Source organism: Coffea arabica, chromosome 6c (assembly GCF_036785885.1).
Source record: "Coffea arabica cultivar ET-39 chromosome 6c, Coffea Arabica ET-39 HiFi, whole genome shotgun sequence".
NCBI lineage: Eukaryota > Viridiplantae > Streptophyta > Magnoliopsida > Gentianales > Rubiaceae > Coffea > Coffea arabica.
The window spans coordinates 10,442,821-10,693,774 of NC_092320.1; the positions used below are offsets into that span (position 1 = coordinate 10,442,821).

General features: G+C 36.6%; 30 protein-coding genes, 2 long non-coding RNA genes and 1 other non-coding gene across 67 annotated transcripts; 18 read left to right on the forward strand and 15 right to left on the reverse strand.

The window, feature by feature from the left end:
• The first annotated feature begins 10,192 nt into the window (after positions 1-10,192).
• LOC113692495 (putative transcription factor bHLH041) lies at positions 10,193-13,912 on the forward strand. 2 transcript variants are annotated; one of them, XM_027210908.2, is made up of 8 exons: positions 10,193-10,465; positions 10,556-10,684; positions 10,803-10,908; positions 11,011-11,025; positions 11,186-11,248; positions 11,408-12,142; positions 12,251-12,661; positions 13,434-13,912. In XM_027210908.2, the coding sequence occupies exons 1-8, from the start codon at positions 10,350-10,352 to the stop codon at positions 13,500-13,502; spliced, it is 1,644 nt and encodes a 547-aa protein (XP_027066709.2). In that variant the 5' UTR covers positions 10,193-10,349; the 3' UTR covers positions 13,503-13,912. The 2 variants fall into 2 exon arrangements, with proteins under 2 accessions (XP_027066709.2, XP_071908884.1); XM_072052783.1 differs by having other exon boundaries at positions 10,814-10,908.
• Positions 13,913-20,204: 6,292 nt separating this feature from the next.
• LOC113692033 (DNA repair protein recA homolog 3, mitochondrial-like) lies at positions 20,205-26,023 on the reverse strand. The gene is made up of 8 exons (XM_027210369.2): positions 25,808-26,023; positions 25,216-25,273; positions 24,369-24,586; positions 23,925-24,012; positions 22,849-23,021; positions 22,594-22,740; positions 21,809-21,940; positions 20,205-20,886 (listed from the first exon to the last, which is right to left on the reverse strand). The coding sequence occupies exons 1-8, from the start codon at positions 25,874-25,876 to the stop codon at positions 20,500-20,502; spliced, it is 1,272 nt and encodes a 423-aa protein (XP_027066170.2). The 5' UTR covers positions 25,877-26,023; the 3' UTR covers positions 20,205-20,499.
• A 3,917-nt stretch (positions 26,024-29,940) lies between these two features.
• LOC113692034 (nucleosome assembly protein 1;2) lies at positions 29,941-33,590 on the reverse strand. The gene is made up of 11 exons (XM_027210370.2): positions 33,286-33,590; positions 33,064-33,107; positions 32,786-32,881; positions 31,859-31,951; positions 31,674-31,755; positions 31,538-31,599; positions 31,263-31,447; positions 30,998-31,175; positions 30,872-30,915; positions 30,512-30,713; positions 29,941-30,296 (listed from the first exon to the last, which is right to left on the reverse strand). Exons 1-11 carry the CDS (start codon positions 33,329-33,331, stop codon positions 30,228-30,230), a joined length of 1,101 nt encoding a protein of 366 aa, XP_027066171.1. The 5' UTR covers positions 33,332-33,590; the 3' UTR covers positions 29,941-30,227.
• Positions 33,591-34,231: 641 nt separating this feature from the next.
• Positions 34,232-36,671, reverse strand: LOC113691758 (small ribosomal subunit protein bS16m/bS16c-like). The gene is made up of 3 exons (XM_027210055.2): positions 36,389-36,671; positions 36,173-36,218; positions 34,232-34,830 (listed from the first exon to the last, which is right to left on the reverse strand). The coding sequence occupies exons 1-3, from the start codon at positions 36,519-36,521 to the stop codon at positions 34,590-34,592; spliced, it is 420 nt and encodes a 139-aa protein (XP_027065856.1). The 5' UTR covers positions 36,522-36,671; the 3' UTR covers positions 34,232-34,589.
• Positions 36,672-36,733: 62 nt separating this feature from the next.
• Positions 36,734-44,024, forward strand: LOC113693866 (uncharacterized). Of its 8 annotated transcripts, none has more exons than XM_027212616.2 (10): positions 36,734-37,275; positions 37,765-38,801; positions 39,583-39,651; positions 39,773-39,901; positions 39,995-40,045; positions 40,763-40,903; positions 41,031-41,969; positions 42,042-42,333; positions 43,099-43,238; positions 43,315-44,024. In XM_027212616.2, the coding sequence occupies exons 1-8, from the start codon at positions 37,110-37,112 to the stop codon at positions 42,090-42,092; spliced, it is 2,583 nt and encodes an 860-aa protein (XP_027068417.1). In that variant the 5' UTR covers positions 36,734-37,109; the 3' UTR covers positions 42,093-42,333; positions 43,099-43,238; positions 43,315-44,024. The 8 variants fall into 8 exon arrangements, with proteins under 8 accessions (XP_027068417.1, XP_027068419.1, XP_027068415.1 ...); XM_027212618.2 differs by having other exon boundaries at positions 41,031-41,522; positions 41,667-42,333; XM_027212620.2 differs by having other exon boundaries at positions 37,260-37,275; positions 37,765-37,836; positions 37,911-38,801; positions 41,031-42,333.
• A 1,201-nt stretch (positions 44,025-45,225) lies between these two features.
• On the forward strand, positions 45,226-46,324 carry LOC140007969 (uncharacterized). 2 transcript variants are annotated; one of them, XR_011815396.1, is made up of 3 exons: positions 45,226-45,521; positions 45,630-45,771; positions 45,849-46,324. It is a non-coding gene; the product is annotated as an uncharacterized lncRNA (long non-coding RNA). The 2 variants fall into 2 exon arrangements; XR_011815395.1 differs by having other exon boundaries at positions 45,630-46,324.
• Positions 46,325-48,341: 2,017 nt separating this feature from the next.
• LOC113691694 (heat shock factor protein HSF30) lies at positions 48,342-50,874 on the forward strand. Its single transcript, XM_027209958.2, has 3 exons — positions 48,342-49,072; positions 49,428-50,266; positions 50,355-50,874. The coding sequence occupies exons 1-2, from the start codon at positions 48,674-48,676 to the stop codon at positions 50,253-50,255; spliced, it is 1,227 nt and encodes a 408-aa protein (XP_027065759.1). The 5' UTR covers positions 48,342-48,673; the 3' UTR covers positions 50,256-50,266; positions 50,355-50,874.
• A 2,481-nt stretch (positions 50,875-53,355) lies between these two features.
• LOC113691407 (BTB/POZ domain and ankyrin repeat-containing protein NPR1) lies at positions 53,356-58,207 on the reverse strand. 3 transcript variants are annotated; one of them, XM_027209533.2, is made up of 4 exons: positions 57,193-58,199; positions 55,216-55,963; positions 54,213-54,413; positions 53,356-53,802 (listed from the first exon to the last, which is right to left on the reverse strand). In XM_027209533.2, the coding sequence occupies exons 1-4, from the start codon at positions 57,748-57,750 to the stop codon at positions 53,528-53,530; spliced, it is 1,782 nt and encodes a 593-aa protein (XP_027065334.1). In that variant the 5' UTR covers positions 57,751-58,199; the 3' UTR covers positions 53,356-53,527. The 3 variants fall into 3 exon arrangements, with proteins under 3 accessions (XP_027065334.1, XP_027065336.1, XP_027065335.1); XM_027209535.2 differs by having other exon boundaries at positions 53,674-53,802; positions 54,197-54,413; positions 57,193-58,207; XM_027209534.2 differs by having other exon boundaries at positions 53,674-53,802; positions 54,208-54,413; positions 57,193-58,204.
• Positions 58,208-59,955: 1,748 nt separating this feature from the next.
• Positions 59,956-61,761, reverse strand: LOC113691487 (uncharacterized). Its single transcript, XM_072051616.1, has 3 exons — positions 61,265-61,761; positions 61,129-61,181; positions 59,956-60,448 (listed from the first exon to the last, which is right to left on the reverse strand). The coding sequence occupies exons 1-3, from the start codon at positions 61,570-61,572 to the stop codon at positions 60,120-60,122; spliced, it is 690 nt and encodes a 229-aa protein (XP_071907717.1). The 5' UTR covers positions 61,573-61,761; the 3' UTR covers positions 59,956-60,119.
• A 9,864-nt stretch (positions 61,762-71,625) lies between these two features.
• LOC113691879 (IQ domain-containing protein IQM1) lies at positions 71,626-75,998 on the forward strand. 4 transcript variants are annotated; one of them, XM_027210205.2, is made up of 9 exons: positions 71,626-71,804; positions 72,967-73,378; positions 73,468-73,582; positions 73,681-73,746; positions 74,009-74,097; positions 74,356-74,443; positions 74,587-74,817; positions 74,897-74,998; positions 75,213-75,998. In XM_027210205.2, exons 2-9 carry the CDS (start codon positions 72,999-73,001, stop codon positions 75,672-75,674), a joined length of 1,533 nt encoding a protein of 510 aa, XP_027066006.1. In that variant the 5' UTR covers positions 71,626-71,804; positions 72,967-72,998; the 3' UTR covers positions 75,675-75,998. The 4 variants fall into 4 exon arrangements, with proteins under 4 accessions (XP_027066006.1, XP_027066003.1, XP_027066005.1 ...); XM_027210202.2 differs by lacking the exon at positions 71,626-71,804 and adding an exon at positions 71,822-72,294 and having other exon boundaries at positions 72,878-73,378; XM_027210204.2 differs by lacking the exon at positions 71,626-71,804 and adding an exon at positions 71,823-72,294 and having other exon boundaries at positions 72,950-73,378.
• Positions 75,999-81,659: 5,661 nt separating this feature from the next.
• On the forward strand, positions 81,660-88,255 carry LOC113692728 (casein kinase 1-like protein 2). Of its 2 annotated transcripts, XM_072052787.1 has the most exons (15): positions 81,660-81,800; positions 81,909-81,984; positions 82,074-82,114; positions 84,158-84,227; positions 84,320-84,468; positions 84,553-84,648; positions 84,727-84,797; positions 85,792-85,853; positions 85,983-86,046; positions 86,125-86,209; positions 86,300-86,426; positions 86,550-86,632; positions 86,707-86,770; positions 87,028-87,167; positions 87,776-88,255. In XM_072052787.1, exons 2-15 carry the CDS (start codon positions 81,909-81,911, stop codon positions 88,058-88,060), a joined length of 1,413 nt encoding a protein of 470 aa, XP_071908888.1. In that variant the 5' UTR covers positions 81,660-81,800; the 3' UTR covers positions 88,061-88,255. The 2 variants fall into 2 exon arrangements, with proteins under 2 accessions (XP_071908888.1, XP_071908889.1); XM_072052788.1 differs by lacking the exons at positions 86,300-86,426; positions 86,550-86,632 and having other exon boundaries at positions 81,766-81,984.
• A 3,173-nt stretch (positions 88,256-91,428) lies between these two features.
• LOC113691982 (uncharacterized) lies at positions 91,429-91,803 on the reverse strand. Its single transcript, XM_027210309.2, has one exon. The coding sequence runs from the start codon at positions 91,801-91,803 to the stop codon at positions 91,429-91,431; it is 375 nt and encodes a 124-aa protein (XP_027066110.2).
• A 1,062-nt stretch (positions 91,804-92,865) lies between these two features.
• Positions 92,866-100,802, reverse strand: LOC113694047 (diacylglycerol O-acyltransferase 1A-like). The gene is made up of 16 exons (XM_027212904.2): positions 100,084-100,802; positions 99,702-99,782; positions 99,391-99,464; positions 99,167-99,242; positions 98,943-99,010; positions 98,270-98,393; positions 97,730-97,828; positions 96,405-96,506; positions 96,165-96,301; positions 95,399-95,480; positions 95,229-95,249; positions 94,643-94,705; positions 94,150-94,197; positions 93,951-94,013; positions 93,652-93,705; positions 92,866-93,243 (listed from the first exon to the last, which is right to left on the reverse strand). The coding sequence occupies exons 1-16, from the start codon at positions 100,576-100,578 to the stop codon at positions 93,130-93,132; spliced, it is 1,701 nt and encodes a 566-aa protein (XP_027068705.1). The 5' UTR covers positions 100,579-100,802; the 3' UTR covers positions 92,866-93,129.
• Positions 100,803-102,656: 1,854 nt separating this feature from the next.
• On the reverse strand, positions 102,657-113,212 carry LOC113693964 (eukaryotic initiation factor 4A-15). Its single transcript, XM_027212773.2, has 17 exons — positions 112,834-113,212; positions 112,668-112,702; positions 112,475-112,573; positions 111,570-111,640; positions 110,826-110,871; positions 110,217-110,277; positions 109,543-109,596; positions 109,295-109,375; positions 108,737-108,776; positions 108,501-108,613; positions 108,134-108,244; positions 107,244-107,360; positions 106,950-107,036; positions 104,662-104,762; positions 104,373-104,479; positions 103,627-104,057; positions 102,657-103,419 (listed from the first exon to the last, which is right to left on the reverse strand). Exons 1-17 carry the CDS (start codon positions 113,035-113,037, stop codon positions 102,784-102,786), a joined length of 2,394 nt encoding a protein of 797 aa, XP_027068574.2. The 5' UTR covers positions 113,038-113,212; the 3' UTR covers positions 102,657-102,783.
• Positions 113,213-113,822: 610 nt separating this feature from the next.
• Positions 113,823-117,315, forward strand: LOC113691453 (disease resistance protein RPS2). 3 transcript variants are annotated; one of them, XM_027209590.2, is made up of 2 exons: positions 113,823-115,150; positions 115,250-117,315. In XM_027209590.2, exons 1-2 carry the CDS (start codon positions 114,028-114,030, stop codon positions 116,716-116,718), a joined length of 2,592 nt encoding a protein of 863 aa, XP_027065391.2. In that variant the 5' UTR covers positions 113,823-114,027; the 3' UTR covers positions 116,719-117,315. The 3 variants fall into 3 exon arrangements, with proteins under 3 accessions (XP_027065391.2, XP_027065390.2, XP_027065389.2); XM_027209589.2 differs by having other exon boundaries at positions 113,824-116,330; positions 116,409-117,315; XM_027209588.2 differs by having other exon boundaries at positions 113,825-117,315.
• Positions 117,316-118,779: 1,464 nt separating this feature from the next.
• On the forward strand, positions 118,780-120,704 carry LOC113691495 (glycylpeptide N-tetradecanoyltransferase 1). The gene is made up of 2 exons (XM_027209640.2): positions 118,780-118,996; positions 119,164-120,704. Exon 2 carries the CDS (start codon positions 119,260-119,262, stop codon positions 120,562-120,564), a length of 1,305 nt encoding a protein of 434 aa, XP_027065441.1. The 5' UTR covers positions 118,780-118,996; positions 119,164-119,259; the 3' UTR covers positions 120,565-120,704.
• A 3,212-nt stretch (positions 120,705-123,916) lies between these two features.
• LOC113694168 (single myb histone 4) lies at positions 123,917-128,621 on the reverse strand. Its single transcript, XM_027213032.2, has 6 exons — positions 128,334-128,621; positions 127,410-127,627; positions 126,279-126,363; positions 125,160-125,243; positions 124,355-124,628; positions 123,917-124,261 (listed from the first exon to the last, which is right to left on the reverse strand). Exons 1-6 carry the CDS (start codon positions 128,481-128,483, stop codon positions 124,230-124,232), a joined length of 843 nt encoding a protein of 280 aa, XP_027068833.1. The 5' UTR covers positions 128,484-128,621; the 3' UTR covers positions 123,917-124,229.
• A 1,905-nt stretch (positions 128,622-130,526) lies between these two features.
• On the forward strand, positions 130,527-136,560 carry LOC113693633 (lycopene epsilon cyclase, chloroplastic). Of its 2 annotated transcripts, none has more exons than XM_027212200.2 (11): positions 130,527-131,160; positions 131,938-132,109; positions 133,415-133,550; positions 133,686-133,796; positions 133,878-133,980; positions 134,440-134,583; positions 134,671-134,778; positions 134,881-134,977; positions 135,063-135,176; positions 135,608-135,740; positions 136,232-136,560. In XM_027212200.2, the coding sequence occupies exons 1-11, from the start codon at positions 130,822-130,824 to the stop codon at positions 136,395-136,397; spliced, it is 1,623 nt and encodes a 540-aa protein (XP_027068001.1). In that variant the 5' UTR covers positions 130,527-130,821; the 3' UTR covers positions 136,398-136,560. The 2 variants fall into 2 exon arrangements, with proteins under 2 accessions (XP_027068001.1, XP_027068002.1); XM_027212201.2 differs by having other exon boundaries at positions 130,684-131,160; positions 135,589-135,740; positions 136,232-136,444.
• A 5,114-nt stretch (positions 136,561-141,674) lies between these two features.
• LOC140008444 (uncharacterized) lies at positions 141,675-143,533 on the forward strand. The gene is made up of 2 exons (XR_011815823.1): positions 141,675-141,892; positions 142,337-143,533. It is a non-coding gene; the product is annotated as an uncharacterized lncRNA (long non-coding RNA).
• A 13,380-nt stretch (positions 143,534-156,913) lies between these two features.
• Positions 156,914-159,448, reverse strand: LOC113692901 (uncharacterized). Its single transcript, XM_072053444.1, has 3 exons — positions 158,030-159,448; positions 157,741-157,876; positions 156,914-156,957 (listed from the first exon to the last, which is right to left on the reverse strand). The coding sequence occupies exons 1-3, from the start codon at positions 159,446-159,448 to the stop codon at positions 156,914-156,916; spliced, it is 1,599 nt and encodes a 532-aa protein (XP_071909545.1).
• Positions 158,970-159,076, forward strand: LOC113694368 (small nucleolar RNA R71). Its single transcript, XR_003449325.1, has one exon. It is a non-coding gene; the product is annotated as a small nucleolar RNA R71 (small nucleolar RNA).
• Positions 159,449-162,941: 3,493 nt separating the features above from the next.
• On the forward strand, positions 162,942-167,183 carry LOC113692376 (U-box domain-containing protein 34). The gene is made up of 9 exons (XM_027210770.2): positions 162,942-163,280; positions 163,380-163,501; positions 163,625-163,746; positions 164,024-164,145; positions 164,233-164,510; positions 164,663-164,764; positions 165,019-165,447; positions 165,964-166,713; positions 166,803-167,183. The coding sequence occupies exons 1-9, from the start codon at positions 163,070-163,072 to the stop codon at positions 166,986-166,988; spliced, it is 2,322 nt and encodes a 773-aa protein (XP_027066571.1). The 5' UTR covers positions 162,942-163,069; the 3' UTR covers positions 166,989-167,183.
• LOC113692377 (uncharacterized) lies at positions 167,175-170,000 on the reverse strand. 2 transcript variants are annotated; one of them, XM_027210774.2, is made up of 5 exons: positions 169,738-170,000; positions 168,612-168,792; positions 167,895-167,978; positions 167,603-167,689; positions 167,175-167,467 (listed from the first exon to the last, which is right to left on the reverse strand). In XM_027210774.2, the coding sequence occupies exons 1-5, from the start codon at positions 169,780-169,782 to the stop codon at positions 167,373-167,375; spliced, it is 492 nt and encodes a 163-aa protein (XP_027066575.1). In that variant the 5' UTR covers positions 169,783-170,000; the 3' UTR covers positions 167,175-167,372. The 2 variants fall into 2 exon arrangements, with proteins under 2 accessions (XP_027066575.1, XP_027066574.1); XM_027210773.2 differs by having other exon boundaries at positions 167,603-167,806.
• A 7,775-nt stretch (positions 170,001-177,775) lies between these two features.
• Positions 177,776-179,674, forward strand: LOC113693589 (protein ANTAGONIST OF LIKE HETEROCHROMATIN PROTEIN 1). The gene has a single exon (XM_027212133.2). The coding sequence runs from the start codon at positions 177,996-177,998 to the stop codon at positions 179,490-179,492; it is 1,497 nt and encodes a 498-aa protein (XP_027067934.1). The 5' UTR covers positions 177,776-177,995; the 3' UTR covers positions 179,493-179,674.
• A 746-nt stretch (positions 179,675-180,420) lies between these two features.
• Positions 180,421-192,179, forward strand: LOC113693588 (uncharacterized). 2 transcript variants are annotated; one of them, XM_027212130.2, is made up of 13 exons: positions 180,431-181,023; positions 181,649-181,823; positions 182,869-182,952; positions 183,221-183,462; positions 183,578-183,821; positions 184,742-184,821; positions 185,806-185,890; positions 186,317-186,448; positions 186,555-186,668; positions 188,463-188,507; positions 188,760-188,844; positions 189,249-189,299; positions 191,602-192,179. In XM_027212130.2, the coding sequence occupies exons 1-13, from the start codon at positions 180,839-180,841 to the stop codon at positions 191,694-191,696; spliced, it is 1,617 nt and encodes a 538-aa protein (XP_027067931.1). In that variant the 5' UTR covers positions 180,431-180,838; the 3' UTR covers positions 191,697-192,179. The 2 variants fall into 2 exon arrangements, 1 of the variants encoding a protein (XP_027067931.1); XR_011815824.1 differs by lacking the exons at positions 189,249-189,299; positions 191,602-192,179 and adding an exon at positions 188,237-188,353 and having other exon boundaries at positions 180,421-181,023; positions 188,760-188,847.
• A 784-nt stretch (positions 192,180-192,963) lies between these two features.
• LOC113692286 (uncharacterized) lies at positions 192,964-203,019 on the forward strand. 2 transcript variants are annotated; one of them, XM_027210677.2, is made up of 16 exons: positions 192,964-193,189; positions 193,401-193,479; positions 194,257-194,803; positions 194,902-195,178; positions 196,014-196,309; positions 196,572-196,739; positions 196,980-197,714; positions 197,825-197,919; positions 198,010-198,060; positions 198,161-198,249; positions 199,447-200,052; positions 200,156-200,230; positions 200,650-200,720; positions 200,797-200,854; positions 201,042-201,273; positions 201,972-203,019. In XM_027210677.2, the coding sequence occupies exons 3-16, from the start codon at positions 194,391-194,393 to the stop codon at positions 202,670-202,672; spliced, it is 3,867 nt and encodes a 1,288-aa protein (XP_027066478.1). In that variant the 5' UTR covers positions 192,964-193,189; positions 193,401-193,479; positions 194,257-194,390; the 3' UTR covers positions 202,673-203,019. The 2 variants fall into 2 exon arrangements, with proteins under 2 accessions (XP_027066478.1, XP_027066477.1); XM_027210676.2 differs by having other exon boundaries at positions 193,008-193,189; positions 198,001-198,060.
• A 166-nt stretch (positions 203,020-203,185) lies between these two features.
• LOC113692287 (uncharacterized) lies at positions 203,186-204,822 on the forward strand. Of its 2 annotated transcripts, XM_072052791.1 has the most exons (5): positions 203,186-203,470; positions 203,596-203,675; positions 203,809-203,898; positions 204,142-204,291; positions 204,426-204,822. In XM_072052791.1, the coding sequence occupies exons 1-4, from the start codon at positions 203,442-203,444 to the stop codon at positions 204,165-204,167; spliced, it is 225 nt and encodes a 74-aa protein (XP_071908892.1). In that variant the 5' UTR covers positions 203,186-203,441; the 3' UTR covers positions 204,168-204,291; positions 204,426-204,822. The 2 variants fall into 2 exon arrangements, with proteins under 2 accessions (XP_071908892.1, XP_027066480.1); XM_027210679.2 differs by lacking the exon at positions 204,426-204,822 and having other exon boundaries at positions 203,297-203,470; positions 203,554-203,675; positions 204,142-204,380.
• Positions 204,823-215,532: 10,710 nt separating this feature from the next.
• On the forward strand, positions 215,533-219,260 carry LOC113693817 (protein phosphatase 2C 50-like). 4 transcript variants are annotated; one of them, XM_072052793.1, is made up of 5 exons: positions 215,533-215,650; positions 215,789-217,409; positions 217,553-217,891; positions 217,996-218,101; positions 218,686-219,260. In XM_072052793.1, exons 2-5 carry the CDS (start codon positions 216,576-216,578, stop codon positions 219,021-219,023), a joined length of 1,617 nt encoding a protein of 538 aa, XP_071908894.1. In that variant the 5' UTR covers positions 215,533-215,650; positions 215,789-216,575; the 3' UTR covers positions 219,024-219,260. The 4 variants fall into 4 exon arrangements, with proteins under 4 accessions (XP_071908894.1, XP_071908895.1, XP_071908896.1 ...); XM_072052794.1 differs by lacking the exon at positions 215,533-215,650 and having other exon boundaries at positions 215,706-216,050; positions 216,518-217,409; XM_072052795.1 differs by lacking the exon at positions 215,533-215,650 and having other exon boundaries at positions 215,706-215,954; positions 216,518-217,409.
• Positions 219,261-219,964: 704 nt separating this feature from the next.
• LOC113693718 (mitogen-activated protein kinase kinase SIPKK-like) lies at positions 219,965-225,104 on the reverse strand. 4 transcript variants are annotated; one of them, XM_027212330.2, is made up of 9 exons: positions 224,729-225,100; positions 224,494-224,578; positions 222,957-223,091; positions 222,376-222,600; positions 222,111-222,293; positions 221,646-221,869; positions 221,168-221,213; positions 220,988-221,086; positions 219,965-220,354 (listed from the first exon to the last, which is right to left on the reverse strand). In XM_027212330.2, exons 1-8 carry the CDS (start codon positions 224,803-224,805, stop codon positions 220,997-220,999), a joined length of 1,065 nt encoding a protein of 354 aa, XP_027068131.1. In that variant the 5' UTR covers positions 224,806-225,100; the 3' UTR covers positions 219,965-220,354; positions 220,988-220,996. The 4 variants fall into 4 exon arrangements, with proteins under 4 accessions (XP_027068131.1, XP_027068130.1, XP_071908897.1 ...); XM_027212329.2 differs by having other exon boundaries at positions 219,965-220,328; positions 224,729-225,097; XM_072052796.1 differs by lacking the exon at positions 220,988-221,086 and having other exon boundaries at positions 219,965-220,328; positions 224,729-225,102.
• Positions 225,105-226,141: 1,037 nt separating this feature from the next.
• LOC140008445 (uncharacterized) lies at positions 226,142-229,619 on the reverse strand. 3 transcript variants are annotated; one of them, XM_072052799.1, is made up of 6 exons: positions 228,923-229,619; positions 228,674-228,798; positions 227,862-227,913; positions 227,470-227,592; positions 226,683-226,824; positions 226,142-226,573 (listed from the first exon to the last, which is right to left on the reverse strand). In XM_072052799.1, the coding sequence occupies exons 2-6, from the start codon at positions 228,761-228,763 to the stop codon at positions 226,492-226,494; spliced, it is 489 nt and encodes a 162-aa protein (XP_071908900.1). In that variant the 5' UTR covers positions 228,764-228,798; positions 228,923-229,619; the 3' UTR covers positions 226,142-226,491. The 3 variants fall into 3 exon arrangements, with proteins under 3 accessions (XP_071908900.1, XP_071908901.1, XP_071908899.1); XM_072052800.1 differs by lacking the exon at positions 226,142-226,573 and adding an exon at positions 227,006-227,196 and having other exon boundaries at positions 226,621-226,824; XM_072052798.1 differs by lacking the exon at positions 226,142-226,573 and having other exon boundaries at positions 226,621-227,196.
• A 16-nt stretch (positions 229,620-229,635) lies between these two features.
• On the reverse strand, positions 229,636-232,987 carry LOC113693993 (pre-mRNA cleavage factor Im 25 kDa subunit 1-like). The gene is made up of 7 exons (XM_027212816.2): positions 232,598-232,987; positions 232,459-232,504; positions 230,766-230,859; positions 230,574-230,647; positions 230,419-230,505; positions 230,210-230,320; positions 229,636-229,936 (listed from the first exon to the last, which is right to left on the reverse strand). The coding sequence occupies exons 1-7, from the start codon at positions 232,768-232,770 to the stop codon at positions 229,865-229,867; spliced, it is 657 nt and encodes a 218-aa protein (XP_027068617.1). The 5' UTR covers positions 232,771-232,987; the 3' UTR covers positions 229,636-229,864.
• Positions 232,988-238,181: 5,194 nt separating this feature from the next.
• On the forward strand, positions 238,182-241,651 carry LOC113694267 (large ribosomal subunit protein eL20z). Of its 4 annotated transcripts, none has more exons than XR_011815825.1 (6): positions 238,182-238,572; positions 239,431-239,494; positions 240,083-240,176; positions 240,765-240,891; positions 240,999-241,116; positions 241,259-241,651. XR_011815825.1 is itself a non-coding variant. In XM_072052802.1 (6 exons), the coding sequence occupies exons 2-6, from the start codon at positions 239,485-239,487 to the stop codon at positions 241,313-241,315; spliced, it is 426 nt and encodes a 141-aa protein (XP_071908903.1). In that variant the 5' UTR covers positions 238,192-238,576; positions 239,431-239,484; the 3' UTR covers positions 241,316-241,651. The 4 variants fall into 4 exon arrangements, 2 of the variants coding, with proteins under 2 accessions (XP_071908903.1, XP_027068967.1); XM_072052802.1 differs by having other exon boundaries at positions 238,192-238,576; positions 240,083-240,196; XM_027213166.2 differs by having other exon boundaries at positions 238,196-238,572; positions 240,083-240,196.
• Positions 241,652-241,834: 183 nt separating this feature from the next.
• Positions 241,835-245,061, reverse strand: LOC113694265 (uncharacterized). Of its 2 annotated transcripts, none has more exons than XM_027213165.2 (6): positions 244,730-245,061; positions 244,526-244,600; positions 243,631-243,761; positions 242,519-243,038; positions 242,263-242,376; positions 241,835-242,179 (listed from the first exon to the last, which is right to left on the reverse strand). In XM_027213165.2, exons 1-6 carry the CDS (start codon positions 244,814-244,816, stop codon positions 242,117-242,119), a joined length of 990 nt encoding a protein of 329 aa, XP_027068966.1. In that variant the 5' UTR covers positions 244,817-245,061; the 3' UTR covers positions 241,835-242,116. The 2 variants fall into 2 exon arrangements, with proteins under 2 accessions (XP_027068966.1, XP_027068965.1); XM_027213164.2 differs by having other exon boundaries at positions 242,519-242,988; positions 244,730-245,020.
• Positions 245,062-250,954: the final 5,893 nt, after the last annotated feature.

Below are 250,954 nucleotides of genomic sequence, written 5' to 3' on the forward strand. Positions count from 1 at the left end.
CAATGATGATACTGGTATCGTTACAATGAGTTTGTTTGGATATTGTATTATTTGAAATATTATTTGGAATAATTATTGTAGCACTTTTCATGATGTGATGTATGTGAGATAAAAAGGTGGTTGGGAATATAAAAAGATGAGTTGAAAAATGTGTTTATGATGCAAACGAAATATTATTTGGGAAATATTATGTGTAAGAGTCAAGTTTACTTATTTCATCGCCTAGCCTAACGGTGAATTTAAATTTGAGAATATGAAAGCAAAAGAGACTATAGAATCTCCTATATGAATGAAATATTTTCAGTCCAAACCCTATGGTGCAGTTTAAGAACAAAGATTGAGTCATAGAAATAGAAGAGTGAACTCATAATCATTATGCAAAGTGATGATACAAAAAACCCTCTAAAATTGGCTTCTTAATTTAGCCGCAGGCAGTGTTCATGGCTAGACCTAATTGATGATGGCCCAACTGCCCAATCACGCAGTAGAAGTAGTAGAAGATGAAGTCAGAATAGAAGCTGTTCCTTCTACTGACTAATTGTTTGTCATTAATTAGTCGGACCCTTCGATGGATGCAACGAGACGAACTGAAAGAGAATCTGAATCGCATCCCATCTCATCTCATTAATTTTTAGAGGAAAATGCATGGCGGGTGTAGTTGACCCGTCGGTTTCTTTTTTCAAGAGTAGAATTCTTCCCTCATCACTAATACGTTGAAATTTGGTTGCAGCAATACATGAAAAGTCCCCCCCGCCATGCATTTCAGGACAGGGCAAGATTGAGGGGAAAACAAGTGACTGGACTTAAAAGATTTATCTTTGTTTCGTTCCCTAACTTCAACTGCCAAGCAATGTGGTAATACTTCTCTATCGTACTAGATACCCAAACCATTTGACCAATGACTGTAGAACGTACGGAGTAAGATGAAATGCGTAATGTTTGGCTTTAGAACTAGATCTTGTAACAAAACTCTGATTACATCAACGGTTCTTTCTGACTAGTTGTTTGGTTACCAACGTAATAAAAGCTAGAGAATATTACTAAAATCAGCAGCAAATGAAGCCATAAATTCCCAAAAGTTAGACTAAACAGAGAATAAATCCACTAACTAGTCAATAAGTCGATGGCTCAACTGATAAAATTTAAAAATAAAATCGCATATTGAACAACAAACTCAAAAATTATTATTTCTATAATTCAAAATATATTACCATATTATATACAATATAATTACTAGTTGAATCGGTCAACTCGTGATTGGACTGACAACCTGTTGAATCAATCATCTCTTCGGATTGAGGTTCGGGTCTGATTTTATAACTACGACGTGAAGTGTGCATGAAAACCTTTTTAGATTGAGATTAACTTATCATCTTCCCAAAAACACTAAGCAAATGCAAATTAAAAAAGTAAATTCTGAACATTTAGGCATAGCAATAAGACCTCATCACCCTAAACAAGTCCATGCTAGTTTAGGCCTCTCAATTTATCAAATTTCCTATAACGAACACCTAAAATCACAAACTCTTCCTTGTTAGCCAAGCAAAACATTTTGGTTCATGTTTAGGAATCGTAATTGTAATTGGAATCATTTACAAAAAATTAGTATGGGTTTTGGACAAAGGTATGATTACAAATGGGGGTGCTTGGTAAATATTGGTAAGGAATGGGTATCAAAATTAATAATCAATTTTTTACCTTTAATTTCTTTTTTCTTTTCATATCTTTCTTCTTTCTCGTTCAAATGCTTATCCCACATACCCATCCACCATATATATATTCATATATAAATATTAATTTTCTGTTTAAAATATAAATATACTTATATTTATATAAATATATAAATATATTTATTTATATATATTTATATAATTTTATAAATATATTTATTTCAATTTTGTTTTATAATATGTATATTTCAATTTGTATATTTCAATTATGTATATTATATATATAAATTATAGTAATATTAATATGTATATTTCAATTATGTATATTACATATATTATATCAATTGAAATAAATAATATATATTTATATATAAATATTTTTGTTTAAAATATATTTATATATATTTATAAATTTATTTATATTTATATTTATATAAATATATAAATATATTTATTTATTTATATATTTATAAATATATTTATTTCAATTTTGTTTTATAATATGTATATTAATATATATTAATATGTATATTTCAATTATGTATATTATATATATTATATCAAATGAAATAAACAATATATATATTTATATATAAATATTTTTGTTTAAAATATATTTATATATCTTTATAAATTTATTTATATATTTTTATATAAATATATAAATATATTTATTTTAATTTTGTTTTATAATATGTATATTTCAATTAAAATTTATATTTTATTATATATATATATATAAATTATATTAATATTAATATGTATATTAGATATATTATATCAATTGAAATAAATATATATATATATATTTATATATAAGTATAAATATTTATAAATATATATTTCAATTTTTTTATAATATGTATATTAATATATATATTTATATATATTAAATATATATTAATATACATATTATAAAACAAAATTGAAATAAAAATATTATATATATAAATAAATAAATATTAATATATAGAAACAGAGCCAGTATATATTTTTAAAAAATCCCAAAAATAAATTTTTTTTTAAGATTTTGAAATCAAATGTGGGATTCATCAAAACCCTCCAATCTACTTGGGTATGGAGAGTGGCTGATTTTTCATGAATCATTCCAAGATTTCAAAACCTATACCCATTAACCAAGCAACAATTTTGGGGCTCAATCCAATTCTTGATTCCCATACCCTGGAACCAAGCACCCCCTAAATTGAATTCATTTTCCATTGAGAAATGTCTATAGGCTTAAGATATGTCCACAAATGGAAAGTCAATCTTTTCCTAGAATATTCATACTTGAGCTTGCAGCCACACAAGTTGTGGTCCTTGCTATATAGGCTACGGATGAGCTACCGCATGCTGATTAATAATATCTTAGCACAGCTTCAAACATCCGATGATGGGCCATAATCCGAAGCACGAGTTTGACAAGACTTTTCTCTATTTGCTAGATACTCTGTATAATGTGATCCCCTATTTATGTGTGTAGTCCTGATCATCTAATCAGGCGGGTCTGTATACGTTACCTAACTCCACGAAACGCGGACATTGGTGAACGTTCATTCTAGAGAACTTCGAAATATGAACGGGAGCCCGCGACATAATATCTAATAAACGAAACTCTGCATGATACCCGCATCTGAATTCAAATCTCAAACCAAGAAAATGATGCTCGCTTTGTTTTTTTTTAATGAATATAGCTGGTGTCTGCTAAACTTGTAGATTTTTTCTTACGAGGGCTGTCAAGCTTCTAAAATAAGAATCCAATTTACTGGAGAATAAAAAATGTAAGGGTAAAAATAAGGCTGCCATAAAGGAAGGGTACAATACAACCTTCCCTAGAAACTGTAGAAGAACATTAAAACAAAAAAGAGTCAATTGCAGTTTTGGTATCCAAAATTTTGACCTAGAGCGATTCTAGTATCCAAATATTAAACGAAAGCAAATTTAGTAATCATCGTTATAATATTTAACACATTTGGACACTTGATAGATTTTTTCAAATTCCTTCTAGAAAAAGTCGTGTACTCGGCAACGAAATTGTAAGAAATTTCATGTTTATCCCTAATTGAAGGCTCTTCAAATTGTTGTTTCAAACTCTTTTTGTGAAACTAAATTTTACAAATTTTTTCTTAATTTCATGGATGAATTCATAAAGGTACGACTGAAATATGGGTCTCAAACTCTTTTTTTTTATTAGAGGATGTAGAAAAGAGAAGAGAGAAGAGGAGATGGGAGTTTTAATCGTGTATGATTAGTTCGATTGAGTATTTTCTTGGATTAAGTTATTTTCTTTTTAAATGAGTGACCCAAGTTCTATATATTAGCTCTTAAATTTACCTCAGCTAGTTATTTTCCAACTTTTTTGACATTTTTTTACAATTTCGTTGCTAGGCATACAACGTCACGTGACATTTTCTAGTAGTGATTTGAAACAATACATCAAGTGTAACAAATGTACTCAAATACTATAACGTTGGGTGGCATAATTGTTTTCGTCCAAAATTTGGGTACCAAAATCGTTCAAGGGTCAAAGTTGGGGGCACCAGAACTGCGTTTTACTCCTAATTAAAAGAAAAAAATAAACAAAGGGAAAATAAGGCCGCGGTAATTGGTCGCTGGAATCGGATCCTCAAGTTCAAAGAGTGCTGTTTGATTGTAAACTTAAATTCAATCTTAGGAACCAAATGCTGGCGGAAGATACTGTGGACTTTTTTAACATCTTCGGCTTCAAGGTCGGTCTTCTTTGTACGGAAAGGAGATTCAGGTCCATGGGTAGGATACTTTATGAGAAAATTGCCGATTTAGTCCTCACATTTTTGACAAAAAACTTTTTGAGTCCCTCACATATAAAATTAGCCAAAATAATCCCTTAAATATAAACATTTTGCCTCTTTGGTTCCAAGACTCATTTTTGCTCATTTTTTCAGTCAAAAAGATGCATGCTTACCTCATGTGCCCATAATTGCGAAGACAAAATGAAGCATGTGATTTCCATTTCAGTTGCAGATGTAACCAATTTATTAGTAAAAATATGGTAGAAAGGTTTAGTGCATAAAATTGATTGTATATCAGCACCAATAAACATAAGAATAGGGCGATATTCATTGGGTGAAGGGTACCCCATAGAGTAAAAACTTCCATAACCAATTGACCAAAATGAGGATCCCGAATTGCATGAGTAAGAAGTCTTATGTGTAAAGAATTTGGTGGGTGAAGATTGAGAGAAAATGGTAGTCATGTGGTTTTTTTTTTTTTTTTGGTGAAAGGAACTGAATTTTATTCCAGTTAGCCCTAAAACTACGAATATGTGAGGCAGGCATGCATTTTTTTTTTTGGCGAGAAAACTAGGAAAAAATTTTATATTTGAGGGACTATTTTGGTTGATTTTAAATATGGTGGATTAAAAAAGTTTTGTCTAAAAATGTGGGGGACTAATTTGACAAATTTCTCTATCTTTATTACAACACCTACTTGTATGATCAAATCAGTTGGGCAGAAGAGGTAATCTAACGAAGAGGGAGGATACGGGAAAATTTCTAATTTTGAAATTTAGATAATTTCAAATCAATTTCTATGTGATGTTAATATATCGCTGCAAAAAAGTTCCCTAAAGCATTATTGTTATTTCGCAAGCAAAACTGGAGATATTTAATTAGCACTTTTCTTCACTTTGTGTCTAACAAAATTTTCAGGTTTTGAGAAAAAATGGCTGATTAGATACAAAAACTTTAGTAACTATTAACTGGAGATATCACTAATCATTTTCTCCCAATTTTTTTTTTCCTTAATAACCAAATGTTTTGTCCTTTTACCTCAAATGACTTTCCCTCTAACTTAAACGTTTTAAGAGAGACCAACGTATACATGATACTACAAATCTACCGTATCTTAAGTCAAAATTTTATTCATCTTGCAAGATAATACAAGTATTAAAAGGGAAAGATGTTGGGCAATAATTGTGAGATTCATGATTTGACTCTCAAGTTTTTCCCCTATAAGGTTTTGAAGTCTTCTTTTGAACTCGAGTTTTATTAAGTTTTCTCTATTCGAAGACTAATAATAGTGCAATTTTGTATCGATGCCATTTTTTAATCTATGTTAAATCGATTTGTACCAAAAAAAAAAAAAAAAAACCTTTAAACAAAGATATTCAAGATTAAAGAATAAGTGCTTGCAAGATATCCTTCAATTGAAAATGTTCCAAGACAAAAAAAATTCTTAATACTCATACAAGATTTACCTCATTTGTTATCCTTTTTTTTTTTTAGTTCCTTAATAATTAATTATATATGAAATTTACCTGCCTTATTTATCTCATAAAATAGATAACATGTCTTCGTGGCCCCAAACAAGTCGTCCTGTTCTAGTTTAAGCCCCTCGATTCATCAAATTTCCTATCACGAAAACCCAAAATCACAAACACTTTGCCGTTAATTAAGCCAAGCAAAACATCAAATTTGGTTTGCTTTCCTTCATTTTCCGTTGAGAAATTTCTTTAGGCCTTAGACATTTCCACAAAGGGAAAGTCAATTATAGCTTTCCCCATCATTTCGGAGAACATCCGTACATGACACTGTAACCACACCAGTTGTGGACCTAGCGGTATAGTCTAGACATGAGCTCCAGAATGCTGATTCATATGCATGGCTCAGTTTCAAAGTTCAAACAAGCATCCCATCATTTACAATGGAATGATGGGCCACAATCCGAAGCACGAGTTTGACAATGCGTTTGTGTATATGTTAGATCTTGGAGACTCTGTCCTCCTGATTGTCATAAAACCCAGCATGTGCATGATTGCGTCCCCTGGTGCAAGAACGTAGTAGTGATTGATGAATATTCTCATTCTTGAAAACTTCCCAGTAAAAGCAGGAGATCGCGACATAAAATTTAGAAAACGAAACTCTGCATAATGCCACATCTGAATTCAAGTCTGAAACCAAGAAAATGATGCTCATTTTCTTTTTCAAAGAACATGACCGATGTTCTTCTACTAAACTGGCTGTCAAGTTTTCAAATTAAGAATCCAATTCATTGGAGAATAAATAAATAAAAAAAAAAAAAAAGAGTTAAGGGTAAGCAAGTATATAAGACCGCCATATGTGAAGGGTACTACTCTTCATTGGATTTGTTTCTATTGATCTCTCCATTTAAGTATTTTTTAAATTATTATAACTTTATAAAATCATCCGATTTTGTCATTATTGTTCTTTTGATCCGTTGATCAACATACTAAAAATGATACTCTTTTGAGAATATTTTTGGCGTTCGATTTATACGAAAATATTTGAACATGAGTCAAAATTGTATCAAACAGTTATAGCGATTAATCATATGGCAAAATTTTATGTATAACTTACACAAGTGACGAAACATATTATGAATGATGTTGATTTTTTTTAATTAATTTGGTTAGGGCGTAATGGAGAGAAATTCTCCTCATTGCAGTGGAGAGGAGTTCGCCCCCAATACGACCTCCCCTACAACTAGAAATTTTAAGAGAATAGATTTAAAAACAAATTACTATAAACAGAGGGAAAATAAGGCTGCGTGGCTGAAATCAGATCCTCAACTGTTTGATTGTAAACTTAATTCAATCCGAGGAACCAAATGCAGGTGGAAGATGCTCTGGACTTTTCAGAATCTTCTGTTCTGGCGACTTCAAGTTTGGTCTTCTTTGTACGGAAAGAAGAAGATTCAGTGTTCTTCTGGCCTATGGGCATGATGCTTCGATTTCAAGGTATCTTTATTATAACACCCACTTGTATAAAATAAGTTGGCCAGAAGGAGATGAGAAACTTTCTAATTCTGAATTCTAGACAATTCAGGCATGGTGGTGTTGTGCATTTCATAAAATGGGGTCGCCAAAGATTAATTCAGATTCCATGAATTTCAACTTTTTGGTTCTAATTCTTGTTGATTTAAGTTTCTTATACAAATTTTCAAAGTTTTGCAAGCGTCTGATTTCGTTCGACTTATAGCCATTAGAACCCGGCGTCTACTGACATATTCGAATATTGTTTGGTTCGAGCATATTGCCGTCCATGCCAAGCAGAGGATGATCAAACAAGTGGGTGTAATTTTTATTTTTTTTGTCGACACGATAGATTTTTCATTACAATTACCCCTACTCTACACTAGGGGGAGGGGATACCTAAACAGGTGAAGGCGAACCCAGTGAATCAGCACCCGTGAGTACCTATGCACCCGCTGGCGAAATGTTTTCAAGAAAGCCCTCCTGGTTATTAGAATACAGGGGGCCAAATAGAGCTCTCTTAGTTAAACAAATGGGGGTAATGTTGCTATTTAATGGTTGTTGTACTTGAAAAATGAGAACACAGTTTCTGTCTTCATTATTGTGGACGGAAGGAATTTGCGTTGTGGTACCATATTGAGAATCTAATAATAATTCATTCCACAAGATTTTAGATTCATGGCCATTCAACAGTCATGATGTTTACATTGTCCAGATTTTTTTGATGCAGTGTTTTCAGGTCCAAGAAAGTGGTGGCTTGTAAGAGCTTTTTGAAACATAAACACGTCCAAATTTTCTACGTAGATGGAGCAAAATTTGTATTTGCATAATGCACAATTCTGACTTGCAGCAAAACGTGCTATGTATTATCCTCACGCTGGTGGTTGGTGGATGGTGACCTGTAGAGATGCCTTCTGACCCTTCATTTTGCATTTTGAAGTCTGTAAAATTGCCTTCTGAATTTATGGCCTGATGACAAGTGCATATATAGGCAACAAATTGGTGTTAAAAAAAACAACGAAAAAAAGAAAGCCACCTAAAAAAAAATGGGGGAAAAAGAAGGACCAATTAATGGCTGCTGTTTTACGAGTCGATTCATCTCGACCGTTCATCTTAAGGCTTTTCTTGGAAGGACAGTCGATTATTGGTCTAGAAATGCAAATAAATTACACACGGTTTTCTAAAAGTTATTAGAAGGCCAAGAATTAGAATCACGAGCTCCAAGCTTGGTGCCCCCCATATTTGATGTTCAATTGATTTCTGCTAGTCAATTCATTTGCGTCCATCTCAGCAGGACACAATTTCTCCCCCGGCCCCGGGGAAGTGCGCAGTTCCATCTCATGAAAATCAGCGATTTACCGGCGAGCCAAGGAAATATCATGATGCAGCTGCTCGATGAATCCGGCCTCCCTTGAAATTTCTGACAATTTCACCTCGTTTCGTCTCCACGAGATTTTAAATATTATATTTACCTCTCACTATGAATTTCTGTCTTTTATGTGATGCATTTGCAAGTTGATTTTCACTTGAATTTGTTATATGAATTTTCTATAAGCCATGGGAAGAATGATTTGAGAATGAGAAATAGTCTTTAGTATTTCACAGGGCTGCAAACGAATCGAGCCGCTCGCGAGCCGACTCGAGCTCGAACTCGAGTTCAGAATATTAAGATCGTTAGGTTCGCGAGCTTGAGTATATATATATATATATTTTTTTTATTTTTATTTAATAATAAAATTACGTATATTATATATTTTTTTATTTTTTATTTTTATAGTAAAATTAGGTATATATCCTTAATATTTTATTATTTATTAAAAAAAATATTATTTTATTTATTTTTTTAAAAATAAAATAATTATTTTTTATTTTTTTCGAGCTCGAGCTCGGCTCGACTTTATTCGAGTCGAGCTCGATCTCGAGTTTGGTAAAATTTAGTCGAGCTCAAAACTCGACTCGGCTCGGCTCGTTTGCAGCCCTAGTATTTCATATGAATTATTTGTCAGTATGGATTAACATTATTGTCATGCTAAAATTGCAAATCAGGAGGTAAATGTAATATAGAAAACTACAAGGGAGCCAAGAGAAATTGCTAGAAACCTCAATCAAGGTAGGTAGTTTATCAGGAAAAAAAAAAAAAAAAGCCCTGGAGGATGATATGTTGAAGGATAACCGAGGCAAAAGGCCGCAAGAACAATTGATGAAATGATATTGAATATAAAAGAATTTTTGTTTGCGAGGGAATTAGATAAGTAGTTTGCCCCTCGAAAAAGGCTAGAGCGTCCACCCTTGACTGAATTCAAAACTTTCCTGTGTTGGACTTTGACACTTTGACCACTACTTTTCCAACCCGCTTGGCTCTTGGCTGGCTGCTCATTTTGCTCCTCTCCCTCTCTAATCTCTATCCTTCCTTTTAATGCTTTTTCTAGTTTTTATGGTTTTCTTTCTGACAAATCGTTCTGTTCTGTGTACTCACATCCCCTTTACTACCTTTCAAAAAGAATCCTGCCTATGAACAGAATCCTACCCCACTTTGGGGTGGAGTTTTTCTTTATTTTTCCATTATTTTGAATTGCTGATGCATGCATACATGTGGGGCTTTTCCCTTAATTACTTTTTCGTTACTTTTCAAATTTTCTCTTCCTTGCTGAGGCCCATCTGTTTTAATTTTCTTCATACTTTCTTTAGGTTGTAGCTTTCAAGAATCAAGTGTCCCCCTTCCCCCTTTCTTCCCTGCCAGCACCCAGTCTCCTACCCCGGCCCCCCACCCCACCCTTCTTACTTCCCGGAGATAAACGGAGTCTCAGACAGGGAAGTTTAAATATGCCTCCGCAATTTGGCAGCTCATATTCCCATTGACAAAATAGTTGTTCATATGAATTCAGGAAGCCGATCATGCATGAACCTTAGCAGCTTGTGGAAAGTTTATGGATTCTGTCTTCTCCCTTGGTGAAGGAGACCGCGCCATCTTTCTCCAAAACTTGGTTCAGTCTTCTGGTTGCACTTACATCTGCCTCTGGTCGTACGATCCCCAGCCATCCATGTAAGAGCCAATTGAAAACCCTCCAGTTTCCCATTTCTGTACTGTAAAATGTAAAGCAATCGGTACCTGAAAAGTTTCTTTTCTGATCAGTTGTTTAAGGTACCGAGATGGATACTATCACGAAAGAAGTAATAACCAACAGCCAAGTACATCATCAGGGAGTCTTGCTCAGAGACGCTTCATTGAATATGGGCAATCAATCATCATTGTTGAAAGGAGGTATGTATATACATGCACAGAAAAATCAAATTGGTAAGGACTAAAACAGCACTTCGTGCACATTATATCAGTATTTATGTTTGAAAAAGTTCTTTTTCTTTATTCCTTTCACTTTTAGCCACATTCCAGGATTGGCTTTTCTCAACAATCTTCCTTACATGGAGCTTCAGTTGGCCGATCTTCGCAGGATGGCTTCCACTGAAACGCAACGCTTATTCTATGAGGTATATATGATGTTTACACATGTGATACATGTTACGACACCTTTAGAACACTTGCATTTATTTGCCGGCCTAATTCGGTTTCCATTTTTTGTGATATTGCAGGAAGCTGGGATCAAGGTTTGTTAAGTTAACAATTTCCTTTTCCTTTGATTATTAGCGCAGTCTTCTTAGTTTTCTAGTTCTAGCGCTTCTTGATCAGTCTTTAACCTTAAATTATCATAATGCACCGTATCTTGCATGATTCTGAAGCTTCCTCTTTTAAATGTGAATATTCTAGACAGCCATATTTATGGGGTGCAACGCTGGGGAGATTGAGCTTGGGTTTTCTGACGGCTCCCAGGTGAAAGAAAACTTGCCACATCCCAAAATTAATAAATACTATTACACACTACAGTTGGCACGTTAAGCCCAACTACCTTCCTTGGCCTCAGGAGGGTTATGTCTATATAAATTATTCATTGCTTGCAATATATAAAGAGAGACTCCTTCCACCTTTCAGGTCAATATGGGATTGGAGATGAGGAACTTGTTCCCTGTTGATTTCTCTCACCCATTATTAGATCCAACAACAACCAGAGATCAGCTTCCCCAGCAGCCAAGCACTACTGATCAGAACCGGCCTGCCTCATCTTCATCATCCTTAAGGTCTTTATCATACGATAGCCCCGAGTACTCTCCCCTCCTGTTTGATATGCCAGCCACTTCTTACCTCGTCCCTGAACCACAACGAGAAGCAATGATTCAACAGGCTTTAGGATCAGCACATCGGCCAGTATTTTCACCAACCGCTGCTAGTCCACACGAGCAAGCTATCTGGGCCTTGAATCAAATCAGAAACATTCAGTTACCGACAATTGAGAGCGAAGATGCTGCAATGACAGAAGCCATGATTGCTGTCATATCTTCTAGTGCTTCTCCTTCATCATCTGTTCAACAACCCCAACAAAATTTCCCGCCTAATTACCGAGTAAATGGATCACATGCTAGTGCATTCAGAAGGTACAGGCCATCCTTAGCCCCCAGGCCGCCAACTTCGTCCAGAATCCAAGGGGAGAATGTGCTCAAAAGATCTATCACGTTTCTCAGAACCTTAAACTCAATGCGATCTCAAGAACAAATGCCAGCAGGCCGGACATCAAGCACTCTGCATCATATGATATCAGAGAGAAGAAGACGAGAAAAACTCAATGAAAGCTTTCAGGCATTGAGATCACTGCTTCCTTCTGGAACCAAGGTATGATAAAGATTTTATAGTCCAAAATCTTAGTAATCCAATAGCAGGATTATTTTTTTTGCAAACAAATCTCTTATTTAGGGGGAGTCAATAAAATTGCATTTTCAGAAGGATAAAGCCTCGGTGCTAACGAGTACAAGGGAGTACTTGAGTTCTTTGAAAGATCAAGTTGCTGAACTTAGTAAAAGGAACCATGTATTAGAGGCACAACTTTTGCCAAAAATGTCTGCAGCTGTTGAGGAAACAATTAGCGGCGTCTCGTCCGTCGAGAGGGTTGAGGTGCAGATTAGAGATGTTGGTGCATCCACATCAGCATCATCATCATCATCATCATCATCAAGAATTGTGGACTTGCAAGTGATATTGAGGGCTGAAGTTAGCATGGTAGATTTAGTGGTTCGTTTGCTGGAGTTCTTGAAAATTGATCAAAATGTAAGCTTAATGTCTGTAGAAGCCAACACAAGAATGGCAGAACCAACTTCCGTAAGCAACGTAGTTTTGATGAGGCTGAGAATTGAGGTATGCGCTGCTGCACTCCTGTCTTTTACATAAGCATCAGATCTTTAGTACTCAAGGTTAACTGTTTTAAACGTTATTGTTTCCTTTGCCGTTTTGATATCTTTTGCAAAAGATACTCATTTTTACCAAGAATATATGGTATTGGTATTGTGGTAACAAACATTGAACTGAAGAATTTGAGGCCACTGATCACTTACTTCTTCAACCAGCGTATTTTTTGAAAATTAAGAATGCTATATGTCTTCCAAGGAAGAATTTGAGATGCCTAAAAAATAGTGCAACTTATTTGTTTGTTACACTCGACATCCCTCTCTAGGAATTCAACTATGCAAAGATGGGAGTTTTTTTTTTTTGAATCACACTAGATAACTTACTAAAAATTGGTAAAGTTAGACTTTTAAGATACATATTCAAATTGGTTTACTTAAATATTGAGTGCTCTTAGCTTATATGTAGTATGAACAAATATTTTATCATGAACCAAATATATGTATGAACAATAGTAGCTAAAAAACTAAGATATTTAACTCCAAATTGATGGAATCTTCTTTACTTGTATGCTAAAACTAATCCTGTCTAGGGGACATTATACTTGCACGAGTATCATCCAATGTGAACACTTGATAAATATAGAAATTCAGAAGGAAGTTTCCATGACATCAAGCTTGCAGTTCCTCCACTCAATATTGAACTAATCAAAATATTAAAATAACTTTTTCTTGAAGAAAAAAAATAATTGGTGTCTAATTTTCTTGGTTCATTCTCCATGTAGGAAGGTGAATGGGACGAGTCTGCCTTCCAAGAAGCCATAAGGAGGGTTCTTAATGACCTTGCGCAGTGACTAATGCCACCAAACCATCTCATGACACTTGTATTACTTGTTCCAAATTACGTAAAGTTTTTCCCATGATTTAGACCGGCGGCTCCCGTAGACCTCAGCTGGAGATTGGGGGTGGTTGTTGATCATCTTTTTCCCCGCTAACAATTCAAGCAGCAAACTGGGTAAAGGTAGCAGAGAGATTGTAGAAGAGTTTGATTCATCTTCTAGCACTTGTCACAATTTTGGTAGCCAACAAAATCTTGATACGAATTTACGAGCAAAGCTTCCCTTAAGGAAGCCAGGCTGAAGTATAGACAATGACTGGATGATCTACGGGCAAAAGTTTATGCCTTTTTTTTTTTAAAACTATCTCTTGTAACTTTTAACTCGTATAAATTACATACTCCATGCCTATATATTTTTGAACTTAATTAATTGCATGTCTGATTGTTGGAAAGAATTTTTACTCTGCTGGCTCCTATTCCATCATCTAAATTTTAGGGTTTTCTTTCTTGTCGATTATTTCAGCTTTTCAAAACTTGACAACAAGAAGAGGATATAGGCTAGTAAACACCCCTTTGAAACAAGGGTTTAAACAATCTAGGACTTGGGAGCCTGTGCGTTGCTCTATAGAGTTTCGAAGCCAAAAATTACTTCGTAAAAGCATCTCTCTCTGGAGGTCTTTTTCAGACAAGTACTTTTTATTAAGAGTCAATACAAGAAACAAAATCGAAGGCCCACAAACTAATTTTGTGTTTCTGCTGTATGAACAAATATATTTTATATATGTACACAGAGAGAGAGAGAGAGAGAGAGAGAGAGAGGGAGACCAAAAGTTTTGATGAGTTAATAATAATCAAAGGAGGAAAAAATAAACTTATTCTAAAAAAAAAAAAACCAAGCGCCTGGAGTTGGGCAGGACCGCAGCAATAGACATGAAAGGCGATGAATGAGCATCACTCGTTTCGTGTATAAATCCAAGTAAAAGTGGTGATGAGGTTTATACGGATTTGATGGTGTTGCCATTCTTGACTGAATAGGAAATATGTAGACCATCACCATTGTCCTTGAGAGAGGAGAAATACATTACATACCAGTGTGTGAGGGAAGAAGCATCCAATAAATTCCGATGTATGAATTCAAAGATTTGGTCCAACGTCAAAAACCTTTACTTTTTTCAATTCCACCTAATCCATGTCCTGTGTTTCGCTTTCATGCCTTCAACCTCAAGCACCACTACTATACCACTACTATAGGCATTCAGTACATGGTTAATTATACAGTATTGTCCTTTTTCCACCGCCTCGCTAGAAAAGCATTCTTTTATTCATTTCTTTCTTTTAATTAATTTGTGTATAGCTATGAAGAAAAAATGGGTAGTAACTTGATATCTCATGAGTCTTTTTTGCTTGATAGACTTGAACCAAGAAATTAACAGCTTAGAATTAATCGACGCTTTTGACCGAAATTTTCTTGAATGAGACTTCGTTTGTCACATTCAAACATATGATATCCAGTCCGTAGCTGTGCTTGTTTTGTTTAAACATCTTGCTAGTAATCAAATGCAAACGAAAGATTCAGCTCTTATATTAATTGTATTTGTTTCGTTCAATTTTCAATTACACAGCTGCAATCTGCATAACTATCTCATCATAGGACCAATCGTCCATCGAAGCTTTTTTTTTCTTTTTGCTCTTTCACGACTCACCAAAGGTGAGTTTAATAACATAGCTAGCATAGAGAAAGTTTTGACCAGCAACGATAAAATACATGCATTTAAAAACCCAGAGATTGATGAGTTTCTGAAACGTTCAATGGATTTGAAGGAGCTCAAATTTTCCAGAAATTCAATGGATTACTAATCTCTCCATCTCCTGATCTTTTCCAAGAGTTTATATCAGATAAAAGTTGGCACCTGGTAGTATTAAACACTGAGGAATTGCAGTCTGATCTTATCTGGAGAGGGTACGTTTCGTATAGCTTAACCTTGCTTATAATTGTCTAGAAGGCATTTTCAATCATATTTTGAGAGAAACTAATACCCAGAAATTGATGGATTCGAAAAACTTGAGGCTGCAATTTGCCTTTTCATTGATATTTCCCTTATCATGCATGCGGTTATAAGGATACATTTGTAGTTTGTAAATACTGTGTTATGTCTTTATAATACACGCGTAACTTTTTGTATTCACGCATATTATAAATATTCTGAAAAATATTCATATTTTTGGCATGTCATACTTCCCTAATTATACTTCAAATTTTGGAAAATTGTCTCAGGATAGCGATATATATATATATATATATATATATATATATATATATTTCATGTCACACATAAAAATTTATAAAATTGTAACTATGCGTATCATAATTTCTATGAATTTATACATATGAAACTAATATGATCATAAAAATGTAACTAACGTAAAGTTAGTTTCATACGCAAGGGTTAGTGTTAAAACTAATAGTAATGTAACATAATCTATGAAAACCATAGTAAATTTACCCATACGTATGTTGTTCGATTGTAACTTTCAAATATATTTATATTGGACAGAGAATTATTAGTCAAAATTTATTTGCTTACATCATCATTACAATTTCCAACGCACCTTTTTATCTTCCTAATTACCTTTTTATCTCACATACATCATATCACAAAAAGTGCTACAGTAAAAATATCTCAAATAATTTACAATCCAAACAGAGCCAGTCTATTTCCGCATATATGCATATATATATATATATATATATATATATATATATGTGCATTATTTTGCCAAATTCATAATTTATGTCAACTTTTGTATCCTATTTTTGAAAAAAAAAAAATTCATACCCGTATGAATACATATGCTATTCCTTTTGATGCCGATTCCCTATTTCACCAACTGTGGATACATGTAGAGCTGTTAAGCCAATCGAATAGCTCGAAAGCTCGTTAGAGCTCGGCTCGTTAAGGCTCGAGCTCGACTTGTTAATTTTGGTTAACGAGTCGAGCTCGAACTCGAAACATGCTCGTTTAGTTTTGATACTCGAGTAGTTCGTTAGAGCTCGTTAATGAATGACATATTTGTCATTTTAGAAATCAAAATTATATAAATTAAAAATTATAGATTTTTATTAATGTTAATTTGCACGAGCTCGAGCTCGAGCGCGTGAAACTCGACTCGTTTATCAGCTCAAGCTCGAGCTCGAGCCACATGTACATTTAACGAGTCGAGTTCGAACACATTTTAAAGTTCGTTTTCTTAACGAGCTCGAGTCGAGCTCGGCAGCTAAATACTCGGCTCGATTCGGCTCGATTAACAGCTCTAGATACATGTCAAGAGTTTATATCAAAAGTTCGTGCGGAATTCTTCTGTACATTCACGGATTGCACCAGAATTCTTTAACTCTCCTGCGATCTATATAAACGAGAACAAACCAATTGTAGTCCTTTCCTTCTATTCCTCCAACTGTAGTGTGACAAATTGGGATTTGGCGACCATTTATGTCCTACTTTCTGCCAGACAGTTTGCTTGCTGGATAGTGATGTGTGTTAGACAAACAACAGGAGCAGAAGAAACTAGAAAGGAGGCCAAAATTTTTTTAAAAAAAAAAAAAACAACAACTGAATGTGACAAAAGTTGGGAAGTTTGGAAGAAACATGGATCATTAGAGAGAATTTTCGTTGTGTTATTGGATAAAAAAAACACCTAAATATTACTCCACTTGCCCATTAGAAAGAAACCATTAGCTTGACAAAGTGAGCATAACTAACCTCGGGAATTCTTTGACAAGTTTTACAAACTAAGAGCCCATAAAACTGTTCTCTACCATTTTTATGGGAAATTAGCAGAGTGAAATAGTAAAATTCAGAAAGGCCATTAATGTTTAAATTCATGGAAAGGAAGATTTTGCTCTCCCTTTTTTTTTCAAAGCCAGAATTGACTTTTTGACATTTTACAAACCTAATTTCACAGAAACCACAAAAGCTGGCAACTCTTGTGATTCTTGAGGAGACTTATAAACTACCTAAAGCCCCCTCCCAAACCTTCGATGTGAGATAACAACCTAAGCAGGCGAGCTGCTGCTAAGACCTAAGATTTTGCTCTCCCTACTTAACTAATTCTTGATTCTTGAAAGGCTATTTAGTAGCCTAGCAGCAGTGGATGTGGATCCCACTTCTAGAAGATGATAATCTTCCATATTTGGAAAAATCCTCCTTCTGGGAAAGTTATTCAGAATACTTCAGCATGTCTACTTAAGATGACACATTTCCAAATCAGAAGAAAAGTACCTAATCCTAGGATGTTTCGAAGAAGGAGAAAAACGGGCAAAGAGTAAGTAGCAGCAGCATATAGCAGCAAAGCCAACGCCATTGATTGCTCAGCTATGTACCAAATCCTGGGATGTTTCCAAGAAGGAGAACACGGGAAAAAGAGCAAGTAATGGTAGAATATAACAGCAAAGCCAACGCCATTGATTGCTCAGCTAAGAGGTTCCAATCAAGTTGGGGAAAAAAGTGTTGAAAATGTAACGGCTATCATTGTAGCCTAGAACTAAGTATTCTTAATTTTCGTCTTTCCTATCAAACTTTTGAGGTGCAATGATGTTAACAGAAACTGGAACAATTATCGTGTTGATGGGTCGTGGAAAAAGCACAAGACCTTAACAATCACGGACTTCATTTTAACCATATGTTGTAATTTTGGAATTTGACCAACTGACCAAGAATCAAGTACTTGATAAAGTTTACAAAAGAGATTAAAAAAATATAAATGTCGGGACCTTTTATACTCCAATAACCTAAATACAAAAAGGAAAAAGAATACAATCATTGCATATGTGATATTTAGGTCTGCAAATGAATCAAACTGCTCATGAGCATTCGTGAGTTGGTTCGGTCGACGTCGATTAACATTGAATCGAGTTTGAGTCGAACTCGAGCCGATCAGGTCGAGTTCGAATACAAAGAAACTCAGCTCGTTACCTCACGAGCCACTCGATTATATATTTTTTATTTTTTATTTTAATAGTAAAATTACATATATATTTCTAATATTTTATTATTTATTTAAAAAATTACTATTTTATTCATTTTTTTAAAAAAATAAATATAATTATATTCTATTTTTTAAAACTCAAGTAGGCTTGAACTCAAGCTCAACTCAGCTAGAATTTGAGGTCAAATTTGAGCTCGAACTTTACATTGAGAGTTTATCGAGTTTGAGCTCGAACTCGATTCAATTAAGTCAAAATTCGACTGGACTCGTTTATAACCCTAGATACCGTAATCTATTTACTTATAATACTAATTGTGTAAAGACGTTATTCTTTTTTTCCGGATACAACAACAGTTGTATAACCTAACCTATCCTACACTAAGGGGAAGGGGGCGGACCTAAGGAGGTCCAAGAATAATCTGGAGGGGACTGAACCACCGCCGGACTAGACGGGTACACTATACACCCACCTGAATTTTTTGAAGCAAGCCACTTAAATGTAATGGCTAGGCGATAGCTACCAGCCCAAAGACTGGTGGTTGTGTAAAGACGTTATTCAACCACGGCATTCTTGCGTTCTAGTTAACATTTGAAAAATCGTTCTTCTTTTTGAGAATTCATGTCGTGTAACATAAACCTTCCTAATGTGTTGAATCAGCAAAAAATATGTCATGGGAGTTTCAAAATTTTGTCTTACAAATATTTAAGCGTATATTAACACTATAAGGAAAGATATACTTGGAAACATCAACCTTGGAGATGATTGATATCGAATGACAAAGACAAAATGGTAAGAGCTATCTTGAAAAAGTTGACGGGATAAAAGTTATCAAAATCTGAAAATATTCCACAAAAAAGCAAAAGTCTTCGAATGTAACGTACGCCAATCCTGTGGAAAGTTCAGTATGATTAACCTTCTTAATTAATATGCGTAGAGCGTGAAAAACTAGTTGAATGGTAAATCGACAACTTCTGTCATCTCAGCTGCTTAGTAGAAGACATCGTCAGATGAAAATTTGTATTGGATGAATGGGGATGGCTGCTGGCGTCGGAAGAAAACGCAGGACCAGTTGATGGTGAAAAATCCACATTCTAAATTTCTTTTTTCCTGGAGAGGGCGATTAGCTATCGGGATTCCCCCTGCAAGAATAATACCAGTCTCTTTTTTGGCTTCAAAGGAAAACATTTAAGTGGGAGCCCTGAATGGAAAAGAATCCCCATTTGGCCATTTTCTTACTGTAAGTTCCAGGAAAGAGCCCTAAGCATCCGCTTAACTTTCCGTTGCTCCTTAACCTGCTTTGCCTCTTAGCTGTCAGCGCATCGAATTGGTCAGCCGGACAACTACGCATGCAAGTGAAGTTTAGTTTCATCAACTGGACTGGATGGATCTTCTAAGGTGGTGATGATAGTTACTTGGCCAGTTCAGGTTTCTGCACATATTACAGATGGCAGAGACCCTTTCTGTGACTTTTCCAGAGCATCTTTCAAGAAAAAGACTTTTTCTCCACAAGGGAAAAGAACAACGGTAGGTGCAGCCTGCGGTTAATGATTTGGTCAGTCAATTTGAAAACCACCCCAGAAAAAAAAAATGAAATTTGAATTTAGCGCTCAGAGAGAGACATTGGCCAAAGAAGAGATGATAATAATAAAAAATAAATCCAAAGGTGAAAGGAAAAGGCATGATCTTACTTTCCTCAAAAATCACCACTGAAGTGGTTGGAGACCAATGTCGTGACGTACAAATGCTGCTGTATAAACGATGATTAGAGCCTGGAAATCAAATTCCAGAAAATTAAGGACGGCCTTGCGCTTTCTAGACCAACAAAATTTTGATCAATTAGATGACCAAGAGAATATGCATATCTGACAGATAGAAGATACAAGGCCATCACGAGAAAATCAAAACACTGTTACAGATGGCCTGCAAACAAGAGTGCTCCAACTCTTAGTATCAACTTAATCCACTGCAGGGAGCAACCAAGAAGAGAAATGAAAAATAGCATTTACACCCAGAGGACATTCACACTTTATGCCTCGACTGCAGTTACAACTTCTTCATCGGTCGTGTCAGATGCAACAATCTCCCCAACAGTGTCTCCATCTAAACCTTCCGGATCAGTATCCTTGCTTGCTTCTGCACCAACAAGCTTCTCCCTAAGTTTCACCATAAGTTCTTCTCGTACGCTCTCGTTCGAAACCAGGTACTGTTTCAAGGCTTCCTTGCCGTGTATTGTCTCACCATTCACATAATAAAACCCACCATTCTTTCTGAGGAACTTGTGCTTCAATCCTAACTCTATGATCTCTGATTCACGACAAATCCCCTTCCCGAATTCAAGCTCAAACTCTGCTGTTCTAAATGGAGGGGCATGCTTGTTCTTTACAATCTTCACCACAACTTGGCTGCCTATGGTCTGTAAACAGCCGGAAAAAAAACAGCAACAGCACCCACATGAATAACGAACATGAACGAAGTCAAGTCTAGACCACATACTCAGGTCATCTTGTTAAAAACAATTGATTCCAGTCACTCCAATCAAGGTATCCATGTAAAGTAAAGCAGTTAAGATTGTTCAATAGTAAGAGCAACTGACCATATACCTATACCTTCAACAGCTCAATATGAAGAAAAAGCATGCAAAGTAGTGTGTTTTCCTCTATATCCTTTATAAGAGACCACTAATGCTGCTGATCAAAGGCCAAAGCAAAAAATCAAATAAACAGTAGACAAAACTCGAGCAATTAATTACAATTTAACAATAACTCTTAGGAGATGAAAAATAACAAAGTAAAGAGAGCCTTTAATCTCTTTTGACATGGTACAAATAAGGCAAAATATAATTTTATGGTTCAGCAGATTAGCATCCTCCAACCAGCCAACTTTAGTCCACATTTGAACAGCATACTGCAGATTAATCCAGTCTTCAGGATTTCTTTACAATAAAGCATGTTTTCACAGAACAATACTTCATAAGACAAAACATTTTCATTGAAGGGACCTCCTTGCACAATTTAGTACGTGCATGCACAAAGAGAGAGAGAGAGAGAGAGAGAGAGAGAGAGAGAGAGAGAGCAACTAAACTAATACAAAAGCACAGACCACGGATACAGACATGGTTAACTTTGAACAAATAGAAAACAATCTCATGGTAAAAAATGTTTATACAACCAAAAGGTGTCAGATACAAAACAAATGTGAGCATCTATTTCCAAATCCAAGGCTTACAATTAAAGGCAAAAGATCCTTCAGGTTGCCTCTTGAACAATCAAAACCACATGTTCAAAATGTAAACTTAAGTAACTAAGAGGCAATTAGAGATGCAAACAAAATTTTACCTCGTCACCCCTCTTGACGAGACCTATTCTCTTGATGTTTAGACGCACTGAAGCATAAAACTTCAATGCATTACCACCACAGGTGACTTCAGTGGGACCACCAAATCCAACAACAGATAGTTTTGCTCTGACCTGAGTAACATGTAATTCCAAGAAGTTGGTAACTGTAAATTAGCAAATTATAGGAAAAGAAAATTGATAAATTGCAAAGTAGCACAAGAAAAAGTATCAGTCCTCAGGCTCCAAACTTATTTAGAGAGGTGAAGGGACTATACTAACTTATGAGATAACATTAATTCTCCCCCTGGTAATTACTTACCTGGACAATCTAGTTCATGCCTATAAGCAACATCACATGTCATGTGAACCAAGTTCTAAAGCACGCAAAACCATATTAAGTAACAGCATAACCTGATCTTAGTATGACACGAGTGATTAATAGTCTAATCATGTAACATCAAACCAAATAGATAAAAAAAATGTTCTTCAGGTTCTTCTTAAAAATTGCCAAAAAAAAAAAAATCTACTGGGACAAGTGAACCAAATTAATCAGGACTGATTAAGTTTTTATCTCTTTTCCACAGTACCCTTTATATAGATGGGACTGATGAGTTCCTGGTCTATTTGAGTGGGCTGCTAAGCTTTATTAGAATCAAAGTAATAATGCAACCAGGTTTTAATATTAGCAAATTTAGGCAGACGCCCTCATCAGATGAGAAAAAAAGAAAGTTTCTTCACAACACCTATAAACTCTATACAGAACTTCTGAAACTTGTTAGCAGTACCTGATTAATAAAGATTAGGATAGTTTGTGATAAAGACAAAGAATGGCTCAGTTTGCGAAGAGCCTGGCTCATTAATCTAGCTTGCATTGCCATGTGAGCGTCACCCATTTCACCGTCAAGTTCACCTTTGGGGACAAGGGCAGCAACCTGAAAGCCAGTAAATCATTCAAAAGTGACTTACAATCAAATGATCGTAAACAATATCCAGAGATTCAACAGCAATCTCAACTTTTAAGGATCAGCAATCTAACTTACACTGTCCACCACAACAACATCAACTGAACCACTCCTGATAATGGTATCTACAAGACTGAGAGCCTGCTCCCCACAGTCTGGTTGTGAAAGAAGTAAGTTTTCAGTGTTGACTCCGATAGCCTGAGCTAGGGCTGGATCAAGAGCGTGCTCAGCATCAACAAAAACACAGTAGCCTACCCCCAAAAAAAAAAGTTCAAATTGCAATATTCTGTAAAATCTTGACACAAAAATTGTAAGAAACTCTAGTACGAGAATTTAATAGTAAACCAAACCTACTTGTTATCTTCTTGAAAAACAACCTGCCTATAGGCTAGCCTTTAAGACAAACCATATAGACATAAAATACTTATAAGTGACTTAAACCTTAACTGCAAGAAAATAGAAATATCAACTGAAAAAAATGCAAGAAAATAGAAATATCAACTGAAAAAAATCCTAATAGGAGCATTACTACAGGAAGCACTTAACTGCAGCAGATACAAGGATTTGTCCATGTTGGCGGGCTAATGGTGTTTGACAATATTAGACTAGATGATTCACAAGCCATAGAAAATCAGACTGGTACCCTCTTTCTCACAGTCAGTACAACGAGTCATCTTAAATGCAACCAGTACCAGAACCTACAGCGCTCCAATTCAGAGTGAAAGGACATTTCTAACTAATGGGTTAAAAGATGGAACTTGACATTCAACACTCAAATCTGACGAAATTCAAGATAAATTCCAATTTTGTAGCTCATTAAGAACTATTTTGATATCAGCATCATACTGAGAATGCATATAGACCTCCAGATGTCATTGCTGACAGATTTTGTGCACATCTTTCAATGGGAAGTCAGATCTTTGCTTCACTAGTAAAATATCATTATTTAATTTCAATATATTGATTGTATTTTTCTATGCCAAACACTCGTAAGCAAACCACCCCAAGACACGAAGATAATGCCTCTCTAAATGCTCTCCTAGCAGAAAGAAAAATAGGGAAGTCTCTATACTCATGGAGCTACATTAGGAAACCTTGGAAATGAATACTGCATCAAGAGAAAGAGCAACACTGCATAAACTAATTCAAGTCACCTCCTTGTTTCTGTGCCTCAGCAATTACATGTAGAGCAAGAGTTGTTTTTCCAGAAGCCTCTGGACCATAAATCTCCACAACACGTCCCTGCACACAGTAAACAATAAGGTTAACAGAAACGAATAGTGATACAAAGTAATTAAAAAGCTTCCATTTCAGTGAAGGTTTTCAGGAACAAGACAAAGCTTTTCTTTTGCAACACAATTTGGAAATTTTAAATGCTGATTAATCAGAATGGAAAGATTCAAATCAAGAATAATTACAGCAGCTCTTAGTTGAAGTCCCAATTAGATAGAGAAAAGTCCTTTCAGTGGTATAGTATTGCACTCTAAAACGATGTCAATATGATTCTTTAGAAGTTTGCAGATATTTAGTGCACTTGAAACAATCATTTAAAATCAGCATCTGGCATTACAGCATAAGAAACACATAAGATGTCCAACCTTTGGAAGTCCTCCAACCCCAAGCGCAACATCCAAAGCAAATGAACCTGTAGACACAACTGGAACTTGTTTGACAGGGGCAGAGCGACCAAGCCACATGATAGAACCTTTTCCAAATGATGCAGTGATCTGATCCATTGCCTGCTTGAGCGCCAAATCTTTCTTTGACATATTCTCCTCACCCGAGTCACTTCCATCTGACTTGGATTTTCTTCTACCTTCCATACAAAAAATAACTTATGTTCATAATGAACTAATGAAGCGAAAAAAAAATGATATTTTCGACTGCAGAGAGAGCAAAAAGTAGGTACTCTCAAGCAGAAATAACACAATCCCTGCCAAATGTAAAAAATATCAAACTCAACAAATTTCAGAAAAAAGCGACACTTAAAAGAATTCATCTGATTCAAAGAATCATGGCCGGGGGGGGGGGGGGGGGGGGGAGGAAGTCAAGTGATTGTCACATTAAAGATGATGCACTTAATGTTAAAATACTCCAGGAGGGAGGTACAAGTCCAAAATATAGCAAAAAACTTGCATACTTGGGTGCTATATAATTTTTCTGCCGAGACAGTTGGTTTTAAGAACAGAAAACACAAAAATATGGGAGAAAACATGCAAGTGTCACATTAAATAAACATGACACTTGAAGTATTCAAACACTAAGCAAATATATGTATTAGATTTAACTGGTCCTGGCAAGGGCCTAAAGCCTAAAAAGATAGACTTTATATGCAAAAGTTATTCTAATCTATCTAATTTTGAAATCCATCAAAATGATCACCAAGACAAGAAGGTATGAAGACAAAATGCAGGTCAGTTCAGCAGGAAAATAAACTTCGGGCACCTTTGGAGGAAAAGTAGGAGAACTGAGTGGATACCCCTAACAAGCTCTTCCTAAAAGTCTGCATCAACACACAACAAATTCGTGTCATGACTCATGAAGAAAGTGAGAAACCAAAAAAAAAAAGCAGTAATAATTGAAAAACAATGTCAGAAAACGTATCAAACAAAAGACTTTTTCTTGATACAGTATGCAACTTCAATCATTTTTTTCAAAAAGGAACAACTTCTGCAAGTTAGCAAAGTAAAGCATTTGATTTTCGTAATTCATAGGAAATTATAGAATAATTATTTATTCGCAGCTTCCGACTGCTAATAACAAGTATAAACACTATATTACACCTATAACTTCAAAGGAATAGTACAAACAAAATATAGATAGCGAAAAAACGCTGAAACTCAACAAAGCTCTGAAAAACATATTTGAGCAAAAGCTGAAAATTAAAAAAAAAAAAAAAAACACTTCAAATTTCTACAACGGGCCATTACCTATCATTAATCTTAACCAAAATTTTCAAAAATACAAAGAAAATAAGAAAAAATCTTCCCTATTTTAAGTGGCCTTCCTTCTATTTCTGGTTTGCTGGGGAAATTACCTGAGAGGGAGGTTGCAGAAGCAGAGAGCGTCCGAGAGAAGAAGCATTTCGGAGAAGCCTCGCCATCATATTCAAAGGCTTCCACCAAACCCAAAGAAAAAAAGGAAAGTCAATATCCCTTTGACAATGCCCTCCTCACTCCACTCTGAACTTTTGACTTTCTCTAAAAAAAAGACTCTTCTCTGTCTCCTCTCACAAGAGACTTGAGAGAGAGAGAACAAAAAAAATGGAGCTGCTAAATCATTGTGCTTGATTCGAAAAGTTACTTGAAAGCTTTCAAGAGAAGTAGAAGTGAAGGAAGAAGAAGAAAGGAGGAGAGAGTTTTTTTAGGGTTTTAAGCAATTTTCCCTCCCTTTCCAGCTCTTCGTTGTAGCCTGGCCCTGCCGTGGTTTCCTCGGACGAAGAAAAAGAAATTGGAAAAGTTTCGGAATTTGGAATTAACCAAATGAATTAGGTTTAATTACATTTACCTCCCCTGAGGTTCGTTCGAACACGTATTATTTGAAATTTTAGGTTTAATTTGGTTTAATTACATTTAGTAAAAGTTTGACCAAATAACAAAAACTCGCTGTCAACATCAACATCCGACTAACAGAAATTATGAAATAGCAGATTTGCCCTCTTTTAGTTCAAATAGTAAAAAAAAAAAACAGAAAAACAAAAAAAAAAAAGAAGGAGAAATACCACAAGTAGAAGATGGTGAATACATAAAACAAGAAAAAAGCTAACAAACTAGCAAAGGACCAAAAGAAAAGCAAGGTTGAGGAGAAAAAATAAACAGCTTGACAGCGCTAATTTTTTAGTTTCATAGATTAATTGATAGGAAAAATGAGAGAAAAAAGGGAAAACTTAGTAGTACTAATTTGTAGTAATTACCAAAAGGGAACAAAAAAGAATGAAAAAAGCAAACCAAATTTTGACGATATCCCAGAGTTCATGCATCATTATTCTTTTTTCTAACAATCTAAATAAGATTTCTTCTCTACTTAAGCTTCTTTGATATTCTTTCTTTCTCTTTTTGTCGACCCTTTGTTTCATTCCATTTCCTAGTCAACCAAAATCAAAATTCTTCTTGAACTTGAGCCTTCTTCATATCATCTTCCCTCTTTTTCATTCCTCCACTAAACAGAAACATACAAAGATTCAAAACATGTCTTCAAAATTCAAATTCTATTTGGAAAACTTTGAAAAACATAAAAAGTCCAAAATTGAACCTTTTAAAATTTTGAGTTTAAAACAATAAATGTGAATTGGGATTAGAATATAGTCGATTGTGTTGACTTTCTCCTATTTTTACATTTTCCTCTTTTTTAGAATCATATCGGTACATATTAATTACATGATATTTATTTGCCATTTGAAGGTGTCGGAGTAGGCAAGTAGTGTTTTTCATTCCACATGCTACTCTATGATCATCTAGATTGATTTTGTGGGTAAGTAAACGTTCTAAACTAAAATACAAATTAGAAAATGTAGTTTTATGGATTTTTGCCTCCAATTATAGTAGTGACTGGTGGTGGCTATTTAAAAAAAAAAAAAAGAAAGAAAACAAAGGAAGATGAAGACAGAAATAAAAAAAAAAAAAAAAAAGAAGGAAAGAAAAGAAAAGTTTGATTGACGGCTTCTTAGTGCTTTTTTTATGACTTTGAAGGCTTTTTTTATAATTTGGCCAAATTTTAGGGACTGAATTTTAGTTTAACGAAACATCAGGGGAAGTAAATGTCACTGCGTGACTGTATTGTGAACTGCGTTCACTGGTGGGGCCCAACTCAAGGGGTGTTGCTTCGTGTCTCGTTCAGTCATTTGCGAGAGAGTCGCTCCTGGATTTACGCTTTCTTGTGTCGATTGGAATTTCGACGACTGGACTTTTCTCTGGGTAAAAGCCGAGTCTGGTCCGGCCCGCGTCTGAGTTTCGCTTGTAAGACCCGAAATATTCGGCCTAGAATCTAGACGTGTATTCCCATTTTGTTGTTTATGGCCAATGTGATTGGATTTGGAATGATCCATATGATTCTGAAATGCCCAATCTTCCAAGCTTAAGCCGAGCGATGCGCCATCGTGGCAAATTTGTACATTTTTAATCGTTCTCTTTCGCAAATTGGACAATTTTTTTCTCCCACAAGAATGTGCTAATAAATTACTTGAATTGAATGAATATTTATCATCTAACTCTGTAAGACTTGTCATATCTATCAATTAGGATATTTACTTTACACGGTTAAGCAAAATTCTGTCTATAAAAAATTCCAGACGCGGGCCGGCCACATCACACGTACGCCTAATAGATTTGATTTGGTTGGTTATGAGATCATGGAATTGGTACGCCCAAAAATTAGTTGGCTTCATCGACAATTACCTGTTTACAGATTAAACGAAAAATAAAGCACTATACCCGCAGAAATAAAAGGATTAGAAGATTGCTACTTCTCATTTTAATGACCGGTTGACGTGACAGAGTAGTTGTGAACGCAATTACAATTTGGTAACGGGAGTCAGTTGTGAATTCAATGAAATATAAAAAAATATATTTCTTTCCGAACACACTCATTTGAGATTACATTAGTCAAACTTTGAGGTGATCAATAATAGGGAGGAGGAGCAGCAGCATACATTTTCTGTTTCGACTTCTCTTTGACAAAAGATCTGCCGATCCCGATACAAATTTTACGCTCCCGTGTGTTATTAGAATACACTGACAGGACAGGGTGCATATACTAATCACTGTTGGATGCATAAAATAGGAGTTAAAAAAAATTTAGATTTTAAATTTAAATTTGAATGAATTATCATGTATCCAATAACGATGGTGTATACATTGTCAGTGTACAAGAAGATAAATCCAAATATTTAAGCCAAAAGAACCAAGGTTCCCTCCCCCCTACAAAACAAAACAAAAGAAAAAGGATTGGTGTTTCCGCTCCATTAGCCATATTTTGTTCAATCGTTATGAATTCTTGACAAAATACCTGTTGCCGCTAGGGGTGTTAATTGGTCGAGTTTGGGTCGAAATTGAAAATTTTGGATTCGAATCCGTTTTTTTATGTAGTAAACCCGATCCGGCCTGTATACTCGACGGGTCTTGACCTTAGAGTTCCATAATGGGATCTGATGGATTTCGGATCGGATCTAAGTCTACTCAAAAAGAAAATGTCCAAACTTAAACATTTCAAATTTAAATCCAAAACCAATCGCAAAATCCAATCTCCAAACTTAAATAAATCAAATTACAAAGCAAAATTACAAATAATTCGCAATAGTCAATCTAAAATTAATCACAAATCAATCTATAAAACCATTACTAAATTGTTAATTTGAAAAAAAAATGTATTTAAAAATATTTATATTTTATAATTATTAATATATTGTTCGAATTCGGATCGAATACAAAAAAAAAAAAAAAATTCTTTATTTCATATTCGACCCGTTTTTCATTAGAGTAAACGAGTTCGGATATCAAAATTATTTTTCAATCCAAACTCGAAAAAATTTATCGGATCCGAATTGGATCAAGATCGAAACCTGACCCATTGACATCCCTAGTTATTGAGGACTTGTGAGAGAAATAACAACATAACGTTACAGCACAAAAACTTTACCATCAAACTTGCTCAAGCTTTCGCAAATAGCCGCCAAGCTGGGTCATATCAGGAATACAAATTACAAAAATATATTGTAAGCGACGTACGAATCATGATAACAATGCAAACTATATAATAACATATTAATTTTTAAAGATTTTTGTATTTGTATCCATTGCTGATACTTAGGAAATGATGTGTTTTGTTAGTTCGTTCTACAAATTAATTAATGGACTCAGACCATCATCAGAAGTTCAGAGAAAAGCACCGTGACTTTTGTCAGTTTCCTTTCCCAACGTCTAGATTTGGATGAATTTAGGCACTGAGCCACCATAGTAAGAACCATTCCTGATTATTAGCTCAGTTCGGAAATTCCGATCAAGTATGCTTTACGTCAATCTTGCATAAATCAGCAAATCCCAATATAGGGGCTTGAATAGAACTTAATTACGTATAGGACCTAACTCATGTTCACTCAATACAAGCACAATTCCATGACTGGAAAATCACAGTGGAGGATTCCTTAAAGGAACTCCTGGAGTAAGATGCAATGACTACGCTAACATGGCTGTATTGCTATACTCAAATGTCTCAGCATCAGAATCCAACAATTTCCATGAACATCCCTAACTATTTCACCATGATATTCCAAAGCCAGAACCAAGAAAAGAATACAAAACAAAAATATAGGAAAATTAAGAAAATGGATTCTAGCACTGTTCATATGATGGCATATGATGATCCAAGCAGAACACACAAAATTGACACAACTCCTCTTGTTTGGCAATACCCATCAATGCACACCCCACCCACTCCAGAATCCAAAAGTGATCAATGCAACGTTACTGCTGCTTACATTCAGGAGGTCTCTCACCCGGCTGACCGTCACCAATTGGTACTCTTCCACTCTTCTACAATTTACAGCAAAACAAATCATCAACATTTGACATACATAAATTGGATCATATAACTTCAGGGAAATAGACTATTAGAAATCACACCTTCAGTGAAACTAACAACAAAAAATATTGGCAAGCAAGGACGAAAGAAAACAGAAATGATGTGACAAGAAAAGGATCAAAACCAACACAGCTATCACTAACAACAAAAGTCCTAATCCTTTTACCTTCTTCCTGTTCTTGGGTTGATCATCCTCCTCATCATCCTCCTCGTCCTCGTCATCTTCCTCCTCGTCCTCATCATCTTCCTCCTCCTCATCATCAAGCTCTTCATCATCATCATCATCTATTTCAGCAAACTCATCACTAGCGGCTTCCCCAGTGAACCAAGAGACAGCATGCGGGATGATTTTATCTCGAATGGTAGAACTGCAGGAACAAGAATGAAAAGCATCCACTTCATTGATATGATAAACATGAACCATGAACCCAAGGAAACAATCATTTAAACATTCAAGGGCCCAAAAAGAAACACAATATATCCAAAGTTTCAAGTTCTTCATAAAGAATATTACTGTACAACTTACCCAATGTCATAGTCTTGTTCCATCAAGTTCTGGAGCTCCTCAGCCTGTTCAAAAATCATGAAGAAGAGAAGTTAGAGAGGAAAAGAACAGCTTTCTCCTTCTAAGCATAAAGGCAAGTTGGCTTACAGCATCTTCATCAATGTCTTCATCATCCTCAGGGACTTGTGGCGGACTAAAGAAGTTGAAAAAACTTTCACATTGCTCAGTTTTAGTGATTGGCTTGGCATTCTTTGACCCCTTCTTAGGCTTCTTTTTAAGGATTTTCTGAGTCAAGCATTTTCCTGGGTGCCATTCGATCTCCGTCCTACAGGAACACAAAAAAGTGAGAAGAGAGAGGGAAAATGTTGTAATAGCACTTACATAGTGACTGACAAAGTAAACCCCAGCTTACCCTATTGCTTTCTCTAGAATAGGCTCATCTTCATCAATCATGTGATATGTTTTGGTCAGAACAGAATTTTTAAAGTAAGGATTGGTGTCAAAAATGAACTCAAGCTTGAAACCCTTTGGATTATCAATCCTTGCCCACTTTATATCTTTGAGAAATTTGAGAGCTGCTTCATCTCGTTCAGAAATCTGGCTCGATTTTCATCAACCCAGTTAATAGCCCAAAATAATTGGAGCAAAAAGTGCACGAGTAAGAAAATTGTTGCTAGAATGACTAACCTCCTCGGCAATAACTTCATTATTCTTCATTGCAGTCAGCCAGAAACTAGGAACACCTTTATCTGCATAAAAAGTAGATGTCAAGCTTTATAATGGACAACCAAGGAACAGATTCCAAAATATCGTGAAATTTTACCCTCTGAAGTTGTTTCATCCTCTTTTGCAGCCTCAGCTGTAGCACCTTCAGCTTCATCAACTCCATTCACAATAGTATACCTCTGCACATAATCAAAATTTCTCATCACAACACGGAATTCAACTTTAAGTCTGAAGTTTGATGGGAACTAGCACACAAAAATATCATGCAAAAGCATTGCCGACCTTGGCATAAAGTGGTTGATATAACTTCTGATACTTGGCTTCCAGAGCTGCTCTCTCCTCAAAAAATTTAGCCTCCAATTCATCATGTTCACTCTGTTGATTAGGAAGACAGAAATACACAAATAAGCAGTTAAACGCTTGAAATCCACAAATCAACCAAAACCATTTCAACATCAAGAAAGGAAGTAGCATTCAGATAAATACAATAATATCAGATGCGGTTTCACAGAAAGTGATAGGCAACTACTACGTCTTGGACTTCATTTTCATCATATCACTGTAGCATTTTATTTATATAGATAAATTAAGTTCAACTTTCTTATGACTACAGACCCCAACTGGATCTGATTGCTCAACTCCAAACTCTTGGGATGCCATTTTGGCTCTTCATAAGACATCTGGAGTTAAAAGAAAAATTTAAACAACTGTTGCAAAACCGAGATTCTAAAATACCTACAAACAGAACAAGGTTTAGCTGTGTTAATACAAGAAGTGTCAAGAAATGCATCCAGTGATCAGTTTTTAAATTGAAAAATAAAAAGGAAAAAAGGAAAACCTTTTTTCCTCAGGGTGGTGTAAATCCCATTTTACAGTAGGTGTAAATCCCACATCTGCGATCCAAGTAATTACAAATATGGAACCACCTATGAAGCCTTATCTGGCCGGAAAAATAACATTTTATGACCAAAAGGGCAAGCAGTCGATCGCTCAAAATTGGTAGAACTAATATCTTTCCCAATTTCCAACCACATACAGCGGTACCAAATTTAATCATTGACTGGAAGATAATTGAGCAAAAGCTGATAAAAGCTACAAGAAACTGCTGAAACACTTGCACGCCTATCCAAGCACAAGTACACACACTAGTACACTATTTTAAATTCCCATGTATTTATAATTAACAGTGTTAGAGATTAAATCACATGCCTGAAGGCCCCTTAGAACCTCAACACGCTTCCTGACTACCGGCGACAAGTTCTCCAACACATCTGAATGCTTCCCAGTAAGATCTTGAAGCTTATTCTGCATAAGAAAAAAGAGGCAAGTAGCGTACACCATTAATTTCAACAAGCTCATGAAAAATCCACAAAACAGAATCAACCCCAACGAAATCCTAATCAGTGTGATTATTCGCCAAGCCTCTAGAACAGAGATTTGCGACGGACCAAAAAAGAGAACAGAAAAAAAAGACAGAAGGAACTTACTTTGAGAGCATTAACAAGGTCTGCTCTATCCTCAGCATTCAAAGCTAATAATAACAAGTTAAAAAAAAAAATTAGAACCCAGAAAAGTAACTAAAACAACAACCACAAAGGTAACTAAAACAATCTTGGAATGTTACTAATAGTTTCCATACATAGGGGCTTGGGGTGGGCTGGGGAGGGGGGTTAGAAGGAAGAAGAGGAAAAAGGATTTTAGGTTAATACCGGAGGTGAGATCGGAAACGTTAAAGTTGTCTTTGCTGTTGCTCATTTCGCAGAAGAGGCCTCGTTGCCGGGAGAGGAGGGGGGGGGGGAGGGGAGAAACCCTAGAACCCTAGAAGAAGATTAGAAGAGAAGAAGAGAAGCGAGGGGGAGGCAAGAAAGAAAAGAGATAGAGGGAAGATATATATATGAGGATGGATGGATGGATGAGCTAAAGCAAATAAAGCTAAAGCGCCTCCTTAATTAATTGTTACTGTACTATAGTTGTAGCAAATTGGCAATTCCTTCCCTCTCCTCTTTTTTTCCTTGCTCTCACCACTCCAATACTCCATCAAGTTAAGTATACATCTCTCTCCCCGAAACCTAAGCCTGGGCTCCATTAAGCAGTGCGTGGCAGTGTTCTCTCCTTTTCCTTTTTTTTTTTCCCCTCCCTCTCTCTCGTTTCTTTGAATTTTGTTTTTTGGTTTTTGGGGGGGGGGGGGGGGGGGGGGGGTGGCTGGGTGGCCAGGGTGGGTATCTTTATTTTCATTTTTTCTTTTTCCTGTTTTGTTGGGTAGGTTGGGGACTTGGGGTGATTCAGAATTACTCGTACATAGTAGAATTTTGCACTACCTTTTTTTTTGGGAAGGAAAATATATATCTGAAGTTTTCAAATATCTCACATTGCAACAGCGGGGACGAAGGTTTTTGAAGATCTTTTATTAGGTCAGCAGCTAGTAGGCGATGAGTCGAGGGCTGCTTAATGCTTGTCCATCGAATCGAATCAGTAGCATTCACAGATTTTTAGATCCTCAATTACCATTTTGGCATCAGTTTAAGCAGAATCCAAATCCGCATATTCCACAGGTCATTGAGGCGTATCAATCTGCCTCCGATTCACACTCAGCGCTCTTTCCGTCTTTCGTTTCAGCATCCGGCTGTACAAACAATCATCCAAACAAGCAGAGTCTACGATCAAGGAAAATTCATATACAATGAAACATCTACACATTTCACTCGTGCATGATGGCACTGCAATAGAGTACATCGGAGTTTAAAGAATAATTCCGGAAAAAAAAAAAAGAAATTTTGGTTTTACTCCGCACAGAATTCTTTCAGATCAGCGCATTATGGGGACCAAACAAGAAGAAAGTGAGAAAGCATCATAAACGAAGCAACTGACAACTATCTCCATTCTGTGGTTAGCACAGCTTCCAGGCAGCACATTTTAAAGATCATCAAAAGAAAACGTCAATGAGCAGATCTGGTACTTCTATGGACATTTCCAAAATCAAGAGTAGGTCTTCCAGCTTGAGTTCAGGAAGGGTTCAAGCAGTGGCAGCACTTTCATCTACATCTACCTTGTCATCATTGGCATCTGATTTGGGATTAGCATTCTTTGATGGCTCCAACGCAAAAACACGTCCTGTCATTGGATCAACCCACCGTGTATCCTTTGGTCCTCCTTTTCGTCCCATTGCCAACATAGGTGGTGGAGGCAACACTCCTGATCTGAAAAGAAGACGTTGAACAGGCTCGGAAGGCTGTGCACCAACAGAGAGCCAATATCTACAGAGCAAGCATAGGTCACCAATTAAATAACTTTCACATTTCAATCGACAATTGAAAGAAATCACCGGTTATATGTAAACCAAAAAGCAGATACTCCACAGAACAGGTTTGCAAAAGAGCTTAATATTCTATCCCACTAGATTGTAATGTTGAGCAAGAATGGGAGGCATATCTCATAGAGAGTTATGGTTTTATTGCCATTTTTGGACCATCAACAGGAGCCTTTTCGAAGTTTGGAAGTGCTTACATGTCCTTCATTTATAAAACATTATCTAAGGTTAGAGATTCTTACCATCTACATTCCATCTGTCCATGCCTCTATAGTGTGTAGCAGCTATATGGTAACTATTTTCAGAATGAATTACATTTGAAAACCAGGAAAAAAGCACCAAGTGATTTCTGAACTTTCAGAAAAGGCTTCTGTATAGCTCTCAACTTACAGAAATGAAATGATATGAAATACCTCAATCAACTGCAGAGTTTAGCATCTTATCACAGGCAAACATTGGTACGTAAAGCAGCCTATAATGACTTATCTTACTGAGAAAAGCTCAGCCTAGCTTCTACTTAAATAAATACAAAGAGCGGAATCACACTGAAATTAAAATATTTCAACTAATACATTACCAACTTCACAAAATGGACATTGGAATTGAAAATTTATGCAAAGCTTGATTAGTGAGCAAAATGTTCCATGAAGGTGAATAAGCACCGTAAGATGTTGAGTTTAAATCAAACCTGCCTCATACAAAGTCTAAAGTATTTACTACTACAACACAAAAGATCTTTTGACCATGTTGAGGTGGAGACTCTCACATGTAAGTAGAAAAGGAGAGTTCTTTCCACACACAAACCCACATAGAAGCATCCAACAAGAGAAGAGAATCAGGCAAACCAAAGAAGAAGCAAGATTGCAAACCAGATGAATGCTAAGCTCACACAATTAGGCACTAGTAGGTCGTTTAGGCAGTATACCAAGCATGTTCAGATATAGAAAAAAAAAAAAACAAACAAAAATCTGATTAAAGGTTCATGTCTGCCTAAAATGGCAGGCATGGATCTTCCCGGAGGATACATTGATATATGATATTTCAATATTTGGACGAGGTTCAGGCAGACCACACTTTCAGCCACTTTTATTAAGTCTAGCAGAAAATTTAAACTCTAGATGGGACATATTTCTACAAGAAAACCGCGCTTATTACAGAGCTATTATAGCCAGCAGGCAGTGTAGTATCCAAAACGATACAAACTTCAAGGAGAACGAAATCACAAACATCAATGAAAAAAAAAAGAAAACTTAGAACAAAAAAAGTGAATAAAAGGGTATATAACTTACTTCACCCTGTCAAAATTAAGACCCATCCGCTTACCGCCATCCTGACCTGCATCAATCAATTAATTTTTTTTTTGTTAAATTTCGAAGAAACAAGCGTGCAGTAAATGAAGAGCATAATTACGATAAGAAGCAAACTGGGGAGTATAAAAATTGGAGTAGTTTATAGAATAATTGATAGCAAGAGAGAATGAAGGAAGCATAAATATAATTATTGACCAGGGAGAGGATTGTAGTAGCCGAGGACTTCCAAATGCTTGCCGTCTCGAGGAGATCTGCTATCGGCGGCCATCACCCGGTAGAACGGCTTGTTCCTGCACCCAAACCGAGACAGCCTTATCCTCACCGCCATTTTTCCTTCTTCAAATTCTCCAAAGATATCCTTCTCTCTCTCCAATATAGTTAAGTCATTCACTGTGTGTGCGCGAAAGTTCGGGGCTCTGGAGGACGAAAGGGAATGAGGGTCCAAGGGTTTTGCTCTGGGCTTTTGTCTAGTCTAGCGAACTACTGCTACTAGTATTTGTCCAGCGGCGTCGTTTTACAAAACAACCAACAAGTTTTTTTTTTTTTTCCCCCGCCCCCCTTTTTTACACCCTCGCCTTCCAAAACTAACCCTCAAACGTAGTCGAATTTATATAATCACGCCAACATAACCCCAACCGTAAAAGGCTCACGCTTTCAACCCCTCTCAGGGTCTAGTCTGTACAACCCGCCGCCTCACTGTCACCGGTCACTTCTTCTGTCGTCACCGCCAGGATGCAAACTGCTACTATTACTGACAGACGTCCCCAGACGATGCCATTTCATGGTATTCAGCAAAACCGTAGCCCAGAGCCATCCCAACCTGTAAATTTTCCCCAAGTTTAGACTATCAGCTGAAGTTTTCGAAGTCCCCAAATTACACAACGACCACAAAAAATCAAACCGAATTCAAGAAAGCATGGAGAATTCAGGTTTTGGGACTACCCGGGACCATCTCTTTACTTTCCCACCTCATTCCAATCGGCTGCGGCGCCGGCCCCTCCAGAGCCAAACCTACCGTACCTTGCTTTCCATCTTATCGCATTGCAATGCCCTCCAATCTTTTCCGCAACCCCAAGTACCGGGTAATTTCATTTCTCTCTGATGTATTTTGCTTTTATAAGTGGCTGTTTTTCTACCGCATAAATGTCAGAGAATACAATAGTAAGGTAAAGCAAGGCCTTTGCTTAGCGAATTCTGATAAGCTGGTAATCATGGAAAAAACTATAGAATTGATATCATAAAGTAGAGATGCAAGCTGGGAGTAACGAGGAGATGGAAATTTTCAAGTTATGCTTTGCCCATTCATACTGCTTGTGACATACGCTTCCCAGGATTTAAGTTTCAACTTTTCCGCCCGTGTTCATTCAAATCTACCGAGAGTCCAATTTCAGTCGGTTTCTTTTTTTTTTTTTTTTTTTTAATTCCAGTTTCTTCAAGATTTCATGATCCCAAGATTTGTTATTTGCATGAGATAACCGAAAGGAATGTTTAGAATGATTGATTTCCTTACTTAAATTTGCTAATTATAATTAACAAAGCATGGTTTTCATTGTTCCCGTTCTCCTCACAAGATGACAATGACGACATTGACTCCAATAAATCAGGAGAAGAGGCTGAACACGAGTCATTAGTCAACCACAATGGTATGGATTTGGAGATGTCATTAGTCCAACAAAAGTCACCCTTCAATGAGACTAAAGAAGTTCATGGCTTTCAGGATGGAGGGGCTGATACACTGAATGAAGTAGATGGGTTAGATCCTACAGATATAAAAGTCCAAGGGAAGGAGACGGTCACGCAAGACAATAATGTTAACCTTGTGGACTCTTCCGTTGTTAATAACCAGACTTGTGAAGTTCCTCATGAAAAAGATATATGCAACGTCGTGGACTTTCATAGGGAATTCAGTCCTAGAAGAGAGCTTAATGTATTTAATGAACCATTTATTAAGGAGGTTCCTGAAACTGTGAGTTCATCTGTTGACATTGATGGGATTGCGGATATGTCAATACCTGTTGAAAGCAATGATGCGATGAACCCTACCATGGAGGGGCATTTGCCAAAAGGACTTGAGCATGAATTGCATCTGAAACAGAAAGAATTGGAGAAACTTGTATCTACATCTGGTAACTTGGACTTGTCCTTTGGTGCCATTGAAGATGATGAGATTGAAGAAGGGGAAATTTCAGGGGAAATTAGTGAGGAAATGGATTTATTATATGAAGATGCTGTATCATTGGAGGAGAAGAAGTCAGGTAAGGTGCAGATTTCTGAACATACTGATAAAGAAGCATTCACTGGTGATGATGGAGATGCAAGACTGGGGGATTGTGATACGAGAAGTTCTATGTTTTTGGACACAGTTGATTCAGAAACAGAAGGTTTCAGAAAAGAGCATACAAGTGCTGAAGTTTTTTCTCACAGCGAAGAAACTGCAACTAAAACTTTAGATGGTTATGATGCTTCTCTGGAGATTGGATTGACTGCAGAGCAAGTTTCAGGAGTCAATAAGACAGATCATCCAGCAATTTCTCTAGAAAACTTATCTCAGCATGGACTAATGCATGAAGATACAGCTGAAAATAAAAGTTCTGTGGATGCCAAAAGGGTAAGGAAAATTCATAAGGACTATATGCTTCAGACGTCCTTGATCACATATTTTGTGGATTTTTTGTGTAGAAGTCTCTGGTCCGAAGTTATTAATTGCTGCATTTGGACTTCTTTGCGTGTGACCTGTTGTGTGTCTTCAGATTATCATGGTTAACTTTGTCCGTACTACCAGCAAATTAACTTGCTTGAGCTTCCATTCTGTTTTTTCTGAACATTTTGATTCGGTAATTTCATTCTTACTACTAATTTTTAGACAGGGCATTATTTTTCAATTTTATTGTTGCTTTTGAAGAATGTAGCATTTCTTTATAAGAATAGTAAAATATTGGTTTAGACCTTCATTTGCATTAGAATCATTACGAGTAATTGAGATAAATTGTTTCTTATGATAAATCATGACAGGTGATACTGTTTGTGATTGTTCGATTTTAGCTTTGAGACCTCCCTTGAAATCAAATGATTGTAACTGGAATTATTCTGGATATGTTCATGGAAGGCTTCTAAAAAGTACCAGAATCTTTTTTCTGCTTGTTTCTTAATCTTTCGTGATGTTGAGTTCTGGCCAATGGTTAAAAAGAAAGAAAGATAAAGGAGATGTTGGAATAATTTTACTGTCTTCCATGACACGCTAATAGCTAGTTTCTAGGTAGCTCAGATCACGATGTAAATAAAATGTCAAGGATGTCACCAGCATGTTATCTAAATAAACTCAATATAGCTTCCCACTTGATGCTTATGTAATGCTTACGACAGCTATTTTGATTTGCTGTTGATTGCAGGAAGCTAGTGTTGGCAAAAAGAAAAGGAAAAAGGGTCCTTTAACCAAAGAAAGAAGAGAAAAGAAAAAGGTATACTTATATCAGTTATAGTAGGCTTTGGGATCATTAGCTGCTCCTTGTGAGGATGATTTGTCGGTAATGTTATTTCCATTTTCTTTAGTTGACTCATTTACACCGCTCCATGATGCAGAAAAAAGAAAGGATTAAACGAGCAGCAAAGAATAGAGAGCTTGGTGTTAAAAGGTTGAAGCTACAACCACTGTCGAAACCCAAGACAGTGACATATTGCCGCCATTATCTCAATGGCAGATGTCAAGAGGTTGTATGAGGTTCCATACTCTGATTTGCTCTGTTTACCATGTTTAATTGACTAATCTTTGATTACCTATATTCTTGCTTTTGGTTTTTACAGGGCGAGAAGTGCAAATTTTCACATGATACAACGCCCTTGACAAAATCTAAGGTTTGCTCATTTGCTCTATATCTTCATAGTGCATAACAATGTCACAACAGCAATCATGAGTGCCTGTTGCATTTATATCTCATCTTGTACTGCCAGTACTATCAATGGATGCATTGTCTTTTCCATATTCTCATGTTCATCAAAATTGTAGCTCCCCTCATTGTTATTATTGGCCATTACGATTTTAAGAAGTATAAAAATTAGTTTATGGCATCTATCATTTGAGGTGCTTCTTCTATGAACCTCATGCTTAGTAGCTGTATTTTCTGCTCCATAAGCACTAGACTTCAATTGGTGAATTTTTTGCTTTTATGTTTGTCTCTAAACAACTATTGTGTTTTTTGAAAGCTTTCGAACACCTTTATTTAATCTAGAAATCAAATTGAACTGTTGGTAAACTTTAAATTCCAAGTGACAATTTAGGATTGTCATTGGACTTTGTTGTTGTTCAGTGTAAAACTTAGTGAAACACATATAGTGAATAAAGTCATATGAATAATTCAATAAACCTCTGCACCTTTGCATGTTGTGCCTTTCATGTTGATGTTAGAATTTTAAAGCTTCTTTTCTTATTTATTTTTGTTTCTACTTTTTACCTTTCTGATTAAAAAAATTGTTATATAATCCTGTAAATTGTAGCTGATTTAGAAGTTGTACTCTTTTACGAGCAACCATGTTGAATCTCTTTTTTTTTTTTGGATGATTTTACTGCTGCAGCCATGCTCCTACTTTGCACGACATTCTTGCATGAAAGGGGACAACTGCCCGTTTGATCATCAACTGTCCAAGTATCCTTGCAACAATATTGTAACCAATGGCTTTTGCAGCAGAGGCGCTGGTTGTTTGTTTTCGCATGAGGTAATGCTTCCTGCTATGCTTTTTTATGTTGTCTTTGTATTCTCTTTATTCTTCAATACTTTCACTGCATCTGGCCAGAACTAATTTTTTCCAGCATATGATGTCCTATTTGCTGGAATTACTTCAGATTTCCGCTAAGGATGGTTCTCTGCCAAGTTCAAATGTTACGAAGCCTGAATCCAAGTCTCCAACCCTGGTGAGCAAGACAATCTCTAAGAAACAGGTGAATCACCAAGGTGTCCCTCATCAGCATGCTGATGCCAAGTTCTCCGTAATGGCAAACTTTTCTGGTAAGAGTACAGAGAAGAAAGCGTCAGAGCATCTAGATAGACCTTCTGCTCAGACACCAAAAGGAATCTGCTTCATTTCGCATGTGAGATCGCCACCAGGTGATAGCAGTAAGCATAAACAAGCTGTTCCACATCTTAAAGGAGACAATAGTGAGAAAGTCAGCTATAGCATGACTAGGAACCTTGAAGACAGCATTCAGAAGTCGAATGACCTAGCCAAGGGTGCGCCTTCAAAGATGCCAAGGGGAATAAACTTTCTGTCGTTTGGCAAACGTCCTTTGGATGAGTCTCTTAATAGGGATGGGGTCAGTGAATCATTGTTAGGGCAGGTAAGTAAAAGCAAGTTAGTTGACTCGCCTTTGAAAAGTGAAGTTCACATCAAAATTGACAATCAAGCTGCCCAAAGCAGTGCAGACTTAGAGTTAAAAGTGAATAAAACAGCAAACATAGTTTCACCTTCGTCCATGCCTCAGGCCATGAAGTTTCTTTCATATGGAAAAACTCCAGTAGACAATCCTACGGCTATTAGCCAACATGACACACTTCGCTGCATTGTTAACATGGGTCTGCCATTGGTCCAACGGAAGGAATATGCACTTGATGGACTCAAATTCTTCCCTGCAATGCCGCAAAGGTCAGCATCTTCTTCCCAGCCATTCGATCAATCATTGGATCAACCAAGCGCTGGAGGAATGTTAAGCTTTTCAAAGACATCACTCCTGCTGAATGCACCAACCTCGGTACAGAAAGCCCTCCGGTCAACCTTGGCATTTGCAGCTAAGTTGGATTCTGAAATTAAGTTGAACCAGTCTCTCGATACCCCGTCTGACATGAACAAAACATGACAGGTCAACGTTCAGAGGATAAATTGTTGGAAGCCTCTGAGACTCTGGACTTAATGCTGAATTGCATCAGTCACTGAACAGTGAATTGAGGACAACCAGTCAAATGCAACTTCAATTTATGCATAATTCTCTGCACAGATTACTGGTTTTTGCAGTTATTCCTGCAGTAAAAATGTTCAATTGTTTCCAGAGAGCTGCTGCTCTATTTAGTCTCCAAGGATTTTGGCTGTTTGTAGCACTAAGCTGCAAGCTACTCAAAATGATAGCTGACCTCTCTCCTCTGTTGTGTTACTTGGTATGTTGCTTGGCTTTTCTTATCCTTCTTCTCTCCTGATGTTTATATATCATAAAGCCAAGAGTAGAATGGATTTGATGAAAACCAACTTGCTGTTACTAAAATAAAATCTTTCGAGGCTTGAAAGGTTAACGCTAGGACCACTGTTATCGGTTTTTGCTTTTGGTGGAAGCTAAGTGTGACTCTCTGTTGTTGTTTATTATATGCTAATTGTAGATGTACATCCACAACTTTAATAAAATAATTCAATAAACATTTTTTACCGTTCAAGAAGTTCATTTTCTGATGGAAAGCGAGAAGTCTAGCCTAGTGCTTTTCTGTCTACTTTTACAGAACAAGATCTACTGCCTGCTGTCTTACCTTTGAATCAAAATTCATTTAGTTTTATCATGGTTTCAATAGGTAATTCCAGAGGCTTTTTTTATATTTAGTTTTTGTTCAATCTAGAGATTATTCCTGGAGTTTGAATTGTGGATTATGTACTATTTGGCATCTTCTTCAGTGTAGAAACTGTAAAATTCAAAGCAAGTAGCTAACATGCTTGATTGGGTTTGTTTTAGACATTTAGTATCTAGAGGCTAAATCTTTTTTTTTTTTTTTTGCCCCCCCCCCCCCTTGTTTAAGGGGTCATGGATGTGCAAATTTTTGAAATTAGTATTTACTTAATGTCATTATGCTAAGGGTGGGAAGTAAAGCTTGGAATTTTTTCCCTTCTATCTAGGTGTACTCGTAGTTTAAACGTAATCTGTTCCAATGCTTCTTCAGGTGAAACTACAGGTTGTTTGTTTCTTGATATGGCTGCTTGATGATGCTTTCTCATATTGCACAAACGAACAATTTCCCAACCTGCAGGGCGAGCCAATGCTGAGGTGCAAATGAAGGCCAAAGACAACTGTGCTCAGCAGGTAGATGGTAGGTAGATATCAGGGATTTCATAGACAAAGAAGCATTTTGCTAATGGCCAATGCACTCTTGCTGCAGCTTTGTTGAATCAAGCCAGCTGATGAATCAAATATTTGAAGTCTTGGTAAATGGTAGGCAACTAAGAGGACAAGCAGGCTTCGGGTGAAAGATTGCAAATATCTCAAAGAATTCCATGATGCGGGGGAAGAATACTGATATTAAGAAGTTTGCCATGAGTTAACATGTTCTCTTCTTTTCCTTGGCCCCAACGACGTCTCTAATGGATCAATTCGCGGCTCAACGTTTTGAGGTTCACCAGCCTATTTGCACCTTTGAGGATTAATGGTACATTAAGCTTGGCTGCTGAACCCATATGCAATATTGACCGTTAAATGATTTCACTAGATGATGTTTCAGACTTGAGGATGATACTCGGATAGGAACTTTATAGTATACTCGCCTTGTAAATTCGTAGCAGAAGAAGATGCTTGCCTCTGCCATTCCGGATTCCCATTTGAGCAAGGAGCATTTTGACATGGACAGACGAGATACATATATTTTATTCTCCAAGAAAAGAGAGATAAATTTTAGAGTGAATTTCCTTTTAGCCCCTTTGTGTGCAGTTTTGGCACTTGGTCCCATATTTTTTGCAGTCCTCCTTTTCTCTTTTTTTTTTTTTTTTTTGTTGAAATGATAGAATTGTATTGATTTACTAAAAGTATATACAGTGCGAGCAACGACTCGATACTTATATTGTACTATTAGCACAGTAGATTGGAATTGACTCATTCTACATCTTGATGATTGCTCAATGTTTGAGCACTAAATTAAATAACGACAACGCATATATATATATATATATATATATATATATATATATATATTCTTGACAGAGTGGTGGTGATGGTGGTGCATTAATAAGTAACAACCCTGAAACGTCATGAACAACCCCATGCAATTGCAGCATTTGCAGTGCTTTGATTAGAAATGGAGCCATCAGTCCAGTACTATTGCTTGACAGTGTCTTGATGGAAGAGATCTCCAGACTTGAAATAGATTTTCAGATTATTAGCACGGTCTCCTTTGTTCTTCGTGGTAGTCATCAATGTCCTCTTTACATGGCGACTTTAGCTGAAACGTGGAATAAGCAGTCAGTCTGGAGAAAATTCCAAGTATCTGAATCGGTTAGCGTTAGTTAATAAGCGGGTTTGGTTTGACCAAATGTTCTTCAGTGAATTTGGAACTTGTTTCAGTACGCTATCGAACAAACACAACTCCTCTCCCGCCCTCGACAAGAATGGACTTGGCTTTTGGGAACTAAAGGTCAAGCGTGAGAATACGTACCCCCTCATCCACATCAATACATCTAAATATCTAATGTACCTTGGGCCGGCCCAGCGGCGATGTTGATAAAAGAGCACAATGTTCTTCTGCCCATTAAAAAAAAAGAATTTTTTTTAAGCATATATTTTTTTTTTGGATAAATCATATATACACTGATAGCGGTTGGATATACGGCATATACGTAAAATTTGCGTTTCAAATTCAAATTCGAATTATGTGCGATGCATCTAATGGTGAAAGTGTATATACTGTCAGTGTATAAAAGAAGATTAATCATTTTCATTTTAGTCACACGGTAGCGATCTACACTTCCACTTATTCCTACATTATATAACAGAGGACAGATCCAACTGGATCATTGGAAATCAGAAACAGCTAAATCACCTCTAGATTAGACAATCCACGCTTACATCTAACCTTACATTATGAGAAAGGGGACAGATCCAACTGAATCATCGGAAATCGGAGGCAACTAAACTACCTTTAAATCAAATAAGTGCTAAAAAAAAAAATTTGAAGAACGCACGTAGAGTCACAATTGACAATTGACGAGAGACGAGTTTGGAAATGTTGGCATTATACCAACCAAAGATCTCAAGTGCACTTTTTTTTTTTGGGAGGGGGGGGGGGGGTGGTGTACCGAGAGGGGAAATGGAGGCTCTGAGAGCCTGAGATAAAATAAATGCCATCATGCTGTCAAATGCACCAGAGTGCGCTCTACCGACATGAGAAGGAGGCGAGTCTATAGCACTATATAAAAGAAAAACGTACATATCCTTATTCTTGAGACATTTTATTATAAGATGTTTAGCCATCCGAATCGAGTTGTTTTAGGTGTAGGAGATAATTGTACCCGAGACTGGAGAATACAAGTGCAATACGATCATGAGTTTCTACACGGAATAGCGTCGTTGTGCTGACAAATCGGGCTTCCAGGAACTGTAATCATCGTGACGCCTTAAATAAATATGTAGTTCTCTTTTTCTTTGTATTATTTTTTTTTTCATGAACGGATAAACTTGATGGTCTTCACTCTTCATTGAGAACAGACAAGGAGCGAGCAAAGCTTCTTGAAGCGTGTCAAGATTGGATGCTGGCCAAGGGGCTGTGCACCTTGTTTCAATCAAAAGTCGGCGAGTCAATGAACCTTGCACGCGAATTCTACTCATGAATCCGTCCCTGTTAACTCCGGTCTGTTTCTCTAAAATTAGTGACATATTCCTGTTTTTTTTTTAAAAAAAAAAGTAATTATAATTGTTATCTAAAAGGCGCGGTGATAAAAGCCCATTGAGAGATCAAAGACAAGAGATAAAAGGCCCAAGTTTCCAGCTGAATATAAAAAGAAAAAAAGCCCGTAGTGAACATCAGCCAGCCAGCCAGCCAGCAGTGCATTTCAAGCGGTGGCCCATCCGCCAATCCCACGCGTCCATCTCCCTTAAACGGTGGACCGGCAACCCACACTCCCTGAAGCTTGCCACGTCACATGGTGGCAGCAGACAAAAAAGCGGATGGGTGACGGTGACGTAGCGGGCCTCGGTCCTTAATCAATTTTGCAAGGCCCAATTAAGCGGTTAAGGTTGTGGCCTGGTGTAGCGTAGCGTGGCGTGGCTGGCTGCTGCAACCAAAAAAGATTTTCTTCTTTTCTAACTTTTTTATAGTACTATTTATATTTTTTTTGACAGGACTTTCTTCGGTTATTGTGTCGTCCCGTCCCTTTTGAAATGGATATTTTAGTTTGTCTCAACTCTTTTCGCCTGCAAAAGAACAACAGAAATGCATGTTCATTGTAGCCCCCCCCCTTCCCCAAAAAAAAAAAAAAAAAATCAGCTCTTTCGTGCTAGCTTATCTAAAATGTTATCATTTTGATTCATGATCAAATCGCAATGCTTACCAGTTTATTTAAAAGTCAATAACCTATAATAGACATTTGGAAAATTCGCATGTCTAATGATTCTCTTGCCAATAAGTCAAAAAAAGAAATAGCCAAAGAGACAGAAAACCTGAAGGCCATTCATTATTCACGGGGGACTTTTTAAAAGTGAAAAATACAGAGTTCTTTTGAATTGTTATTTTTATAAAAATATGTATTGTAATGATTTGATATATATATATATATAATTAAAAAATACATTCTCATGAAATATACTTTTTTTTTTTTTTTTTTAGAGAAAATAGCAATCCAAACATATTTCTGGCGCTCAACCAAAATTACCCTGAATATGATTTGTGATTCGTCCAATATTTTTCTGTGTCCGACACCACTTGGCAGCCTGCTATGTGATTTGGCCGCCCCTCGGGAACGGGGAAGTATGACCACTAGCGGCAAGACATGAAAACCGGGACTTGTTGCAGCTTCTGACAAATTGCAATATCAGCCCCCCACCTCCCCAAAATTTAGGGGAAGAAACCTCAATTTGAAGCTTTATACGATTTCTTCTCTCTCCAATATCCTTTAATCCTTCGTGTGTACTGTGCTTTAGTTGCCACCTACTTAGCTTACGTATTGGCTTCTATGCAAGTGATTTATACCCTTCTCCTGCATCTCAATTTATTAAATTATTTTGTTTAATTGCATGCACTTACATTTCTCCCTTCTCCCTGCACGTTATACATTTTCTTGATTTAATTATTCTTTTCAAAAAACTAATTACTTGGCATCTTCTTAAAGACATCCCATTAATTGTAATACTCGTAAAACAAAAAATTCGTTCATATTGAGTCAAATGATTGAAATGCTCATCATCTCGAGTTCTTGGTTATGGAAAAAAAAAATACTTGGGAGGTGATTGAGGTGACAGACTATTAAGTTAATAACATTAAAAAAAAAGGGTATCGAGATATGAACATAAATTGTTGTTTATAGATTATTTCCCTTTCTGTTGATTGTTCTTTTATATTGGGGACAGTGTCATGTATTAGAGATCTATGTGAATTAATTACTGTCATGATCCTATAAGCAAAGTGTGTTGTTGGTGTCTTGTGATTGAAATATGAAATAAGCTTTTGTCAATTACAAATGAATTGGGCAGTTTTTGGGATTGTTATCTCAAGGTTGATAATAAATACTATCAATTGACATAGACCAAATGGTAAATAAAAAATTTTTATAAGCATAGAAGTTTGGTTTTTAAATTCATAAGATGCTAAAGAGCTATAAATCTCTGCGTACCTCGTTGTTGATAATTAAATACCGAGAGGAGGTTGTTAAAAAAGAAGAAAAAAAATTGAAAGGAGGTGGAGTACATTGTACAAGGACTCGATGCTGGAATACCCATTTAAATCCCAAACATAAACACGAAAATCATAAAATAAGAAACACCATCATCTTCCTGATTTAAAGGACTGGGAATAGCCTGGCAAATTAAAGAAATTTCATGAGCGGATCTTACAAAAAAATTCCAAACAAGGGTAATGTTTATCATAAGTATATTTGTCTTAAGTACGTAATCTGTCACTCTAGCTAAGTTTATTATACATTACAAATCATCGTATAAATCAAACATTTGATTAGGAGAAACCTCAAGGAAGGTAGATTATTCCTAATTCAAGATCATCAATGTCGGGAAAATCCCCGGCTTCACAGCACCCTACAGAAATTAAGAGGGGAAGCAACAGAAAAAGTGACCCCTGCGTGAGCAGCAAGGGTGGGGGGTCAGAATGAAGTTTCTAGAAAATAGAGGGACTGAGCAATGTGTGTGCGCTTTTCAAAGCTACAAATGGCAAAATTTGGTGCGACCACTGTCAACTCATATCCACATCTGGCCGATTTTGTCACAGCGCACCACGCCGCCCAGTTCCTCGCCAAACAACCCCCACACCCCTTTCCCTCTTACACACTATAACTACAGCCGTTCCTCTAGCGCTATGCCATTCTATACCTTGCTTCATACGATAAGTACTGCTCTAGGCTTCTAATCCAATACTAGCACTGTCTGTGCCGCCACAATTTTTCACAGGCCCCTTTGCTGGCCCCGAGTTTCTTGGTCCCTTTCCCCTTAATGTCTTATCTCTCATCTACTTGTCAATCTCCTCTTACCATTCTCGTTCAACATTGTCAGTAAAACCCAGTTTCAAAGATTTAATCGTTCTTCCGATGGACCAACTAAACGTGGGATTCAAGAGGAGTGTGCCAGTGGAAGAAGAAGACGCCCCAAAAGTGGAAAAAGCAGAAATCTTGCCAGTGAAAGAAGAACCAGTTGTATTTCTTGATGAAGATGGCCCTTTTGGAAATGTCAGTAGTAATTTTAGTGGTGGCGGAGAGTTTAGCGATGTTCCAAAACCGCTGCAAGGGCTGCACGAAGTTGGTCCACCGCCATTCTTGAAGAAGACTTTTGAGATGGTGGATGACCCTGAAACTGACTCCACCATTTCTTGGAGTTCCACCAACACCAGCTTTGTTGTCTGGGATCCTCACAAGTTCTCTAGGGATCTTCTCCCTAAACATTTTAAGCACAACAATTTCTCCAGCTTTGTTCGTCAACTCAACACCTATGTAAGCACAGATAGATGATTAATTTTTGCTCTTATTTCTGGGATTTCTATAATCTACTCTTTCTTCATTTTTTCTTTCCTGGTAAACGGGAAAGAAAAAGTGTTTTTTTTTTTTGGGGGGGGGGGGGGGGGGGCGTTTAATTAACTTTTCATAGGAGATAGATCCTTTGGTGTATTTCAGTTTTCCTCATTGTAAAGGAGTATGTCCGCTTGCCCTTCCCGTCAATTTTTCCTTTTTTCTCTATTCTAATACTTGGTTGATTTTTTGGTGTTTCGTGTGGATAGAAAATTTTTTTTTTTTGGCAGCCTATGTATGTTGTGTTAGTGATTGCAGTTTTGCTGTTGAATTGTGATAGCGGTTCAGGAAGACTGACTCGGACAGATGGGAATTTGCAAACGAGGAGTTCCAGAAAGGGAAGAAGCATTTGCTGAAAAATATCAAGAGGAGAAAGCAACATTCCCAAATGTTGCAGCATCAAGGAGCTGGGCAGCCCTGGCTAGATTCTGCAAATTATATATCGGAAACAGAGCTTCAAAAACTGAGAAATGATCAGAATACTTTGAAATTGGAACTGCTGAGGCTCAAACAGCAGCAAGTGAATACAGAGAACTACCTAGCCGCAGTTAAGGAGCGTTTACGGACTGCTGAGAGTAAACAAAAGTATATGGCTATTTTCATGGTAAAAGCTTTTAAAAACCCTCTGTTTGTTCAGCTTTTCATTGAGAAAATGAAGCAGAAAAGGGCGCTAGGCAGCGGTGAAGTTTCAAAGAAAAGGAGGTTGGCTGGTCCGCAAGGCAATGAAAACTTGACGGAGGCCATGAATGCTGCAAATAACAGCCTGGATGCTACTCGAAAAGCTGTTGATGGCAAGAACCTTCAACCTCAGGATGAGCTTACCACAGTCGACCCAGAAATCCAGATACTCTTCTCGCCAGATCATGAATCAAGCGGTCCCCTTCAGGAACAACTAGTCGGAGCTTCTTCGAATACTTCTGAGAATTTTATACTGTGGGAGAAGCTGATGGAGGATGACATGATATACGAGAACGAGCCAGAAACAGGTAAGTCTCAATCCGAGATTGTTCTTGAATTGGAGAATTTGATTGCAAAGCCACCTAGCTGGGGTATGAATACGAAAGACCTGGCAGGGCACGCGAGTTACCCAGCTGGACTAATGGCATGAGCCCCTTGCAGGTATAATTGTGCTCTACTTAAATAAGTGTGTGGCATCATTGGTTTTTATCTCCACTTTTGTTTCTAAACCGTTTCTTCCTCTAATCAGGGGAGCGAAGGAAATGCAGTGCTCTTCATCTGACGAGAGGAGCCCATTGGGAACAATAGTAATACCGATGAGGATGCACGAGCAACAATTACAAACTTGAAGCATATCATACTCCTCGAAACTGGAAAGAAATTTGGGCATAGGGTTCTCCAGTTCTATCATCCTCGTTTATTCTTTTGTCATCTTTCCAGTTCCTGGACTACTTGGGCTTACTTTCTTGTATTGTACAGGCTTACCATTTCCAGTTCCCAGAAAGGAGACCACGGAGCGAGCTCCGTCTCTTGGTATATATATATATATATATATATATATATATATATAGTTTTTCTTAGTTTTACGAGCTAATTCCAAGGTTCTTCATCCTTGTTCTTGGTTGGAGTACTTGGGTTGGTGAGATTAGTTTTATTGTCTTCTTCTAACTACTAGTAGAGCACCTGGTTTAGTACACATTTCTTTGCTGTATATCATGAAACTATTCTGGAAAAATGAACTTTAAGTGCAACAGCTCAACTTCTGACTCTCTGAAATTGCCGTTTCTTCCGGATTCAATTTATGAACTTTTCGTTGTTTAAGAATTTGAAGTCTCGTGAAAGTGGATAAAACAAACTCGTCCTGGCTTCACAAGCACTGCGGAAATTTATAAGAGCTCAGTTACTTTCATTGCTTTCATTCTTCTTATTGATACGTTTAAACAAAAACGGTACAACTTTTACCCCGTGACCAAAGCCAAATTATATATATATATATATATATATATATATATATAATATCATTATAACAGCTAAAGGCAAGACTGCTTTTCAATTTTCATGCTTCTTTTTTCAATTTTTTCTTCTTATATTTTATTTGAATTATATACCTAGGATAAGAATAAGAAATTGGTTTTGTTTGGCCTAGTATGGTCTATTTGGACATGGATTTTTTTAGTATTATTTGAACATATTTTTTAACTTTTTTTTAAATTTTTTTAATAACGTGTTTATTACGCATATCACATTATAAAAAGTCCATTTTTTGTAAGGATAAAGTAAAGAGATCCTTTTAACAAGCAAATTTGATCATGTCGATCATCCTGGTAAGTATTATAGTATAATTTAAAAATTTTGAAAATTTTTTTTAAGATTATTGTAATTAAAATTTTTAAAAAATTTGTAGCAGATAAACTTGACAAAAAATTCAAGTGCCAAACAGGATCTAAGGATGGGAAAAATGTGGCCAGAGTTTTGAAAAAATAAGTTTTTTCGAATAATCTCTCATCTAACCACACCCTATCATCACCTCTACTTTTGTCCTATGTCTCTTCAACTCGCTGTCATGATTTCTCACCCAAGAAAGACTAACGCAAGCAAATTTGACCAAAAAAAAAAAACACATATTACTTCTTTTGCTTTTTCATTTTTTGGTATAAGAAAATTTGGATAGATTTGATTGTAATATACGCCCACCCAAAATTAAATTAAAGTTACTTATAAAAGTTTTACCAAATCGCACGTCTTTCACGAAGAAGGAAATGGTCCGTTTTACTACTAATTAATTGCCTCGACAAAAACATCTCACCACTAAGAAGGAAGATTGTTGTGTGCTCCCAATCCGTGTGACAAGGTGGATGACGTAATGTGTGCCCCTTTCCTTTAGTGCCATGCCAAAAGTGGATATACATTTATCATTACATTTGCTAGAAAGTTCAAATAAATCTGTTGGCGCTGTCAATTTTGGGCCACGCGTCCGGTTGGCGTCAGTCCCAGCACGGCTTTCCTTTTATGGTATCGTGATCTATGGATTTGACTAAAAGGATTTCCTAGTCATTCTCCCATCTTAATACGTTGATTTTACTTTTCAATTGAAAAATATACTTAATTTTAAATTTCTTCAAAATGCTCTTATTTAATAAAAGTCATTATTATCATCTAATTTTGTTTAGTATAATCTAGTTTATTTAATACAGGTTGTTATTGAATTGTGCAACTTTCTATCAATATTATTATTATTGCAATTAATATAAAACTCATTAGTCATACTCCATTAAATGTACGAATATTTTAGAGAGATAATAAACTAGATTTATTATTCTAACGAAGTTAACTAACTTTCTTTTTTTAAACTACTCGCGGCCTCTGGGCCTTTAGCTATTAGCTAATCAAAAGTTTTGTGCGCTTGAACCCTCTACAACGTAAGGGCTAATTACTTAGAATATAGGTTGAAAAAAGAAAAGTTAGACACTTATGGGTCTGACAGAAGGGTGTATAAATCTATGGGTGCCGGCACCTAACACCCAAATTTTTTTTTTTAAAAAAGATCCATGGGTGCCGGGCTGATAATTGACACAAACCTTTTTTTTTTAAAAAAAGATTAGTTGATAATTAGTTTATGTTATTTAGGATATGGTTAGTTTAATTAGTTTAGTGGATTAATTAGTTTAATTAATTGAATGAATTAATTTTAAGAGGTTCGATAAATGCATTTAATTAAGGTGATGAATTAGGTTTAATTTGTTATTTATTAAATATTCATTAATTTATTATAAATGATTTAATTATTTAATTATAATGCATTATTTGATGTTATTTGTTATTATTTGTTGTTATTTAATGGACCTTGAGAAATTTCTTTACGAAACTCCATGGCTGCGTAATAGTTAAGTGCGTATAGGGATATTTAGAAGAATAAAACGCCAAAGAAGTGATATTATTCAAGTAATCCCTTATTCAGTTGTCTGCCATTTTACTCCCTTGGAAAGTCGTCTACTGCGGCTTCCCCCTCACTAGATCCTCTCTGAATCATTGTCCTCTTGGGACCAATCTTCACCAAATTCCTGGAAGGCATCCGAAGAAATATCAAGAATTTCGGAAATTATTGAAAAGGGAGGACATATAGTCCATGGACGTTCAAGGACCTTCGCAAGATCCTACCCCGTTTAAGCAAATGAAGAAGAAGATGTGTAGGACCACCTTGCACTTTACATTCCTTGGTTTCTTATAACTTCGAATACAACATTGGCTAATTTAGTTCAATCCTTTTCTTCCATTATACATGCGGGACGGGCAAAAATATGGTACAGAGCTCCCACAGGCATAGACAAGCAAAAAGTTGAAATAAAACATATGATACAACAAAAAGGAGATATCGTCCTTTACCACAGTTTCTTTCTTTTTTGTTTTTTTTTTTTTTAACTCCTACTTTCTGAAAGTGAGCTTCATGTCGGACTTTATCATTTCCATGGATGTTGATGATGAAGATGACGATAAGTTGTTATTCCTGTCAAATTCTTGTTTATCCTCGCTGAATGCCTTGGTCAGGACTTCCTGGAGTTCCAAGTATCTTTGCTTCTTCAATTGACGTTCTTCTGGAGTTTCATTTCCCATGTAAGCTATCTCTGAGAGGTCGTCAGCGTCCATGATCTTGTTGAGTACATCAGAACAACGAGGAAAAAAGCGTTTCCCGAGTTCCACTGCGCATTATTAGCATACCACGCTATGAGATCACATGGACTTCTGCCCAACTGGAAACCAGATTCCAGACAAATTCATTCTATATGCTACAATTGTTGAGGCAATTGCAAATTAACTCCGCTTTCCTCAGAAAAATGAAAAAGACAATTTGTGAAAGGTATTGAAGCCCAAATCCTTGTAAAAAAATTTTCATATTATACGTGGAGCTGTTCCATGGCCCATGAAGAGCAATCACTTGTAAGGATTAAGGAACGAACACTACTATTTGGACATGAATTCCTCTTCTTAAACCCTCCAAAAAAAAACTCCCACCCCAAAAAAAATAAAAGGCTTTTGCGAGATGTGTGATATCAAACAAGGTGGCACTAAATGGAAACAAAACAGATTACTTACTCTCAAGTTACCTTACCAGTTCTGGAAAGCGCTCTCATTCTACTCAGATGCTCTTCTTTCATTTTGAAAGGTGTCTCGTTCAGGTCCACAGTTGTCCTCTTAGCCTCCGCCACATTCTTATTAATGGTAGCTAACGGGAATTCAGAAGTGCCATCAACTTGAGCAATATCCATGGCAACCTTTGCCTCCATGGGGAATAGAAGTTTAGCCAATCCAACTGAAGCATCCAGAATCAATTATTTTTAGTACAAGAAATCTCAAAAACCTAACACTACTCTAACAGGCATACTTACAAGTGACTAAAATGCTGGAAAGAAGCAGTACAGCTGAATATATTTTTCATTGAGCACTAATGATTAAACTCAATACAAAATTATAGTTTTGACACTTTAGGAGAATATCAGACCATTGGCGGCAAGCAGATCACCAATTGAGTACCAGAGATCAAGATTTAAAGGTGGAGGAGCAGCTGGAGCCAAAGCTTGTGATGCATCCGAAAAATACAAGAGAGACAAAGTAGAACTAAAACATAAGCTCCCACTCATCCAAAAAAAGAAACTGAGATTGAGAAATCACTTAGCAGGTGGACCTCATAAAGCAAAACAACACCCAGCTAAAAGATGTCTACCTTGCACAGCTGTCAACATATTCCTGATGCAGTACAGCTTTTTTAACACTTATTAGCAGCAATACCATTATCTTATCTAAAGAACTTCCTCGTGTTGTTTTTTTTTTTTTCCTGATCTGAAAAACTTAAACTGGCCATTCTTTCAAAATTAGGTGTTAGTATTGAACATACATGTGGTATCAGAAGCATTCTGTCCAAAATAAGTGCTAAAAGATGACCCAATTAAAAACGGGTACTTGAATCATGAAGCTCCTACTTATAGCTATTCAAAATGGAAAGGTGTTGATGCTGGTCCAAGAAGGAGTTCATGAGGGTGACTAAATTGTTAACAAGCAAGCGGAACATGACCGACCGAACAAAAGACAAGCTTGGCATCGACCGGATATTTTACCTCTATTTTCAAGGTATAACAATTTCATACGCAGATCATCGCCTGCCATAGCTAGAGAAACTGAAGCTTCTCCCAGCAGTGGATCTCTTCTTTCTGCCTGCTCCAAAATTTCTATGCACAATCTATCCTTTGGAGAAGCTTCACCTTCCTCTGTTGGCTTCTTATAATCCACTGCTCTAGTTAGCCTCTTTGAGATCTGAAGGGCTTTCCTTCCATCTGATGTGAGATCAGTTGGACTAGCTCCCTTTGTTAAAAGAGAAACTATGATTTTAGGTTCTTTTCTCATTGCAGCAACATGGAGTACAGTGCATCCCCTAGGATTTCTATGGTTTACATCAGCAAGGGCTAGATCTAGAAGCTCTGTTGTGGTCTTTGCGTCGCAATAGGCCACGGCATAATGTAGAGCATATGCATCATCTAACGTGGTATGCCCCTCTTTAAGTAGCATCTTAAGTAACTCAACATCGTCAGAATCCAATGCCCTGTGAATCCTCTTCACATGTTTATCAGGAAAACTACTTGTATCAAGCCCTTGCAAACCAAGTTCCCTGCGTGCATCAATGATTTGCTTGACAATGTGATGAGGCAATGCTTTATCCAGGGTTATCATGTCAACATCAGATTTAACTATAACCTCGATACATCTACCGAGCAATCTCTCACATGATTTACCACATATGTTTGCAACAGATAAAATAATCAATACATCATCTGCAGCAGCTTTGTGAAGAACGTCCAGCAGGTGCCTCTGCAAGGAAAATAAAGATGCAAGAGAAATTTTAGGGAGGAATAACACCATGATCATTTGCTGCTTGATTGTATTCTTTCTCGAGCTAAAGTGAGTGATTGATTTAAAAAAAAAAGGGAGGAATAACACCAGCAAAGGACTCATCTAATAGTTTCTCTTGCTAAGCCATTAGCTAAACTCAGTGGCCTTATTTGCAACAAAAATCACTATAAAATGGATAATTGGGTGTCTGTAATAGGAAACTATACTAGGGCATCCAGCACTTGTCAGCCAAAAACAGCAAACAACAGGCTAAAGAGGTTTTCCAAGTTTCAGTGGTCCATAAACTTGCATGCATACAATAGTTCAGTTCTAAGAGACTCGTATAACAATTATTGACACAGCTGGCATTAATAATTGAAGAGAACTTCAAGCTCCAGCATCATTTTCAAAAATTAGAAAGGCACCTCCATTTTGATCTGTGTTTTCATTCATCCCACTGTTAGTCCAACCAGTCCTCTTTTTGTTTTGGCGCATCCATTACACAGGGAATGTACCAGCATTTAACTAAGGGTGTCTATGCATCTTTTAGTTGACAATATGATCATCTTTGTCCTGCTGGGGAGAAAATGAAGAACCAGTTGTCCAAGAATATAGCAACCCCACATGATTAGTCAACCATCACCATCCTTTAAGTTTTGATTTACTTGGCTACAAAGCCAGATGGTTTCCACTGGTGGATATTCTCGTACTTGTTCAAATCCATATTTTCGGCCGTCACCCCTTCCTTACTTCCACAGACAGTCCAATTAGGACATAATTCAACTTAATATGGCACAACAGCAAGGATAACCCTGTATCTGAAAGACAACCCAAACTAGTAGTAAATACTAAAAATGATCTATATTCACTAGGAGCCCATTTCTAAATAGTTCCCTAAATTATAGGACCAAGTTTGAACAAGATTTAGTTAACATCTTAAGCTCCGGTGTATGAAGATAAAAACTCAAAATTACACATAAATATATCAAGCTACCTGAGCTAGACCAACAAAGGCTCTCGAATAAGAATTGAATGTCACCAAGGAATCCATTCAAGCCTGAAAATCCTATTTCGGTTCCTATACGAAATAAATTTGGCTCAATTAAACTTGAATGTAACCTATATGGCTCATATGAATTAAGCCAAATGAATTAGTCCAAGCACACACAATTATCTACAAATGAGTACAAGACAAAGCGTTAGTTTACCTGAAACTTGGCAATCAGCTCAGGGACCTGAAATATGAAAGATGCGTACAATACCTCCGCCATGAACTCCATCCGTGGCCTACACGCCACATGCGAGCACTCATCGTCCACACAGATGCAAACATCCTTGGGCGACGGCCTAACTCTGCCACAGTACAGATACGCCAGCACCGTCAGCAGCGCGTCGAAGCTGACATCACGCTCCTTCATCAACTCCTTCAACTCAACCTTGGCGGCGGCATTAGTCTTCTCCTTGGCACCGGAGAATACGCTCTTGAAAAAGGAACTCCTGGCCGAGAGAATGCATCGGTGCACCGGAATCTCCCTGCCGCCAGGGGCCACGAGCCTGGCGTCGGCGAAGAAGTCCAAGCAGTCAGGAGAAGACGACGCGTCGGATAAGAAGATGGACTCTAAGGTGTGGGAGAGGCGTTGAAGTGAGACGACGTCGGATTCCGGGGAGAGAGACGATTCGGTGTTGGCGCCGGCGCAGCAGATGCTGCTGCTCCCGCCGCTGATGTCAACATCGCTGGAGTCGGAAAAAACAGTGCGAGTAACCATGATCGAGGGCAAAGGTGTAAATAGAAGAATTAATGGAAGGAAAAGGCCATCGAGTTGTGGATAATTACGGAGAATGGCAGGGGGAGTGGTCCGAGTGGAGTGACGGGGAAAAAGGACGGAAAATTAAGGCGGGAATGAGTTGGAAAGAAGTTGGGAATATGGGGTGGGGGAGCGGTGGGGGATTTGGGGACAGGAATGACATTTGCCAAGAAGAAGAAGGAGTCGTCGAGCGTGGGAATTGCGGTCAAGAGAGAGAGAGAGAGAGAGGGGACGGGAATCAGGAATCAGGAATGACGACTGAACTGGAGCCGGAGCGAGTAAAAGTTGGAGGCAGGCGTGGGCGTCTTGCGGGGCGAGGGAAGAAATCGGTCGATCGGCTAGGAGACTGATGTATTATTAGTCCGAGTAATTACTTCCGGAAATTAATTAAACCGTGCGTCGGCACAGGATCTCCATTTGTTCTTCGAAAGTGGAGGACAAGTGTGTATTAAATATATGTCAAGTATTTTATTTATATATATATATATATATCATTTTTACTGCAAATATAATAATATAATATAAAAAAATACAACAATCGAACGGAATTGCCGATCGCCAAACCAAACAGGTGGCCACTCGTTCCCATGCACGTTCATCATAAAAGCCAAAATCTCACATAAACAAAGAAAATACCCTTCGAACAATTTGTGGTGAAAGTCAACTGAATCGATTCCTCTCATGTATCGAAGAGATCATTGGTTAATTTACTTTAGATTCGGATAATACTTTGTAGCCTTTGTGTAAATCACCACTTTGATTTTGATTCCCTTCGAACCCCAATTTGTACATCAGATTTTCTGCACTGGACCTGAAATTGGACCAATTCTGATCCAAAGAAATCACCTACATTTCTTCTAGAAGAATCTTATGCCTACAGTTGCAGGGTGCTCGGATATGGATCATTTGGCCAAGAAATTTTAAGAATTAGTAGTGATAATGGAACCTGAAAATCACAATCATGAATTTCCGATGCCTTGTGACCTCCCTGAAAACTTCCAAAACCAATTAGACATGATGTAGAAATAATAAATGTGTCTGTGTCATGACTGACGGCCGTGGCTGTTACTTTCTTGACTAATACTACGTAAAAGAAAAGATAAAATTGTCCACAATGTCTTGAATCAGTCGCATACAACCTGGATAAACAACAATTTTATGTCGGAGAAACAGTAGGGGGAGGGAGGAATCTTAGAAAATGTTGTATTTATTGAGTTATTCCACTGCAGACAAAAAAAAGAAGAAGAGGGATTGCATTTTATTCCCTCATCTTGTTGCAAATGCAGAATTTAGACGGAAAATCAAGAGTGAAGTAAACCGTAAAATAATCGTAAATGTCTAGATTGTGTTGGCATTCTGAAAGATCTTATCGAGGTGAAAAAGGTGCTAGATGATCTTGCAGCTGCTACGCCTTCTTCTTTGGTGCCTCTACCTGATCAAGCCATTTGGCTTCCTGACTCTGGTGGACGGTACACACTGCTAAGTCTGCTATGCAGCAGCTGTCTATATCTGCACCTAATGTGCCTTGGTTTTCTATTGTCTGGTAAAATGCATGGCATGTCCTTAGGCATGCTTTTTTTCAATGGTTGGCTTGCAAAAATAGATTGATGATGAAGGACAGATTGCTAAATTGAGGAATTGCAGTAGATTCCATGTGTACCCTCTGTATGCAGAGTAATGAAAATCTTGAGCACATTCTCTTCCTTTGCCCTTAGTCCTATGCGGTATGGAGATTTGTCAAGGAGAAATGCCTGGTGTTCAAGGCTCCTCCGGCATTGCTCTCAGAATACGTTTGTTTGCCAGGACCGGAGAGTGGCTTTTGCTGCAACTATTTACCACTTCGGTTGCCAAAGGAAAGTGAGGGTGTTCAAGCATTTTTATGTTGAGCCTATGAGCGTGACTCGGCCGATTATCTGGGATTTGAGAAGAACCGCGGCTGGTTGGAGACCAGTGAACAGACAGCAGGACAATCTAAACCTGTGCTTGAACCTTAGTTGTTGTTTTTTTTTTTTTGGTTAAACAACTGTACCTCTCTGTTTTGTTCTTGATGTAAACTGCCCCCTACTGATGTGCAGTCTTTAGTTCTTATATCGATAAAAACATGGAGCTTGCAAACAAAATAACTTGTTTGATCTAATACTTTTATCAAGAAAAGACAAAAAAACAGAAGCAAAGAGAGGCATCACCACTATGATCGGCCTTTCCACAATATCCATATGCAGGTGAAGTTTACAATTCTGTGCTTTAATTCTACTTAATAACTAGCTTGCCATTCATTTATGGGGGAGCTGCTGATCCAATCAAATGCGGAGATGCTCAAGACTTCACTCTCAATCTTTATTATGGCTCCGTGGAGAACACATTTTTTCCAACCCCTTTCCAATAGACATCCTGAATCCACCTTCTTTCTTTGATGACGAAGTGTCTGCTCTAGAATCCTTCTTCGGATGAATTGCATGAACAAGGGCCTCAACTTCTTCCTTTGCTCTTTCAAAGACGTTTGGACCTTTAATTTCAGTAATGGGAGTGTTCTCATCTATGTCATCACTTGCTCCATGAGTTTCTTTATGATGATGATTTGCCGGCTTCTTTTTATGTAAAAATGCTTCAATGTCTTCCTTGGCTCTCTCAATAAATTTAGGCGACTTTCTGTCCTGCTCTAATAAGGTTGAAAAAGAGAGATAAATAGTCAAGTACGGGCTTCAAACTCTTCAAGAACCTAGTTGTCAGTGTCTTAAAGACATTAATTTGTGTTAGAAGAGTAAAAGAGACAATACGAGGAGGAAGTCGCAACTAATTACAAAAACCAGGGATAGTCTCTCATAAGTCTCTTCCTTTTGCAGTTCCTTGATTTAAAAAAAAAACTGTTAACGCTTCACATTGTCCCTGGAGCATGCCTCTTGATTATACATTTTTAATGGGTCGATGCAGAAAGAGATCATCTACATTAATCCTCAACGTTTTTATATTTGCCAGAGATCCTCAAAGAAACTTACGTAACAGAAAATTTTTCATGTTATGTTTTTCTTTTGAACACCTTTTTTGCAAGATCTACTCGTAGTGGTGCGAATGATTCATGCTTGTTCCAGACACCATACATAAACAAAATTACGTGAATGGAAACACAACATCCATTTTCACGACAACAGCAACCAAACCTGTAAATTAAATTCTGACAAAGGTGCTCAATTCCCAGTGGATTGAATGCAACAAGGCCAACCCTCAAAACTTATACTACTAAAGTAACAGGGAAGTGACTCGAGAACCGAAGAGAATAAAATTCCAATTCCAAAGAGATCGCTTCAAACATGATCGTAAACAGGACAAGACAGTTCATACCTGAATGAGTTTCTGAAACTTCTGATTTTAATTCCACATTTGCAGCAGAATGCCTGCAATCCGTCTCACAATATTAACAAATCAATCAAGCACATCAATTAAAATGGATGGCATTTGGTCTGTCAACTTTCCAAACCTGTCTTGACCATGATTCCCAGTATCCTGAGGTTCCTTCCTGGGATGAATTGCCTGAACAATAGCCTCAATTTCCTCTTTGGCTCGTTCAAACACATTCGGAGCCTTCACGTCACTGATAGAAGTTTCTTCCTCAATATCATCGCGCAATCCATGAGTTTCCTTGTGATGATCTTGAGGATGATGATGGGGGCTTCGATTTGAATCATAGAATCCTTCCCTAGTTCTTTCATGAGCATAGACCCTTTCTACATTTTCATCCACCACCAAATATAAGAATCTTGGACTCTTGTATAACAAAATCTTCATGTGATTCACAAACAATTGAACCCCAAAAAAATGAACAAGAAAGGTAGCTGATTTTTAAATGAAAAGCAATGAAAAACTTGCCTGATTCTGAAGCAAGGCTTGATGAAGGTTTTGCTCTTGATTCAGGCATATTGGAGATTATTGAACTCTGAAGTAATCAGAAAAACAAAATTGGAACGTGGAGAACGATGAAAGTGGTTCGACAGTCCGTATGTGGTAGGTTTCAATGTACGCAGAACAGTTGGAAAGAATAAGGAATCCAACACATAAAATATGCAGCATGCGGGTAGAGGTGGCAAAATGGGTGATTTGGACGGGTTTGGGTTGGGTAAAATGGGTAATGGGTATAAGTGAGTCAATCCATTTATATCCATTTAATTAGATGGGTATAAATGGGTAAGTCAAAAAATGAGTTGGGTAACCCAATTATCCATTTATAACCCATTTATTCTAATTTTTTACAAGCTCATATAAATTCATTTTGTAAACTAAATTATCAATTTATACCATTTTACACCCATCATTAATTTTAAATATTTACTTATTATGCCAAATAAGTCTAATTATCAATTTTTTTTCCTTCCGCATGCCATGTTGCAAAATTACATATTATTTAATAATTGAACAATGAGAATCTAAAATTTTGGACTAAATAGTATGAAAGTTAACAAAAAAATTTAATCCAAAACTTTGAACCCCTAGTATTTTTTCGTTTATAAATTTAAAATTTCATTTGAAAATGTAAGAAAGGAAGCTAAAATTTGTCATAAATTGATGATGCTAAAAAATGATTAAATTAATAAATTACAAGGAAATAAAGCAATAAGATAAAACCAACAAATAAATATAATAAATAAAACAAAAATACTTAACATCAAAAATAGTTAAAAATCCTTATGAAGACTAGCAATCACTTCATTTAGCATACAAATAAAGACAAATTTTCAATAAATACGAATAACAAGCATTCAGCTTCTCAAGCTTCGTACAACTGTATACGACCATTTCAAACGCCTGTAGTAAGCAGCTTGAAGGAGTGCCAGTGACAGTAAAAAGATAGCAACCTAAAAGTTTGCTGCTGGCTCAACACAAAATAGAGAAGATTCCTGGCAACCAAAACCAAAACCAAATTCAAAGTTCTCCTCTCTCGTATTAGCTCTCTGCCGACTCACGAGTCACGACCGATTCTTCTAGAGTGAGGATTTCACTTGGTTTTTATTTTTCTAGAGTGAGAATGTAAATTAAATGGGTTAAATGGGTTAGATGGGTTACCCAGTTAAACCCATTTAATAAATGGGTATAATTGGGTAACCCATTTATATCCATATATAAAAATTTAATGTACCCATATCCAATTATTAATGGACGGGTATGGGTAAAATTAATTAAATGGTTTTATTTGACACCTCTACATGCGGGTACCAAACTTACACGGGAAACAGGTTGGAATGGAAACGGACCCGTCACCCAAAAGCTCTCCGTTCCCCACCCCCTCCCGTCGTATGCAATGTTTTGAAAACCGGACCGGGCCGGGCCAATTCGATCAATTGAACCGCAAACCGGCCATGCCTCCGGTCCGATTCAATTACAAAGCCAAAGAATTAATTAAACCGATCAAAATTGGTTCAAAATCGATTGAACCGATCAAAATCGGGAGGTTCAACCGATTTTATTAAGTATTTATTTTTTTAAATAAATATTTTAGTTTTATTCAAAATTTTAATACTAAAATGAATAAAAATTATTAAACTTTTGAACTGGAATTGAATCGGTTGACTGGATCGAACTGTGAACCGGAATGTTTTCGGTTCACTCTCTGATGCAGGTTTAAAAACATATGGTTATTTGTATTGAGGCACACTCATATTATAGAGAAAAATAAATAATTACAAAAATATTTCATAATAAATTAGTTGTAGCAAAGTAATCAAATATGGAATTTTCTAATTTTTATTATTGAAGTTGGTAGGAAGATTTGGAATCAATATAGTAATAGTACATAAGTATAATAGTAACATTTATGTAAATGTAATACATAGTAAATAAGTATAGTAGTAGCACTTATGTAAACATGGGAGTGATACAATAGTATCAGTTATGTAAACATAAGGAATGCGAAACATGATGTGATTGTATATTATTCTATTATATAAGAGTAAAATTAGAACGATGAATAATGACCATTTTTTTTAACACAAAACAGATTACTCATAGAAAAATATATACTAATAATGAATTTATTCATCGTTTTTAAAAAATTTTAATAAAAAATTTAACATTAAAAAATTTTCAAAATTATTATGATCGTGTGAGTCTGTTTCTCTATATTTGATATTACATAAAATCTAAATTACTTACCATTATTTTTTGTAACTTACATGCCATAAAAAAAGAGTAAACTAAATAACGAATTTATTATTTAACTACAAAAAATTAACAAGAATGATTATATTATTTTATCATGAGTTTTTCTAAAAAGTATCCATTGGGCGAATAGACACTCGATAACACACTCAAAATTCATCAAACTTCTCATATATATACATATATTAACATTTATTACTATCCCTTGTATTTATATACTTTTCCTATTTAATCTTACATACCTTCCATTGTATTTATTTACTTTCTCTATTTAATATTATATTTTAAAAAATGTAACACCTAAAATATATCTTAACAAGTGTCTATTGGACATTCTAGACAGACGCCTTTATTATAAGAAAATATCATATTATCAATTTCATATTACATGTATATAATTATATTATATTATGTATTATGTGTGTGTGTGTGTGTAATATTAAAAAATTAAGCAGGGGACGGGAACGAGGCATTCTCCCGCTTCCTGGTCCAGTTAAAAATAGAGAGAAAAACTCACTTTCCCTCCCCAGTCCCTGCCCTCGTCGTCGCTCCTGTCTAGGCCTATCAACGGTTCGGGTCTAGACCCGGATCAGTCAATTTTTCACGGGTTCGGGTAGGGATATAATTCCGTTACTCTGACCCGGATCTGTTTTGTCAAACAAAAAAATGGGTCAGTTACGGAATATAGCAATCTGGCCCGTGTGCGGATATAAAAAAAAAAAAAAAATAAATATATACACACCCCAAATTTATACCCCAAAGGTCCAAACAACTAAATATTATCCACGGACATGCAGAGCCTTTAGCATATACAACACCTGTTGCAAAAGCATGGATTTGAATCTTGCAACAAGTATTTATCGATGCTAAACATTATATCTAGAAGATGTTAACTAACATATGCAATATAGCCCAGTTAAGACTTTAACCAAGTGATAACATTGAAATAACACTTGTTGGACAAAATTAAATTGACCTTTCTTAATAAAAGTAGTACTTTTTCTAATTTTGTTGTAAAACAGGTTTCAGCCATTTTTTCGGGTAGACCCGGACCCGGATCCAGATGTAGGTAGACCCGTCGGATCCGGGTCTGGAACATAGAGTAGAAGATCCGTCGAGTAGACGGGCCGGATACGAAACCGGTATAGTATGACGGGTTTGGGTCCGAGTCTGGAATAATGAATTCCAACTCGGATTCGACCCATTGACAGGTCTACTCCTATCTCCGCCCCTGCCCCTACCTCACATTTGTCATTTTCCCTTGCATTGGTGAACCCAAGACACTCTCCCCTATTACCATTCCTAGAAACAGGATAATAAATTAGACCAATTCCATTATGCATCCCTTATGAATCGTAAAATACAAAAAACCTCCATTTAGTTTGGTGTACGTACGCACATTTTAGCTTCCTATGGTATATAAACTTACAATTTAATCCTTGTGGTTGCGATAAAAGTGAAAGTATTAGATGTTCTATTAGATAAAATGGTCAATTTGCAATAGTAACACTTTTCAAATAAAATCATTGTGAAATTATAAAATAAACCTCCAATCAAAACATGACATAATGTTCTAAACAAATTTTGACGGCAATGTATTAGAAAATTCTAAGGTAAAAGTAAAATTCTAGAAAAAGCTGTCTGTTATACTACTATAATGAATCGTGACAAAAATTATCATCCTTCTTTACATTTACCTAACCTAACATACCATATATGCACATATTTATAATTATTATCATTCCTTATATTTATATGCTTTTCCTATTTAATCTTACATATCATTTCTTATATTTATTTATTTTTTCTAATTAATCTTATATTTTAACTCCTGAAATATATTTTAAGGCCGTTAAACAGACCCGTAAATTAACACAAATTTGTATTTCAAAGCTGATTTAAATGATACCACGACAACCATGTAAATTGGGGTTAGGAAATAGTCGAATAGGTATGCTTCATCCTTGGGGTTAAGATAAGATGTTCCGTAGACCATTTTTTTCAAGTCATGGAGAAAATTTTCAAGTGAAGATGTTTTCAGAAAAATAAATGAATGAATAAATGAAGATGAGCGGCATAACCACTGTTTCCAAATTCCAACGTTGACTTCAACACTCTTTCAAAAAAAAAAAAAAACGATGACTTCAACCCGTATACCAGGACTAGTCTACCCAAAAAAAGAAAAAAAAAATCAATTGAACCGAAGCCTCTCCATGCGGGTTGTATGGACTTTTCTTCCTGATTGATCACTTATCCTACATTGTATAATTGATTATGTTTGAATAACTTTAAGATCACACATGAAGGGCTGAAATAATCCTTTTAATACATTTTCAGTCGGTGGATTTAAGATATTTGAGAAAATTGTAGTTTTAATCCCAAATGTTTAAAGTAAAGGTACTTTTAGTCCCTAAAGTTTGGATGAAAACAAATGTAGTTTCAAATGTTTTGGTTTTAATGGGCATTTAATTCTAATGATTGATTTTTACCAATTACTAGCGGAATTAAGTCATGCACCATCAATTAATAATTGAAAATTTTAATAAAATATTGCTAGGCATAATCTATAACATAAGATGACTAGTTACTCACATGCTAGTCGCTTGAGTAATTAGTGTTTAACGTAAATTTTTTAAAATTGCTGGGTTAAAGACTAATTATTCACGAGACCCGATTGTAGTAGCAATTAGTAAAAATCCGTCAATAGGACTCGATGTGCTTAGAAATCGAAACATTTGAAATTATATTTACTTTTGTCTAAACTTTAGAGACTAAAAGTGTTCATGCCTCAAATATTGGGGACCAAAATTGTAATTTTCTCTAGATATTTTGTTGCAAAAGTCGTTTAAAAAAAAAAAAAACAACATAATTTGATGAAGGTTCCATTCCACCACAACGTTCAGGGGGAGGCATATAAAATATTTTTGGCTGGGAAGTTCCCGTCACAAGCCTGGTCATAAATTTTTCTGTTTTCCAGAAAGTACAGGTACGTTTGGCCCCTTCAACAATTGAAAGTTTACGATGAAAAATCAGCCTTGAATTTGAAAGGCATTCCTGGATTCTCATGCGAATATGGAGAATCCGAACAACGCAACGGCGCTTCAACAGATTATATTTGGAATTCAAATCAGCACTCCGACATTCTTTGGCTCATAATAAGTCGGTGGTGTAAGTTTCTAGTTGTGATTTTAATTGAACTCCAAACAAGAAAAATTTCTTCAACCTCAGAGAAATTTTTCTTTTTGAATGAGCTACTAACGTTTGCGTTGGACTATCCGGTTTGAATGACTACGCGTAATGATACAGTAAGTAAAAAAAAAAAAGAATCCAAAATCAGCATTTGGATGCAAAGTGCAAGAAATTCAGGAGTTGATTAAGATACATCGTTCGTACAAGCCGTACCAGATTCGGGAGTTAGGACACAGTAGTATTAATTCCAGAAACCTAGGATTATAATAATATGGAATATGACCAGCAGGATTGAACTTCGAAAATCAGCTTGCCATTTCTCCTTAAATAAAACTTTAGCAATCGTGTTCTTTTGTTCGGAGTCAACTGGTAAAAGTCAACACGGATGCCTGCAACTTTTCTAATCAATACGAGGAATTTCTTTCTTTAATGACGTAGTCAGAGCTATACCTCATCTGACGAATTATCCTCGACATCTAGGTGTTGGAAACTTGGATGCAACTATTTGCAACTGTAGCTTTCCCAATGAGAGGTAAAAATTAAGCCATACAAAACTTCCAAATGTTTCCTTAATAACCCTCAATCTCTTAAATCCTTCGAATAATTGCATGTAAGTGGGGTTGGAGTCGTAGGTTTTGGGTAAAACGGTTACTTTAAATGAAAAGCTTAACCTACGCAAGTAAAAAATAATAATAATAAATACACGAGTTGATAAAATGTTTGATCGATCTTGTGATTAATATTGAAACCTTCAAAATGAGAGGATCTGATTTCGCACACCACGAAACTGTGTGATTGGATCTTGGGACAAGACGTTGATGGAAGGTTTTGAGGGAAAATTTCTTGAATTCTCCATGTGCACCACTTGAGATTATCATGTGTCACGCTAGCACTAATAATAATAATAATATATTGTCAAATTAGCGATTTGTGGTACGTGCATGCATGAAGCATGCAACGTCGTCTCCACGGTAAAGTCGATTTCAGACACGGTTACTAGACTTGACCAAAAGCTTAACAAGTCCCATAGTTGGTTTTTAAAACCAATCCAATGCAATTAATTGGACAAATCACAATCTGATTGAGTTGTAATCAATGTGAAATTAACGTGCTCCTTGCATAGTTGTCAGTCTAAGATGGAGTAAACCTTGCGCTTAGACTAAGTAAATGGTATTAATACATAACCCCGAATAATATAAAATCAAGCTCGTGCATAACCAAATTGCTCGATATGTTTACACGGGTGATCAAGCAATTAGAGAACCTCCAAAATTAATTACGCCTTTAATTAAATTATCCTACTATATATATATACTGGCAAATGCTCCGTGTGAACAGGTTTCCGATGATGATATAGCCGACGGCAGAAGTGGAAAAAACGATTCTACTGTATCTTTGGCGGCTGTCAAAAAAAAAAAAAAAGACAAAAAAAAGGGAAAAAAAATTTGACCAAATGGCTGCCGTCATTAGAATAGAGTCGTGAATTTGGAACTGGAAACTGGAAAGTCATTCAAGGCTAATCGATCTTACTTAATTCCTTCAGGAACATATTCAGGTCAACTCGATCAAAGTTCCATGAAATGGGTCTGATTCTTGACCATTCTCGTCATTCGTTGGATGCAAAAGCCTGTGTTTTTTTTTTCCCCTTTCTTTGTTCACTGTTTTACGTTATTCTGTCACGTAATATGTCACGCTTTTGTTTGTTTATGACTAAAAGGACAACTTAAATCAATCACTTATTCTCGTATGCTGTGTTCTTTTTACTCGCATGACAAATTTGATCTCTGATGGAAGAAGTAAGAATACTGGGACGGGTTTTGTAGAGGAGAAAGTGAAAAAAGGGAGAGGGAGATCGGGAAAAATCCACTTTTCATTTCTAAATTTTGAATTAGGGACACATTTTGTTTTTAAACTTTTAGACGCACCACATCTAATATATGAATTAATTATTTTTTGTCACATTTAGTCCAAAAATGATAAATTGCTTAATTTGGATGGAGAAAATCATGTGTTTGGCACGTGGTCATTAAGTAAAAATAATTTCTCGGTCAAAATTAATGGTCACGTCAGTCTTCTCCATTCAAATGGAATGCTTTACCCTTTTTGGACTAAATGTGATCCAAAATAATTAATTTATGTACTAAATGTGATGCGTTTAAAAGTGTGGTGATGAAATGTAGCCCTATCTCAAAATTTAATGACGAAATGTGAATTTTTTCTGAGGGAGATTGGTTGGTCAAAGTTACGAGTAACTTGCAAAACGGGATAGAAGATGCAAGGAAATAACTTCGAACCTTGATGAGGAGGAGATTTAACCTTTTGCAGTTTGCTTTATTATAATAATACTTGATAGTCTTGGATTTTTATCTCTTTGTTGTCTTTAATCACCAGTGAAATGGGAAAAAGAGAAACATACCCTGTCTAAGTTCTAAGCTACAATCTATTTACTCGTCATCGATCTTGGTATAATAGGATGAACTGATCGGATTATGACAAAGGAAGGATTAAAAAGCATAAAATAAAACAGGAACTTGAATTAGATGATAATTACCACTCCTGTCAACTTTTAGTTGTACAAAACATGGAAACATGCGTCACATATGGTGTTCTATTGTCTATTGATCCTATTTGCAGAGGCATTCACATTAAGAATTTCAGCTATTACAACCCAAAAACAGGTGTCTTATATTAAGCATTTTTCTCGTGCTCGTTCAACTGAGAATAATCAAAAAGAGAAAGCAAAAAGAAAAGTAGCAGTGCATTTGCGTTGTTTAAAGTAACACGAGACCTTTTAAATCATCTGCTCTTAATGTTAATTAAGAGCCCTAATCACCTCTAATTGCTGGCTCTATATATACGAGAGCCTTTTTTTTTTAGAGTTTTCTGCAGGGAGTGGATCCCGCAGACTAATCCCTTACCCCCGCAACTTGCTGGCAGCGAGCGAGACTCGAATCAGAGACAACACCCCATCTTCAGCAGCCCCATGCCACCAGACCAAGTCTTGGGGGGGCGGCCTTACCTGTTTAATTACACTGGTCTTGAAAATCATTTTGTTGGCTATTTTTGGCTTACAACGAGTGCAATTTTTTTTTTAATCTTTTGTTTATGCTTAAATTAAGCTGGTGTCGCTTTTCATCTTGTTTCACGTGATATTCCGCGGGTTTGTGTTTGCTATGGGACCCTAAACAGTATCTAAATATAAGGAAAATATATAAATATGAACTTATGCAATTTAATGAGAAGTTGTGTGCCATTAACTATCATCTAATGGGCCAGTTAAAAAATTCCATCTTCTGTAAACCCACCATATGTTCATATAAGCAAAAAGTACAATCTCTAGCTTCAAAATATTCTTAAATACGGACTTCTATATACCCGAGTTTGTTTACTCATCATTATTGTGTTCGAGTAAGAGTGCGAAGGATACATGGACGCGTATTGTGAAAACATTTTATGGTCAAATTTTGGAAAAATCGTTCTTCTTTTTTTTTTTTTTTTTAGTTAAACAAATTACTTGACTGATATTCATTTTTTTTTTGTAAAAAAAATTTATAGGTAAATAAATTACCCAACCTACATTCATTTTTTTTTCTTCAAAAAAGTGAGATCTAATCTTTTTGCACGTAAAAAGATAATTAAGTGTGGATTTCGTGGTGGATTCAGCTAAAAAGTGATTAGACACTTAAATTAGCACTAAATTTGACCAATTTGATTTTAAAAGGGATGTAAAGCCAGCATTTTAAAATTGTGGGGTGCAAAAACTTATTTGATAAAATGTGAGAAATTTTTTAAATGATTTTCCCTCAAACTTTTGTAAACGTATATTGGGGAGAGGCTATTGGTGTTAAGATACAAAGACAAGAGGCGGAAGAAGGAAAAATGCTCTCATGAAAAAGTAATTAATCAGCTATTGAGGTTGGCTCAGTGGCCATGGGTAGGATGTGCATCGAACTCGATTTCGCTAAATTAGAACTCTAAAATTGAAATTTTCAAAATTTTGGATATTGGAAGTTTCGATCGATTTCCTAATTAATCCTTTTAATTTTCCATAATTTCCATTCTTTCTTTTAATTCTGAAATTGCTTCTCAATTTCTGGTATTTTGCATACACCAAAACGTCCGCCCCACTAGGGAGACCAAAAGGTGATCCTAAAATTACCCCAAGCACAAGGCACAACGAATTGACAAATTGACCAGACCAAAAAAAATAAAAAAATAAGAAAAGGACGCATGCACAAGAAAACAAAACAACTAGGCCATGTTGCTGAGAAACGACGAGGATGACAGAGAAAGTTCAGAAATTTCAGGATAAACGTCAAAGTTCAGCAGCACCCGACAGAAATAATTTTCTCTTGACGTACATCATCAATTCAGCATCCCTTGCAGCTGTACCCCTGCCCCTACTTACGTGTTGGCGCGTTTTCGATTTCATGGGCCCGGTTTGGACTGCACAAGTAGTTGACCTTTAAAAACACTTGATGTAGAAAATTAAATGTTGACAATCCCAGTTGAGGAATTTAACAAGAAACCCCATTTTCTTTATATTATATTGTTTGTGGAAATGGTGGTTGAGTTTTTTCATGGAAACACCGCTCTGGAATTAATCCAAAGCTTACCTTCTTTGACCAGCCTCAAATCTTTTTTAATATGCTGATTGGGGTACAAAAATCTCAGAAAAGGTTGGTCGTATTATCAATCTTTTGTGAAACTTGTTGCAATGTAACTGGAAAAGTTGTTCAAACAATTTTCTCTGTTTGAATTCATCAACGACTCGTGTCTTTGAAACTACTGTGGTTTACAACTTTTGAATATTCCAATTCCATTCCAACCGTGAAAATGTAATGAACCTTCTTAGTTTAACTGGTGGTATATTGAGAATTCAACGACAGCCGTAGAGTTTCTAGTCCCCGAGTTTACCGTATTTGGTACTCCCTTTGGGCTTTCAAATAAGTATTTCTTTGTTTTCTTTTTCTCCCAATTTTTCTACATCAGACTTCTTGAACTCCATGGGTATATAAGGAGAGGAGGGAGACTGGTCATAATCATAGAAATCTTCCTGTGCTACATAATTTGGTGAAAAGTGAAGATATTTTCTCCCTTAACTACCTAACACTTCTTGAAGAACAGAGCAAACTATCTCCCCAAAGCTTCGATCTTTCCAAAATTTAGGTCAGTCATTCAATCATGATATCAAGATGGTTTACTTAGTTCTGTTTGAGTTTGTTGTTTTTGGGTTCCATGTCAGAATCTGTGGTTGTTTCTGTCTCTTTTTTTGTCTTCCTATCGGGAACTGTCTCTCTCAATTTCTATCAAGTTTGGTAATACAATTCAGGAACACGATTATTTATTTTCTCGAGAAAGTGAAAACAGGGATATGATGTGAGGTACAAAATTTTGGAATATGGAGTGGTTATATTTATGGAACTGATATTTTACAGCTGCGCAGGGTGAATAAGGCCGCTCAGTAATCAAGAAATGCTATTGCTAGATATGAAAGCATCAAACTATCATAATTCATTTTGGTTTATGAATTAGAATATATTTTCATTTATGTGCTTCTGAAAGTTTTTTCTCGGATAAGATGAATGTCCAAGATAATTGATCATTTTTGGTTTCCAAATGGCTTATTTTGCGCATATTTAACGATCCATTTATGTTGGTTGCCATGATGTTGGTTTTCAAAGTAAACTTAAGATGTCTCTAGAAATTTATGTTGATGATAGTTTACTCTTCTTTAACAATCAATTTGTAGGTGGATATTTGTTATGGGTTTATCACTATCATTACTTTTTTCCGCCTGGGAAGAAATTCTGAAGCACCGTAGATTTCTGAATTTCGCAGACAACAATACTTTCCATTCAGTACACAGAGAGATGACCGTCAGTGCAGACAGCTTGAAGAAAGCAGATTCAGAAGTTGCCTCCGAGACAAATGTGTCGGACGAAGTTCCAAGGAAGAATTCAATAGATTTGAAGAACTGCGAACCTATGAGATTAATGCTTGAATCAACGCTTTCATTCAAGAATCTAATTCAAGACGAAAGAAAACCAGAGTCCAATGACAGAAATGCAAAAGCTGATGGGGCTGTTGATGTATTAACTCCCTCCAGTTTTCTTCCTGATCTTGCTATGCTGTACTCTCCACGTCCTGTGAGCGAGCTTGATGCTGCAGCAGTCAAGCTTCAGAAAGTCTACAAGAGCTACCGGACTCGAAGACACCTTGCAGATTGTGCAGTTGTGGTTGAGGAGCTATGGTGAGTCTTATACACAGTAAACTATCTGGATATTTCCATTTGTATTTTGGCATCTTTTTCAGTTAGTTGACTAGTCTTATACGTTTTAGGTGGAAGGCATTGGACTTTGCAGCTCTCAAGCGGAGCTCAGTATCATTCTTCAATGATGACAAACCAGAAACTGCTGTTTCACGCTGGGCTCGAGCAAAAACAAGAGTAGCCAAGGTCTCATTCTCAGCCATTTTACGGTGCCTGAACTTTTTTTCTCATTTTTTATTGAATAAATTATCAAACGTGCTTATGAATTTTGTTTTCACATTCAGGTTGGCAAAGGCCTATCCAAGGACGAGAAGGCTCAAAAGCTTGCCCTACAGCACTGGCTTGAGGCTGTAAGTGTTTAGCTCCTCTTAGATACTTTTTCCCAATTCAACAACAAATGACAGATCTTGAAGTAATGAAGTTTGCTTGGATTTTCTTGACATGCCTGTAGATATAATCTAATTTTGGATCTAATCTATTTGGTAAAATCATAATAAGTCTAATATCTAAGTAGTTGATAGAAATTTTTTTCAAAGATTATTAGTATTTATGAGTACATCTGAGTAGATAATATATCATATTGCACTCACTGTTCTTCCTCATCTCTTTCAGATTGATCCACGCCATCGGTATGGACACAATTTACACATCTATTATGATGTCTGGTTTGAAAGTGAAAGCTCGCAACCTTTTTTTTACTGGTGAGTGTTTCTTTGTAGATCTTGTTTAGCTTGTGATCTCGTTTGAGAAATGCATTAAGATTGAAAATAGAAGTTTATGATAGTTTACTTCAAGGCTATTCGCTGCATCTGAAGTTTGTCCAAGTTGATGAGTATACCATGTTTTATATTTTACTGGCCTGAGTTTTCTTGTAGCTAACAGCAAATTATTAAAACATATCTTAACAGACATAGTTTCTGTGGCTGATTTCCGCTAACAAAATCGGCTTTGATATGTAGGTTGGATGTTGGAGATGGAAAAGAACTAAATCTTGAGAAGTGCTCGAGAACAAATCTACAACATCAATGCATCAAATATCTAGGACCAGTAAGTTTCAAGTCACGAAACAACATAATCATCATATAGATTCCAATTGTTGAGTACATTTTTAGCAGATTTACTGATGCATTACACAGGACTCTAATTTGGCAAAACTTTTCTTGGTTGCTACTTCTGTTTCCCCTCATTAGAAAGAGAGAGAATCATTTGAAGTTATCGTGGAAAATGGCATGCTAGTTTACAGAGAAAGTGGCATGTTTGTCGACACTGTTGAGGGTTCCAAATGGATATTTGTACTTAGCACATCAAGGAATTTGTATGTTGGGCAGAAGAAGAAAGGGACTTTCCAGCACTCAAGTTTTTTATCAGGTGGAGCTATTACAGCAGCCGGAAGACTTGTTGCTCATGGTGGAGCCCTTGAGGTAATTATACAGATCTACTGACTGCTGTGAACATCTTTGAAAGCTGACGGTAAATGATAATCATTTTCTTATATTACAGGCAATTTGGCCATATAGTGGTCATTATCACCCAACCGAAGAGAACTTCAGGGTGTTCATTAGCTTCTTGGAGGAAAACCGTGTAGATCTTTCAAATGTTAAGGTATGCGTAGTGCAGTTTCTATGTTTTCTGGAAATATTATGCATTCTCTACTTTATATCATAGTGCGTATCGTGTGCATCCACTATAAACCTGGAAATACTAATAAAAACGCTAAGAAGTGAATTGGCTCCATTCTTTTTTTTTACATGTTTGAGCAAAATCTTCAGATAAAACTGATGGCTGATGATACTTTTTTGTCTTCTTTACTGGGCAGAGATGTGCAGTAGATGATGATCTTCTTTCGTTTACGGTTCCTGATGAGGAAGCAAACGCTGAATGCAATAGGAGCGCTTCAGCAACTACAGAGCCAGAAGATGGAAGCACAACTGACGTACGTGGTCTGTCTGGGAAAGATGCAACAGCAGCCAGTCGCCAAAATGCCAAGAACACAGCTCATCTGACTGTAAAGCCTCCCCTATATACCATGGCTAAACACTTGTCATGCAAATGGAGTACTGGAACTGGACCGCGAATTAGCTGTGTTAGGGACTATCCAACAGAATTACAGAGCCGAGCACTTGAACAAGTTAATTTGTCGCCTCGTTTGGCTAGTGGAGCATTGTTCAACTATGGTCCAATCCCATCCCCAAGACCGAGCCCAAAGGTTCGCCTTTCTCCTAGACTTGCATACATGGGACTTCCAAGTCCTAGAACCGCCATTCCAGCTGCTCACTGAGATTAAATGGGAGCGCAAGCTTTTACCCTTAGATACGAATAAGCCGAGCCTAAGCGGATGTACAGGATATGGGCTGAATGCCAATAATGCTCCTGATATGATCTTCGACCCCTTGTGATAAGAACGAGGAAACTAACTTGAACCTTCGTTCTTTTGTTCTTTTAATCTAGTTTTGGTAGGAAACTTAGTTGAGCCAAGTATTGTTTTACCCAGTTTTGGCTCCTTCAGTTTGAACGTAGGTTTGATTGATTCTTTCAATCTTTGTGTACGCCTGATCAGTTTATACTGTTCAATTCATTCTAATTCAATTCATTCATTTACGTCTGATCAGTTTATGTTCACAACTGCTATGTGCGAATTTGTATTTAGACATCTACTCCTGAGGTTACATAACCTTTGTAATTTTTGAGAATAACGCAGCCACAGGAAAACGGGAAATCAAAAACAAAAAAGTAAAAAAAAAAATGTTTAGAATTGAGAAAAAATTACTCAACATGTTGAGATATATTGCTGCTTATTACTTTCACAAAATGTATAACAATGTTTGAATTTCAAGTGCAGTATAACGAGAAGAAAGGCATTTAAGATCTGCAAAATATCAATTACAGCCTGTTTTGGTCCATTGTTAAATCATGCTCATTGTTCCATCACTTCACTTATTCTTGCTTTTTCCCAATGTACGAATTTGGTTACATTCTTCACCTAGAAGACTCTTTTCAGAAGAGGTGGAAATTTCTGGCTATTGATCAATGGCCTTTCCTTGGTGTTTTCTGCGCTTCGTTTTGCAAGGCAGAGTGACTAAATAATCCAACGTTGTCGCATGCTCAAGTACAAATGATGCATATATTCTATGAAAAACATAAAAAGACAAACTCAAAATTATTAATGTAATAATAATTTTATTTGAAAAACAAACTAAACTATTTACAATTACTCATGATGAGTTTTTATATTTTGATAACGGTTTACAATCTTCTCATTTTGAACTTCACGAAGTATATTTTGAGAAGCTTTATCTAATCCTCGTAAAAAAGTTGTTTCTCATGGAAAGAGATGATGAAGAAGACAGAGGTTGTTTGGGTTTAAGGGTTTTTACCGTTGATAAATTGTAATTTTGGTTAAAGGGTTTTTATTTTTCTTGGTTTTGGTTATATTGGTTAAAGAGATTAAGTTTCTTTGTCTAATTAATCAATTAATTAACTTAATATGGTCCGAGTTAAGTTGTTCGAGAGTTTGGTTTATTAAGAGACATTTGGCGAGATTCTAAAGAGTGGACAAGACGTGAGACAGAACGTGGTACAGAAGATCCGTTGCGCATTTACACGCTGATTCAAAAAATTGTAGCAGCACGCTATGTAATTTGTTTCCTTTGTTTAGTTGTAAAGTATATCATTGTAACAGCAAAATGAGATTATCTATGTTCACAATGCTGTAATCTTGATCCAAAAGCGAAACTGTAAATTGTTAGCTGCGGTGAAAAAGATCTTGAACTCACTAAAGTACAAACCAGAAATAGTTGATTAACCAGTCTTGAACATTTTTTGTTTGAACCGAATTTGTACAAATAAAATCAGAGTAAACCGAATTTGTTTGAACCTTTTTTTTTTCACAAAATCGACTATAAGATAAAGATAGAATCAAAAGAAAAGTATGATGCCTCAACTTTAATTTCCAATTGCTTTTGCTTATAGACCATAGACCAACAAAATTTTGCTTCACTTTACTCCCACAGCCAAGATAAAAAGCAGTGCAAGTGAAAGGGATACGAGTTAACGAGTTGCCATCAAATGGTCTAACCGGAAGGAAGAGTTAGGAATAAGGATTGCATTCGAATCAATCAAGCTACTCGCGCTAGCTCGGACTCAAGTATGACTTAGTGATGCTATGCTCCAATGAGTATTTTCATATATTTATGCTATGCTTATGAGTAATTATATTTATGAGTGATTAAGCTCGAAGACCAAGCTCAAGCGTTATATTTGTGTTCTACTTATGAGTAATTACATTCATGTGAGTAATTAAATTTAGTACTTAATCAAGTGAGTTTGAGCATAGCTAAATTATTTTGGTTCATATTTAAATCGAACGATATTCTCAACTCAACTCATAGATACCAAGATAACAAATTCTGATCACGTGACGTATGACCTTCATCAAAATAGACGAAAACTCATGTGACCCTAGACCCCACAAAAACAGCAGCAGAACACCATAATCGGAGTATCGGAATTGAGGTAAGAACAGTTGCAAGTAGCAGCTGTTTAGATGATTTGGATAATATATATATATATATATATATATATATATATATATATATATAAGACGTATATCACATCTTGCACTTCAATTTTAACATCATGTGTGAGACTAGAGGTGCAAACGAGTCGAACAGAATCAAATTTTGGAGTAATTGAGAACTTAGTTTTATGAAATTTGAATTCGAGTTCAACCTCAACAAACTCTCAATGTAAAAGTCGAACTCGATCTTAAAAAAAATTATTATTTTATTTTTTAAAAATAAATATAAAAATAAATTTTAATAAATAATTAAATATTAAGGATATATATGTGTAATTTTAGGGATTTGGGATATTATATATATATTAGGGATGTTATATAGTATATATATATTAGTGGCGGAGCCAGAAAAATTTTTAGTGGGAGCAAAAGTAATACCAAAATTTTTTACCTACTTTTTTTTCTAGTTTTTTAAGCAAAAAAAAAAAAAAAATCACCAACAAGTACAAATGATGCATATATTCTATGAAAAGCATAAAAAAACAAACTCAAAATTATTAATGTAATAATAATTTTATTTGAAAAACAAACTAAACTATTTACAATTACTCATGATGAGTTTTTATATTTTGATAACGGTTTACAATCTTCTCATTTTGAACTTCACGAAGTATATTTTTTTCAATGTGAGTAACTAAACAATCATTCATCAAAGTGTCTCCCATTCTATTTCGTAACCGATTTTTCACAATATTCATAGCTGAAAAAACTCTTTCTACGGTAACTGTAGCAACAAACAAAATCAAAACCAACTTTAGGAGCATATAAATCAATGGATACACAATATCTCTCTTAGTCTCTACCAACTTTTGAGCTAGATCAGAGATTTGTACCATCGTTCACATTTTTTCTAAGAAAACTCCTAAGGTACATTTAAAATTATATCAAAATTATATAGATATTATAGGAATTTAAGGGAGGCAGTGGAGGCCAGTGCCCCTACCTTAAATCCGCCACTGATCTCCACTATCCCCATCTTAAATCCGCCACTGATATATATATATACTAGTGTTTTGACCCGTGCTATGCACGGGTTATATTTCAAATCAAAATAATATATTATATATTTATATATTGTGTTACAAAATAATAAATATATATAGAATAAAATTTTTAAAGAAGTGCATGCTTAATATCTTGAAAAAAAATTGTAATCTATAATGATTTACATGATAAAAAAATTGTTAACGCATTTAAGGAGAGAGTTAGGTTGGGTAGTAAGGTGATAAGAGTTTTCTAAAAAAAAGTTAATTTATCAATATCCAACAAAATATATTACTATGTTATACCCATATATCAAAACTTATAATACAAAAAAATAAATAATAACCAATTTATTTTCTTCCATTTTTAGAAAAAAAAAGATCTTTCTCCTATCTTGTGCCCCTAAATTTGTTGAATGTATTTCGATTAGCATTTTTCATAAATTTTAACGTATATTTTAAAGAAAATTCTCCGTATTATGTGTTTTGGTGTTCTTAAAATTATTAAAAATCACTATCATTTATCTCTTTTCTTATACACCAGTTAGTCATCGATGCCTCCTATGACTTTCATACCTTCTATCATGGTACCACCCTTTCTATTTTTTTTTTTTTGGTCATTTATGTCATATTCCTGCAATCCTTTTTCTTCTTCTCTCCCTTCTCCGCCCATCATTGTAATCCATATTTTTTCTTCAACCTTTCCTGCTACTTTTTAACACCTCACCATTTTCTTCCCTTGCTCCTCCCCCTATACTTAACATATAAATTCATATCCCTATGATCCAATATATTTAACTTTACCTATCATAATAAAAATATAAAATTGAAAATTAATTACAATGGTTGCAATTAAAAGTTATCATTAGTGTTTGGGTTTTACACTCTTATTATATATATATATATATATATATATATATATATATATATATATTTTAACATAGCAAATACATATTTATATATGAAGACAGCAATAAGAATACATAAAATAATTAATGATATCAAAAGTTATCATTAGTGTTTGGGTTTTACACTCTTATTCAAATCTAATGTTAAATTACAAATTAAGTAGTATTTTAAGGTTGAATGTTCTACATCTTTCTCTTAAACTATAATATTACTTTTTTAAAATTTTTTGGTAGAACTGGTGTTGTTATTATCATTATTTTTTTTTATAAAAAATGAATATTTCAAAAAAAAATTTCACGTTAAAAGGCTAGTGGTATTTTGTTTTTTATTTAGTGATTTTATAATTTAGATTTCATGAATGGTACCATTCTTGATTTTTTAAATTCACGACATTATTTCCTTTTTGTTTTCTATTTAATTTTGCCCTTTTACTTAGGAATGCTAAGTTTAAAGATAAAATATTATCATTTACTTTTTTACTTTTACTAAGTTTGGCAATATTTTCTTTTTATTTGCCCTCCCACTAATAAATTTTAAACCAAATTCCGATATAAGCGGAACTACTACTTTTTTAAATTAGAAAGGCACGGGAGTCACTTCTTACTTAAGAAAATGTTATTTGCACTCAATTTTTTATTATTTGCAATTCCATCATTTGTTTTATCATATAGTCTAATTATTGAAACTTATATGATCAAAATGATTATTGGAGTTTGAATAACAAAAATGGAGTGTAAATAATCATACTTATTTAAATTAATAAGAAAGCATGAATGGATGTTGTATTTGTTATCTTTTCTTATGATCTTATGGAAGTTTTAATTATTGTAAAATTATAAATAACACAAGGCAATCGGAAACGTGATGGGTAGAAGTTCAACACCCCCTTAACTTTATATTTAGCTGCACTTTACCCTTCAACTTTACATTTAGTTGAACTTTACATTTAGTTGCACATTTGTGATTTTTTTGAAACGTGATTGTAATTTGCAAAGCTCATTTGTAGGGGTGGTTATAGGGTTAGTTTGGGAATAAATATTTTTTAATTATAAAAATGTAACATTGTATTAAAATAGCATACGAATAAGCATTTGTCTCTAATTAAAGAGTAAAAAGAATTTAAAATATAAATAACAAAGTATAAACAGTTTATGAAGTAGATAGTGGAAATGTTTTAAATTTTAAATTTGATTGGTGATAGGGTTTGTTATAACCCACTACTTTTTATGTATTAAAATAAATACAAAAATTTTAAAAAAAGAATGAGAAGTTTAGAAGCCATTGAGAGGATCTCTGATAAAAACTCCTTCCTCAATACATATAGATATAGATATGTATATATGTAATTTTATTATTAAAATAAAAAATAAAAAAATATATAATCGAATAGGCTCGCGAACTAACGAATTGAGTATCTTTGAACTTGAGTTCGACTTGATAAGTTTGAGTTCGATATTGACCGAATTTGAGTTATTCGCAAGTGATTTAATTTGTTTACAATCTTATACGAGACCTACAAAATTTTGTTTTGCGCTGAATTACATCCTAAATAAAGCGACTTTATATCCTGTGGAAATGAAACAAAACCGGCCCTAACGGTTTTTGTGACAATCATTTGGCCTCGGGTCCCTACTCTTACAGGAACTTCTACCACGCGCATTTCTCGTCATTGAGCGCGTGAATGCACACTGCCACGAGCATTCAATTTCACACAAGGACACACACTGAACGGCGTTGAGTTCGTTAGATCAACTCCAACGCCTATATATTTAGAGAGAGAAAAAATAATATGGTAATAGTATTTAGCATATATCCATATATTTCCATGGCATGACAGCTTCTACATTCAGATTAAGCAGAAAAGGAGTACTCCTACTATGAAGACGGCTCTTTTGCTTGCTCCTCCTCCTACTTTTTCGTCTTCAACCTAACCCTGGTAGTAATTGTACTTGTACAAAAGAAAAAAGTGAATTAATTAACAGCTTTCTTACAGTCAATTCAATCCCTAGATCTTTAGGGTTCGATAATCGGTGACCTTTTTTAGATGGAGCCGCGTGTCGGAAATAAGTATCGCCTTGGTCGGAAAATTGGCAGCGGATCGTTCGGCGAGATCTATCTAGGTTTGTTCCTCAAAATTTCCTTTTTGAATTTTGTTTTTGTAATTTCACTTGAATTCACGATTCCCCCCCTCTGGATACTTTTGGTGCAGGGACTAATATACAGACCAATGAAGAAGTTGCAATTAAGCTTGTGAGTGTGTTTTCTATGATTGTAGACTTGGTCTTTTTCCCTTGTTATTTGATTGTCTTCTTTGAGGTCATCAGATTAGTTTTATCTTTTGAAGTATGGGTCATCTGGGGCAATTTGTGAAAAAGTTAATGTGTGACATTGGGTTTTTGTTACTTGCCTAATATGTGTGTATATGCTCGTTAAGCGTGGGAAATTTATTAATGTAATTGCACTATCACAATAAGATACCATTCCGAGCATTTGAAGTGCAAATGGAGCTGTCGAATAAGATTTAGCAAAGTAGGATATGTTTGTCTACCGTCAAATGGTTTCTGAAAAGATTCAATTCTGAGGATTTTATTTTCAAGGATACTGGATGTGGGGTTATTTCTGCTAGTAAGTACCTGCCGTCGTCCTTGGATTTACAATTCGAATAATACCATTGCAAAAGTTGCTAAGTAGCAAGGAATTGAGGAGGATGTCTCCAGACTGAAGTTTTCTTATTGGTCGAAGTTGTTGAGTTTCTTACTTTCTTCTGTTGTTCTTTGAATAGCTGTTTGAAGGTATTTCTTTTCCATGGTCAAGGTATTTCTTTACTGTGTCATATAATTATGTACTTGATGTTTGATTTACATATGTAAGGGTTTTTCAGTAGTGAAAATTCTTTTCTTGTGGGAATCATGATAATATTACACGATTCTTTAGAGAAAGCCCCGAGTCCTTGCATAAGACTTCAGATTAAGTGGCGATTGTTCTTGGGTGCAACTAGTTGAATATAGTGTTGTAATTCTGACTTTAAACTCCCAGTGACAGCATCTTATTTTCATACTACTACTAGTTATTCAAGCAACAGAAGCTTCTTGTATCATGACTTGTTTGCAGACCTTTGTATTCACTAATGAATATGACATACTAAACTATTCTAGTAAAATTATCAAGTAGGAAAGCAAACTTTGGAAGTGAAATTTATCACAACGGTAATTAGTTTTTTTTTCTTGTTCTATAATGAATTGTAATATTTTGCTTGATGTTGAGAATTAGTTATAACTAGTAACAGTTTCACGATGCTTAGCTACTCAGAGTAATGCCGCTACATTATGTATTTTGGTGTTTAAACATTTGTATCTTCTTTTGATGGTTGAAGAGGAGAGGAGGAGTTTCTGACTATCCGCGATGCCTGTAAAAACTCACTGGAATTTTTTTGTTGGAATTTGTATTTCATTTTGCTAAATCTAAGGAGAATATGTGGATGATAATAATTGGGCTACATTATCATGTGCTGTATGACTTGTTTGCAGACCTTTGTATTCACTAATGAATATGACATACTAAACTATTCTAGTAAAATTATCAAGTAGGAAAGCAAACTTTGGAAGTGAAATTTATCACAACGGTAATTAGTTTTTTTTTCTTGTTCTATAATGAATTGTAATATTTTGCTTGATGTTGAGAATTAGTTATAACTAGTAACAGTTTCACGATGCTTAGCTACTCAGAGTAATGCCGCTACATTATGTATTTTGGTGTTTAAACATTTGTATCTTCTTTTGATGGTTGAAGAGGAGAGGAGGAGTTTCTGACTATCCGCGATGCCTGTAAAAACTCACTGGAATTTTTTTGTTGGAATTTGTATTTCATTTTGCTAAATCTAAGGAGAATATGTGGATGATAATAATTGGGCTACATTATCATGTGCTGTAGCATGTCATTCCTGTCTTCTATAATATCGTAGTATTTTGCAGATATCTCTAGTACATATTCAAGAAGTTTGTTAACTGAGCATGATTGTATTATATACTTGATATTTAAATGGTGGAGACAAACGGATAGACTTGCTTGGTGAGACAGGGATAATTTGTTTTTCTGATAAGAAGCAATAGTAGCTGGTCTCTTTGACATGCATATTGTTGATTTTGTTGCTCTGCAAATTGCTGAAAGTTTATTTATTTTGTTCTATGAGTTTAGTTGCTTTATTCTCACTGAGACGGCATGTTCAATCCTTATTTCTAATTAATTGGTTGGGAGGTTTGAGTAGTTGAAACTTTTGATATGCCCTGTCCTCAGGAAAATGTGAAGACAAAGCATCCTCAGTTACTTTATGAGTCAAAGTTGTACAGAATTCTGCAGGGAGGAAGTAATGAATTGCAACCCCTTTTTCTCATTGTTTCTGATAAGATTTGCTTTCCATTGTCTGTTATGTTTGATTTATGATGGCTTCACGTGCAGCTGGAATTCCAAATGTAAGATGGTTTGGAGTTGAGGGTGACTACAATGTTCTCGTCATGGATTTGCTTGGCCCAAGCCTTGAGGACTTATTCAATTTTTGCAGTCGGAAACTTTCTCTAAAGACTGTCCTTATGCTGGCAGACCAAATGGTTTTTTCATTGACTTGGTGGCTACTTTTGTACAGTTTCAAATATTCAAATGTGATTGATTTCCTCTCTTGATTTTGATTTCAGATCAATCGTGTTGAATTTGTTCATTCAAAGTCATTTTTACACCGAGATATCAAGCCAGACAATTTTCTTATGGGCTTAGGACGCCGTGCTAACCAGGTTGCAATCCTATCTCTGTCATATTTGAACTGAATTTTTTCAAGAAAATTTACTGGAGGAGTTTGGGGTGCAATGCAGGTTTACGTCATAGATTTTGGTCTGGCTAAGAAATATAGAGACACTTCAACCCACCAGCACATACCGTACAGGTGAGCTTTATAATGGTTTTACATGCAAGTGGCTGAAATATTTACACCATCATTTTGTTTTCACTCATACCAATGCGAACATCTTAACTTTCCCTGCAAAACTTCAGCAATACTTGACATGTTACTTCTTGTGTCAATATATTATGGGATTATGTTGGGTTTATGTGCAGTATGACCGCTTACAATGTCACATGACGTGTATCAATTCCCCTTCTTAGAGTTGTTAGATGGGGGAGCAACTTGTCTTCAGAATGTTGAAATAACTTATCCAATTTCTTGTATAAGCATCTTATTTGTTGTTGAGCGTTTCCGTAGCTGTGGAGAAGGGATTTGTATCCATTTTTCTTTATACTTTTTTTCCTCTAATGCTTTCTCCTGTATATATCTCCCCAACTTTTGATTGAGGAGCAGTAGACTTTCTGATCTGAAAAGTATTACAGTCTTGGCAATGTCCATCTGATTCCTTAAGATGTCTTGGGATTTCCTTATCAAGTATTATTAATTTTTTATAATGTATTCTTAAGCAAAATGATGGTAGAAGATAATGTCTCCCCTTGCATTTGTGCTTTTCTGAATAAGTAGTGAACCTAGAAGTAAATCAAATTGTAACTTCTGTATTGCATAAAGTCTTATCTATTGGCTTTTTTGTGCTTGGGAGATTCAGTTTGTATTTGCATTTTCTACTGAGATAGCCTTGGTCTCATTTACCTTATCTTTTCCTAGTTGGTACAGTCTTCGGTGGATTTTTACACTCGTTTATGCATTGACATCTTATTGCAGATATCTAATTATCTATTTTGTCTTAATAAAGAAACTAGCTATGGTTGTATTCTATGTTTGAGTGTTTTAACCATCTCTGCTGCTCCTACTCTGTGTTAACTGCATCTCTCTCATGCATAGATGACACAAGACATTTATTGTGTTGTGGATTATGCAGCTGTTTTACTTTTCTTTGTTTGTTTGTAACATTCTATCTGGTGATACAAAACTGCAGAGAGAACAAGAATTTGACCGGAACTGCTAGGTACGCTAGCATGAATACTCACCTTGGAATTGGTTAGTATTCTTTTCATCTGTGCTTTGTGGTTTATGTTGCTTTGTGGTTTATGTTGACTCGTACAATTATGCTGTGTAATATTCTAATGCTTATGTCATTTCATCCTTCTGTGTTTTTGGATGTTGTAGAACAAAGCAGGAGGGATGATTTGGAATCTCTTGGATATGTTCTTATGTATTTCCTCAGAGGAAGGTGAAATTGGCAGCATATCGCTCCATTTATTTTCTTTTAAACCATATTAAGCCATGTTGACATCGATTGCATTCTCAGTCTTCCATGGCAGGGACTGAAAGCAGGTACCAAGAAACAGAAGTACGAGAAAATCAGTGAAAGAAAGGTTTCTACATCTATTGAGGTAGTTCTTTCCTCTTTTCTTGGTAAGACTGTTGTTGGATTGGGCTTGGCTTTCAAGAGAAATTTCAGTGGTTATGTGCTATTCTTTCAGGCCTTATGCAGGGGTTACCCAACTGAGTTTGCTTCCTATTTCCATTATTGTCGGTCACTTCGTTTTGAGGATAAACCTGATTATGCTTATCTGAAGCGAATATTCCGTGATCTTTTCATTCGTGAAGGTTCGCATCAATAAGCTTTAGAGTTTCCTCCGGATTGCTGACAGTAGCATGAGCTATTTGATGAACTTTATCTCTACTCAATTGGATGTATCATATTTCATTCTATTTTGCATGGCAATGTAGGCTTCCAGTTCGATTATGTTTTTGATTGGACAATTTTAAAATATCAACAGTCTCAGATTGCTGCACCACCTTCTCGGGCAGTTGTAAGTCTTATATATTATTGGATTTTCATCCATTATCAATGATTCTACTTTTCATGATGGTTTATCTGGCTTAGGGTCCTAGTGCGGGAACAAGCTCAGGAATGCCACCTGCTATACCCAACATTGAAAGGCAACAAGGTAGTTTTTCCTTGCACCTTGTATGTAAATGTCTTTCTCTCTGTAATGCAGTTATGATGCATTTATATTCTTTTGGAACAAGTTGTGTATGATTTGCCTTAGCCCTTTTTTATATCTATCCCTCCTCTTAGTAATTCTAGAAACTTTAGTCTATGCTGGTAGATGCCATGATGTTCATTCTTCTAAGTGCCTCTAAGGAGAAATATTTTTTCTGATATTGGCTCCAATGTCTTTCCCAATTGTTGTCTTTGTTACAGGTGAAGAAGATGGAAGACAAGCTGGATTTTCTTCAGCAGATCCTTCACGACGAAGAAGTTCTGGTCCACTCTTAAATGTCGGGAGTTTATCTAAGCAGAAGAGCCCAATTGCAAATGATTCAACAAGCAAAGAAGTCGGGGTGAGTTGTTTGAATGATATTTAGATTTGCGGAGAAGGCATATTTGCTATGATGCCTGTGCTGGTCTTTTGCTCGTTTTGTCATCCTTGTCTTACATACCTTTGTTGGTTTACTGGTGCTTTTTGGATTTCATTGTTATTTGCCTGCCATTGCTTTATGCTTCTGTTTCGGCCTTTGGTGTTCTCATCCACTGTTCACTTTCTAGTTTATATGCTCACTGTATTTTTTTCTTGGCCATTATGTGGTCTTCCGCTCTCCTTTATGTGCATTATTGAAGTTTGACTGCCAGCTAGAATTCATTTGATGTTGAGCTCTTTAAATTTTGTGGATATTCCTGACAGAAAGCATGGGAGAAGAGTCTCTGGGGAAAAAAATTATAATAAAAGAAGAAGACACAGAGGAGGGGGGGGGGAGAGAGATCAAAGTGTATGAATTAGAAAAAATATTTGTTCTTTTGGCTATCAAAATATTCCATTTTCATTTGTATCAGCTTTATTGGTTTCTTTTGGCTATCAAACCGTGTGTTTTAGCATGAATTGGCTACCAGCCTGCTTTGGCAGTAGAAGTCATATGCATGTACGTGTAAGTTAACCTCTTCGGTTTTGCAGTTATCAAGCTCTGCCTATTTGGGAAGATCAAGTGGATCATTGAGAAGAGGTGCTATAGCCGGTAGCCGTGAAACATTCACTGCAGGAAATGATTCTGATCCTACTCGATCTCGTACACCTGAGGCTAGTCCAGGGACGGCACAGAAAATCTCTAGCGGACAAAGGACCTTGCCCCTTGGTGGATCCTCAGACCCCAGGCACACTTCATCTGGCAAAAACAATTCTGGTGTAAAAAACTTTGAGTCCACTCTCAAGGGCATTGAGAGCCTGCGCTTTGATGATTAATAGATGGTTCATTGCTGGATGCTTCAGTTTTTACATTTTGTACATCGTCAACATCATCCACTGGACATCCCATTAAATTCATTAAAGCTCTTGGAGTTGCATTTCTGGGAAGTTGTGATGTGGAGAGTAAATTAGGCTCGGTATGGATGCTCCCAAAGACCTTAGCGATAAAGAGGACCAGATTGTGCAACAAAATTCAGGACAGGTGAAGCTCTGCCCACTTGCGTGGATATGCTATTGGATCTCAACCACTGCTCTTTTTTCTTTTTTCCTGAGTGCTGAGAGTTACTGGTTTAAATCATCAGGGAACTGTAAATTTGCAACTTAATTGTGTCTGCCGGAGGACCTGCTCTTATTTTTGTTCGTTTCACAGTTCCTGGTCATGCATAAACCAGTGCACATTTATGTAATGTTTCCCTATTTTTGTAATGGCTTGTTGACTGAATTTTTTTACCTATCAAAATGGTGAAAACTAGAAGCCAAGAAAGGAGGATGGATGGTGTTGCTGGTCCCCATTAATCTCCTCGAGACCGTGACGATGTAATATATTGACTAAATGGCCATATCCTTTCACCAGACACTCGTCTGTTTGGTCACCCTCGGATATTTCACCTCGAGAGAGAACACTATTAAAACTAAACAGCAAGCTTTAAAAACACTCTTCCGGTCCGTGTCTTTCTGATCCAGGCCCGATCGGCTAAACTTTTCACCGCAAACAGTGGTAGGATATTTGGCAGAACTGAGATCAGCTCTTCCACAGATGGTTCCTTAAAAGGCATGGGATGGAGCGCTGGTAACCAAGTGGGTGATTTTTCATGAAACCACTAGTCTATTATTCAGCATTTTCCTCTTTTTTCTTTTTTGCATTGATCTGCCACAATGCCCGGGGTGCCTCACGCCTCTATTCGCTTTTTTGAAGTTGTTGGTCAGGATGTTATTGACGTTCATCACCATAAATATGGTGAAACCAACTAGTGACGTGTGGCATCCTTTATTTCATCTTTTGTGGTCGAACAAGGTCTCAGAGCTTGAAAGATTATTCGTGTAAACCAGGTTGATGCTTCTGCTTGCATGCATAAAAATTTCCACTTGGACCATTGATTTATGTAGATGGATGCAAGCCAAATGATTCACATGATCAGGTTTGAGGAAAAAGGTCCTTGCTTGCAAATCAAGGATCAAGAACATCTACAGTTGTTGAAGATAATTATACCTAGCAAAACAAATCTAACTAATGCATGCACTAAAACAACAAATGTCAAATAATAACTTTTAGTACAAATCTCCTAAGAAAATATAAGTAGCTATCCTCCTACACTCGTTTATAGTGATGCATTCATTCTGTTAGTGCATAGTATGTTATCCCAATACCTACATCATAAAGTACAGTTATGGCTGAATATTTTAGACTTCACCCCATCATCAACCACCCAAAGATGGAAAACAAAGAATCATGATTCTGTTCAGATTACTCTTGACCATACAAATCTTTCTATCCACAGGGCCTTCAAGGTGAGCGTGCATCAGTGCATGTGAATGTGTTGGATAAGGAAGTTTGGTGAGATCAGCTTTTCAAGAGGGGAGACGCAATCATCTTTCCAATTCAAAAGAGGGATTCATAATTTCATCTTTCCTTTTTGTGGAGCGGAGAGTGAACAGCAAATTAATCTTCATCAGAATAAAGACGACACATGAACAATACTGCAGTGACAATACTGACAATAAAAAAAATGGTAACTGTCAATGAAAAGGAGCATCTTAATCCCAAAATGGCCAAGGCAGATGTGCATTTAACGTCAGACTTGTACCTCCTTCAACTCTGGGCTCAAGGCACTTAATCAAAGCAAGCTTGCAGGAACTATTTTCCTTTTTTGAGAGGAAGGAGGAGGTGGCTGGGGGGCGGAAATGTTATTACGACACAATATGAACTCCTACCCAAGAGACTGATTGCCATTAAGAATGTGTGAAACACGATTTAAATTGTTAATAATATGGCTTCATCAGTGATCGTGGGCCAACTCGATTATCATATTAGTTGGTTGGTACTTAAATCCTTCAGTGGACTGACTTGATTGCTATGTAACTCAGAACTGAAGAGTCCAAGACGAGAATAATAGACCAGAAACATTCAAGTGCGAGTCAAAGGAGATTCTATGCAATAAACTAATCGAAGCAATCTAGATTCCATTACCTTAATCTTACTTTTTAATTACCATCACCGGTTGATCTGGAAGACCAAACAACTCAGACTGTCTTTCTTCTTCTGTTCTTACATAACTCCGCTCTATAAATGCATCCAACTTATCTTATTGACTAATACCAGAAATATGTATAGCCTAAAATATAAGATGATTTAAGCCAAATGAGAAGACCCAAATTTATCTTAAACAGCCAAGAAAGGTTAAATCCATTGCTTGAGAGGGAACTGGAATCTTTTCAGCTAATTATTCACATTATCCCACATGTTTCAGTTCCAAATAAACCCAATTTCTAGGATACTGCAACTTTATCATGCAATTGGTGATGGCTAAAAAAACCAGAAGCATTACCTTCAAGTTTTTAATCATGGTTGTCAATGGTGCCTGTTTCAACATTTCTGCAGAAAATGATACAAAAGAGAGACTACTCGAATACTGTACTTCTGCTCGTAAAAAGTTAAAACTTGAGGGCGACCACCAACTATCATAACAGGAATAAGGGATTAAAGGCTGAGATCCGGCTACCAAACTTCTTTGCAGTAATAGTGGAATTTACATAATTTACTAAATCATAATGCCGTTTACGTGATTTTTTTCTCTCTAATTGAAGAAAAATATTCTGAAGAAAAGAACTATTCCATGAAGAAATTCAAAGGACCTACTTTTCCAGAATCTCAACGAAAAAAGAGAAAAACTAATAGCTTCAGAGCAAATGACAAAATAAGGGCCAAAAAATCGCTGTTGAAGCAATGTGACATTCATAGAGCAAACATCAAAACTAACTCATCAATCAAGTCAATTTTCCACCCAAAACCAAGATGCACGACAATTAGATATCAATAGAGAGCAGCAATTAATCATACCATAGTCCGAAACCATCTCTCGCTCGAACATGGATATTCCTAAACCAAACCAATAAATAAAGGGCCAACTCAAGCTTCAGCTTTCATGACAAATAAGCACTTACATAACCAGCTTCGGTGCAGTAGAAATCAAAATGTTTTGCAATATGTGTACCACACATGTACTAAGTTGTTAACTGAAATTCAATATCATTCCAATATGTTTTTGCACCAATCCTACACAACCAAATAAAGGGGAAAAAGAAGAAGAAGAAGAAGAAGATACAGGCTAGATTATAGTAAACAGATAATCACAATAGCATGAAGATCACCTCCAACCATAGACCACCTGAGTGCACCTGTCTTTAAGCCACCTAATGCTCTTCTTCAAAGACCCTTTAACTTTACCTTCAACAGTATAGACCTTGTAGCTAGCAACCCTCTTTTTCCTCTGCAATTCGGGATCATTAAAGCTCCAACTTTTTGAAATGGACCCGTTGGCGGACTTGCCTTTCTTGAACTTTACATCCTTAGAAATTTCCGTGTGGCCATTGTTTGCTGCTGTTGCATAGGAAGCACTATAGCATCTGAGATCTTGCAGCCCAGTTGGGTTCGAGGAGGGGTTGCTATTGCTGCTGCAGCTGTAGCTCTCCAATTGAGAATTCCTTCCGTCATGGTAGGACTTGGATCTGAATTCTTCCATTGTGGGAGGAAATCAAGAGCAAAAATCCTTTTGTTTTAGGCCTTTCGTAGGAGAATATGGTTGCGAGGATTCCTAAGCTTTATAGTCGATGCTAGTAATAATAATAATAATACGCGAGAGTGCTCTGGCTTGGTTTTCGGGGCCGTCGGTGGTCTGGATGCTGGTGGTACTTACTAGGTGTGTGCAGTGGAGAAAGAAAACTCAGTGGATGACGCCAAATTACACTTTGTCATCCAGCAATAACTGCTTGCCACTCAGCTGTACCCAATAAGCATGCAAACAGACTTCCTGATTTTGTTATAATTCCTCTGGACTGCAGATGCAGATCCCTTGTGGCTTGTGTCTAATTACAAACAGCTAATAAGCTAGAAGGAATTGTTCCAGTCTTCTGCCTGTTTTGCTCTTTAACCACATTTCCTCTTTTTATTATTATATAATATAATATAATATAATATAATGCAGAGAGGATATGATTTACATTTACCCAAGGAGGAAGCCTGTTTGCCGCATAAGAGAAGCACAAGCTAAAAAAGAATAAAACACAACAGTTTAGTTACTCTTTTTTGAGGTACTCTTTTTATTGGTATAAGCATTACTCCAACATTAATTTACGGCTCCAAGGCAACATTTACTCCCACAAGTCCCCACTTAGAGTTGGGCGTTCATTATGAGTTCAAGCGGCGCTAGTTACCAAATAAATTTAGGGGGGAATACAGACACACATGGCCTGCGACAAGTCAAAGCGCGTAATACCACGGATTCTTACAACAAAGAACGCGCCATAGATAGGCCCATTCTCTTCCCAAAAAAAAATATTTTTTTTTTTGGGCCTGGTACGCACGATGAATAGCCAGTATTCTATTCATTATGATCGAACTAGGCAACTTGCAGTAAAAGTGTCCGGTGGGTGACCCAACTTTTCGGAGAAAAGACCGCCACTTGGCGGCGTAGACTCCCCGAGCAGAACAACATATCCCATGGAGTAATAAATTCCGAGGCCAAATTCACAGGTGCCCCAAATTTTTAGTGTACCAAAATAAATGGAATAAAGAAACGGGTAACTTGTACAAGAGCTTGACGGCACAAGATATTACCATGGACCTGAAAAATTGGATAATTTACAAACAGTCAATGTATACATCGTTGCCGGCTTGCTGCTACTGATACACATTACACACGCATTACATTTCGTACCAAAATTGTTAGCCCACGCGAGGCGGCATTGCACTGCAGACGCAGATGGTCCAAGTACAGTCGCGAGCATGCACCTACACTAGTAAAAGCCCAGGACAGCAGCTGGAATCCAGCGAGTCCACAATTTTCCGGCTAAGTGACATATGTTGAATCACCTTTTCTGTTCATCAAGTCATGGTAATAAAGCAGCACACACATCGGTTGACCAAGAATGCAAAAAAAGCACCAAAATATCATATTCCCCACCTGGATAAAACAGGATATGATCAGCCACAGGCATCTTAAAGACAAGTGTCAAGAACAACTACAGGTAAAATTTCTTTTGTTTGTACATTTTATTGGTATCTGCAGGAGTCCAAGGATAATAGCATAAAATAGCACGAACAGGTTGTGCATATGAGAAGTTGAAGATTCTTAGCCACAATACTAAAAAACAAGCTCTTAATGGCTGGTACGAAGCTACGATACTTGTAATGACTCAAACAAGACTCGCACTTGCACTTACTTCCAGAGAAGATGAACACAAGACAACGAAGACTCATACTTGCACTTACTTCCAGAGAAGACGAACAAAAGACAATCACACACAATCATCAACTGCTCTATACAAGACACAATCATAGGCTACAAGAATCCAATATTAAAAAGACCTACCATCGAATTCTTGAACTTAGCTTGCAAAAAGTTTGTCAATACAACCAGGGGAACCTGTCCAAAAGAGGAGAAAGAAAAAACTTACTCCTGCTGGAAACAAAGAGAAAACAGATGCCATATATAATCTGGGTCATCTCTGCTTCTTGGAAACTAAATTAGCAGAATACATATGAATGAAAGTTTCAATACATAAAGATGTCTAATAGATACAGCGTACATAATACCACCTGTACTGTGAAATACACTATTAATTACATCATGTCAAGTCTTTCTGCAGATGCACAGATAGGTTCCCTTACCTGAAACATGATACCGATGAATGCCCAAAACTTGAATATGTGGCATGGAACAGCAATACACAGCTGCCAATGAGCACAAAGCGCAGTCATCATAAGTTCCATGCATTATTTGCTTGCATGTTATTAAAAAAAGGAAAAAAATGAAAAATGTTCGATATCTATGGATCTGGCAAGATATAGGAAGTAAATGTGCACCAACCTCGTGGAAGATAGCAGAAACAAGGAACACAATGATTATTGCAACTCCCTGCAACAAAAAGATGAATATTAAATCTAACTAACAATAATTTCATTTTTACAGCGGACCTTTAATGTGGAACAGGAAAGAAGGATGTCCATTCATACTACTTTAATAAATGGAGAGCAAGCAGATGTGGGGTGTAACATTTTTATCTTCTCCAATACTACCCCTACATGAATAACTGCCCTTGTTTTTCTTTTTCCTTTTTTTTTCATTTTTGGGCTCTAGGTGAACTACCTATTACTTTACCAATCTTATTTTTCTCTTTGATTGTTTAACTACTAGTCTTTCTAAACTATCCAGAATAAACTTTGTAAAAGAGTTGAAGGTTCTTTGAAGCTTGAAATTGTTCATTGGAACCATTGAACTACTCAGCAAGCATCAACTTTCCAAGAAGACAAGAGGACAAACAAACTCAATACATTAGGCAGCTTGAAATTGGAGACTTTACCTTAGGTAACCCATTGCGCAAGCACGGAAAATAAATGTGGCGAACCATCCATTTATGGACAGGCTGCAATCAATAAAGGTTTTAAGCAATAATTATTACAACAAAAATATATTAAAATACTGGTAAAACTGCATCTGCCAACAACAGAAATGACAAGAATCTAATGTATGAAGAAGAACATTTACAACATCTATCTCCTTTATGAAAGAGTATGAATTACTGAACAGCCCGAGTAACTGCAAACCCCACCAGCAAAGCTGGAACTCAGCTTAAAACACACTCAAACGGCATTTTGTGCAGCCAAAAAAACATAAGCATGCACCACAAGAAATGCAGATACTCTATACAGAAAGTGTAAAAACATACCTCCTAATTCAACAAAACAAAATGCAAGACAAAAATGAGGACTTTCTTATACGCTAAACTTTGTGATGCATTATACATGTCATTACATGAAGATACAAACAGAGTCTTCAATCCACCAGGACTGCTATAGATGTGCACACAGAAGGAAAAGGCAAATAAAGAAGAAAAAATAACATCCTCAGAAAGGCAAATCTGAAACTAATTCTAGAAGATTACATACCATGTTCCACATTCTCCAATACTAGCAACAGCCACAGCAGGACAACCATTTCAATTGATGGTGGGAGAACAAAACAAAATCTCTAATTAGTTCTAAGATAATTGGAATGAGAAATGTAAAAGAGGAAAGTAACAGCATAAAGATCATATTTAAGTCTTCTAAAAGTTTACCTCATCTATTGTTTTTGCATTCCACCAATCCTTGTAAAATTCACGATCCCCGAAACACAGTATCTCAGCAAGTATATTTAACCTATATGATGTCACAGAATTATAATCAGAGTCAAGTGCTAGGATAACGATGATTGGCAAACAAACATGGACTCCATCTCCAAAGGAAGAGAGACAATCAAATCATTCCATATCATCTTCTAACCAGTTCTCTGCTTTTGGAATCACATTCATTCTAATCTTCTGTTTCCACCAAAATAGAGTTCAAGGTATGAGCCTTTTTCCGTTTTTGTTTCATGAAAGAAGGATTATGCAAATTCATTCATACTGTCGTTCCTTTCCCAATTTTGCTAATACATACCAACCAGTTTCCACAGCTAAGCCTCAAAGAAAATGGTGAATGACTCAACATCAAGCTAACACAATCACTTCCATGTGGTAGGATATTTAGTCATTTTCTTATGACAAAGAACATTGATCTTAAATCCAGTAGACTGTCAACCTCCAAAGATTGTGTATCTAATCTCATAATTTTAACTGATAAAGCACCACCTATCTTCTCTATATCTTTCTTCAACTACGTGACTTCATACTGACATCAGGACTACATATGACCAAGGACACCCACCCATGACCCAACCCCTAACCCTCAAATCCCACCCAAAAATACCCATATAAGAATCCTCCTCATACGGCACTGGACTGGACAAAAAGATTGAAATGGGAAAAAGTTCTCTACTAATTTATTAAAGAGAAGATGGCGTACCATAGATGGAAAACACAGTAAAACATGCAGAGCCAAACGTATAAATTTGGAACTGAAAGCTTCAAGACCCTTTCAATCGCATATAGAAGATTTCCTTTCAGAGGATGTTGGGAGTTTTGCACGATTGGATTGATGTACTGCATGATAATATGACTTTGTCAGCTGAGTTTTACACAAGAAGAACCCAAAAAAAGAAAAAAGGTAAGAACCAAATTTCCCACAAAGAAGACAGAAAATTACCTGCTCTATGATAAATCCCATAAAACCTGTAAAAATTACCAACTTGATGAGTTGAGTCACCACCCAACCTTTCCGAATGTAAGCTGTGCGTGGATAGCTTAGCTGCAAATGACAGTTTCTCGGTATAGACTTATCAAAAAATTTCACCACTAAAACCAACAATGCTAGAGTAATTAGGAACTTAATGACTTTATACTGAATAGGAAAAAAATGTTCCCTATAAATAAATGCACACAGGAGAGTTTTCAATTTCCCAATAACATTGTGTAAACCATTGAATACAACCAATATAAATCTTTTGATGAAGCTCACACCTAGCAAAGAAATTTTTCTCTGAAAGTATTTTTTATCAACACATAGCATGGAACATCAACTACCTTAACCAGCTTTTTTCAAAATTAAATAAGTCAAGAACCAAACTAATGGATTTGCTTTCCTTTTTCTTCTCTTTTAATTCTTTAACAATGAACTAAATGCCATATCAGATCCTAGTATGAACAATAGCTAAACCAAAATACTTAGGCCAAAAGTAATTTGCACACATTCAACCTAGCAGCAGCTTACAAGATAGAATATAATCTCAATCTCTCCTAAGCCGCATGTTTAACCTTCAAAGAAGAAACCCAAAATTAGGTAATAGTGGCTAACAAACCCATTGTTACTTGATTGCCTCTACGGTTGAGAAGGATTACTTACGGAAAATTTATAAAGGTTGACAATAAATTGAAAGCATCTCTGAAAACACACAAAAATTGACCACAACATTCTCCATTGCCTCTGTGGATGAGAAGTTTGCAGTTTGTACTAAATAATTGGCAAACTTGAGATGGTGAGCAGTACATCCATTGGAAGTTTAGGCTCCATTTCCATTATTGATTGAAGCATAATCTGCATTAGTATCCTAGAACCAAAATAGGCCAACAAAACCTCCCACTGTTTTGTAGGTGATCACTTGTATATGCATAACATATATTGGAAGATAGACTTCGCTGAGTTGTAGGTAGAATTTTAAAAAAATTAACTATAATGACACAAGATGACACCTTTCCAGAACAAAGATTACAAGTTTTGCATACCCCATCACACATCATAATCCTAACCATATTCACATCAACAACCGAGAGCTCCTCACTGGCACATTACAAAATAGAGGTCATGATCACAAAACAATAATGTGGCGAAATTGTCTCTGTAGAAACATCATGAATGAAGACATTCCAGACTTCAGAGGTTAATTCAAGTCCATATGCTCCTAAAAATCTCAATAGAATACCAACAGGAGATAAAATGTTAAAATAAATTAGACAGGGCTAGAGCATGTTTACCTGGTAACATAATGTTGGAGCAACCATGAAGTATGCCAAACTCTTAAAGCTCACATCATAGCTGAAATCCGTATTCAAATAGTTGGGCAAGACTTCCCCCTATCATTAGAAAAGGAGCTTAAAAGAACTGGCTTATGCTTTCTAAAAATGTCAGACTCAAGAACTTGGCGCAAAACACATTTATTTTGCACCTTCAAGTTTTCAGGAGTCCTCTAATTAGGAATAAAAAATCAGTAGGTAAATTTCTACACTATTGACAAAATGGCCCAAAAAGTTAAAAGTTATCTGGAGAATAATTACATACAAAATGTCCATCCACAAATTTTAAATTAACTTCTGAAAGCACAAAACAGACGCAAGATGTGCAGAAGTGAAAGAAAGAAAGCATAAAATAATATATGATATGCCAAGAAAGAATTTCTTAAGCTTCACCACCAAATTTCCCACCACATAGGGTCTGACATTATCCATGGAAATATTGACAAAATGACTCGACAAAAGTTGATAATCAACCAACAGAAAAGAGTGTGTTCTTCATACCTTCTCGAGTGACTTTGCAACTGCTCTCATGTCATAATTGGTATGCGCATAGGATATCAATTTTAACCACACAACGCAGGCACACAACATCAAGTTCACGCCCGAGAGAACAACAGAATCACACCTGAGCATTTCAAACCTCTGATTAATATTTCACGACTAAAATTGCGACAAACAAATGCCCAGTTTGACATGGTATTCCCATCTCCCATGTTAACAAGTAATGCCACAAAGTATATATTGCAGTAAAAAGAAACATCTGAGTCATTTTCCATATTTTATGCTTCTTGTGTTTCCACCTCCATGATGAAGATGACAGACGAGAGTAGAGCAAAAAGTTGCAACCAAGGCTATTCAACCTAATATTGATTTCAAGACTAATAAAAAAAAAGGAAAAGAAATCACATTTTAGTTGTCAAAACCTGACATACATTTTTCATAATTAATCAGAGATCAACTTGTGTGCAAGTCTTGACACATTCAGTAATTCATTTTAGAACTTAAGAAAAAAAAATTTATTGTCACTGCTCTTAAACATATCTCACAACTATCCAAAACGGTAATGCAAAATGTATAAAAGCAGTTCTACATCATTTTTCTTTGAACTTGCATGGTGGACCTGATGGAAATAAAGAACCACACACAGTCACAATGCTATAAGTTGATAACAAACCTTAGAATGACAACAACAGGATACAGAATCGCAGTTGTACTTATTATGATATGTAGAATGACAACCACCTGCAAAATTTAGCCCATGTCTTTCAATGTCAGGATGAAAAAGAAAAAAAAGGAGAAAGCAAAAATAACAAACAACTACATTCATACAAAATCCAGATACATACCATTTACAAATACCTAGTGATGATCCAACATAAAATAGAAATTGAAACTTACCGGTTCAGAAATGTACTTTTTCTGCACCAATTTTTCAACAAAAAATGACGCAAGCGGGAAAACAAGAAGACTGAGACTGCAAGATACCAGAAAAGGAAATAAGTATTTAGGCTCACATATGTAACCCAAAAAAACCAACCTTAACTCTTTGCCGTTCTAGTGTTTGGAATTGGCAAGGAGGAGACTAACAAAAGCAAAAAAAGAGAGTCAGGGGGTAAAGTTACCAGCACATGAGAAGAGGCCAATCCCCCAGTGATCTCGAACTAAACCAAAAACCTGACTTAATTAACCACCCATACTGTAAAGATATTAAGAACGCAGTCAATATGGTATGAATATAACCCAAAACTCTCAAATAGATGGCAGGCCAGAATATACAAGCTAGTGCTAAATTAGTACTGCTTAATAAACATCTGTTGTTGCTACATGGTAGAATGCAATAAAGTCTGCACTGAGGACTGCTAATGTGCTTCATATGTGTCAGAAAAAATGTAACGTTAATTAACAAGCATAACTGCCAGAAGTAGTCACACACCTTCATCAAATTTTCAATAATAAGCCGGCCGTTTACCGCAACAAGTACCACAATACAGAGATTGAAAAGACCCGCATGGCTCTGAAACAAAAATTGCAATGAGTGCCCTGCACTACAACATTCTACTGAAAACTTTACGGAAAAGAAAAGGTTTCAGAAAAAAATCAAATAGTTAAAAAAAAAGATTAACCGCTGCATAGAATTCAAATACTCAAATTTCAAGCCATAAGCGCCAAATCAATAAAACCTGTGAATTCTGTACACAGAGCTCAACACTAGTATACTTTACGTATCACATAACAAAGCAGTAAATCTAGCTACGTTAGATTAATTACACGTGTAATGTAATCTACGTTGCGTAATTAGTGAGGCAGCTGAAAACCTGTTTGAAAATGGCGTCAGAGCTCAGAGGGCTCTCCTTAATTCTCCGGTGAGCCGGCGCAGAAGGTCTGTAAGCAAACTTCCACGACGACGATGACGACGACTCAACTCCACCACCACTACCACCACCACCTCCCCTGCCTTCGCCACTCCCAACCTTGTCCTTATCATCCTTTGCGTTGCTCAATTCCCTCACCAATTCCACCCCACCACTACTCCCATACACCAGTTTACTTCGACTCCTTTCCTCATAATCATCCGTCGAGTTCCCTTTGGAACTCGAGTCCAAGTCCGAATCCGACTCAGACTCCTTCACTACGTCCTTCGCCGCGGCGGCGGCGACAGCGACAGCCTCCACCACCACCGAACTCGCTGTCCTCCTCCTAAGAGAACCGCTCCGATCGTAATTCGAGTTCTCCTCCCTATTCTCCGCGCTGGAGATCGTCGTAGTCGCCGTCGCTGCAACCACAACCTCCGGCGACTCCATGAACGCCATTTCCAAAATTTCTAGCTGTATACGGAGAAAATTTATGTATGCGGATGTTGTTGTAGACGAGGAAACTCTCTTTCCGTGACTCCGTAGAAAGATATAGAGAGAGAAGGATTGGGGGAACAGTCTAGAAACGACAAAGTGTGATTGGTAAAGGAGAAGAAAATTGAAGCGGTCCTGTTATATTTATGTGGAATTGTTTTTGTGTAAATGAGCAACAGTATTCAATTGGAATATCTCTATTGCATGCAGCAATTTTATATACTACTGAAGATTGTTGGTAGAGAGAGAGAGAGAGCGAGAGCGTGTGCGTGTTTTGGTGAAAGGGAATTTCCGTGGGAGGAGAAAATGGTGACGAGAGAAAGTGGGGATGAATGCCGACGGGAGAAGGAGCCGCCGCTTGGAAGTTTCTGACGGGCGGGTGCGTTTGACTGCGTGTTTTATTTTCTTTCCATTTTTCATTTTAATTAGTGGATGCTAAATAGTGAGTATATATTATGCTGGAGTATAAACTATAAAGAATGACGGTGCAAGAGGCGCGGCTTGGCCTACCCCAGAGGAAACAGGTCAGGATGACAGCGTCAGTGACCGATGGAGACCGCGTCGCTCTGGAATTGGACCACCGCACAGGTTGCTTACATATATTCTGTTGCGTTAGTTCAGGTTACGATGCAGAAAGGATTGGGGCCTAGACCCTGTGGTACTGCTACCCAATTCCGTCGAAAGCCCTCCTTGCCCGGCCATAAACGAATCTAGCATGCGAATGAATTCGAGTCGAGTTCGAGTCATCGAGTTAAATTCGAATTCGAGTTGATGGAGTGAAATTTAAATTTAAAATATTAAATTTTTAGTTCGTAAGGTACCTCGCAAGTTTGAATATATATATATTATTTTAATAATAAAATTATATATATATTTAATATTTTATTATTTATTAAAAAAATATTATTATATTTATTTTTTAAAAAATAAAATAATTAGAGCTTGACCTTTAAAATTGTCAGGTCATCGAGATCGAAGTCGAGTTCGATAAAATTAAGTTAAAGCTCAATTAGATTAGGTCAAATTTCGACTCGATTCGATTTATTTGATAGCCCTGCCCTGCATAAAAGTAGCATTATAAAATTTTTATAGTCCCACGGACATCTATGCATAGATGTTATTGTGAGATTTGTGGAATAGAGTTAAAAATTTCTAAATCTGATTAATTAAAACCTGAAAAAATTCGAGTCTAATAAAAGAAAAACTAGACACCAATACATTATTGTTTAAGTGGAGAAACATTATCCAGCCTAGATGAACAAAGATGCTCATCATTTAGGCAAAATTATTATCTAACTGCATGGTTCCTTCCTTATTGTATTTTCTTTCATTTTTGCCAGCTTTGTCTGTCTTAGAACTTCTCATGCATGAATATTCAACAATCTCTGAAGAATACCCCTCTGGGGTTGTTTAAATGAAACACGATGCTGTGTACCCTGTCTGGCCGGTGGTGACTTAGAAAAACCAGTGGAAGCTGTTCAAGAAGTGATGAAATCTTTAAGATTAAGCAATCTTTGCAAAACGTGACCCACCTTTGGTCAAACCACCCGATCTGAAAAAACGACAAGTTGAACAGAATACTTGAATAGAATACTACTATTAGGGTTCCGCAGTTTTTATCTTTCTTGATCAATTTCTTTATGGCAGGCACGTTACCCAGCTGGCACTCCTGCAATGCGTGCTGAGTTCCGCAGTTTCTCCGCAGTCTGAAGGTTTCAAATTTGGGTTTCTTTCTTCCTCCTATTCTCGACGCAGAATTAGTCAAACAATCTGCGGCTGCGCTAAGGGTTTTCCGGCGAACAATCCTAAATAATCATCCATTACATCCAACCTGACGTCAGTGCTCTCGGACCAATTGTATGTTGTATCTGAATTTGAATTCATTCATCAGCAACACAACCTGAAATTTAATTCGATGTTGACCCATCTGCTAAAGTTTGAGTAAAAGCATTTTATTGTTAAGTAATAGCCGAAATCAAAGTCCAGAAGTTAAAAAAAAAAAAGGGGCGGAGTGCTTTGGACCTAAGCTGATGCAGCGACTAAGATGAGCAGCAGTTGTTTGCAAATGAAGAAGTTGCTCTAACTGGCACTAGCTCACTATATAAAACCCAAAGAAAATTGTCAGAACAATTAGAAAGCTTTTGCAGCTCCTCAACTAAACGAGTTTTTTCAGAGAAGATCCGCAACGTTTGATGGCAGCTCCTCAATTACTACGTTGTAGAACCTTTGAATGTCAGAGAGCATTCTTTCATCGTCTCTCGTCACGAAGTTGATGGCAACACCTTTCCTCCCAAAACGTCCACTGCGTCCGATGCGGTGGAGGTAGTTTTCAGGCTGCGTCGGAAGATCATAGTTTATAACAAGGGAAACTTGTTGGACATCGATGCCTCGAGCCAAAAGATCCGTGGTAATAAGAACACGAGATGAACCAGAACGGAACTCGCGCATTATTATGTCTCTAGTGTTCTGATCCATGTCACCGTGAGTGGCAGAGACCGTATGATCCCGGCTACGCATCTTGTCAGTCAACCAGTCGACCTTTCTTCGAGTGTTCACGAAGATCACACTCTGAGTGATGGCTAAGGTCTCGTACAGATCGCAAAGCGTCTCGAGCTTCCATTCTTCCTTATCAACGTTCACAAAGAACTGCTTTATGCCCTCCAGTGTGAGCTCATCACGTTTGACAAGGATCCTGACAGGTTTATTCATGAATTTCCTCGTTATCTCGAGCGCTTCAGGAGGCATTGTTGCGGAGAAAACTCCAACTTGGACTTTTGAAGGCAGAAGTTGGAAAATGTTATAGATCTAGCATCAAGAGTGAAAACGAAATGTTCAACAAGACTTAACCGTACCGGTTCTTGATCTCTGTCTACTGCACTTCAATATGAATATGGACAGTAGTGTCAAACTATAGATGAAAAAAATGGGTTCTACTAACTCCTAGACATATATCACTTGCAGCCAGTATGTCTACACTTGTGAGGACATACAGTCACAGAAAGAGGAGAATACCTGATCCTTGAAACCTCGAGAAAGCATTTCATCGGCCTCATCCAACACAAACATTTTAAGATGGTCAGGTCTAAGGGACCGTCTTTGCAGCATGTCAAATACACGCCCGGGAGTTCCAACAACAACATGAACTCCGGAGGCCAAAATGCGTTGGTCCTCACGGACGCTGGTTCCTCCTACACAAGCATGCACCTTTACCCCAAGGTAGTCTCCCAGCGCTCGCATAACCTTCTCAATTTGCTGTGCAAGCTCACGAGTAGGTGCCAAAACCAAAGCCTGGCTTTGAACCAGTCCATAGTCTAGCTGTTGAAGGACACCAGAGCAGAAAGTAGCGGTTTTCCCAGTTCCAGATTGAGCCTGTTGAATAACATCAAGACCTTTGCAGAAAGGTACGATTCCCCTTTGTTGAATAGCAGAGGGTTTTTCAAATCCTACATAGACAACCAACTTCAGTGCGCGCTCAATCCTGGTAAGGCAAGCAACTAAACAAAGAGGAAAAGGAAAAGTAAAATAGAACTTTCCTTCCATGCTTATGTGCAAAAAGTTACACTTCTTCAAGACACATTTCAAGGAGGAGACCAGAAAGACCTCTATGATTCAATATTTTACCTCAACCATATAATTGAAACGAAATTATGGCACTAAAAGAGTTGAGAATCAAATGTAAATGGGCTGCAAGATAATAAACCAAGCAATGCAACTAACATAAAGCACCAATCTTGAGTTCAAGCTGAGAAGAGATATACCATATGCATAGATGCCCCTCAAGAGGTTCTCCTGCAAACCCATACCATCAAAGCTGTCCCAGACCTCATCATATGATGTAAAGAAATCTTGTCCACCAGCCGAAAGCCTGTGAACACAAAGAAACAAAAGAAATTTTACTTGCATCTAGTTGAAGGTGCCTACTCTGCATCGTGTTGGAAACTCTGGATATCAGAATTTGAAGAAAATACAAAATCTTATCTTTCTCAGGAACTAGGTAAGTAATTCATTATGTGACAGAATGATTGAAAAAAATTAACTTGTTCATACAAATCACTCATTTTGGTATCATATTGGCGAGCATCAAACTGTGATCCATCTGTTGCCACACCTGCCATGACTGCCAATTTTTCAAAAGTTAGGCACCTACATCAACATCTCCATAGTTTTCAAGAAAACACAAATTCAAAACAAAATATATTAAACCAGTAAACCAAAGCAAATTACGGACATGATATTTCGTTTCAGTTCATATTTCCTTCCCTGAATTCTAGTTCAAAATTCAGCTACGATTTCCGTCAACCTCAAAAGTAATTTGTTTATGATCTTTAAGACTTTTAACAAGCTACCTTTTGATCATTACAGAACATTATCCAGTACTGGAAAATAAACATGAAACTGACAGCATCTCATCTACTACTTGTATCTTTATACATTTTGCAATTTAGTCATTCAAGTTCAATCTGATCCAATGATCCTTGAACGAAATAAACGGATCACCATCTTAGTCAAATCCCAGAAACTATTTCATATCTTTCTTTTACAATGCAGCTTAATTATTTGTACAACACCCACTGCAGCTCGCACAGAGCAGATATCTCCATCCATGTTAAATCCAAACAGAAAAGAAAATTAAAACTCTTGCATGCAACAAATGAATCAATATTTATGCAATTATTTTAGAAGATCATTGTAGTAACATATACAGCACCAACACTGAAATGTACAAGGAATCACACAAGAAGCGCTGCAAAGAGAAATAGAATAGCACCCAAAATAGAGAAATCGATCGATAAATAGTGTCAGAAATTCGTCGGAGTAGAGAAAAATGTTGGATAGTTGCAAAGTATGTTCCTTTTTTCTTTTTTTGGTGCCCTTTGTGTGTGTATGTATGCGTGTGAGAGTGTGTCGCACACTCCTCGGATCTTATAGCATGGAGTGTTCACAGCGGGAGAGGGAGAGGGGAGAGTATCGAGTGATAATGATGATTAGAAAAGGAAAGCGTCAACATTTTTTGTTTAGTTTGTGGAAGTTGTCCACGGGACTTCCCATTACATAAATTGCACGTGGCTACTAACTATGATGAGTTTAGTTTAGAAGATATATAATTTTCTAACATCCACGGTTCTCTTTGAGTTTAAACTGATCCCTGAAATAGTTTCCATGTGCCAAAAAATATTTGAGGTCTCCAATCAAAATCAAAAGCCCATTAGTCCCATATTTTCAGATACATGGACACTGGACGATGGGCTTGTAACAATGAAGACGGTTCTGGCAAGAATCTCCCTAAAATAGAGAGGGATTATGTGGGAAAATTTACAAGGCAAGTTTTCTACTAAAAAATGGCACTGCGACTGCTCAACAAACCACCAGTTGCAAAGAGAGGATTTCACTGCCGGTCGTATTTAGGGGCCAGCATTCATTTGTATGGTGTTTGAAGCAGAAACTTTTTGTAAAACTTAGATAGTTTTCCAAGGACGTATATACGTTTTGATATCTCAGGGGAACGGTCAGCGTCCTGTTGCCGCATCTTCTTTCCTCAACTTCATGAATATTTTGCCCCGGCTGGGCGTTGTGCAATTGTCTTGCTTTGAGAAAGCCAATTGAACGGCTCTTTCTTAGCCTCTCTATTACAGCATGCAGTATAGCCCCGTCCACCGCAATGGGCATTAGAATCTATTCAAACTTTAAACAAGTTATGAGCAGGCCTTCATTGGTTCATGTTTTGGTCCGAGCCTCACCTCTTGGCATGTTTAGGCATATTAGAAAACATCCAACAAGACTACCGCACCTGACTCGTCCAACTTACAGTGGCCTTCGTGACTTGTCCATATTCCTCGCAATTCATGCGGATTAATGGTATCCATAGGTACAATTCGGTGACTTCTTGCAGTCTAATGAACGAGTAGTTTGCAAGTTTTTCATGGATAGACTTAAAAAACTATTCTGTTAAAGGAAAAAGGTGAGAAATCCGATGTAGTAGTGTGCTAGTTTGGTTTTTCTTTTTCACCATCCAGTTTTCTGTTATTCCCAAATTTCTTTCTGAGTAATCAAATTATTTACTGTAACATCTAAAGAGGTGCTATTAGGGCAGAGTAAGAATCAAGAAGTAATGAAGGAAATGCTAGAAGCCCAAAATTTTCTCAACGTCATTCCCCATTTGGCTTCCAATATTTTCTGATAGTCACAAGTTCCACATCCACGGAAGCGGGCATTTCATCATTTGTTCCTCAGATCCTTGTCCTCTCAGACAGCAAGGATGTGATAGAAATAAGACTTTTCACAACATATTGGGAAGTCATCAGTGCACGCTACTTAGCTTTGACTAATGCCGTCTAAAGCCCTCTGCACCGGAATGTACACAAGTGGCTCCCAAACTGCGAGATGATATCCACCAATGCTCCATAACCAGCCACAGCGACAACCTGAGAACAATTAAAAAGAGGAAGTATAGGTAACGAATTAACTACCATGCAGCGCTCAATCTTCGAAGTACAAAATAGTCGTAGCATGTGGTTAGTGATTATCATAATTTACTTCCAACACAAATCATGAATTCAAGTGATCCCCATTAGCAGAATGGAATACAAGAATGTTCACAAGGTAGTTTTGCAGTCTGAAACATAACTCACCCCAGAAGAATGTAAAGAGACAGAAAATGAAGACTGTGGAGCACATTGTATCTTGGAAATAGTATCTCCATTCATGTCAAACCGGCTGACCACTGGTTCTGTCCCAACTGCTAATATCTGAAATACAAAGGTTAAAGAGTATCATATGAAACTAATTGATGAAGAATTCATACTAGGAAATGAAGAAGGTTTACATGGCCGAAATGCTGACAAAAGAGGATCACATCTAATATGAAAAGAAATGATATAACAATATCTTCATCGACGTCCAACTCAACATCCCGCACTAACTGCCGCAATTCATAATAATGATGTAAAGTTATTAAAGAAGAAGAGCAGGATTAAACTGAAACTGCAGTTGAAGGAGATACATGTGACTGAAGAGTTGCGCCAACAGACAATCATCAAGAATTATGGATACACTCTAGGAGGAAATTCCGTCCCCAACAAAAAGACAGAGAGTCAAAAATAAACGCGTAAAAGAAGAACCAAAAAATGTTATGGTAGATGATGTCAGAGGTCTGAATAAAGTATTAGGTATACTTAACCTATTAGACAAGTTTTAGAAGTCCACCACTAATCAAACATTTTGAGTCAACACATAGAAATTTAAGAAAGATGTTATACAAAAGAAATATATGAAAAGATGAGAAACTACAAGTTATTGATGCTTATAAATTCAGAGACAAGCCCAAGCACCTGCACTTTATTGATCGCAGAATGTCAAGATGTGAAATACATGTTAATTCAAAAGAACCACATTCTTAAGGAAGATGATCAAAGACATTCAATTGTAAAATTAGCCTCTGACAACAGAAAATTCTGATGTTACAAAAGCAGTTCAGTGGAGAAGAGCTTATGGAATAATATTTAGAGCACGAAAGACTCACTTGGTTATTGTCAAATAAAACATCCTGTACAGAAGCATTTGTGCTCATCCTTGACACACACTCGCAAGCAAGAAGATTCCAAAGAGATAATGACCTACCACTCCCACAAGCCTACAGGGGGTAAATGCACATCCAAGTGAGTAGCAGATAACTTTTCCCTTACAAACAAAAAAAACTATCCAATTTTGTTCAATTATTTTAGTCAAGAAAAAGAAGACTACAACAGAAGGCCATACCCAAGACATTGCATACAGGTATACAGAAAAGAGAGATGCCATGTAAAGGTACTCAGAATGGGGAAAAACTTAAAATCAAAGGTACTCAGAATGGGGAAAAACTTAAAATCAGGTGTTACGTGAGTTCTTACCAACCAGCTCTCACTATCATCGAGAGCAATGCAACTGATATATGGAGAGGCGTCTTTCAAAGACTTATCCTTCCCTGGATTAATTCTTTCTACACACTTCCCACTTTTGCAGTCTGCTTTCACACCAATAGAAAAAGAGAAGAGGAAGGGGGAAAAAGTGCACAGATAAGTGAGAATAAGCACACAGGACATGAAAGATGAATAAGCACACAAATGACTTTAAGAATCATATTTACCCCATATTCGTATTGTCCCATCCTCTGAGCCAGTGATTATCTGAAAACACACTAGAAAGAAAGCAGAAAAAGAAACAGATTTAAGCAAAGTGGGAAATGAAACATAGAGATATCACTTAAGAATACAGCTACAGCATCAATACTGGAACATGAAGTTTTCAGGCTAATTTCTTAAACAGTGTAAATAAATCATGAATATCAGCATATAAACCCTAAGAAAATCCACCACTACTGATACATGTTGAAATACTTCCAAGAGGAAATCACTTTCTCACTTGATTGGACATGAGTAGCAGTAAAGTCAGAAGCCTAAAGCAACTGAGTTCACAACCGAGAAAAGAACACTATGCAAAGACGAGAACAGTAGAAAATAACAGTGGAATAAAAAATTACAAAATAAAGAACCAATTCTTTCAAATAAAAACCAATAAGATGTCGAAGGAAAAGATAGGTTATACAAAAGGCAATACCAGGCATCAACCTCTTACACAGTCCAAAGAATAAATGACAAAAAATAAGTACATAAACTAAGAATGAGAACCAAAAAATTATTTAGACCTGACTGTGAGAGCTTTGGGCAACAATGCAATGCAGATAGTCGGAGTGACCCCTGAAAACTGTTTTGATTTTAGACTTCTCCTGGTACAATATACCTCTTTTCAGTAAAATTGAATCATTTGCTAAAAGCGAAGATAGAAAAGCAACAAAGATAATCAAAGTTTAGAAACAAAGGGTGTCAATTAACAAACAAATACACGAAAAAGGAAAAAGGTCTACATGATTAGTCATCTACAGAAAATACATACCAAATCCCAGCAATATGCACAAGAGTCACCAGCAGCGGCAAAAATAGATCCATTCTATACCAACAAATGAAAAACCATGTGAATCAACAGACTGAGTAAGAGTACACAAACTCTTACAGATCACACAAGCTTAGCTACAAAAAATCAAACTTCACAATGAAACTGGACACATAAAAGTATCAAATCAAAATCTGCTAACAAAACTGAACTTCCTAGTCGGTTGTTAAAAGGCAGAGATTCAAAAATATAGTCACAGTCAAAAAGAAAAAGAAGGGAAGGAACACTAGGAAAAGAGAAAAATCATTCAACCCTACGTAATTCTCATCTACAGTGTCCCTTCTAACTCTAACAGCCTGTGTTCCTCAAATCATTTGCATAGGTTTAGATCCTTTAACCAAAAAATGATGACTTTAGCATGACTAACTGCATTTGATGACTTTATTACAGCATTATCAGAACCATAAAGATATTTCATCGCAAGATGGATCATCCATAAGGACATTGCAAGTCACATCACTAATTTTACCAACCTGCAACAATGGAGCTATTTTCTTCTGTTGTCATTTTTATTGTCCTCTATTGTTTTTTGTCTTCCTTTTTATATATCAGGGAGCTGCTCTCCAGGAAAATTGTTGTACAAGCAGTTTGACAAAATAAGGAAAAAAATTACAAACCTGAGTGTCAACAGCAACAGCATTGTTCTCTGGGATTGGAGAAAGTGCGCTCCACGGACCTCTGCAAAGCAAATAATATGAAAGATGGAACTAAAATAAGAAAAAAAAATAAACTTAGCATACTGGGCATAATGCTAAAACCAAGATGACAATGTTTAATAGAAATTTAAATAAAAAAATGTACACACCACAAGAATGGCAGAAACAGAGAACTAGAAGTGCTATCATGGGTGAGGGCATATTCATCCAAACCATGTAGTTTATGCTAATTTGGACCACCTACATAATGCAACAACAAAACATAAAGCAACATGCTCTAGCATGGGTAAGGGCATATGCACCGAAACCGTGTATCAAAAGCTAATTAAAAGCACATTATCTCATCCAAATTTGAAAACATGTTTTTAAAGTCAAAAGCTGTCAACCCAATCTACACTATGAAAAAATAGAATCAGTGGTGCCAAAATGTATCAAATGAAGTCAGGGACCAAATTTTCAATCCCACAAATTTGTGGAATATCAAAAAACTGTGGACATCCTTGACATGAATGTGTAAAGCAACAAGGATTTCCCCAGTGCAGTGCTATACTAGGTTTGAAAGTGACTAACTTGTGCTGAGGATTCACCAAGTCAATAACTGGCTGCATATTTCCCCCTGCAAAAGTTGACCAGATGAGATATCAAGTACATGAAACCAAGAATAATATAGGAGGAGACAAGATTTAAGATCAGCAAATACTTGCTATTACGAGTTATGGACCTACTTCAATACCATTCCTATCTGGAAACTTAAAATGTTGACTGTAAAAGTTTTAATCAAGCCAGCCAAAACAATACAACATCCTCCAAGCGAATATCTCAGCAACCAAGGTTAGTCAGAAATAAACAGATTGCAGACAGAGAGGCATTCAGGCAGACTTGTACCGTGAAATTTTGGTAAGTAGAATGCTGGATTTACAGACAAAGTTTATACAGGTTTTTTGTTTTCTACTTGTTACCACTAGCATTTAAAGATTAGTAATCCTACATTTGAAACTCTGTTATGAAGAGGCATTACCTAAACTAAAATCTTTCTTTCACAGTTCAAAACTAGGACAATCCAATAACTGAAGTTCCCGGAACTGTGAAACATGTTGAACTCATTTTGCAATTTTAGTCGACTACAGTGTACCATCTTCTGTAGACAATTCATTTAACCAAAGCCTTGTACATCAGACGTCAAAGATGGAAACTTGAAATAAATACTCAGCCTCGTTTACTAATTAAAATGATTTCCATGAGGTATAAAATAATATATTCCATCATTTTGAGACTAAAGCATGCAAAGAAACAATGGCTTTAAGAACAGACCACCTTGCCCAGGCACATCAAAATCTGCTATTTCTTTCCATTTCCACCCTCGAATTCGACCATCATCCCCGCAACTGCACAACATTTCACCACATAAAAATTGCTGCATGTCCTCATGACACAGTAGTAACAATCCCAGGAGTCAACTTCTATAAAAGACATCCATTTGTACACCACCACATGCACATAGCAAATTCTTTCAGTTTAAATATTATCATGCTTAATCACCAATGCTTTAAATAAAGCGTATAAGATAGTGAAATATGATGGATTAAAAAGATAGGCTATCTATGTACTTGACAGCATGTCATTATCAAATTCGCATTCATCTCAAATAGAACCTCAGAAAGGTCCCAGTTTCATGTGCCATTTTAGTTGATTGCAAATGCAAGTCAAAAGTATTATCCCAGTGGGAAAATCTTAAGTTTCTTTTAACCAATTAATATGCTGACAGAGATTCCCAGCTTGATAAACCAAACTTGTTAAAGTATATATGACAGACTCAGCCCAAAATCAGTTTCATAGAATATTTCTAATCACATTCCTCTGTCCTTGTGTCTCTAAAGTTAGACACTCTCTCTCTCACTCTCTCTGTGGTTCAGTTGCCATAACTTTAATTTATTATGAGGTTACCAAACTAGTAGTGGCTATACTGACTCTGATTGAACGAAAAGAAATACTAAGAACAAGAAGAGACAGGCTTAGACAGTCCAAAATAAGTGACAAATGCAATTGTCAGCCCTTGACAATTGACAACTCAATTTCTAGTTACACCAGACAGACTCATCGTATTCCACAAAATTAAGTCATCTATTTTCATGTAATCCAACATGACATTTGAAAGCTCACAGACATGCTTACAAGCTGAATTGACAGACCAAGGAGGAGCTGAAATTCCATTCAATTACCTCAGTAATAAAGAATCCTCGCCATGGCCGTAAAATTTAACATCATAAGCAGGGCCTTCATGTCCTTGGATCAAAAAATTAGGTTCCGCTACCAAAAAACTACACAACAAAATAATCAAGACGCCCAGTTAACCCAGATCACTTAAAAACAAAGCAAACACTAACATATTACCGGTCTCCGGTGCTCACTTACTTGTGAGCAGCTCTAGCATTCCCAAAACCCAAACCCTAACACAACAAGAAGAATTAAAAAAGAAAAATCAAAACCGCACTTATATTCATATGAGATGAAAATCAGGTGGATGCAACCGAATTAGGAAAAAAAATGTAGCAAGCGTGAAAGAGAGATGAGAGATTACGAGGCAAGAGGAGATGGAGTAAGAGGCGATGGAGCCGTCGCTGCAGGCCGTGACGATGACGTCAGGATTTGAGTTAGAATTACCAGGGTTTGGGGCGAAGGCGGTTCGGAAAACGGTCCGACAAAGAGTTTCCCGGTGCTGCAAAATGGAGTCTCTGTAGACGTCTTCATCCCAGTTTGTGCAGTCCATTATTGCTGCCGCCATTACTTTTTCTCTTAATTCTGAGTTTCTGGTTTGAGGTTTTAGATCATTCCCGTTATCACCAGCGGAGCAGGGAGGAGCAAAGGTTCGGTGGCGTAGTTGTCGTTAATTAATTTTGTGCCTTACGACATCGTTTCGCCATATTTTATTTTACTTCTATTTTTTTCCCTTGACTTTTACGTAGTCGGGACTCGGGAGATGTTTTCATTGGCATGCGTAAAAGTACCTTCTCCGCTATTATTTGTTGAGGTGTTTTTAAAAAATTTTATTGTTACAGTATTCTAAAATTTTTTTAAAATATTTGATATATTAAATAAATAAAATATTTTTTAAATTATTATATATTATTGTAGCATTATATTTGAAAAATTTATTTTTGAAAAAATGATTAATCCAAACGGAGCCATGACAGATTGTCAATGATAAATTTTTTTTTCTAGTCCAAAATTTATCTTCTTAAATTGTATTTGCAGTATGTTAAATTTGCAATATGTTAAACTTCTTCCAAATTGTGTTGAGAGTGAGAAAAATTAAAAAATAAATAAATAAATTTCTTTCCTAAGAATGTGTTGAGTAATTCGGAAAAATGGAGGATAAATGCGAGATCTCAAATATGACCCATCTCACTTTAAAAAAAAAAAAAATTTCTTCATGCCAACTTTGTTCTTCATATATTCATTATCGGTACATATATATTTGATGACAGATAAAGATACATTTTAGTTTTCATTTCTTTTATTTCTTCCAAAACTCAAGCGACTGAAATAAAGAATTTGTCATGTAGAAAGTAGAAAGGCCAGGAGCCCTCAAGTAGAAAATAGAAGTCAAACTTCTGCCAGAGTAACTTACAACTGCTGAACGCTAATCATTCAATAAGCGAAATAGTCAATAAGCACCTCCATCTGAGCTAGCTCACTCGTCCATGAGATCTGAGATCTTTATTAGCCCCATAAAGCAAAAGGAGAAGTCTGTCTTCTCAGATCATCTGTAGCAATGGATGTTGTGAGCCCTCTGGTCAACCTTCTCACCACCATTGTTAATTACATTTTCCCAAGAGTAGATAATGTTGTGAATTTGGATCAAAGCATTCACTCCCTCGAGGGTGCTCTGGTGGAGCTCACAGAAGCCAGGGATGACTTGAAGAAACAAGTTGATCGAGCAGAACTTTTGGGATTAACATGCACTAACCAAGTCAAAGGTTGGCTGGTAAGAGTAGAAAGTGTGGAAACAGAAGTAAGATCCATCACACAAGATGTTGAAAATGGAAGGAGTAATGGTTGCTGTGGAAAGAACTACTGTTCAAGATATAAATTCAGCGGGAAGGTTTTGCGGATTCTTTCAGCAATCAATGACTTGAAGGGAAAAGCGATTTTGGATGTCAACCTTGCTGATGGACTGCTTCTTGTTCCTGTGGTGGAAATACCTACTAGGCCAGCTATAGGGATAGAATTGATGCTGAAAAGTGTGCAAGAATTGCTCAAGGAGGTGAATACTGGGATTATTGGAATATATGGAATTGGTGGGATAGGGAAGACTACCCTTCTGAAGAGCATAAATAATGGCTTTTTGACATTAGAGCATGACTTTGATGTGGTAATCTGGGCTGTGGTGTCTAAAGAACTTGTTGTTGAGAAAATTCAGCAAGCCATTGGGGTGAGGTTAGGCTTGTCTTGGGATGAAAACCAGTTCCAGGAATTGCGAACTTCAAGGATATACAGTGTCATGAGGAGGAGGAAATTTCTACTGCTCTTAGATGATGTTTGGGAAGGGCTTGATTTTGAGAAGATTGGAGTTCCTCTTCCCAGCAGGGAAAACGGATGCAAAGTCATATTCACCACTCGCTCAATGGATGTTTGCAGCGACATGGATGCCAATTGCAAGCTGAAGGTGGAGTTCTTGAATGAGCGGCAATCATGGCAGCTTTTTCATGAAAAGGTTGGGAGACAGATGATGGATTCAACAGTCATTTCAGCTTATGCGGATACCATTGTCAGAAAATGTGGAGGCCTTCCACTAGCTCTAGTCACCATTGGAAGGGCTATGGCAAACAAACAAACAGAAGAGGAGTGGAAGTATGCCATAGAAGTGCTGAACAAATCTCCTTCAGAACTCCGTGGTATGGAAGATGTTTTTACACTGCTTAAATTCAGCTATGACAATCTAGAGAATGATATACTAAGATTATGCTTCTTGTATTGTTCATTATTTCCTGAAGACTATCCAATAGAGAAAGAACAGATTATAGAATACTGGGCAGGGGAGGGGTTTCTAGGTAGCGCTGGTGATGATGTCCATACAATAGGACATGCTATCATTGGTTCTCTCAAAGTAGCTTGTTTCTTGGAAAATGGTGAAGAGGAAACCCAAGTAAAGATGCATGATGTTGTCAGAAGTTTTGCTTTATGGGTTGCATCCGGTGGTGGAAAGAATGGCGCTAAAATCTTAATGCAGGCTAGCTCAGGACTGACAGAAGCACCTGCAGCTGAAAACTGGGAAGCAGCACAGAGAATTTCATTACTGGATAATGAAATCACTGAAATATCTGGAACTCCTGTTTGTCCTCATTTGTCTACCTTGCTGCTACAATGGAACAGCGATCTCAACAAAATCTCAGAAAATTTTTTTCAATATATGCCCAATCTCAAGGTTTTGGACTTATCACTTACCAGTCTCAGAGAGATACCAAAGAACATTGGTAATCTGGCTGAGTTGCAGCATCTTGATTTGTCAGGAACTAAAATAAGCACGCTGCCTAGAGAATTGGGAGGTCTGGCAAAGCTGAGGCTTTTGGATCTGCAACGCAATCGGTATCTTAAGAGCATTCCACATACAGCGATAACTGGACTGTCTCGATTGAAAGTACTGAACTTCTATTACAGTTTTGGGGATTGGGAGTTGCAAGGTCTTGACGATGATGATCAAGCTAGGCTCTCCGACTTGGAATCCTTGCAACATCTGACCTCCTTAGGGATCACATTGGCCAATTTATATGCCCTGGAAAGGCTATCTGGTAGCAGAACTTTGCGCAGATGTGTAAAATACTTGTATATAAGGGAGTGCGAAGGCTTTTATAACTTGCAACTATCACACAGTACAGGAGATGGTGAGAGACTACGAAGGCTCAGCATTAACAACTGTCCAGACTTTAAGTATTTGGCAATCATTGATGGGGCTGAGAATAACTGGCTGCCAAACCTTGAGGTTCTTGCCATGCACGGTCTTCCAAGCTTGATATCGGTATGGAGAAATCCAATGAGCAAAGGATGCCTCCGAAATCTTCGTTCTGTCAACATCTGGTACTGTGACAAATTGAAGAACGTTAGCTGGATTTTAAAGCTTCCAAAGCTTGAAATGATTTACTTATTTTACTGTAGGGAGATGGAAGAAATAATAAGCGGAGATCAAGTGGAAGATGAGGATTACCTGAATGCTTTTCCTCGCCTCAGAATCATGTCAATTAGAAAACTGCCTAAATTAAAGAGCATCTCTCAAGAGAATATGTCTTTTCCATCTTTGAAGAAAATTGCTGTGATAGATTGTCCAAAGCTGAATAAGCTACCACTCAAGGCCCATAATGTAGCAGAACTGCCAACTATCTACTGTTACAAGGAGTGGTGGGATGCTCTGGAGTGGGATGATGCAGACACCAAATCCACCTTCCTTCCCCACTTCACATCAGCATGATGGAGCACTTATTGCCTCAAAAGTCTCGCACTTCAGAATCTCCTCTCTGTTAGTGGCTCTTGCTTATAATCGTCATTTCCTTCTGTGCTTGCCCGGCAGATTTGAAGATGCATGATACATCACGAACAAATTACTCCATATGCAATGTCTCTCAAAGATAGGTTCAGAGTCATAATTTCAGTAAAAGTATAATATCCTGAGGTTAAATACCCTTCAATGCTTAAATATCTGCAAGTGCACTTGTTAGCATAAAAAAAGAAATGCAGCAGGAAAATCGGAAACCAATTGTATCAACTCAGAGTAGATTGGAGACAAAAGAAAGTTTCATCCCGAACTCCATTTACTGTTTGCTGCAGTCTGGCAAATGGTGCTTCGTTGAGTTGGCATTGTTGACAACCTGAAGTTCTTTTTCAAAGGGTTTCGTTGCAAACACCCACCCAAGTTCCTGGAGCAGAATCAGCAAAGTCCTGATTTTCCCAAGAATATTTCCATGCTTCCGTACATGCATTGTTAAATTCACGACTTGTATGTAACCAAGATTACGTTAACCCCAGAAGGAAAAAACTAGTCATAATGTAGTTTAGAGGTTTCCTTGAAGCTAACAACTTGCATACGATCTTAATCAAGAGGAACAACCATTACACTACTTACAGGGCAGAGCAAGCAAATTGAGGGCACTTTCGGATTCATAAAAGAGCCCTTTGAAGAATTTCATCATTCACTCTATCATTTTGTTAATTCTGGGATGGGTATCAGTGGGCAAAAAGAGACAGTTAGTGACAAGATAGACTTTGCTCGATTCACGGAAGAGGAGTTCCTCGACTAATTATCAGTTTGCGGGCTATGCTGCTTTTACAATTTTCGTGGAGTGTCAAGCTAGGACTGGAAATTCTCAATTTCAAGCCAGCATTTTCTGCAATACCATTCCTTTTCCCAAGACAAACTAATGCAATGTTTCTACGCTCCTTTAGTTTCTTTAATTTGTTAAGATTTAACTAAGCATTAGTGTGAAAAGGTGCAAAAAATATCGCTAAGATTTAACTAGGAAAATTGTTTGGATGAGTGAATACCATCAAGTATATATGCATTTTGTTAGCTGCATTCTTTTTCAACCCAACCATAAAATACTAATCAGTATCTTACTCAAAACCACAAAATCACAATAAAACTATACATACTTTTATGTGTATCTCAAGCATACACAAAATTAGGACCATATTAAAAAGGCATGAGATATGATATTCTTCGACATGGTTTGTGTTGTATGCTATACTACAAATAATTCTTGATAGTGTGTATGGAAAGGTAATGCTTTTTTTTTTTCTTTTTCTTTTTTGCTTTAAATGATTAAGAAAGGATTGGATGAGATTTAGAGAAAAAAAAAAAAACAATATGCACAAATTATGTTTTGGATTGGAAAAAGTAGATTTCTTAGTTAATTATTGAATATGAATAAATTACTATCTAAAATATGTGGCCATTAACACGTCTAGTAATATTGGTAAATAATAGAATTTTTCTAATCATAGTTAACATAGACACCTCTTTACCAAATATATATATATATATATATATATATATGCACATTTATTACATTCGTTAGCAATTAAATTCTTTTTTTCAATTCAAGTTTCAATTTTGTAAAAAAAATAGTTGAACTTTGCTACTGTAAAAAATGGTACTACTTAGAAATATATATATATATATATATATATATATATATATATATATATATATATATATATATATATATATATATTAAAGTAATTGAGTTGTTCTTTGTCACAATGCAAAATTCTAATTTAAAGCATGATACATTGGGCGGAAGTATTGTATCTTTTAGGTATCATATTTTCGAATTAAATTCACTAGAATGGTGAAATAAGTTTGTTTTATCGTTAAATTGTAATAATTTTAAATATTTAAAATGATTCTCAAAGAGGACTATAATCTTCCCATACTACGTACCAGCCATTTGCAAAAGAATTTGTGCAAAATAACGAGGCTAAAATGCAAAAAAAGCAATTTAATGTCAATTCCCAAGTCCCAATTCCCAATTCCAAAGCCCAAACTGGCTACAAGATTCTCTGTTTCTGGTTGTGCTTTGGGGGCATCGGTCCATCGGTGGACAGGATCTGAAAATTACTTGGGTTTTCTTTTTCTATAAACAAACCCAAATTCATATAAAACCCCTCAAAACCCTACATTTTCCAGCCAAGCTACCTGCCCTTATAGCAAATCAAAGCCTCTTTTATCAATTCAGTTTCATCATACATATGTAAGTCCCATAATTCTTTGTATCAATTTTTACACAAAATTTACGTCTTTGGTAACATCCATCTGATTGATGCCTACATGTTGATTGCATTTACATATTTGATATTGTGTTATAGAGAACAATGGTGTTTCTGATTGGTTGTATGTGTTTGATTTTTCCAATGGCAGATTAGTCTCTAGAAAGGAGAAGGAACTTTTGCTTTCAGTATAAGAAATTTCATTCAACATCGAGTTTTTGACGAAGGGTTAGGCTTAGTTTTAAGAATGGCTGACAAAGATTCTGCATCTGGAGCGAATAATGAAAACCCAGATCGAAATTCTGATGAAAACCCTGTTTCTAGCTATAAAGCTTCCCTAGAGAATCTGGTTCAAAGATTCCAAAACTCGAACCCTTTTGATCAGAAACACAAATTTTGGGAGACACAGCCCGTTGGGCAGTTTAAGGATGTTGGGAATTCTAGTTTACCTGAGGGCCCGATTGAACTGCCTACGCCATCGTCTGAGGTAAAACAAGAGCCTTATAATCTTCCGAACTCGTATGAGTGGAGTACATGTGACATGGGGTCTGATGAAGTATGCAATGAGGTTTACGTGTTGTTGACCAATAACTATGTCGAGGATGACGATAACATGTTCAGGTTTAATTACTCGAAGGAGTTTCTTCGTTGGGCTTTGCGTTCTCCTGGGTATTATAGCAGTTGGCATGTTGGAGTTCGTGTTAAGGCTTCGAAGAAATTGGTTGCTTTCATTAGCGGCATTCCTGTGAACATGAGGGTTCGAGATCAAGTTGTGAAAATGGCTGAGGTTAACTTTTTATGCGTTCATAAGAAACTTAGGTCGAAGAGACTTGCTCCGGTTATGATTAAGGAGGTTACGAGGAGGATTCACTTGGAGAATGTTTGGCAGGCTGCTTACACTGCTGGAGTGCTTCTTCCAACACCATTGACTACTAGCCAATACTGGCATAGGACTTTAAACCCAAAAAAACTGATTGATGTTGGGTTTTCCAGGCTTGGTGAGAGGATGACGATGAGCAGGGCCATTAAACTCTACAAGTTGCCAACTTCAACTTCAACCCCTGGTTTAAGAAAAATGGAACTCAGAGATGTTCCGTCTGTGACCCAGCTGCTAAGGAACTACTTGAGCCGATTTTCTGTAGCTCCAGAATTTGATGATAATGAGGTGGAGCACTGGCTCCTTCCCCAAGAGAATGTGGTTGATAGTTACTTAGTGGAGAGTCAAGTGACACATGAGATTACTGACTTTTTCAGCTTCTACACTCTTCCTTCTTCCATTCTTCACAGCCAGGAGTACTCAATTTTGAAAGCAGCTTATACATTCTATTATGTCTCAACAAATACTCCATTGCTCCAACTGATGAATGATGCACTTATCATTGCAAAGCAGGAGGATTTTGATGTGTTTAATGCACTAGATGTTATGGAGAATGAGTCTTTCCTAAAGGAACTTAAATTTGGACAGGGTGATGGCCAACTGTACTACTATCTTTACAACTATAGGCTAAATCAGGCGCTTAAGCCATCAGGACTGGGTCTTGTACTTTTGTAGCTTGATATGTGATTCAGGACAATTATCATGCACCACTGAGCTAAACTTATTTTTGGTTTTTCATTTTGCTATTGATGGAATACTGGATTCTTATTGTCCATTGGGTCCAGAGTAATAAAGGGATTTGTCTGTTACTTGAAGACTGTAAGTTCACTATCTGGGGAATTGCTGGATGCTTGTGGATTATCTTTGAGCTAATAAGTTCACTATCTGTGGACTATCTGTGAACTAATAAGTTCACTGTAAGTTCACTATCTGTGGACTATCTAGGGGAAGATGAAATGATTTTCTATGGTTTAATAGTTTTAAGATATAAGTGTCTTTTCTTTCACATAGTAACTTATAGTAATATTTGCTCTTTTGCAGCAAGTGCACAATTTCTCCTAACCATATACTATGTTCTATGTTCTTTTCTCATGTGGTTGGTCGTAATTTCAGCGAGATAGATTTGATCACTGTCTTTTTTCTCTATTACACATGTTTAAGTGCTTTAAATTTCCACCATTTGACATGTTTTGGAATTTATGTACTATATGTTAGTTTATGTGTTGAATGTTTTAACGTTTTTCTGCTTTTGCTTTGCAGTTGTGTAACTTTTTCTGTTTGACAGCGTCATTGCCAATTGTAATTGATTTCTGTTGCTCTCACTTCCTTTTGCTTTGTATTAGTGTGTTGGTCCTTCCATCTTTAAGGATGGCATACAGTTTTCTTGAATGCTTGGACCAATGGCCTTGTTTCATTTTGACAAAAGGTAAAATGCTTTTCTTCTAAGGGCTGAACACTCTTAACTGTCTCTGGTGAAAAATGAAGAAGAAAAAGAAACAAATAAAAGGTAATACAATTCTGTGTCATTGTTGGTTATGAGGATGTGGGAGAAAGAGGAGGAAGATGGTCAAAAGTTGTCACATGTTGGTTGTTGAGTGCCAAAATTGGATTGGGTCCAAGGTGGAAAATGCTATGCTTCTTCTAACTTGTTTGTGATGTTAACATGAAAGCTGTAATGCTTTTGGTCTGATTTTGGTAGACAATTACTGGATTACTGACAGTATAAATGGTTATGTGTTCTTTTGATGGTGTATTGGCAAAACCTGTCAGCTCCACTCGTTGAAGAGGGATCAGTTTTGTCGAATTCTATTGTTTTTAGGGCTTATATGCATGTATATTTCTGAGTACTCAATGCAACAGATTTGTGCCTTAGTCGCTTTGTGTATTCCACTGCAGTTGATGCTACTGACATAGCCATTTACTTTTGGGATTGGGGTCTGGTTCTATACCTTGTGTTAAGCCTTTCCATTCTTGCTTTGCATTTCTCTCTCTCAGGCTGACAGAAGCATCTTATGGTTGATGTTTTAAAGGATAGATTACTTGCTTGCACATATCTTTAAATTTATCCGTTTGCAATTTAGAATTGACCTTCCGTTGGCATTCTTTACTGCATCTTGGGGTGAGGCTGGGTTGTTGCATGTAGATCTGCTATGCCCAGAGTATGTAAAATGCTATGCCTTCATTCAACTTATTGGTAATGTTCTAGGAGGAGGATATCCAGACTAATATACTGTCCTATGCGCATAAATAACTATTCTAAGGGTTGTCAGAGCGGCTCCCATAATTTTCAGGCTTCAACTATCCCATAATGAGAGGCAGCCTCTTCTAGTAACCGTGTTACATTCTATACTTAATGCCAAGGTTTGGTGTGGTTTCTTTGCAGCTGATAAATTATTTCTTTTGCGCAGGCCACAAGATGGTTTTGTTATCCGTACATGCCCTAGAATGTTAGGGGAAGCAACTTTGATCTGTATCCTAATATTATCTGACATAGGAGTATCAAGGAAAACATGTTAGTGAAAGAGGGGAAGTGATATTTGCACTTTTCAATTAGCCTCTAGCACTCCTTGGAGGCTATATTTTTAGTAGGTGAATTGAAGTTCAAAAGGCTAAATGAGAAGCGTAGATATCAATTCCTATGAAAAAAAGCTACTGCCTTATATGTGGCCTGTTTGGAAGGTGAGTTTTTTAGGTGTTTGTATAAAATTTTACTGTAGATAACTGTAGAAGTTGTAGAAAAATTTTTTAAGATGAAATTTTTTTTTTCTTTTCCTTTTTCTTTCTTTCTTTTTTTTTTCTTTTCCTTCCTCCCTTCCCACTTCTTTTCCCTTCCCCCTCCCCTGTTCCCTCTCCCGAACTCTGCAAACACATACGAACTTTTTTTTTTTTTTGCTTTTCTCCTCTCCCCCCCTCCCTCTCCTCCCTCCCTTGCCACCCCTTTCCTCCCCTCTCCCCCGCCACCCCGCCCTCTCCCTCCACCGCCACCCCTTTCCTCCCCTCTCCCTCTCCTCTCCCCTCCCTCTCGCACTCCGACGCCAGAGAAAGGCCGGCCATGGATTTTTTTTTTTTTTTAGCTTTTTCTCTCCCCCTCTTCCCCTCTCCTTCCCCCTCCCTTAGATGCGATTTGTGACTAGACTGCAAAGGGGGAGAGGGATCTGGCCCCCTCCCCCTCTTCCTTTGTGATCTGGTTGCGCGACCAGATCGCAACTAGCGGGAGGGGGAGGATGGCGGGGGAGGGAGAGGGGAAAAGGGGAAGGGAGGAGAGGGGGTGAAGGAGAGGGACAGAAAAAAAAAAATTTTTTTTTTTGAGGTGATCGGCGCCGGAATAGGTGGCCGGGGCCGAAAGAGGTGGTGGTTGGCGTGGTGGGTTGGGTTGGGTGAGGGAGGAAAAAGAAGAAAAGTTGAAGGGAAATTTTTTGTATATTACATTTTTTAAGTGTGTGGCATGGAGACTATAAGAATGGCCTTAATGCATTACCAACTACCATGCCTTTTTCCATTCCTGAATTAAACTGCCTCTGCAATAATCACAATACCTATAATCACTTGCGCTGCTTTCGTGCAGTTCCGAGTCAATCTTGCCCTGTACCAGCAAAGAAATGAATAGGCCTTTCACTCTAATAATCTAACATAGAAAGCTTTCGGCATTTTGCGAGAATACAAATTAGAGGACAGATGGAGATGGTGGGTGGTTCCAGCAATTTTATAAGCTGCTGAAAATTATTTTCAGTAATTAACCCTGCAAGAGACTGTTGAACCCATTAACCCTGCAAGAGACTGTTGAACCCAACCCACCTCCACGTACAATGTCGAAGAAAGCATAGGATACATTTGTTCTCAGGTGCTCATTCAGCCAATATCCTGATGCCCAAGTAAACAATACTACCACCTTTAACCAATTACAACATGCTTCTATATGTTACTTGTTTAAGATTTGGTGCAACGCATGCGAAACAGTCATTGGTTAAAGATCTTTCTCCTTCAAAAACAGCATATTTAGAAAACTAATCTAAAAAATAGGAAGAAAAACATCAATGAGGTCACTTAATCAGTTTCCAATCAAACATCCACAAAGTTTGACATCTTCCAAGGGAAAAAGAATTTAAATCAATAATGAATGAAGTAAAAACCTTCCAAAATTGCGTTACCAAATTTCCAAAAAAAAAAGGTGATTTCTCACAATCAGCACAATTTGGCAACCTTTTATGTCTAATATTGGTTGATTCAGAACCATCCTGGTTTTACTTTAGTTACACGGCCAGGACCCTTCATAAACTGGAGCATTTACAAGTTTCAGATACAGGAGCTTGCATGACCGGAGACGAACAAGACCACGTACTCTATGCCACTAGCACCATTTCACCATGCGAACCTGGAAAAATTGTATAATACATGTTCAAAGAAAATAAGTAAAGAGTATTAGTTGAATATCAAGGAACATCTAATGCGGATTTTTGAAACTTACTTCTATCAAAAATCTCATGCGCCAACTGAAGCATAGATTCTGCATCTTCAGACATCCTTGAGACCCTTTCTGATTCCTTCACAGCTTCAGCTACAACAAATGATTTATTTTCTGCTTCAGCAATTGTGTATGCAGCACTTACAGTTGCTTCTTCAACCGTATCAGCGAGATGGCCAATGCTTTGAGCTTGCCTAGGCTGGACATCTCTGGGTTTTGGAACAGGAGTTTTTGACCCCTCTAAGAGATCTTTCTTGATTCTGTAACTGTTCTGAACCTGTGCCAGTAATTACAGTGTCCAATGAGCAAATCCTCCCATTAAATTATGAACTTTTTGTATACAACAGCTTCTATTTATCCATATCTATTACAAAAAGCAGGGTACAGGGATGGGCCAGGAGTCACCAATATGGACCTTTCTCTTTCATTTGTCTGCCAATTCATGCAACCGTAAAAAGAACCAAATTCACTCATGTAATGATGAGTAGAATTTTGAGTTTTGTCAATGCTGTCTGGTAACTAGTGTTGTATGAGGGATAACTTAAAGGCAATTTCTGGAGTTGCCTACGTGGATAAACAGAAAATCTGTAATAAACAGAAAATGCCAACTGCATTACAAAATTCTTTTGACTAAACTCATAACACTGTTGGGCATTAATTAAAAGACATTTATACATTTTGCAATGTGGACCAAGTAGAACCAGAAAAGTAACTCACTCAAGACACCAAATATGAATTATGAAATGAACACCAGAAAAAATGTATTTACACAGAATTCTGCAAATGTGTTAATCATCATATAACTTACCTTTTCAAGTTTTTCTTGTGCAACAAGCCTTCTTAACCTCGCACTTATTAACCTTCTGAAATTTGGGGGCACCTCATGTCTTTGCTGCATAATAATCATGAAAATACAGAAAATAAGTTTTCTTTTCAGGCATAAATTTTGCCTAAGAAATTTAATGAAAACCAAGTGGATGTTACAGAACAACAGAATTTGAGCCTACACCAGAGACTGTGAAGACCCATGTGCCACCCATAATTAGATAAATGATGCTTCTCATTCCAAATCTTTTCATATCTGACTTCTCTTTCATTTTATTTTATTTTATTTTTTGTTTGCCAGGGGTTTGGGGGTTCAAAGAAACAGCAGTGAAACGTACGAAATTGTCCAAACAGAACAAAAAAAAGATCGGCTTAGAGATTTTCAGCAACAAATCAAGTAAGCATTCCAAGTCCACCTGTAACTAAAAGATTCCTGAAGAAGGTTTTGTAAACATTGGAGCTTTTTCAGTTTTCACCCAAAACTATATCAAATTTTGTAGAACGGTGTTAGTTCTACAAGTACTTCCAAGGCATCATATTGATAAATAGGACACTAGAAATTGAAATAAAATAAAAACTTTAAATCCACAAAAAAAAAAAGAATGATACAGCTTTTCAAGTCAATTATTCATGCACATTTCATCTCAAACAACCAACAAACAAGATCCATATAATGCAAGGATCATATGTTTTCTGAGATTTATATAAGATGTCACATGATAGATCAAATGTCTCAAGTCTCTCTCCTTTTCTTTGACATGTAAGGAATATCATCAAAAGCAAGGTTGCAAACAAGCTGCATATATTGAGACCAGACAAGCCTTTGAAGGTATAAAAACTCATTCAACTAATTACAGGAACCTTTAATAAAAAAAAAATAAACAAGCACTCACATCTGGTACTCATCAAACATAAAACAATCAAATAATCATGCTCAACAAAAGTACATAAAATGGATTATGTGAAGCTGATTATAGAAAATCAAAATCCTAGGGTTTCCTCGTATAGAAATTTGAATTTCAGATGAAGAGATCTCCAATCATGACAAAATAAACAACAGAAATGTATATGCTTGTATAATTCTGAACTGGCAGCAGCAAACCTCAATAAAATTAACAATAGTGCTGGTATCTGATCCATTTGGCTCTTTTAGAGTTGAAAGTGCTTCATGAATCATCCCATTATACCTGTTGAAAGGAACAATAACATCATAAAGAGCAAATAAACAGGAATAACTAGACAATCTACAGTGTACAGAAAGGAAAATAATAAAGAAAGTCCGCTCAGCCAATTATGGAAGGAACCGAATCAACGCTCTATATTATTTTGTAGAAAAGGGGCCAGGCCTGTAACAGGCTACCAAGAACTTCATGTTTGTAACAAATCAGCCTGAGTAGTCCATTATCATGAAGATAATACTGTTCGAAATGACAAATAAATATGAAATTAAATAATTTTTTTAACTACTACTAATCTATTCAACAACAACAACGAAGGCCACAAGAAGTTGAACTTGAGTGCAATGGCTCAAGTGGCTACAATGAGTCCCCTAGGCCCAAGAATGATAGATACACAACCTTAGCCTTTGTAACATCATTTTGCAAGTGGGAATAGCAGCAAATTTAATTCATCCCATTACGAGGGAATGCATCTAGGCCCATACCAATTTCAACTTTCCATCCCAACAGTGCAACAGATCTTTATGCATTTCAGCACAACAAAGAGAAAGCCTTCTTGCAGGGTTGAAGAACAAAGATATAACTACTATTTTGGCATGACGTATTGACCAAGAACAAACACTTCCTAAGAGTTTCTTATAACTAGATTGGTGAGACCTTGACACTTTTATTTCCCTTCTCATAGCCTTGAGGTTCTATATTCTCCAATATTCTGAATTGTTAAGCTACCATTTATCAGTTGGAAGGACCAGTTGATGGATCCAACCATGGATTGTAGGACTCCTTATTATAATTTAAAACCTACAATATAAAGATTTGCATTGTAGACCTGAATGAACACCACACTTATAGGTTCCCTCTTGCCATGATAAATCATTTGGTCTTATCAAGGAAATAATTACTTATGTTGCCAAATTTTGAATTCTGAATGCTATTATTTCCAATTCCTTTTAAAATAACTATGAATGCAGAAAGAGTTGGAGTACAGCGAAAAAGAGCAATGAATCAACTAAGCACAGTCATAGCGCACGTAAAGAATATAAACGATCACCTACTTTGAGGCTGTTTTTCCGTCCAATAAACATTTTGAGGAATCATCAGCAGCCACATCAGCAGGCACCTCAAGCGAAAGGGGAGTTGAAGAAGCAGGAACTTGTGTGATGGGCAGTGGTGTGGCAGGAGCGTCAGAAATTGCCTTCCCTTTTTGTGCTTTTGATTTTTCTCTAGGCCCCAGGCCATTACTAGCACTAACAGTCAAATTTCTCCATTTATCCTTCAAAAAGATAGGAAACATGTTAAAGCAAAAAAATCAGTATTTAAATCTAAAAGATACCATTAATTCAAACTCCAAATTGAAAACAAACTCCTATAGTTTATATTTCTCCATTTAGCACAAAAATGAAAACCCATAGAAAAGGAAATTAAGTACTTGTAGCACCGAAGTATTGATCTTCAAGCCTAGATGTGTAAAGTTGCCCCATTAGGTGCTTATTCTTTGTTCAAGAATACATTCCTAGCAACTGCACATCACCAGGACTTTGTAATTTCTAGATGTGTTTTTGCTTAATGTCCCATGAATCTGAAATTCAGTATGGATGCTCAAATCATTCATTTAAGGTAATTCAGACAAAATTCCTAAATGGACTTCAAACCTTGACAGAAGCTCTATCAGGCCAGATCACAAATACCACAGTCTCTGTACCATTTGATTTGCCACCGTAATATTGCTTACCAAAAAAAAAAAACCATAATATTGAATTATCATACGACACCCAAGGAAAAAAGAAAAAAAAACCGTTGACATCTTTATCAATAAAGTTATTCCCTTTCCAACATCCAAGCATCAAAGTACAACTAGACAATCACATCAAAATTAATATTCACATAAGCACGAATTCCAATGACAAGAACAACTAATTAGTCAAAAGAGAGGAAAAAGAAAAAAGAGAAGGAATTGGGAGAAGATGAGTGAATATGACCTTAAGATCAATGTTGGAGCGAGAGAAGAGGAGGTGGCTGAACTCGGGGTCTCTTTGGATGTTCTTCCACTTGCCGGTGCCGTGCTTTTTGACGCCGGCTCGCAGCGCTTCTTCTTCTTCGGAAGTCCACTTCTGCTTCGGATTTCCCATCTCTAGTTCTTGCTCCTGCTGCTACTGCTTTTGCCAATACTCTAATTTGTTATGCTTAAGTTAAAAAGCCCTTAAACCCTACCTTCTACCTTCTTCTACAGTTTGATTTCTTCTGAGACGATACTGATGACAGTGCGGCTTCAAAGTCTTTATTGTTTTCGTTTTTCTTTGTGGGGTAACGAGGATGATACGACACCGTTACTGGCTCTGTTTGGATTGTAAATTATTTGAGATATTTTTACTGTAGCACTTTTTGTGATGTGATGTCTGTGAGATAAAAAGGTAATTGGGAAGATAAAAAGGTGCGTTGGAAATTGTAATGATGATGTAAGCAAATAAATTTTGGCTAATAAATCTCTATCCAAACAAACCCACTGTTTATGTGAGGCACTAGGTAGGTCGTCACTGCTTACACCGTTACTCATTTTTCCTTTTTTCTTTTTTTTTCTAGAATTGTTTTTTCTCTTTTTAACCCAATTAATCTCCAATTAGCCCCAAAAATAGAAAAACGTATCAAGGTATTACCATTTGGTTCCACGAATCTATTTTTCCTCTTAGTAAAAGGAAATATTAATGCTACAGGAAATAGTTCAAATTTATATCCAGGTGCCTTATTTGAGTGGAATTATTGTTTTTTTTTCAAACTTAACAAAGATAAAGAGATGAAAGAGAATCATCATCTTTTTTTTAAAAAAAAAAAAATTGGTGTAGTTTGGATTAGCTATTTTTTGAGGTGTTTTTGAAAAATTTTACTGTAACAGTATTTTTATAATATATTTTTGGATATTTTTAGAAATTATTTTGAGATATTTAAGAATAGAAGAGTTTTTAGAATATATTTTGAAATATTTTTGAAATATTAAAAAATTAGACTACTTTAGAGTATCTTTTAGAATATTTTTTAAAAATTTTAATAATTTTTGAAAAATTATTGAATCCAAACAGAGATCAGTGCATGGGTATATTTTAACTGGAGGTATGACTTACTGATGATGTTGACAAAAAGAAAAGGTCAACTCTTTCCAATATTTTTTATATGTTTCTCCTCCCATCACAAAAACAAAAAGACCCAATGGAATTTTTCTTTTTTCTTTGATACACAAATCTTAGTTACTAATGAAGCATAGCTATTATATAAGCAATCTTCACGTCTAACATGCATATGCATGGTACAACGTAAAAGCAACATTTGAAAAAAAAACCTATTTTTGGTAAACGTTATACTTGTTTGAAAAGTGATATGAAAAATTATACTTATGTGTGTGTGTGTGTATATATATATATATATTTTTTTTTTTTTGAGGATATATAATTTAGCACAACATTGTTACAATTAATCATATATTAAGAGAAATAGAAAAGGGACGGAACTATCTAATTTATTAAGAGATTCGGAGAAAGTTAAATAATTTTCTGCCAAATTTCAAAGGTTGTGTTTGGATTGCATTTTTCATGATTTTTCATGGAAAAATTACTGCAACGATTTGATGTATGTGAGGGAAAAAGGTAATAGGGAAATGTGATTTCGAAAAACGACGTAAATTTTCGACTAAAAACAGCAATCCAAACAAGGCATTTGGTGGGAGAGACTTCAACCACGTGGCGAGAGGAGGACTGATTATTCCCTCTTTTGGTGGCCAACAGAGGTTGGCTCGTGAGAAATTAATAGCAAAATTTTGGTAAAATAGTAAATTATTTGAGATATTTATATAAATAGAATATTATAATATTTATTTAATATGACATACGTAAAATGTAAAATTAATTAAAAAATATGTTAATGGTACAAAAAAAAATTAGTCGGTGTAAATAAGGTTACCATCCAAACACACTCGTACCGCCTGCGTACTAGTCAGCCGTCTCACACGTTTTATGTGAACTTTTGTACATAAAGCTGCTTGTGCTTGTCTTCTAGATAAAATGTTTCAGTCAAATTGTCATTCGAATTGTTGGGACACTGAGATAATTGAATGCATTTCGTATTTATAGATAACTTGCTTTTTCCGCGTCAAATCATTAGCAAATCATAGCGAACCACGTGGCATCCAGTGGAATGGGCTCCGAACAAGTCATCGACAAGCTCTCTTCCCCCTATCCACTTAAGCTTAGCTAAGCTGCTCTTACTCCAGTCGAGACTCTTCTTCCTCAGCAGAAAAATCTCAGCTCAAAAAGAGGGAAGCACGAAGAAGAAGAGGGGGCAAGAAAAGTGCCCGTTGGAACACAATCAGCAGCGTTTTCGTGCAGCTTTTGCAGTTTTTTTTTTCATGCCAAGAAAGCAATGCCGCCAAAGCTCACATTCTGAGGAAGACTGAGAACCCAGGGAGAGTGTGTAGCGAGAATGGAGTGCATTGGATTTGGAGCTCAAAATGTTGCAGCAATGGTCGTTTCTGGATGGCCCAATGTTAAAGGGTCATCAAGGAGAAAGAGGGTGGTGCTGAGGGATAATCATCATCATGTTTTTCATCATGTGGGTGGTAGATACAGTAACAGTAGAACAATGGTCGTACAAGTGAGGTGTGGCAGCAGACGTACAACAGCTAGCGAGAGTTGTGTGGTTGATAAAGAAGAAAAGTTTGCTGATCAAGAAGATTACATCAAGGCTGGTGGGTCTGAGCTCCTCTACGTTCAAATGCAACAGAGAAAGCAAATGGATCAACAGTCTAAATTTTCGGATAAGGTTTTGTTATTTGTACCTCCACTTTTCCTCTTCTGCCTGTTTCTTTTCTAGTTTCTTTTTTGGCAGCGAGAACATCATTTAGTATTTGCTAAATCTTAATCTATATCGAGTGGCAATTATTTTTGGTGCAATGACTCGAAAGACAAAAATTTGAGTCTATTAGCTAGGGAAAAGATTACTTTTTGGATTCTTGATGGCTACAGGAGGCAAGGTAGAAGACATCAATGTTGGAAAAAACGTAAGAAAAAGGGTACTACAACCTAACCGATCTATTTTTACATGTTTCAGTCGAGCACTCGAAAAGCTCTTAACATCAAAAGTCGGCTCTGATTTGGAGATGTTTATGAGGAAATTCGTCTCCAATTTGGTGCACAAGATTTAAGTCAATTTATCATGCCACACAACACATGTAATGTTCCAACATCATGTCACGCAATAGCCAGACTGGCCTGGTTGGCGTGAACCTTACCTGGGCAATCAATTACTCCATTTATATGGCTTTCTTGAAGCGTGTCACAATGGATACCCAAGTTGTTAATGGCAAATTTGACGAGATTGAGTGAAGAGACAGTTCGTTTCGGAGTTGAACACTGTTAAATCTCAATTTTTTTTTTGGGCAAACTACAACATTAGATTATGTCAATCTTCTTCGTGCAATACAAATTAGCAATGTAAAAGTATGTTCATTGATATAATGTCGCTCTAGTACTGTCATACTAGTAATTTATGAATTATACTGCTATCAGAATATTTGACGAACTAATCTCACAATTGCAGATGCCGGAAATATCAGCCGGTAATAGCATACTGGACTTGGTGGTGATCGGCTGTGGTCCTGCTGGACTTGCCCTTGCCGCAGAGTCAGCTAAGCTAGGTCTGACGGTTGGGCTAATTGGGCCAGATGTTCCTTTCACAAATAATTATGGTGTGTGGGAGGATGAATTTAAAGGTACTAGCAATGTATGTCTCTGGTAATCTTGTATAAATGGTCAATTAACTTGTATTGTCAAGATGCTCTAAAGTTGGATCCTTTTCTGAAGAAGAAATGTGAGGAGAAAAGGAAAGATGGAGAAGAATATCTTGCTAAGAATCTGCAGAAATTTGTCCTTTTTATTACTTCCATTGACAAGAAGCACACGAAACAAGAATCTACACAGCTAAACAGGTTGCAGACTAACAATAATATTCAACTCTCAGAAATTTCTTTCTGTGGAAGTAAAAGTAGAGTTTTTAACAGAACATTGCAAACAGAGTTACATAGAACGAATATATAAAATTTTCGAGTTCTGGCATCATTATTCTCTCTTCCGATTAACCAAGAATTTACTACTATAACTGAAACCATAGTGATACTAAAAGTCTTAGAGATACCTGCTTGACTGTCCGTTATCATTTTTATAGTTTTTCCTAGTGTCCGGCATCAGTCTTTGTTGAGCTGCTTCAAGCTTCCTTAATGCTCAGGGTATGCTTCTGGTGCTTTTCACACAATGGTTGTCTCTTGTTAGAGTATCATGTTATTTGGTGTTATGTATGTTTAAAAATTTTTAATAGGACGGCAATTCAAGGTGATCTTGGTGTTTTATGTGCATTAAGCTTTTTACAACATGGTAATTCAACATAACCTCGGATCAGGCAAAAGGTCTAGATTCAATTCTTGGGGTCATCTGTTGTGAAGTTTGTAATGGAATTTAAATGAAAAAAGTTGTTCAGGCTACTTTTGAAGCCAGATGTCTTCATTTAGATGAAGAGACAAACATATGCGTTACACTTTTCTTTTCTAAGTTATTCAGTGAAGTAAATCTTTCAATTAGTCTGTCAAGAAAATGGAGGCCCATTCTATTTTTTTGGTACTTCTTCTGAAATCATTTTATAGACGTGTGTGGTAATCTGTAAGAGATATCAACTAATTGACAATTTTGAAGCCTACTGGTAAATTCCAAGAAGACCGCCATCTATAGAACAAAATCTGAAGATATTCCATGTTATATAGAGGAACAGAAGTCAAATTTATATCAAGTACATGGGCTATCAATCAAATATATGGCTGTTATCAGTTGACATACCGGATAATGGTATGTACTGCTCAGTACGTTATCACTACAGGGCACAAAAATATAAGTCATACCTAGTATGCATGTGTTAGTCTCTGCATTAAAGCTGTGTTTATATGCTGAAATTGCAAGAGTATTTTTAGAGGTTTATAACTCCATATCAAAGATTCCCATCATCTTTTTTCCGGTCAACATTGTATCAGATCTTGGGCTTGCTGGATGCATTGAGCATGTTTGGAGGGACACAGTCGTATATCTTGATGATAATGATCCCATCTTCATCGGTCGTGCTTATGGACGAGTTAGTCGCCATTTGCTCCATGAGGAGCTGCTAAGAAGGTAAATTTTTCTCTATTTTGGGCTGTACTGATCTTTTTCTGAGTCTGCCAATTTTCATTATCCTTTTCTTCCCTGTCAGCTTGCCAAAATCTTTCTGAATTTTATAGATTCTTGATTTATATTAATTTTCCCTAGGTGTGTCGAGTCAGGTGTGTCATATCTTAGCTCAAAGGTGGAAAGGATTGTCGAAGCTGCTACCGGTCACAGTCTTGTAGAGTGTGAAGGCAGCATTGTGATTCCCTGCAGGTATATATCAAATTTTTGTTTAGATAATTCTCTTTTGATCCCGCTTAATTTAACTGCTAGCATCTTTTAATCCTACTATAGGCTTGCTACTGTTGCATCTGGAGCAGCCTCTGGAAAACTCTTGCAGTATGAACTGGGAGGTCCTAGAGTTTCTGTTCAAACAGCTTATGGTGTGGAGGTTGAGGTAGGGAATCTTTTAGGTTATGTTAAAAAGGTTGAAGGTTGTGGAGGAAGGTTGGTCTCATGTACTTAAGTTGAAATTCTGAGACCGGTTTCCTCAAATCAATATCTTCAATCTGACTAGATGGCTGCAAGTTACTGCATTTAATTACTAGTCTGAAGGCTACTTTTGCTAGTGCTAAGGATCAGCAAATGTTATCTTTATTGTTATACACTAGTTCTGATGGTCACAGTAATGGACATGCGCTAGCTAACAGAAGCTAATCCTGTGCACTCTCAATTTTGCAATCTCGGTCTTTTCTGCCCTCTATACAATTCTTTACCTTAACTCCTTTTGTAAGCAGAAAATCTTTTGGATCATCTCCTCTCATGTCCATCTTCTTATTCATGGGCAGATAGTTGATTTGTGCTCTCTATCAAGCATATATAGTCTATATTTGTCATGACCTTTACTGCTTTGTAGGTGGAAAATAATCCATATGACCCCAATCTGATGGTCTTCATGGATTATAGAGACTACATGAGGGGCAAAGTTGAATCTCTAGAAGCAGAATTTCCCACATTTCTTTATGCTATGCCCATGTCTCCAACAAGAGTTTTCTTTGAGGTTCGTCTATTATCCCATAGATTGCGTTTGTAGGCATGAAGTCATGCCAGTTATCCTTCACTAATTATTGAAGTAAATGCATGTCAGGAAACCTGTTTGGCTTCAAAAGATGCCATGCCATTTGAACTATTAAAGAAAAAACTGATGTCAAGACTGGATACTCTAGGAGTTCGAATTATCAAAACTTATGAAGAGGTATTTTGCTACCCCGGCCTCTGCAGTTGTTACTTCATATGGAATTTCCAAAAGATTGTTAACTGAAGTATAAGGATAATATATGTGCAACAATTTATGCAGGAATGGTCTTATATACCAGTCGGTGGATCTTTGCCAAATACAGAGCAAAAAAATCTTGCATTTGGTGCTGCTGCCAGCATGGTACATCCTGCCACAGGTGATGAAGCTATTTATTGTGGCGCATGCTTTACTTGCTTTTGTGGAATGATTCCTGAATTTTGTTGTTGCTCCAATGAAATCAGGCTACTCAGTTGTTAGATCATTGTCAGAGGCCCCAAAATATGCTTCTGCAATAGCAAATATCTTGAAACAAGGTCAAGCTAAGGACATGATGACCCGAAACATATCCGCTCAAGGTAAATAGAACTTGCAATCTTTTCCAAATACTTTGTGATTGCTGATTGCACTAATTGTATCATGTGTGTTAACAAAACTTGACAGAAAGACGGGCTATCAAATTGTCACACCGCATCAATAGGATTGGATAGAAATATACCAGTTGTTAGACAATGAAAGCTGACACCAAGGGAGAAAAAAAGAGGATAACTGTGGATAAAATCGCAGTATTAACAAAATTGAAGAAAGTATTAGTACTGTCTTTTAGAAATGCATAATAGCTCCTGAAAGATGTGTTTCCAATCCTCAATTTTCTGCGGACAACAATTTGCAGTAGGTTACTACGGAATATTTTAAATGCTTGGAAATGTTTTTCTAACACCTCAGGTTACAAGGGATATTTTCACCAAATTTTGCCTCTCACTTGTAAAGGAAGGATTTTTTGTTTCAGCTTGGAACACTCTTTGGCCGCAAGAGAGGAAACGACAGAGAGCATTCTTCCTTTTTGGATTGGCACTTATTTTGCAGCTGGATATTGAGGGGATAAGGACGTTTTTCCAGACTTTCTTCCGTTTGCCAAACTGGTGAGTTCAAAATCACTGCTTACATTCTGTTCTTTCTCTATTGTGCACGGCATGTGCATTATTGAGGCTTGGGAACAAAGCGTTACAAACAGAAGAAATGCAGCATGATACCTTGGAACATTCCATTATGCCTGTTACAGTTCTTTTTGTAAGATTATCGCTCTTGAATATGTAAATATCCACTTTCAGTCCATGCATCTACAAACTCAGTATCATAGAGGAAGTTGGAAACTTTATTGTTCGCAAGATAAAAAATACCTTAGTCTAGGACCTAGATGCCAATTAAATTATTACAAGAAATTCCAGTGGAGATGATTGCGTAATATTCCTGCTATAAGTTGATATTTGGTTAATTGGACCTTTCTGTAATCCCCGAGCGGTGTATATATTTATTGGATGGTTGATATGCGATGACTGAGTTTCTTTTTTGAAGATGCGGTATATATCTGAAACATCTCTGACATCAAGAGTACTGATGCTTATTTTCACAGGATGTCACAGGGATTTCTTGGTTCTAGTCTTTCCTCAACAGACCTCCTGTTATTTGCCTTTTATATGTTCGTAATAGCACCAAATGACTTAAGAAAGTGCCTTATCCAGCATCTTTTGTCTGATCCAACCGGTGCAACCATGGTAAGAACATATCTCGCTATATAGGTCATAGAGCCTGCTGTACGAAAGCCTTCCCCAACTATTCGAGAAAATCCCATGTAAATAAGTTTTTACACTTGCTAGAGCTCATTTCTCATGGTGCAAGTTCATGTAGCATATTTTTCATCCCACTGAATTATGCCAAGATCTTCCAAGCATGTTCTTCTTATACTTTCTGCTTATTTGTATCTTCCAGCCTACTAAATTCTAAGCAAGCTTGTGGACTGCAAACCAAATACAAAAGCATCGTATCTACTTAATTTGACCCCAAAAAAGTAAAGAAATGAAAGGAAAAATCAGCTTCCTAATCCTAATCTTAGACTGAAACAAAGATTTGAGACTGACCTGGATCACAGACTTTTGCATGCGTACACTTTCCAATATGCTGTTCTCAGAACATATTACAAAAGTTGTAGGGGGTGCAAAAAGCGCGGTATATATGCATGTTTGGAATAACTGAGCCATAACAAAGGGGCTGCTTCTATAATGGATGGTGGAAACGAGGGGCACGTCTCAGGACAGCAAGTGAAAGTAAGGCTTACTTGGACAAGGATGTTCCCATTAACTTCTGCTGCTGCTCATCCATTTCTAAAGGGGTGATGTTCTATTTGTTTGAAGAATCTTCCACCACCTCTAGAATGGGAGTGAGGTTTCGAAAAGTTCTTATCATCAATAGTTCAAGCACCATCCGAGGTAGAGTTAACTGATGCATGCTAGCTATTTCAGATTGGATTTGCGGTACCCAAGTGAACCGTCCCAACATACCTGAACTCTTACTATTCAAGCCCATAAAAGTAAATATCATAGAATCACAACTTTTATTTGTACCGGTATTTCAGTTTTTGACCACCGCCTTGTGGCGATCCCGTGTCTCCATATCTCTTGCTTGATGTGTTGGGACAAAAGAGCAAAATGAAATGGCCATATCAGAATGCTGTTCCCCACATTCCTCAGCAGAGCATATACTTCCTATGTCCGATCTTGATAGTTCTAGTTTTTTTTTTCACACAGTTTAAGAAAAAATAATTAATTTTATTGTAAAAATAAATTTAAATTGCTATTTTTCTATAAAAAAAAAACCCTTACATTAAATAAAGCTGGTTTTCATATATCAATATGTTTTGGAAAATTTAAATGCATTAAATGGGGTAGGTTATATTCAATACTAACAATCTATATTAAATAAGGTAATTTATAATAATAACAACCCACATTGAATAAGGATATTTTAGAGAAATTAAAAGACAACTACATCCTTCAATTGGAACGTGGACTATAATTTAGGACAGATAGAAAAAGAAAACAGGACTATCAACGTGGGAGGGAATAGCATGCAGTGTGCGCCAACAAGCTAACATATACTTCTTCTCTTGCCCTGTTTATTAGTATTACCTATACGGCGGTGCTCATTATTGCGGAAAATGCTTAAAACCTCATGAACGAACCTATTTCATCCATCTCACTTGCGCTACTGCTTTCCGCAAGAAGAGAATGCATCCTGCTACGGGTGGGAGCGAATTGTTAATCGAATTTCCGACGGAATTTAATTAAAATTGGTGGATTGATTTCTATTCAGTTTCGGGAAAAAAGAAAAAAAAATTTGAATTTTGAAAGTGGTTAGTTAGTCTAAAAGTGATTATGAGTTTTTGGTTTTGGTTTTAATCGAAAACTGATTTTGAGATTTCCTTTTTTTTTTCTTCTATTTATATACATATATCATATTTTAATTACTTAATTGTGCCTTAGGATATGACATGTAACACATGCATGCAAACCCTATGTTACTGTGAACACTTACTAGTCCTAATTACCTTCTAAGTTCTAATTAAATCAAAACATGGTTAATAGGAGTACACGTTACTCCAGTTCGAATTTTTAATAGGTGTTTTTAATCAAATTTCAAGTGGATGAAATCGATTTTAAAATTGAATTCTGATTTCAATTCAATTTGATTTTGATTCAGAGAATGTGAAATTGATTTCAATTTCAATCGAAAGCATAAAAGCACAAAAACGTCCATTTCTAACCAATTTTATTTAACCGAATCACCGATTAATCGACCCACTCTCATCTCTAGCATCTATCGTGCAATGGTTTTAGTCTAATTTACTTCAGTGAAAACAAAATTATGCTAAATCATTTTGCTCGGCGCAAAGATCATATGAATTCTTATGCATTATATTCACAAAATTAAAGACATTCACATGAGAATTCAAGATCAGTTAAGTAAGGGGGATTAGGGTCAGAGCTGACCCAATTCTTGGCACTCCCAAAGAGTGCGTGCCTTCAACAGCTTGGGACGTTTACCACCTTTAGAGTCAGTCAAAAGCGATGATGCAATCAAGCATAGTCAGAGAATCCCAAAAACCTCATGCCAGTGCATGAGCATGAGTCATGGGAATTAGATTATAGATAGGATGATGATGGCACTTAATAGCTAGGGCACTTAGCTAGGCTTGGAATCATTACCCACAGTGGGCTGCTTGCATGCTTGGATGCGCTTTTAGCCTTTGGATTACCTTAATTCAGCGGATTATGCTGTGTAAGAATCAAATTAAGCCACCATAATGAATTAAACTATTGTTATTAAGCTGCGGGGGAATGGAATGTGATAAAGCCTAAAGGCATGATGAACACATCCTAATTGTGCGAAGCGCTAATTGGGCAGTGCGCATTTTTTCTTGGTTCTTGTACGAAAACAATTTTAATTAACTCCAGGAATATGTCCCTTGCACTAGAAAAGCTGCCTTATGTTCTTCATGGTCCATTTCACTGAAACCTTTTTTTTTTTTTTTTAAATTTTTCAAGCCCTCCAATTGCTTGTCTACTCTAGGGTATAAATTATGATAAAAAGGATTTTCTGCAATCAATTTGCTGAAAACTTTATCTACCTTTATTAATTTGGCGAAAGCTGTCTTATTTCCGCAGCAACTTTTGGATGAAATGTCAAAGTTGAACTTCCCAAGGCCGAAGGCAATTCGGATTTGAAATGGGATAGTTTTGTTATGCTAATGAAATGACTAGCTCTGGCGTCATTATCTGCTTAATCCCAAGTGAGCAAGACGGTTTTCAGTTCTAGTGGTAAATAAATCTAAGGTCGAAGAACCCTTGAAAGATTAGACCTCGTTCATGTTTCACACTATATATTTTGTTTAGTTTAATGCTACTCTGATCAATTAAGCTTAACAAAGTTAGTATTATATAGGATGGAATTGATAAAGCCTGTCGTCGTGCTTCTGCACCGTAATCAGCCGCACGCTAAAGTTGCATTCACGGAAAGGCGCAAAAACGGCATGCAACAGATCATCATTATTTGATTTCTTGCTTAAGGATTTCAGGGTTCGATCTTAATTAAGAGATTGCCGGACCGTGTAGTATTAATTAGGGTTTCGCAAAAGCTTAGACGATTGAAACCTCGCATGCTACTTCATGAAAGATGATTCATTTCATTAATCACTACTGGGTTCCTTTTTTTATTTAGGAAAGTTGATGTGTGTATTTATTTAGCTTCAAGTGTTCAAAGTTTCTTCTGCGGTGGATCCAACTTCACCCGTACCGTATATAGTAGGATATATATAGCCATATATGCTGATTGCCTGCCTTTTTCTTTTTTTTCTTTTCTCCCAATAATTTGCACCTTGAAATTCATTCATGCATCAAAGCAGCATCAAGGTAAGCATCACGCATGCATGAGCGAAGTAATCAAGGACTCGATCCATTTTGATGATAGTATCAAATTGAATGGAAGGCAATTGGTAGTATTGGTACTCTTGCTCTGCCCGATTCATGACTAGAGAGTTTCTCCGGCCCTTTGCTAATCGGGGCTAAAATTCCGGAAATTAAAAATGTCAAAATAAAAATAAGGCTTGATATTATTAGAAATATTCAAAAAAAAAAATATCGTATTCATAAAGAAAAAACATAGACACACTTCAATGAGCATGGAAAATATACCGGATTGCTCGATTAGGATTGGAATCGTCAGGTCATCCATAACTTTTTGTTTTATTCACTTCAATCAAAACAAGTATTCATTTTTATTGAATTGACAAGTTTCCTTTGTTTACTCATATCTAGGGGCTCTAATTGGAGATACCATTGTTTCTGGTACAGAAGTTCCTATAAAAATAGGAAATGCCCTCCCTTTGAGTGCTGTAGTTAAAACCAGTCCCCGCCGGAGCCACATTTCCTATCTCCTAAAGTCCATAGTATGCAATATAACTATAAAAAGGGAAACAGCCAATTTCATTCCTAAATTTCTTCACTAGTGCCGACTTAGTTTATAACTTTTATTTATAACCAATTTGATATGAGGAATTATTTTGCGATTCCAATTAAGGACGTCCATGACGATATTACCATCTAAAATCGATCTGGCTCTTAATTGATTAACTACATAAGGGCATTTTTTGGGTGCGTTACTTACATGGTTGTAATAATTAAGTAAATTGTGTAACAATTCACAAGATTACACTTTAAACACTTTTATTTGGTGATTTTTCACACGTTTTTAAAATTTTATCAAATGATTTTTTACGTGATTTTCTTGATTTATTACAATCCTGCGAGTGACGTTCCTAAAATATCTCTATTTAGTTGACCAATTAGAAGTCAGATTGGTTTTAAGTAGTGGCGCCGTCACAAAAGTCATTAATTGGAATCGCAAAATAAGTTCACGTATCAAATTAATAGGAATAAAAGTTAGGGACTAAATAGGTAATAGTGAAATAGTTTAGAAACGAAATTGGTCATTTTTCCGGTATTTATTTCCAAACAAAAAATATATCTTGATATTTCCAAACAAAAAAATCATTTACTTATTAAGTATAAACACATATATCCTGAAACTCCAGGAACAGATCTCCAGTGACAAGGGTGGATAAAGACAGCAACCAATTACAAATCGAAACATCACAGGATTCCAAAGGCCCTAGTTCTATTAAAAATAAAACATAAAAAAAACTAAAGAAAGTAAAAAGAAACCACGTTAATGCTGCATTAGTCAAAGGATAAATTCAATTTCTGTTACCCATGATGAGTACAATGCAATCCACCTCCCAATCGATCAGGCTTCTTGTTAAACAAATTCTCGACTTCAGTGATTGGAGAGAAAAAGAACCAGTAGCAGAAGAAAGAAAAACACGGATAATGAATTTATTACTACAAGCACTCCTCCAGAATTTTGGACGGCCGTTCGGCTTGCCAGGGGGAATAGAGTAATCAAAAAGTTCGTTGATCAGGAAAACATTTGTGTTCCACACAATTTTTCCAAGGGACCACAAATCCACCACCTTCCCTTCTTGGCTTCTGCTATAAATATCCAAACAGAGACCCATATTCTTTCCCAACAAGCAAATTGTATTATACATCTTTGGCTTCTTCTGCATGAAAAAGGCTGATGTAGTGGGGAACTCGAAGCTAGTTAGCGGAGAAGAAATGTGAAGGCAATGATGGCTCTGATATTCAACGATCAGGTGAAGAATAAGCCATTTGTAAGGAAGGTATGAAATGATGCACGGGAGGAAGGCGACAGAAGAGAGTGAGCACACATGGTTCTTTGCATGCATATGACTAATGCTTGAAGCTCTGTGTGCTCACTCTCTCTCTGTCACCAACCCTACGTGCAGCCCCTCAAATATAGGTCTCTTTTATCATTTATGCTTTTATGTGTGTGTGTGTCTGTGTATTTCTTTATTTATGTATGTATGTGTTATATATATATATATATATATATATATATATATATATATATATATATATATATATATATATATATACATGTGTAGTTGTAGAACTGTAGATTATCTATACACACACTGCACGGGGCCGTGAAATTATGTGATCGATCTTCGCATGTTCGCTGTTACATGTCCACTTTTTAGTGTATCATAGTTGCAGTACAATTTCAATTTCCATAACAATTTTGTTGTGACCTAGCATTTCAGAGGATGCAAATTAAGAAGCTGGAATTTTATTCTCAGTATCTGAGTGAAAGGAGGATGAATAAGTTACAGATCGATCACGACCGCGGGTAAAGCATACATGCATGTGATGTGAGTGAAAATCTTGGTTTTATTATATAGTACATAGTAAATATATCTTCTGTGTGCAGTATGAGTCTACAATATTTGTCGTACAGCTGCTGGAGTAACATGTATATATATATATATCAAATGTAATGATAGATAAAGATGTTATGCAAATTTACAGCAACACACAGCTATTTAAATATATTAATTAGCAGTGTGTATAATTAAATTGATTTCCATCCATATTAATATCAACTGCAACATGTGAAAATATATAGCTTTGTGTAGAAAAATCATTGCGTTCTTGAGGCTACAGGATGTGGATCACAGGCAAAGGCTGCTAAATCATTTAGACAGCAGGAGACGACATGCATTAGACTAATTGTCGGCGACGCTTGGCTTAGTGGGGATCCTCCTACATGGTGAATAACCAAACTCCAATTGAAATGAAATCTTTTGGATAAATCAACACAATTTAGGAGGAATCAATAAAAGGGCATCAATTATTCAAATCCTGGATTTTTGAATTGAGGACGGTACAGAGTTATTGAGGAGGCACACCGAGCAGAATACTACAAGCTAACTGCTTTGGATCCAACGCTGATTCCATGAACGTGGAGTGCTGTAAATTTGAAGAAATTTCATGCATAGTTTTGATGTGTTTCGCACTAAAAGAGATACCAGGTTCGTGTCAGGGATGTACGGAAGAAAACGTGGTTGTTGAAGGGGTCAAGCTTAAAAAGAGTCCAAGCATGCTGCTGCTGCTCGGAACAGGAGAACATGCCCTCCTTTACGCTTGGATGAATATCTGCTCTTCTCCTCATCATACCCATTGAATTCAAGCTTTCTCAAATCATTCTATACATTGTTGACAGACCTTGTTGGTAGTCTGAAGTCTTTAACACTTGATATGCTGCTTGATTACGGACGGTTAAACTATAAGTTCATTAGATTTAAGTCATGGAAATTGTATCCATCATCGTATCATGAATAAGGGTTAAAATCTGTAATTCAATGTTCTGATTCGACTATACATGGTGCAAGTGAACCTTTGACCAGTGTCGCCACCCATCTTTTTGATATCAGACAACAAGCACTATTGTTTCTGTTAAATGTGATCTTTTCTGCTTGTCGATTGTACCAGCCAAACACTTTATCGGCTACGTCGTAATGTTCGAACACAACTCAACAATATGATGGTGCTTCTCAAATCATGGAACCAGAAGTGGACTTTTTTTACGCATCATGATTAGAACTGCAAGAGGGAAGAACTCGCAAAAAGCATACAGTAGTAAGAGCTTCACATACTTGCAACAAAACATACCACAACTCTCCATTAACCTTCAAAAATAATAGTGTGTATTTAAAGTCCGACCCACGAGTTTTCGAAGGACTCACTCTTCTAAGTCATGAGATGTTACGAACGAGTGGGTAAGAATAAGATTTGCTAGTAACTAGTAGTTAATGTGCATCGGATATGAAAGGAGAGAATTGATTTCACACTCAAAACGTTGAAACTAATTAAGTAAATGTTTTTCGGAATAGGAAAAACAAATTAAAATTACTTTTGGGGTTATTATCACTTTACCCCCTTAATATTCGATGCCACTATCAATTTCCCCCTTAATATTATCTTTTAGTCACTTTACCCACAAGACTAACGGTCAAACTTAACAGAATTTGTTAATTAAAGTAAAAAAACAAGTTTAGCCCTTAAAGTTATTATCATTTTACCCCCATAAACTATAGTCTCATTATCAATTAACCCCATAAAGTTATTTTTTAGACAATTTATCCAACAATTAAAGCAATTTAGCAAGTTAAATAACTTTAGAAGAAAGAACACTCATTTTTGTATAATAAAAACAATAAAAAATTTAGAGTGGCTCTTCTCCTCTTTAGTATCAAGAAAAAAAGTCAAAATATTAATTTATTTCTTTTTGGCAATCTTATTAATATTAAAAAAATAGAAAGATATGGAGGGGGAGGGAGAGGGGGAAAGAGAGATAGATAGAGAGAACTCAATTCATTTTTTAGAAAATACAAATAAGAAAGAATTAAATTCTTTTATTATTTTAAAATTATTTCACTTTACTGTTTACCACTAAATTTCAATCCTAATCCTAACAACCTTAAATTAATATGATGATATTAGCCTTTTTTTAATTTTTTTTTGTAAAATCTAATTTTCTGTCTCTTTCTTTCCTATCTCTTTTTCTTTTCCTAGTATTAATAAGTGTGAAAAAAGAAATTTGAGAAAACCCTTTTATTTTTATATTTTTGGATCTCTTAAAGTGAAAAGAAAGAAGAATAATCATTCTAAATTTTTTTTTAATTATCTATATAAGGATAAATATATTTAAAAAAAATTTACCATACTAGTTAGATTAACGATGAAATAAAATTCCAAAAAAAATAATGTTAGGAATTAAGTCGATTATATCACTATAATTTAAAAGAATAAAGTAATAATAATAATGTAGTAATGCTATAGAATAAAAGGGTATTTTTGTCCAAAATTTCTTAACATGTTAAGTTGAATTACTTATGGGGGGTGAAGTGACTAAAAAATAACGTTAATAGATAAACTGATAGTAGTGATATAGTTTAACGGGGTAAAGTGATAATAACCCTTACTTTTGCCAACTTCGTGCTTTGAATCTTATTTGGTATTAATTTGGATCTCCATAAAGCAAGAAAAACAGTTGAAATTTAGATGTAAAGGAGCATCAGACTCTCGAGGATAAAACATTAATTAGGGCTCCTACAATATACTACTCCCTCCGTCCCGTTTTGTTAGTCTTGATTTTTTTTCACACAGATTAAGAAAGTGTAATTAATTTGGTTGGAAACATAAATTTAGATTAATAATTTCCTAAAATACCCTTATGCTAATCACGAAGAGTGTCAATTAATATCAGTTACAGCTAATGGATTAGTATTGGAAAAGCTCAATGTATTCAATGTAGTGGGTTAGTATTTAATAATAATGTATTAATAACAAGATATTTAATAAGGGTATTTTAGATAATTTGAAATATTACTATATTTCTTAATGGAAAAGTGGACTATAATTTGGGACAGACGAAAAAGGAAAACAAGACTATCAAAATGGGACGGAAGGAGTATTAGACTATGCCAATCCTTCTCAAGATTCCAAATTTTAGCATGCTCGTCAAAGTCAATATCACAAAAGAGAATGAATCTTGTATTCAAGGAATCACGTTCCTGGTTAACTAATTTAGAGGTTAGTATCATTTATTATCAGCACCACCCCGTAAGGATTGAGTTAAATTTGCGTGCTTGTTGCCTTCGCTGGGATGTAATAATCGTTCTCGTTGCCCTTAGTTTTCCATCACCTGTCACCGCTCGGGATCATAATGGGCTACCGGCCTACCATCCGGATTTGAAAAGAGTGGAAAATTGAATGATTTTGCCCCTGATGACCCTGCAATCCGAGTTAGGATGAGATTGTTTGTAGCAATGGATCGAGCCTGCGTCAAAAGCTCCTTGCGCGAAACCAAGTCGTCCTCATAATTGCGCGAAACCAAATTTTTTCTCTTTTTTTTGTATATAAAATAATGTGTTTGGATTGTAAATTATTTGAAATATTTTTACTGTAACACTTTTTTTGATATGATATACGTGAGATAAAAAAAAAAGATTGAAAATATGTTAATATAATACAATCAAATCAATATGTGTAAATAATGTGTAAATAAAGTAAAATAATGTTGAATCCAAACACAATTGTCGCCGCTCGGGATCATAATGGGCTACCGGCCCTACCTTCCGGATGTGAAAAGAGTGAAAAATTGAATGATTTTGCCCCTGATGACCCTGCAATCCGAGTTAGAATGAAATTGTTTGTAGCAACTAGCAATGGATAGAGCCTGCGTCAAAAGCTCCTGACGCGAAGCCAAGTTGTCCTCATACTTGCGCGAAACCAAATTTTTTCTCGCGCGAGCCCATTGTGATCCAAACCTAGTAATACTTTTGTTCATTTATTTTATTTTTAATCTCCTAGGGGTGTTATTTTACTCTCCTAGGCTTCGTATTGGTAGTTGTTTTTTGATCTCCTAGGGTGTTTTTAATCTCCTAGATTTTTTTGCTTTCTGTGTTTTCATTTTTAAGTCAGATCTTAGCCTATTTGAAGTAGTTGAATATTAGATTTGAATATGGAAGACGAATTCATTTGAGAGTTGAAGACGTGATTTATTTTTGTTTTGAATACATTGAAGTTTCAAAGTGTGATTATTTTTTAAAATTTTTTATGTCTCAAATTTCTTGATTGTTGCATATTTGATTTTGATGCCCTTTTCGCCATTAGTGTACACCTAATGCAATGAAATTATAGCGATTTTCAATTCACACTTAGATCACAAGTAATCTAACATATTATATAAATTTACACACTAATAATTATTATCTTATCTATCTTACTTGTATATGCTTTTCCGGATTATTTTTTCAAAATATGAACACCTGAAATCCATATTAATCAGTACCCAATAAACACTCAGCAGACAAACCTTTCTTTCAAAATAAATGTGATTCTTGCGTCAAAATAGCTTTTAAGTAACTGATAATTCTTCCAATAGCAAATGGCGGCCCAACGTGCACGACGCTTGAAGGGCCCAATTGTATGGCACCCCCTCTTTATCTTCTGGGAAAGCAAACCCCAGGCACTATAAGATGACTTGACTGAGTCAGAGGTCATTGTTGGGTTGGGTCATGTCAAACCCCAGCTCCATCATTTTATTCGACCGATGTATTTTCCCTTCCTCGGGTACCAAAAGGGTTGGCACATGAAGGTTTAGACCCAAAAGAGCCGTGTCTATTAAACCCAATCAACTCTTTAACTCTAATATCTCTTCTGATTTCAGACGTGCATGTTCATCTGGAATCTTCCGTCATGTTAGGAATTTATTATGGAGCTCGTGAATGCCTCCGCCTGCTCGGACTCTATTAGTCCGTCACACTTTGTCGACAACAAATACCTCATTTCGAATATTTTTAGACAAGATGATCGACAAGATTGCTCTGAAGAGGCGTTCCACCTCGTCTACCTCTGACGAGGTGATTGTTGAGCGGCCAGGGTTAGTCTACAGCGCAAGCTCACCTGCCAAAAATATGAAAATGACCGGGGTCTTATCTCCCAATCTCACTCTATGGCAATGGATTCAGTCATAAATCTAATCAGTAGGGCAGTGGATGGTCATATCAATTTGTCAATCACTAGCCATCTCTACCGTCGAGATGTGAGGTGTTGGGTGGTCCATACGCATATCCGAGGTGAAGGCAAAGTTGATCCGATTGGTCAAGACAATCCTTCACCTTCGGGCGGCGAAGACGAGGTCTCTCGGGGTAAATGAGTTTAAATAGTCATCTCGGTTATGACAAGTCGAGTCGGTACCACAACCTTTTTACCCAAGACTACCAACATCTCGGCTATTTGTGGCGTGAGTTGTAACTGATGGAATGATTTGACTACTAGCCACCCTACTGCTCAAACTTACATTTGATAACGCTGCCCTAAACTGCTTCATGATGTTAGGCAGGGGATAGACCTTATCATTCCATCCCTGGGCACAACTACTACAAATACTAATATAATACTCCTACATAAGGTATGCAATTTAATCCACACATTCAACTCCTGAACTATAACTAAATTAAGCATCAAAGTGAGATTGGGCGACAAGACCCTGTCTTCTTAGTGTTTGGTAGGTAAGCTCGTGTGCTTGTGACTCGGTTCGTTCGACCAGAATTCACCTTGTTAGAGTTATAATTGCAAAATAAATTAGAAGAACATTCATGAAAACTTGTAACAATTGAAAAAGATTTGCGTACCAAAAGACAAGTCCCGGCTAGAGATGCATTTTGAATAGTAGTAGTTAGTGAACAATCAACAATATCCTTTCTTCTACCAATTAGAGAGAATACCTTAAGAGAATTAAATCAAAACACTTCCAAATCAAAAGTGCCAAACTACAACAGCTAATTGACGAGTTGGGGAAAAAAGAAAAGAAAAGAAAAGAAAAAGACTTGCTCTATAACATATTACTAGTAAGATTTTATGACAGGCCAAGTAATTCAAAAGAATGCTCAAAAACATCTTGATTTAGTCGCTAATATTGAAATTCTAAAAAATAGAAATTTTTTAAAATTCGGCTTGTATTATGGATACTAATAGAAACTTAACTATTATGGCAAGAAAAGATTTGATTCAGCAAAAGAAGAAGAGGCAAAAATTCAAAAAGAATCTATGTAAAAACCATTATACACCAATTAAACACGTCATTTAGAATTTTGTCCCAGAGAATTCTCCCAGGACCTCTTTCAGAAATTTCATTTCATCTCTTCGCTTCTTAAATTATCTGTTCAAAAAAAAAAGGGATAATTTCAGAAACTGACAGGTGCCGAACCTGTGCAATAATAATTACAAAAAAGTCCTAATTACCACCACAAATAATTATAGAATAAATCCAAGTACTGGAGCAGGGACCCTAGGTGTGCAATGGGTTACTTGATTCACCCTATTCCCGAAGATTTTGCTTGATCCGATATACCAAATTAGTCTATAAGAATATTACTTTTGTGTACAATGGCAAGTAGGGTCGATTCCACAGGAAGCGGGTAGGAAATTATTTCTTTCCAAATTAGTAGAATGGAATTGGGGGATTTTCAATAGGAGACAAACAAATAAAATAAAAATAAGAATAAAAATAAAGCAAACTAAATTCAAAACCAACTCACAAAGCACAATTCACTAAAAATAGCAATTAATAAGATTCCACCCAAAGGATCAACTGCTCAGGCACGGTCCAATTAAATGATCATCGATGCAAAGATATTTCACCCATTCATCACTAGGTTGGTTATAGTTATCAATAAGCTCTGACAACCAATTCTTTCTTACCTTTTCGACAGTCAAGGTACAACCATTGACTGCTTCCCTAACCAGATAACAACCCTAGGTACGACCGTAGGAATTTAATTACCCAATTGCATTAAATCTAGAAGAACCCAACCCTAACCAATAAACACGCTAAGAGGGTTTATTTAAGCTAGATCTTGCGTTTTCCCATCATAAAACCAATTATGGTGGTTGCCACGAGGTGTTAACTAAATGAACAATTACTGATTTTATTTAATTAACGTGGCAGTAGACTATTAATGTAGACACCAAATTTTTGGTGTAATTTCATTTACTGTTTATTTTTAGTTTTTTATTTATCGTGTTAGTTTTATTCGATTGTTAGTTTTTAGTTTTTAGTTTTTAGTTTCTAGTTTTATTTTTATCTTTATTTTTAAGTTTTAGCATAGAATTTCTTGAAAAAGAGAAAAAAAAAGAAAAATCATAAAAAAGGAAAAAAAGGAAAAAGAAAAATAGCAATTTTGTTTTATTTGGCTTTATTTATTTTTAGTCATTTCTACTTTATTTATCTTTTATTTTATTTTCGTTTGGTTCATTTAGAAAAAAAAAAGGGAAAAATGAAAATGGAAAATGAAAAATGAAAATTGCACATTGTTGTTTCTAATGTTAATTAATTTGTTTTGTTATTTATTTTCACTATTTTCAATTTTGTTTAATTAAGTTATAAAAAAGGGGAAAAATGAAAATGGAAAATGAAAAATGAAAAATGAAAATTGCACATTGTTGTTTCTAATGTTAATTAATTTGTTTTGTTATTTATTTTCACTATTTTCAATTTTGTTTAATTAAGTTAAAAAAAAAAAAGAGTCACGCATGTCAAAAGCTGCGTGTTGCCGCAGCTTGCAAAGAAGGATTTGGCAGCCCTTTGGCTGTAATTTCAGAGGAAGTGGCTGGGGGTTTTAGGGTTGAATGTCCCATATAAATAGAAAAAGAAAGAGAGCCGCAACAAGGGAGTTTTGGGGAGAGGAGCTACGGCTGAAAAAAGAAAAAACAAAGGCCAGAGGGCAAAAGAAAAGAGGGGGTCTTCGGCAAAGGAGAGATTTAGAAACGAGAGGCAGAGGCTAGAGGAACCGGAAAAAATCTGAAGAGCGACGGGGAGGAAACAGAAAGAAATCGAAAAAAAGGAAAACAACAAGGAATCTAGGAGACTAAAACAGAAACGGTCGGAGAGCTTGAGGAAAAGGGGGGCTTCGGGAAAAATGAAAGAAAGATTCGGCTGGGCTAGGAGCCACAGACAGACAGAACGAAAAAGAAAAACAGAGGCAGGGCTTCATCTTGAGGATGGAGAAACAACAAAACAAAGGAGCAAAAACAGAGCAGAAGGAAGGCAGAGGGAAAAGCTTCGGCAGGCAGCAATGAAAGAGGAAAAGAGAGGGTGGATGGCTTCGGCCAAGCAAGGAAAAAACAGCGGAGGGTGAGGTTTGAGAAAACAACGACAAACAGAAGAAGAGGGACAAAAAAAAAAAGAGGAAAAGAAACAGAGAGAGAGACAGAAGCAAGAAAGGGGAGGTTGGGCTGAATGAAAAAATAATGGAAAAGACAGAGGGCAAAGGGAGTAAGAATGGAATTATCAGGCAAGAAAAAGGGAGCGGAAAAAACCAGAAACAGAGGGCGGCGACAGGAGCTTGAAAGAGAAGGGAGGGGGCTTCAGCTTCAAGAATCCGAAAGGAAAACAAACAGAGAAAAGAAAACAGAGGAAATGAAAGATGAGGAGCCATAAGAACAAAGGCCGCGGCTGCAAACGGAAACAGAGGAAGAAAGCTTCGGCAAGGTGAAGGGTGCATTCGGAAAGCTGGAACCGTCGGCGCAGGAAGCCGCCATCACCTCCCCTGAATCCACCATCGCCTGCGGATCACGGTTGGCCGTGACTTCGTTGGGGTAGGGAATTGCTGAAATTGTTACGCCTATGTATTGTTTGATGAAATGCTCAAACTAAAGTCTTGAGCCAAAAGAAAAGAGCTTATGCAAGAGGAATTCTAGCCATATTCTGTGCATTCCATTAATTACGGGAAGAAGGAAAATTTTCAGCTTTGCATGTCCTTTAGTTAACAAAATTCTCGAGCTTCTCCAGTTTTTCAGCCTCGCAGTCACGCCCCATTTGTAAATCCAGAGCTGGGATTATGTCAAGTTTTGGGTTTTGGCCGATGAAAATCTAAAAGATTCGTTTTGTACATCATTCGAAGGTTAGATTGGGTTTATGGTAGGGTCAATTTTTTTTGTTCAATTCCTGGAATGCCTACCGATCATGAATTCTAAAATGTAGCATGCTTTCAAATGGGCTGCCCGTTCTTGTTTTAAAGCTCCCTGTACAGACATTAGAAGTTGTGGATGGTTTTCCTAGCATCTTGTTGTTTTCATGGTTTGGGTCTTAGGATGTTTTCATTGAAAGTTTGGTTTGACGTTTTTGGCAAATATTAATGATTCTTTGCTGCCTTGTCTATTTAGTTGTTGTGATTGGATGATGTTATTTGTTTGGGTTGAAGCTTTTTGTTGATTTTAGATTGATGAACTAGGGAGTTTTGCTTGGGTTTTGCATTTAATCTACCTGATAGAATAAGGAAGAGGGTTGCAGCCGAAAGTTTTGCAGCAAATTTCATTTTTTTGTTGAATGTTTTGGATTGTTCGAAAAGTTGATTTGCTTGTTGCTGGAAGTGTTTAATATTTGAGCCATAATTGGTTTGCATACTATTACATTAGACGTCATGAAGTTATGTCACAAGCTTTGCTAGATTGCAGATGGTCTAATAGCAAGTTGGCCAGTCCTTTGGCATGAAAGTTTCTTAAGAACTTGCGCAATTTCCTTCCAAATCCTGCTTGTTTGGATGTGGTGTATGCGTGTGTTATTCCTTAATTTAAGTTTTGAAGTCTAAATGAAAAGTTTTGATCAAAGTTTGTCTGGAATCCTCATTTGAAATGAGAGTGCAGCAGCGGTGTGTTTGTTTGTGATTGCAGAAGCATAAGCCTTGTAACTTTGCGCACACTTGCATAAAACTTTTGAAAATTGCACTTTGGCCCCCAAGTCCCCCTTGTTCTGATATGACCCGAAAAATTGGGAAAAGTGCGTTTGTTTCTCCTTTTTAGATTTTAATCACCTTTTAATATGCATGAGTAGTTTTCTAACTGGATTAATTCTTATTTTTTAGGACATATTTGTGGCTTAATAATTTTTGTTGCTTTTATCATGTTGGGTATTGGGGAAACAAAGGATTTGGGTTAAGAAGTTGTTTTTGCTTGGGTTTAAGGGAGCGGGTTTAGATCATCATTTGTGGGTTTTGGTTTGGGCTAGAGGGTCAAGGCCCATCGGTCTGGTTGGCTATTTTTGGGCCAAAATAATATGCTAGCCCACTTGTTTTTTCCTTGGACTTTTGATTGGGCCAAGTGATTTTAGCAAAAACATATAATAACATGGCCCATTCCCTTGTGTTTTGGGTTTCAGTTGGGCTAGGGAAGTTTGAGCCCAAACAAATAAAGTAAAGGGCCCAATGGCCTGTTAAGTCAAGAAGCCTGATGACGAAATTTCATTCCAGTCCCCTAGCTTTCGGATATTTTCACTATGGCCCTACAAACTTTCAATTTCATTCAATTGGGTCCTTATTTTAATTGCAAATGAGTCCTTGAACTTTATTTTTCTTTAATCTTGGCCCCAAAATTTTGTCAATCTTTGCAATCAAGTCCTTTCTTCTCTTAACTTCTTAAACGTGGGTTGTTGACACGATTCAATTGATTCAAATTCATGTTTATTTTTTATCCTTTGTGATTATTTGCCAAATAAATTGGTACATTGACCCTTTTATTATTTTGGAGGGTACATTAGTAACTTCACTACGTTAGAGCTTCAACTCAAGAGAGGTATAACTTCTTTTATCTTTCTTGTCTCTCCTATGTGAACTAATGTGCTACGTGAGAAATACATGTCTACTTTGCTTTCCTAGTTTTTCTTTAATTTCTTTTATTTATGTCATTTACTTTTGTTTTTTATTTAAGTTATTCTTTATGGGGTATGTGTACACCTCTTGGCTTGTAATAGTTAGCGATTTAATTATTTTATTCCTTTTCCCCCTTTTAGATTGTAGTAGGGTCTCCCTAATGTAATAGATAGGGTTTGGATGAGCGTTCAATGAAGACCTATCGAAGTCATGTGCCTAGCTAGCAAATGTAATAGTTAGGGTTTTAATTGTCTTATGTGTCTTGCATGCTTAGTTACTACGTGTTAATTTGCTTTGTTAGGGCCTTGCATCTAGTCGAGCATGCTAAATGTTATGTGCTATGTGTTTATAAGTGTTTGGCATGTCTACTCGCTTTCCATAGCCTGAATGAATGTGATGGATGAATGTACGTTTCCACTAGTCCAACGCTAGTCGGAATTCATAGAATGGGCTAGTCCAACGCTAGACCCTTAGGGATTTCCCCTCGTTAGTACATGTTTGCATGTTCATTACATGTCATGCATTCTTTTTAGTTTTATCATTTTGCATGCCCCTCGAACTCCTTTTCCTTCCATTTTAGGATTTTTGCATTTCATGCTAGTTATAGGGTTCATTTGCTTGAGAGTCCCCTTAAATATGGGATATAGTCGAGTGTGGCTTTTTCTAAGCCTTAGCACGGTTGTATTCCCTCTATAAAATGGCAAATTGAGTCACGATTTAGGTCTTCCCGTACCCAATATGCATGAATTCCCTAGGCTCATGCATTTTTAACTCCACTCTACCATTTTATACCCTCATCACACTTTCATTTTCCTCTCATTTTGCACACGTGCACCTTTATATTTCTTCACTTGCACACGAACACTTCTATCATCACTTGTACACATGCACTTCATATTATCATTTCACATACCGTACCTTGCCCACTCACGTGCACATTTTCATATTTATTGTCTTTTATTACTTTTTCAAACTCAGGTCCTCACATTACATACATGCATTCCATTCATTTGCATCCCACTCGCATTATTCGTGACTTCTTCAAAGGCTCGTTATTGGGCTTCACAATTAATGTGATTGGCACCACTCAACCTTTGAAGAGAAATTTCCCCAATACCCCTAGGTCTAGGGTTTGCATTCATGTAATACATCCAAATGTAATAAATTCTTTGGTTAAAACAAGAAAATCTTTGATTAAATCAACGCAACTAGCCTTGGCTAGGTCGAAGGGGTGCCTTGGATTTTTATCCTTGCCTTCCCCTTCGTCAAATGTGACTCCCGAACCTTTTTCGTTGGTTTATGTGGACTAGGAGTCGTTTAAAAGGGGTTTCTTACTATTTTTTCCTATTTTTTCTAAAAATTCATTTTTTTTAGGTGACTTGGTACACCTTAACTCATTACCAAGTGGAAAAGAAAACGTGTATGACAGATCTCGGAAAAGAAAACTAAAGCTAAGGTATTGATGCCTCTGAATCTCCATTTTTATTCTTTATATAGCCGCCGTCAGGAGCTTCTCAAACGTGACCCAATTGATTGAAAACAAAAGCAAAGCTAGCCTTTTGGAGTTTTTATCCCATGCTTCTCGCGGTTCACGTGGACCGGAGTTCGGCTTTCGGTAATGTCTACCTTTTAAGGCGTGGCCACGCCCTGAAATGAGAAGTCTTCTGGAAATTCACCTCAAGATATCATTTTTAATGCTAACCACCTACAATTCACACAAATATCAAATATGAGTGAAAGTCTATTTCTTAGCACCATGAATAGCCAAAATTAGAACAAGATGACAATGCAAAATGTGCCAAATAACTGCTCTATCAAATCCCCCCACACTTAGACAATGCTTGCCCTCAAGCATTTCGGAGCTCAGAAGTGCAACCGAAAGAGCAAAGGTCATGCAATAAGCTATACTAACACAAGCACCTTTGATCCCTGACAGTGTCGCCAAAATGAAAACACAATGGACAGGTTGTAATTCAAAGAAAATATATGAATACTAGGAACGCTCAAATCAACATCACAGAATGGCATTACCATAGGCTTGCACATTTATCATATCTCCACCACTCAAAAGTGAACTAAATACACAAATCAAATGGACTTTCATAAGGTTGTAATGGGTTTAGGTAAAATGCGGGATAAGAAGGTAAAAATAGGGTGTAGTGTGTCAAGAGAATGTCCGATATCCACCACATAACCACAACGCTTCATCAGAGAAATTTCACGAGCAAGGCATTTTCATTTGCCATTTCCACTGTGCAAGTGTCGAAACTTTTCCCCTTTTCTCTCCTTTTTTTTTTTTTTGAACAAGCGGCTCGCAAGGCATGGGCATGCCTTGTAGGCTGGGGTCTTCTGCTCACGATTTTTTTTTTAATGGAGCAGATGTCTTGCAAGGCGTGGGCACGCCTTGCAAGCTGGAGTCTTCTGCCCACCAGCTCACTGCCGACTTCTTCCTTTTTTGTTTTTTCTTTTTTAATCTCAGATGCACAGAGCACCATACAACTTCTATTCCAACAACACTTGCCACCTTAGATTCATTTGGCTTGCACAAATAATGAAATTCAGACATCTCTTGACGACACAAGGTTAAACAAAAAAGTCTAAAAAGGTCATGAGTTATCAAACACGACTAATCAAACAATAGCGAAGGATAAAAGCTCAAATAGATTCACTACAGGGAGACAAGATGAAGGCATGGTTTGTAGAAAGTTAAAGAAGGTTAAATCCTAAATGCCCTTATCATTTCAAATGCATCCAGTTCAAGAAAATGTGGTCTCGACATGTATAAAATAGCAAGTTCTAGAATGCCGCTACCATGTGTGATACCCACTCAATCAAACAAAAATAGAGCAAACAAGAATAATGTGCTCATGCATGGCTCAAAAGCTCCCAAAAGTCACAAAAGTGGATCAAGTCCAGTATATCCAACATTCAACAATACTGTCAAGGCAAAACGAAATGCATAGCTAGTATATCTAACCACATACCCATGCACCTTGATTGAGTTATTCATCATAGCAAAGAACTCAACTAACTACACTTTTTTCCTTTCTTTTTTTTTCTTCATTTTCCTCCTCTTTTTTTTCATTTTTTTTTGTGTTTCTCTTTTTTTTTTTGTTTTAAAAGCAAAGCAAAAGGAGATAATAATGGAAGTCATCCCCCCATACGTAATACCTACATTGTCCTCAATGTAGAAAAGATGAATGAAGTATAAGGAGAAAAGGAGAGAAACTTCCCTGACCACCGAGAGGGTGCAGTGAGACACTAAGGCGGAGAAAGGTGAGGTGGCTGGAATCCAATGTGAGCAAAGAAAACTGTCTGATGAGAGAGATAGTGACGGTGGGGAAGGCAGCGACGTGGGATGGATGGCGCGAGGAGGAGAGAGAGAGTTTCTAGCGGCGGTGGACAAATGGGAAACCTTGGACTAAGATAAAACAAAGAAAATTGAAAAGTAGAAGCTGAGACAGTGGAAATTGATAAGACCATACAAGACAAGAAAGGAGAAAAATAGAAAGTGGGATTAGAGAGAATTCTGGTCAATCTTTGACTGTCGTTGGCGCAAAGATTGGAAGGCGTGGCCACGCCTTGGAAGCTATAGTCTTCTGATCGTCAATTCTAAAGTTTCATTCCTTAGGCATGATCAACTAGAGTGGGCATGTCTAACTGCCAGCTTCCTGCCACAAAATAATAACCCACTAAATGACACTAACACTTAACAAAAATTTCAAAAATATAAGAAAATTAAAACAAAAGAAGCCTTGGGTTGCCTCCCAAGCAGCGCCTTTTTTTAATGTTTTTGGCTAGACATAGCACCACTCTTTAGTCTGGATGTAATTGAATTTTCCTTGTAATTGGTGGCCCTCCTCCGGGATCCACATGGCCATTGAGTGCAACTTTTTTTCTAAATTTTCTCTCCATTTTTAACTCATGAATTGCTTTCATCCTATAGGAATTGTTCGCAACAACCTTGAATTTACCCCTACAAGCAAACTTAGAGAATTCTTGCACAGAGAGATCAGTGGTATATATAGCAAACACAGAATGAGAGTTAACAGGATGTTTCATTGTATCAAAAATATTCAAATGGACTATTTCTTCATCAAATTTCATCGTGAGAGTACCCTTACTAACATCAATTTTAGTCTGGGCAGTACTCAAAAATGGTTTTCCTAATATAATGGGTGATGGATTTGGGGCACTTCTATCATCCATGTAAAGCACATAAAAATCAGCAGGAAAAATTAATCCATCTACTTGCACTAAAACATCCTCAACTATCCCATCCGGATAAGCACATGTACGATCAGCCAATTGAATTATTATCCCCGTTTCTTTTAAAGGTCCTAAATTTAGGGAATCATAGATTGACTTAGGCATCACATTAATAGAAGCCCCTAAATCTATCATGACATTTTTGATACTAGAATGACCAATCTTACAGGGGATAGCAAACATACCTGGATCTCTGCATTTGGGTGGGAGTTTCCTTTGAAATACAGCTGATACATTCTCTCCTACCATCACTCTTTCATCACCCCTTAACTTTCTTTTGTTAACGCTCAAGTCTTTCAAGAACTCTGCGTACTTGGGTACCTGTTTGATCGCGTCCAATAGGGGGATGTTTACTTGAATTTTGCGAAAGACATCCAGGATTTCTTTTTCCTTTTCTGCCCTCTTTGTCTTTTCCAACCTGCAAGGAAAAGGAGATAGATTAGATTTAATAGGGATCGAAGGAATAGATGTTACCTTAGACTCTTCGCGAATGCGCCCTTCCTCTTCAATTCCCTTTTCTATCTGCTCCTCACTTTTGCTTTTCGAAATCGTCAACTTAGATCCCTCCACCTCCTTGTCACTCCTTAATGTCATGGCACTTACATTTCTGAGGTTTACCTCAGGTTGCGATGGCAATTTCCCATAGACGTGGGACTCCAGGCGATTAATGGCAGTTGCCATTTGACTCATGCGAGTCTTCATATCTTTCATGCCTGCTTTGGTGTCCTGTTGAAACTGAGTAGTGCTAGCTGTCAAGGACCTAGTCTCTTGCTGGAGTTGAGCAGTGGTCGTGACTAGGGTTCTAGTCTCCTGCTGGAGTTGAGTGGTAGTCGTGGCCAAACTCTTGACAATTTCCTCCAAAGAACTTCTTGAATTGGAGAACGAGGGTTGGGACTTCTGTTGCCAAGGTTGCTGAAATCTTGGTGGACGATTGGGGAATGCATTTTGTGGTCTATTACCATAGCTGAAATTGGGGTGATCTCTCCAACCAGGGTTGTACGTGTTGGAGTATGGGTCGTACGGTATTTGAAGCGCGAGCACGCCTCCAGCCATGTTCACTTGTTCAGCCCCATCCTCTTGCAATATAGGGCATGAGTCAGTGGGGTGACCCACATTTGTGCAGATTCCACAGGCCTTTGCTTGATGCATGTTTCCCATAGCTAATTGTCGTACAAAAGATGTCAGCTCCGATATCTGCTGCTGAATGGACGACGTCTCTACCTCGTTGACCCTACGAGTAGGGTTACTCTCACGAAAGCCAAACTGTTGAGAATTTTCTGCCATTGACTCAATGAGTAGCCATGCTTCCCTTGGTGTTTTGTTTGCTAATGCTCCCCCACTTGCTGCATCAATGATACTCCTGTCGGACGTCTGTAGTCCCTCATAGAAGTATTGGATCAATAGTTGTTCACTAATTTGATGTTGTGGGCATCTAGTGCACAACTTATTGAACCTTTCCCAATAATCATATAGGGACTCCCCGGGATACTGCTTAATGCTACATATTTCTATTCTTAGACTTGCAGCTCGGGATGCAGGGAAGAATTTTTCCAAAAATTTCTTCTTAACTTGGGCCCATGTTGTAATACTACCTGCGGGTAGGTAGTATAACCAATCCTTCGCTGCATCCTTGAGGGAAAAAGGGAAGGCTCTCAGTCTAATTTGCTCTTCAGTGACCCCAGGAGATTTCATACTAGAGCAAATCACCTCGAATTCCTTGACGTGTTTGTGGGGTTCTTCGCCAGAGAGACCATGGAAAGAAGGTAAGAGATGAATCAGCCCCGACTTCAGTTCGAAAGTAGTATTCTCAGCCAAAGTGGGGAATGTGATGCATAAGGGCTGGTGAGTCAGCTCCGGAGTAGCCAGCTCCCTTAATGTTTGAGTGTTGGCCATGCTTATTTCGTCTTCTATCGACTCGTTTGCAATAAATAAGGGCCCTTCTTTTCACCTCTTGGTCTCTTGCCTCCGCCTGCGCGCTGCCTTCTCAACTTCAGGATCGTATACTAATTCACCCGTGCGAGAAGAACGGGGCATAAACTAGCAAAAATACCAAGAAGAATAGAATAAAATAAAAATAAAATAAAACTGAATTTGAAAAGAAACAAATAATTCAAACGCCAGCTCCCCGGCAACGGCGCAAAAAATTGACAGGTGCCGAACCTGTGCAATAATAATTACTAAAAAGTCCTAATTACCACCACAAATAATTATAGAACAAATTCAAGTACTGGAGCAGGGACCCTAGGTGTGCAATGGGTTACTTGATTCACCCTGTTCCCGAAGATTTTGCTTGATCCGATATACCAAATTAGTCTATAAGAATATTACTTTTGTGTACAATGGCAAGTAGGGTCGATTTCACAGGGAGCGGGTAGGAAATTATTTCTTTCCAAATTAGTAGAATGGAATTGGGGGATTTTCAATAGGAGACAAACAAATAAAATAAAAATAAGAATAAAAATAAAGCAAACTAAATTCAAAACCAACTCACAAAGTACAATTCACTAAAAATAGCAATTAATAAGATTCCACCCAAAGGATCAACTACTCAGGCATGGTCCAATTAAATGATCATCGATGCAAAGATATTTCACCCATTCATCACTAGGTTGGTTATAGTTATCAATAAGCTCTGACAACCAATTCTTTCTTACCTTTTCGACAGTCAAGGTACGACCATTGACTGCTTTCCTAACCAGATAACAACCCTAGGTACGACCGTAGGAATTTAATTACCTAATTGCATTAAAACTAGAAGAACCCAACCCTAACCAATAAACAAGCTAAGAGGGTTTATTTAAGCTAGATCTTGCGTTTCTCCATCATAAAACCAATTATGGTGGTTGCCACGAGGTGTTAACTAAATGAACAATTACGGATTCTATTTAATTAACGTGGTAGTAGACTATTAAATTAAATCAAATACCCGGCCGTTGATATTCAATTAATAAAATACCCATGAACAATTAATTCAGGAAACACACGAATAACAATAAATTGGAAGAAATAATGAAGATTCGATTAAATTTCACAAATATTATGGACCGCGCCCTCGCATCAACCTTTGGGTAGAGGAGAAAATTAGCCGCTCCTCATCGTGTCAATCTCGCGTGATTTAATTGAAGTCATTCAATTATTCGCCGAAGAATTGGGGAATGGGAATTAATTGCAGTAACAACAGAGAAGGCCCTGCCTTCGTCTTCGTTTTGGAGCCACCAGTGTACGAAGCAAAAGGCTAACCGAAATTGTCCAGAGCAAGTGTAAAAATCAAAAGGAAAATAGCCGTCTGGCCTATTCTAATTGCTACCGATGAGAAAAAAAGATAAAGGGAAAAAGCGTCTGACAGATCTCGGAAAAGAAAACTAAAGCTAAGGTATTGATGCCTCTGAATCTCCCTTTTTATTCTTTATATAGCCGCCGTCAGGAGCTTCTCAAACGTGACCCAATTGATTGAAAACAAAAGCAAAGCTAGCATTTTGGAGTTTTTATCCCATGCTTCTCGCGGTTCACGTGGACCGGAGTCCGGCTTTCGATAATGTCTACCTTTTAAGGTGTGGCCACGTCCTGAAATGAGAAGTCTTCTGGAAATTCACCTCAAGATATCATTTTTAATGCTAACCGCTTACAATTCATACAAATATCAAATATGAGTGAAATTCCCTTTCTTAGCACCATGAATAGCCAAAATTAGAACAAGATGACAATGCAAAATGTGCCAAATAACTGCTCTATCAGAAACCTCCCCTGAGATTTCTGACACTTTCACTGGCACCTCCTGAGGTTCTCAAAATTTCACTGACCTCCCTTGCTTTTGAGTTTTTGGTAACAATGCAGTCCAAATCTGATTACAATATTATTTTCATGTGTGAGAAGGAATTTTTATTCCATGGCTGCCCCTTTGCTCCTTGTATTAGTAGAAGTTGAAAGAATAATAAATTATTAGAATGATTACTAAAGTTGAGGGGGTGTAAGTACAACACAAAAAATTGTAAGCACTAGATGTGCCAGGGAAAATGCCGGTTTTCATAAATCTTAAGTTAACTAGTATGTTATCTATTTAACATAACTTAAGTAACTAATTAAACTAATTAAATTACCTGCGAGTATTACTTTCACATAATTAATTTATGTTAAATACAAAACCTACCAGTTTCCCTTTCGTAAAAATATGAGTGTAATACTTTTTGAATTTTACTTACAACTATTTGTATATTTAATATAAATTAAATTATTCAGAGTAAAATGCCTATAAATAGCTAGTACTTTATTCATATAATAGAAGAAACTCGTAAAGAGCTAGTAAAAAGTGGGTAATTTATTTTTTTACTCTCACGTATTTAATTTATGTTAAATACAAAATCTAGTAGTTTCTCTTTCGTAATAATATTAGTGTAACAATTTTTTGAATTTCACTTATAAATATTTATGTATTTAATATAAATTAAATGATGCAAATTAAATTACTCATAAATAGCTAGTACTTTATCCATACAATGGAAGAAACTCGTAAAGAACTTGTATGTTATGGAATTTTTTTTTTACTTTCAAATACTTCATTTATATAAATACAAAACATGCTACTTTTCCTTTCGTAAAAATACTTGTGTAACGGCTTTTGAATTTTATTTGCAAATATTTATGAACTTAACATAAATTAAATAATTCAAAATAAAATGCCCATAAAACCTGGTACTTGGTTCATGTAATAGAGAAAACCATAAAGAGTTGGTACTTTATGAGATATTTCTTTTTTAAAAAATATTTAATTTATATTAAATAAATAACCTACTAGTTTTTTTACGTAATAAGTTACTATAATATTTTTTGAATTTTACTTAAAAACATTTATATATTCACAGCAGGCACAAAAATGGCACCTTACTCCCTAGTCCAGCTTTAATTCATGTATTAGCCATCAAGTTTGTGTTATTGTAGTTAAGCTTGATTAATCACTTTAGATGCCTTTTTCTCCAATTAAACGGGAATAATACACTCCATCTTCAGTAATAAAACCCAACTTCATAGGATATATTTGTAATTTTGGCCTTCATGATGTCAGCAAAGGGGTCCAATTTTCTATCAAGGGAGGTCAGTGAAATTTTGAGAACCTTACGGGGTGCCAGTCAAAGTGTCAGAAACCTCAGGGGAGGTTTCTGAAATTATCCCATAAAAAAAAGAAGCAACTCAGGAGAATGTACAATAGACTATAGTTGACCCTGAACGTAGCTACCGAGAAGGGAATCTGTTGTGGACAAGGAAACCCGTCAGATCATCTTAGCCTAATCCTCACAACCGTCAGATCAGGAAACGCGGGGCCCACTTTTTGTTTGTTTTTGCAGGTAAACTGCAAAACGGCCAACGCGGCAAAGTCCGCGAAGCAGACGCCAAGTCGACTCTGACGTCTGAAACCCCAGTCCTAAATGCCAAATCCTAATCACATTAAACAAAAACACTAAGCTTCCATTTCCAATTTCATTAGCTTTCAACAATTGAGAAGCTTGAATCTTCTGAGAAATGAATAGGGAGGCTGAGGAGCGGGGTGGTGGTGGTGGCGGTGGTGCCGAGACGTCGACGGTGGCTGTGGCAGTGGCAGTGGCAGTAAAGAGCTCAAGAGGGAAAGGAAGCCGGCGTGCAGTCCGGTGGGCGGTTGAGAAGATGATATGGAAAGCCGAACCTACTGTGCTAGTCCATGTCATCCCTCCTGTTACTTCAATCCCTACTCCTTGTATGATGTCAAAACTAAAATTTCTTACTATTAGGAGTATGTCTCCGTTGTTATGAATTGTGATGTGGTATCGTTGTTTTTGTTGTACTCCAACTACAGCAGGACAGAGGATACCAATTGAAGAGGTGGACGCAAAGATACTGAGACTATATGTAGATGATATGAAAGAAAGGTCTAAGCAAATGCTTATACCTTTCAAGAAACTGTGTAAAAGAAGAAGGGTGGGTGAGATAAAAGTTTCGTTTCCACCAAACCATGTTGTTTCTTCCGTTACAAAGATTGGTGAATTTTACCAGTAATTGAGGTTTAATGATCTCTCTCTCTCTCTCTCTCTCTGGCTGTAGGTGGAAATTGTAGTGCTTGAGGGGGATAGTCCTGCGTCTGCACTTGTAAGATACGTAGCAGATGTGGGGATTTCAGCTTTGGTAGTGGGTTCCTGCTCTCCCAAATACGGTTGCTTTAGAAGGTAACCTTGCCTTTGATCACATGATGATGTTGTTGCTGGTTTTATGCTATCACCTCAAATATTTTGTCTCTGTTCTTAGCCTCTTTTGTCTCTGAATTTTATGGTGATAATCAAAAGTCTCTTTTGGCTTGAGTAGATTCGACAAGTCCTTCCCTTTTCCTTTGGGATTCCTTCCCTTTGTATTGATTTTGACTTCTTTGCTTGCTTTAATAATTGTTTTAGATATCCCTCATCACTTAACTAAACCTCCATTCGCCTCAATGATTAATTGGTGCAGGAAGCCAAAGAGCTCTGTAGTGCCATCGGTTCTCGTAAGAAATGCTCCTGAAAGTTGTGATGTCTTTGTGGTGTCCAGACGTGGGGTTATCAAAAATAAACCAAAAACCTTGTTGGCTACTGGTATTACCGAAATACATTCAATATCTCAGATGTTTCGTTTCGGCTGTTTCCATGTCAGTCATTGCTTCTTTGTTTGCCCCTTCTCAGAGGATAGCGCAAAGGAGTTTTTGGTCAGTAAAAGCGAACACCATTCTCTGACAGTAAGTAAACAATTGCCTTGGAACAGTTCTTCGTCAACAGACTCAAGAACCAACAAAAACTCACAACTATCATCAACCTCTGGCTTTGGTGGTCCAGACTCTCATATTCAGGCCTATCCAGTATACTCTACCACTTTTCTGCAGCAGATTCATCTTGCGGACAAAACCTTAGATTTTGAAACAGTTCAGAGTCGCTCCTCTCGACCTTCTACATCCTCGGAGCAGGTAAAAGAGTAGTATAAGCCTATTTTTGCTGGATGCTCGTCCAAGCACATTGATGAAGGTTCATTACCCTGGTGGTTCTCTTTTGAGACAATTTGGATGAAACATGTAAACAGTCCCCACTTGGTGCTAATTTTTGCTCTATGTTAATGCAGTCAAATGTCGATGCTGAAGTGGAGCGACTGCGACAAGAATTATACAGCACTCTTTCCATGTACAATCAAGCCTGTGAAGATCTGGTTTATGTCCAAAAGAAGGTAAGAATTTGATTGTCTTTCATTGACTTAAAATCCTAGGTTACTCAGTTCAGAATCCAGTTGGAAAATATTAAAGGACCTTAGAATATCTCAAAAGTCCTCCAATCCTTCTGATTTGTGAAAAGTTTTCATGGTTTAATTATTAATGTGCAGGACACACAGACATCAGTTAGATTCTTTTTTTTTTTTAAGATATGAGCAAGTAGAACTGATTGGCACTCACAGAACATTAACCATCTATTCCTTTCTCACAGGTCAACTTGCTTTCTGCTGAATGCCTTGAAGAAGAAAGAAGAGTGGATGCTGCAAGACAAAGAGAGGAGATTTTACGCAAAGTTGCTGCAAGAGAGAGAGAGAAGCATTTGGAGGCCATGAAGGAGATTGAAATGGCAAAGGATCAGTGTGTCAAGGAAGCTAATGAAAGACAAGTAGCAGAAACTAATGCCCTCAACGAGTTTTCTCAGAAGCAGAAAATTGTGGAAGCACTATTTTCAGAAGACAAAAGGTACAGAAGGTACACTAGAGACGAAATTGAGGAGGCAACAGGTTTCTTCTGTGAGGCAAAGGTTATAGGTTCTGGAGCATATGGAAAAGTTTACAAATGCAGCATTGATCATACTCCCGTGGCCATTAAAGTCCTTCAGTCTGATGCATCAGACAAAAAGGAAGAATTTCTGAGAGAGGTTGCTTACTTCTCTTCTTACATAATTTCCCATCTTTCAAGTCTGAGCTACTAGATATTTTTGAATAAGCACATATCTGCTAGATGTTTTGTTCACACTGGAAGCCGTTAACAGAAACACTAAACATCCATTTATTGTAGGAGTTACTATTTAAGAATGATTTGTTTAACGAAATATGGGCTTGTTCTCATTAGATTGTTTTAACTGATTATAGATTTTGATTTTGAATAATCAATTTTTGTGATGTTCTTGTTTGCTTTTGTGTTCAAGTTATAGAATTTTTAATAACCAAAAAATTTAAAATTTATAATCAACCAAATAGTGGCTTTCTTGATTCTGATTATTCTCTATAATCACTTTCCATAATCAGATCTTGCAAAATCTAAAGCACCTGAGAACAAGGCCTATGTGCAGCACTCACTTGTGAGCTGCGGCAGTACAACTGCATCTTAACTCTGTAATGTAATTGTATCATCGTTAGAACCTTTTCTGATATAACCTCTTCCTTCTATGTAGGTTGAAGTTCTTAGCCTACTACGTCACCCTCATATTGTTTTACTTCTTGGAGCCTGTCCAGAAATTGGTTGCCTGGTATATGAATATATGGAAAATGGCAGCCTGGAAGATTATATACTTCCTGGAAGCGGCCGAGGTCCGCTTCCCTGGTTTATTCGTTTCCGGATTGTTTATGAAGTGGCCTGTGGACTTGCATTTTTACACAATTCAGGACCAGAGCCTATTGTCCATCGGGATCTGAAACCAGGAAATATACTCTTAGATAGAAATTATGTGAGCAAAATTGGAGACGTGGGCTTGGCAAAAATAATATCGGAGGTGGTGCCTGATAATGTAACAGAATACCAAAATTCTATTCTTGCTGGTACCATTTGTTACATGGATCCAGAGTATCAAAGGACTGGCACGGTAAGACCAAAATCTGATCTGTATGCTTTAGGAATCATAGCTCTTCAGCTGTTGACCGCTTGCCGTCCTAATAGAGCAATACTGAAGGTTGAAAATGCCATAAAAACTAGATCATTGTCAGCCGCACTAGATAAATCAATTTCAGACTGGCCATTGGCTGAAGTCAAAGAACTCGCTCAGATGGCTCTAAAATGCTGTAAACTTAGGTGCAGAGACAGGCCAGATCTTGAAACAGAGTTGCTCCCTGTTTTGGAAAGACTCGCCAGATTTGCTGATGTAGCTAGGAAAGCTGGCAGTGGCAATTTTCCTGCACCAAGCCAGTATTACTGCCCAATTCTTCAGGTAATCATTCAAATCCATGGAATAGCCATCTGAATAGTAATTTGCAATTCTCAGGAGGGAAAGCGCACTTATTTGCATCTTGCTCTCAGGAAATAATGGATGATCCGCATATTGCAGCAGATGGTTTTACATATGAGCACATTGCGATTAAAACATGGCTTGACAGACATGATGTATCACCAGTAACGAAGGTTAGACTGCAGACGAAGATGCTTACCCCAAACCATATACTGCGTTCAGCCATTCAAGAGTGGAGGTCAAGCGTCTCATTCTGAGGAACTGAATATGAATGCAGATGCAATCAAATTTCATAGCTACATTTTTAACTGAACCAACGTCTGAGCGAGTTATGTTCATATAGATATCATATTTGTCTAGTAGATTTTGCCAACAGTTGCAACTGCAAATGTATATTCCTGATATCAGCACCATCATATTTAAATGAATGTGAGAAACAACGGTTATAGTAACATGGAATGTCTACATTCATGCAATAATCACTTAAGACTGTCAATTAAGCAGTGTCTACATTGCGATATTCTGAAAATATTTGTGTGGTTAATTAGTACTTTACCATCACTGTTTATGTACAAAGTAAGAAACCTCAAAATGGTATACTGTTGGACGCATCTTATTCAAACCATAGAAGTTGACATGAATCAGGCCTCCACTTGCGTGAATTCTAGTGCATTGGCATCTGGATCACGTGTAAATATGGCTGGCCTTCCAGAGCGACTAAGGGTGTATGCAATACCTGAAATTTGATTGATAAACATACAGCAGAATAAGAAATGCAGGCTTCCAGAAGAAGCATTTCTTTACATTGGAAAAAGTTTGATCATGTTAAGGTGATAAAAAATGAAGCTGAGAATGGGGCACAACTAAATACCAGCTTTATCCAGAATTGCTTTCAGCTTTGGCACATCCCGAATTGCTATGCAAGTATGCCGATCTCGACCCCCATGTTCGGGCCTGCCTGTTAGCGGGTCAGGATTTGGAAGCTCCATCAAATGTATCATCTCAGAACCAACCCACAACCAAGCACCCCTATATGGAAGCTTATCGTGTGGTCGTGCCTCATTTATTTTTAGGCCTGAACTTAATAAATATTAGAAATCCTTTGGCTTTGTCATGTGGAAAAAGGAAGACATTAGATTACCTTTAAGCAGTAAGAAACTTACCAAGTATATTCTGGTAAAAGTCCAGTGACCTTTCAAGGTTCTCACATAAGATCCCAACATGATGCATACTTACAACTCCAAAATCTGCATGTCAGCACATGCTATTCTAAGTTAAAAGTGGCAAGTGACAGGCCTAGAAAATACTCGATCAAAGATTAGACATGGTGTTAGAAATAAACAGTACATTACATGAATGCAGAGGTTTTTCTCCTATACACGGATCAAAACTATGGCGAAATAACAATCTCGCGTTCGAAGGAGTAACCACCATGGAAGACCAACACTTTGAATCAAGGACAAAAAAGTCCAAAGACTTCAAATATGATAATTGATCAAATTTAATCTCTTGCCCTGCTGACTCTATCTTTTAGAGTGTATTTTTAAACATTTCTGACATTGATTGCTAAGTTCTATTATTCGATTTTCAGTAAGTTAAAAATTGTCAGCCAAAGCAAATACATTTGTATCCATATCCTTGAGAGCATTCATTTTTAAACATTTCTGACATTGATTGCTAAGTTCTATCATTCAATTTTCGGTAAGTTAAAAATTGTCAGCAGAAGCAAATACATTTGCATCCATATCCAGTTGAAATTACTAAACTAATTTCAATTGGATTTTCAGCAAAATTTAATTAACTTATATCATAGTGGCTCATCTAACAATTCTATTCCACAACGAATAACATACAGAGGCACAAGAGAAAAGGAGTTTTACCACTCTTGTCATCAACACCTTCAACACTGACAGAATCTTTCTCAAGCATATCTGCTTGTGTAGATGATTTAGCGTTTACCACCAAATGAGGCCTATGATTTCCAGCAGTTCTTACAGTAGGCAGAAAGTTTCTGTTTGGTAGTGTAACTGTTGCAGCAGCAGCACCAATTCCGCAATTGACCTGACTCATAAAGGTCCAACTCATTGGGAGAAGTAAATTTAAAACTGAAGGAACTTTCAGCTACCATGGAGCCAAAAAAGAGAGGTTATAGGGAGAACAAATCATGTATTAGAGGATCCAGTACAACCAAAGGATACACAATCAACAAAAATAAATGGCAGCAATCTCCCCTTTACTTTGACGTGTACTAGACTAGTAAATTTTACATTGATAACAGAATAATGCGTTCTTGGCACCTTGTTTTGCAACCACAATTACTTCAGGGAAGAAGGGAAAAAACCCTCTAGACAACAGAGCCACTTAAGAAGCAATAATTCTTAAATCCATAGCTCCTAAATATCAGTAAAGCTGTAAAGATCAATGTCCTGCAAGAACGGTGCATGAGGATGCCCCTATACACTTGAAACTAAATGTAAAATTGAAGCATCAAGAGCAACTATCGAATCCTAAAAGCTTTCGTAGTATACTGATTTGAAGAAAGTTCATTTTTTTCAAGGTTTAAATCAACAAATGAACTTGGATTAAGTTGCAGAAGGGCCAGCAAGCAAAATATATTTAGGCCAGATAAACAAGAAAAAATGAACGAGTATTAACCATTCTTCAAATGTATACCCATGGATATGCATAACTACGCGGCTCAACTTTCCGGTCATGGTTTTCTTGTCTTTCTAATATCACCAATCTTGTTCAATTAATGACACGAAAGTAGAAAATTTAGAAAAAAAAAAAAAAGCAGATTGTGATCAATCATGTATTGTCAACTAATTTCAGCTCAACTTACTCAACAAGTATGGTAATTAACAAAAATTTTCCAATAGATTCCTGCAATTTATATATATATATATATATATATATATATATATATATATATATATATATATATATATATATATATATGTTTAACCATCAGTTTCGGCAACAAATTGACAGGAAATTTTTTACTACCTTTTTTTGAGGCAAAGTTAGAGGTGGGTTCAGTAGAGAAGCCATTGAAGAGCAGAGGAGCTAATCAGACAGTACTCGAGCGTAGCAGCGCTTCAGTTTATACAGCCGTATTCTGCTTTGGGATTCTGTCTGCTTTTATCCTTTATTTTTGGGTTGAAACGATTAAGAACTTGTCGGCCACTGCTTGCGACTGAAGTTGCGGTTCAAGATTGCCAGCCAAGGAGACCCACATAACCCATTGTATTGCAAACGCTACACTTGTTCGAGGCAAATTTGCAGAATGGGAAGATTATGTGGTAATTTCGCGTAATTTGTTGGACGTTTTTACTTTTTTTATTTTAACCGACAAAACTTCATATGAATTCGATATACTTGAATGCTGGTCGAAACATGTTGCCGGGTTAGTAATAAATTTCAGAAAAACAGTTTTTCTATTTGTTTTTTGGCCTTTTTTGGGAGTACAAAAACTCACCTCCCCCTCCATGCCAAGATTCCCAAAATCAAGTTCATGATTCCATGCATTTTTGAGATTTACCAGATTGAATCGGATCGTAATATTCTATCAGAATATAAGCAACAAATAATGCAACTCCTGTGCTCAAAGACTTATATAGGTGGGGGGAGGGCGGCTAAAAAAATTTTCTAAAATCTTTATTTTGTACTATATATTTTAACGTACCACCTCAAAAATCTTTCATGTTTCTCTTTTTATCTCCTTTAGGGACGGCTGTAACAGCCCCACTTTCCCCTAAGGCGAACCAAAGGGGCTAGCGGACTGTCTGCCCAACTCTCGCCAGGACTACGGATCAGTTCACGTCGATCTAATACGCTCCGGAACATACCCACGCGTGTAAACAAGTCAAAATCACAAATAAAAAAAACGAAAAATCGAAGCCGATGATGAACAGTACCGGCCACGTCAGAATCCAGATACTAGGCCGAGAGTAGCCAAAATTTTTCCTTCTCCGTTTGAAATGCGTATCGCTCCGAAATCCAACCAAATATATATAAACATTAAAATTCAACATTTACAAGCCAAAACGGCATACCAAAATATCCAAAAGTTCATACATGTGCAACTAGCCACTTACAAGCCAACCATTGGTTGAAACCAAACACTTAGGGTTTTCACCCTCAAGGAGCTATTCAAAATATACATTTACATGAGCTCAACTTGCTAGTACAACCTTTCCAAAAGTGATCATTTTCCTGTAAGGAAAACAAATGGAACGGAGTGAGCTAAAGCTCAGTGAGTTACTACCACAATAGCAACTAAGATCACATAAGTATAACCTTTCAGTTCAAGTATACAAATAAGAAGTAAATCAAATCAGTGAAAGGATACGGACGGCTCTCAAGAGCCCATTTCCACGCTTACATTCTTGATCCAATTTCATTGACTCTCCGTCAACGTTTATGAGTACCAACCGTAGACCTCACTTCACCCATTCCTTCCACCAAACATACCCCAACCGGGCCCGCACTCCAATCAGTAACTTTTGGTAATACTCGAGTATACCGGAATCAAGAGTCTCATTACTACAAGATTCCCTAGTACAGTCCCCGTGGCATGACAATTTTCACGACCAAGCCCTCGCCGGCTCGATCCAATTGACTACCAAACGGGGTTGAGCTCAGTGATACAGTAAAGCCGTTGGACATTCGTCCAAACGACACCAAATCATTTTTCCATGAATGGAATTCAGTATCTCATATAACAAGTGCAGTATTTCAGTAAAACAGTAAACAGTCATGAATGAAATCACAAGGGGGTGAGGGCGGTCAAGTACACCCTCACCTCAATCACTTCCAATAGCCAAATAAGCCTTCAAGGCATCAGTTTCACATATAACAAAGCCACATTGTAACATTTAAGTGAGTAGTATACTCACTAATCAATTAAGTGCTATTTCATGCACTTCCGTCAGGAGAATGTCGTGAACCACCGTCACGCCCTAGAACACGTAAAGCCGGCTCGATCCAATTGACTACCAAACAGGGTTGAGCTCAGTGATACAGTAAAGCCGTTGGACATTCGTCCAAACGACACCAAATCATTTTTCCATGAATGGAATTCAGTATCTCATATAACAAGTGCAGTATTTCAGTAAAACAGTAAGCAGTCATGAATAAAATCACAAGGGGGTGAGGGGGGTCAAGTACACCCTCACCTCAATCACTTCCAATAGCCAAATAAGCCTTCAAGGCATCAGTTTCACATATAACAAAGCCACATTGTAATATTTAAGTGAGTAGTATACTCACTAATCAATTAAGTGCTATTTCATGCACTTCCGTCAGGAGAATGTCGTGAACCACCGTCACGCCCTAGAACACGTAAGCAAGTACAATGAGACTCGATAACGAGTCATATAGCAATGCTGAACACAACCCCAATAGGGTTTCATATGCATAAATAAGCATGATAGCAAACCAGAAATTAGAGATAGCTTTAGTCTTAGCCCCGAATAGAAAAACTGTTTTGCCCTTATTATGTGGTAATGGCGTCAAATTCACTACGGTTATCAGATGGGGGTGTAAGACCCACCGTTTCGAAGCTATGAAACAGGGCTACAACAATGTAGAAGGTCACTCACTCCAGTTCCTAGCTTAACTAGGTCAAAAATGCCAAATTCTAAACCAGAATGACCAAAACAGGTTTGTAAATCACACAAAACTGTAATCAGTATAACTCAGTCCATACAAGTCCAAATGCCGAAATTCCAAAGGCATATGGTAGCTAAGACATCCAGCTACATTTCATCAGAAGACACCAACAACAAAATCCAAACCGATTCCAGTCAAAATGGCCAATTACCAGTGCAGATTTCGCATTCTGTCCAAAGCAGAACAGCTACAGTAATTCCGTCATATCTCACTCTACACTAATCCAAATGATCTGAAATTTTACAGGCACCTCAAACACATCAATACCTACAACTTTCATGTTTTGAACAAAGTCCAATTCGGCCTTTAACCCTATGATCCAAAACCGGACAGAATTAGGGGTTTTCAAACCCTAACTTTTCACAATTCACTCCAAATCCAAAATTGGTTGCATTTAGCAACAATTCACACCCACTAGAGTCATTTTAAACCATTACCATTCATCATACAAGGCCATAACATCCCATTCATATTGAACCAGAAAATTCATCATAAAATGGAAAACTTCGCCATATCACTTCAAATAAAGAAATAAATCACATATTCCATCACTCATGCCACCATTAAGCACAAAATAAGTATCATTAGAGGTAGTAGGGTGTTCAAGCATCACTTACCAAGAAATCAAGAGAGAGAGGGATGTTGGCCACCTTAGACCTTCAAACAAACTTCACTAAGACACTTACTAGCACTAGAAGGAAAGATTTTATGGAGTGGAATCTAGTGTAGGCTTTTGTTCTTGGAAGATTGAGTGAAATGGAAGCTTGAAAGTTGAAGAAATTTCCTTCCTTCTTGAGCTAGGAGGGCCGGCCAACATGGAGAAGAAAATGGTGATTTTTGGGCAATTTTGAGATATTTAATCCTTTGGTCAAAAAAGTCAAGAAAGTGAATAGTAATTCTTAAAGTCCAACCAATGAGAATGTGACACTTGTCACCTCATTAAATGCATTCCTATCCTTTCTTTCTTCTCTCACATCAATCATTTCACACACTCTATTTATCTATTAACACCCGATAAATTTTACACAGTATCCGGAATTTAACCTAATTGGCCGAATTTTTCCGAACTTTTCGCACTAGTGGGTCCCACGTCCAATATACATTCTTAATTTTCTAAAACTCACCAATGCTAGAAAAAATCAACTAAAAACTATAATTACGCATAAAATCTACCAGAAAAATATTTCTAAACTAGAAAATGCAAAATTTATGCAATTAAGGGAACTAAAACCCTAGAAAAAATAATTAGGATTTTACGGGTTCTCAAAATGGCAACGGGGCGGGGTTGGGGATGGGGGAGGACGGGGCGGGGTTGGAACGGAGGACCCCTCCCCCATCCCCCTCTCCGCTACATACAAATTCCCCCCGCCCCATCCCCCGTCCCCCGCTCCCCCCGTCTCGTCCCTGTCTTGTCCCGCTTCTGCCACAGGGTTAATAAAAATTTGTTATATTATTTTATTATAGTTAAATTTTAGCAAATAATCAAGTACTAAAATATCAATACATCATCAAATTATTATTCACTGTAATTTTACAATTGAAACTTATAAAAACAATCAAACAAAAATTATTTGAATACAATCTAACACGATGAAATAAATATAACTAAAGTAGTCAAGTGTTCACTTTTGGCACAAATACAATTACTAATTCATTATTGTGTTCGTGCTTTTTTTAAGAAAAAAATGTTATTGTATTAAGTGTAATTAGGGATTTAGTATAAATATATAAGTAAATTTAGTATAACCAATTAATAATTTGTATTAATACACATATATAATTATTAGTATAATTAATAATATCAATTATATTATATATACTAATAGACATCATATAATCCATATAACTAATAATACTATCATCATAAGTTTGTAACTAATTAAATTATATATTATATATAATTGTATACATATATATTTATTTTTTTAAAGCGGGTGGCGGGGCGGGGGATGGCGTGGGGGTACACTCCCCCGCCCCCCTCCTCATTCGCCCCCCGCGGGACGGGTGATTGCCATCCCTGCCCCCCACCCCCTTCTCTACAATTGCAACTTTTTGAATTAATTATTGTATGAGATAAATTAGGTAAAAAGGTAAATATGGAAGGTAGAATTTGTATACAATTATCAAGGAACAAAGAATATGGATAATAAATAGAGTAAATCTTATAAAAGTATTAAGTCTATTTTTTTGGACACACGTTGACACATTTAAACTGCATCTATCTTATCATATAAATACATACATTCACAATGCTCCTTGCATTTAGGCATTTTCCTAAATTAACTATAATTAAAAAAAAAAAACTAGCATCTAGCCAAATTGAAATTTTAATTTCAGAAAAATGTAGTAAAGGTGTATGGCGTAAGTTGGCTAAATAACAAATTTCACTTCAATGTTGCGACATTTAAAATCTAACTCTTGACTTGAAGTTTTTTTTTTATTTCTTTGGAAAATTTTCAATTGATCTTAATTTCCCCCTTTATTTTACAGTCTTAGATCGCCTTTGTTGAAAAGATTCATTTTCGTGCAAATCAATTTAACATACGCGAAAAGATAGTCAAAATACATATAGTTGCCCCATTATTAGTATCACTATCTAATATGTTTCTTTTTTTAATACTTGTATTACCTAACAAAGCTAATAAAAAAAGTAGGATAAACTGGTAATATCATGTATTTGGTGTTCGCCTCCCCTAAACAAAAATCCTGATTCCGTCTCCGCCTCTGCTCAACATGATAGTATAGCTAATTGAGGTCAATAGTGTGCCGTATACAAAGTTTTTTGGGGACGGTCTGAAATTCAAATGAAGCAAATTTTGGCGATCACATAACGTAACTGGACAAAATAGTTGAAAGGGACTAATTTATACGCGTGTTTATGAACATTTATCAATGAGATAGAGTATTAAAACACGTACTTAGTTAATTGGGATGTTGATCATTGCCTTTGACAAATTATCCAAAGGAAATTGCCTGCCTTTGACATTTCATTGACCGCTAACCGGCATTGTTGAAGATATTTATTAATTGATCGCAATACACAATAGAAAAGGTCCGATAGTCTAAATTTTTTTAATGTTTAAAAAAATTCCAAAATATATTATAAAAACTCTGCTACTTTCAAATATTTCAAAATATATTCTAAAAATATGCTAAAATATACTCTAAAAACTCTATTGCAGTAAAATTGTTTAAAAACATTCTAAAAAATAGCTAATCAAAATGGAGCTTAGATATCTTTACTTTTTGATGGCTATATTTGGATAGCAAATTTTTCATTTGCATCATAAACACATTTCTCAATCCATCTTTTTTTTATTCCCAACTACATTTTTATCTCACATACATCATATCACAAACAGTACTACAGTAATTATTCCACAAGAAGTTATTATTTGGAAACAGTAATTATTTCACAAACAGTAATTATTTGGAATAATACTCTATCCACAAGAAGTTACAAGGAAAACTCTGCGGAATTGAATATAAGAGTCAATGGACTTGTATACCGTGAAAATTTCCACTGAAAATTGCCATTATCCAACATTTCTTATCTTTTGGTTTTAGAAAATGAATAAAGACTTCATCAATGTTCACACATAGGAGGACTAGGGTCTACCTTTTTCTTATAACCTTTATCTTTATTAAGGTTGATTTGACATGAATTTCAGGATAAACATAATTTATAATTGCTAAACACCAAAGTTTTTCTCGTTGCAAATGGTTGCAAACTACTTGTAAGAAATCAAAGAGTTGATGAACAATGTTTTTCGTATTGTGTTGTCAAAGATTTGAACAATGAAAATAAAAAAAAAAAAAAATTTGTAAGTAGGAGGTGACAACTAGTTAATGACCTTTTCATTGGTGGTTAAGATTGATGTTTCAAGAACTAGAAGTCAGCGTTCAAATTTTCCTACCCCTTTTTTCGCATTTTATAATGAGTCAATACCTCAATTACATGTAGTATAACCAGTCCAACCAAACCTCAAAAGATTTGATGAATTGTACATCAACATAGTCACATTTTTCCAAAAGGAAGTTAGTTGCCTTTGAGACGTCATTGAATGCTAAGTGCTAACTGGCATTGTTGTTACCTGAAGACTACTTGAAGAGATTTATTTATTGATTGCAACATAAAATGATAAAATAGGAAGGTCCGATAGTCAAATTGTCAATTAGATAACCATGACGTAATATGTGACGTAAGATGTGACGTAAGATGTGAGGTAACATGTGACGTAATCCGATATTGGGGAATTTGACAATTAAATGAACTGGTGGGAAAAATGTTTTCGCAACAAGTTAATTTCAATATTCCTAAGTCTCAATCTGGGAAATTATTTTAATGTGAAGGAGGTTTGTAGTATTGAAAAAAGGATTTAGAGTGGAGAGGTGATTTTTTATGCGTAATTAAAATATTTGAGGAAGCAAAAATAGATTGGTGAAGATGAAGATGTATGTATATATATATATATATATATATATATATATGCAACGTCCCAATTACATGTATTACTAATCCAACCAAACCCCAAAATTTTGATGAATTGCACATCAACATAATCACATTTTGCCAAACAACTTTCTCTGTGTTGAGTCCCATGGTTTGATTTGAGAGCGTCTTCATATTTAAGTTTATTTAATTATTCTAATAAACTTGAAATTGTGTTCAATTTAACTTGTTGGTTATTATTATTATTTCTGGTAACACGTTTTTTCATCGAACTGATTTCAAACGAGTTTTTATTAAAGTAACTTGAATTTTTTTACCCATAAATTTAAGTTTTTTGCTAATTGAGTCAATATCAAACTGAGTTTAAAAGTTTACTGAATGTAAAATACTGTTTCAACTTGACTTGATTAATTGACCAAACAATTTCACCATGCTTGTCCAAACTCGATTCAAGTATCTTTCAATCCTAATTTATATGTATGCAATTTGAGTTTTCTTTGTTAGTTACAGTCCTTTTTGCTGTTTTCCATGTCCACCATCAATGCCCTAAAAAGGAAGGACAAGTACAGAGATAGACCTACAGACCTAGAAATTCCATTTTCAGTTGAAACCCCTCATTTTTTCAGACCATCAGGTCGGAGAGCATAGCCAGCACTTTCGACACTTTCTCCTCCCTTTCCTTCTTCCCCAACCGAAACCCCAGCCCGCCTTTTGACGAAACTTCTAAGTTCCAATACGAAACAAGTCTTCCTTTAATTTCCAAACGTGCCTCTATTCTATTATATATTCCCTGGCACCCCCTGATATCATTCCAGCCCAGCAACCGAAACTAATAAAAAACAAAAACCTCCGAGTAACGAACCGCGTACGCTCCCCATGTCACGATAACCCAAGAAAAAGGCTTATATTTGCCCAAATTCTCCGTACAAACTGTCCGAGTCACCGTCAAACATCCCCACCCTCATCGCCTCTGAATCTTCCTCTCCGTGTTCCCACCCACACGCGCTTCCTTCTTCGTCCTTCCTATCATCTCCATTTCTATAAGACCTTCCCCAATCTCAATCTTTTTATAGTTCAAACAATCCTTGGTGTTCACATCCTTATTCAACAAAATATCAACTACTGCTTTCACACCATTATGGAAATTTCATCTTTCTCGTCACCATATAGTGGTAGTAGTAGTGAAGATTACCTCTCTTCTAACTTATTCAGTTTCTTTCAAGAATTGGATCCCATTGCTATTCCTACCAACAATACGTCTTCTTCTTCCTCCTCTCAGAGTAACATTAATCTCTCCAAGAAAAGAAAAAGGGTCGATCACGAGCCTACCTCTTCCTCGATTCAGGACTTTGTTAACACTTTCTTGACTTTTGATAGCGATAACAAACAACAAGAACAGCAGCAAGAAGACGAATTCCTTCTCTTTCCATCTCTGGCTTCTTTCTCTCAGTCGCCCTCAAGTACAAGTCCAATGAGAGAAATGAAAGAGGGTGCTATTGGTACTGCCTCCGAATCCAAAAGGGCTCGTCGGAGTTCGCCTGAAGTTGAAGCACCAGAAGCAGGAACCAGCTCGCAGAGGAGATTATGGGTAAAGGATCGATCAAAAGCTTGGTGGGAGCATTGTAATAGCCCCGATTTTCCGGAGGAGGAGTTCAGGAAAGCTTTTCGGATGAGTAAAGCCACTTTTGATATGATTTGTGATGAGCTTGAGTCAGTTGTTACGAAGAAGGATACAATGCTGCGTTTGGCTATTCCGGTTCGCCAACGGGTTGCGGTTTGTATATGGAGATTGGCTACGGGGGAGCCTCTCCGGGAGGTGTCGAAGCGATTTGGATTGGGAATCTCAACTTGTCATAAGCTTGTCCTTGAGGTTTGTTCTGCAATCAGGAATGTTTTGATGCCTAAGTTTTTGCAGTGGCCTAATGAGGAGAATATGAGGGAAGTCAAGAGAGGTTTTGAAATGATTTCTGGGGTAGCAGATGTGGCTGGTTCGATTTATACAAGCCATGTTCCAATCATAGCTCCTAAGGTTAGTGTTGCCTCTTATTTTAACAAGAGGCATACTGAGAGGAATCAGAAGACGTCTTATTCGATTACGGTTCAGGGGGTCGTTGATCCTAAAGGTGTTTTTACTGATATTTGTGTGGGATGGCCTGGTTCAATGACTGATGATAAGGTTTTGGAACAGTCTGCTTTGTACCAGAGAGCAAATAGAGGACTTTTGAAGGATGTTTGGGTTGTCGGAAATGCAGGATTTCCACTTATGGATTGGGTACTAGTTCCATACACAAGGCAGAATCTTACTTGGACTCAGCATGCTCTCAATGAGAAGGTTGGAGAAGTTCAAAATATTGCCAAAGAAGCATTTATGCGATTGAAAGCTCGATGGAGGTGCTTGCAGAAGAGGACAGAAGTTAAGCTCCAGGACTTGCCAATTCTGCTTGGGGCATGCTGTGTACTGCATAACATATGTGAAATAAGGGATGAGGGAATGAGTCCGGAGCTGAGATTCGAATTGTTTGACGATGAAGTGGTACCTGAGAATCCTGTGAGGTCCATGAATGCAGTTCAGGCTAGAGATCAAATTGCACACAAGCTGTTGCACCATAACCTGGCAGGCACCACCTTTTTGTAGTTAGAAGATGTCTGAACTTTTCTTAGCGCTTCTATTCACAGATTGATTTTTTTTCATGGCTCTTGTCTCAGCCATGCTATAGAATAAAATTCCATTGTAATTCTTTGAAATTTGTAGACGATTTCTTTTACCTTTTGAATTAATAGAACCCATCAGGCTGCGCTTCTTTTGAGATTGATTAATATTTAGCCCTGCAACCATCTCCCCTATCATCTTAGTTTACCTTCTGCGCTTCCAGGATCATAAACTGCACGAAGTTCCAATTTCACATGCTTTTATTGTTCAGACAGGAAAAATTGATCCTTGAGGATGAATAGAATTTGTTCCTTCCACAGGGGAAATTGATTATATGCACGTAACCATACGAGTTGCAGTTAACTAGCTTCTTAACTAGCTTTTTTTGCGGTCAAGCATGATGACAAATTTCTGCCGTTTTGACTGAACGGAGATTTTCGTCATTGTGCTTCGTCGATGAAAGTAATTAGGTAAGGATACCAGGAAATAGGCTGACTCGCTTTTTGAGTCAAGTGTCCTTGTTATTATTAAGGAAAGAAAATGACCAGCAGTTGAAGTTAGGATATCCTTTGATTTGTTTATCAGCAACAGTTGTGACGTGCTTCTAGTTTCTCTTTCTACTGAAAAATTCGAAACCTGTTGCTAGGGAAGACAGAGAGCAGGCGGTCCAGTAAAGGTTCTCGTTTGAATTGCATTTTTCTAAATTTTATCTTTAAAAATTATTATAACATAATAAAAAGATGATTAAAAAAAAAAAGTCCCGTCTTCCCGTCGGGTTGAGCCGTAATTCTAAGCTCCAGAATTGATTACAAGTTGGTCAGATTGGTTTACAGGTTATCTCCTCCTCCCTGATTCAAGTCTTACCCAAGCTTCTTTTTTTTTTTTCCTGGCCTTCGGGCAAAAGTGCCATAATTAAAGTTAACACGAGCGACCACGACGACGTCGTCGTCATAATCAGGGCGATGTGTTGGTCAACTTAATGGCCGCTCAGCAAGCCTGTGGGTCCCTTCACCTTGCGGGACCCATCCACCTGTCGTCCTCCACGTTAATAGCAAAATGCGGAGGAGAAACGGGCTGTTGTGATTTCTGAAGCTCCCGTTCCGTTCCATAACTCACCTCCTGCCCTTCCCTTCCCTTCCCTTCCCTACTCTGTTTTTCTACTTCGGTTTGCGTTTTCCCTGTCCCCGCTTCCGCTGTCTCAACCTTCCCCAATTGTTCCCACGCCACACCACCTATATACGTAACGTATCCGTATATACAGGTGTGCGTATATTCATGCTGAGACAGCGGTCCGTGGATATATACGCAGATAAATACGTATTCTGAAAGATATGGAGAGGCAGGTAGGGGAAGAGGTGGAGGGAAAGGTGTTGGCGGCGCCGGCGGAGGAGCTGGACGTAGAATCCGACGAGCAGCTCATGTCTACCTTGACATTGGAACGAGTTGCTGCCGCCAAGAAATACATTGAGGATCACTATAGAGCTCATATGAAACTCATTCAACAGCGCAAAGAAAGGTCCTTTTTATTTAAAAAAAAAAATTTTTATTCTGTGCATTTTCATTTGTATCCTTTCCTGATAATCCGCTCAATGAATATATACATACGAAAGCTTCAAAAATATCCAGGCCAATACCTGCTTCTCACCACTTTCTTGAAATGAATTCTGCGTAATAAGGATATTGATTTTGTAGTTCATGTATGACATGGTCATTTAGTTTATTTGCCTCGTTGCTTGGCTGTGATTTTTGCTATTGATTACAAACTCCTGTAAACCCTGCGTGTGATTTGGAGATTGCAAACAACTAAGATAAAAAGGACCTTACATGACTTCCCTATATCCACATTTTCCATGGTATCAAGATGATGATCTTATGATCGTTTATTTGTAACTCAAATTTGATTCATTATCTCCAAAAGCTGTTTGGCACCTGATACTGCAACGATATTATGCGTGTTGGTTTGTGGGAGGTGTAGCTAGTCTACAACATTTACATGCTGAACACTTATAGGTATAGAAGTTAATTTTTTTTTTTTTTTGGGTCTTACATTTTGCTCCTCCCATATTTTCATCTGTCTTTACCAATGAGTTCTCGTATGTTCTTTGGAGTTTCTAATATCATATTACAAACAAAACTTCCAGGCGCTCGGCACTTGAAACAAAGTTAGCATGTTCAGATGTATCAGAGGAGGAGCAGCTTAATCTTTTGAAGGATTTGGAGCGTAAGGAGACAGAGTATATGAGACTTAAACGACATAAGATATCCGTTGCTGATTTTCAGCTTTTGACAATAATAGGAAGAGGAGCCTTTGGAGAGGTTTGAGATTTCTACATCTAGTTAGGTTTTTAGCTTCTGCATTCCCTCTATTAGATTGATTGATTTTTACTTTTGGTCACCTGCGATTTCTTCATTGTTCTTCGATGTTTGTGATCTATATTAGATTGAAATCTGAGTTTGTGACCCTTGCCAATAGTGTTGAAATCTGAGTTAGGATTTCTCATTGCCATTTTTATAGTCCTCAATTAATTATTAGATTGTTTTACCTGCAGCTAGGTAGCAGACTTTTGTATCCCCAGCTGTTAACTTATTCATAGTCTGAGTCATCCATAGTCTTATGTCAACAGTTAACAATGACACTCTGAGTTATTTGCCAACAATTGACAACCATATTCTTATGGTGAAATCCATTTAAACTATTCCTTTCTTTTTCGCCTGTTTTTTCCCTTCTGTGATAATTTCTTTACTTGTAATGTGGCTCTGTTCTCATTTTCTTGCTGACTTCTTTCACTTAATAAAGAGGCTTCTTTAACTTATTCTGCTAGAAGTAAGTAAATTTTATGCATTATTTTTTATTCATTTACCTTAAAGGCATAGCTTTTATTGTTTTGCATATTGGTAGGAACATGCTGGTCACGCCTGGCCAGTTGGGCATAGCATCTGCAAAGTGGCAGTCTTATCTTGCTGGATTTTTAATTGTTAGAAACCTCGTCATGGAAAAGCTTGTGTGCATGTTGTTGAACCTATTCCAGAATGATTCTTAGACTAGAATATGTGGTATAACCCTGTGCCAAACTTAAATGTGTGCTAATTGATATAGAACATATGGTTTGCATGGTAATTGAAAACATGTTTGGGGCGTTGGATCAAAAAGATACCTGAGACTACTTTTGCCCCAGCGTAGGAAGTCTTATTGGAAGTGCCTAAGTGCTTAATGCTCACTTTCCCATTTGGTTACGCCTCTCTCTTTTTCTTTTTTCTCGTGTCATATCTTCTATTGGAAAGTTGTCATCTGGTCAAATATTATTCGTGCATTTTATCTTAACTCTTATGTTGTTGTGCTTATACTCAATTTCTATTACAGGTTAGGTTGTGTCAGGACAAGAAATCTGGTGAAATATATGCAATGAAAAAGTTGAAGAAGTCTGAAATGCTTAGCAGGGGACAGGTGCACTTTAATCTGTTTCCTTGTGGTTCCTGTCTGTTACTTATAATAAGAACGCGTGGATGTCATACACCTTGGAACTAAATTTCACATATTTTGAGACAGCAACTCGGTCAGAAGTTGTAATTCTTGATGATATCCATTCTGCATGTTTCTTGTACCAAACTTGTTTTCTCCTGCATTTGCTTTTGACTTCTTTTTTTTTTTTTGGGTTTAATAGTTCTACAACTCAGTGAAATGTCCTCTTTATGATTGCTTGTGCATGTTGTAGGTTGACCATGTTCGAGCTGAAAGAAACCTTCTTGCAGAAGTTGCTAGTTACTTCATTGTAAAGCTCTATTATTCTTTTCAAGATGCTGACTACTTGTATCTCGTAATGGAGTACCTGCCTGGAGGAGATATGATGACTTTGCTTATGAGAGAGGAGACATTAACTGAAACTGTTGCAAAGTTTTACATTGCTCAAAGTGTCCTGGCTATAGAGTCGATCCATAAGCATAACTACATCCACAGGTTGGTATTAGGCTTTTGGTGACACATTTATGAACTATTGACCTAATTATTGGTTGTTCTAAAGTTAATTATTTAGATTCTTTTTCTTGTTTAATAGTATTATTGTTCAACACAGGGATATTAAGCCTGACAATCTTCTGTTGGACAAAAATGGTCACCTGAAACTTTCTGATTTTGGTCTCTGCAAGCCTCTTGACTGTTCAAATTTAACTCCTATAAATGAAAATGAGGTGATGGGTGATCCAAGTACGAAGGGATCAGTCGTTCCCAATGGCTGCTTTCCCGATAAAGGAAATGGAAGTTTTTGGAATAGCTCTCTTGAACAATTGCAGCATTGGCAAAAAAATAGGAGAAAATTAGTAAGCCAATAATAAACTCGTATTTTCGCTTACAATATTTACTTGAATGATGTAAGTTGGTTTCAAAAGTCAATGTTATCATTTCATCTTATACCACATCATACAGAAACATTTAGCTTTAACTGTTTGTGATATTAACCTGGCTGGTCATTGGAATGCATGAAAACCAAGTATCTGCTGTTAACTTAACATGAAGATCAGGAGGAAGATAAAACTCCTTTGGATTTTCAGAATTTGAGATCTTAAAGGAGTACTATGTCAAGTAGTTTTATGTGCTTGACCCTTTAAAAGAGTTTCCAACTTATGAAGGGAGTCTGTTCAAGACATGCAGAAATATCTATTAACTTCAGTTTGAGCCTTAGGACCTTAGGTGACAACTTTTTTCAGTCTTTGACAAGGAGTACCTTTGAAGGTTCTAGCAAACTAGGTTTCATATGGAATTTGGCAGTAATAAATCTTTGTTCTTTTTCCCATATCCTCACCAGGGGAGAAATTCTCTCTCTCTCCCTCTTGCCTCCTACATCTTGATGTGCATTGATAAATGCTACTGCAATACATAAGGGTTAACTGCAAGCATTGAAATCACTCAGGGGCTACCATCACTTGCAAAGTTCAGGCCTCCTTTTTTGAGCTTCCATTTTTTGAAACGTTGTTTGGGAGACTGACTAAGTTATTAATAATCACATGAAGTCTTTCTAGGTTCAGCACGAAATTCATAATCTCGAGTGGAACCAGGTCGAAAAATCTCAGAGTGCCTCTTCTGTCCTTGAAGGAAGCAGTAGAAAGATTATGTGATAACCTGTCTGACGTTATAGATTTACAATTCTTGTTTAATTTAAGATGGTTCAATATGTACAGCAAAAGTTTTTGTTTATAGTGATTAGGTTGTCTGATGCCCATTCATTCTACTTTGACCACAGGCATTTTCAACTGTGGGCACACCTGACTATATTGCTCCAGAAGTGTTGCTGAAGAGAGGCTACAGCATGGAGTGCGATTGGTTAGTTTAATAACAATGATTCTTTGTTTTTGAAATGTGGTTGACATTTTGTTTATCAGGAAGGCTGCATTGAGTTGCTGTTGTTTCAATGTCTGGGAAGGACTAGGAACTCATAATGGTGAACCAAGATCAGTAATTGGGGAGGGGGAGAGGTGAATAGGCATGTGCCTAAGAAAAATTAGGCATACCATTCTAGAGAAACAATTATCCTTCTTAAGTCAGAAATATAAAACACAACTACACTGAAGCATAAATACTCCGAATCAAATTCAGAAAATTAATCATATCCCAGGAGCTTGAGATCTTTATACATTTCAAGGTTCAGGACAACATATCGGAAGTTTGTCGAAGCTAGTGTCTAATACTGCATTGAACAGCTTGTGGTAATTGACTGAAAGATACCATGAAAGAGGTAAAACTCGTCTAGCTTATTAAGAGCAATATAAGAGATAGATGTAATTTGTGTTTCCCTTAATATTTTCTGTAGCAAGAAGCATATCACCAAGTCTTTCCCCGTTTATCTGAGTCCTAGAGGATTAAGAAGCACCTGCTTGTTTGTTAAGCTATTTCCTGCTGTCCTGAAACTTTTGAAACTCTTTAAAAGGAAACCATTTGTTGCACTTGTACACTAAAATATGTGATCTGATACATTTCAATTTAATAATTGATGACTTATCATTTATTATTTGCTCTTTTGATTAAAATGTTAGGTGTTTTCAACTATCCATTATTATTATAGCTACTCATGCCCATGGATTCCTCTTTGGACTTCCTACTAAAGGAACGTTATCCTGGAAACCAAGTTTCTATCAACAATTTGTAAATACATTTAGTGGAGTGTTAAACTTTTTGCATCGCGTAGCTTCTGGTTTGTAGCTATAGAGTGTAATAGATTTTAAAACCATTGATATTGTGGAATATTTGCAGATTTGATTAAGCATACAGATTCAGAATTAATGTGTATCATTGGCACCTTCCTAACAGGTGGTCTCTTGGTGCTATAATGTATGAGATGCTCATTGGTTACCCTCCATTCTACTCTGATGATCCAATAACCACCTGCAGAAAGGTAGACATACTATGTGGCTTTTCTAAACCTGAATTCAGCATAAACTGATTTCACAAGGGGCCATTGTAGTTAAAGATTAGCTAAATGCTGCTGATTAGGTCAACATCTGATTAAAGTTTCCAGATCCACTGTAAAAATTCCTTCTTTATCTTTATCTTTTTCTTTCTTGCAAAGATAAAAGATGTTATACTAAGAACGCACCAAAGTTGTGCAACTCATGGTACAGATAAATTACGAAAACTTATGAGAATAGTATGCAGCAAAAATCTGAAGATCTGTCTTGGCCTTTTTCGGTGGAATATGATATGTCCACTTCATAGGATATAGTAATTCGCTTACTTGGGAATCAAATGAAAATGTAGTGCAATGTCTCTTGATGATGATGATGTGCTGTGATGCATTTCCATGGCAACATTTGTTTCCCAGATAGTCCACTGGAAGAATCACTTGAGATTTCCAGATGAAGCAAGGCTGTCCCCTGAAGCAAAGGACCTGATCTCTAGGCTGCTTTGTGATGTTGAACATAGGCTAGGTTCTCATGGAGCAGAGCAAATAAAGGTTTGTTGTCTTGTCATTACCACAGTGTAGGAGCTTTGGTGGTTTTCTCTAATTTCACCATTTATTAATATACTTTGCCTCCTCTATTCTAATAATTTCTCATCAGGCTCATCCTTGGTTCAAAGACATTCTTTGGGACAAACTCTATAGCATGGAGGCAGCATACAAACCTGAGGTCAATGGAGAACTTGATACCCAAAATTTTATGAAATTCGATGAGGTAGCAGAAATGTTGGACAAAATTTTGATTCTATTAGTATGCTTTTCAAGTTCTTTCATGAAAATTGGGTAGTCATTTTTCCAGTTTTCTTCATATCCTCCTGTTCAGCAAAATTCCACTTTTTGTTCATCATTTCCGCTAAAGTGAAGTCTTTAATGGATAGAAAAGCTACTCCCTGAAATTTTCCTGTCAAATTGGATAGCTACTTTCTAGTACCAGTTTTTTTTTTCATTATTACAATGCACCTCCAGTTGACAAATTTGCATATCTGTGCTTGCCACTTTCAATTTGGTTATCAAATAAGCCTTCAAATGATCTTGTATTGGTCTGGCGTGGCAGACCAGGTAAGTGACTAGCATGGATTTGGGGAAAGAATGTTCTCTAAGGTAAAGGCATTATGTACAATCAGTCAATTTCCAAGTCACTCATTGATAATAATCATGATGGAGGTGTACTTGCATTAGTTGGACTAAAGATTGAGATTCAATGCTCGCTGTATTGCTCTTGACATTAATAGATGAGGTAGTGGTAATGAGCATGATTGAGGGAGGTTGAGAAGTTCTTGGAAAGTTTCAGGTGACATTGTGAACATGAAGCCTAGAGAATGATCATAAAAGTTAGTCGAGTACGAGAAGGAGCAGCACTTGAAATGTGGGTGATCAAAAGAGGATAGTGGTTTAGTGAAATCTACTGGTGTGAGTAAATTGAGGTTAATTTTTCTAGTCATGAAAGGAGAAATGGATTTAGTTGCTGATTAATTTTTTTTTAAGGGAAATGGGAGCTACATTGCTTTCCAGGAAAAATGATCTTCAATGAGAATGAGTCAGATGTTCCTTCAAGGCTATTAAGAGTCTTTTTTCCCCCATAAAATATTAAATGTGTATTTTTTGAAGTAAGATGATTTCATTCTCAGTTTAATTTGACGAAGCTAAGAATTGTACCTTGGTTTGGAGTTTGTTAAGAGTGCATTAACAAGGTTTATTAGCAACAACAACTAACTTGTTTTAGTGTTCTTCAACGAGATAGAAGCTGCAAATAAGTTGATAGGCATATTTTACATGACTTTACATTCCTATACTCTTTTCATTCATGTAATTCCCCCATCTGTAACCATTTGTAGCTGTAGGTGTGGCTCCATGTCAAACAGTTAAAATACTGTATTGCTAAACTTAATACAGTAATACCTTTTAAACATGGAATGCATTTTTCTTGCCAAAAATATATAGATCTTCCAATTCAAGTCCATCAAATATGATCAGCAATCTCCTTTTGGTCACCAGACAGCCTTCTATTCTAAATATTATTTGTTCATCCTTTTCGTATTAATTTCCTTACCATAGTTGTTCTTAATCATCCATTTTGATCAAGGGGTACTATTCGAGGATGTCAATATGATGAAACTTGTAGATAGAACTTTCTTATTAGTACTTAGCAGGAAAAAAGGTGGTGGCAACTCCTGTTTCATTACCTTCCACTTCAATGCATGCTTCAAGTGTAGGCGTGCACATCTTTTTTGCCTTTATGCCCTTTCTCTCTGTATTTCCATGTACTTGTGTTACATAACCCAGCCTCTAGACACGTGACTTCCACCCCAAGATATAAGTGAAAGAAAAGCAAAAGTTCTTCAATTAGTTGCTGGTGAGCCAAAGCGATTGCAAAAGTGACTAGCTCAGTGGCGGTTTGGGGTACTCAAGTTGTTTTCCTTTGTTTAGTCTACCCTGTGTTTGCTGGTTCTTTCTAAAATAATCTATCATGTTGAGTCATCTGTCTGAATATCTTACAACTGTCTTGTAGGTGGATCCTCCGCCAGCAAAAAACAGTTCAGGACACCTGAGGAAGGTAATTATCTTTTATAAAAAAGGGAAAAAGGATTCTGACTTGCTTGATATGTCTCCATATTAGAAGTTCTTCAGATTGTTATTCAAGACTTGTGTCTAAAAATGTGCTTAAGAAATACCATCATTGGTGCTTAATTGTTACATTATATTGTTATAAGCAACTGCAGTAATCAGTCCATAGACATTTCTGCTTTCTTTTTCTTGTGCTTTGCAGACCAACTGTCTTATGTTTTCTGTGAAATTCTTTTGGCAGATGCATTTGACTTCTAAGGATTTGAGTTTCATTGGGTATACTTACAAGAACTTCGAGGCTGTTAAAGGACTGCCCAAATCTCATGGTGTGTGATGCTTCATGGTTAAATTGTTGTCTAATTCATTTTGTTTCTTCCGATACTTTTGCACATATTCCAATTTGTCTTCATAAAGGTTAATCTCTTGACAAGATACATGGATATTACGTTAAGCCTCCTCTGTAGATAAAGGGACATCCAAGTTGCAGACTTAAGGGACACCGATTTTGTTGTCAAGAGAATAATGGGAATTTTGTGTTTGCTCTTTTAAGTTTATTTTTGTCTTTAACAGGTGCTGGCACTTGTATTGTTTTTTCTAGCTCTTTTCGTTCCTATTTCTTCCTCTGAAGTTAATTGACTTGGTCTGTGAGAAGTGTTCTCTATCTTTGTGTCCATGCATACACAACCATTGATCGGATACTTACATAGTGCCAATTTTTCTGTTCTTGCAGATAGTAAAAGCAGTGTATCACCTGAGCGGTTGTCCAATGCTTCTGTGTGCAGTAATATTCTCTCTGATACCAACATTTTATGATATTTTCAAATGTTAAGGAAAATTGACAAATAGTCCTTCATATTTTAGGCTCATCAATTTTTTCCCTCGTATGTAAACTTGAACATGCCAAATGATAAAGTACTTTCACATTGCTTCAATTTTAAGTAGAAAAACAAGTGATGGTATCACTGGTATTTTTGGAAAACTGTAGTCTTTATACATTTGTTCAGAAATTATGGGCCTGTTTGGAACCTGAGTTTTTTGGGAGTTTGTTTAAAACTTTACTGTAGTGCACTGTAGAAGTTTTTGAAAAAATTTTGTAGAAGTTTTTGTAAGGTGAAAAACTTTTTTATAGAAGTTTTTGTAAGATGAAATATTTTTTTCCTTTTCTCTTCTCTTTCTCTTTCTCTTTCTCTTTCTTTTTCTTTTTCTTTCTTTCCTTTTTCTTTTCTTTCTTCTCCTCTTCTTCTTCTTCTTCCCCCGTTACCTCTGCCGTCCTTTTTTCCCCAGCAGCCATGGCCCTTCTTTCTTTTTTGTCTTTTCTTTCTTTTTCTCTTTCCTTTTCTTTTTCTTTCTTTCTTTCCTTTTTGTTTCTTTCCTCTCTGCCTTCCAAGTTCCCAGTTGCCCAACAAACTTTTAAACCAACGCCAACCGCGATTCGGACTTCCTAGACCCCGAGCAGTTGCACCGCCGCTGGCCCTTCTCCCCCACCCACCCCCACCGCATCTCCACTCTCCACCCGCCTTCCTCCTCCCCCTTCGCAGCCGCCGTAAAGGTGGAAAGACTGTAATAGCCCTCGAGAGTTGCTTTGCTGCTTCTAGATCTAGCCGCTGCAGCCTTCCCAGTTGCAGGGAATGGCTTCAACTGAATCCGATTCTCGACTCAATTCAGTCTTGACTCTGAGTCCTCTCATCAACGCCGCCTCCTCCGGCCACCTCAAGATCGCCGAGCCCGCCGTTGATGCTGTTCAGAAGCTCATTGCGCATGGCTACCTTCATGGCGAGTGCGACCCCACTGAAGGGGAGGGAAGGAAAGGGGGAGGGGGAGGGGGATGGGGAAAAGGCAAAAAAAAGGGGTAGGCCGTCGCCGGAATAGTTGGCCGGTGCGGAAACAGTGACGGAGATGGTGGTGGCCGGCGGCGGAGGGGTGGCTGGCGATAAATGTGTGGTGGATAGGGGTGGGGGAGAAGAAGAAGAAAAGAGGAAGTTTTGTGTGTATTAGATATTTTGAGGTGTGTAGGTTAAAAAATTTGATAAGTTTTTTTGGATTCCTGTAGTTAAAGTAGTTAAAAAACTAGTAGCTAAAAAACTTGACCAAAAAACTGGGTTCCAAACAGGCTCTATGTTCTTGGAACTGCCCTTTTCTTTTCAAATTTATAGGTGAGTCACACTCCTGAGTCCTAATGAACTCATTGGTATCCCTAAGTAATGAACTAATGAGTAGTGAAAGAATTGAAATGAACCTCTTCCCCTCTCCCATTGCAGACACCTTGGCACTAAGTATCTGTGAATATATTTGAGTTTATCCCTTCCTGCCACTCTAAATACTTTTGCTGACCTGATGTCCAATTGACCCTATGCTATTCCACCTTTAGTCAGCTAATATAACTTTAAATTAGCATAGGTGATGGTCGACATATTTGAGTTGTTTTTGCTGGCAAAAGGATCTAAGTCACAAAAAAGTTGATGACTACCTTCTTTAATTTTTTTGCCAAGAGTAAACAACTTTTTACTTAAATGTAGACAGAAAATATTTAAGACGGGTCAGTTGGCAGATGAAACACCTGATAACTTGCTGAATGTTAATGTAGTTGCTCCAGCTGAAGGGTATTAAGTACTTATAGGGTAAGTGGTCATTTAGATTGTGAGGTAAGTGCCTTGCGAGGTATTTGTGCATCTTTCAAACTGTCAGCCTCAGATAGAGTTGATATTGGTTGTTTTGACAACTTGAGTGGTTATCATCTAGATCAGATGGTTGAGAGAGAGAAGAAAGAAAGTACTGTTTAAACCTTGTGTTGTCCTGTTAGTATGCTAAATTCACCATAATGACTTTTTCCAACTGTCAGCCAATCTACATTTGATTTGAGCTTCTTTAAATAATCATGCGTTATATCTAGATGTAAACTTAAAATAGTATATACTTAAATTATGGGTTAAGGGCACCTATGTAGATGTAAACCCGTAAATGGATACTACTTGGAGTTCGAGGGACTAGTTATGTTATTTCAATTTGTTGTTGTATAAGTTTTTAGTCTATTGAAGAAACAAGAAACAAAAAGTTTTAATCTATTGAGCATTGAATCCCTGCAGGTGATTCGGAGGTGGACTATTGTAGAATGTATGCAACAGATGATGCAGAAGTGCTGATACGTGCCTCATCAGCAGCAGATGTCTCTTCACAATGATGCAACTTCTGATGTTTTTGTGTATAACTTTGTATGTAAGAAATGGACCTTCAAACTGATGATTACTTTGGACCTCATCAGATTAAACTTTCTTCAGATGGGCATGCACCTAATGCAATAGCAAGTTCTTGCTGAACGTGACTCAGTCACACAAGCCTGATGAAGTCAGTGATTACCTACGCTGCAGAGGATTTATCTTGTACAGACACTAACAAACTTCCTACATGCACTTTGTTGGATTCTTTAGCACGCCTTCGATGACCATAAACAGAGTGTTGTATTTTAGCTGCTTATAGGGGGGGAAAAAAATCAAGTCGCTGAGCACATTTACGTGCGTGTAGACCAGTACATTAGAATGGAGAAGTGAGCGAAAAGAGCGAGTTACCTAGGGATTCAAGTTGTTATGGACAAATGTCATCCAATTTTGTATATGGACAGGTTGCAGATTTTCTTGGTGAATGGAAATTGTTCCCATTCTGGTGATTGTATGTCTTTTGATCGCACGGATAATTCTTAAACTAGTTTTTCCTCTTCCATTTCGATTCCTCTCTATTAGCTTGCCCGTACTTTTGATAAAAGTGAATCTCTTATTTTGACAGAATCAATCCTCTTGTAGCATTCAGAAATAATACTAAATCAAATGGGTTTTGAAGTTGTAAGATCTTTCCAAAAGCAAAATGAGCTACACACCAAATTGGATTGGATTGCCCACTTCATTCAGATACCCAACAGGTTTAAACACAATTTCATGCCTGGATGATGGTGGAATTCAAGTCTTTTTAAGTATTTGCAGTGGAACTTTGGCAGCATAATGTACATGGTGTAATTGGATGAAGATAATAAAACCACCATAATCATAACTCATAATTATGAACTAGAGCTTTCAGCCAATTGCTTTTCTTCCTGGCTTGCTGACTCAAGCTAATCATCTGACTTATTCAAGCTAATATCTTTGAGAGCTAACTATGCTTTTATGAAGCTACATTATCTAGCTTATTCAACGATTTTTAATTTGTCTTAACATTACAGAAAATCTACTTTTTTGTTTTCTTTTTATTGTAACAAAGTGATGCTTAGGAATTAGTTCATAAATAACATATTCTATAGCTAATATACTGCTTATGTAGATTATGGGAATAACATTTATTTATTTTTGATGTACGATGTCGCTTTTATATAATTATTATTATAATCCCGAATAATAGATTTGGGCTGGGTCGAAAGCAAGCCCAAATACTGGTTGGCTGGATGCACTTTGGAAGAATACGGTATCGATGACTAAATTTGCAAAGCACAAAGGTCCAGGTGGATAATGAATTCCGGGCTCCATCAAATCCAATCGCGGGCTAAAATCCGGTGAATAGTCCACGTTATTTTTCGACAGACCCCCTCCTCCTCCTCCTCCTCCTCGACGACCCTTCCACCGATCAACGACTTCAACGACGTCCGTTTACGTACAATTATTTTCTCTCTCTACTCTCTCCATCTCTCAGGTACCCTTTCTCCTAGTCAACAATTCAAATTCAGGAATAATTATATATTTTTGTGTGTTATCTTTTTTCTTTTCCCATTTATTTCGCTTTTTTAGGTTTATGAATAGGATTGCCTGCTTTCTCTCTCTTTATTTCATTTTTTTGACAAAACCCTAATTGAACCCTAAGTTGATCAATTTTGACGTTTGTTTGATTTATTAATGATTGGCAGGATTTTAGGAATTAGGGGCGGTTTGGATCACTCCTTTCCCTTGGATTTTTCCGTGATTATTTATAGCTCATTTTACCAGGTAATTTCTGTTTTTTCGTTCTTACATTCAAATTTGGCAAATTTTATGTGTATATGCTTCTATTTCCCTTGAATCTTGTATGTTGATGATTGATAATGTTTTTTAAATCGGTGTTGTTTTAGAGTTATAACATTATTAAATCTCTGCAATCGCTTAGCTATTAGTTAATTGTAATTAAGGTGGAATTCTGGATGACAATTAGAATTTCTAAGCTTAGTTTGAAGAATAATGCTACTGTGCGGAAATGAAGTATATTGTACTAAAGAAACGAGGGTGCAAGAAATATCAGCTGGTTGATTAGAAAATGCAGGGCCTGATAAGTCATACTTAAACTGAGAAGAAATGTTGATCTGGTAGATTGACCATGCAGAATTAGGGAATTTTTCCGAGCTTTAAGGATTCATTACGATTTTTCTTTTTCTGGGAATAGACATTCCATTTCCGGAGTGCTGTTACATAGATATATTGTCTGGCAGACAAACTGTCTGGTGTTCAGAGAAGTTGGCTGGCTTTTATTGATAAGCTTGTTCCTTGAAGGGTTTGTGCAAGCATTGACAGGGGCTTTTGGAAGAAAATCCACTGTGTTGTGGATCACGGCTGTGTTTATGTACTACTAGTGAAGTTGTTATTGATGCTTTTGTCCTGTGTCATAAATGATGGGAACTAGGGTTTTCATTTCAAGTCAATCTTTTTAATTAAAGAATTCAGTGTTCTAAAAATTATCTACTTTGACTTTTTGTGAGTTCTGTTCATATGCTTTAATTTTATCTTTCTCAGGTGTCTTATTTTCTTATGGCCTTGTACTTATCAAGAATTTATGCTGGGTTTCATGTGTTGTGTTTGTAAAAAATTGCCATGCACAACTGTGTAAACACGTTCTGCGACAAAGAGAGAGTGTGGAAACTGATGCGATGTCAGCATCCAGCAAATTCGATCTGTCTTCTAATAGCCCAGACAGGCCTTTATACACTTCTGGGCAGCGTGGATCCTATTCTGCAGCTTCATTGGAGAGATCTGGTAGCTTTAGGGAAAACACAGAGATGCCAATTTTACCAGCCATTCCAAACATGAGTAGAGGTAGTTCTGCTGCAACACAAGATGTGATGAGTTTCTTTCAGTGTTTACGATTTGATCCAAAATCAATGGTTACAACCCTCAAACTTAATCGACCAGTGGATTTTAAGCGACTTGCAAGTGTTTCTTTTGGAATTCCATTGGAAGATCCTTCTTCAGCACCTGCAAAAGGCAAACCAGTGTCTTCTCCTTCACCTGAGGAATTTAGACGTCTCAAGACCTCTGTCCGTGAGGGCTGTAGAAAAGCTAGGTATTGCTTTTGTTTCATTAATTTCATTTTTTTTTTGTTTCCATGTGGATTTACAGCAGTGTTGATTCATGCATGAAAAATATTGTATTAAATGTCAGGGAACGTGTAAAGATATTCAATGAGTCATTATCTGTGATGAACAAGTGGTTTCCAACTATTCAATCACGGAAGAGATCCCGGTCAGATTCCTTTTCCAGTGACCGATCCAATACCTTGTATTCAGCCGATCGATCAGTTTCGGCTACAGGCATTTCTAAGATGGGTGCTCAGAGTCATGTTGGTGCAAATGGTTTTGACGTGGAGCAAAAATCAGAAGAGAGGACAAAGAATTCTGTACCAAACAAGCGCACCAGGACTTCTATGGTGGATCCCAGGGTCTGTAGCATTTTTTTATGTCGCCATGCCATAATATTTTCTTGGTTCATATTTATGAACGCTGCTTTATTTTGAATTTAGTCTCTTGGGCACTTACGAATACTGGAGCTTCTTGAGCTCATAGAACTATTGTTGTTTTCTAGGTTCTATTAAAGTTCTCTGCTCAGTTTACAATGTGATTGACATGGGAAATACCTCATCCAGGAGTTTCCTACTTTAACTGGCTTGCTTATATATGTTTCTGTGGGTATCACAGTACTGATAGTCAAGGAACAATTACTTTCGTTAGTTCACTGTTAAGTGCGGATATTCTTTTCACTGAAGACATAGTTTGTCTTTTTCTTATCTGGTTACATTGTTGTCAGGTGGACGGTCTCCTTTCTTTTCTATTTCTTCATAAGTTCTGAAAATTTTTGGATGAACTATACAAAACTGATTTCCGTATTGAGGTTATGTCCCATTTGCTTTTTCTTTGTGCGATTTGCTGTTCTTTTACACGTCTTTATCTGGACTTTCACTACTTCTCCCCTAGAATTTTCTGTCTGACAGTGTGCAAATTTTGCATCCTTAAATATGTCATCAACTTGTTAGATTAACCTACAAGTTAGTTACAACCTCCAAAATGCTGTTGTTGCGTGCTTATTTATATTAATTTGCTATATTTCTGAATGTTTTTATTCTGGACTTTCAGTTTTGCTCCTTTAGAGCTTCAATCTTTGTCTGACTATGTATAACAATTTTTGCATCCTTAATTATGCCTCATTTATTATACTCTGCTACAATCTAGTTACAAGCTTCCAAAATGGTACTGAAGTATGTGTTTAATTTGACATAGGCGGATGCAAGGGCTAATACTCTTGCTAGGCCTTCAGGGACTGCAGATAGAGATAGGGAAATATTGAAAATTCCCAGTAGTAGTGCAGTCCAAAGCGAGGATCGGCCATCACCTTTAGGTGTTGATGGATGGGAGAAATCCAAGATGAAGAAAAAGCGGTCTGGGATAAAGCCAGATGTTGCTGCAAGCTCATCAGCAGCAAAACCTATGGATGGCTCTAGAGATTTTAAACAAGGGATGCAACCGCGGCTTCTTGCTGATGCCCGGTCAAGGCTGAGTGAGAGCCATGGCTTCAGGTACTGCTTTTAGTGTATCATTTTGTGCATACATTTAGTATTGATTGTATTAATCTTCCTCTGTTGAATTTGCTTTTATAATGGTGTAGATGCTTGGATTTTCATTCTTCTTTGTTTTGTCCGTATATTTGATTTGAACTTTCACTTGCAGCCATAATAGGTTAAAGTAGGAATACCTTCCATTCTAGAGTTTTAAGTCTCATTCCGCATGGTCTTCCATAAAACATTTTTTTCTGAATCATGTCTACTTTTTGTGATGCAGACCTGTTGCTAATGGAGGCATGAGCAAAGTTGATGGTTCCTCACAGCAAAGCAGTTCAGGCACACGATCATCAATCTCTCGGCTGGAGCAGGATAACAGCCCCCTTCTCCATGATAAAAGGGATCGCCCTACAGATAAAGAAAAAGTTAATTTGAAAGCTATTAACAAGTATGTGTGGCATTTAACTGCATATTCTCCGAGATTCTTGTTTTGGGATCCATTTCTTTTTAATGACATTGTTATGTGGTCCTTTCTTCTTGGTAATATGTCATTAGTTTGTGTCATTGAGATTCTGCCTCCTCACTTTCTGTTTGTCTGCTTCGATTTTTAGTCTGTTGAAGTTAAATGAAGCTGTGCTCTTTTGTTTGTTTTCTTTTTTATCCCCCCTCCACCCAATTGTACAACCAGGACAAGTGCTCGAGAAGATTTCAGCTCTGGTAGCCCTACATCAAGCACAAAACTGAATGCAACTCGAGGTCCACGGTCAGGTTCAAGTGTTGGGCAAAAATTGTCACCTGTGGTTTCTCATGCAACAGCTGCCAATGATTGGGAAGTTTCTCAGTGCACAAGCAAAATACCTGCTGCAGTTGGTGTAAACAGTCGGAAACGGACACCGTCGATGAGGTCTTCATCACCTCCTGTTGCCCAGTGGGCCAGCCAGAGGCCCCAGAAAATCTCAAGAACAGCAAGAAGAAGTAATTTCATACCTATAGTGCAGAGCACTGATGAAACCTCTGCTTTGGACACGGCATCTGCAGACACTGGAAATGAAAGGCGCTTATCTGGAAGTTCTCCTCAGCAAGTTAAATTGAAAGGTGACCACTTCTCTTCAGCCGCATTGTCTGAAAGTGAGGAATCAGGGCCCCCCTCTGAAATGAAGTTTAAAGATAAGATGAAGAAGTCCGATGGCATGGAAGAAAAAGCTGGGCAGAATGTCCAGAAGATGTCAAACTTGATGCTACCACCAAGGAAAAAGATTATTAGTGGGGATGACCATGGAGATGGAATTCGAAGACAAGGCAGGACTGGACGGGGATTCACTTCAACTAGGTCCTTAATGCCATTAACTGTTGAAAAGCTTGGAAATGTGAGAACTGCAAAACAGCTTAGAAGTGCCAGACTTGGATTTGACAAAACTGAAAGGTTTAGCATTTTCTTTCTCTTGATTATTCTGGTTATTATTTTGGGCTTATTCGTGCCCTATGCTGCGTTTTTAGTCTAAGTTCCTTATATTGTTTGAATTTTATATTCAGCAAGGCAGGTCGTCCGCCCACTAGGAAGCTCTCTGACCGTAAAGCTTATACACGTCAGAAGCATTCTGCAGTCAGTTTAGCAACAGATTTTATTGGTGAGTTCAGTCAGAGATTTCAATAAAACCTCTCTGGCTGTTCATTATTCTCCATCTTTATTACTTCTTTAATGCTCTTAGTCGGTTCAGATGATGGACATGAAGTACTACTCGCTGCTGCAAATGCTGTTCCTAATCCAGGTGTAGTTTCAGTCAGAACTTTCTGCATGCATTATGAATCCAAAAAAGTGCATATTATGGTCAATAGAGGTTCTTGGTGTTGATCCACTTTTCACTGCAGCCCCAGCACTTTCCAGCTCATTTTGGAAGCAGATGGAGCCACTCTTTCGGTTTGTATCTGATGCAGATGTGGCCTATTTGAAACAGAAGGTTGTGGCACTTCGCATCTTCAGAAGCTTTTTGCATTATAATAGGATTACTAGCTTATCACTGAGCTCTATGCTATTTTAGAAATTGGATGATCTGATAGATTGACCTGTCTGCAATATTTAGTTTCTTATTATTGTCACTGGATGTTTTTGTTTTCTGAGATGGTATAAGATTTGGACATGGTAGTCTTTTGCTTACAATTTCTATTGAATAGTTCTCTTGGTCGCCCTAAGTTTATCCCCATATTTGAATATGTTTCTTTGCATTTTACTTTCCCCTTTGGCCTAATCTGTTTGACATTGTAGTTCTGCATACGGTTTCTATTGGATAATGTTTGAGTACACTAACTTCATCCCTCAGTTTGAATATGTCGCTTTTGCTTTTTACTTTTACCTTTTGACTGATCTGTTTGGGCCTTGCTTCCCATTTCTATGCTGTTAAGCTTACTAATAAGATGTTTCAACTGAATGCAAAGAAAGAAAGAAAGTAATCCATCTACTAAGTGACTGCAATTTCAAATTTGAAGAATTTATTTGTTCTGGTGTTTAATTTTTATTTTGATTGGAGTTGATCCGCCCTTGTCTTTTCTAGTATATAGCATTTCAAAATGGCCAACTTCTTTCACTTTTTATTAAAAATCAAATGTGAAGTTTCATTAACAAAAGTAGAAATTTATGACAAATTGGAACCATTAACTATTGACTGCTGATTGCGAATTAATGAATTGTTTGAATCTCTAACTTTGATATTTTCTTTCCTAATGAAGCAGGTAAGAAAATAGAAATTGATGCATGAATATCAAGTTAAAAACCCCTTTCCATTTCAATTATAACAACAATTACAAGCATCTGTAAAAATCCGAGCAGAAACTGTTACACAGATGTCTAATATCTTATTTAGATATGTTATACCTTGGCTAAAAGGAATTCGTAGAAAATTTTCATGTCTCCATTTTATTTTTAATTGAATAGAAAATAGAATTTTCTATTATTTTGATAGAGCACAACATGTCTTGTGTTTCCCCCCGCCCCCCAACAACCAAAAAAAAAAAAAAAAAAAAAGAACTGCAATACAATAAATGAGAAAGGGGGGATATTAATATCTGCGTCTGTGTAAAGTCAAGTGGCATTTGCATTCTCAACTATTTTTCTAGTCCACAAAATTTAGTTTAGTTGTTATTGAATTTTCCCCTTGCAGGTGGAGTTTGAACCAACCACGGTGTCACCCATGGTAGCATCTTCAGGGATGGTAAATCCTAGTTCAGTGTCCAATGGTTTTGGGGGTAATGAAATTGAAAGACGACTTAAAAGACAATATAGTGAAGATACCCAGGAGCATTTATCCTCTGCCACAAAGACTCTTGAGGATGTCTCCCTCTACCAGAGACTGATTTCAGCTCTCATTCCTGAAGGAGATGAACAATTTTGCCACAATGAAAATGAAGACATCAGATTTGATGGTTATGAGTCTGGATTTGAGCCTGAGACAAATGTAAAATCAGATAGTTTCTGTTCTCAGCTCTCTCAAAACTCTGATTTATCAGGAAATCCTGCCTCTAATGGTTATTGCATAAGTGCTAACGGGGGATCCTTTAATGAGCTCAAACATATTATGCCAGACAATAGCAGTTTGTCCATTCCAGACGCTAGAATTCCAAGCTACAGAAATTCACAAAATGGTTTCCCACCAGACCAAGCACTGACGCCTGGCATTAACTGCACTGAGGGTCAGTACAGTAGTATGTCGATAAATGAAAGACTTCTCCTGGAAATTCATTGTATTGGAATCTTTCCTGAATTTGCGGTAGGGTTGCTTTTCTTCGTGTTTTCTTGTTAGCAACTTATGCCTTGTTATAGTGCCCTTTACTTCATTATACTTACCTCTATTCCCTTGATTCTTCTGTCAGCCTGATTCTGCAAATTCTGGGAATGAAGAGATCTCTACAGAAATTAGTAAATTGAATGAGATTTACTATGAACAGGTATCATCTGATTACAATTAGAGTACTCTCTCTCTCTCTCTCTCACAATGTGTCTTCCTAGTTTTATGTCATGAGGTATGCTCATAGATGTGTTTTAGGTGGACTATGCTATTCCTTTTTCATGTCTTTTTTGTCTTTGTTATATGGGGTTGGGCATTGGATGTTATGACTTTCATAAGCTAGGCCTTGTTGTCTTCTGTATTTCTTTAGCTTGATTGGCAGATGTGTTTTGGTATGTTGTTCCATTAAACTCCAATTGTAGACTATTCTCAAGGAGTTGTAGAGCATAATTTTATGCAGATTCTCTATTTCCACTTGTGTTTGCCATAGTGTGATGCAGCCCTTTGTATTTTTCACGGTCGGGATATTGAGAAACTATTTCTTTCAAGATCATCTTACAGTTGTTTAATGGTGTTTAGGTTTCAAAAAGGAAGGGTTTAGTTAGCAGACTGCTGAAATCTGCTGTTGACACCAGAGAGCTTCAAGACAGGCAAGGATATTTTTATTTACTTTAGCCTCTTAATGTGTATCATGATGCTAACTTAAGTTCTTTAATTCTATTGTAGGGAGTTTGAACAGCATGCTCTCAACAAACTTGTAGTAATGGCTTATGAGAAATATATGGTAATTTTGATTGTTTTACATCCTTATTTTGATATGCTGCTTTGGAAGTTGACATATGTGTTCATTGCATTTTCATTGTCTGTCTGATGAATTGAAGAGTGGATGTTAGGTCTTGTTCCAACTGCCCTATTAATGTATTTTGGATGTTGAAGCATAAAGTTGCAACACGTTTTCATTGTATTTGCAGACTTGCTGTGGTCCTAATGCTCATGGGATGAAAAGTGCAAATGGTAAAATGGCCAAACATGCTGCCTTAGCTTTTGTAAAGAGGACATTGGAACGTTGCCAAGAATATCAGGAAACTGGAAAAAGCTGCTTTAATGAACCCTTGTTCAGGGACATTTTCATTTCTGGGTGCTCCCAGCTTGGTGATGTCCAAGCTGATGGTGAATCTGACAAACATGAAGTTAGACCTTCAGGTACTTTTTTGTTGATGCCTGGACTACAAGGATGGGAAGGGGTGAGGAACTTGGGACTTGGAGCTTGCTTTGCTGCTGTCAGACTGCAGTGGTTTTGTGCCATTTTCTAGACTTTTGACTGGATTGTGATGTAGCATGTTCTTGTTTCAAGGGTGATGGTTATGATAATAATTTAGGAATTAGAAGAGGGTAGTATCTAAATAGGTGGTGGAAAGGAATAAGACAACTTATGCTTCATACCTAAACAGAAGAGGTATTTATTATTTTGACTTTCTAAATTTGGACATACATTGGTGCTATACATGAACAACTAAGGTAATATGGTGGTCAAGGTGGTCAACTGCTGCTATACTGGCGGACGGTTGGACTCCCAGCCTTGGGTTTGGCTATAACTTCTACTAATATAGTAGTCCCTGATAATTCTACCTATGCCATAGTAGGGCTGCTACTACAGTGTATTATTGAACACTAGGTAGACAACTGTTTTGCCCACCTAGGATGTGACAAACAACACATGCTTAACACTAAAGTACATACACTGAATTAAGCAATAAACCACAATTTGAAGTCCTAAATCAATTCCAGTCTTAGATATTTTTTAGCTTAAGTTTTATTTTGATGGCTTTGGTTTCCTGCATATTATTATCTTTTCATACGTGTATATAAATGCTCAGCCAGTATTATTTCTCTTTCTGCAGCTTCTACATGTGCAGAGCAGAGCCCTTCTTCAACCAATCATGACATGTTTTCTGATAACCTCCTGTCTGCAAATTTAGCTTCAGAACAAATTTCTGGTAAGGAAGAGACCTGGTCAAATAGGGTAAAAAAGAAGGAATTGTCACTTGATGATGTTGGTGGTGGTGCAATTGCCATGTCACCAGCTGTCACACCAGGTATTGGGAGTTCATTTTCAAGCGGTACGAAGGGAAAGAGGAGTGAAAGAGACAGAGAAGGAAAAGGTAGTAGTAGAGAGGTTATATCCAGAAGTGGAACAACCAAAATAGGCAGGCCTACATCGGCTAAGGGAGAAAGGAAGTCTAAGACAAAACCAAAGCAGAAAACTGCACAGTTGTCTGCATCAGTCAATGGCCTTCTTGGGAAGATCTCTGAGAAGCCTAAAGTTACCGTACCTTCAACGCAAAAAACAAGTAATACAAGCTCAAGTGGCATGGTCAAAGATAAAAATGACTATGGCTTGGATGAACTAGAAGACCCTATTGATTTATCCGGCTTGCAGATCCCTGAAATGGATGACCTAGGTGTCGCTGATGATTTTGGAGGTCAGGGACAAGACATAGGATCATGGTTGAACATTGATGACGATGCATTGCAAGATCATGATTTTATGGGCCTTGAAATTCCAATGGATGATCTGTCGGAACTAAATATGATGGTCTGAAGTTGCTTTTGTTGTATATTCCTGTTCAGTATAAATCACAGAGGAAAACATCGTTGTTACCAAGAAATGACCAGTTACACGGAGATTGTGTGGCGGTCAATATGAAAATTAAGCTATATTTTTTTTCAGATACTAGTGCACTAGTTGATTTTTGAGTGAACCCTTACAATGTGTTGATTTAGTTCCATTTTCACGTTTTTGACTTCGACTGTAAAAATCTTTTTGTTCACCCTATAAGCTAGTTTGTCTTAGCAGCACTGTATTTGTTTGTAGTGCTTATAGATCAGAGAACAATGTCCTTGTACATAGAATTTATGTTCTAATAAAATTCGTTTTCATTGGTTAAATTAAGGTGTTTTCTGACATTACTTGCGTGAATTTTACAGTTTCTGTGCTTGGCTAATCTTTATTTCAAGCTTTATTTTCCATAAATAAGAACTAGTTGTTCAATTACATGGCTTTTGCGTGGTTGAGATTCCTATTGATAGTGTTTCTAGTTTCTTTTGTTTTCAGGATCAGGGAAGGATCATTCAAGTGGAGATACGAACAGTAGGGATAATGATTTAGCGGAGTATCAATCTCCTTGCAGGTGTCCTTTTTGCAGCATACTGGTTGTATGCAGAAAAGAGGTTAACCTGTTTGTGATAGACCAAACCAGGATACAAGTTGTTTACTGCCCATCCTTCTGGAATCAAATAATGTTTCTTCTGTCAGATGCTGCACTTGCGCAGCTTATTGCAGAAGTTGGAACATTGCCTTTTTTTCCAGAATGAATATGCTTTTGAGAACACAAAACTGGTATGTGCTCCTTGCTTTTCTCATTGTCTGCATCTGTTTGTTGTGAGGAAATAGTGCCTTTAATTGACTTTGCTGGAATTAAGTTCTCTTGACAGCTTTATTGGATTTTCCATGACATTCCACAGTGCTGGGATTCTTTTGGCACAAGTAAATACCTATAAATGCTACAGGTGTTTGTACAGCTTTGTGGCCATGCAGCTTAAAGGTATTATGCCCACAATTATTTTCAGACTCTGAACTTGCTACTATCAGTTAAGTAGGCAGAATTATATGAGTCTGTGGATTCAGGATCCTGTTCTTCACCTCTTGACCTTTTGGTGTTTTTTAAACTTTTGTAGAAGTTCATGAAGGAGGCTGTGTTCTAGTGTCAGAAATGACTTACGACTGGAGGTCCAAACCAAAGAAATTCAGATACAAGTTCCAGCAGTGTATTGTTTCTCAGTATTTCATTAAGGATGTTAGATTGGAAGATTTCTTCTTCAACATTATGTTAGAACTTAATTTGCATGAACTTTCTATCCTGTTAATGTTAGCCATATATTCTGCGAACTTTCTCCTGAAAACTCCATATTTTCTGATGGAGTTTACTCGTCTAAGTCTAAACTGAAGCCCTTCATCTGATATTCCTTTTGCTGGCTGCAAGGTATTGATAATTTGGTATGTCCATGCAGGGTTTGAACCATTTTCAGAACAATAGCTGGCGTGGCAGCTTCTTGTGACTATAAAATCTCTCTCTCTCTCAACAACTCCCCCCCCCGGGGGGTCTAATACTTGGTGTGACTTTTTGAAGAATCTCTCTCCACATTCTCAATCTTCTTTATGTAATGTGATATTTGGTGCGAGATTTTGTAATTCAACTTTATACCAATATACTTTTGTCCCTTGCGTCTTGTGGACAACTATTCAGGTTTCTCAAGTGCTACAACCTTGAAATGTTTTTGTCTTACTGCTGCAGGTGTTCAAGCTGCCACGTTTATCTCCTATCATCCTTTCCAATTCCAAACCAAGAAAGAAAAAGAGATTTCATTAAGCAAATTTCATCTGTTCGATTTATTGAAGAGTGCCAGCTTTTGTTTGATCTATGTTAGGTCGACCTGATTTGCCCCATCTGCAGTATGCCCCATAAGAGATTTCCTGATGAGATGGATTTCCTCTGTGGAATTTTTTCCGTATCATTCACTCTTACATTGTTATATTATGTTTTTCAGCTTCTGACTGTGTCTGGCAATGAATATGTGGTAAGATGTCTTTTTGGCTGTCAAATAATTAACAAACCTGCTCTTTTGTTTCTGCTTTTTGTTTACTCTGTATTATTGATGGTTAATTGCAAAAGGAAATTTTCTATTTCACAAGGTTAAGGAATTGTCAGTTTGATATTTCACTTAATACATATACTTTTTGTTGAGTGGTTCTTGCACACATTTCATGTGCTCATCATACAATTATGTAATGTATACACATCTCATCCTGCCATAAAACTGTAGACAAACTATCCACAGCTTTACTGTGAGATTGGGTATGCTCAACCGCATTGGGTTCATAAAGTTGGCTTAGCATTCTAGTGCATTGTCTGAATGGGCTTTGAGATGGGTTCTAAGCTTGTTGTTTGAGCTTGAGAAGCATTATGCAAACAATTAGAAAGTGTTGCTGAAATATAACAGATTCTTTAGCTTAGTGAGAAGGATAGCCTTAATCTGGTTTAGACGTCTTAATCCATATGGAGATATTTTCTGTAATAGCTGTTATTAGTTTATATATGTGTGTGTGTGTGTGGAAAAAATGTGGTTTACAGCTGTGGGGCTTCGACCGACTCTCAAATCATTGTGATCTACAGCTAACGGACTTTTTCCAGGGTTCTGAAAACTTGTTTGCATGATTTTTTTTTGTTTTTGTTTTGGTTTTGATTTGTTTGTCTTTCCTTTTTCCTTTTCTGGTTAGGTGCAGTTATCCAAGGAAAAAGGAGCATTGCCATGTTCCTTGGATAACTGCACCTAACCAGGAGGAATGATGTCTGACGGATATTTCATGCGAGCTCTTGTTATTTTCTGGGATAAACTCACAGGATGTCATTTGATGTTTTTGTCTAAACCGAGCTAAGACATTAAATGGCAAGAGGATCTATATTTCGGCTAGCAGCAGCATTTCTGTACCATGTTGTGCTACCTACCTGCCGCACCATTGAACCAATTCACCCATTTTCTAATGCAGTGATAAGGAGGATGCATTTGGTATGGGGTTTATATGTTGTATTGTGACAAGTAGCATACTGAGGGATGATGCCTTGTAATTTTTGAATTCTCGTAGTTGTGAGGCTGTTTAGCTCAATTTAACAGTTTTTTTTTTTTCTGCTCTTATATCGTATTCACCCCTTTTATGTGTAATTTGGTGAGTAATTTTTGTGTTCTTATAGTTGAGTTTAGTCTGTGGTTGACTATTACTCCTGCCTTTCTACCATAGTTTAGGCAAGTCTGTAACTAGGGAATCGTTTGGATCGAGGATTTTGGATCGTTTGGATCGAGGGAATGGGACGAATGGAGAGGATTTTGGGGGAGTTTAGTTTTTTCTCCCTTTTGTTTGGACTGCATTTTGAGGCTGGAAAGAGGAGCAAAGGAACGGAAAGGATTCAAAATGTTTTTATTAGATTTGATTTCCATCTAAGAGTGGGCGGAAATAATGGGATGAGGTATCAAATTTACTGCAATAATTTAAATTTTTTTAAAAGTTTTTCTCCTCTTAATTTTTTATTAACTAATATTTTTATTTTTCCTTTCCTTTCTTTTCCTTCCTCAATCTAAGCAAAACTGTAGTGTTTCCTTTCTACTCCTTTCATATTTAATCCAAAGGCAAGTGGGAACGAAATTACTTTCTTGTACTTACCTTCCTTTTCCCTCCCATTGGTGTCGTTTCCTTTCTTTTTCTTCCCTTTCCTTCAATTCAAATGGTGCCTAAAAATGCATTTTATAAAACTCAAATTTGAAATTTGAAGTCTGAAATCATTAAATCATTAAATTATTAAATCGTTAAATATTAAATTTAATACAGTTGAGTGTATATCACATTTAGTGATAAGTAAAAAACTTATTATTTATTTTTTGGAGCAAGTTTTGTTTGAAAAATTTAGTGTCAATTAATTAATTTTGATGTTTAATTTTTAGTTATGAAATGTAGCAAAATATATTAAGATCTGAATTCATTAAATTTAAGTGCTAAATTAGATTATTTAACAAGGCCTAAGTGAGACTAAAAATGAGGCATGTCGGTCAAAGGCTGAGACCATAGTTATTAAACCCGATCCAGTCCGGCGGTTCGACCGGTCAACCCGGCGATCGGCCACTAAATCGGGCCGATTCTTCAATTGGATCGTTTCTGCATATGAACCGTTGACTTTTCAACGGATCGACAGTTCAACCGGATTAAACCGGAAACCCGGCCGGTTTTGTGGGCAGACCGGGTTTGAGACAAACATTCCCGATTCTTCAATTGGATCGTTTCTGCATATGAACCGTTGACTTTTCAACGGATCGGCAGTTCAACCGGATTAAACCGGAAATCCGGCCGATTTTGTGGGCAGACCGGGTTTGAGGAAAAAATATTTGTCCAAGCCTTTGCTTGGATTCGAACTTCAGACCTTCGGTATTATTTATGTGTAACTCACCACCAGGCCACTTTGTCACTTGTTCATTAATGGCCATTCTTATGCTATATGAATGTTTTGTTAATTTCATCTTTATTTTTTTAAACTCTCCAAAACAAATGTATTTGGAATCTTTTAATAAAACTTATGACCTTTATATTCTATAAATTATAAAATAGATTTCAAAAATAACATATTACATAATTTATTTTAAAGACAAATATTGTTTTTTAAATTTTTTTTGCATTTAAAATTTGTAAATAACCTAGATAATTACAATAAACATCTACACTTGAAGTGTGGTGGATTACTAAGTAAATTTATGTTTTGCTGATTCTTATATGAATTAAATATTCTATAGCAAATTAAATTAAATGAATATTTGTTATGACATTATTTATTACAATTTATCTCATATATCCTATATCAAAATTTATAAAATATAATATTTAAATATATGTAGTGACCCACTGGTTCAACCACTCACCCACCGGTTGAACCAGTGACCCGTTGACCCACCTCCTTCGCCGGTCTCCTCTCCGGGCCGAGTTTAATAACTATGGCTGAAACGACCTCCACAATTTTTTTCTTAGATTTCAACCGGCCCTAAAAGTTAATGGCTATGAAGATCGATATTATATTGTGTACATCGTCTGTCGTATATAGAATTTATGAAAATCTTTTATATGTTCGCAATGTATTGAAGATGATTTAAATTATGAATAAATGGACTCATATTTCGTTGAATTAAGCAAAATTATTCAGAACAATTCACCTAGCAACATTTGAGCTTTGGGCTCGAGGGATCAAACTAGGGTAGCGAGGAGGAGCCTTTGGCCCTCAAATTATTTTAGAATTCAATTGTCCTCCTCTAAAAATTTCTAAAATATTATTTATGAATTTAAAATTTTGCCCTTCAAAAACTTTAAAAAAAATGTTTTATGTTGTAGGTTTAAGTATATTAAAGACCGCTCTCACAAGATATAATTTCTAGCTCATGTATGATTAAATCATCATGGGTTCTTGTCAATTGCACTTAATATATTCGATTTATGCTCATGTCCTAGAAAAAAAAAACAGTCATATGGTGAATAACGAAGTAATTTTGATGACGCACTTTTACCTGAAAATTCAGCAATGTATCTGCAACCTTTATCCCCTTAAACATGTGTTCTACATTACTAATGCACGTTTTTAAGGTTTGGTGAGATGAGAGATCAAGGATTTAAACCTTATCTCCCATCACTTACTACTATATGTGATTGTCATTTTAAATAGCTTAAATCCATACGGATGTATAGTGCATCCATCTGATTCGATGATAGTTCAGTCCCCGTCGATTTTTCAATAAGCCCAGTTGGACCCTCCGTTTAGAATAGGTTAAAGTAAGAATAGTGATACGTGTAGGGTAGACAAGTGTCTTTTTTTATTTTCAAACGATAATATAACATTCTGTTGCAGATAAAGCAGTAATACAATTACAAAATTGGAGCAACTGCTTCCATGTCTTTTCTGGCTAAACTAGTCAACCAAGCAGGAAAGGAATCCCTCCACTGAATTTCATAAACTAACTTGAAGGCAAATTTTGCCAACTCATGGCTGATACACTTACCCTCTCTTTTAAGTTTTAACAAAAGGTAAAATACACGGAACCCCATATGGTTTCGCGAAAAGACACGGAACCCCCCTATCGTTTAAAAACATACACATAAACGCCCTAAACTTCATAACTAAAGTGAAAATAGACCTATAATCGGCTGAGCGAACTACTGATGATGGGTCTGCGAGGTTCTTTTGAAAAGATCATGAGTTTCATTCCCAAACTACCCTTCAGTTGCTATATAGAAGGCACTACATATTAGGGGAGAATAGAGTTGAATCTATCAAAGAGTGAAAAGAAAAAGGAGAAGATCTACTTCTGAGTATATCGAAGTCGTCATGTCCACTTCTGCAAATTTTGAAGGAGGTTTGACAGATCTAAGGTATGAATAGTCTCGGTGCTTCTGAGTATATCGAAGTCATCATACTGTTGCTACTGCTTATTCAAGTCTTCAGTTTGCTGATGCTGTGCTGTGGACTCCTCACCTTGTGGTTGCTGATGTTGTTGCTACTGCTCATTCAAGTCACCAATTTGCTGATTTGTTTGAGATACAATTGAACCAGCAGTTGCAAAGATGTCCTCATCTTCTGCAAATTCTAGACCCTCTCTCAACCAATCCGGATCAGGTTCTTCGTTTCTATCACTGTGGTGCTGCTGTTCATTGTTGACTTGATTCTTCTCAATAGAGGTTCTGTCAAAGTCACAATGTTGTTCATTATTGACTTGATTGGTCTCAACAGAGGTTCTGTCAAAGTTATATTGATTTTCACATTCTACTTTACTTTGGTTCACTGAAGAAACCTCTTGCTGGCTGTGGACAGCATCTATTCTGGTTGTTTGCTGAAATAATTTTCTGACAGTTTTTCTATCTACTCTTTTCACAGGTTGCATCACAGTTTGTCTCTTCCTCGATTGAGTTTTACCACCCTTTCTTCTGTTTTTTTTAATTAGTTCGAAGGAATTTTATGTGCCATCATTAGTTTCTACAACAGTTGAGTCATCTAAATCATTTTCTTGCCCTCTTGTATCACCAATATATGGTTCAAAACCAGTCAAATCAACAGAATTTTGTGAAGCTCCAGCACCTTTTCTAGTCAGATCTGAATTTATCTCTGAAGAACTTCCATTGTACGGTAAAGCAAGTGGACCATCATTCGTCACTCTTTCGAATAAGTGCTTACCATCTGGTGAGATAATTTTGAGAGGCGTATGACCTGCCTCTATATATATATGCATATAAGGAAACCCTTCATAATAGGTAGTCAACAATTCTATGTCCACGTCATCATTTATTGGGATAACACCTACATCCACATCATGGTCTGGAATGCAATACCAATATTTTACACATGCCGCTTCTTTTTCAATTTTGGAGTACAGGTTGAATAATGAAAATGTTGATAACTCATCAGGGTCGCAATTGTGAAACACTCTCACTAAATCACTTGTATACCTAATATTGGGATGATGTATAAACAGCCCACTCTAGTGCATGTGGATATCCACTGTCCTAAAAGGATCTAACATGGTCCCTAACCTAAATTATTTAATCAACACTTTTAGAATTCAAATATAGATTAATAAACTATATTAAGCTACATCACACTTTCAAATTATAACAACAATTAGTTATAACAACAATCAGATTATTAAGTGAAATATGATTTGTAGTCAAATCCAAACCCGACACATATTATTTCCTTCTGACATTAACCACATACTCCAAAAAAGACCCATATTCTCCAAAAAAAAAAAACTAAAAAAGTTAAGATCTTTACATTTTTAAACCCCATTTTCTCTGATAAACCACCTAAATATGGGCCACCAACTATAACAATGACAAATATGGGGTAATGTGGGGTAATGTGGAAAAGGAATAAACAAATTGGAAAAGGATTACAAATCTTAAACATTAAATGGACTGAATATTGAACAATAAGTTCTGATTCTTACCTAGAAATGTCGAACAAGTTTCACGATCAGATTTCCTCACTAATCTGTCTTTCCTTTCTTCGCGACCGAATGCAGCTTCACAATCAGATGCAACCACCAATCTGTCACTCCTTTCTTCGCGATCGAATACAGCCATGGATTTTTCAACTCAAATTCACGATATTTCAACAACAATTTAGTATACAAATCCCTTGTCTTAGGGTTTTTTTTCTTACACAGGATGAACGAGAAAAGAGTCAGTTGTTCATTCTCTCTTCCTCTCTATTATAAATGAGGGTATTTTGGGTATTCGACCTGCAGCCGGTAACTCAGCCGGTTAAGAAGTCTATTTCCACTTTAGTTATGAAGTTTAGGGCGTTTATGTGTATGTTTCTAAACGATAGGGAGGTTCTATGTCTTTTCACGAAATCATAGGAGGGTTCCGTGTATTTTACCCTTTAACAAATGAGATGGAACATTTACTAAAATCTTCTCTCAGTTTTATAATGTTTTCAACAATGGTTCCAATTTTTGCATCCTGGCTGTTTTCTTCCGTGATTTTATCCACTTCTACCTTATTTTTTTAAAGAGGTATTTTAGAATACCTCATTATTTTTCTTCTCTCTTCCTCTCTCTATCTTGAACCCTTGACCTTATGGTATGCAAGACATGCTAATACCAACAAGGCACAAGCTGTGTTTTAAAACTCGGATCGGACCGACCGGTTCGATCGGAACTAGCCAAGAGTCCGGTCTGAATTATGCTAAAAAATCGGGTAAGTAAAAACCCGGTCAAATTTGGGTTTGATCGGGAAAAAAATTGGATTTTTCGGTTCGGTTCAATCAAGCATTTAAAAAAAAAACTCAAATTTTTTCAATATTATATTTTGACTCCTAGATTGTTAAAAATTATTAATATATTTCAAATATTTCATACTTTATTAATGTTGTCTTGAAGTTTGGTGTTATTTTTCAATTAAATCCATAATTTTAATTCTAAACTTGTTAATGCTCATTAAATAACATAAATTGCTACTTGATTGTTCTAATTTCTTTGTATTTTTTTGTTAAATATATTTGAAACATCAAATATATATGAATATACCTTTATTAATATTAACATGTTATTAGGTATTTTATATATAATATTTTAATTTTTAAATAATTTTATTTATAACGTCATCCGGTTGAACCCCTATCGAATCCTTATTGAATCCGGTTGAATCCATTGATCCCTGACCCCTGAACTTGACCGAGTCGATACTCGGTTCGGTTCTGAAAACATAGGGCACAAGAAGAGTTAGTGGGTAGCCAAGTGTCGATCGACAAAAAAAAAAATTTTGCACGTGTTTGCTAGTGTTCTGAAAGCTAGTTTGTTATATAGAGATCTACCGATACAAGTTACTACTTTGATTGCTAACACAATGCTTTGTTCTGCTATTGTCGGCCCATCCCACTGATAGCAAGACAGAAGATCCGTTGTCTTTAATTTTGCGTAATTTTAGCATATGTGGGACTGCCTTCAAGCATGCGGATCTCTTTTTCAACCTTAAAAAATAATAATACTAATAAAACCCTGAAAGAGGGCCAAAGGGTTTATATTTCGGCTCAAGGGATTCTAAATGTTACATATATTCCCCACCAGCTAAAAGTCGAGCTAGGAACTTAATTGTTACTTGGGAGTTGGGACAAAAATAAAAAAAAAATAAAAACATCCTTGTAATGAGGCGCTGGCCTACGATCCGGCAAAAAAAAATTTTGTTAATGAACCACTAACCATCAATTTGAGCAAAAGGGTTATTTTATAACTTTCTTTTTTCTCAAGAATTGCAATAGGAAAAAAAAAAGCATCTCAAATAACTGTTTCTATACTTATGATGTTGAGAACTACACGACAATAGTGATATAACATGATATATTTATTTAGTGTGTAAAGCTAGCTATTAACTCCCTAACCGCAAGAAGTACTACTTTCTTTTGAATATCTTATATCTGATCTTTATGAGAGGACGCCATGCGACAATTTGGATCAATCTTCTGTACCAAAAGTAAAATGGTACGTGTCTTTTCGTTTAGGGTTTTACGTAACCTTAGCAAGCGTGTAATTGCCTTCAAGGGTGCGAATTTCTTGTTCTACATTTTTTTTTAAATGGAAGGGGGTTAAGGGTTCATATCATTCTGTGGACAATATAATTAAGTTAATAATTTGTCCTTTGTTTTGGATTGAGGGAGATTCTCAATGTACATATGGTCCCTACCAACTAAAGGTCGATTAGGATCCGATTGGCAAATCTATTTTTTACACGTTTTTAATAAAACTAAGTTTTTTTTTCAAATTTATCTACAGAAACTTGTTGAATCGTCTTAAATTTTATTTTTTTTTAAAAAACAATCCTCAAATACTAAAAAACACACACAATTTCCTTCTTCTACCACCATCCACTTTAATCATTTCTGCTCTCATTGCTGGCTTGCCACTTCACTTCATCCCACCACTCCCGCGCAACACATTTCTCTCTCTCTCTCTCTGTCCCTCTTTCCCTATCAGTTCCCTTTCCTATCACCACCCACCACCCCTTTTTTTTTGTTCCCTTCTGCTCTTCCTCTCTCCCCTTCCTCCTCATTTCCTCTCTCCCTTCTTAGTCACTAGGGATGGGCATGGATCAGGTACCCACCCCTAATTTGATTTGACTGATTCGACTCTAACATATCGAATCAACCATTTTGCCATCCTATCTCGCTCTTAACGTCTACGGGTCATGGAACCCGCCCTAAAAAAAACTATTTTTCAATAAAAAAATTGTTTTCCACTTCATATCAACATGTTTTTTAATATGAAAAAAAAAACCTGCTTTCTAATTAATGTAAGTAGAGATATTGTAATCAAAGTCCATACATCACTATTCTCAGACATTTCATCCAACAATCAAACCAATCTTATAAATTTAGTACATATTAGAATTATAATATCTAATAGATACGAAGTTTCATGATAATTTTGAGTACATCACCATTTTCACACATTCCATCATTCTACAACACAACAAACGCAAGAATAATAAGTATTCAGCAATTTTTCCAACTTGCTTTATGGATGTTATGGTACAAGACTGCATCTCAAATGAATCAACTGTGGAATCAAGTTTGGAAAAAGAATTGAACAAAGCTAATTATTTTTGGAGAAAGTATAACCAAAATAACCTTGAAAAATCTTCCCCAGTTTCTTTACATTTTTGGAATAGCCCTTATGGCATTAAGGGTGATGAAAAAGAAAATTAAATTTCTTACACTAAAATAAAAGAAACAAATTTAAGAGATATAATTGCAGTAAAATAAATCAAATAAATAAATACATGAAAGACGCAAATTTTTTAATTACCTAGCTAACAGAAATTGGAGCTCCAACACAAATCTTTGATTGAATTGATGGAAAATTTGTAAGAAAGATCGATGGAGATAGAATAAAAATAAAAATGATGAAAGGGATGAACATTTTTATGATAGAATTTTACAAATTTTTTTTCGTTTTGTTCATTTGGTTCAAGTTTCATCGAGAATATTCACTTTTTTCAGACAAAATGAAGAGAGGCGAATCATGGGATTAGGATATAAGGCTGTGAGTCACTTTACTTACACTTAGGATTAAAAATTATAAAATTATAAAGTGACTCCTAATTTTTTAATATTTATATAATATACCCTGCGAGTTGGGTACCTGCGAATTTTTATTTTTCTGATCCGTATTTGTATCCCTTTTTGCGGGTACCGACCCTCATCTACTCTATTAAAAAAAATCGGACTAGATATCCTATTTTTTAGATGAATCGAATAGGGTTCATCAGATTTTCGGATCGACGGATTTTTTTGCCCACCCCTACCAATCATCCATCTCTTCTTCATTCAACTTGGCCCTCTCCCTTTGCCTCTCATCCTTTTCTACCGCCATTTCGTCTCCCTTCTCCTCTCACTCTCCCTTTCTCGCAACCCGTCTCTTTTGTACAAATCTCAATTTGGACTGAATCTTGCTAAATGTAAAATTTTTTAAAATTTTTTCTTCAATTTGATATTTTTTATAATTGATATGATCATTTAGCAATGAAACGAGTTAATAGTAAATTGTAGATAATCTCACAAATAAAATAAAAGAGTAATAAAATGTACTTCTAATTTTTTTGTCGTACTTCTAATTTTGACTAGTTTTGATGGGGGATAAAATGGATACATCCAAGGTTGTTCACTAAGTTCGGGGGAGCCAAGTGTGATTAGCCTAAGGAAAAAAAAATAAGCCATAACTCTTGAATTAACGTCCGTGTATTCTGAAGTCTGTTAGTAAAAAGACTAGCTACTAAATTCCTTAGCCACATGAGGCGTTCACCATATCAATTAGCACTACTTTTCTTTGAATACCTTGTAATAGTTTATGTATTTAATCTTTTATAAGAGGGCATCATGTGACACTTGGATCAAGCTTCCGTACCAGAAGAAGATACTCCGATCATCCAAGTGTCAATAAACAATTTCTTGATTGGTTCATGCATCGGTTTTAATGTTGTATCGTGTAGACACAAATGAATCAATCCAACGTCAAATAGACAAAACACACCAATGATCAACCACCCGTTCCCCCGGCCTCCTTCCTTGTTCCAAAATCGCTTCTTTTTGGTACCCAAGGGGGCAAAATATCTTGCACCTACCGTGGCATGTCTACAATGGCTCTGGCCCCGCAGATTTGAAAAGCAAATTATTCAGCTGTATGAAAAAAAATCATACAAATTAGTTCACCGAAAGGTCCGTGGAAGACACTTGAGCAAATGAAAAAGGGACATCTGGTTGGACACACATCTGGGAAGAGGGACCCACATGATATAATATATGGGAAAGCTGTTCCGTCCCATAAAGCTTTTTGGCAAGTCTTCTGTGACATGGGACTTTCTTAAGACTGACACATGTTGGTTTGTGTTCCTCGGGAAACTAACCTTTTTGTGTGCGTGTCAGTAATGCACTGTTTTGAGACGGTAAGCAACCTACGTTCCTTGATTGCATGATTGACTATTTGTTTATGTTTTTGCTTTAAAAAAAGATTTTGTGGGATTTTCATACTTTACATATTTTGGTAGATTGTACAGTAAAATGATACGTGTCCCTTCGTTCAGGATTGTTTGACTGAGAATTGACTTGGGTTTTGGGGCTCGGGCATAACTATTCCAACAACAATATACGATCGTGGGGTGTCTCAAGACTGGGTTTTTATTTCTGAAGATTGAGGGGAGGAGGGATGCCATATTTCTGGAGGAAGAAAAGGGTGTCTGATTGATTAAGGTGGCTTGTTTACTTTGAGATAAGGGATTTTCTTTTCCTTTAGTTGAGGCACCAGTTTTTCTGATTTATGGGTATTTTCTCTTGGGGCTTGATTCTGTAAGTTCTTGCTTAGCATAATTAACATATTTGGTTCTTTGATTGGTTTGTTCATGTTAACCAGTGAAGTTCTTTCTGCTTGAAAGCGGATTAATTTGTTTGTTTTTGTATCAAAGCTTTGGTTCTTATTCTGATTGAGGTTTCAGTGGTAATTTCTTGGTAACATATTCTGATGAGGTGCTGGATAAGGGGAATCTTTGAGAGATCCTGAAGGTGCTGAATAGTGTGTAAGAAGTATTTGCATGTGTCTTGTCTTCTGGGTACTGTTCACTTTATACTGAAATTTTGATTCGTATTCCCTTGCTTCATCGAATTTCTTGCCGTGTATTTTAGCCCCTTGATTCTTCTGCCTAGGAGTTGTAGCTGGTTTTTCAAGCACTTTTCTGGACCCTTGAACTGCTAGTACTGAGATTAGTTGGTCGAAATAAGGCGTGGTTCTTTTAAACGGCTAATTTGCCTCTTTGTAGGGTTCTCGAACTAGGCAATTGATTTCTTTTGGTAGAGGAGACATCTCCAGCGATTGCGATGCCATATAATTTGGGAAATCTGATTTATGATGAGTCTGTGCTAACAACCCGAGTGGACATCACTGGGCTTGAGCTGATAGCAAACACAAGTAGTTTGTTGTCGGAATCTTCTCTAACGAAGTTCCCATTGGTGCCTTTTGCTCATGAAAGTAGAAGCTATAGTAACTATAGAACGCCTCAAAATGGAATCAGTATCTTGACCCAAAATGATAACGTCAAGAAAGGCGAAGCCAATACCTTGCCTAGGGCAACTGATAATGGTAGATGTTTTGCTGTGGGAGATGCAATGTACCAGGCCACTAAGGCAGATGATCTGAAGTTATTTTCTGGTGGCCAATCCGTAGATGCTAGTTCTCAGTTGGTGTCTAATGACACCACCAGCGTATGCAGTGAGCAGTGTACTGCTTTGGATACTCAATCTGGGACTTCATTAATAACCGTAGCAAGCACTTGTAGTCATCAAAGTATTAAGAAGTCATATTCGTGGGATCCAACAATTGCATCAGAGATTATTGAAGATATTGTTTCTGGGATAGCTAATAATGGAGTTGCGGTTGTTAAAGATTCTACAAGACCAGTGCCTTCTTCCCTTCTCGAGGTTTCGGAGAAAATGAAAATAGATAGGCATGTTTTTAGTCTTGATACTGTTCCTTTATGGGGATTCTCATCTATCCGCGGAAGAAGGCCAGAGATGGAAGATGCTGTAGCGGCTCTGCCACGGTTTTTTAAAATTCCTCGTCAGATGCTAATGGATGGTCCTGTTTCTAATGCATTGAATCAATGTTTGTCAGCTGACTTGTTTGGAGTTTATGATGGACATGGAGGCAGCCAGGTAATTTTTGTGCCTTAGTTGTTTTTGTTGTCAACTGCTATCGTCCCCCCTCCTATTCTACCGGGGGTTAAGTTTTTTGTAGGTGTCAAAGTATTATGTGGTTCTCTGATTATAGTCTACTCATGTTAACCATCTTCTTGTAGGTTGCCGATTATTGCCGCGACCGCCTCCATTTAGCTTTAGCTGAGGTGCTGAATATTGAAAGGGAGGACTTGCTTACTGGAAATGGTGCATGTAATTGGAAGGAGCGATGGGGGAGAGTTTTATTGAGCTGTTTCCATAAAGTTGATAATGAGGTGGGAGGTATGGGAACTTCTGGTGCTAATGATCCTAGTCTTGTACCTATTGCTCCTGAAGCTGTTGGGTCTACGGCTGTGGTTGGCATTATTTGTCCCTCACATATTATTGTCGCAAATTGTGGTGATTCAAGGGCAGTCTTGTGCCGTGCAAAAGTGGCTGTGCCATTGTCTATAGATCACAAAGTAAGGCCTTTGATGTAGGACATCTTTTTGTTTCTTTGTTTTGTCTTTCCTGTAGTCGTTCTACCTTGGTTTGGGTTTTGACATCTCTAAACATTAAACTTCAGCCAAATAGAGAAGATGAATACGAAAGGATAGAAGCTGCAGGAGGCAAGGTCATAGACTGGGGTGGATATCGTGTTTCTGGCGTGCTTGCGATGTCAAGGTCCATTGGTACGTCTCTCTTTAATGTACTTGAGAGTTATGTTCTGTTCCATTTGCATGTCACGCTGAGCTGATTTGGTACTGAAGCACTGACCCTAATGGACTTGAGTGATTGCTAACGTGTTTAGTTTCGCCAAAATGTGCATTTTCCAAGTTGGATAAGCACCAACAATTTGAAGAATGCAAACTATGATAGTAAAATTCTTAAATTTCGCTTTCCACAATAATTAATAGAGCTTCTGTACCACTGGATGCCAAAATGCCAAATAAATTACCCTCAAAAGATTAGAATCCGTTGAATTTGTTATGACTAATAGCAACTGCCTGCCTGAAAGGCCTTGATATCTTAACTCCTGGGTGAGCTTTGTGAGACTGTTGTACAGATCGAGTTTTTGTCCATATAAATTCTAGTAGTCCACCACCAATTGCGGTATTAGTCCGAAGTCGGTAGGACGACTTCCATTGCTCAGCATTTGAGCATTATTCCGCCAACTAAGGCTGGAACGTTTGGACTCGCATTGGCTTGATTTGGCCGCCTTTAGTCCATCGAACTTCGACTTTTACACACATTTTTCATTTGTGAGACTTTGCAGGTGATAGATACTTGAGGCCCTCTGTAATTGCAGATCCAGAAATGACGTTTGTGCCCCGGTCAAGAGAAGACGAATGCCTCATTTTAGCTAGTGATGGTCTATGGGATGTTATGACAAATGAAGAGGTCTGTGAGGTGGCGCGAAGGCGAATCCTCCTCTGGCACAAAAAGAATGGTCCTAGCCCACCCAATGAGCGGGGTGAGCGAATTGATCCTGCTGCTCAAGATGCAGCAGACTATCTCTCACGACTTGCTCTCCAAAGGGGAAGCAAGGACAACATCTCCGTGATTGTTGTGGATCTGAAACCCGTAAGAAAGTTCAAGAAGAAGACCACCTAGTACTGCCTAATAATAATAAGCTGCCTCTGTAACTGTTTTTGCGTAAATTGTATCTAGTACCGGAAAACCTCATCTAATTGATTGGTAACAATGATGAGACGGGAGGTATCCTTGAAATATAGCTTTCTTCTTCTTCGTCGTGCAGCTAGTTTGCAAATGTACAGCTGCGAACCATCTTAGGGTTCCCAAATTATGATGCGATTCTTATAATATGGACAAAAATGATGCTTTTTGATATTTGTTGGGTTCCTGTGGTCTCAAATCGCTGATTCCGAATCTTTTGTACTGCTGGTATAATACTAGCTGCCAAAAAAGTATTTCTTGCGAGATTTTTGGGCGATGTTTCGTTTGCATCTGTGTCACGCGACTACAGACAATCCCAGTAATTTCATGCCTCTCTGGTGGAAGCCTCGTTGAAGAACCCTACTCCACATGATTCAGGTCGGCGAAAAGCTAAACCAATCTTTGGATGTTTTCTGTTGCTCTTGTTGCATGTTGAAAACTTTTTATTCACAGACGGCTCAGGCTGTAAAGCCACGATGGACCAAAACGCACGAAAGTGGCAAGTAGCGAATGCGTGGGGCTATAGCAATCCAAATAAACATGAGACGTAAAATATCAATTATAAGTCCCTTCAGATCACAGGAAGAATTCGTTAGCACAAAGTTGGGACCTGCTCTTTGATACACGCCTGCTTCGAGTTATCAGAGAAATGGGGACGAAATTGTCGATAGCAACGAAGACCCAAAATGGCTTTCCCTACTCGTAATCATATCTTGAGTTACACTTTGTGTCTGGGTCGGCAAGATGTTCCGTAACAACAACGTACTAGTAATTTTTACCAAGGGGCATAACGGCCGCCGTAGGAATCGTCCGGTTCATTTTCGGCAACACCTTAAGCCATCGAATTAATATCCTCATAGATTCAGCTCACTAAAGTATTACGAACAAAACAGAGCCATTTCCGTCTTTCAATGCATAACATGCAGAGGTAAATATTTGAGCTTGATACATGATGAATAGGTGGGGAGTGATGTACTGCTATTATCCTGCACTTTTGTGCTCAAGCAAATTGTATTTCAATATAATAGAGTTTACAAACACTAGACGTCAACCCAACTTCCAAACCCTGAATATGTATAGCTCTGGAAGCGTCATTTCTTCCAGCCACATTCTGCCTGCCTGCCAGTCAACAATTGCTGGAGATTTCATCCGAAATTCAGCTAGATCCCCAAGCATAGATTCTCAAGGTGTCCGAATTAGGCTAGCTCAATATCAAAAGCAGCAAATACAAGAAGGCACAGGCTGCCAAATGTCCCAAATTTAGAGTTCTGTTAGTTCCAGTGGAAGATGAGATCAATGAATCACCCAAGAACATTATCATAACACTGACAACCGTAAAATTGCACACGAGCCTACAGGCTTGAAAGGTAATGAAGCAATTTACTTCCAGAAACTCTCTTACCGTCAAGAAGGAAGCATAAGAAGCAGATTTCAGATTTATTGAGATTAAAGCTCATAATTGCCAAGGGAAGCATGAACAAGGGTTAAACATTTGGTATTCAAGTTCAAGACCATTGAACAAATTCCGGAAATCAATTGGCACTGAAAAGACCAAGAGGAAAAAGGAGGAAATGACACATGAATTCCATCAATTTCGGCATTACAGGACACAACGTTAATCACACTGCAAGGTCTAGTAACAAGGTAAACACAGTTTTACTTGTGCATGCAAAAAGAGAGTGTGTTTCAACATTCAAGTGAAAAATCATCTCCTCCCATGCCCACGACATCTTCAACAGACAATTAAAATGACAAGTACAGATGGCAATATTAATCAGCTCTCCATTGTTTTCAATTAAGGCTGTCTAGATTCAGACTCTATTTTTTTTAGTATCAGCTGCAGTGGGGAAACAGTGAATATTTCCTTATAGGTTTCTAACATGTAGAAAAGATGAACATACCAAGAATGGTTACAATGTTGCAAGTGGTGGACCGGCACTGGTAAAGTAAGGAGCAAGATCAATATCCAGATCTCCAAATTTACTTAGGAAGGGGTGCGTCTGAATTTAGCAAGAGAAACTAAGCCATCATGTGTTAATGGAATATAATTTTGAAGAAAAAATTGTAAATACTACCCATACCATGAGTTCATTTGCTGACAGCCTATCTTTTGGATCTTTCTGTATACTGAAAGAAGAGAGCACGGATTACATGTGTGATAAAACATTATATGTATGTTATGTCCTATAGGCATATAAAATGAAATACAGTTGATTATCTCAAATGTAAAACTCATGAACGTGCAAAATTGACACAGCCAACTCAAATGTGATGGAGAGAAGTCAGATTAGAAAGAAGATATGAAATCTTAAGGGCAGGTACTTGTAGACAACTAGGTATAACCAGTAGCATGTTTGATCCCAAAATAATTTCTTTTCTCAGATGTAGTAGTAGTAGTATGTTGGAGTACAATATGCATTGCATATGATAACTAAGGAACCACGGCTTGCTCCAGAAAGACCAGAGAGTAAAATGCATAGAAGATAATTGACTGTTTCCAGCTCATCAACAACCAATTTTGTTAAAGGACGATTGACTGATAAAAAGTGCAATCTTTACCATGCAGAGATAAATGAACAGAATTCTGGAGAAAATAGATCAGAAGGTGCACGAGGGGCAGGGTGGTCAACAATGGTTTCCATCAGCTCGTACACATTAATCCATCCTTCCCCAGGCTGTGGGGGGGAATAAGGGAACTGGCCTGTTGCACACTCAAGCAAAACCAAACCCAGACTCCAGATGTCACTTCTGTAGCCATAGTTGCTCCCAATGATCCTCTCTGGCTACAGCACAAGAATGAATATAAGCAACAAAAACAACAAAAATCCATTAAGAGAAACCAAGAAATTCATCTGGCGATCCTGTTTGACTAAAGAACACATTTGACTACAATCACTTAGAAGCCAAATCCAATGCAAGCAGGTTAATGAAATAATACTCTTATCTTACCAGATAAGTCTATTTGGTAGCACAGAAGGAAGCTAGTCAGCAATATATGTTTAGCAAAGTGAGACAAGTACTCACAGACATATAATTGTATGTGCCAACAAATGTATTAGCCAGTCCTGATGTGCTTGCTAGTATTGCACTGACACCAAAATCAGTGATCTTGACTTCACCTCTGTGATTTACTAGCAAATTGGAAGGTTTTAAGTCCCTGTGTATAATGTGCTTTTCATGGTGAAGATACCACAAGCCCTTCAGCACCTAAATTGGTGGAAAAGATTGACATTAGAGGTACTTAAGAAAATATCTCATGTTCAGAACACAAGTTATGTGTATATCCTACCTGCTTGCAGATTGCAGCAAGATATGGCTCCGGAATGGTTCTGACTTTCTTTAGAAAGTCTGCCAGAGATCCTCCATCCATATACTCCAAGATTATGGATATAGCACCATTATCATAGAAAGACTGGTAACACACAACAACATAGGGACATTGAGCTGACTGGTTGATTTTCAATTCCTGTGCAATGTGCCTGCGAGCAGACTCTTCAATATTCATTTGAATAACCTGAATGTAAAGATACTATTAGAACTCTCTCTCAAACAACAAAACAAGAGAAAGTCAATAAAGTAACGAAAACACAGAGCAATGAGAAAATACATGTTTCATAAGTCAGAGGGTACTGACATGGTAATCAGATACTCATATGCATGGTTTTAGCATGAATGGTGTGCAAGCACACAGGAAAAAAGTGACAAAGCACAAATGTATCCATCATGGTGAGGTTCAAGAACACTGCCATGAGTTTCTAAACAGATTCGCAATTGTAGGCAACTCATGAACTTCTTCTTGATGGTGGCATTTCTTTTTTCTAGAAAAGGAATAAAAGAATACACAAATTTCAGTCCCAAGTTGTACAGTACCTTTAGGGCAAAAAATTGCCCTGTCCATTTATGTTGGACCAGGCGCACAATGCCACCATTCCCTTTCCCGATGACTTTAACAGCATCAAAATCTGCTAAGCTCAACTGGTTATCTGACGGCCGTATAAGAGATGGCTGGGGAAGAAGAACAAAGAACATAAAAAAAATATTTCAACAGATGCTGCAGTTGCAAGCAGTTAGGTTAAGAATTAAAAAACATATATATACTCTCAACAACACAAGCCAAGAAGCATATTAATTCAACAAGGCATACCTAAGATCTTATATGCATAGAAACCAGACATAATAAAAAGCAAAAAAGAAAAAATTCAGCTCAAACATCCACGCCATTTTTCTGTTTCTGCTGAAAAGGAAAGCTTTAAGTTAATAACTATAAAGACGTAAAAGATTATTCTACCCATCATTATTTAGTTTCTAGTTGAGATCCCCAGCATGTTCATAAATGAGTAATGAGTTTTGGATTTCAATAGGCTTTACCCAATTAAATTGGGCCATGGGCAGAGCAACGTAGAGCACATTGCAATTCATCTCAACTAAAGAAAAGCCCCACCTACTCCAAGAATGAAGCTAACTGGAATGGAGCTGCAGGGATAATGCCTACTCTAAAGAGCAAAATTCTTATTTGCCTAAAAGGAAAGGATTGTACCTGGTCTAGGGTGACACTGCTGACAATGGTGGTTACAAAGCATAATGCATTACGAAAAAAGAGCAAATCTTTAAAAATATATGGAAATGATGTGCTGCTCCACATGTTATGAACTGGTTTTGAGTTGGATCCGCATAAACTCCATTAAACTACTTGTATTAGCAAAACCTCTTTCCCACACAAATACGCAATTAGCATACGGATGTGTGAGGAATATTTAAAAATGCAAGAGGTGAAGGTGTCTAGCTAATTTCTTTAGGATATACCACTGTGGGATGGTGGAAGTTATTTTGCAAAAACTGATTCGACTAGTTGATCAAATAGGAATCTTATACCCATTTTAGAATCTGGTACCTGAGTAAATGAAAAAGTTACTTTTACTAGTCACCTTCTAACCGAATCTTACTTGTTCTAAAAGGTGTTTGCACACCATGTATATACCATAAAGCACACTCCCTCAGGCCTCAACCTTCATTTAAAATAAATTTAAAAAAATAATGTTTGAACAAATTTTATATTTCTATGTGCATGTAAAGTTTTGAAATAGACATCCCTAAGAAATATAATTGGAAGGTATCTGCGCTCAACAAAGGGGGGATTAAGTAGCATGTAGACGAAGAAGAAACGTAAACTGGACAAAGGAGAAAATGAGAAGAAATTTTTTCAGAACCGACTCCTGCATCCATGACTACCAATGTTTTCAAATTTACGATAAAAATATCAATAATATTACCGTAACAAACGTACGAGCCGAACAAACAAACCAGCAAGGAAAATATGAGAGCAATTTTTCATTCACCCCAATTTAAAAAAAAAGAAAGAACGAAAGAAAGGAAAAGGTTAAAAGAGGAAATCAGAAAAAAAGCTTACAGCTTCAACTTGATTCTGAGAAACAACTCTAACCCCATCTCTGTTGACCAAGAGATCACCATCCTTGAAGGTCCCCGATTCAGTCCTGCCGAAAACAAACCAACCCTGACATCAGATCAGACAAAGAGCACTAAATTTAATCACATAACCACCACCTGTTTCGGGTGAGTTCACTTTGTACGAATATAAAAAGAAGAGATGAGAGATTGAGGAGGAGGAGGAGAAGGACAAGTACAAGAATTTAGAAAGAGCAACTTCATCAGGAGGAGGGAGGGACAGCTTGAGATTAGGCGCTAAATTCCCCTTCTTCATTCCTTCTCTCTCAGAATCTCTCTCTCTCTCTCTCCCTCTATTTTATTGTGGTTTTCTTTTTGCGTCCCGAGGCAACAGGATTACTAACCACTTCAGTACTAATGCTGCTAAAAAGTAAAATCCCCCTCCACCAGTCTCCACCTCCAGACACAAAGTAGCACTGCTATCCTGGAAGTAATTAGTAACAGCTGATGCTACTGGCTTATATTAATATTGATTTGGGATTCGTTCAAACAAATTTATAGCAGTAAAAATACTACTAGTATTAGAATTCAACCAACAGACAAAAAAAAAAAAAAAAGGAAGGGGGTGGACCTGGGGGGATCAATCATCAATGGGAGGAGTCTCAAGGAATTACTGCTTGTATTATATGGAAACCGGGGTTAAAACTTTTTTAAGTCAAAGTCTAGTCTGGTCTTCTTTGTCGTGCTTTATTATGCGATCCAGAGTCGTTCGCAGACTCGTCTATTTTTATCGGTTGTTGGTCAGCAGAACGCTTGAAAAACCCAAAATGACAACCAACCTATCTTCATTGTGACACCTTTTCGTCCGCCTTCGTTTTCGACAATCAAGCGGCGCCCTCTTGCAGACTTTTCCAATTAATCAACCTCTAATTTTACTCGGAGTAGGCTCAACTTTTACTAATCTATTTTGCGTTTCTGACAATAAACTTTTACCTGTTGACTTTGACAAACGAACATAGAGATCCCGCACCTTCCGTTCGTACATCCTTTTTGTTTTTTTTTTTAATCTCTGACGCAGCAGGATAATTTCTCCAGACATAATAACAAACTAGGAGGCATGAACCGGGCGGTGAGGCCTGTGATAATTTGTCATGGATGCCCATAAAACATATGTAGTGTAGTGGGTATATAATTTTGAAAATAAAAAGGACATTGACTTTATTAGATGTAATGAGTGGGAATAACAAAAGTAACAGCTAGGACAGAAGGAATGTTTGTTTGTTGCTTAAAACTCCAAAGGCTAAAGAACTATACAAAGATCTTAGGTTTTAGATACGCAGAAATAAAACAAAGTCTAGTGATTGTCTACAGTCTACATATCACTCACTATTCCAAATACTACTGCTGCCTAACAACTCAGCCCAAGAAGAAAGGCTCTGAGCTGGCAGCATAATAGAGCATCCCAAAGCAAATTTTTTGAAAAAGAACAGAACCACTAGATACTGTTCCCTCCGTCCCATTTTGATAATTCTATTTCTTTTTTCACACAGTTTAAGAAAAAATAGTTAACTTTGTTAGAAAAGTAAATTTAAATTGCTATTTTCCTAAAATACCCTCACATTAAATATGGTACAACTTTACGAGAACTTGAATTGATGGTAAAAAAAGAATCAACTCTTATTAAATGGGATAGATTTATAATAACAACTACTTACATTGAATAATGGTATTTTAGAAAAATTAAAATACAACTACATTTTTCAATTGAAAAATGAACTACAATTTGAAACAGATGAAAAAGGAATTCAGGACTATCAAAGTGGGACGGAGGAAGTATTAGTATCAACAGCATATAAGCCTCAAAACTAATACCGACGCCGCTACAAGCTCAAAGAAGTTCACGAGCTGACAAAATTTGCACAAGAAATAAGCATCCAAAAACAACCTCTCTAAACTGGCTAGCAAGCAACAACAGCGTATTTAGTGCACGTCACTTTGTTGATCACATCGGATGAACGCTTAAAATAGCATAGGAGCCTGGTTCGTTCAATTCGACAAGCCACACGATGGTACGACTTAAAGGCCTGCAAAAAGGTTGAATCGAAATAAAGTGGCAATTCAAGAATCCATGTAGACAATTCAGACCATTAAAATTGCATAAAAGAAAGTTCATTAATGACAAATCCAAATGACCTGGCCACACATAGCCTCATATCTATGCAAATCTCCAAGTTCAGGTATCTATGCATGAGAATAGAGCAACACATAGCCTCATCGTCAGCAGCCTCAAACATGTCAAGCGCGCTAACACCAACTAGTTTCTCAGCTTCGACACCTAATGCAATAACGTTTACACACCCAGTATCATCATGAAAAGTGAGCCAGATCCATGCTCTATAACAAAAATAACATTAACCACCAAAAAAAAAGGAAACCAAGGAATACATAGGTTTTTTAAAAACTAATAACTAATAACAAATCCACAATGCACCTAGGGAAATCATACATTCCCTGACCTGAAGCAAGGTATAGAATTCCAAGGGTGGCAGAAAAATCATATAGCTCATAACAATGAGGACAGGCCATATGCCAAAAGTGAACAATGGCCAAGCAACTTCTACACGACCCTTAATCCATGCAGTTTCCCAATCATGATATCCAAACAAAAGCATTATCAAACAAGAACAAATATAAACAAAGGCAGTACCTGAAAAAATAAAGTATACCAAAGCATCAAGAAATAGCAAAGGCACTAACAAACGCATCATAGGACAGAACATGATAGATGGGAGTAATAGTCGAATCATGAACAGGGGGGTGCAAGACAGCAGGGTTTGCATATGCACACCCCTCAAAAACCAAACGAACCAACTTACAGACATTATCATTACACCTAAATCAGAAAAGAAAGCGAGAATATATGCATCAAGACGAGACAACGGCGCAATGGAGGAAAATTAACAAAAGAAACATCGCTAACCGACTATCAAGGAGGTTTGCTTCAACATCAGGAGAAACAAGCACAATAGATGAGAGATGGATCGACAGGGAGAGATCACGCGGGAGGCAATACCAACACCCGAAGGAGTAGCAGTAGCCATTCCTACCAAACAAAAAAACACAGGTTAAACTGCCAGGGGCCAACAACCAAGGTGACCTTTGGAGAAAAAAAAAAGGTCATAAACAGACCGTTGCTAAGAAAGGCAGAAAAGACAGCCCAAACCAAAACTCTTTAGTACAATATAAAAGCTTAAAATTGCAAATCAACTAAACAAATCCTAAACTGAAAAACCTTAAATTAAGCAAATCAACAAAGAGCATGAAAAACATCCGAAGGTGATTCCAAAAGAAGGGAAAAAACACAAAACGAACCTTTGCTCCAAAGCCGAATGCACAAGGCTAGGATGAAAACCAGTAAAATAACCTAAATCATAAAAACGCCAAGAACAACATCAACAAAGTACAGTATGTAAGAGAACATATAACAAAGAAAAAGCAAAGGAAAGGAAAAGTCACAGGAGAAAACCTACAGCATTAATTCACCATAGTTGAAGACATACTTAAGAACAACTAAGGTACCATATATTTCCTTTTTTCAATGAATAGGCAGCAACAAACATACGGAGTCATAAAAAATCAAGCACACCTCATACAAAAGAGAAATGAAAGAGAAAAGAATTCTTTCACATCTTGATAAATACTTCAAATGTATACTAATCCTATGAACAACATTTGCAAAGCAGGCATCTTTAATGGGTTTTAAGTGGCTTTCAAATAGAGCCATGAAAAATCAGTGCTATAAAATTTAAGACCATAATTACTCAAAATTCAAAGGAGCAGCAATACCACAAGTTTTGAAGCTTTAACAAAACCAATGACTTTTCATGGCCTTCATAGTCAGTCCCATGAACAGCAAATTCTACTTTTGCAAGACGATTCCAAGATTTGTAATAGCCATGAGAAAATCATATAACACAAAACAAAATCTAAACCTAACCAAAGATTCCAAGTTAGTCCCTTTACATTTCTTATCATTTTCTTTAAGCTTCACCAATCATTTTCCCATTTCACAAACAGAACACAAAAATAAAGATCAATCTGCAAATGCCTTACATAGTGCATTTCCTAAAATATTAAAAAAATTAAAAAGGACAATTTTTTTCAAGTGAATCACGGTGATATACCTTGACGGAGATTTTTCGGTCGCTCTGGGGTTGCTTGAACTTCTTGACCCTTTTCTTCACTGTCTTCTTCGAAAGCAAAGGCACCGCCATCGCTGCTGATTCTTCTTACGTTTTCCCTCCTTAACCTGCACATTTCACAAACAAATCACAATCAGCTATCCATCTACAAGCGTCTGTAAAGAATAGCGCAGCATGGGGAAGAAGAAGAAGAAGAAGAAAGCTGCGGCAGCTGAAGGTTTGAGAGCTTACTGTGGATTAGGGTTCTGCGGAGCCGCCCAGATTTGGAATGGAAAAGGTTGTTTGAGACCACATTTAAGAGAAAATGAGAAATTCGGTGGCCTTCACAACCCAACGAGAAAAGCAAAATCAAAGGAAAAAAGGATACGCTGCAAAAAAGCAGATGAAAAATGCACCAGTAAAAGAAATTCGGGGAGACCGGGCTTAAAACGCACAAAGAAGATGAAACCAAGCTCGCAAGCAAGCTGGCCAGAGAAGGCGGTGAGAGGAAGGAGCTCAAAAAGGGGAACAGGTTCAAGGGCACAACCAATTTCAGAAAATGGAAATGAAAAAAGCAGATGAGAAAACCCTAGGAAAAAAGGGCACAACCAACCCGTCTTGGAATTCGGATGACATCGGAAGACACAGCCATGATAAATCACACCAATTACCATTCTTGAGAAAGCTCTGCTGTTAGCTCTGGACAATGCAGCTGTGAGAGCTGGGAAAGGAAAGGAACTAGTACGGCCATCCATTCCAAAGCAGAAAACCCATGGGCGACCCAATTACCCGAACCATTCCAATGGAGCATTTGGAGAAGCGCAGACTTACACAGCTCACGTGCGCGGCACATGACGACGATGAAACATCTTGGTGCATTGTATGTTATGTTGATGAGCATGTTCTTTCACATGCTCATAAATTCCACTTCTTCTGTTGCAACTATGAACTTTAGAAAAAGAACAAATCTTAAACTCAGTCTATAGCATTATGCAGGAGAACGGAGCAATACAAGAGTCTGAGACCATCCATAAATACATATTGACAAGAAAGAGAGTGGGAAAAAAACAAAACAAAAAAAAAAGAGATCCAGTTCACATGTACAAGTGATTTGTATAACTGTATGTCATAATCCTATGATGTAGTTTCTAATTGCTGCCACACTATATCAAGGAAATTTCTAGTGCAAAAATTTCAGCTCTCTATGATGTTGAAGGAGAATTTGGATAGCAGCTGCGGTACTCCTGATATTATTGGTCCGTAAGTCTACATAAAAGAACCATCAGATGCATTAGTCCCAACTTATGACTCAGAAATTGTACAAATATGGCTGTGAAACAGGCTACAACATTATCAGGGCTTGATTTGGACGCGGAGTGGCTCACTGAGGAATCCACAACGGAAACTTGGAATTTCTCAAAATTTTCAAATTCGTGTGTTTTCAAAAGTACGTGGCAGAATTGTTCCTCGTAACTACCTGAACGTATCAATTCCATAAAATTCTACTATTACACTAATGTCTTCAATAAGGAACAATACCTTGTGGTTTTCATGAAGTTGACATAGAGGTACTGCAAGAAGCTTGAGATTCCTTGGTACAGTGAATTTCTGACTCTCAGGCAACTTCACAAGAAAGAGTTTTGTGCATTCCTATAGAGGCAGACGCTCAGAGTTTAGGTACTTGGAGCTCAAGAACTTGTACCAGGAAGGTAACAAATCCACAGTCCAATGAAAAATACATCAATTACCTTTGGCCTTTTTATATTAGGTGGCAGATAGGGATAAAGTAATGCATCAAAATCAGGCCTCCACCACATACCAAGGCATTCACCCACCTGAGCACTCAGCTAATTAGTGCACCGAACAAGTATATCTATCAAGTGAATGACAAGCATTCGCATACCTCCCAATCAGGCGCACTACAATCTCCAACAGCAGATAACTTGCTTGAGAGTTTGCGCTTTAAGCATTGTATATCTAGAGCATAACAAAATTATACATATAACCCTTGCAAATATGACGATTTTAGGTCAAGCTTTGATCTCCATATATGCATAACTAGAGTTAACAGAATATCCCAGAACAAAGCACATACCTGATTCACCTGTCCTCAAACGACCACCTGGAAGCTTATAGATCGAGTTCCGTGCTTGCAACAGCAATACGTGGGGGTGCTTGAACAATTCAACCTGTAACAGTTACTTTATCTATTCATCAATAAAAGAACTAATTACACAAGTAATCTAGGTCAGGGAAAGTAAATGGCCTCATACTCCATCTCTCGCATTCATAGAAACTACAAATTGCACTATACATATAGGAATCATACACTGATGGAGACATTAACTATGAACTCTATTATTCCACAGGGGTGCAGACTATCATTTCCTAAACCAGCATTTTGACCTACGGTATTTGCAAAGAAAATTCCAAATCCTCCTAATTGTAGCTCAACCCCTTTTAGTCCTGAGAGATATTCAGATCGTAATAAACAGGTCCAACAACAATTTTAATTTCAAGTATATCTATAGAACATGCTAGGACATCAGGCTTGACAACAGCCAGTTTATTAACTGAAAAAAGGCTCAATCAAGCTGAGGACTGCTACCCCCAATTCATCAATGGGCCTCTAAAACTTGTTTCCTCACACAGGTGTATATAACAAGATATCAACATAGGATGTTACCACATTTTTCCTCAAAATTAGAAGTAGAAGAAATTGTAGGAAAGCCATAATCTGTTGCTTCTAGTGAACCAAAGAAAAGTTGAAAGATCATTATAATGGCGCTAACCAACTAAGGACACTTAAAAACAGATTGAGCCTCAATCTTTCATTGATACTGGGAAGTGAAGATCAGAAACACAAACTTTAGTGCGAAAGACTTGGTGCGGTTCTGATGTTCAGCTATGAATAAAGCCTAATACTTGTCTATTTGGATATGATTTTTTCTAACGAGTGCCTCCATTTAGTTGTTGGTTCACATATATAAACCATTACAGTTAATCGATCTCACAGGGCCAAACACCATGACATCTTGTATAAAAAACAAAGAGATACTCCAATCAATGCTTAAATTTCAGCATAGGTCAACTTTCCACCGGCCATTCAACAGTCAAGCTGATAAATAGGCCACTAGATGGGGTAGGTTTTCTCAGGATAGAACTTGTAACCTCACCAACATAAGCGAAAATGCTTGATAACAGACAGAACTAATTTTGCTGACAGTATCACCTTCTTCTCACTTTGTTCTATTTTCCTTTTTGTTTCTTAAATTCCTTTACCCGCCAACTCCATATCAAATCCTTCCTCAATGCCGCAGATTTTTAACATGATTTTGTCGGAATAAAGTCTGTTTTCAGAAAGAGTAATGTTAGTAATATTTGCAAAAATTTTACCAGGCATGACCCCTTATTACATTAAATTTTTTATTATTATTATTACATTAAAATTATTCCTTCATTCTTATTCACAGAACATCCAAACATTAGCCAACGAAATCTCAGATAGTATCTCAAGCTAAATAAGAGTAAAATCTCAATCTTCCCGTCGCGCCCCCCCCCCCTCTCCCGGGGACAAAAAAAATATTCACCTCGATCACTTAACAAAAATCACGAAATACATCAGCTGTAAGTAGAAAATGAAAAAAAAAAATCATTGGGTAAGTTAAGAAAATGCAAAAACCACAAAATACATCAGCTGTATCGATCACTTAACAAGGTCTATCAAAAATTCACAAGCAATTGTAAAAGGAGAAGTTAAAAATGCAAGAGTTAAATGGAGTTCTGACCAGCATTACAGCTTGCACACAGGTCCTTAATCCATGAGCATCATAGCTGAATTTCAACAATGGATAGAAATTAAATTAGCACCACAGCTACAGACGATTAAAATTGTTGAAACTAAATTTGCTCTATCTATCATCGTACTTGAATTTCATTCGAAGGATACGATCGGACGTGGTCTCGTCCTTAAACGGAACAGCTTCTTTGGAGCCAAAATAGTAGCAGTTCAGCGGGTAAATGTCCAACGCGTTACCGTAATTCTGCACGCTACTACCGTTTTGTACCTGTGGTAAATCAGTCTGATGATCCCTACTCATCTTTCTATAGCTTGTATTATTCAATCTGCAAGCGGTTGGGAGGACAAATAAAAACGGAGAAGAAAACGACCAGGTAAAGTACCACTACTTAGTCGCCCCAGCTGCGTCGGTGAAGGAGATTGGAGGATAGAATATTGTAGACTAATCTTGTCAAAGAGGAGTGGGAAAGGAACGTGGCCATTCCTGAGAGAACCGGAGGCTGAGAGCGGGAAAAAAAAAAATAATAGTCTATCGGCCCAGAAGTTTCCAGATAAGCGTACTATTTCACTTCGAAAGTGGAGGGCTGGTGCAGATTTTTTTTGCTATAAAATAATTACTGTAATTTTTTTTTATGTAATATATATAAAATAAAAAAATTATTAAAAATATATTTATGATGTAATTAAAAAAAGTTCTTTCGCAGATAAATCACTATCCAAGCATTCTTTACGTTTGTGACACACATATTGAAGGCTGAGATTGGGCAATAAGGGTCCAAAGCTTATTTCTTTGTGTTTGGATTTATAATTGTTGTACAACGAAAGGCCCATGATTCATTAGGCAAGGTGGGGTGTCTAACGTCTTTTGTTCAATTATTGAATGTATGACACATATGTAAAATTTAAATTTTAAATTAATTATTATATATTTAATAATAATAATTTATATATTATTAATGTATATAAAATTAATCCTTAAATCAATACATTCTAGTTTCCTTTTGTTGTATTCCCATGTTTTGTAGCTAAGATACCAGCACAAAAGTTGAATAGTACTTAAAAACCGTCATAAACCGTTCCAATTATATTATATGACTTGCTAAAAAACCACCGCCTGAACCATAATATAAAAAATTTTTAGTCGACTCCGTTCAAATTTTTTTATTTATATATTATTATAACATTATATTTAAAAAACTTATTTTTGAAGGACAGAGAATGTTTGGGCATTGGGGTGTCATCCCACGGATTTGCGGATAAGCACCTGTTACGAGTTACCATACAGAGTTTTCGTATGTGGATCGGGCCCAATGCGTGTAATGTTTGTAGCTTTCTACCTGGAAGGGGGGGCCTCCGCGATCCCAATTCACATGAATTGTGTTTGTGAAGTAAGGGGTTTGGTCTGGCACAATAGGGTCCAAAACTGATTTTGCTTTTACTCTTTTACAGGTTATTGAGTGTTTAATTACGTTCAATTAGACTAAAACTACAATCAAACACAAGTAGTACTCTGGGCTGAAGGCGTTTACGATCCTGTTAGTGTAGTATTCGAAATTGACTTGACTGGTTTCTTAAGATTTGATTAACTCGAATGGTCGAATAGTAGCCACCGAGTTTCTAAAGCCGGTGGTTGTATTATAACAGCTAATTAGGTGCTCTTACATTGGTGTCCCTTCGAAAAACTTTTTTCTTTTTTAAAGGAAAAAGGATTTCAAGTAACAAAGGAAACAGGGAGGTGATCTGGGATCATTTCAAGTCTATTGTGGCCCAGGAAGTCGAGAAAATCAATTTCATATTCTCTGATTGCCGAAGATACCTCCTTCTCACTGCATAGAATTGTCAAATTGTCATTGATGTTGATCGTACTTTTTTGGGGCAAAAAACCTCAGCGACCACTAAACTGTTTGTCAGATCATATTTTGATCATCAAACTATTTTTCGTTAATAATTGGCCACTAAATAATTTAATTAGTAAATCCGTGACCATTTAGTAAATAATTGCTCTTAATCTGTGAAATTAGCAGTACATGTGGTAAAGCGCGGAGGCAATTTTGTCCAACAACTACGTGATCATATTTCATAGATTAACTGCTAATTTCACAGGTTAAGAGCAATTTATCGACTAAATGGTTACAGGTTTACTAATGTTTTATGGCCAATTACTATCGAAAAATAGTTTGATGGCAAAAATATAATCCAACCAATAGTTTAGTAGTCGCTAAGGTTTTTAACCCTATTTTTTGTCTTCTTCTTCTTAGCTGTGCTATTCAACCCTAGCCTTAGATTTCTTATATTATTGTAAGGAAAAATCGTTTAAACCATTTTTTATAGCTTTGCTAAATGAATATTTTCAACTTTCACTTTTTAAATATTATTTTTACATCCTTTATAAATTTAAGTCAACAAAACTTGGTCTCAACATAAATTTTCAATCACTTTTAGTTTGAAATCACCACAAAACTCATATGTGATCATTTTTAGGTACAAAAAAGTCAAATTTCATTTGTTTAAGAACAAAAATGGATATAATTTGGGTTAGGTCTTACTTTTTTAGAGAAAAAAATGAATATATAGTTCGGATCAATTTTCATTTTTTTAGAGGCAAAAAATTAATATGAATCAGGTTATTTGTTTTAACTATAAATGATTTATAGTTTTTTGCCCCTAAAACTACGTGTGAATTATGCGACGGGTTCAAGGTAAAAAGTGATTAAAAACCTACATCATGACCAAATTTTCTTGATTTGAATTTATTAGATATATAAAATTAATATTTTAAAAGTAAATGACAACAAAAATCATTTTGACGAAATGTAAAAGACATTTTAAAAGATTTTCCCTTTATCACAATGGATAAAAAGAGACCAGAAACTAGTTACTAGTACAAATAACATAAAGAAATGTAACCAACATTTATTGGAAAATTACAACCCCAAAGATTTGGGACCAAAATCGATTAGAGGTGACCATTGAATAAAAGATAAAAACTCTTGTGTGCAAGTGTTCTTAAACCGGGTTTAGTTGAATCTCTCCACGACTCGACCTCTCTTTTAATCCAATTACCACTCGACTCTTGGTCCAGAAAACTTTAGGAATTTTTAAGTTATCTCTTAAATAAAATAGAGGGCATGCTGAGAGGCCCCCCAAATTGTTGGGTAATAACTGCATTTTTTGAACAAATCGAGAACTACATTCAATATTTTTATAAAGTTCAGGGACGTTGAATGATATTACAATTAACCGATGGACTAGTCCTACCCCGAAATGGACTAGTCCAACAGTAAGACATTTGTCATTATCAAAAAAAAAAAAAAAAAACACATTTGTCTTCTTCTTTATATTAGACCAGCAGCATTTATGGCGTCCTTTTCAAATTTTCTTAATTCTGACCAATGAAAAACATCACAAGAAGTCTACTTCCACAATTCTGTTCAATACTTTTCTTTGTCAGGTGTAGGGTCTAATCAGCTGCGGGGAAGAAAATAATCTGAGTTCACATGTGCGAAAAGGAAAAGAATAAAAGATTGAGGAAGCTATATGCATGAAATGTTTAAGCTGCTAAGCAAAATCAATCATAATTAGGAATTTGGATTGATTTAGTTGGAGAACCCATTTATCCAAATCCAGTTTCAATCATCAAAACTAGAGTTACAAAGGAATCGAATCGCTCGTAAGTTGATCGCGAGCAGCGCGAGTTCGAAGTCGAACTGACCAAGTCGAACTCGATTTCGAATTCGAATTTAAAAATACTAATCTCGTTAGCTAGTAAGGCGACTCAAACTCTATTATATATATATATATTTTTTTTATTTTAATAGTAAAATTATATATATATTTCTAATATTTTAATATTTGTTAAGAAAAAAAATTATTATTATTTATTTTTAAAAATAAAATAAACTATTTTTTAAAACTCGATATTGACATTTTGAACTCGTTGAGTTCAAGTTTGGTAAAATTATATTAAAACTCAACTCTATTAGACTGAAACTCGGTTCGACTCGATTCGTTTACACTCCTAATCAAAACTATCCGCATGACATGTTTTTCCTACTAATTCATGCAGTATGTCCTTTTTTTGTTCCATTGTAGATTTGTAAGTGTATGTAGGATGTATTCGGATAGGAGATTAATTGAAAAAAAATGTGTTTGAAAAAATATTATAGTATTTTTTATTATGTGATATATGTGAGATAAAAAAATAATTAAAATTTGTATTTATGATATAAGTTAAACAATATTTAAATTTTTTAAAAATCATGCTAATTAGACAGATCCTACATTTTGTGACGATGGGAGGAAAAAAAACAGAAGCATCTTCTGACGAATTTCCACAATTCGGCAATATAACAATTTATGGTGGCTGGTATTCATAATTGAAATTGTGTTTTTTAAACTAATTGAAAATGATTAGTAAACTTAAGAGAAATTTTATTTATCCTTTTTTTCCCTTGTAGCAATGTCATTATTTTTTCTCTCATAAATCCAATTGCTCCCGGAGAAATTAGCTTAATTACACCACCTCAAAAATAGCTAAGAGGACAAGAAAATCATAAAGAGGGATTAAAAAGTTTCAGCCAAAAGGAAAAAGGGGAAAAACACATAAAAGCATTCAAAGGCTGCCGCAGAAAGACGGGAGGAAAAGAATCTTCTTAACTACACTATTTTATTTTATTTTATTTTTTTAAATTCTAAAAAATACACTAGTTTTACGGTTCAGGAAAAAGTACAAAATGAATTTTGCCAGCCGATAGGCCGTAAATAAGAACCAAAACAAAGTCAAAAGTAAATGTGCAATTCGTGGAAATAACAGTAAAACTTTTGAGAATTTCCATTTCTGTTATTCAGCTTTAAAAAGTGAATTTTTGTATATCATTTTCCAGTTTTTTTTTTTTTTTTACTATATTCGCAAGTCCTAGGTTCGGCTTCCGCCGAATCAAATACGTCAGCTCGTGCTTATGCATATTCCTAAGGATACTACTCTGATTTCAGTGTTCGGATAAAGTTTGGTGATAGCACAACAATTATTGAGCAGGTAAATTAGTTTACAAGACACTTGCAAAGCATATGGTATCCTTCAATACTTAAATTACGTTATTGTATTTTTATATTTTACATTATCATATATCACTTACTCTTTCTATTTTTACGTCATTAAATTAAGGTAGCCTTATTTACACGACACTTATAAATTATATCATATTATTCAATAATTTTTTCTTTTTAAGACGGGTGAGAGAATTTGAATTCAAAAATCTCTTATTTACAATCTCTACCACCAAATACAACTCTTCCCCGATATCACTCAATGGTTAAATTACATTATTGTATATGACGTGACCAGCTCTTTTATTTTCCATTATTAAACTAGTAGTATAATGCAGTGACTTTTTGGATACATCCCATGCAAAATCTTAAATCAAATTTATTGTGGCATTTTCTTATTCCTCATATTTGAGTTCTTTTTTTTTCCCCCTCTTTCAGGTACGCTGGAGAAAAGATTATATATGAGATTTTTGACAATGCATAAGTTTCTCTCCCAAAGCAACTCTGACAAGAAGGCAATTTGCGTTGAAGAATTGACCGTAATTCAACTTCTTTCATGACCATTGGGGGCGGTCCGGTTGGCCAAGAGTTCGAATCTCGACACAAACAAGAGTTTGATATATTTGGCTGCCCATAAGATAAGATTGTTTTTTTTTTTTCCTTTTTAATTTTTATAAAGTGCAGCAAAATTAGAGCCCGAAGCTCACAAGAATATTTTACTCAACAACGGATCATCGGAGAGGAGAGGAGAGGAGAGTAGGAGGCGGAGGAGGCCGTTACCAAACTCTTCTATTCGAAGTCTCTCATTCAAAGTCAGTCCAAAGTTTATGATTGAAGAAAGATAAAAAGCTTTCCGTCCCATCCACTTCTCCTATGCATAATAGTCAGCGTCAACAATTAATTTTAAACATAAAATAAATCAAAAGAAATTGGACTCCTCTTTCGTCTCCTCTTCCAACTCCAAACGACCCCCGAGTCTCCTGTCCCTTCATCAATCATCACGAATTGGAGCTCAACCACTCCAAATAGCCGCTTCCCCAGCTCAAACTCCATAAAGGCAGGTTTTCCCTTCTTTCTTTTTCTTTTAATCTTGGTTTTATATTTGTAGATAGAAAATGGTGGGGTTTTTTTTTTTTGCGGCGGTTAGAGGTGGTGGGGGTTGAGGAGGCGGGGGAGGGTGTTGGTGCTGTGTTCTTTACTTAATATGTTTCATAAAATTTGTTATGGAATTTCTGGGCCTTGTACGGACAGGTTAACCTTTTCGTAACAATGGTATCAGAGCCAGGCAACGAACCCAACATCCCAGGTTCGAATCTCGTAGAGGCTCTGCCTCCTTGAAGGGGGAGTCCCAAAATTACCAGGCCGTCGAGGGCGTCGGCCTCTAAGGAGGGGCGTTTGTTATGGAATTTCTGGGCCTTGTACGGACAGGTTAACCTTTTCGTAACAAAATTTGGTATTTTTCTTTGAGGACTTGTATCTTGAATTGCTTTGTATTGAAGTGAAGTGAGATGATTCTAGATTTTGATTGCGGTTTTCATTTTTTTTTTCTTAATGGGTTTCTTTGGGATTTAGAAGTTTGAGCAATAGGTCTGATAAAGTTGCGAATTTTTAAGCTTCACTTGGTAAAACCTGAAAAGATTGACAATGCAAGATGGAGCTTGATCGTATGATTTCATGCTCTCACTTTTTAGTGGATTGTTAAATCGATGCTTGAAAAATTAGATGTTGATGATGAATGAAAAGAAATAGGTGATGTTGTCATAATAATTGCTTATGCGCCTGCGGGGTATAACCTGGTTATTGTATATCAATGTTTGATTGTTCTGTTACTATGCTCTCTTGCACTACCCTTGACTAAAATTGGTTGTTGAGTGATGGAATAATAGTGAAGTTTATGTCTCTCTCATTATATCAGGTGTTGTAGAGGTGACAACTGACTATTAGGCGTTTTTTCTTTGGAAAACTACACATGGATCAAAGTGAGTGCCTTCAGTTGTTAATTTGTTCTACTTCATTTCAGAGTTACATATTTGATGCCAAGTGCTTGAGTATGAATGTGTTATCGGTATATGTTCCGATTTTGATAATCATGCCGTGATAATGGTATATCATACTGGGAATCCAGAAACTGTTGACACTCCTATGAAAAGTCTTTGATCAAACAACGAGTCATCGGGCAAGGAGGAGAGGTAATGTTACGTTAGGTCGGGTGGCATCACTTCCTCTATTGCGGGCATTGTTCTTCATGGTGTTGTAATAGGGTTTAGGAAGTTGGCATTTGCTAATGCAGTTATGCTTTGGAATTTGACAAATTTATTGTAACTCAAACTGGGAAATGTACTGTTAACTTTTGTGCGGGGGTTTTTTTGGGCCCCCGGGGGGCCCGGGGGGGGGAAGAGATTGGTTAACTTGAATGTTGTGGTCAATGAGACATGCCAATTCAAATTTAAGTTCCGTGAGTGTAAACCTCAACTTGGCAACAGTATGTTTATTAAATCATTGACAGAAGGAAATTTTCAAGCGTGATGGCCTTGTAACGACTAGATTGGGGCTTGTTGATGTTACAGATATTACTATCGAGGAGGGAGATGTAAAAAGTGGCCTTGAATTGGTGAAATCAGTTTCAGATAAGCATCTTGATCTTTTGAGACCATCAGCCCGGTATTATTCAATTTTTAAAGGTAGTTATTCTGTTTGTGTGTCATTGTCATGATGTTCTTGCATTTTGAAGTATCGTCCATATATTTGTTGTTTCTAGATGTTTGTGTCTTGCTCAATGTCTTTCTATTGTTTTACGATTTGGAGATGATATATCTCCTGACATATCTATGTGCAATATGTACTAAGTTCAAAAGGTTCACTTCTTGTATTATCAACCTTTTGTCCTTATTCCATTTCAAATTTTATTGCATTATCAATCTCCTGACCATGTTCCTTCCTTCTTAGGCACTTCTGTTCTTTAATTTGAATAAAGCTTCAGCTGAATGCCATATTCCCCACTTGGGCCATGATAGGTCTAGTGGCTAAGGTTGAGGCCTTAGGACTTAGAGGTCCTGGGTTCTAATTCCCCCCTTCTTGCTCCCCACTTCTTAAATCTCTCCCTCTCCCTTGCTTAGAGGGAAAAAAAAAAAAAAACTCATGCAAGTCTTTAGCTTGATTACACACTTTTACAGTTGTAGACTGATAATTTCTTTGTAGTTTTTATGAAAAAGAAAATGAATATGGTAATTACGTGTCTTTTAATGATAGGGCAAGTGGCAGATGCTTCTGACCGTGAGAAGGGTAAATATACCCTGATCAGAGATGCAGATGACTTCCAACCAAGCATATATGACAAGCCGTTACCCTGTTTTGGCTGTGGAGTTGGGTGGTTTTCGTACGTCTCTGATCCATATTTACATTTTTCATGATGCCTATCGTTGCTGCTAGGGGTTGTGCTGTTTCCTTGTGCATCTTTGTCTGATCACCACTTTATTTCTTCAGATTTCTATTAGGATTTGTTTGCCCAATAATGTGGTACTATGCCACATTGCTGTATTTTGGTAATTACTACAAAAAGGATCCTAGAGAACGAGCTGGGCTTGCCGCATCTGCAATAGCTGTAAGTACTCCATGCTCTGCTTATGCACTTGCGCTTACATAGCCTACACAGGTCTTTACATGTGAATTAGCAACCAAAATGCAGGCAATGGCAGGTCTTATATATGCCGTCGAATTTATTTCTTTACTTATTTTTGGTGCAGGCAATGGCATTTTCTGTTTTCTTGATGATCATCTTAGTGGTGGTTCTACTTTTTTAGCTCCCGCCTTGACAGTTGCACGTGCTTTGGAGGCATTGGCGGGCAAGGGCGTGTGATTTGGGGATTTGTATATTTTCCTTAACTCAGCTGCGATTTCTGATGTAGATATGATTTCTTAGAATCAAATTACACATGACTCCATTTTTCCACCAATCACTATACAGGGGACAAAAAAAACACAGAAAACCGTAGAAAGAAAGAAGGGGAAATGTAACCCGCCATCGAAGAAACGACTACAAAATGGGCTAAAGCTCTGTTATAGGAACCGTGATTGAGAGTGTATTCTAGGAACAATAATACTACTATGTTGTTGAATAAATCATTTTTTTGGTGCAATGACGACCATGCTCTACTGTTGGCGATGTTAACGAAAAACGACTGATAAAGAGGGTCCAATAAAAACATCTAAAATTCAGGCTCTTCAAATTAATATTGGTGCTTTACCATTGAAAGCGCCAGGTACTTTTTTTTCCGCGTCTCTTTTGTACATACAAATGCAAATGTATGCGCAGGACAGAGGAACCAGAATTCAACGATTAGCTTTATGCTTTACACCACCTAAAAGTCCCTGACGGTTTACCATCATAGGAGAAGGCTAAGTACAAAAATTAGATCCATAGGGCTCAAAAACTTTTCCGACCCGGTACTCGTGCAAAAATGCACCAGGGACAACAAAATATGAGACTTGTTCCAGTTCAGCCTCAAATAAAATGGGTGATCAATAGTTTGCTCAAACCGAAGCAATACAGCAATCAGAACTCATATTTTCATGATGGGTTCGCTCTACACTCACACCTGTTCTTAACTTTTCACTGCTAATCGTACATACTTGCCATCAATATCAAATCTGGAACTAGAATTGATCTGCAGATAATAATGAAATCCCAATAAGATTATGCTTCATAACAAGAATAGGAACAACCAAGTCCTTAAAAGCATCAATTTACCTTTTGCTGAAGAATTTCAGCAACTCTGCTTTCCTCAACTATTGAACCAGATTCCTTGAGAGACTTCAAAACAAGTTTTATCAGTTTCTTGAATTTCAGTGAGCCATCAGGATTCTGCCAGCATGCAGGAAAACAGTTTTACGTATGGAACAGAAATTTCATCATACACTCTACTGGAATGAGAAACATTGGACGACGACGACAATAATAATAATAAACTAGTGGTGTGGAAGAGCTAGAGGAAAGCAATACGCACAGATTTCAGGGATGAAGTAATCAGCTTCTTCCACTTTATTTTCTTCTTGTCATCTTCGTTTTTAGGAGAGGGATTCACTGACTTGTTGTCTTCAGACACAACTTCTTCATCTTTCTTATCCTTCTCTTTCAATTTTTTCATTTTGGTTTCTCTAACATGGATAATTTCGCCATTGCCCAATTCATCAGGCATATCAACCCCAGGTATTTGCCTGGCATCGACATTTTCAGACACCTTGAGCTTTCTCTTCTTACTCAACTGCAAATTATCATTTTCTGCCACAGAGTTGTCCTTCTTCGCAGCAATAGTATTAGACGGCTTCTGTTCTTTTTCTTCCTCAGTGGCTTCGACAGCTTCATTCTTTGCATTGTTTTCAGCTGGAACATCACTCTCCAAAAGGTTTCCTTCACTCTGTTTTGGCTGCTTTGCTGCATGAAAAGCTTTTGCTTTTGCTATGTGCTTCTTTCCTTCTGCATGGAGAAGCAGGGTTTGCTGACTAGTAACATTGGTATTACACAGACTGCAAAATAACACATTAACATTATGAAAGCTCAGATCTAACTTAAAAAAATGGGCATAGAAACCAAAATATCTTGACCAAAGCCAAGGATCAAATAAGGCAAACTGATGCAACAAATCCATCTACACAGAATAATTTACAGCAGGCACAAAGTTTCATATCCCATCCACAACTGAAGAAGATAACTTATTGATTTCCCAATGAAAGGCTAAAATATAACAATCTTTGTAACTGTCTCAGCTTTACACATCATCACCAGATCTGAAGGATCCCATTTAGCGGGTCTAGGGTTGAGTAAAGCTCATATTTTTTTAGTTCAAATTTCATAGTATGAGCCAGAAACAAAATCTCTCAAAAAATAATCTAAACAAGAATTGGAAGCAAAAGATGATTTCTGTACTCAAAGTACTTGCAAGCTAAAAGCAAAAGCATTAGGTGTTGCAGAGCATATTCCTACCTTACTGAGGATCTGGACTTCATATCATGCAGCTATACATTATTGCAGCCAAGTGGTTTTATTTTCTTTCCTTGAACATCTCTTATGTCAAGAATTGACACAATTTTCAATATAGGTACACGGGAAGGGAAGTACCTGCAAGACCATGGGGCACGTTGAGATAATCCAACATGTATATCAACATCTGGTTTCTGTTTTGAAGCACCGTTAGGCTTATTATTTGAGCCATTAATAGCTTTCCCTTGTCCCTTTGGACCATATTTTTCCTGAAAATGAGAGTATCATATCACTTTCAATCAGTCAAGAATGATCAAAGCTTATAAACACCAAAATAACTACATACAAGTTAATAATTAGCAAACAAAGTAAAAGATGAAGGCTAAATTCATCATAAGAAAGTTTCAAAATGAGGACAGGCAGTCAGTACCTCAGAAAAATTCATATCACAATTGGTTCATATTATTTGCCAGATTACAGACACACATACTCTAGCTCTTCCTGAAAATAGCACCCTTTTTGAATGATTCTCATATATCTTAATTGTTCATATCTATGCCTCTTAACATTTCCACTAAAAACTTTAAATTACTATGAGCATTCCAACCGAAAGTCCAATTTCAAATGACTTATGATGTCCGTGTAATGCCATACTAATACTATACCCATAATATGGTAATTGTTTGATATGTTTATCAATTCTTTTGGTCCTGAACTACTAATAACCCTCAGTTTCAAGCCATTCAACCCAATGCATTGAGTTCCACAAAGATTGTCCAAAGAAAGTACACATTTTGGCCAAATCAGCTTAGCAACAAGTCAAAAATATTGCTTTTTCTACCACATCAATTACGGTTAAAAAAATCATATTGCCATTAAGGTAATATGGGAAAAAAAAAAAAGAAATATGAACAGATAATCAAGAGCTTGTATAAACTCAAATAATAGACAAAATAACAGTTAAAAAAATCCAAAACAAGTAAACGGATAAAATAAAAAGGACAACAAAGAATGAGAAGGGCTCGAAACATACAGCTTCTGTGACGCACTGGGTATGGCTTTCAACATTTTGTCGCCCAAATATTTCTCCACAGTCAATGCACGATAGCTGCACAAAATTCACCGAAAAGAAAAGGATGAACATTCGAGTAGATTCAATTTTGAAGCAAGAATCAGCTGAATCCAATTCAAGAAATTAAATTTACAAAATTCACGAAAAAACAAGGGAAAGAGAGACCTTGGATGCAGAGCAGGTCCTAAAGTGGTTAGGCAGCTTTGGTTTCTTCAAGTTGTCTCCACAGTCTTCACACTGAAACCACACCATTTCTCTCGTGTGTGGATGTTTACCGATGAAGAAATTTCTGGAGAATGAATCCCGCCTACAAAATTGTCGTTGGAGAATCCTTTGCGGTAAAATCCAGTCGAAGTATAAAGGGCTTCCATTTGTCAGGGTTTAAGGCTTTTTTAAGTGTTTAGGGTTTTCGGTTTTGGGCTAATGAAAGAATTCGTAGACCGCTTTTAAAATTGTAAAGCCCACATTGTGAGATAAGTACCGACGAATGTTTGCAGCAGGACTTTGTTTAGAACGCATTTTTATAAATATTATTTTATTTGCATCATAATTATAATTATCAATTAATTTTTATATTATCAGTAATCTTTTTATTTCATATACATTATATCACAAAAAAATAACCTCAATAGAAAATTGAATAGTAATGGCAGCAATTGATTGAGTTTAGTAGTTCCTCATATAAAATTATTGACTCTGGAGATTTAATAATATGGAGAAGACAAAAGTTGTTTTAAGTACCGACAGAATTGGAAGCACCCCTCTTTCAAAGAGAGGATGATGGGTTATTAACATTTCATTCGATCTGAATGCTACACGAAGAGTGTAAGCCAAATGAGAAAACGGAAAGACCTAGGATGCAGAAGATCGTAATATGAGTCATTCGTCATATTTGGATTCATATATCCACCCATGGGGCACTACACTATTTATTCCTAATAATATCTCAAATAATTTCTTTTCCAAAAGCTCTATTCGCTTAGGCTAGCTTCTAAGTTCAATTCTAGTTAAAATAACTTGAATTATTCAAGCACTAAATGCTAATTCAAATGTAAAATTTAAAATTTATTTCTTGAATGTGAGTTTAAACCGTCTATACTTAGTTGATTTTTATTTGATCAATTGATCCATTAATCACATATACGATGCCACCTATAAGCTTGGTTTGAAATCTTATTTAGGAAGAAGAAGGGAAAAAAAAGCTTGGCCTCTATTTGAATTCTTCATTTTTTTAAAAACAATTTTTTCATTTACAATGCTACAATAATGCAGAATAAAAACAACACATTCATACAATATATCAAAAATAATTTCAAATAGATAAAAAAAATTGAAAAATAAAATCTACACCATTTTCTTCGTCCATCTATTACCACTATCGACCACCATCACAACCACAATTCTCTCCTTCCCATTTCTCCTTATTTTTCCATCTCTATCATCACTCTCCTTTTCTCCTCCATTTCTTTCCTCCTCCCTTCTCTTTTCTCTCCCCTTTCTCGTCACATCCACCCCTCTCCTCCCTTCCCTCCCCAATTTGGCTGCGACTAGAGGCATCAATTTGGCAAATTGAGGTCTAATCAAGGAGGGGGGAAGGGAAGGCGGGATGTGACGGGAAAGGGGAAAGGGAGGATGAAGGTAGAGGAAGAGGAAGAGAGAGAGAGAGAGAGAAAGGAGGGAGCGAGAGGGGTGGTGGGTGGCAGTGTTAATTTTTTAAAAATATAAAAAAAAAATTTAACCTTTAAAAATATTCTAAAATACATTCAAAAAACACCTTAAAAATACCATTAAAAATATCTCTAATAAAAGCTTTTTATATGTATTATTACAGTAAAATATTTCAAAAACATCCCAAAAAACTGATAATTTAGCGATTTTTTTTGTAGCTGTTGCTAAAATCACACACTCTCGAAGGACACTTGCGAGAACGGCAAGTCAGCAGTCGAAACTTAGCAAGCTGAAAAAGGACAAGATGATCAATAAGATGCCTTTTGCATTATTAATAAACTGGAAAAGTGACAATTAGTGCTGATTGATGGCTACTAGTGGTAAACCAATCATAAATTTTCTGTTGATCTGACAATTTAATGTCAAGCACAGGATTTACCAGGTGTCACTACCCCTTGGTTTTCGGGAGGAAAAAGGAAACAAAAATGTCACTCCCAAGTTGGTTTCCTTATTTTCCGTTGGCGGCAATTGACTACTGGATAAATACAAAGGTCTACCGCTTTCAATTTGCTCCACGGCAAAATGAACAGTGACTTGTGATAATTTTTGTTACCAAATTCATTGGCATTACAGGTTTGTCAATGCAAGATGTATATGGATCACCTACTCTTTCAGAGAATAATTGGATGGCTTTCTCGGTGCAAATGGATCAGACTTCCGAGACAGGAGCCTAGCTTGCTGGATCGATCATTGAATTCTTGAATTTTGCAGTTGAGCTCAATGTTTGGCTATCATTCAAGAACAACAAGAGAGGAATTCACACATTTGATATGTAGTAACTTGTTTGAATTGCTATTTTCTAAAAGTTTCATTAAAAAATGTATGGTAACAAATTGATGTTTATGAAGTAAAAATACGTTTAAAAAATGTGCTCATAAAAAGTGCTGCTTAATAGCCTATTCTAGGTAGATTATCGTTCTTCTTCGTAATTATACCATATTTCCTCGTGATCTGTTCTTCCAACTATACTTTTACCTCACATCAGAAATTAGAGGTCATGCATGAAAAAGATTATACTAACAAGAACGTCGCCAGACAAATCACTGATAGGTTTGGAAACTGAAAGGATGCCTACTTAATTATTCGAGCTGGATGTCGGCCCTTTTATAATTAAGTTATTCCTATACTAACATTTTCTTTAAACTTACCCTGCTGACACATTCAAAGAACTTGCTTGCTCGGGGACCAGTTGGCTCAAAAATTCAAATGTTACAAGACGAACCAGGACCTGAGTTGTTAGCGTGTTACTGGCTCAATGCTTTGATTGTTTGTGGTGTAAAGCAAAGCAGCGCATGAGAGGCAAATCAGGACAATGATCAGAAAAGGAAACAAAAATTACTTGTACCATTAGAGGACGGATCTCAAGTCTTCTCTATTATAATCCAATCATTGCTTGCAAGTAGCTACGTAGCAGTACAAGAAGATTTCCACGAACTCCAAAGACTTCTGCATTCCTGCGAGAGAATTATTGACCGACTATTTTGCAACTGTCCAAATTCGCTTCTTAAGCGGACAAGGATAGCTAATTGGGCAGCAACATAAAATCCCACCTGATTCACGGTATGAGTTCACTTACAGGCGTAGAAAAAAAGGCATTTTCAATCAACAATTAATAATTAAGTACAAGAAGGTGTGCTGAGAAGGACAAGAAGGTGCTTCATACCCTGATCATCCGGCCCATAACTTGGCTGTATTATTCTCTTACTTCTCCTTTAAGTTAGTTAAAAAGGGTCAACGTCAAAGTTCTACAGCCTGATTTTCCATAAAACTGCAGTCTTGAGCATTTTTGTGCTGGTAGTCTGAGAAACTGAAGCTGAAAAAAGGGTTATTTTTATATAGAAAGAATCGCTATCTATGATTGAATGAGCTGTTAAAGATTATTAATGTACTGTCTTGGCACTTGCCCGAAACCCAAAACTTTGCTATGGAAGGATATTATTATACTCAAAAAGAATGGCCGTAATACGTACAGGTGATCTGCAACAAAATAATTTCTTCGATTGGGATATTTCTAAAGATCGGCTAGCTAGATGCTTTTGAGTTCGGATTGCCCAAGAACAATTCAGCAAAAACCCATCAAGAAAACATGGAAGACGCCAACATACACAAATACATTTGCTATATATATAGAGTTGGTTGGCAACGGAAACGATAATAGTTGTTGTTTAATTTAAGGTAATCAGTTCTCGAGACACAGCAGCAGAGAGGCAGAGAGGAGAGTTTCTTTCCGCGGTTTCATTTCATAACCGAGTAGTAGCTGATTTCTGGAGGTAATTAAGCACGTCATCGGACCATGAGTTTCTTGACGGCTATGGATCCACCATCGAGTTGCTATTTCAAGGCATCTGACGTTTTGCGTTAAAATACAGCCACAAAAAACAAGTACGTATTGTCGGTCATCAAAACGGGAAGTAGGTATGCTGTTCCTATACACTATTCAATAAGAAAATTATTTTTTTTTTGATCAAGGAATCCCACTCCTATATTTTTTAAAATTATAAATATTTATTGTTAGCATGCACAATAGTACGGTTTGATACGAAAATGCAAGAAGCTTGGAGCCCTTCAAGGGCTACTTCTATTTTTTTTTGTATTTATTAAATTGATCGTCGTTGAAAATCAGATTTCTCCTAATAACTCATGTATTCTCGTCTGATCTTAGAAAAGCTGTTTAAATCAATGCACAAGTATTTGAATTAAAACTACAATAAAACTGATTTTGATTAATTAATGACAAGAAAAACATTCGTGATTAAGGAGCGTGATTGGATTGGAATGTGACGTTAGAGGGTAGAGGCAGAGGAGGAAGAACCGGCCTTCATGCTAGCTGTTGGCAAGCCTTCGTGGGCGGGGACAATGGTTGTCAATGTCCAACCTGTCTCCATTCCCATCGATCGTATTTATTCCCAAAATAAAACTAAAGACCCTACAACCGGTATTAGCTGTGATAAATACAACAATCAACACTAATCTCTCTTATACTTAATCTGTGCTTAGGTGGCGCGTGGAAAATTAATCACATTGTTAATTGAAGTTTATCTTGCATATGAGTTTTCGTTTCTTAGTTTGTAGTTCACAATAATAAAATATTATTATTGTTCCCTCGTTTAAAAGTAGTATGTTGAATTGTAATCATCCAGCACTGAGAAGGACAGGATATGAGTAGGAGGAGGTCATAACTCACAAGTCATGGGAGCTTTCCTCTTTTATAAAAATGCGTTTGAATTAAATTACACGCATGTTGTAGGGGCTGGACACGAATGAATGAAGATGGTCGATGGATTTGAAGTCATGTCTTGTAATTAAGCTCAAATAATTTATGCTAGTATTAATTATTTTTCCTCTGGGGATTAACTCAATTCTAATTACAACTGTAACACACACACACACACACACACACACACACACTGCCTGCATCTGCGCTACGCCAGCATTACCAAATTGATCTCTCTTTTCTTTGCATATCAAACACGTAAAGAATATATATATATATATATATATATATATATGGATTTCTTAAATTTTGAATCCAGAGTGAGATTTGTAATTTTTTTTTTTAAATCGAAACGAGGAAAAAGTCGAAAGAAAGGAAGAAGGGTCTCACTAACCAAAAAAGTATAATTTTTTTTTTCATCCCATTTAAATCAAGTGCAGCGTAACTTTTGATTAAGTGCATGGTTGTTTCTTGCTGCATCATCATCCTCCAAGAGAACTAATAAATGCTCTAATGAGTAATGAATGGTCGCTCCGTTTGGATTAGCTATTTTTGGGTTTGTTTTTTAAAAACACCACTGTAGCATTTTGAATCTGAAAAACAAGTCCGTTTGGATTAGTTGTTTTTTGGGTTGTTTTTCAAAAACTATATAAAAAACTTTTATTGTAGATTTTTTTGGATTATTTTTAGAGATATTTTTGAAACATATTTTTGAGTATTTTTAGAATATTATAATTTTTATATTTTTATATAAATATACATTTATGCATTTATAATCCATTTATATTTACAAATGTATAGATGTATATTATTATAAATGAGTAAATTATAAATGAATATTATATAAATGTATAAATGTATAAATGTATAAATTATAAATTTTATATTTTTATATAAATATGCATTTATGCATTTATAATACATTTATAGATATTTATAAATAAATATATTTATATATTCATATAAAAATATATAAATGTATTATATTATATATAATACATAACATAAATATATTTATAAATGTATAAGTGTATATTATTATAAATGTATAAATTATAAATGAATATTATAAATATATTATACATTATAAGTGTATATTATTATAAATGTATAAATTATAAATGAATATTATAAATGTATAAATTAATATATTATAAATATATATTAATATTATGTAGAAATGTATTTATATAATTAATATAAATGTATATATGTATTGATATTATGTATAAATGTAAAATTAATATTATGTATACTAATATAAATGTATAAATGTATTAATATATAATACATAATATAAATGTATATTTAAATGTATAAGTGTATATTATAAAAATGTATAAATTAATAAATTATAAATATATATTAATATTATGTAGAAATGTATTAATATAATTAATATAAATGTATACATGTATTAATATTATGTATAAATGTAAAATTAATAT

Excerpts from the sequence above, each read along its gene's own strand:
- LOC113692495 (XM_027210908.2), top strand. The coding sequence starts at position 10,350 with ATGGATTCTGTCTTCTCCCTTGGTGAAGGAGACCGCGCCATCTTTCTC. Across the intron at positions 10,466-10,555 it reads TACGATCCCCAGCCATCCAT|TTGTTTAAGGTACCGAGATG; the intron begins GTAAGAGCCAAT and ends TTTTCTGATCAG. Across the intron at positions 12,143-12,250 it reads TGCTTCCTTCTGGAACCAAG|AAGGATAAAGCCTCGGTGCT; the intron begins GTATGATAAAGA and ends TTGCATTTTCAG.
- LOC113692033 (XM_027210369.2), bottom strand. The coding sequence starts at position 25,876 with ATGATGGCGAGGCTTCTCCGAAATGCTTCTTCTCTCGGACGCTCTCTG. Across the intron at positions 23,022-23,924 it reads TGAGGCACAGAAACAAGGAG|GCTACTGTGTTTTTGTTGAT; the intron begins GTGACTTGAATT and ends TTTTGGGGGTAG. Across the intron at positions 20,887-21,808 it reads TCGTCAAGAGGGGTGACGAG|ACCATAGGCAGCCAAGTTGT; the intron begins GTAAAATTTTGT and ends GGCTGTTTACAG.
- LOC113692034 (XM_027210370.2), bottom strand. The coding sequence starts at position 33,331 with ATGAGCAACAGCAAAGACAACTTTAACGTTTCCGATCTCACCTCCG. Across the intron at positions 33,108-33,285 it reads CGTTTCCGATCTCACCTCCG|CTTTGAATGCTGAGGATAGA; the intron begins GTATTAACCTAA and ends TGTTATTATTAG. Across the intron at positions 30,714-30,871 it reads GAACAAGACTATGACATTGG|TTCTACCATTCGAGATAAAA; the intron begins GTAAGTTGTACA and ends TTGTTCCTGCAG.
- LOC113691758 (XM_027210055.2), bottom strand. The coding sequence starts at position 36,521 with ATGGCGGTGAGGATAAGGCTGTCTCGGTTTGGGTGCAGGAACAAGCCG. Across the intron at positions 36,219-36,388 it reads CTACTACAATCCTCTCCCTG|GTCAGGATGGCGGTAAGCGG; the intron begins GTCAATAATTAT and ends TGATTGATGCAG. Across the intron at positions 34,831-36,172 it reads CTTAATTTTGACAGGGTGAA|ATATTGGCTCTCTGTTGGTG; the intron begins GTAAGTTATATA and ends CTTGCTCTGTAG.
- LOC113693866 (XM_027212614.2), top strand. The coding sequence starts at position 37,110 with ATGGAGAATTCAGGTTTTGGGACTACCCGGGACCATCTCTTTACTTTC. Across the intron at positions 39,652-39,772 it reads AAAGAAGAGAAAAGAAAAAG|AAAAAAGAAAGGATTAAACG; the intron begins GTATACTTATAT and ends TCCATGATGCAG. Across the intron at positions 40,046-40,762 it reads CGCCCTTGACAAAATCTAAG|CCATGCTCCTACTTTGCACG; the intron begins GTTTGCTCATTT and ends TTACTGCTGCAG.
- LOC113691694 (XM_027209958.2), top strand. The coding sequence starts at position 48,674 with ATGGACCAACTAAACGTGGGATTCAAGAGGAGTGTGCCAGTGGAAGAA. Across the intron at positions 49,073-49,427 it reads TTCGTCAACTCAACACCTAT|CGGTTCAGGAAGACTGACTC; the intron begins GTAAGCACAGAT and ends GAATTGTGATAG.
- LOC113691407 (XM_027209533.2), bottom strand. The coding sequence starts at position 57,750 with ATGGTTACTCGCACTGTTTTTTCCGACTCCAGCGATGTTGACATCAGC. Across the intron at positions 55,964-57,192 it reads AGCTGATTGCCAAGTTTCAG|AGGCACCTGCTGGACGTTCT; the intron begins GTAAACTAACGC and ends TTTTCCTTGCAG. Across the intron at positions 54,414-55,215 it reads GTTATACCTTGAAAATAGAG|TTGGATTGGCTAAACTTCTA; the intron begins GTAAAATATCCG and ends TGGATGCTTCAG.
- LOC113691487 (XM_072051616.1), bottom strand. The coding sequence starts at position 61,572 with ATGAAGATTTTGTTATACAAGAGTCCAAGATTCTTATATTTGGTGGTG. Across the intron at positions 61,182-61,264 it reads GGGAATCATGGTCAAGACAG|GCATTCTGCTGCAAATGTGG; the intron begins GTTTGGAAAGTT and ends GACGGATTGCAG. Across the intron at positions 60,449-61,128 it reads AGTTTCAGAAACTCATTCAG|AGCAGGACAGAAAGTCGCCT; the intron begins GTATGAACTGTC and ends CAACCTTATTAG.
- LOC113691879 (XM_027210202.2), top strand. The coding sequence starts at position 72,891 with ATGGGTTTATCACTATCATTACTTTTTTCCGCCTGGGAAGAAATTCTG. Across the intron at positions 73,379-73,467 it reads GTTGTGGTTGAGGAGCTATG|GTGGAAGGCATTGGACTTTG; the intron begins GTGAGTCTTATA and ends TATACGTTTTAG. Across the intron at positions 74,999-75,212 it reads TAGATCTTTCAAATGTTAAG|AGATGTGCAGTAGATGATGA; the intron begins GTATGCGTAGTG and ends TTTACTGGGCAG.
- LOC113692728 (XM_072052787.1), top strand. The coding sequence starts at position 81,909 with ATGGAGCCGCGTGTCGGAAATAAGTATCGCCTTGGTCGGAAAATTGGC. Across the intron at positions 82,115-84,157 it reads AAGAAGTTGCAATTAAGCTT|GAAAATGTGAAGACAAAGCA; the intron begins GTGAGTGTGTTT and ends CCCTGTCCTCAG. Across the intron at positions 84,798-85,791 it reads CACCAGCACATACCGTACAG|AGAGAACAAGAATTTGACCG; the intron begins GTGAGCTTTATA and ends ACAAAACTGCAG.
- LOC113691982 (XM_027210309.2), bottom strand. The coding sequence starts at position 91,803 with ATGGAAGAATTCAGATCCAAGTCCTACCATGACGGAAGGAATTCTCAA.
- LOC113694047 (XM_027212904.2), bottom strand. The coding sequence starts at position 100,578 with ATGGCGTTCATGGAGTCGCCGGAGGTTGTGGTTGCAGCGACGGCGACT. Across the intron at positions 95,481-96,164 it reads TACTGTGTTTTCCATCTATG|GTTAAATATACTTGCTGAGA; the intron begins GTACGCCATCTT and ends GACATCATATAG. Across the intron at positions 94,706-95,228 it reads ATTGGAGAATGTGGAACATG|CCTGTCCATAAATGGATGGT; the intron begins GTATGTAATCTT and ends TATTGATTGCAG.
- LOC113693964 (XM_027212773.2), bottom strand. The coding sequence starts at position 113,037 with ATGGCGGCAGCAATAATGGACTGCACAAACTGGGATGAAGACGTCTAC. Across the intron at positions 109,376-109,542 it reads GTGCATATTGCTGGGATTTG|GAGAAGTCTAAAATCAAAAC; the intron begins GTATGTATTTTC and ends ATATTGTACCAG. Across the intron at positions 108,777-109,294 it reads CCCAAAGCTCTCACAGTCAG|ATAATCACTGGCTCAGAGGA; the intron begins GTCTAAATAATT and ends GTGTGTTTTCAG.
- LOC113691453 (XM_027209588.2), top strand. The coding sequence starts at position 114,028 with ATGGATGTTGTGAGCCCTCTGGTCAACCTTCTCACCACCATTGTTAAT.
- LOC113691495 (XM_027209640.2), top strand. The coding sequence starts at position 119,260 with ATGGCTGACAAAGATTCTGCATCTGGAGCGAATAATGAAAACCCAGAT.
- LOC113694168 (XM_027213032.2), bottom strand. The coding sequence starts at position 128,483 with ATGGGAAATCCGAAGCAGAAGTGGACTTCCGAAGAAGAAGAAGCGCTG. Across the intron at positions 126,364-127,409 it reads GACGGAAAAACAGCCTCAAA|GTATAATGGGATGATTCATG; the intron begins GTAGGTGATCGT and ends TCCTTTCAACAG. Across the intron at positions 124,629-125,159 it reads CACAAGAAAAACTTGAAAAG|GTTCAGAACAGTTACAGAAT; the intron begins GTAAGTTATATG and ends TTACTGGCACAG.
- LOC113693633 (XM_027212200.2), top strand. The coding sequence starts at position 130,822 with ATGGAGTGCATTGGATTTGGAGCTCAAAATGTTGCAGCAATGGTCGTT. Across the intron at positions 131,161-131,937 it reads AGTCTAAATTTTCGGATAAG|ATGCCGGAAATATCAGCCGG; the intron begins GTTTTGTTATTT and ends TCACAATTGCAG. Across the intron at positions 135,741-136,231 it reads TTCTTCCGTTTGCCAAACTG|GATGTCACAGGGATTTCTTG; the intron begins GTGAGTTCAAAA and ends TTATTTTCACAG.
- LOC113692901 (XM_072053444.1), bottom strand. The coding sequence starts at position 159,448 with ATGGCCAACACTCAAACATTAAGGGAGCTGGCTACTCCGGAGCTGACT. Across the intron at positions 157,877-158,029 it reads GCATTCGCGAAGAGTCTAAG|GTACCCAAGTACGCAGAGTT; the intron begins GTAACATCTATT and ends GCGATCAAACAG. Across the intron at positions 156,958-157,740 it reads ACCCAAATGCAGAGATCCAG|GAAGCTGGCAGTTAGACATG; the intron begins GTATGTTTGCTA and ends ATTTTGTGGCAG.
- LOC113692376 (XM_027210770.2), top strand. The coding sequence starts at position 163,070 with ATGAATAGGGAGGCTGAGGAGCGGGGTGGTGGTGGTGGCGGTGGTGCC. Across the intron at positions 163,502-163,624 it reads AACTGTGTAAAAGAAGAAGG|GTGGAAATTGTAGTGCTTGA; the intron begins GTGGGTGAGATA and ends CTCTGGCTGTAG. Across the intron at positions 166,714-166,802 it reads ATTACTGCCCAATTCTTCAG|GAAATAATGGATGATCCGCA; the intron begins GTAATCATTCAA and ends TCTTGCTCTCAG.
- LOC113692377 (XM_027210773.2), bottom strand. The coding sequence starts at position 169,782 with ATGGCTTCTCTACTGAACCCACCTCTAACTTTGCCTCAAAAAAAG. Across the intron at positions 167,979-168,611 it reads AGGTGTTGATGACAAGAGTG|ATTTTGGAGTTGTAAGTATG; the intron begins GTAAAACTCCTT and ends GCTGACATGCAG. Across the intron at positions 167,468-167,602 it reads AGCAATTCTGGATAAAGCTG|GTATTGCATACACCCTTAGT; the intron begins GTATTTAGTTGT and ends ATCAAATTTCAG.
- LOC113693589 (XM_027212133.2), top strand. The coding sequence starts at position 177,996 with ATGGAAATTTCATCTTTCTCGTCACCATATAGTGGTAGTAGTAGTGAA.
- LOC113693588 (XM_027212130.2), top strand. The coding sequence starts at position 180,839 with ATGGAGAGGCAGGTAGGGGAAGAGGTGGAGGGAAAGGTGTTGGCGGCG. Across the intron at positions 183,463-183,577 it reads AAGCATAACTACATCCACAG|GGATATTAAGCCTGACAATC; the intron begins GTTGGTATTAGG and ends TGTTCAACACAG. Across the intron at positions 188,508-188,759 it reads GTTCAGGACACCTGAGGAAG|ATGCATTTGACTTCTAAGGA; the intron begins GTAATTATCTTT and ends TTCTTTTGGCAG.
- LOC113692286 (XM_027210676.2), top strand. The coding sequence starts at position 194,391 with ATGTCAGCATCCAGCAAATTCGATCTGTCTTCTAATAGCCCAGACAGG. Across the intron at positions 194,804-194,901 it reads GAGGGCTGTAGAAAAGCTAG|GGAACGTGTAAAGATATTCA; the intron begins GTATTGCTTTTG and ends ATTAAATGTCAG. Across the intron at positions 200,721-200,796 it reads ACCAGAGAGCTTCAAGACAG|GGAGTTTGAACAGCATGCTC; the intron begins GCAAGGATATTT and ends ATTCTATTGTAG.
- LOC113692287 (XM_027210679.2), top strand. The coding sequence starts at position 203,442 with ATGAATATGCTTTTGAGAACACAAAACTG. Across the intron at positions 203,471-203,553 it reads CTTTTGAGAACACAAAACTG|TTCTCTTGACAGCTTTATTG; the intron begins GTATGTGCTCCT and ends GCTGGAATTAAG. Across the intron at positions 203,899-204,141 it reads CAGATACAAGTTCCAGCAGT|GGTTTGAACCATTTTCAGAA; the intron begins GTATTGTTTCTC and ends ATGTCCATGCAG.
- LOC113693817 (XM_072052793.1), top strand. The coding sequence starts at position 216,576 with ATGCCATATAATTTGGGAAATCTGATTTATGATGAGTCTGTGCTAACA. Across the intron at positions 217,410-217,552 it reads ATGGACATGGAGGCAGCCAG|GTTGCCGATTATTGCCGCGA; the intron begins GTAATTTTTGTG and ends ATCTTCTTGTAG. Across the intron at positions 217,892-217,995 it reads CATTGTCTATAGATCACAAA|CCAAATAGAGAAGATGAATA; the intron begins GTAAGGCCTTTG and ends ATTAAACTTCAG.
- LOC113693718 (XM_027212330.2), bottom strand. The coding sequence starts at position 224,805 with ATGAAGAAGGGGAATTTAGCGCCTAATCTCAAGCTGTCCCTCCCTCCT. Across the intron at positions 221,214-221,645 it reads TGTTCATTTATCTCTGCATG|TATACAGAAAGATCCAAAAG; the intron begins GTAAAGATTGCA and ends CTCTTCTTTCAG. Across the intron at positions 221,087-221,167 it reads TGTCAGCAAATGAACTCATG|ACGCACCCCTTCCTAAGTAA; the intron begins GTATGGGTAGTA and ends TGCTAAATTCAG.
- LOC140008445 (XM_072052798.1), bottom strand. The coding sequence starts at position 228,763 with ATGGCGGTGCCTTTGCTTTCGAAGAAGACAGTGAAGAAAAGGGTCAAG. Across the intron at positions 227,914-228,673 it reads ACCGAAAAATCTCCGTCAAG|GTTATTTTACTGGTTTTCAT; the intron begins GTATATCACCGT and ends TTTATGATTTAG. Across the intron at positions 227,197-227,469 it reads GCAAACCTCCTTGATAGTCG|GTACTGCCTTTGTTTATATT; the intron begins GTTAGCGATGTT and ends TTATTTTTTCAG.
- LOC113693993 (XM_027212816.2), bottom strand. The coding sequence starts at position 232,770 with ATGAGTAGGGATCATCAGACTGATTTACCACAGGTACAAAACGGTAGT. Across the intron at positions 230,648-230,765 it reads TTTGAGGACAGGTGAATCAG|ATATACAATGCTTAAAGCGC; the intron begins GTATGTGCTTTG and ends GTTATGCTCTAG. Across the intron at positions 230,506-230,573 it reads GTAGTGCGCCTGATTGGGAG|GTGGGTGAATGCCTTGGTAT; the intron begins GTATGCGAATGC and ends CTGAGTGCTCAG.
- LOC113694267 (XM_072052802.1), top strand. Across the intron at positions 240,197-240,764 it reads GTATTATTCAATTTTTAAAG|GGCAAGTGGCAGATGCTTCT; the intron begins GTAGTTATTCTG and ends TTTTAATGATAG. Across the intron at positions 240,892-240,998 it reads TGTGGAGTTGGGTGGTTTTC|ATTTCTATTAGGATTTGTTT; the intron begins GTACGTCTCTGA and ends TTATTTCTTCAG.
- LOC113694265 (XM_027213165.2), bottom strand. The coding sequence starts at position 244,816 with ATGGTGTGGTTTCAGTGTGAAGACTGTGGAGACAACTTGAAGAAACCA. Across the intron at positions 243,039-243,630 it reads CGTGCCCCATGGTCTTGCAG|TCTGTGTAATACCAATGTTA; the intron begins GTACTTCCCTTC and ends GTTATTTTGCAG. Across the intron at positions 242,377-242,518 it reads TTACTTCATCCCTGAAATCT|AATCCTGATGGCTCACTGAA; the intron begins GTGCGTATTGCT and ends GCATGCTGGCAG.